Source organism: Macaca nemestrina, chromosome 1 (genome assembly GCF_043159975.1).
Source record: "Macaca nemestrina isolate mMacNem1 chromosome 1, mMacNem.hap1, whole genome shotgun sequence".
Classification (NCBI taxonomy): Eukaryota; Metazoa; Chordata; class Mammalia; order Primates; family Cercopithecidae; genus Macaca; species Macaca nemestrina.
In genome coordinates, this window is record NC_092125.1 from 186292123 (window position 1) to 186578739 (window position 286617).

A 286617-nucleotide genomic window follows, 5' to 3' on the forward strand; every position below is an offset into this window, starting at 1 on the left:
AGAAAATAATGTGTACTTGTCTTGGTTTACATATGCAACAAAAATATCTAGAAGGATGAATAAAAATCTAGTAACTGATTATCCACTACGGCAAATTGGAAACAAATGGGTGACTTCATGGACAACTTTTTTACATTTGTAAAGCCAAGTGAAGTGAATGTATTACTTATTCAACAATTAAATAATAAAACTTTATTTTATTAAATAAATAAAAATAAATATAAAATAAAATAAAAACTTTAAAAGAAACGGTTGGATTATTTCAATAAATAAGACTGAGTGTTCAGAACATAAGAATAAAAACTGTTACTGTGTGCTGAACACTTTTTATGGGCTCCAACTTGAAAATATGGTTGGTGGCTATGAATGTTGAAAGCAAGGGACGTGAAGCCAGACATGTGAGGTGCCTGTGAGTGTCACCTGCCTGTCTATCAGACAGGGAAGCAGTTGAGTCTGCTAGGCAGGACCCCAGATTCTCCACCTTTCCTCCTTCCTGTTCTGTTCCCATCCCTCTGTCTTTGGCTCCCTCCCTCTGTTGGTCCATCTAAACTACTTTGAAAGTAGTCAGTTTTTTTCAGTCTGCCAGCTGGACAGGGGTTAGGATGGATAGAGGAAGAAGGGATTTCATAGGAACAGGAGCAGCAGGCCCTCCCCTCCCTCCTTTCAGAACTCCAACCCACCACCTTCAGAAAGCCTTCCTTTGTGAAGCCCACAAAGGAAGCCCCTTCATAACTCAAGGGAGACAGACTGATGCCCAGGGTGGGGCCTGTGTCTCCCTCAAGCAGGGTCCAGGCCTCTTGTCTCTAAGTCTCATCAACTCCCTAAACCCCAAGTCCAGCCTCCAGATAAGGGCAGTTCAAACCAAAGCTGCAGTATGCTCAGCTCTGGCCAGGCTGCCCATACAGTGGAGCAGAGAAGACACAGGCCCTGTCTGGGAAGCCCCAGTCAGGCAGGGTAGAAAATCCTCACCCATCATCACAATGCTTTAGCAGTCACAAAGGCCGTCCCTACCCAGGCAGAGAGGATAGGGCACATTCTCTATTTTCAGAGGTAGACTGAGGCTGAGTCAGGATAGAGGCGGGAATTGGTGAGTGACCAAGGAAACCTAGCAACTCTTTATCTCATAAAGCATTCTGCATACTGTATTGTCATCTGCCAACATTTGAGCTCTCTGAGCAGGGACAGTGTCTGATCCATCTCTGAGTCCTCAGCTGGGAAAGAGCACAGGGCCTGGCACAATCAAGGGGCTTGGGGAGAGGCAGTAATTGCTATGAAGGGCAGAGAAAGGAAAGGACTTGCCTAAGTATTTGACCTGAGACTAGACCCCAGGTTTTCTGCCCCCAGCCCAGCCCCCTTTCCTCTGTCTCCCTCTTAGAGTAGATAAATTGCCTGCACCTAGGGCCACCAACCTCACACCCATTCCAATTCCATTTGCCGTGGAGCAACTACCAAACCCTGCCAAGAGGAAGTGGGGAGGATGATTTTCTAGAGGAGGTGGGAACTGCAGCTAGTTTTCCTCTTCTGCACCAATTGATTTCCCTGCTGGAGCAAGTGCCTTTCAGCCACCAGGGGCTCCTGCCAGCCCAAAATAGCATCCAAATGGATCTTGACTTCATTCCAATGATTTTCTGCTCAAATCAGGTGCACATGAGGCGGCCAACAGGTGGCGCTTTTATCTCCAAAAAATGATGGGAGAAAGGAGATTAGAAAGAGGGAAATGGGGAGAGAGGGGATTATAGGGGTGTGGGGAGGGGGTGGGGAGTGAAAGACAGAGACAAAAAAAGAGGAAACCAAAGACCTGTCATCATGGCTGGAAAGGCTCTTTTCAAGATTTGGACTGTGGGTGTGGGTGTAGGGGAGGGGGATATTAGGGTGAACTGAAGAATTTTGTTGGTGCCTGGGGCTTTTCATCCAAGTTTCCACCTCCACTTTTTTCTTCCTGAGAGAAAGGAGAATGACTTTGAAGTCGGGCCGACCTGGAAGCAAGTCCTGGATAATTTACTTTGCAGCTTGACCTGGGTAAGTCACTTAACCTTTATGAGCCCAGTTTTCATCATCTATAAAGGTGATGATGCACAGCTCCTACAATGTGGAGCAAATAATTCTAAAAATGACATCTTTGCATTCCAAGAATAAACTGCACGACTGTGTGGGTTTTTTTTGTTTTTTTTTTTTTGTTTTTTTTTTTTTTACTAAGTTTAATTTGCTGATACATTGCTGACAAGTTTTGCATCATCTTTCATATGTGAGATTAGGCTATATTTTATGTATTCCTTTATCAGGTTTCGATAGCATAATTAGATAACATAGTAGGTAGAATTGGGATGACTGCCATTTTTTCTGTGTTCTGGAGCAATTTATTTAACTAGAGAAATAGGTTCCTCAGTGGTTTGACAGAATTCACAGGAAAAAACAGCTAACCTAGGTGCCCTCTGGTGGGAGCAGTGGAGGAACCGTCTCTGACAATGTTGTCTGTTCCTTCTGAGCTAATAGGTCTATTGAAATTAGTTACTCCTTAAATTAGGCAAGCCAGACCAGGGGTGACTACCAGTGAAATGACCACTCCAACCTTTCAGGATTGGCCAGAGGCTATGATTAAATGGGAAAGTGTTTGGCTTTGGTGGATAAGGATGATGTTAGCCAACAGCCGATTCTTTCTATAGCTTTGTATATCTACTTTTTTCCACTTGCACCTCCACCTCTAGCAAACCACCACCCTTTCCTGCCTGGATGCTGCAGTAGCCTTGTAACTGGTATCCCTACCCCACCCCAGGGCTCCTCTAACTCTGTCTCCATGACATATTTGGGGCTATGAAATTCCTCTGAGCACAAGTTTGACTACTTCCTTTAGATTTTAATAGGTACTATTCTTACCTTTATTCATTTATAAATAGTCTGTAATGGCAACTTTCTTCTAACCAAAGAGTTATTTATTTAGATAAATGTTTTAAAATGTTTAATTGCTTAGTGTGAAGTATGGTCCAAGAATACATACTTTTTTTTTTTTTTTTGGATACGGAATTTTACTCTTGTTGTGCAGGCTGGAGTGCAATGGCGCAATCTCGGCTCACCGCAACCTCTGCCTCCTGGGTTCAAGCGATTCTCCTGTCTCAGGCTCCCGAGTAGCTGGGATTACAGGCATGCACCACCACGCCCAGCTAATTCGTATTTTTAGTAGAGACGGGGTTTCTCCATGTTGGTCAGGCTGGTCTCGAACTCCCAACCTCAGGTGATCCGCCCACCTCGGCCAAAGTTCTGGGATTAGAGGTGTGAGCCACTGTGCCTGGCCCAAGAATATATTCTTATTCATGTGGGAATTTATAAAAATTTTTGAATGTTGTTTTTTTTCACCACAGTAAGCACATTCATATAAGCATATTCTGGATCACATAGGTGGTTTTTTTCATGATAGTAAGCACATTCATATAAGCATATTCTGGATCACATAAGTGACTTCCTTGTAAGAAATACCTAATACTTGAAGTCTTTATTTCCATTTATTGTCAGGTAGTGCTACTTTAATCTTGAGATGAGGTAAAAAAAAAATATAGATTTTATAAATATATGCTATATTTGGGTCTGTTGGTATCATGGCCTGCTACATGAAGGAATCCCTGCAGTTCATTCAAAAGAAAAAAATGGTGTTAGCCAGGCATGGTGGTGCATGCCTATAGTCCCAGTTACTCGAGAGGCCGAGGCAGCAGGATCGATTGAACCCAGGAAGTCATGGTTGCAGCGTGGTATGATTGTACCACTGAACTCCACCCTAGGTGACAGAGTGAGACTATGTCTCAATCAATCAATAAATAAAATTAAAAGTGGTGACTTTAGTCATCACATGGCCCAAGGAATGACAAACCCAGAAAACCTGCTATGGAGAAGTCAGAGCCATATTCATGGTGCAAGTGATGTAGTCTCAGCAAAACTCTCTCTCTCTCTCTCTCTCTCTATATATATATATGGTTTTGTTTTTTGTTTTTTGTTTTTGTTTTTGTTTTTTTTTGTAGACGGAGTCTCACTCTGTCACCCAGGCTGGAGTGCAGTGGCATGATCTAGGCTCACTGCAACTTTTGCCTCCTGGGTTCAAGTGATTCCCCTGCCTCAGCCTGCCGAGTAGCTGGGACTACAGGCGCATGTCACCATGCCTGGCTGATTTTTTTCTATTTTCAGTAGAGATGGGGTTTCACCGTGTTAGCCAGGATGGTGTCGATCTCCTGACCTCGTGATCCGCCCACCTCAGCCTCCCAAAGTGCTGGGGATTACAGGCGTCAGCTACTGCGCCCAGCCACAATATATTATTTTACATTTGACTAATGTTATCAACTTGAATTTTTATTTCATTGTTTGAATGTAATTTATAAACCATTTTAACAATCACGTAAGAAATACAAGTCTAAGGAATTTATACCTGCAAATACTGACATTATAATAAAAAAAATTAAAGTCAATACTGAAGTCCACAGAATTCTTTCCCTTTAAGAGTAAACCACAATAACCGGTATCATGCAAAATCCCCTCACCCCCTACTTCTAGGATCTCCCAGAGAGGTAATACACTTGGGCTCAAAACCAATCCAGTCACTATAGTGGAGGGCTCTCTTGAAGGAGCCTCTCTGTTGTCATGTTTGCCAGTGTCCCTGCCAAGGGTGTCACTTTCCTATGTTCTCAATTTTCCATGTGCCAGGGTAATGTTGGCTTCCTTCTTAAATGGATCCAGGAGGCCCTCAAACCAGTTCAGCACCATCCTGGGCCCAAAGCGACCCTCCCTGTGTTCCAAGTCCCCCTAAGTCAGTAAGTCACCCCTCTCAGGCCTTCTCCTCTCAGGTTTCCTTCTCCTATAAGGAAATCTCCAGAGTTCTCCTGTCCTGTCCTCCTGCCAAAACTCTAACCCCTCATTTCCATAATACTCCACCACCTTCCCTGCTTCCCTACAGGTAAAGCATACTAAGCTGAGAAAATATCTCCCATTCTCTGATTCCCTCAAAAAAAAAAAAAAAAAAAAAAAAAGGTCTACAGAGAAGCACAGCGTTGACGCAAATATTTCATTGTCACATGCATGCTTAGCTTCTCATGCTAAAACAATTTCAGACGTGCAAAGTTTCCAAAAATTTTACCTCGACTGAAACAAGAGAATAAACTAAGAAAAAAGGGAAAATAGGGACATCAGGAAGTAGAAGATCCAAAACAGGACACAGAATTCCCAAGGTAATGGTGAAGGGAATTTCCAGATCCAGCTCTGTTCAGCTGACTTGGAGTACCATCAGTCCAGATGAGCTGAAGGATGGAGGGCTCTGGGAGAGATGCCCCAGGAAGGGAAAAGCACAACCACCAAAAGCAGTTATAGGTTTCCTGGTAAGTTTGACCTCACCTCATGAAAAGCTGTACCACAGTGTTACTGGAAGGTATGGGAAGATTTAGCTTCCCATAGATTTAGCTTTGTACCTTTTAGGTACAAAGGAAGTTGAACAAATGAAAGAATAAGGCATTATTAAGTTCAGGTAAAATAAAAGGTTGCACACACACACACAAAAGGAATTATAATCATAGTACACTAGTAGCTTATCACAGAACAATATTTACATAGCAACAATCTAAATGCTAAAACTATTTAACCAAAAGTTGGTAATTTGAGGGAGAATGGAAGGAGATAAGAGATTTTAGAGGTAAATGTTCATCTATCATAATAGGAAGTTAATCATTACTGTTTCAAGAGAGAGGAGTATAAGCATGAAAATATGGAAGTATATTTCGAGAGAAAAATATGAACTGAAAGCGGATTCTTGTATGGAACAAAGTAGAGATCCTGAGAGTGGTACAAGATACCACTATAAGCCTTTGATTGCTATTTGACTTGTCAAATTATGTGCTTGTTTCAATTTTTTTTTTTTTTTTTTTTTGAGACGGAGTCTCGTTTTGTCGCCCAGGCTGGAGTGCAGTGGTGTGATCTTGGCTCACTGCAACCTCCACCTCCTGAGTTCAAGCGATTCTCCTGCTTCAGCCTCCCAAGTAGCTGGGATTATAGGCATGCACCACCACACCCGGTTACTTTCTGTATTTTTAGTAGAGACAGGGTTTTACCATGTTGACCAGGCTGGTCTCAAACTCCTGACCTCAGGTGATCCACCCGCCTCGGCCTTCCAAAGTGCTGGGATTACAGACATGAGCCACCATGCCCGGCCTGAATAAAGGAAAATTAAGGAAGCATTTAAAAAATAAAAATCTGATTTTCCAGTTCAAGGGTGACCCTCCTAGTATTTCCCTACAGATATTTTCTACCTGTCCTCGAAGTGTTCCAAGATCCTGGGACTGAGACCTGCAAGGTAGTAGCAAGAATTGAATTCAGAGCTCAGGAAGCAGTTCCTGGCTTCAGGAGAGCGAGAAGAGGCCTTTCCTTCCCTGGGATTTCTTAGACTGGGAAGGAATTTATCAACAGATGCTCTGAGGCAGGGGGAGGGGCTATAATACCATTTGGAGCAAAAGCAAGTTTGCATTTTGATCTTTACAGAGCTCTACTTCCTAGAGAACTGAGAGCTGGATCTTTCACTACCTGCTAGACCTAGGGAGGGGCAGTTTGCTAAACTTACAAGTGGGGAAAGAGCCTCCACTTCACCTCTTTCACCCTTTCTATAGGTCACTATGAGGATTATGAGTGAGAATGGATAAGAAGGTGCCAAAGTCAAAGTACTGTCCACTCAGTCGTTGTTCTGTAAGTCAGGCACAGTATCAGACAGCAGGGATTCATGCCCTCGAGCAGTCAAAATATGTTAAGTGAAGGACTGCTGTGCATCAGGCAAATCTGATCTGACCCTTGCTCAAAGGGGCTAATAGCTGGTGGAGGGGGTCTATCCAGGTCACTTCCTACCATACTGTGTAAACCTACTCCCCTACCCTCAAAGAGGGCCTTCCTGGCCTTCTCAGATTTTCATACTTTCTCCTCTATGGGCGGCCCATTGTCCACCCTCATCTTCCATCACCACCCCAGAGCTTCAAACTCTGGTATCCAAGAGAGGCACATCCTGCGTGTCCTGCATGCAAATCACACTCACCCTGGGTTCAAGACACACTGACTCCCTCCCCCATCTTCACCTACCCCTAATTCAGACTCAACTAGACTGGGAGCCCTGGGGTGGGGGAGCTTGCAAAAGCCTGATGCTTAGCATTTGGGTCAGCACCAGACAGCAGGACAGGGTCAAAGGCCAACTCCCTCCCTCACACCTCTGAGTCTGTTGAGTGCTACCCTGTCCTTGGTGCTGGGGACAGTCAGGAATCAGCTCAAGTCCCTTCTGCCCCTTATTACAATCCAGCAGGGAAGGTAAGACGGGGCATAGCCAATGGTGCAGTGCCTGGAAGTTCAGAGTGGGTGGGGTATGGTTCTGTGGCCTGGCCTCACTCTTTATAGTAGGGAGCTCTAATCCTTTAGGCTGAGCCTCTTGCCTGAGGCCAGCGCCTTTACTCCGTAGTACTATGCATACTAGTCACCTGGGAATTTTGCTAAAATGCAAAATCTGATGATTCAGTGAGTCTGAGTGGGGCTGAGATCCTGCATTTCTATTTATTTATTTATTTAAATGAGGTCTCCCTATGTTAGGCCAGGCTGATCCTGAACTCCTGGCCTCAACCAATCCTCCTGCCTTGGCCTCCCAAAATGCCGGGACTACAGGCATGAGCCAGCATGTCCTGCCAGATTCTGCATTTCTAACAAGCTCCCAGGTGGTGGTGTAGGTCTGTGGACCACACTTTGAGTGCAAGGCTGTAGAGCACTTAACTTATTTCTCTGGGTGTTGATGGTTGGATTAATGACTCTCCCCACTGGCCCACAACCTCCATGAAGCAGGGATTTTGCCCATTCATTCAGTGATATTTCCCCAGTGCCTAGCACAGGCTGGGCACATTAACTAACTGCAACAGTGAATCAACGGCCAGTGCTTCTTTATCCATGGGAGCTGGGAATAATCCCAGACAGCAGGCAACCTGCTGCTCAGATACATTCACACAAGTGTGTACACACACATGCCCAGCCCATCTCGTCTCTACCGGGCTGAGATGCAGGAGATGGCATTTGACTAGTCCTACTATGTGCACAGCTATGGCTGAATCACTTCCTTTTTAAAACAAATTCGTGTTAGCCACTAATCCTGCTGGAGAATCACTTCCTAATCCCATTTAATGAACTTCTGACTGATGTCTCACAAGGAGGTTCACCCCATGTGGCAACCCAAGATCTAGAACAAAGCTCACCCGGTCTCCCCAGACCACTCCCCCAAGTCACCAGCCAGCACACCAAGCCCAGAAAAAGGTTTCTTTCTTTTTAATTAAACCAACTTTAATTAAAAATAATAATAACCCAATAAGTCCTAAGTTTTCCAGGGAGTGGGGCAGACCTAAAGGCCCACCAACCCCCCTTTCAGTCGTGAGCCCTGGTGCTGCCTGTCTCTGAAATCTCCAAGAAGCGTCCTCAGGGCGTGAAGAAGGCAGCCAGGTGTGTCTACGTGAAACGGGGGATCTTACCCAGGAAGAAACTGAAGGCAGACAGGTAAGTGGAGGTGGGGGGCAAACTTGTGGGGAAATGAAGGGACTCTAGCGAGTAAGTCATGAACCCAGGAGTCTGACCTCTAACGTGTCGGAAAAACATGAGAGAAGGTTGATGAAGTACAGTCGGTGGAGGAGACGGCTTGGGATCACAGATCTGTCTTGCAAAGGCTTGGAACTCACCAGGAAACCTGGGGTGGGGGGCGCCGCAAAGCTGGGGGCGCTCACAAGTGGAGGGAGAAGAAATGAGAGACTGGCAGGTCACGGGACGCTTCTGTCCAGTGGCGAGATGGTGGGAGCCTCCCCACGGATGGGGGACGGAGAAGGGTGTAGCAGGAGTCTGAGTCCAGGAGGCCAAGACGAGAGGCGCTGGGTGTGCTCCAAGCCAGGGTGGGGGCAGAGGTGGGGCGCTCGCGGGCGGCGCCGCAGGCCTGGGGCGGGACAGGTCGCACAGGTGCCTTCCCGTGCGGCGCAGGCTCACAGGTAGCGCTCCAGCCCCTGCGCGAAGCCCGGCTGCCTCAGGTAGGCCTCTCCCGGGGTGAGCGGGCCGAGCGCGGCTGCCGGCCCGGCCAAGGCCAGGAGGGGCTCAGCGGGCAGCGGGCCGGGGCCGGGGCGCGTCGCGGGCAGCACCAGGCGGTCGGGGGCCTGCGAGTAGAGTGGCGGGGAGGCGGCGGTCGCGCAGGGCGGGAAGGCGGCGGCGGCGTCGGGCGCGGCGCAGCAGGGCGGCTCCGAAGCGCCCAGCCCCGCCAGCTCCGGCTGCAGGCTCACCAGGCTGTCGACGCTGAACAGGCGCGCGGGCGGCGCTGGGCCGGGGCCGGCAGGGGGCGGCGGCGCCAGCAGCGCTGGGCCGGGCGCGGGCGCGTAGGGCGCGTAGGGGAAGGGGAGCGGCGGCCCCGGCGGCGCGGCCGGGTGAGCGGGCAGCTCGGCGCGCTTGAAGCGCTTGCGGCGCCGCAGGAAACTGCCGTTGTCGAACATGTCGGCAGCCGCGGGGTCCAGCGTCCAGTAGTTGCCCTTGCCCGGATTGCCTGGCTCGCGGGGCACCTTGACGAAGCAGTCGTTGAGCGTGAGGTTGTGGCGGATGCTGTTCTGCCACTTGCGCGGGCTGTCACGGTAGAAGGCAAAGCGCTCGGTGATGAAGCGGTAGATGGCGGCCAGCGTGAGGCGGCGGCCCGGGGCGTGCGCCAGGGCCATGGCGATGAGCGCGATGTATGAGTAGGGCGGCTTCCCGCGCTGCAGGGGCCGCCGCCGCCGCCGCCCCGGGCCGGGCGCGGGCGTGGGGGCCGCCTCCCCGCGGCCAGCCGCCGCCTCCTCGGGCTCCCGCCCTGGCTCGGCTCCTGCGAGGGGCGACGGCGGCGGCCCCGACGGCGCGACCGCTGGCAGGGCCGGGAAGCCCGAGAACGCGGTGGGCGGATCCATGTCGCTGCGCCCGGCCATCGGCTGCGGCAGCCCCTGCCCGCGCGACTCCGGGACGGCAGGGGCCGCCGACCCGCTTTATATGGACACTGCCACCTCCCCCCCCCCCCCCCCCGCCACCGCCGGGGGAGAGGGCTCAGGCCTTCCCTGCTGGCCAGCGCCTCCCCTCTAATTTCTTCTCCCAGCCCCCTTACTCTGTTCACGGTACCCTCCTCCATTTCGCCCCTCCCTTTCTGCCTTTGGATCAGTTTTTCCCAGACCCAGACTTACCCCTTCCCCATCTCGGTTAGGTCAGCCCCTGGCCCTGGCCCCATCGCGCTGTATTTGGTCAGTCCCCTTCCCTTTCCACCCCTCCCTCTACCCCCTCTCCTTTGGATCATTCCCAATCACAAATCCACCCATTCACTCTCCCAGCCCCCTCCCCATTTTGCTCCTCCCAGTAGTCGGTCCCCTCATCCGCCTCCTGGTCCTTCCATCCCCAGCTGGGACAGAAATGAAGGCTGCCTTGCCAGCCCTCAGTATCCTGATGGGGAGGTGTCAGGCCCACTCGCAGCCATTAGGGAACCTGGGCCAAGGTAATGAAGCAGCGGGGCAGGACAGAGCCAGGCCGGTTTTGTCTCTGGGAGGATGTTTGGCTGCTCCAGATCAGGGTCACCATCTCGCCTCTCTGCCACCCCCCTCCCCCATACCCCTGTCCTGCCCTCCCTCCAGGCCTTGAGAGCATTCTCTGAAAAAACAGAATCGTGGAAAGTGGTGCAGCCGCTTTAAATCAAGAGCCCCCAGGAAATCCACAACTTGGAGTTGCCTTTCTGGCTGCCTCCTCTCCACACCCCTCCTGTTGGAGAAAACAGCTTCGGTTCGCGCGCGCCCGCGCGCCCACACACACACACACACACACACACACACACACACAGAGTACAAAATGTAGGCTTCCACAGGCTGGGGGTCTGAAAGAGCCGCATTCTGACCCAGAAACACCATACATCTCACTGGGGATGGGGGTCTTTGGCAGTGTTTGTTAAAAACTCAGTCTGAGAAATTCCACCCACAACTGCCATCCAGAGGGATGCAGCACTCAGCCTATTTTGGGAAACCTCTTCTCCAAAGAGACAGGAGAGACCCATCCCCAGCTCAGAGGGAACCACAGAGTGAAGGAGACTTGTCTTAAAGTGCGTTGTCCTGGGGACAGGCAGATCAAGGGACTTGGACATGGAGCAGGGCTGGAAGGACAGTGAGCCCACTGAGGTACCTGACTGAGTTTAAGGGGAGTTCAGTCTCAGGGCCTTGCAAGTGCAGTCAGCACTTGAGAGCCAGGGCCTCCCTACATTTGGGGTCATGGGTATCTCACTTGCCCCATCCTAATCCCCCAGCCATGCTATAGAGTGTCCCCAGGTATAGGTGACCAAAGCTAGTTACAGCAGGCCTGTAAACTCCAAACTCAAAATCCAGTTCAAAATCCAAATGCAAAGCATGGAGCTCAAGGGCCCCTCTCTCAGCTCCAATCTCAGCTGATGACATCACAGCCACCATTACTGAGCATTTTGTATTTGGTAAACACTTTATGTACATTATTGCACTTAAGTTTGGGCACCCCATGAAGTGAGTACTGTTATTATTCCTGTTTTGCAAATGAAGAAACTAAGGTTCTGAGAGGTTAAGTGGTTTCCCTGACTTCACACAGCTAGTAGTAAGTGGTAGAGCTGGAATTAAATGTGAAGTTCAAAGCTCTGGCACCCCACTTTTCTAAGAATGCCATCCTTTAAAGCTGAGCTGAGACATTAGAAAATTAAGAGTATTTCCAGCTCCAACACCTTCAGCTACCAAGGTAAATTCTTAGCTTCTCTCCTCACCTCCTGGTCAGCATATCCAGGTGCCCATTGGGCATAACCACATGGATATTTCAAGGTATCTCAAACCCAAATGTCCTAAATGAAATGCATCTCTTCCTCTACCCAGTACATCCTCCAGCCCTGGCCGGCTCTCCTTCCAGCATTCTATATCTCAGCAAATGGACCTCTCCCTTTTCCTTCCCACCACCACCAGATCAAAGTGTGGTTATCATCATCTTGGGCTCCTTCCTCCCCACTCACTCTCCACATTCAGGCAACTGCAAGTCCCGTCAATTCCACATGGATCCCGGATCCATCCCTCCTTCAGTTCTCCTGGCCTCAGTTCAGCCTTCATCACTCACCAAGTACTTCTGGACCAGTCCCTTAGCGAGTGCTCTGGGCAAGACAGAGATGAAGACAAAATCTGATGGAGAGATAGACAATTGCCAGTTATAGTAGAGGTGGTCAGAGGGGCTACAGAAGCAGAGAGGAAAGAGATGACATTTGGAGATCTAGAGACAATCCCTCACCCACAACAATGAAGAGTCAGCTCAGTTTATATTCTAGCAGGTCCTGCCTCAGAACCCTCTTCAACCTCCCCAACCTGCATTCTTTTTTCTTTTTTCTTTTCTTTTTTTTTTTTTTTTTTTTGGAGACATAGTCTTCCTGTGCCACCCAGGCTGGAGTGCAATGGGGCTATCTGGGCTCACTGCAACCTCTGACTCCCAGGTTCAAGTGATTCTCCTACCTCAGCCTCCCAAGTAGCTAGGACTACAGGCACCAGCCACCACGCCCAGCTAATTTTTGTATTTTTAGTAGAGACAGAGTTGCGTCATGTTGGCCAGGCTGCTCTTGAACTTGTGACCTCAGGTGATCCACCCACCTCGGCCTCCCAAAGTGCTGGGAGCCACCGCACCTGGCCCCACCCTGCATTCTACCACCTGAAGGTAGGCCATATGGAACATAAGATGGTGCAGTCACAATGCCCAGCTCACCAAAGAAGAAGACAAGACAAGCCACTGCAGCATCAGGAAATCTAGCTTCAGGAGCAGATTGACCTGGGGCCACTTCTCATTTGAGCCTCAGTGAGCCTCAGTTTCCTCAAACAGAATAATGGAAGCAATCATGCCCCCTCTCAGCATTTTGAGAGCCAAATGAGATCATGTATGAAAGTGCCTGGCCCTCAATGGCACTTAGCAAGAGGTGCTTTCTTTTCCTACTACACAATTGGCATAATCAGTATTAACCCAGGGGAAGGAGAGAGGCAGGGCCAGAGAAGTTATTTCAGCACCTGCATATTTTCAACCAGGTGCAACATAATCCTGCAGCTAGACTCAAGTGCAGACCAGAGCTGACAAGGTTCATACACCGCCACTACCTTCCCTTAGGGATGAAGCCCCTCTGAAGCACCCACCACAGCCTCCATCTCACACCTCCAGGGAGTGAGGGGGTTGAGGGAAAAGTGGCTTTTATTACCACCTGTAGCTACGTGCAGTTTCCTTGTACTTTCAGTCTTCTGGTCAATGTGTAGAGCCTAGGACATAGTACATGTTCAATAAATGAAACTGAATGTGTGGTTGGCTATGCTAATCCTGGGAAGGGTGGGGGTGGGGCGCTAGGCCAAAGGGGTGAGAACCCAGACTTTTCCAGTTCTTTGTGCCTGTCTGGCCCCCTCCATTGGGCCTGCTTCCCGGAGCTGGAGCCGAGCAGGCCGGTGTCAGGGGGCGGCCCAAGGGCTAATCCGTGTTTTCAGCGTGGCTGGGCCCTCTTTTCACAGGCCCTGGGCCGGACGTGATGCGGCTGAGCATCCGGGCATAAGATGGCCAGTGAAGGCGGCCCCTTTCTCATGGGCCTGGATTCCAGGCGGCCCAGCGTCTGAGTGGAGCCCCTGGGGCGGGAGGAACACAGTGGCTGGGCTGGGCAGTCCTTTGTCTGACCACACTGGGTGGATATTCGGGCTGGCAGGAGGGATTAATGGCCAGGGATTGGCCCTGGGGCCGGCCTTCCCACTGCCCTTTGGAGGCCAAAGGCCCAGGTCAGGGCACACAGTGTCGATGACTCTCTAGATAGGAGTGGAAATTCCCACCCTTGTCCAAAGCTGTTAGCACTAGCCCCCAAGACTCCCTGCTCCCAGCTCCAGTTCTGCAAAGGCACCACTAGCCAAGACAGACCTTGAGGCAAGGAACATGGGGTGGGGGCCAGAGCTTCCCAACTACTCTGCCTAGGAGAAAGGGCTGAGGCAGAAAGCCCTTTCAGGTACTTGCCCCAAGACACCCATCCTCATGATTGCCCTTCAGAGCTCTGGGAAGAAAGAGCCATGTTAACTCAGTGAGTGCCCAAGGGACCAGCCTGAGGCTCCTGAAGGCTTCCTGGAATGTTCCTCAAACACTTTTAGTTTGAGGCTATCCCAGAGTCATTTATTTCTAAAGCCCTCCATCACAGCTTCCACCAGTCTCAGAGCCCAGAGGCTGCAGAAGGGGCTCTGGAGCCACGGAAATCTCAGAGATTCCCCAACACCATCTCTTGCCACTCAGAGGTCCTGAGGGCTGCTGCAGGGCTTCCTCCCTCTTACACCCAAAACTAGAGCTGCCCAGGATACTGCTTGTTCCTCAGAAGCCCGAGGCAGGCAGTTTCCCGCTGGCTGGGGGCATCCTGGGACCCGCCTCTGGCAAGGCCTTTTCTAACCAGACTGCTCCTGAACTCGGGATGACAGCCACAGCCCCATCCTTACCAGCAGGGTCTGACCCCAGAGGGCCTGAGCCAGGCTTAGGAAAGGTAGCAGGTACAGGCCTGACTCTGGAGAGAGCGTCAGGGAGTAACCCAGGAGGAAGATGCCCCCTTTGTGATTCTTTATTCCTCAGGCTCTTTCATTTAGCAAATTCCAGTCATCTGTGTCCAGGCTGCCCTGGGTGCTGGATCCTATGGTGAGTCAGACTGTTCTCTGCCTTCACTGTGCTCAGGAGGAAGCAGCCCCTGAACTTCCCCCACAAAAGGTAGTTGGTGTGTGGTGTGGGTAGAGTAAGGACTGCAGGAAGAAGAGACCTTATGCTGTCTGCAAAGTGGGGAATGCATCCCGGAAGGGGTAAAGCTGCAGACGGCCAAGTGAGGAAGGCCCCAGACTGGATTAGGGGCTCAATCTCTGTGGCTCCGTAACATCTCCATCACTGCGCTTACCTTATCGTGTTATAATTGTTCCTTCGTGTGTCTGTCTGCCCCATTCAACTTTGTATGCGTTGAGGGCACATACCATGTCTCACTCAACTTTGGATCCCTGGTACTTAGTATAGTGCCTGGGAGAAGTTGATGAGCAATAAATATGTATCAGATGGGTGGAAGGTTGATGGCCGAATACCAGGTGGAGACAACTTTGGGTGCAAAATCTGAAGGCAAGTGTGTATTGTCCATTCTGGGATGTGCAAGATTTTTTGGGAAGTGTTTTTCTTAGAGTTACACAAGTTATATGTGTAAAGTTCTTAGAACACTGCCTGGTACATATCAGTGCTGTGTAACTGTTAGCTGTTGTTGCTACTGGTATTCACTGTGGCTGGTGTAGACTGCCAAGGGACTGAGACAGGAAAGTAAACGGGCTCAGATTGGAGATGACTTTATGTGCTGGACCAAGTAGGACCTTTCTAGAGACAGGGAGTCTGAAATGTTTCCAGCTGGGGAGTGACATGATCAGATGTCTCATTTAGGTCACTCAGTCTACCAGGGGATGGGCTAGAGAGGGAAGAGGCTAGAGGCCAAGAGACCAGGTAGAAGGCTGACCATGTCATGAGGTGTGAACCAAGGCTGTGGCTCTGAGCCACATCAGACATTTGGCTCCCCTTCACTCAAGATGGGGATGGAGAGAGAACCTTCAGCCATCCATCTCAGATGGTGGCTTAAACATTGACCTGTCACACAGTCCAGAAACTGGCCATCATCCTCTCCTTTCTCTCCCTCTCCAGCCACCTCCAGTCTCAAGACCTGCTGGTTCTCAGAAAGTTCTGTTGAATCCATTCTCTTCACTGCAGACTGCAGCAGCCTCCTGGCTGGTCTCCCTGCCTCCTCCTCGGATTCCTTCACTCAGCAGCTAGAGCAATGCTTCATCTGTGGCCCCTGCTTAAACACCTCCAGTGGCTCCCCGTCACTCTTAGTGCTCAGGGCCAATCATCAGCATAGCTGGCAGGCACCACACAACTGGCCAGTGGACCCCTCCTTCCTCATTTCTCACCGCCCTCCCTGTTCCCTCATTCCCTGCAACACACAAATTCTATACTGAGCCAAATAAGTGCCAAGTCTCCTCCCACTCTGCATTTTTGCTAATCAAAATTACAACAACCTGACTGGCCAGCTTTAGATACAAATACAGTCTCATGTATTTGTCTAACTAGCCCTTCCATCTCTAAGACCTTTATAGCAACAAGTCTCATCTTTCCCTGTGAAAAAGTCCATTTCCACATTGTCAAACAAATAAGCAAATGAAAACCCAGAGAGTTTTCCCATCCAAAGGTAGAGAGGGAACTAATTACTTTTCCCACTGGCCGCTCTGCCAGGAGGGCCCTTTCTTCCCTGACCTGCCTGGTGTACTCCTGCTTGTCCCTTGAGAACCACTCACAGAAGATAACCATTTCATCTGCTAGAAAACATTTCCCAATTCCTTGCTCCTTCTCCAGGCAAAAGGCCCGCTGGCACCTCTGGCCTGACCATACCCAGAGAGACTGGATCACAGGCTCCATGCCTGCCTCCCCAGAGGAATGGGAGCAATTCCTCCTTGAACCCTATGATAGGCTGCAGAGGGGCACGGCTCGGTGAGCATCTGTTGAGTGCCTGACTGACTACCTTGCTGAATGAATAAGTGAATGAATGAATGACCACACCTGTCTGGAAAGGTAAAAGGTCCGTGTGCTGGCTTCCAGCTAGGAATCTGCCTCCTGCCCTCACTGCCACTGCTCAGCTCTGTGGTCCTGGGCCAAGACCCCCCATGTGGGCCTTGCTTCAGCAGGGTCCAGGCTCAGCTCTGGCTCCAACAATGCTGGCTCAGCCCTGAGGGTGTAATTCCAGCCGCTCCTAAACCACACACAAGGCATCTGAAGTATGTTCCGTGTCATTTCGAGCTGTCAGCGTTCTGACATCCACCTCACCCCCGCACCCTAGGCAATCTCCGTGCTCTCAGGCCTCCCTGCTTCTTATTTCCAGGGGAGCCGAAGGGGAGTGGTGCTGTCAGCAGGCTGCCAGGGCAAAGGGAACCCAAGATGGAGAAGACTGAGTTTGAATCCACCATTCATGTCCTGTGTGACCCAATGCAAGTTGCACACCTCCTGTGACCCATGTTAGGCACATAAGTCCCTCGTACTTGAAGGACTCTGAGATGATCTGGGCCCCTTAGCTAAAGGCATCTGGAAACCATGTGGCACCCAGTGCTGTCTGTAAACTGCATGCACAGTGTGTCTCTCACACACAGTCTGAATGTTCTTCAAATGGATGTAGATGCTGCTGTGATTGATAAATGCAACCACATTTAAAAGTTTGGCAGTTGTTTTTATTTTTGTCATGATTTTTGGTCCATCAATGGATACTAAAAGCATAACTACAATCACATGAGGTAGCTGGGAGGTATTTTTTAAATCCCCATTCTTAAACTATTGCTAGAATCCAATATGTCTTCTTTACAGTTTTGGACATGGAGGTCCAGAAAGGGGAGAGGCTTGTCTAAAGTCCTGAAGCAAGTCAGTTCATAGCCTAGAACTGTAACCACACTGCGCTCACCCCTTCCCCCAGCCCCCACCCAGCTCCTTCCTCTCTGCACTTATTCAACAGTATTTATTCAGTACCTGATTTGTGGCAGACTCTATGTTAGGCACCAGGGAGCCAAAAATGAAGACCAAGGATTCTTACTCTCAGGAGCTGACATTTGGGGGAGGGTGGTGGTTATGCACGGACGGACACATTAAACAGATTTGTCCTAAGTGTTAAAAGAAGCCATTGAAGAACCTCAGTGAGAAAGTGGTATAAAGCTCCTGTTGATTGAAGAACTTGAGTGTGAAAGTGGTAATAATTTGGCAAGCTGCTCATATGTGTCTGGCCTCTCCAGTTGCTCTTAGCTCCTGAGGGCAAAGCCTGGGCCTCATCCTCTTGTGGATCCAGGAGAGCAGTCGCTGAAGAGAAAGAGGAAGAAAAGGAGTGGCTAGAAAAGAAAGTTTATTTCCACTGCAGGAAGCTGAGAAGTGTCCCAAGCAGGAATCAGGTAATAAGACTCCGTGAAAAATCATCTGGCTGGGTGACCTGGGACAATCATCTTGACCATCATGAGCATCAGTTTCTCCTTTAGAGGACTGGGAGAGGATGTTTTTGTTCTTTTTTTTTTTTTTTAATACTTTAAGTTCTAAGGTACATGTGCATAACGTGCAGGTTTCTTACATATGTATACTTGTGCCATGTTGGTGTGCTGCACCCATCAACTCATCAGCACCCATCAACTCGTCATTTACATCAGGTATAACTCCCAATGCAATCCCTCCCCCCTCCCCACTCCCCATGATAGGCCCCGGATGTTTTTGTTCTTTAGCAACATTCACCTTCCACAAAATGTTAAGTCTCTATCACCTCAGAAAAGCCCCAGCGTGGGGGCTAAATGGGGAGGGGTTAAGAAGAGAGAGGGAGGAAAGGGAGATTTCGGTGGCTACAAAAACAGGGACTGGTGATCTGGAGCCAGTTCCAACTAGCTTGTGAGACTATGCATCTCATCCCAACACTGCTTTTGGTGACATCATGGTCGTAGTTTGAAATCGGCCACAGTGGGAGTATTTACACCACAGAAATTGACGAACGCTACCAATCAGAGTGCCCCCCACCAGCCAGAAATCTAGCTGTTAAACACTCACCAGCCCACCACTTGGCAAGACTGCAATGATTAAAATAATAAAGATCAGACAAGACTGAGACTCCCATCTGGCTCAGTCAGCAAGCTTCAGGAAGGGAAGGTCTAGCGGGTGGAGCCACCAGGGAGAGGGGGCATACATATTTACCTCTCCTCTCCCTGGGACCCCTTAGGCTCACACTCACAGAACTTAGTGTCTGTGCCAAGCACTAGACCAGAGTCTTACATAATTTCTTTAATCCTTTAAGCAGCTCCGTGAATCAGGCCTGACTCTCCCTATTACATCCTGACTTCTAAAGGAGACATACGATTTGATTCAGTAATTCCCCTTCTAAGAATTCATCCTGAGGAGATGTGCCGAGTGACGTATGTTCAAAGATGCTCATCACTGTTATTTATCACAGAGGAAAACTTGAACAATATCCTGAGGTACGTTTGGATCCGTTCCTTGGAACACTAGGAAAACATTAAAAGAGCTATTTTTGAGGAATTTTTAATGAAGTGAGAAAATGTTCATGATATAATATTAACTATAAAAAGGGTATCAGTTATACAGCATGATTCCAATGTTCATATACATATATATACACACACATACACACACATGTACATCAAAAGAGAAAATACACCAAAATATCAACAGTTTTATCTCTGGGTGATGGATTTGGGGTGATTTTTATTGTTTCTTTATCTTCTTAAGAATTTAAACTATGAACATTATTCACCATGTTGTGCTCTTACGACACATGCACTTTGCTATATATATGTTAATACTTCAACAGATTTTTAAAATATATCCATAGTTAATATACAAAAAGCCAATAACAGTGGTTGCTTCAGGCCGGGCATGATGGCTTATGCCTATAATCTCAGCACTTTGGGAGGCCGAGGAAGACAGATCACAAGGTCAGGAGTTCAAGACCAGCCTGGCCAACATAGTGAAACCTCATCTCTACTAAAAATACAAAAATTAGCTGGGCATGGTGACACGCGCCTGCAGTCCAAGCTATGCGGGAGGCTGAGGCAGGAGAATCACTTGAACCCAGGAGGCACAGGTTGCAGTGAGCCAAGATCGCGCCACTGCACTCCAGCTTGGGCGACAGAGCGAGACTTTGTCTCAAAAAAAAAAAAAAAAACAGTGGTTGCTTCATGAGGAGAGAACTGTGTGGCTATGAAACAGGAAGGAGAGGGAGACTTTAACTCTTTACTATTTGCATCTTTTGAATTTGGAATTATGTGAGTTACGTAATGTACTCAAAAATTATTTAATTACGTTTTCAAAAAAAAATAAGCTACAAGAATGCATACATTCTTTAACTAGGAAAAAATGTTAATTTCAAAAACCATCCCCAATTTACAGATGAGAGAACAGAAGGCCACAACTGTGGAAGGAGCCCAGTTACCCAGCTAGAAGATGGCTCCAACGCCAGTACACATCCAGAGATAGCAATTCCTGAGTGTGTTTGAAGAATTGAGTTTGCAAATTACTGCCTTCCTACAGACTCATACTATTTCATAGATGCAAAAACTGAAAATACCCAAATTTAGAACCCACCTCCCTCACCACTTTGCCCATTCCCAGCCTAGCACCTCTTCTGTCACCACCCCACCAGGCCAACAGGCATAGTCTCTACAACAGTCTGTTAAGGAAAGGATAACCTAGACTGTCCCTGTGAGGCCCAGGGAGGACAGTCACTCACCCCAAGCCCCTCAGCGGGACATATATCTCTCAAAAGACTGTAACTCTAGAAACAGTCCAGAACCTTGGGCGGGAGGAAGGAAGGGCCCTCCCAGAGGCAGGGAGCAACATCTGGAACAGTTTGTGCCTTTGGAGCAGGGGTGCAGTCGTTAGTAGGGCTTTGGCATGTTAGGGGCAATAACTGCATATTTTCTCTAGGGTGCATTGTGAGCCTCCTTTGCTCAAAATGTAATGAGTATGTCTCCTATAAGGGGAGGAGGGATGTTTACACTCCTCCCTGGCCTGCCTGGGCTGCTCTTCTGCCTTCTGGTTGGCCTTAGGCTCACCTGCCTTCCTATTTTTAGAAGCGTCAGACAGCCCTAGACCAGCCGCTAGATGTCACAGCCAGCTTGGCTTCCCTGATGGGACATGGGACTAGTGGGGCACACTGATGGAGAAAGAATCATTTGCTCCAGTGCTCCTCTGTGGTCAAGAACCACTTCTTTTCATCTATCTGCACTCAAAGACTCTACCCAGGGGATTTTCCAAGCTTAAAAAATGGAGAGGTATTTTGTTGTTATTGTTGTTCCCTAGAAGTTTCATGGGGGAAAAATACAAATAAGCTCAAGAAGAGTAGAGATGAACCTGCAGCCTCATCTCTTGTGTCCCTTCCCCTCCCACCCAGGCTGTTGCTTTCTGTCATTCTCCTTTGGGCCCTTACAAAGGTAGGTTCTTCCACTTGTAGTACCTTTCCTTTTCTCTCTGCACTCACCCCTGTCTGAAAAACTCAGCCATCTTCTGCAGGAAGCCTTCCAAGCAGGGATAAGTCCTCTGATTTCCCCACAGTGCCTGTGCTTCTCTCTGTCACAGCCACCATCACCCATGGTACTGAATCCTTTCTTACCCGTCTCTCCAACCTAACTATATGAATCTTGAGAACTGGAGAAGTGATTGTTTCTCTAGCAAGATTGCCAGTGTTCAGTATAGGACCAGGGACAGAATAACATGCACAGTAAATGCCAAGTAACTGATTGGCTAATTGACTGAATGAATAAATGAATAAATACAGTAATAAAGTGTCAGAGATGAAAGAGGAGAGGATGGGACCCCATCATTTTACAGCTAAGGAAACCGAGGCTTAGAGAAAGGAAGAAGGTATCATCAGGAAGGAAGTGACAGAATACCAACTCAAACTAACTTAAGAAAAATGTTGGCTGGGCACAGTGGCTCACACCTATAATCCCAGCACTTTGGGAGGCCAAGGCGGGCAGATCACCTGAGGTCGGGAGTTCCAGACTAGCCTGACCAACATGGAGAAACCCCATCTCTACTAAAAATACAAAATTAGCTGAACGTGGCGGCATGCACCTGTAATCCCAGCTACTCGGGAGGCTGAGGCAGGAGAATCGCTTGAACCTGGGAGGCAGAGGTTGTGGTGAGCCAGGATCGCGCCATTGCACTCCAGCCTGGGTGACAGAGCAAAACTCTGTCTAAAAAAACAACAACAAAAAAAAAAGAAAGAAAAGAAAAGAAAAATGTAGTGAAGAAATGTATTGGCTCATAAATCAGGGCAAGGATGAAACTGGACTTCAAAATGTCTGAAACTGAGTGTTCAAAAGTCCTCTTCATGTCAGGTTCACTCTCAGAGGCCACTTTCTCTACAAGGTTGGGGTCTGGCTGTTGGCAGCAACATGCCCCTCTCCTTAGAGTTCTGCAAATGAAGATACAAGAGCTGCAGTTGAAACAAGGCCCCAGAGAAGGATTCTGAGTGGCCCAATGTAGACCCATGCTCACCCCTTGACAATTCACTGTGGAGTATGGCAGCTCCCAACCAGAGGAGGAGCAATTCTCCCAAACACGTGGGGAATCATAGCTACAACCCTTGGGGGAAACCATTGTGAGAGGGACAGCCACTCAATTTAAATCTACTAGGGTCACCAGCATTTCTTGAATAACTCTGTACTCAACCCATGTTAGATATTTTCATACCCATTATCTTACAATAACTCTGTGAGGTAGATATCATTACTCCCATTTTACAGATGAGAAAACTGAAGTTCAGAGAGGGTAAGTAATTGGAGAGTTATGGCATCCAATAGGACACTTAGTCTCATCCTCCTCTGTGTACAGATGAAGAAACTGCAGCCCCAAGATGGTAGAGACTTGCCTGAAGTCACAGAGTAGGTCAGTAGGATAGTCTAGGAACTAGAAGTCATATGAGCATTTTGTCACACTATATTATAGGTGTGTAATGGGCATCTTTGGGATATCTGCTGTGCTCCCTTCTTTCAGAACAGCCCACTCACCAATCCACATGACTATGAGAAATGACCCCCCAAGGTGTAGCCTAGCAGCCGTGTTTGTTTTATGTGACCCCATGCCACTACCCAAAGCTGATTGGGCCAGGGTTGGACATGTGGTTCCGTTACACCTGTTGCCTCCTCTTGGGAATTTGGAGATTGTTTTTACATGGCTGGACCTGTCAGGTGCTGTCAGCAGGCATGTTTTCCTCCATGTGATCTGATTGGTGGAGAAGGTCAGTCCGGGAAGAGAAAAGAGCACAGAGGCAGGGAGAAACTCCTGAGAGCTTTCCCAAGTCTGCCAAGTCCTTTTCTGTGTTTGGTTCCTTTAGACTTCCAGTTCCCTTGTAATCACTTCCCCTTTCTTTGTCTAAACTGACTGTAGTGGATTTCTTATGAAAATAGCATCCTAAGATAGCATATAGCAAAGTACCTTTACTAGAAAGGGTGCTGTTGTGTGAAATCATCTCGGTACTTCAGCCATTTGAGATGATCAGATGACAAGGCCAGTGTGGGCCAGAGTGCAGGACTGCTGTGTCCTTGAGGTGATGCAAGGGAGGCTGACTTGAAGGAGCTGAATGTGCGGCCAGGCAGGGAGGTGAAGCAGTGAAGCAGTAAACAAGAAAGAGTTCTTCTGGTCAAAACCATCCAAGGTGTCAAGTGGGTATAGGGAGGGACTGGGAGGCATTAATTTGTGGAGGGGTTTCCCAGGGGTGGTTACAAACCAAATCATTACAGTGAAAGCAGTTATGTCCCCATCCTATGCTCTAGCCTGACCCTGACATCAGAGGCTTTGTCATTTCCTGAACTTGTACCACAGTATCCCACCTTTGTGCCTTTCTTCATGCAGTTCTATCTGCCTAGGAGCCCTTCCATCCTACCTCAGCCCAGCTCCAAGGCTGCCTAATCCCTACAGCCTTGCCCTAGCCCAAAGGGAAAATAAGCTCTCTTCTTGTAGGTTCCCACTTGGACCCACTACTGTGTAGTTTATATTATAATTACCTGTGCAAGTACCTGTTTCCCCCACTAGAATGTGAGCCCTGAGGCCAGGACTCTGATCTGATTCATCTGCTTCTCTGTTGCCTAATGCTAGGGCTGGCACCTGCACAGGTGAAAATTTGCTCAATGCCTGAGTGTGCCCACTGTCCATGCTAACCATGGGAAATAGTAATATGCTTGCTGCCTCCTTATCAACCTCCTACTCCACCTACCAATAAGAGAGAAAGATTTGAGGGGCCAGGAGTCCATCCTCCTATGGTGTGGGGTGGAGTTGGGAGCTGTGTGTAGCTCTGCGTTGCATGTGTGTATGTGTATGTATGGGTATGTGCAGGAGCTCTCTCTAGGTTGTAGTCAAGGAGGGCTTCCCCCAGAGGAAGGCCATGGGCAGAACCAGGGGGCCTAGCTGTGTGTGCCACCCCCTGCTCCAACTATTCATTCTAGTGGCATGGTCTTATAGGCCAACAGGCATCAGGCCGGGAGGCTGATGGGAGATTTAGTTAATTGCAACAAAGCCAAGCATCCTGGGGCACAGTAGAGATCAGTCTAATCTGTCAAATTCTGCCCCTGAAAGATCCTGTTAACCTTTGTTAACCTGCAGTTGTACATTTATGATGATTAGATGCTTCCCTTTTTCATACAGCTCTTCATGCTTACACAGGGCCAGGAGAGAGAACGGAGTGACCAGGTAAAAGGAGGCTGGATGTTAAAAGGTTTGACAAAGAAGAAGGGAGCAGAAAATGAGCTAGCATTTATTGAATATCTGCAGGTTCCAGCTCTGACAAACATTTCACTTGTACCTCCCAACCAGCCTAAGAGCTAGTTATCCCATGTTCATCTTAGAGATAAGGAAGCAAGTACTCCAGCGCCAAGGTGGCTTGCTCCAGAGCACGTGTCTTGGACATGGCAGAGTGGGCACTTGAACACCGTTTGCAGATAGTACCCTCTGCCTGGAGTCCCATCACCTTTAAAGGGCCTAGAAGTGACAATCTGAGCTTCTCCAGCATCTTTTCCTCCCAGAGCTTTGTGGCTCCAAACCCTCATCACCCTGAACTCCAATCCTCTCACAAACAGCTTTTTGGAGTAACTCACGACAGTGTTCCTGGCTACAGTCAGACCACTGTCATTACACCTGCTACTTCCCTACCTAGCATTTATCCACATGCATCATTCAGTTGCTCAGTCCTGTGGGTGACTGTCTGGTGTCTGCTTCTACAGTTAGACCTTAAGTTCCTTGAGGGCGTGGGCTTTATCTTTTTCACTGCTCTATCCCCATCAGTTCATTCACTGAACAAATATTTATTGCCCACTATGTGACAGGCACTGTGCTAGGTGTTTGGGATACAACAGAGAGAGAAAGAGAGAGAGAGAGAGAGAGAGAGAGAGAGAGAGAGGATAGAAAACCCCTGCCCTCTGGAGTTTGACCCCTAGAAGAGAGAAATAGACATTAAGCAAGATAAATAAGCAAATTTTGCAGTGTATTGTTCTGGATGGTCATAAGCAATATGGACAGAAATAAAGCAGGATAGTATAATAGAGAAGGAGGGGGTCCAATTTTGTGTAAGAAAGTCAGGAAGGGCCTTGGAGGAGGCTAGAGAGGGAGCCATGTAGATACACAAAAAAAGCATTCCAGGCAGTGGGAATACAGTGGGCTAGTACTAAGGTGTGGAGGCGGGAGAGGATCTGGTGTTTTCCAGGAACAGCAAGGAGACCCGTGTGGCTTAAGCAGAGTGAGCAAAGGGCAGGACATGAGAGTCCTGCAGGGCACTGTAAGATTGTGCCTTTACTCTGATTTGGGAAGGCACTGGAGAGTGACAGAGGAGTAACATGATCTGGTTTAGGTTTTCAAAGGATCATTCTGCCTACTGTGTTAAGAATTGATAGTCAAGCTGGGTACAATGGCTCACGCCTATAATCCTAGCACTTTGGGAGGCTAAAGCTGGAGGAGCGCTTGAGCTTAGGAACAGCCTGGGCAACATAGTGAAACCCCATCTCTACAAAGAATTTAAAAATTAGCCAGGCATGAGAGGCTGAGGCAGGAGGATTGCTTCAGTGTAGGGCTTCAAGGCTGCAGTGAACTATGAGCATGCCACTGCACTCAGCCTGGGTGACAGAGTGAGACCCCATCTCTTTTAAAAAATGGAAAAAAAAATAATTGATAGTCTCTGATGCACATTAGGTATTTAATAGTTTTGAATAAATGAAGGAATTGCACATAGGAGAGTGAGAGGAAAGAAAGAAAGAAATTGCTATGGAGGGAAGATAAACCCAGAGGACACTTACAACCTTGATGCCCAGTGATCTGAGTCTAGTTATAAGGAGCTGAAAGAGGACAGATTTCTGCTGAGCAGGGTGTGAATCTTCTAGCTGTCTGTGTATCTCAGTAAATGTCCCGGGAGATCTAGACTCCTCGTCATGGGAGATGTACAAGTCAGGACTGGATGGCCTCAGGAAAACCTGTGAGCTATGGCTTTCCACAGCTAGGAACAGCCTGTATCCCTCAACCTCCCCTCCAGTCTTTTAGCTCAGATTTTATAAGTGACAGGACTCAGAGATGTTCCTGTCTCCTCCTAAAGGACCTCCACCTGACCTTCAGAATTGTGAGTCTTCTTGGTACATCATGACAGAGGAGACCCAGGAAGCAGGCCTGCAAGGACACCTTGGCTGTGGAGCATTAGGAACAATATTTGGCTGGGACCAGGAGGCTATCCAGGGTAGCGGGCACTCTGTGGCCAGAGTTCTGGATTCCAGGGAGCCAAGGCCAAGGCAGGCCAGAAATTCCTTGCCTTGATTTTTGCCTCTAATTCCTCCCAGAAATGAGGCGTGTCCATCTTTAAACACTCGGGTTTTTATGAGGTGATTATGGTGATTACCATAAATCTCCTGTGTGTTGTTTTCAAAGGGGTAATTAAGTGGAGGAACCAGGCACCATTTTCATTTCTCATTAAGTGATTAGGGTTTGTTTGGTAAATCCCGGCATCTGTGGCTAGAGGCAGGCTCTGCTGAGCTTGACTTGGACCATTCACCACCTACACACAAGCTAAGCTTCCAGCACCTCCCTTCTGCCCTGGCTTCTCCTAACCTGAAGGAATTAGAAGGAATCCTTTCATTGTGCAGATGAGGAAACTGAGGCACAAAATGGGAAACTGACTCAGCAATATTATACCACGCTAGAGCCAGGTTCTGCCTCCCAGAGCAGAACTCTAGTAAGCACACCATGCTATCTATCTAAAGAAGGAGCTTTCAATAGACTTGTTGCCACTGAGGCTTTGCTTCTGGAAATAGGGAAGGCTCCTTCTTTAGCCTTGGATCATTTTCCCACCTGACTCTTCTTTCTCCTAGAGCCACCACATCAACAAGTATGGCAGACACTGTTGGTTGTCTACCCGACAATCATTTCCCTCTTCCTTTTCCTTTGCCCATTTCTCTCTTGGTTAGGAGAGGGTATAGCCCAATTCTGGCCAATGAGATATGCAGAGATAATACTGGGGGACTTCTGGGTTAAGATTTTCGTCCCTCTTAAAGTCACTCAAGGAGAAAGCCTTTGCTCTGTACTCACTTCTGCTTTTAGATATGGTTGTTTGAAGTGCTGCTTGGAGGCCAGGTGCAGTGGCTCATGCTTGTAATCCCAGCACTTTGGGAAGCCGAGACAGGTGGATCACCTGAGGTCAGGCATTCAAGACCAGCCTGACCAACATGGTGAAACCCCATCTCCACTAAAAATACAAAATTAGCCGGGTGTGGTGGCAGGTGCCTGTAGTCCTAGCTACTTGGGAGGCTGAGATAGGAGAATCACTTGAACCTGGGAGGTGGAGTTTGCGGTGAGCTGAGATCACACCACTGCACTCCAGCCTGGGCAACAGAGTGAGACTCCGTCTCAAAAAACAAAAAAAGAAAAAAAAAGAAATGATGCTTGGAGCTGAAGCAGTCATCTTATAACTTGAGGCAACAGGCTAGAAGAAAGCCAATTGTTTTAATTATCTATTACTGCTTTACAAATCACCCCCAAAATTTGGTACCTTAAAACAATGTATTATTATCTTTCACTATCCTGTAGGTTGACTGGGCTGAACTGAATGGGTCCTACATGAGGGCTCTCACATTCTTGCAGTCTGACCAAGACTCATTTAAAGACTACTGGACTGAATGTCCAAGATGGCTCACCCACATTGCTGGCAGTTGATGCTGCATATTCCCTGGGAATTCATCCGGAGCTCTTGACCTGGTCACTTTCTTCACCAGGGCACCTCCTTATGGCTCAGGTGTCTCACAGCATGGCAGCTGGTTTTCAAGGGCAAGTGTTTTAAGACTAAGACTTTTAAGAAGCCCAGACAGATGCTGCAAGACTTACGACCTAACCTTGAAAGTTCAAAATGTCATTTCCTCCACATTGTATTGGTTAAGCTAGTCACTAAGGCTAGCCCAGATTCAAAGGGAAGAGAATTAGACTGTACCTGTTGATGGGGGAATGGCAAGGTCACACTGCAGAAGAGCAAGTGGTGTGGGAGATATTGTTGTGTCCAAGTATTATATTGGGTAAGTACAATCTGCCATGCCTATACCCTTGGGATAATGATATAGTAAGATGGAAAGAGTTGTGGTCCTTGTTATATCTAAGTTACTGCACCATCCCTACAAGGACTTCTTGTTAAGTAAACAAATAATGTCCTAAAAGTTTAAGCCAGCCGGGTACGGTGGCTCACGCCTGTAATCCCAGCACTTTGGGAAGCTGAGGCAAGCGGATCACGAGGTCAGGAGATCAAGACTGTCCTGGCTAACACGGTGAAACCCCATCTCTACTAAAAATACAAAAAATTAGCCAGGCGTGGCAGTGGGCACCTGTAGTCCCAGCTACTTGGGAGCCTGAGGCAGGAGAATGGTGTGAACCCGGGAGGCGGAGCTTGCAGTGAGTCGAGATCACGCCACTGCACTCCAGCCTGGGCGACAGAGTGAGACTCCACCTAAAAAAAAAAAAAAAGAAAAAGAAAAAGAAAAAAAGAGTTAAGCCATTGGAGTTGGGTTTTCTGTGAAAGTTTGGTGCAGGGGGCAAACATGATTGGAGAAGGCCTTCTGGAGGAGGCGGGACTTAAACTGGACATTTCAAGACCATTTCACATTCTTAGACTTGGGCATCAGATACTTCTAGGTTTGAGCTCTATTTCTGCAATTATGACCATCTGTGTGGCTCTAAGTAAGTTAGCCTCTCTGAGCTTCAGTTTCCTCATTTGTAAAATAAGGATAATAGTACCTGCCTGTGATGTCATTCAGATGATTAAATGAGGTGATATATAGTAAAAGCTTAGCATGAGGTCTGACATATAAGTGATCTGCAAATGTCATTTATCATTATTTTATAGCATTATTAATTGAGATGAGGAAGAGGAGTCCAATGAGGTCATTGTTGGAATATTGAGGGGAGGTGTCAGGAAAGCCCTTTGTGAGGGACACAGCAACCCCAGCTCCCATTTCGGGGGCTACAGGCAGAGCTGGGGGACCGGTGAAGGAGGCTGTAGAAGGGCTTCTGCCCTGGGAGAAGCCGGACTGTCCTTTACAGCTCAGTGATGGGGAAGAGGTGGGAGTGAGCCTATAATTTGGGGGTTGGGCAGAGGGGTCTAGTTGGGACCCTGGCAAGTTAGCTTAGAGCAGCCAGCAAGGCCCCAAACCTTCCTCTATGGAAAGAGCCTGAAGTTGAAGGGAGGGAGAGGCCAGCAGAGAAGCCCTCTGCATGTAGGTTGACCAACTCATCCCCATATGCCTAGAACTTTCTGGGTTTAGCACTGAAGATCTTATGTCCTGGGAAACCCCTCAGTCCTGCACAAACCAGGCTGGTTGGTCAGATCCTGTCTGCTGGAGATCCTCTAGGTAGGGGCCTCTAGGAGGCCTGGTGTCCCAGTCTTGGGGATATCACCTAGGCCCATGGGTCTGCCCCATGCAGCTACCACCAGGGCAACCAGGCTTTACGTCTCATTGGTCAGGGACCGCAAAAGCCCCTCAGTGATCACAGGCTGCATGTCAGGGTCTGAGGACACAGTGTAGTGCTGAGTAGAACAGCCCCTTTCCAGAAACTGTCTCAGTCCTTTGGGAGAGTCAGTCTTGTGTTATCACCAGCGAGTAACATGATACCAATTTAGGTGCTCAAAACATATAAGGACTGCATTCATGCCTGAGATCTGTCTTCACCAAACCAAGCCTAGTACTGAAATTGCACCATTCACACTTCATTTGTTAGGTTTGAACCAATACAGACTGTGACACCTGTCATGCATCCTCAGGATAAAGGAGTCCACAGTGCTTTCCTGAGGAGGAGAGAACTTTGGGAACCCCCTAATCCTGGGGTTAAGGGAGGAAGGAGCCACAATGGGAGGCTTGAGACACTTTGAGGACCTCACAATTGGGCCGGTGTGGTACTGAGTGGCGGCAAGAGTGAGCTTGAGCTGGCATGTCATGACCGGAGATGATAAACTGATCACTTGTTTTATCCCCTTGTCTCTTAAGGGCCTTCTAAAATGACGGTTAAGGAATAAAAAAATAAATAAATAAACCCACAGCAATAAAGATAATGGGTGAGGTAACCTCAGTTGACAAGATATTTCAACAAATTTCAGGACACTAAAAAGCAAATGGGCCAGGTGTAGTGGCTCACACCTGTAATCCCAACACTTTGGAAGGCTGAGGTGGGAGGATCACTTGTGTCCGCAAGGCAGAGGCTGCAGTGAGCCAAGATTGTGCCACTAAACCCCAGCCAGACCCTATCTCAAAAAAAAAAAAAAAAAAAAAAAAAGCAAATGGAGGTAACAGATGCAGCAGGGCAGAGAAAACCTCAGTAGAGTGTGTGCAGAGACGACGGAGGGAGCACCTGGGCAGAACCAGCAAGACACAGAGCTTAAAGAGGGGATTGATGGGAAGTCTGTACATTGGACAGTCTCTCCCCACCACTGTGTGCAGAGCACTGGGAAAGTTGGCATCTGTGCTCCAGGTGGGAGATCAGGGGGTTTCTGGAGAAATCTAATGTCCCCAGAAGACATGCTCTGGCACTGGGGTGGGAGTGGAGAGAAGAAGTCCTCTACTCTAGTGACTGACTGACTGGTTGCCACTGGCAACCTAAGGCATACCAGCTAGTCAATGGGCTTTTTAGTTCTTCATTCCTAAATATGAATGGACAATCAAAGATGACCACACATTTGAGGAAAGCCTCCAAACTCCGAGAAAGACAAACAAATAAAATGGGCTCAGAGGAAATAGGAATAACACAAGAAACAAAAAAGAACTAAAAAATAGTTTTTTCCCTCTATTTACATTTTCCCAGGGATTCAAGGGGGCATTGTATCATCAAATACACCTGGATGGTATGAGGAAAAAAGAAACAGACCGAGAGAGAGCTCTTGAAATTCAAGAAATATATATGCTTTTAAATGTAACAGAATGTTGGCTGGGCGTGGTGGCTCATGCCTATAATCCTTTGGGAGGCCAAGGCGGGCGGATCACCTGAGGTCAGGAGTTCAAGACCAGCCTGGCCAACATAGTGAAACCCAGTCTCTACTAAAAATACAAAAATTAGCCAGGCGTGGTGGCACACGCCTGTAGTCCCAGCTACTCAGGAGGCTGAGGCAGGAGAATCGCCTGAACCCGGGAGGTGGGGGTGGCGGTGAGCTGAGATCGCGCCACTGCACTCCAGCCTGGGCGACAGAGTGAGACCCTGTCCAAAAAAAAAAAGAGGGAGTCCATATGTGTCACCATTGTGCAAAAAGCAAAGGAGCAATGCTCCTCTGTCTATGGAGTAGCCAAGGAGCTATGCTGCTCTGTCTATGGAGTAGCCTTTCTTTTCTCTACTTTCTTAATAAACTTGCTTTCACTTCACTCTATGGATTCATCCCAAATTCTTGCTTGTGCAAGATCCGAGAACCCTCTCTGGGGGTCTGGATTGGGACTCCTTTCCGGTAACATCTTCCTGGCAAACCATGAAGGGACTATACTGAAGAGACCCCCAATTCAAAGGAAAATTGCACGGCACCAATTGCCTGACTTTGGGACGCAGTTGGAGATTCTGGTTATTTTGTCAAGGCTTTGACTGGAATGGCATGCTTTCAAATACAAACAGACTGCTTTAAGGAATCAAAGTTGAGTTACAGAGCAATTAAAGCCCCTCAGGAGAGCTGGCCTCATACCTTGTCTACACAGTCACAGTACAGGGTTCCTAACATATCAGATTGCCACTGCCTTCCTCTTCTGTAACTAAAGACGCTGTACTCGACAGATCAGCTGGCACTACCCAGACTGATAAACTAGCTCATCTGGTCTTGTGGCTCCTGCCCAGAAACTGACTCAGGGCAAGAGGACAGCTTTGACTCCCTATGATTTTATCTCCAACTGGATCAATCAGCACTCCCCACTTTCCGACCACCTACCCATCATTTTATCCTTAAAAACTGCAGTCCCCAAGTTTTGGGGGAGACTGGTTTGAGTAATAATAAAACTCTGGTCTCCTGTAAAAAAAAAAAAAAAAAAAAAAAAGAAAGAAAGAAAGGAAGGAAGCAGAGAGAGAGAGAGACAGAAAGAGAAAAAGAAAAGAAAGAAATAAAAAGAAAGAAGAGAAAGAAGCTATGTATATATGTATAGAATATGCTTATTTATGCATTGAGTACCTAGGGGAAAAATATACAGGAAACCTGGCATTGCTTTTTTGAGGGGGGCTTTTGAACAGAGAGAATGGGGGTCGGATGAAGACCTAATTTTCACTGTTTGAAATCTTTACCATTTATTCTGCCTACATTAAGAAAAAAAAAGGCAGGAGAAGCATAATAAATATATAAAGGCAAGTCTTAGAAGAAACGGCTGAGTCTGAACTCTTTGACATCATAGAAGGTGTCAGGCAGATGGAGGCTGTTGCTTTTTAACCATGATATGCATTACTTTGATGAGACTATTTTAAAAATTGTTTTTATTGTGGTAAAATAAGCATAACACAAAATTCACCATTTAACTTTTTTTTTTTTTGGAGTTTTTTTTTTTTTTTTTTTTTTTTGAGACAAAGTCTTGCTCTGTTGCCCAGGCTGGAGTGCAATGGCACCATCTCGGCTCACTGCAACCTCTGCCTCCGAGGTTCAAGTGATCCTCCTGCCTCACCCTCCTAAGTAGCTGGGATTACAAACATGTGCCACGACACCTGGATAATTTTTGTATTTAGTAGAGATGGGGTTTCACCATGTTGACCACATTGGTCTTGAGCTCCTGACATCAAGTGATCCACCTGCTTTGGCCTCTCAAAGTGTTGGGATTACAGGCGTGAGCCACCACACCCAGCCCATTTAACCATTTTTAATTGTACAATTCAATGGCATTAAGTACATTCATGTTGTTACGCAAGCATTACCACCATTCATCTCCAGAACCTTTTACATCTTCCCAAACTGAAACTCCAAACCCATTAAGCAATCCTCCCATTCCCCAATCCTCCCAGCCCCTGGCAACCACCATTCTGCTTTCTGTCTCTATGAATCTGATTACTTATATATTTGGAATCATACAGTATTTTTATTTTTGTGACTGGCTTATTTTATATAGCATAATGTCTTCAAGGTTCATCCATGTTGTACCATGTGTCAGAATCAGCCTTTTTATGGATGAATAATATTCAGATGAAACTATTTTTTATTTTTTATTTCTTTTTGAGATAGAGTCTCGCTCTGTCACCCAGGCTGGAGTGCAGTGGCCGGATCTCAGCTCACTGCAAACTCCGCCTCCCGGGTTTACGCCATTCTCCTGCCTCAGCCTCCCGAGTAGCTGGGACTACAGGCGCCCGCCACCTCGCCCTTCTAGTTTTTTGCATTTTGTAGTAGAGACGGGGTTTCACCGTGTTAGCCAGGATGGTCTCGATCTCCTGACCTCGTGATCCGCCCGTCTCGGCCTCCCAAAGTGCTGAGATTATAGGCTTGAGCCAGCGCGCCCGGCCGAAATTATTTTTTAAATAGAGGAATAGGAGGAGGAGGAAAAAAGGAGGATGTAGGTAGATAATAAGAGATGTCCTTGGTCGGGCAATGATGTGCTGTTTGCCCGGCATATTAGTTTTCTATTGCTGCATAACAAATTACCACAAACAGCAGCTTAGAGCAGTCCTGTTTATTACCTCATAGTTCTGTAGTTCATATATCAGGGTGGGTGCCACTGACTGGGATCTCTGCTCACAGTATTACAACATCTGAATCAAGATGTCAGTGGGGGTCGGGCGCAGTGGCTCACATCTGTAATCCCAGGACTTTGGGAGGCCGAGAGTGGCGTATCACTTGAGGTCAGGAGTTCAAGACCAGCCTGGCCAACATGGTGAAACCCTGTCTCTACTAAAAGTACTAAAATTAGTCAAGCCTGGTGGCATGCGCCTGTAGTCCCAGCTACTCAGGAGGCTGAGGCAGGAGAATCGCTTGAACCTGGGAGGTGGAGGTTGCAGTGAGCCAAGATTGTGCCAGTGCACTCCAGCCTGGGTGACAGAGCGAGACTCCACCAAAAAAAAAAAAAGATGTCAGCAGGGCTGGGCTGTCATCTATGTCATCTAGAAGCTCTTCCAGCCTCTTTCATACTGTTGGCAGAATGTTCCTTCCAGCTGTGGAACTGAGGTCCTCATTTCCTTGCTGTCGGCCGGGGGTGAGTGGAGCTCCTAGAAGCCATTCTCCCTTCCTTGCACATTTCCCCACTCCCTTCAAAGCAAGTAAAGGCAGGTCAAGTACTTCTCATGACTTGATTTTGACTTCCTTCTCTCTTACCAGCCAGAGAAAACTCACTTTTAATGAACCCATGGGATTTGATTGGGCCCACCCAGTTAATCTATCTTTTGCCACATACCATAACATAACCACAGGTTCAACACACACTCAAAGGGGAGGGCACTTTACAAGGGTGAGGGTCACTGGTGACATCATAGAACTCGGCCTGCCCCAATGACCTTCACCCTTGGATACTTAGCTCTTCCGTGGAATATGTTATATTACATGGCAAGAATTTTGCAGATGCAATTAAGGTTACTAACCAGTTGACTTAAGATAGGGAGATTAACCAGGTAGGCCTAAGGTAATCATGTGAGCCCTTTAAAAGCAGAGTTTTGTCCAGCTGGTGACAGAAAAGAAAGTCAGAAATTCAAAGCATGAGGACTCTATCTTGAAAGTGGAAAGTGCACGTGGAACCTAGAGCAGCCTCTAGTGCCAAGGCCACCCCATGGCCAGCAGTGACCAAGGTAATGGGGACTCGCTAGGAACTGGATTCTGCCAACAATGTGAATGAGCTTGGAAGTGATTCTTTCCCAGGGCCTCTGAATGAGAGCCAGGCCCAGCTGAAGCCTTGATTTCAGACTTGCCATACTGTGGGCAGAGAACACAGTCAAGCCTGCGCAGACTTCTGACCTACAGAACTGTGAGGTAATAAATGATGGTTTTTTTGTTTTTGTTTTTTGAGATAGACTCTTGCTCTGTTGCCCAGGCTGGAGTGCAGGGTCACGATCTCGGCTCACTGCAACCTCTACCTCCTGGGTTCAAGCGATTCTCCTGCCTCAGCCTCCCAAGTAGCTGAGACTACAGGCAGGTGCCACCACGTGCTACTTTTTTTTTGTATTTTCAGCAGAGACGGGGTTTCACCATGTTAGCCAGGATGGTCTTGATCTCCTGACCTTGTGATTTGCCCACCTCAGCCTCCCAACGTGCTGGGATTACAGGTGTGAGCCACCACACCTGGTGATGGATGTTGTTTTAAGTCACTAAATTTATGGTGATTTATTATGTAGCAAAAGAAAATTTATACACCTGGCTGTCCCTCTACTGGTCTGCTCCCAAAACGCTTTATTTTGTTTGTGTCCCAAGAGGTGTTTTAGACTAGACTGCAGACAGGCAGACCTGGGTTAGAACTTTTCCTCTATAAAGACTGCAGTCATGAGCACAGTAAACATTCACTAAACAGCAGGTGGAATGATTGTTTTTATACTCGTACTCCCTCTGTAATTGATCCCAATTCCCTGCCCCCACTTCTCTGGAAAGTTTACACACTCTCCCCTGCACTTTGCACTTATTCTACTACTGCATTATCAGAAGTTGCCACAGCCCCTGTCATGATGAAAGAGCTCTGAGAATGTGGAAGAACAAAGTGGAACTTTCTGGAAGTCTGAGCTATCCAGTGAAGAGGGCTGCTCGGGGAGGGGTGAGTTATCTGTTGCTAGAGTAGCTACTTGTCAGGGATGCTGGAAGGGGTTGACTTCATGACATATTGAGTCTGCCTCTAGCTTGTGTTTTGAAGCTGGCATTTTGTGTTGGAGGGGGACATGGGGTGGGGGGGATTTTCTTTTTTTTTTTTTTAGATAGAGTCTCTCTCTGTTACCCAGGCTGGAGTGCAGTGGCATGATCTCATCACTGCAACCTCCACCTCCCAGGTTCAAGAGATTCTCCTTTCTCAGCCTCCCAAGTAACTGGGATTACAGCCGTGAGCCACTGCACCGAGCCTGGCATTTGTTTTTATTGAAATATATATACACACACACACACACACAAGTGCCAGGAGGCAGGTGCTAGAAGGTGAGAGACCTCTCCAGCTGGGGTTAGCAGGGAAGGCAGAGTCAGGTATTCGAGTGGGACATTAATTCATTCACTGAATTACTTGAACATGTATTCTTGACTCTGGCAGCCTTGCACTGGGAGATTCTGAAATAGACTGTAATACAGGTGAGATTTTGACAGCTGCTCCTGTGGGAGAAGTTCCAGGTAGAAGTCACATCATGATCAAGACCTGACAGATCCAGTTCTCCATGGAGCAGCCACAGGACAAGCAGGGAGTTCTGAAGCATGTGTTCTGCTAGGAGGGAGGAGGGATGGGACTTGTGGTTGTTTCGGTGCTGTGGGACAGGGAAAAGATGAGAGTGAGCACAGTGGATCCTGGAAGGTTGGGGCTGGGATCAAGGAGTCTCCTAGTTCTGTGCAGGGATCCAGAACAGGGAGATGCAGGCTTGTGGGTACAGAAAAAATTGACCAGCTGGCAGAAGCCATGAAAAGTGGATGCAGGATGGATCCTGGGCGCCTCTTGGTGGCCATACTGATAACTACACCTGGTAACACCCGGACAGCCAGTGCCCAGCTGATGGACTGCTTCATTTTTTTTTTTTTTTTTTTTTTTTTTTTTTTTTTTTTTGAGACGGAGTCTCGCTCTGTCGCCCAAGCTGGAGTGCAGTGGCCGGATCTCAGCTCACTGCAAGCTCCGCCGCCCGAGTTTACACCATTCTCCTGCCTCAGCCTCCCGAGTAGCTGGGACTACAGGCGCCTGCCACCTCGCCCGGCTAGTTTTTTTGTATTTTTTAGTAGAGACGGGGTTTCACCGTGTTAGCCAGGATGGTCTCGATCTCCTGACCTCGTGATCCGCCCGTCTCGGCCTCCCAAAGTGCTGGGATTACAGGCTTGAGCCACCGCGCCCGGCCGGACTGCTTCATTTAACTCTGCACTGGGAGGACACACACACCTACCCAGGTCTATCTCTCATTGCAGTAAGAATGATTTGTGTAAATGCATCTGTGCCTGAGACTGTGTGTCTGTGATGTTCAAATGCGTTGGTATATACTAGTGTGTGAGTGTATGTATATTTGTGTGTCTGAGAATATGTCTATCGGTGCTGGTGACTGGGCACATGTGCAAGTTGCGCATGCTTGTATGTACTAGGTGCTAGTGTGTAAGTATGCATTTGGGCATGCACTAGTGCCAAAACATGCATCTGTATGTGTGTATGTTTGTGTATCTGTTGATATGATCTCTTGTGTGCTTGTGTCTGAGTGCATGTGTGCTAATTTAAGTGTATGGGGCTTGGCTTTCTGTTACACATTGAAATAGTTAAGCTCGATAATCTTATTGTTTGTTTAAAGTTTGCTCTTGGATGCAGGCCTGTACCAGAATAACTAGCAGATGCGAAAAGCATCCATTATGTATTTTTGCAATTAGCCGAAAACCAGAAACTTTTCTTAAATAACAGACACAATTCTGTGGGTTGCTTATTGCTGGGAGCCACCTCCTCTTGTGCCCAGCCCCAACCCTGGCCAAGCCAGAGAGGGTTTGCAAACTGTCCCTAGTGAGATGGAAAAACCATTAAGGGTTTCAGAATACAGCTCAAGGGATAGCTTACAGTGAAGAGGAGGAAGAGGAGAAAAATGGAACAGGCTCCTAAATCTAAAAAGGCCTTGTCAAACTGACTCATCCAGCCCAGCTTTCTAGTCTGAACTCAGCTAAACACGACACTGGATAAAATTCACCTTCCTTTACCTGTTATGAAAGGTTTATCGCTTTCTTTGCATACGCCTATTTGGTGCATGGACCCTCACCCCCTCCAGCTAAGTGGGTCTCTCCTGTCCCTCATTGCCATCTTTTTGCTACTGCTGTTTCTCTCTTTTCCAATGCAAATTGGGCACCTCCTGCCCACCAACAGCATTAATGCCAGTAAACTTTGTTAAGCACCTATCCCAGGCACTGGGGAGGACACCCAGGGAGGGGGTGGGAGGCACAAACAGAGGCTTAGGGAAACTTCTCAGCATTTGGGTTCTTATGGTAAGGCACAGATCCTCATGATGCCCCTTAGCCTTTCCTCCCCACTTGTATATACAGGGAACTCTTATGTGTCAGAGAGTATGTCGGGAATTCCAGGTGGACTTCAGACTTCGATACCTACTTGAAGATGATCCCCAAACCACAGAATCTCCAGAGTGAAAGAGTAAAGCATCCTGCCAAATAAGCATCCAGGATCTGCGTGCACACTTCCAGCGACAGTCATCATGTCCTCAGGCACTCCAATTCATTGTTGGGCAGCTCTAACCTTAGACGGTCTTCCTTATGTCGTTTCCACTGCCCTAGCTCTGCCCTCAAGCCCACGTTGAATACATCTACTCCACCTCCCTTCAGAGGATTGCAGACAGTGGTGGTAGTCCCCTGGCTTCTCCTCACCATTTTGTTTTTGGTTTTGATATGGAGTCTCACTCTGTCACCAGCCTGGAGTACAGTGGTGCAATTTTGGCTCACTGCAGCTTCCACCTCTTGGGTTCAAGCAATTCTCCGCCTCAGCCTCCTAAGTAGCTGGGACTACAGGCACGAGCCACCACGCCTGGTTAATGTTTTGTATTTTTAGTGGAGAAAGGGTTTCACCATGTTGGTCAGGTTGGTCTCGAACTCCTGACCTCAAGTGATCCACCTGCCTCGGCCTCCCAAAGTGCTGGGATTACAGACATGAGCCACCGTGCCTGGCCTCTCCTCACCTTTAAAGACAGTGGCAGCTGCTAAGTAAGTTAATAGGAAGCCCCCTATGCCAAGCTGCCATCCATATGACAACTCGCTTAGTGGGAGAACATCTGTGATACTGTTGCAGTGCTTCCCTCTCACTCTGTGAGCTCAAGAATGGCAGCAGACTAAGGAGCGGTTTGTGACCTTTCACTATGGTTTGTCACCAACTGTCAATTCAGCAAACACTAAGTACCTCCTCTGTACTAGACACTGTGGATAAAAAGACCAAGACTTTTTTTTTTCAACTTTTAGATTCAGGGAGTACATGTGCAGGTCTGTTAATGGTTATACTGCATGATGCTGAGGTTTGGGGTACAACTGATCCTGTCACCCAGGTAGTGAGCATCATTCCCAATAGGTAGTTTTTCCTTTGCCTCTCACTCTTTTGCAGCCCCCAGTGTCTATTGTTCCCATCTTTGTGTCCATGTGTACCCAATGCTTAGCTCCCACTTTTAAGTGAGAACATGTACTTACTTTTCTGTTCCTGTATTAATTCGCTTAGGATAATGGCCTCCAGCTGTATTCATGTTGCTGCAAAGGGCATACTTTTGGGATTTTTTATGGCTGCACAGTATTCCGGGGTGTGTATGTACCACATTTTCTTTATGCAGTCAACTGCTGAAGGGCACCTGACTTGATTCCATGTCTTTGCTATTGTGTATAGTGCTGTGATGAACTTATGAGTGAATGTGTCGAAAAGACCAAGACTTGATCCCTTGCCCACAAAGATACAAGGCTGTGAGTTTTCATTATCTGCTCTGATCACTTTGTTTACTACGGTGGTTCTCAACGTATCAATATCAGTATCACTTCACACATAAAAGAAATGCAGGGCCGGAGCGTGGCTCACGCCTATAATCTCAGCACTTTAGGAGGCAGAGGCAGGTGGATCACGAGGTCAAGAGATCAACACCAACCTGGCTAACATGGTGAAACCCCATCTCTACTAAAAATACAAAAATTAGTTGGGTGTGGTGCTGCATGCCTGTAGTCCCAGCTACTCAGAAGGCTGAGGCAGGAGAATCACTTGAACCCAGGAGGCAGACGGCAGTGAGCCAAGATCGTGCCACTGCACTCCAGCCTGGCAACAGAGCGAGACCCCGTTTCAAATAAATAAATAAATAAGAGGCCAGGCGCGGTGGTTCATGCCTCCAGTCCCAGCACTTTGGGAGGCCAAGGCGGGGGGATCACTTGAAGTCAGAAGTTTGAGACCAGCCTGGCCAACATGGTGAAGCCCCATCTCTACTGAAAATACAAAATTTATCTGGGTGTGGTGGCATGTGCCTGTAGACCCAGCTACTGGGGAGGCTGAGGCAGAATCACTTGAACCCGGGAGGCAGAGGTAGCAGTGAACCAAGACTGCACCACTGCACTCCAGCCTGAGTGACAGAGTGACTCTGTCTCAAAACTAAACTAAAATAAAATAAAATAAGGGCCGGGCGCGGTGGCTCACGCCTGTAATCCCAGCACTTTGGGAGGCCGAGACGGGCGGATCACGAGGTCAGGAGATCGAGACCATCCTGGCTAACACGGTGAAACCCCGTCTCTACTAAAAATACAAAAAATTAGCCGGGCGTGTTGGTGGACGCCTGTAGTCCCAGCTACTCGGGAGGCTGAGACAGGAGAATGGCGTGAACCCGGGAGGCGGAGCTTGCAGTGAGCCGAGATCGCGCCACTGCATTCCAGCCTGGGGGACAGAGCGAGACTCTCAAAAAAAAAAAAATAAATAAAATAAAATAAAATAAAATAAAATAAATTAGAGTTTCTGGGGGTAGGGCCTGAGGCATTGATTCTTGTTTTAAATATAGTTTAAAAGACCTTCAACAAATGCTCAGCACACTGAATGAAATCCTGTTACATAGTAACATAGTGGTTCTGGAGTATCACAGGATACTATTTTGCTTTTCCAAGTGTTTGTTAGGAATGACTGAGGTAAAAGCATGTTGGTTGCCAGGCATGGTGGCTCAGTGGCTCACACTTGTAATCCCAACATTTTGGGAGGCCAAGGCAGGCAGATCACTTGAGTTCAGGAGTTTAAGACCAGCCCGGGCAACATGTCTCTATAATTTTTTTTTAATTAGCTGGGTGTGGTGGTACATGCATGTGGTCCCACCTACTCAGAAAGCTGAGGTGGGAGGGTCGCTTGAGTCTGATCAAGGGCAGAGGTTGCAGTTGGGCAACAGAGCCACACCCTGTCCTTTTTTTTTTTTTTAAGGAAAAAACAAAACAAAACAAAACATGTTGGCTTTCAGGAGTAAGAGCTGGGAGAAAGGAGAATTGGGTTCTAGGCCTAGTTCTGCTCCTAACTGTCTGGAGGGCTTTGAAGCAGACACTTTCCTTCTTTCAATATACAAACATTTATTTATCTACTTTGTGCCAGGTTAGTAAGACAATAGAGAAATCCTACTAAGACTTCTGAAATCTCTTTCCCATTTTTGAATGGACTCCATTGATTAAGAACCACAACACACAGCTATAGAGGAGAAGGCAGGCTAAAAACATCTAACTTTATTCTTTTCGAATTTAATAAGCAGGTGTTAAAGTGCTTAGGATGTACCATAATCTTAAAAGGCTTCAAGTAGAAATTTATATTAAGTCATTTCAAATCTGTGGCGTGAACAAAAACTGTCTAAAGCCTTCATAAAGTAGAGATTTTCCATGTCCTGACATAGTAATAGTGAAACAGGGTACAATAGATAAAAAAATCTATCAACATAGATTGAACTATGGATGGGTGGGTGAGATTTTTCGCCCATTGTTTTCTTATCCCTTTCTTTTTCCCTCTGAGATAGTCACACTTTAAGTCTTTTTTTTTTTTTTTTTTTTTTTTTTTTGAGACGGAGTCTTGCTCTGTCACCCAGGCTGGAGTGCAGTGGCCGGATCTCAGCTCACTGCAAGCTCCGCCTCCCGGGTTTACGCCATTCTCCTGCCTCAGCCTCCCGAGTAGCTGGGACTACAGGCGCCCGCCACCTCGCCCGGCTATTTTTTTTGTATTTTTTAGTAGAGACGGGGTTTCACCGTGTTAGCCGGGATCGTCTCTCGATCTCCTGACCTCGTGATCCACCCGTCTCGGCCTCCCAAAGTGCTGGGATTACAGGCTTGAGCCACCGCGCCCGGCCTCACTTTAAGTCTTTTCATGCGTTCTGTACTGAAAATAGAGGGAAGCTGATGGGGTCCCAGTACTTTATGATTATCAGCGCCCAATCTTCGGGGGAACAAAAATAGAATCCTAAGGAGATCAGAAGCAGACTCTACTGGGATCCAAAGTTCAGTGATATAACTTGTAGCTACAGCTACTGCCAAAATTATCTTTCCTTTTCAGTTTATTTTTTCAACAAATATTTATTGAGTGCCTACTATGTGCAGGCACTGGTCTAGGTATTGGAAAACAGGAATAAGCAAGGTAAGTGCTCTTCTAGCACTTAAAATCTAGAGGGGAAATCAACAATAAGTAAAAGTAACTTCACATGGTGATATATGCAATGAGAAAATAAACAATGGTAATAGACTAGTGATGGGAAGCATGGCGGGGTATTAGAGGTCACGTTGCCTTATTACAGATAGGTAGCAGGGGCTACTAGAGAGACAGGAGGCAGATCTTTTTTTTTTTCTTTCTTTTTTTGAGACAGAGTCTCGCTCTCAGGCAGCAGTGCAGGACTACAGGCGTGAGATACCGTGCCCGGCCTGGGAGGCAGATCTTTCAGGCCCAGAGGTCTGGGTTCTAGTCCCAAACCCACCACTCTCTAGCACAAAGATTGTGTCAACTGACTTGAACTCTTTGGGCCTCAGTTTAATCATCCTTGAAACCGGAAAATCACCATTCCAACCTGCCTCAGAATTGCTGGGAAAAGAAAACAAAATCACAGAGGTAAAAAAGTTTGCCAGCATTAAAAGCACTATACAGGAACACAATCAGCTAAGAAACCACTGGATTTGAGCTTATCTAGTAAGCCTGTTGAGGGCAGTGGGTGTGTATTAACTGACTATTGTATCCCCAACGTCTCAAACATATTTTGAATGAATGGCCAGCCAATTTTTGTAATGTGATTATTTTGGTGCTATTGTCATCCCTTGGTCCGGTGACAGACGCATGGCCTAAGGAAGATGTGGACTACCTGCAACAAATCCGATTCCAGTCACAGGGGTCAGCATCTCTGAAAATTATCTTGCTAACGACCAGTTAGCTAAATTAAAATAACAGACCCTTGCATGAATGTGATTACAGACTGTGGTAATACCTTCTATGTGTACCTAGCTATTATTTCACCAACTAGCCATAATCTGTGTCGTATAAAACAATGATTTAGCTGCTGACAATAAACAGCTACTTTCTTAAGTCAAATACATAAACAAAACTCAGAAATAGCCACAAAATTACTGAAACCACAAGTTAAAGATAAATGAAGATAGTTTGTGTTAAGGAAATCACATTCCTGAACCCCATTTTCATCAACAAAATACTCATGGAGAGAAGTGCGAGTGCGGTCTGTGAACATGAAAACTTTTGAACAGATTAAGACAGTGTTTTGGGAGTGATTATTGATAGAATAAGAAAGTTCCAGCAAGAACCATCATGTTCTCTCTGGCTGGTGGCTGAGCTGTGTGTCTCCTCCACTGCCACCATTTAAAAAAATAATAATAATAAAATAAAATAAAAAAGAAGCATTGTGTATGAAGTAGAACTGGAGCATCATGTATAAAGTAAAACTAGATGGAACAAAACCTGCTTCTCTATACAAATGGTTTTACTCTCATCCCATCACATCCCCTGCGTTTCAGAATTTCCATTTGCACACAGTAGCAGCAGCTGCAAGTCCAGGAGTTATCCTTTCCCCAGACATCACTTAACCAGACCTAAGTAAAGGCCTTAAACAGAGAAAGGAAGGAATATAGATACAGTCTCTGCTCAATCGTCTTTGATACTGAATATGACATGGGCATTCTGAGTTATTTTGGAACCAGGGGGATTTTGATGTAGCTGTTTCAACTTGTTCATTTTAATGTGGGAATATTTTGGCCCAATCAAAAATTATTTATTTATTTATTTATTTATTTATTTAGAGACAGAGTCTCAATCTGTTGCCCAAGCTGCAGCGCGGTGCATGATCTCAGCTCACTGCAACCTCCACCTCCCAGGCTCAAGTGATTCTCCTACCTCAGCCTCCTGAGTAGCTGGGACTACAGGTGCACACTACCACGCCTGGCTAATTTTATATATTTTTAGTAGAGACAGGGTTTCACCATGTTGGCCAGGCTGGTCTCAAACTCCTGACCTCAAGTGATCTGCGGGCCTCAGTGTGCTGGGATTACAGGCGTGAGCCACCACACCCAGCCCCTAAAAAATGAGTCTTTAAACTTCAGCATTTTCCCCCTCCAAATCATGTAAATAATGTATCATTTGACTGTTATCCCAGTTGAGGACAGAACAATGGTAGTGCTTATTGTGCACCTGGTAATTAAAAAGAAAATTGTGACATTTTGACAAGGACATTTTGATGCAGTCTCTTCACAATCATACCTACAAGACTGGCCAAGTGTTGGCAGCTATTTTGGAGCCATTTGTGAAAATCCTTTTTGATAAAACTAACAAACAACTTAGGGTGAGCCATGCACACACTTTGTCCTTTTAAGTACCAACTAATGAACCTATTCATTTTCTTTCCCTTCTGGAAGTTCTTGGAGCCAAGCAGCTATAAGAAAGACAGTTCAACTCACAGTCCTCAAAGGGCTGCAAAGGCTTAGACACTAGCAAGGAAACTTACTCAGTTCAGGTTTTTTTTTGGAAGCTCATCTTGAGACCACATACTTTTTTTTTTTTTTAATGTCATAGAAGTAGCTACTGAGAGTACATTTCTTCCAGAAAGCCTTCAAAACAGTAGTGTAAGAACATTCCCAAAGCTCACATTCATGGCTTTTTAAAAATTTTGCTTTCTCTTTTAATATGTGGTTCTTCAATTAAATGAGGATGCATTGTGGTATGCTGCTTAACTGCTTGATTTCATTGTGTGGAAGACAATTGTTAGAGTGTATCTGTGCTTATCTAACATTAGGGCTGGGATGTGGGAAAGTGTCTGGTAACTTGTCTCTGCAGATGCTTTTACTCTGGATGGTGTCAAAGGCTAGTGTTCACAAGTTGCATACAGGTTACTTCGAAATGTATCATAAATAAAAAATTATATTCTGTAGCTGAAAGAACCTCACCTACAGAAATGTTCTGATGTATTACCCTTGTCTCCCTAAATAAGACAAAATAATTAAAATCTCTTCTCTTACCCTCTTTGTTTCAGGAGGACAAAGCCATGAAGGAAAAGCCTCATTGAAGAAGAGGAACCTAAGAGAAGCAGGTTCTGCTCTAAAGAACTACCATAGGCCGGGCGCGGTGGCTCACGTCTGTAATCCCAGCACTTTGGGAGGCTGAGGCGGGTGGATCATGAGGTCAGGAGATTGAGACCATCCTGGCAAACACAGTGAAACCCCGTCTCTACTAAAAATACAAAAAACATTAGCCGGGTGTGGTGGCGGGCACCTGTAGTCCCAGCTTCTAGGGAGGCCGAGGCAGGAGAATGGCGTGAACCCGGAAGGCGGCAGAGCTTGCAGTGAGCGGAGATCGTGCCACTGCACTCCAACCTGGGCGACAGAGCGAGACTCCGTCTCAAAAAACAAACAAACAAAAAAACTCCCATAAAGGCATTCCCATAAATGTGTGAACCTGAGTGATAATCTAGATATGGTACAGTTGACATCAGGTATATGGCAGCAGCCAGAAATTCAACTTCGTCCTTCAGCTCTCTCACAACAGGAAAGATAGTGACCTTCCAGGCTTATCTGAGGTCCAAGAGTAACATCACAAACACAGTCACTACACCCAGCCAAAGAAAAGCATACCTGAATCCAAGTGAGTATTTACATTGGCCTCAGGGATGAGGAAATAAAGGAGTAAGTGATTAGGACCATTGTTTTCCTTTCTCTTTGGTACAAAATTAATGAGCTTCCTTTCTTTCATTAAAAATAAATGTTTACAATTAAGGAACACTTAATTTAGCAGAAGTATGCAGGTGGGCTAGGGAGAACTGAAATAGAATACCTAAGAATGATTAAAGTTAACCAACAGAAGACATTGGAAGGTCTATCTATATCAAATGTTTTAGAAAACAAACAAACAAACAAAAAACAAAAACAAAACCTCCTGGAAGGCAGAAAATATTTTTTGTTTGTTTATTTGAGACAGAGTCTCATTCTGTCACCCATGCTGGCGTGCAGTGGCGCAATCTTGGCTCACTGCAAGCTCCGCCTCCCGGGTTCACGCCATTCTCCTGCCTCAGCCTCCCGAGTAGCTGGGACTACAAGTGCCCGCCACCATGCCTGGCTAATTTTTTTAATTTTTAGTAGAGACAAAGTTTCACCATGTTGGTCAGGCTGGTCTCAAACTCCTGACCTTGTGATCCACCTGCCTCGGCCTCCCAAAGTGCTGGGATTACAGGCGTGAGCCACCATGCCCGGCCAGAAAAAGTGTTTTTAGCACTATTTGCTTGTGCAATTAGTAGTTGTTTGAAGATGACAACCAAACCTCCAGGGAGAAGATGCTAACCTCATCTGCCCAGTACTTACAGCCACTATTATCTCCAGGGACCACTGGAATGTTTGTGAACCACTTAAATTACAAGAGTAAAGCCGAAAGTCCACAAAAAGCCCACATCCTGATATACATTGTTTACTGTCATCTTCCCCCAAAAGAGAGAAGTGATTGATGCTGCTGGTAGGTAATGAAATAGGCTGCTTGTGTCTCAGTGGAGATTACTTCTTGAAGGAATGGGATAAAATCATGCTTTCTGCTTAAGCCAAAACACAAAAACAGGATGAAAAATTTTCCTGGATCCTGTAAAGCAAAAATAAAATTCTAAGCGCCCCTACAACCATCTGAATGGACCCTTCCTCTAGGCCAAGGGCATTCCAGAGTTCATCCGAAAAACTAGTTTCAGGCCATGATGGGAAGGGAGAGCCAGATATGCCTCATTATACCTCACCTCCCTTTTGAAATTACTGATAGAACAGACTTTTTTTTTTTTTTTTTTTTTTTGAGACGGAGTCTCGCTCTGTCGCCCAGGCTGGAGTGCAGTGGCTCGATCTCGGCTCACTGCAAGCTCCGCCTCCCGGGTTTACGCCATTCTCCTGCCTCAGCCTCCCGAGTAGCTGGGACTACAGGCGCCTGCCACCTCGCCCGGCTAGTTTTTTGTATTTTTTTAGTAGAGACAGGGTTTCACCGGGTTAGCCAGGATGGTCTTGATCTCCTGACTTCGTGATCTGCCCGTCTTGGCCTCCCAAAGTGCTGGGATTACAGGCTTGAGCCACCGTGCCCGGCCTAGAACAGACTCTTAATAAGAAGCATTTACAATCTATTTTCTCTGAAGCCTGCTACCTGAAGTCTTCATTTGCATGATAAAACCTTGGTCTCCAACAAACCCTGTATCAACCTAGACATGCCTTTCTATTTACAGAAACTCTTTCAACCAATTGCCAATCAGAAAATCTTTGAATCTGCCTAAGGCTTGGAAGCTTTCCCCACTCCTGCTTCCAGTTGTCCCACCTTTCTGGACTGAACCATGTATACATCTTACCTGTATTGACTGATGTCTCATATCTCTCTAAAATGTATAAAAACAAGCTGCACACCGACCACCATATGCACATGTTCTCAGGATCTCCTGCGGACTGTGTCACAAGCCACTCATCACTCATATTTGGCTTAGAATAAATATCTTCAAATATTTTACAGAATTTGACTCTTTGCATCGACAGTCCTGAACTCTGCTTTTGTAGTGTGAGAACCCACATATTAAATAGGATACTTCTTGATCTTCAATATGCTTAGAGAACAGAAATCTGAACCAACAAATAGCAAAGGCCACAGCACAAAATTTATTGAGATTATTTACTAAATAATTCATATACATCCAACATCACTGAATGGAAATAATTTTTAAAAATAAGCAAGGCTTAAATTGGGGTCTTTCAAAAAACTCAAAAAATTCTTGGTGACTGTATCTTTAACAAATGGAATGACAAAACTAGTTAAGTCTGATTACCTCAATCAACTCCAAAACTCAATGTTGCCAACATGTTTTTCTACTTAAAAGCAAACAAAAAGCAAAGCCTCATAATTTAGTAATTACCGTGTTTCTTGGTTTCTGTTCTCAAATGCCACAGAAAGATATCTGAGGAAAGGAAGCAAAGCACCTAGTCTCAACAGTCCTTCAAAACATTAAGGTTGCTTTCACAATCTCGCTATAAATACTTAGATTCCTATCTGACAGATTTCTTGACTTATGTGAGTAGGAATGCTCTCAAAACCTTAGTCTTTACTCTTGCTTCACACTAGAGTTGTTTGATTAAACCACCTCTGTATTTGCTGGACTGCAACACTAGGTAAGAACTCATTCCTATCTCTTACAAGAAACCAAGATAATCTCAATACGAATTTTGGTGGCCAGTATGTTACAGTACTTAGCAATACTTTGTTTTCTAATGGCAAGTATGTTGAAAAATTTATCATTAATAAGTGAATTTCATAACACATAGAAATGATTCTATTAAAATATAAAAACATCCATTAACTTGTCCTATTTCCAGTGACTTTAAATATCAAATCTAATTATACAAAGACAAAATTATTTGCCCTATTTGACCCTGTGTACCAAATGACCTAAGTGCTGAAAATAAGAAACATTTTAAGATTTTAAATCTCATATTAAGAATCTTGGATACCACTTAGCATTGGTGACAGAGGAAAAAAAAAGTAAGGCGAAAACAAATTTCTCAGAGATTTTTAAAGGAAGAATTGATGTAAAAGAATATTCCTTTGGGCTCTATAGCCTTTTAAAAATCATTTATCTTTTGGTGCTTCAACATGATGCCAAACAAGAATCTACTGAATAAAAATAGCAAGGAAGGGAATCAAACATTTATAAGATATATTTATTAATTTTCTGACCAAAGTGCAATGATTTTTATATCTTTTTAAACAAATAACTATGAAAAAAGTATTCAAGAAAATAAAACACAAATGGGAAATTTAACTAGATTGCTTCTTCTAATTAATCCTAACCTTTTATTAAGTCTAGAGAACAAAGAAAAAAAACTTTTGAAGTGTTACTAAAATGCTAACTGAATCATTTTAGCATAAATCTAGCCACATGCATTTCAAGGTTCCACTGCTAGGAATTTTGTTAAGATCAGCTGAATCATGAATAATACTATATAACAGAGTATAAGGAACACAAGCATTAGATGTGATCCTTGCCCCATACCCTTAGATTATGTCAGAATAAAGCTGACAATTCTGTCAGGCTCTGAACCCCTAGTGCCCCCAGCCCAAATCTTGGAAGCAAAGAATATGCCCTGTCATACAACTTTGTACAAGTTGTAGTAAAACAAAGCTTAAGTTTTTTCACCTTTCTATAGTAAATGGTCAGTTATTTGATAAATACTAAAACGCTGCTAAGAATCCATTTTGAGTTTGTTTACCAAACACATTGTGCAAGAACTGACTACATAAAAAGTTCCTTTGAAATTTGGTCCACAAATTCACTTAAGGTTGGAAATTTAAAACTTGCAAGAAAAAGAGGAAGCGGGTATCCCTAAATCCTAACATGTTGTGATTACTAAAGGGATATATATGCGTACTAAAAAGTTTTGCTCACAGAAGGCACAAACTATAAAAGGGATATTCTTTTTGAATTAAAAAAAAAACTAGCTGATACCCTTCTTTGTTTAGTGAGCACCATAACTAAGATGAAGTTAAACCTGAATTCACTGTCTACTCCTGTGACCAAAAAAAAGAACATAAAAAATTAACTTTGTTTTACCATGTACTTTCCAGCCACTAATTGAGATGTAGTTATGAAAGATTAAAATTGCCTTAAAAAGGGGTCATGATAGCAGCTATCAAAGCAATATTCAAGCATGATTTCAAGGATGCTTTCAGGTTTAGAATTAGCCTTCCTTGTCAAAAATCTGCACAACTTCATCAAAAACCTGTAAAGGAAAAAGATGATAATAATTTTAAAAACAGGCACTGTTAAAATACCATACAGTTAAGTTCTTATTAAAAATAATCAAATTTGGCTGGGTGTGGTGGCTCACATCTGTAATCCCAGCACTTTGGGAGGTCGAGGCGGGCAGATCACTTGAGGTCAGGAGTTCAAGACAAGCCTGGCCAACATGGCAAAACCCCTCTCTACTAAAAATACAAAAATCAGCCGGGTGTGGTGGCAGGCGCCCAGCTACCCAGGGGGCTGAGGCAGGAGAACTACTTGAACCCAGGAGATGGAGGTTGCAGTGAGCCGAGATCACACCACTGCACTCCAGCCTGGGCAACAGAGCGAGACACTGTCTCAAAAATATATATATAAATAAAATAAAATAAAAAATAAAGACTCCATCTCCAAACAAGTTCACATAAAAAAAATCAAATTTACATTAATTTTCAAAATGATTCATTTTTTAAAATCACATGCTTAGTTTCATCTATTTTACTTTAGACAGTAATATTATATAAATAATACATATAAAATTATGACTATATTACATTCAATTAGTGCTTTTAGGACAAAATATTCTTGATAGGCTACCAATAATTTGATAAAATATAAACTGAAGTGGCTTCTTAGTTCTGATTCTAAAACACAGTTTTCTCATGTATTACATCACCTCTATACAAAGTGTGAATGGATTAAAAAAAGATTCCCTGAATCTTCTTCCCCTGGGCCATTCTTTTTTATCTTATGACTATAAGAGGATGAAGATCCAGGGAATCGGGGAAAGGGAGGTTAGGTTCATTAAGAGACACTAGAGCCTGTAATCCCAGCACTTTGGGAGGCTGAGACGGGCGGATCACGAGGTCAGGAGATCGAGACCATTCTGGCTAATATGGTGAAACCCCGTCTCCACTAAAAAATACAAAAAATTAGCCGGGAGCGGTGGCGGGCGCCTGTAGTCCCAGCTACTCGGGAGGCTGAGCCAGGAGAATGGCGGGAACCTGGGAGGCGGAGCTTGCAGTGAGCTGAGATCCGGCCACTGCACTCCAGCCTGGGCGACAGAGCGAGACTCCGTCTCAAAAAAAAAAAAAAAAAAAAAAAGAGACACTAGAAATTTTGTTGGGCTTGCAAACCACAATTCAGAGATCACTATTTATGAAAAAAGAGAGAAGTGGTAAGTCATGGAAACCTTCCACCTGTGGTGCTATTTGTTCTGTGGCAGAAGAAAGAAGCCTGGAGCTCTTGAGCTAGATGACTTGCCATTCATGTGATCCAACTCACATTTCTTAAAATACCAGTTTTCTAGTGCTTGGGAGCAAGTTCAGAATTCATAAACCACCCATTTCTCATGAAGAACAAGTTTGAAGTTGTAAACCTCATTTTAGGTTTTACTCAGATAGGAAAAAAACCCTAATTTTTCATTTAGTCCCCAGTTTCTTCTTTTCATTTTTTTTTTTTTTTTAAGAGACAGAGTCCCAGTATGTTGCCCAGGCTGGTCTCGAACTCCTGTGCTGGGATTACAGGCATGAGCCACCATGCCCGGCTTCCAGTGTCTTGAAAAACTAACTAATCTGTGATAGTATTTCTTTTTCTCCTGCCTACCCCAAAACAAATAATCACGTTTTTATTTGACATATTTTTTTAAAGACAGGCTAGGAACACTTACTTCATCAACAGATTTAGAAGCATCTATTTTCTTGACTTTCCCCATTTCTTCATATAAGTCAATAATTGGCTTTGTTGACTGAAGGTATGTCTGAATTCTGCAAAAGTAAATATTGCAAGGTTCTAGGTATCTATCCTTTCTTCTATATGTTATAGAAGAGCTCACAGAACACTGGATCTGCCCCGACCGATTGACTTAACATCTTAAACAAGCCATTTTACATGTTTAAATGTGACTCTTTTTTTCCTATACCAAATAGGGCAGGTCTGGGATTGAAGTGGTTGTATGTAAAAACTGCAAAGTACCTCTTTTCCAAGCTCTCTCTGTTGTCATCACTCCTACCACTACTCTTTCCCCTCTCAAGACATCGTTCAATACAGATCTAAAAAGAGATATAAAGTTATCAAAAACATAAAGATATGAATTTGCCATTCTTTTAACCTGAAAAGAAAACAAGAGTTTAAAGAGATGACCAAAAAAACCCCTGCAATAAACCCAGTGTGTCTAATTCATTAATCAACATGCAAAGTCCTTTTAAAATTAAACATGTGGTTCAATTTATATAAACTAGGTTAAATAAGTACAGAGCATAATAAGAATTCATTCATGACTCAGTTTTTCCTGTGTATTTTTTTTCAAACTGCAATAAAAAGATCTGTATGTGTATGGTCCCAGCTCAGATCTATTATTAACTTATTAGGTATGAATTACATGCCTCAAATTTTGTTTCATTTTTGCCTGCTTTTTGATAATTCCATAAATTTCCAAATATTTGAGTCAACATATTTGCATTTGAATAAAGCATCCCTTGTTAATTGTGAATAAACATTCCTTAGTTATAAAGCTGTGGTAACATTCTAAAGTTAACTTTGAAGGGTAAATGAAAACATATTTTTGGGGGTTGGAAGACGAGAGTTGCGTTTTAAAACAATGCAAAAGGCCAGGCATGGTAGCTCATGCCTACAATCCCTGGGAGGCTCTGCACTCTGGGAGGCTAAGGCAGGTGGATCACCTGAGGTCAGGAGTTCGAGACAAGCCCGGCCAACATTGCAAAACGCTGTCTCTACTAAAAATACAAAAATTAACTAGGCGTGGTGTGCACGCCTGTAATTCCAGCTACTTGGGAGGCTGAGGCAGGAGAACTGCTTGAACCTGGGAGGTTGCAGTGAGCGGAGATCATGCCACTGCACTCCAGCCTGGGCAAGAAAGTGAGACTCCATCTCAAATAAAATAAAATAGAAAAGAAAAGAAATAAAATAAAATAAAATAAAAATAAAATAAAATAAAATAAAATAACGCAAAGGCCGCAGCAAGTCTCTCCACCAGAGGCACATTTACAGTTCAACCTAAGAACAATCAACTTCCTTCAAGGTACTAACTACTTCAGGCTTCTTAATTAAATGATTCTGAGAAATGTATTTAGTTATTCAAAAGTATGTCTGACTTCATTATTAGAACTACCAGAAAGAAAAGTACATTTTTTTGCTTTTTTCAAGATCATTTCACTCTTAAGACAAATCAGGCTATCCTGTACATTTCTTTTTTTTTTTTTCTTTTTTTGAGACAGTCTTGCTCTGTTGCCCAGGCTGGAGTGCAGTGGCGCAATCTTGGCTCACTGCAACCTCTGCCTCCCAAGTTCAAGCAATTCTCCTGCCTCAGCCTCCCAAGTAGCTGGGATTATAGGCGTGTGCCACCACACCAGGCTAATTTTTGTATTTTTAGTAGAGACGGGGTTCCACCATGTTGGCCAGGCTGGTCTTGAACTCCTGACCTAAGGTGATCGCCTGCCTTGGCTTCCCAAAGTGCTAGGATTACAGGAGTGAGCCACCACACCCGGCCCTGTATGTTTCTTTAAAACAGAAAGTTTTCCCAACTTCTCAGAAACGTGTTTCTCTTCCAGTAAACAACACCCTAAGGCAAGATACTCTTTGATAATAATGTCTACCTAAGAAAGTAGTTCAGCTTCTTACCTAATATTATTATGTATGTCAGTTCTTATTTTTTAAAAATCAAAACTGATTCTTGTTATTTTGAAAATAAAGGAAAATTTAGCTCCCCAGCCAATGCCAAATAGTTTTTAATACTCCAACAGTAAGACAGTGCTATTCTGTCCATCCAATCCACCAATTCAAAAAACACTGCTGCCAATATAAAATGTAACTAAAAAATTCCTTTGTTTTTTTCCAATAGTTGACTAACAGTTGCTTAAAGCCTATGTGGGCAGATGAAGATTTTCATTACCTCATTATTACAGTCAAAAAACAGAACGAAGGATACATCTGCCTTCCCATCCATGGTCTTGTTCCAACCTTGAAGGTTGTCTTGATTTCTTGGAAACCCATCAATCAAGAATTTATTCTTCTGAGCATTGGCAGCCATTGTCTGATCCATTTCCTAAAGGAAAAAGAAGATTTAGGTTCAATACTACATTAACAAAATGAAATTTCTCAAGCATGGTAGTGTATACATGGGTGTTTGTTTTATTATTATTATTTAAACCCTAAGTAAAGGGTGGAGGGTACATAGCAAAAAAAGACTAGAAGGAAATCTATCAATGTATTAACATGGTTGCCTCAAGCTGGTGTGGTTATGGGTATGTGCTCCTCTCACAACCATCTCATTATTTTACACACAATTTTTTTCTATGGTTTCCAAATTTTCTACAGTTAAGTGTATGTTACTTTCACATACACATTCACAAAGTTATAAATAAGCAATAAAAGCAGCAATAAGAGGAAAATAACCATTAACCATTATCTTTGCTTCAGCAACTAGAGACCCTGTCTTGTGTTCCCTTTGCTCTTCCCAAGTCGTTTTGCTGTAGTGGAAAGTATATTACTTCTACAGGTGCTCAACTCTGCTATTCATGTAATTCAAGTCCAACAACACAAAGCTTTGGACAAATATAAAAGACCATTAGCATTAATTATTAATGTAGGATAAAATATTTTTTTTTTTTTTTTTTGAGACGGAGTCTCGCTCTGTCACCCAGGCTGGAGTGCAGTGGCGCGATGTCGGCTCACTGCAAGCTCCGCCTCCCGGGTTCACGCCATTCTCCTGCCTCAGCCTCCCGAGTAGCTGGGACTACAGAGACGGGGTTTCACCGTGGTCTCGATCTCCTGACCTTGTGATCCGCCCGCCTCGGCCTCCCAAAGTGCTGGGATTACAGGCGTGAGCCACCGCGCCCGGCCGATAAAATACTTTTTAATGGAAGCTAATTAAACCCAAATGTCACTGGCTGCCCCAAAACAAAGGGAACAAAAGAACACATTCAGAAAGATAGCAAGAACAACCCATTTCACCATCCTCTTCCAAAGCGTGAATTTAGGTAGAATGTGGGAATATGTAAATATGAGACAGAAATCTCTAATCTCCAAATCCTTGCCACTTCAATCACCACAGGATAAGCGCAAGTACACAACTGTAATAAACCTTAGAGGAGCCTCTATTCCAAAACGAACTGACATTCAGTACTCTCCATGTTCAAACTTCTCTGGTTCCTCAAGAACAATGGCTGTCAGGACCCATGATCCCTTTATCTGAGAATTGGTTTTAACCTATCATCTAGCTTCTTTGATATTTGCAAAACTTCAGCAGAATGCTATAGCCTTTCTACCACAACTATGGTAGTGGAAGATATCTGAAGAACGCACATCAATATCATACTCATTCAGCATATACTCATTCGAGGTCTACCATCAGGGAACATGAAGAGCAAGGTCATGACTCTTGTCCCTGGGGGGAGTCACAGTTGAGTGCATGACAAATATGTATACACACATGTGCTAAGTTCTATAATCAAGTATGCAAAGGATGCTATAGTAAAACAAAGAAGTCAGCACAAATTGCAAGGAAACTGCCAAAGAAAGCTTTTCCAAAGAAGTGGCAGTGGAACTGAATCCTGAATAATGAAATGGCACGTGTAGGCAGATAGGGATCAGCGTCCTCCAGATAGTGGAAACTGGAAATATAAATGAGAAAGCAAAACCGCTTAAATGAATCTATTAGCCGGCACAACTGACTCTTAGGATATGTGTGGAGAGTGGTGGGAGACATGACTGGAAAGTAAGCAAGGAGTAAGACTCATGAAGAACTTTGTATGGGACACCAAGGAGTCTGAGTGTTATTCTGGAAGCAATAGAGGAACATTTAAGAATTTTAGGCAGTAAAATAACAGGCTCATATTGCCTTTTAGAAAAAAAATCACTTTGACTGCACTGAAGAGGATTAATCAGAAGGGGACAAAGATGGATTAAAAGCAAAAAGACTAACTAGGAGTCAGTATAAAGATGGATTAAAAGCAAAAAGACTAACTAGGAGTCTCTACTGATAGTCCAGGTAAGAAAAAAAGAGGATGTGGCCGGGTGCAGTGGCTCACACCTGTAATCCCAGTACTTTGAGAGGCCAAGGTGGGTGGATCATGAGGTCAGGAGTCCAAGACCAGCCTGGCCAAGACGGTGAAACCCCATCTCTACTAAAAATACAAAAATTAGCTGGGCATGGTGGCTGGTACCTGTAATCCCAGCTACTCAAGAGGCTGAGGCAGAGAATTACTTGAACCCAGAAGGTGCAGGTTGCAGTGAGCCGAGATTGTGCCACTGCACTCCAGCCTGGGTGACAGAGCGAGACTCTGCCTCAAAAAAACAAAAAAACAAAAAAAAAAAACAAAAGAAAAAAAGAGGATGTGAACTAAGGTGATAGTAATGATAGAGAAGAGACTAACAGAAGAGGATTAAAAGAAAGATAATTGGAAAGATACGCTCACTGAATGGATTTGGGAAAGTAAGGAAAAGGCAGGAGATATAGATTGATTCCCAGATTTCTGCCTTGAATAGCTAGGTAGATGGTAGAACCATTAAGCAAGACAGGAAGTAAAGGAAGATCACATTTTAGACAATACACTCAGCCTCTGACATGCTGATTTTGAGACACTTGTGAGACATTCAGATAGAGGTCTAGTAGTTAGGTAATTAAAAATATATGTCTAGAATTCAAAACAAACATTTTGTTTTAGAGCTATAGACTTTAGCAACATTAGCATAGTGAAAGCTTTGGGTATGGCTAAAACCATCCAGAAAGAAACACATAAAATGAGAGCCGAAGAAGACCAAGTATAAAACCCTGAGAAGCATCATGGTTTTGGAAACTTGCAAAAGAATAACTATTAAAGAGGATTGAGAAATAGCAGTCACTCAGTAGGGAGAAGAAAAAGAGATGCTGTCATAAAGAACAAAAGAGGAATGATTTTCAAACAGACTGATCAGAGTTAAATACTACAAGAAAAATAATGACTAAAAGTATTATTTGATAGAGATCATCATTGGTAACACGCAAGAGCAGCTGCAATGGAGATGGAAACAGAATCTGACTGCAAAGGGTTAAAAAGTAGAGCGTGAAAAAGTAAAACCATATAGTCTGCTCTTTCACAATGCTTTCTCTGCTTTATAGAGCAGAGAAAGGACATTAGAGAGAGGGAATGGGGAGAGAGGATTTGTTTATTTTGCAATGGAAGCAGGTTACTTCAACCTCTGAGACAAGATGTAAGAAAGTGTTTATGAGCCACTTTTCATCCCCAATGTCTTTAGTTCCAACCAGATGCTTATATAGCTCTTTTCCATCAGGCTTCAGCTATTTCTTGTTGTTCCCAATATTGCACTTCTTTTTCTTCCTCACTGTTCTTATATGTGAAAATACCTGTTAATGATTATAGTTTTAGGAATCTAGAATGAAAAGTTACCTAGTAAATACAAGGTGTCTGTTTTTCAGATGTGACATACATACATTCATTCATTCATTCATTCATTCATTCGAGACGGAATCTCGCCCTGTTGCCCAGGCTGGAGTACAGTGGCTTGATCCCGGCTCACTGCAACCTCTACTCCTGGGTTCAAGTGATTCTCCTGCCTCAGCCTCCTGAGTAGCTGGGATTACAGATGCCTGCCACCACTCCTGGCTAAATTTTTTTTTTTTTTTTTTTTTTGTATTTTTAGTAGAGATGGGGTATCACCATGTTGGCCAGGTTGGTCTTGAACTCCTGACCTCGTGATTCACCCACCTTGGCTTCCTAAAGTGCTGGGATTACAGGTGTGAGCCACCATGCCTGGACTTTTTTTTTTTTTTTTAAGAGATGGAGTTTCACTCTGTCACCCAGCTTGGCGTGCAGTAGCATGATCTCAGCTCACCAAAACCTCTGCCTCCCAGGTTCACGCCATTCTTCTGCCTCAGCCCCCCGAGTAACTGGGATTACAGGTGTATGCCACCACACTTGGCTAATTTTTTATATTTTTTGGTAGAGACGGGGTTTCACCATGTTGGCCAGACTGGTCTCGAACTCCTGACCTCAAGTGATCCCCCTGCCTCGGCCTCCCAAAGTGCTAGGATTACAGGCATCAGCCACTGCACCAAGCCTCAGATGTGACATATTTTAGTTTTGAAAGCTATTAAGTCTTAGCATTTCACATTGAAGCTGGTGATGCACCAGAAAAGTAGACACCATGGCTGAGCGAACATCAATGATGAGAAGGACGTGGGTTAAAAAAGAGGAAGGGCCATGCGCTGTGGCTCACGCTGTAATCCCAGCACTTTGAGAGGCCGAGGAGGGTGGATCATGAGGTCAGGAGAGCGAGACCATCCTGGCTAACACAGTGAAACCTCGTCTCTACTAAAAAATTTTAAAAAAAAATTCACCGGGCATGTTGGTGGGCACCTGTAGTCCCAGCTACTCGGAAGGCTGAGGCAGGAGAATGGCGTGAACCCAGGAGACGGAGCTTGCAGTGACTCGAGTTGGTGCCACTGCACTCCAGCCTGGGCGACAGAGCGAAACTCCATCTCCAAAATACAAAAAACAAAAAACAAAAACACGAGAAAGAAGAAAGAAAGAGGTTTAGGGGCCAGGCACGGTGGCTCACACCTGTAATCCCAGCACTTTGGGAGGCTGAGGCGGGCAGATCACCAGGTCAAGAGATCGAGATCATCCTGGCCAACATGGTGAAACCCCGTCTCTACTAAAAATACAAAAATTAGCTGGGCGTGGTAGTGCACACCTGTAATCCCAGCTACTCTGGAGGCTGAGACAGGAGAATCTCCTGAACCCGGGAGGCGAAGGTTGCAGTGAGCCAAGATTGCGCCACTGTAATCCAGCCTGGCAACAGAGTGAGACTCTAACTCAAAACAAAACAAAACAAAAAAGAACAAAAGAAAGCAAAAAAGAAAAGGGAGCAGGGGACGGAGGATAAAAGAAGAAACAGAAATGGAAGAGAGTAACTGTCTGAATGTTGGGAAGAAAGGACCAAGTGCACATAAATGGATGTTAAGTTGAGCTACAGGTGATCCTAAATCAAAGTAGAGAATCCTTGCCACGGTCCGATTTCTTCCCAGGTGAAAGCAAAGTTTCTAGTTCTGCCATTCTCAAGCATAACCACCTTCCACAAGCAAGAAATTCAATACTCGGAGCCACATGTGGTGGCTCTCTCCTGTAATCCCAGCACTTTGGGAGGCCGAGGTGAGAGGATCACTTGAGCCCAGGAGTTCCAGCCTAGCCTAGGCAACATAGTGAGACCCTGTCTCCACAAAAAATAGAAAAAAATTAGTTGGGTGTGGTGGCATGTACCTGTAGTCCCAGCTATTCAGGTGGCTGAGGTGGGAAGATGGCTTAAGCCTGGAGGGTTGAGGCTGCAGTGAGCTATGATCAGGACACTACACACCAGCCTGGGTGACAAAGACACTGTCTCAAAACAAAACAAAACTTTTGATATTTTTCATTACACACATGAAAGGTGGATTTATTTTTATTATTAATGTTGTTTGTTTATTTATTTTTGAGAGGAGGTCTCACTATGTTTCCCAGGCTGGACTTGAACTTCTGGGGTCAAGCAATCCTTCTGCCTCAGTCTCACAAGCAGCTGGGACTACAGGCATATGCCACCACTCCTGGCTTTTAAAAAAATTTTTTTGTAGAGATGGGGTTTCACTAGGTTGTCCAGGCTGGTCTTGAATTCCCAGCCTCAAGTGATCCTCTTGCCTTGGCTTCCCAAAGTGCTGGGATTACAAGTATGAGCAACTGCCTGGCCAAAAGGTAAATTTAATTTCTTGTTTCCTCGCTGGTTTGAACTGGTTGGCATTCATTCACACTCCTTACCCTCTTTAATAAACTGATGGTTATCTCAACTGGTACAATCTTTCCTTCTTTAATGTACTTTTCAATAAGTTCACCATACTGTGAATCTGGGTTCTTCCTTTCATCACGAAGCAGCTCTCCTGCAGAAAGGTGTGTGTAGCCATATTTCTGGAAGAAGCACACATAAGAAAAATATCAGAATTCATTCAACCCAGTGGTGGGATTATACTTTTTTCCTTTGTATCAATTTCTATATTCTAATTTTTCTATAATAAATAAGTTTTGCTTGTATGTTAAATAATAAAGAAAAATTTAAGATATTTCACATAATCCAGTTTCTTAATGGGTATCTTTATTCTTCATAGTTATAATGTTCATGTAAATATATCCTGGCTGGGCACAGTGGCTCATGCCTGTAATCCCAACATTTTGGGAGGACGAGGTGGGTGGATCATGAGGTCAGGAGTTCGAGACCAGCCTGAACAACATGGTGAAACCCTGTCTCTGTTAAAAATATAAAAAATTAGCCAGGTGTGGTTGCGGGTGCCTGTAATCCCAGCTACTCGGGAGGCTGAGGCAGAAGAATGGCTTGAATCTGGGAGGCGGAGCTTGCAGTGAGCCGAGATCGCACCACTGCACTCCAGCCTGGGTGACAGAGCAAGACCCCGTCTCAAAAAAAAAAAAACAGAAGAAGAAATGATCAAAAGTATATTTTATTAAAGGTTTTTTAAAAAAACTCCCATCATTTACAGAAAATAGAAATAAGTACAAAACTGTTTAACTCCTTAAACTCAATTTAAAATTATTCCCACACCATTTATAAATGCCTACTTTAATCACTGAGTATACACAAACTTCTGAAAGTTGGGTGCAGAAAGAACTTTATAAAAAATGAGGTGTGACCTACCTTCCCACTTACTAGAGACCCTTTTTGAAAAGCATTTTTCAGGCCGGGCGCGGTGGCTCAAGCCTGTAATCCCAGCACTTTGGGAGGCCGAGACGGGCGGATCACGAGGCCAGGAGATCGAGAGACGATCCCGGCTAACACGGTGAAACCCCGTCTCTACTAAAAAATACAAAAAAAAAAAAAAAAAACTAGCCGGGCGAGGTGGCGGGCGCCTGTAGTCCCAGCTACTCGGGAGGCTGAGGCAGGAGAATGGCGTGAACCCGGGAGGCGGAGCTTGCAGTGAGCTGAGATCCGGCCACTGCACTCCAGCCTGGGTGACAGAGCAAGACTCTGTCTCAAAAAAAAAAAAAAAAAAAAAAGAAAAGCATTTTTCAACTACTATCCACAAAATTTTATGGCAATTTTATTTCCCAGTTTATTTTGACTCCTACTTGGAACTCTTTGCTTGCCGAATGCTCTACTCTGGTCTAGTGATTACAGCATATGGTAATATTGAATAAATGGAAAGACAAACAGTACTAAACAATGGCAAACACTCAGTGAAACACCAACAATGTACAGAGCACTCTGTAATGCTCTACTGTATGAACAGATACATTTAGAAGCCCAGTTAGTAATTTAGAAATTAGAACACAGTTTGCTTCCTGACATGGGAGAGTTCAATTTTGCAAGCTTTATATTGCATTAAAATGGGTGTTGGGTCTGGTATCACTTTAGGTGATGGCTCACGCCTATAATCCCAACAGCTAGTGAGGCCAAGGAGTGAGGATCACGTGAAGCAAAGGAAGGAGGATTGCTTGAGACCAGGAGTTCAAGTCCGGCCTGGGCAACACAGGGAGACTCCATCTCTATGAATAATTTTTTTAAAATTAGCTGGGCGTGGTAGTGCATGCCTATGGTTCCAGCTACTCAGAAGGCTGAGGCAGGAGGATTGCCTGAGCCTGGGAGATTCAGGCTGCAGTGAGCCGTGATCATACCACTGCACTCCAGCCCAGGCAACAGAGTGAGACTGTGTCTCAAAAAAATAAATAAATAAATGAGAAACTAGTTGGAAATTGTAGATATATACAAATAATCTTTTAAAAAATAATTTAGCTGGCATGGTGGCTCATGCCTATAATCCTAGTGCTTTGGAAGGCCAAAGCAGAAGGACTGCTTGAGGCCAGGAGTTCAAGACCAGCCTGGGCAACACAGCAAGACCTCGTCTCTACAAAAAATTTTATTTTTTGTTGTATTTTATTACTTATTGATTGACTGAGATGGGGTCTTGCTCTTTCACTCAGAGTGGAGTGCAGCAGCACAATCACCATTCACTGCAATCTCAACCTCCTGGGCTCAAGCGATCCTCCCACTTCAGCCTCCTGAGTAGCTGGGACTACAGGAATGTGCCACCACACCCGGCTAATTTTTATTTTAATTTTTTTATAGAGATGGGGTCTCACTATGTTGCCCAGAATGGTCTCAAACTCCTGGTCTCAAGCAATCCCTTAACCTCTGCCTCCCAAAGTGCTGGAATTATAGGCAAGAGCCACAGCACACGGCCTCTACAAAAAAATTTGTTTAATTTACAAACAATAATTAGGGGCCAGGCGTGGTGGCTCATGCCTGTAATCCCAGCTACTCAGGAGGCTGAGGCAGGAGAATCACTTGAACCCAGGCAGCAGAAGTTGCAGTGAGCCAAGATCACGCCACTGTACTCCAGCCTGGGCTAAAGAATGAGACTCCATCTCAAATAATAATAATAATTATTACTATACGGTTTGTCAAAAAGAAAAAACCACCTTACTTGCAAAGTCCAAGGAAACAAAGAATTCAAATGAATATAAAGATGTCAAACCTATACACAGGTGTCTCATGTTCTCATTCACATTCCATTTTTGTAAATTATCTATTTACCAGCTTTTTATACTATATTTTTCTTAAGGATTTTGCTAATAATGCTTTCCTCTTACCACAGTTACAGCAACAACAAAAAAGCAACTATCACTTACATATAAATTATTATGGCATTTTAATAATAGCTAGACTTTAAAGAGCATATTTTCAAAGCATTCTGCTGTCATTAAGTAATCACTGAAGCCAATTTTGAGGAAAGCAAGAATAGATATTTTCCAGCCTTAACCAAAACTTTTTCACATTCTCTGAAATTTCCTTGCAATTAAAACTTAGTGGGTAACTAACAACAGTCTTAAGAGCAACATTCAAAGCCACAGCAACTTACAAATACTGTAGCTACAATTATAAGCTACTATTGAACTAAAAATAATAACTTTTTTTGTTGTTGTTCAGACTGGGTCTTGCTCTGTCGCCTAGGCTGGAGCACCATCTCTGCTGACTGCAACCTCTGCTTCCCGGGTTCAAGCAATTCTCGTACCTCAGCCTCCCGAGTAGCTGGGATTACAGGCGCCACCATGCCTGGCTAATTTTTGTATTTTCAGTAGAGACGGGTTTTACCATGTTGGCCAGGCTGGTTTCCATCTCCTAACCTCAGGTGATCTGCCCACCTCGGCCTCCCAAAGCGCTGGGATTACAGGCATGAGCCACCATGCCCGGCCTAAAGATAGTAATTTTCTAGTGACAAATATATACACTCAATTCACTTAGAATAAGTGCCTAAAATTTTAACTGAAATTTCTCCTTTAAGAAGTTGAAAAACAATTCAATAACCTTTACGGATCATGCACTAAGATTTGGAGGGAGAAAAAAGCACCATGTTCACAACGAGTACAAAATGGCATTCTATTTTACTCCAACTAGGCAAATGTTGACAACTTTATGGGGTCAAATCTCAAACTATATCTTGTTCAATTTCTCTCACTTTTTTTTTGTTTTGTTTTTGGAGACAGGGTCTCACTCTGTTACCCAGGTTGGCGTGCAGTGGCACGATTTCAGCTCCCTATAACCTCCACATATATACATATGTGTGTGTATAGTTTGTTTGAGACTGTCGCCCAGGCTAGCGTGCAGTGTCGGCTCACTGCAAGCTCCGCCTCCCGGGTTCACACCATTCTCCTGCCTCAGCCTCCCAAGTAGCTGGGACTACAGGTGCCCGCCACCACACCCGGCTAATTTTTTTATTTTTAGTAGAGACAGGGTTTCACCATGTTAGCCAGGATGGTCTTGATCTCCTGACCTGGTAATTCGCCCACCTCAGCCTCCCAAAGTGCTGGGATTACAGGCGTGAGCCACCACACCCAGCCATATATTTATATTTTTAATATATAATAATATATTATAAATTTTATACTATATTACATATATTATAAATTATATACTATATTACACACACATTTTATATATTATATATCATAAGTTATATGATATAAATTGTATAATATATGAAAATGTAATTTATATATTATACATTATATTAACTTCTATGTTTTTTAGTCTTGCTGTCTCTAAATATATATAAATATATGAATATATAAAACTATATATAGGCCGGGCGCAGTGGCTCACGCCTGTAATCCCAGCACTTTGGGAGGCCGAGGCGGGAGGATCACGAGGTCAGGAGATCGAGACCACCCTGGCTAACACGGTGAAACCCCGTCTCTACTAAAAATACAAAAAATTAGCCGGGTGTGCTGGCGGGCGCCAGTAGTCCCAGCTACTCGGGAGGCTGTGGCAGGAGAATGGCGTGAACCCAGGAGGTGGAGCTTGCAGTGAGCCGAGATTGCGCCTCTGCACTCCAGTCTGGGTGACAGAGCGAGACTCCGTCCCCCCTCCCAGAAAAAAAAAAAAAAAAAAACTATATATATACACATACATCTATAGTTTTTTATATATATTTATTTATATAAATATATTTATATTATATATATATTTTTATATTTATTTTATATATATATAAAACTATTAGGTGTCCTTCAGATTGACATCTGTGAAGCACTGAAGACTAAGGTTATGTTGCATTCTCCATAAGACTACTAAACCTTAAAATCTTTTTTTTTTTTTTTTTTTTTGCCATGAACCCATATCTAAAGAGAGAGCCTTAAAATCTAAATGCTGGTTACATGCTGTCAACAATCTACCTTCACCCAAACACCCCCAAATGCTGCAGGTACTATGGCGCGGCGGGGAGGCAGTCATCCAGATGCACCAGTCTGGTGCCTGCTGCAAACAACAGCTTTAGAGCCCACAATATCCCAGCAACACTTTATGTAAGTCTATTATCTGTTTCAAAACATTTCTTTTTTTTTAGACGGAATCTTGGTCCATCACCTAGGCTGGAGTGCAGTGGTGCAATCTCGGCTCACTGCAACCTCTGTCTCCTGGGTTCAAGCGATTCTCCTGCCTCAGCCTCCCAAGTAGCTGGGACTATAGGCACCCGCCACCATGCCCAGCTAATATTTGTATTTTTAGTAGAGACGGGGTTTCATCATGTTGTCCAGGCTGGTCTTGAACTCCTGACCTCATGATCCGCCAGCCTCGGCCTCCCAAAGTGTTGGGATTACAGGTGTGAGCCACCGTGCCTGACTGGTTTTTTGTTTGTTTTTCAGGTGGAGTCTCACTCTGTTGCCCAAGCTGGAGTGCAGTGGCGCAATCTCGGCTCACTGCAACCTCCGCCTCCAGGGTTCAAGCGATTCTCCTGCCTCAGCCTCCCAAGTAGCTGGTACTACAGGTGCCCACTACTGCACCCGCCACCATGCCCAGCAAATTTTTTAATATGTTTAGTAGAGACAGAGTTTCACCATGTTGGTCAGGCTGGTCTTGAACTCCTGACCTCAAATGATCCGCCCGCCTTGGCCTCCCAAAGTGCTGGCATTACAGGCCTGAGGCACCACACCTGACCTCAAAACAGCTCTAATAGTACTTTTACCAATTACAGACAATCTCTGACTGAAGATGGTTCAATTTACAATTTTTCGACTTTACAATGGTGTGAAAGCATACATATTCAGTATGCTCCTCATTTATGATGGGGGTTACCTCCAAATCCATCGTAAACTGAAAATACTGTACTGTAAGTTTAAAACACACTTTGACTTACTACACAACCACATTTTAAGTTGAGGAACATCTGTAATGTAAATAAGACATCTGATAAGGATTTTCCAGAAAAAAAATACCTGCCATCCCTGGGGAATTTAGTTTCCTTTGACTGTAAGAATACACTGCCCAGATATTTACTGGCCAACGTTTTAGAATTTCTTCCAGTCCCACCTATAGAGGTTAGAAAAAAGGGTTTTTCCTGTAATCACTCTTAAAGGAAGCTTATCATTAAGAAAAAAATTATGTCTAGCGGGAGAAAGCTGAGTATAACATCTGACTTAAATTGCTAGTGGATTCCTAATCTCATTTTTAGTTTGCACTCACAGTATCTGTAAATGTGTGCATTGCATTTGACCATGCATATTTCATCGCAAATCCACATATTAAAGTATGGAAGTTCTCAATGAAGCTAAATATTTTCTTAAGTAGAAAGCTTTTGCAGAAAACCTCCAAATTAGCGTGAAGCATGTTTCTTTTTCTAATTAAAGAGTAATATTTTAAATTAGCCAGGCGTGGTTGCACGCGCCTGTAATCTCAGCTACTAGGGAGGCTGAGGCAGGAGAATGGCTTGAACCCGGGAGATGGAGCTTGCAGTGAGCCGAGATCGCGCCACTGCACTCCAGCTTGAGCAACAAGAGTGAAACTCTATCTCCAGGCCAGATGCGGTGGTTCATGCCTGTAATCCCAACACTCTGGGAGGCCAAGGCAGGCGAATCACCTAAGATCAGGAGTTCAAGACCAGCCTGGACATGGTCAAACCTTGTCTCTACTAAAAATACAAAAAATTAGCCGGGCGTGGTGGTGTGTGCCTGCAATCCCAGCTACTCTGAAGGCTAAGGCAGGAGAATCGCTTGAACTGGGATGCAGAGGTTACAGTGAGCCAAGACAGCCACTGCACTCTAGCCTGGGCAACAAGAGAGAAACTCTGTCTCAAAAAAAAAAAAAAAAAAAAAAAGGCGAGGTGCTGTGTCTCACACCTGTAATCCCAGCACCTTGGGAGGCCAAGGCAGGTGAATCACCTAAGGTCAGGAGTTTAAGATCAGCCTGACCAACATGGAGAAACCCTGTTTCTACTAAAAATACAAAATTAGCCGGGCATGGTGGCGCATGCCTGTAATCTCAGCCACTCAGGAGGCTGAGGCAGGAGAATGGCTTGAACCTGGGAGGCGGAGGTTGCGGTGAGCCAAGATCGCGCCATTGCACTCCAGCCTGGGCAACAAGAGCAAAATTCGGTCAAAAAAAAAAAAAAAAAAAGTAATATTTTAAAAGCTTATATCCTGGAAAGGAGTAAAAGGAAGGATATAATCCATTGAACTGCAGACAATTACAACATTTCCCTCATTTCATTTTCCTCAATGTTTTTTCCCTTGTAATCTGAAAGACCAAAATAGACATCCCTTTATCAACTAAGATGGACCCTAAGGTTAAGGAAACAAAAGTTGTTTACAGGTCCGGGATTCAGGGCCTGGCTGGCAAGGCAAATTTCTAAATGCCTACAGCTACAAGAAAAAAATCACACTCTTGCAAATTATCAGACCCCTCCTAACTCTGATTTACAACCCAGACCACTATAACTGTGATTGCACAGAGGACCAGCCTTAGAAACATTCTTTTCTGATATGCAGTTGCAGATCTTAAGCCAGTTTCAGCCACTTTACAGAGGTTGCACACAAACTTCTCTTTGTGTCCTATAGTTTGCCCTTTGACATAAAGAGCCAAATTCCACCTTATTTTATTTACGTATTTATTTTTGAGACGGAGTCTCGCTCTGTCGCCCAGGCTGGAGTGCAGTGGCACAATCTCGGCTCACTGAAACCTCCACCTCCTGGGTTCAAGCGATTCTCCTGCCTCAGCCTCCAGAGTAGCTGGGATTACAGGCATGCGCCACCATGCCCAGCTAAGTTTTGTATTTTTAGTAGAGACAGGGTCTCACCATATTGGCCTGGATGGTCTCGATCACTTGACCTCATGATCAGCCGGCCTTGGCCCCCCAAAGTGCTGGGATTACAGGTGTGAACCACCGCACCCAGCAATTCCACCTTATTTTAACGCTAAAAGCCCACCCCAAAGTAAACATGGGATGAATGTTACATATATGTTTATCCATTGCACATGTGCCCAATTCCCCTCGTAAATATGTATAGCCTTTCTCCCAAACCGGCTTCATATTTAAGACTACTATATATTAGACCACGTGAAGTGTAAAACCCAACCTGCCCGTCTCCTCCTCAAAGATGGAGCACAATCTATGCCAGAGACTCTCTACCCAGTATGCAAACTGATATCACCAATAAAGCTCCTCTTTCTACTATGTAGCCATCCTGGTGGTCTTTTGGATGACAACATCCATGTAAGAAAACCTTAATTCAGGAAACACTTCAACTTACTGTAAATCCGTAAGTATTTGCTGTCTACAAAGTGCCAAGCAATGTGCTGATACAGAGGATGTAAAATGGTTATATTAACAAAGAATGCAATAGTGACTTGCATCTATAAAATGACTTGAGCCTCACTACTAATTAATAAACGCAATTCTTTATATTTGCATAACTTAAAGTCTTTAATGACTTGATGACTGTCTGCTTGGGGAAGTTGCTTCTTCAGAAGCAATGGCAAGAAAATAGAATAAATAAAACTTAAGAGTGGGTTAGAAGTCACTAAAGAGATTGTTTCCTCATCTGTGTAAGGCCTGGATGTCCCTCTAACATTTTACGGATGGTTTGTCAGATAATAGAGGATTAGAGTATCTGACTTACATGCCAAATGGACCCTATAGAAAAAGTACACTGGAATTTTCACCGTCTAATTTTATTCTGTAATTGGTCAATTCCAGTATTTTTATTTATTTTAATTCATCTCAGCCATTTTGAATCAATTTGCATTCCCTACAATAGAAGGAATGGAAAATGATCAAAGATGAAGACCAGGCTTAGAAACCTTCAGGAAGGGCCGGGCGCGGTGGCTCAAGCCTGTAATCCCAGCACTTTGGGAGGCCGAGACGGGTGGATCACGAGGTCAGGAGATCGAGACCATCCTGGCTGACACAGTGAAACCCCGTCTCTACTAAAAAATACAAAAAAACTAGCCGGGCGAGGTGGCGGGCGCCTGTAGTCCCAGCTACTCGGGAGGCTGAGGCAGGAGAATGGCGTGAACCCGGGAGGCGGAGCTTGCAGTGAGCCAAGATCACGCCACTGCACTCCAGCCTGGGCGGCAGAGCGAGACTCTGTCTCAAAAAAAAAAAAAAAAAAAAAAAAAAAAAAGAAACCTTCAGGAAGTCCAGGAGCTCAGACACAATAATTGGAAACTTCCAGATTTAATGGATAGGCACAGAGCTCTTGTTACTCTTAGGAAATGCTCACTTAGTCTTGTTAATTAAATGATAAATTCTTAATGTCACTGTAGAACATACAAGTTACATACTCATCTTATTTCTAGGAAGAAGCAATATCTTAAGTCTCTCATGTATCACTACAACCCAGATATTGTTGCAGGTGGTCTAAAAGCCTAGGAATCAGTTAATTCAGTTCTTAAGAGAATACTTGGAGAAAGGCACACAGCAAAGGTAACATGAATCTTTGTATACATCAAATCACTCAGATGAAGCCCTAACCTCTTCTATTTCTCCTTATAAAAGAAAGGTTTCAGGCTGGGTGCGGTGGCTCATGCCTGTAATCCCAGCACTTTGGGAGGCTGAGGCGGGTGGATCACTTGAGGTCAGGAGTTCGAGACCAGGCTGGTCAACATGGTGAAACCCCATCCATACAAAAATACAAAAAAATTAGCTGGGCATGGTGGCAGGCGCCTGTAATCCCAGCTACTCAGGAGGCTGAGATAGGAGAATCGCTTGAACCCAGGAGGCAGAGGTTGCAGTGAGCTGAGATCATGCCTTTGCACTCCAGCCTGGGTTGAAAGAGCAAGACTTCATCTCAAAAAAAAAAAAAAAAAAAAAAAAGGAAGAAAGGTTTCTTAACAACCACTAAACAGGCCAAACTGTACTTCTTTATTATTTTTTATTTTTATTATTTAGAGACAGAGTCTCACTCTGTCGCCCAGGCTGGAGTGCGGTGGCGCAATCTCAGCTCACTGCAAGCTCTGCCTCCTGGGTTCACGCCATTCTCCTGCCTCCACGCCATTCTCCTGCCTCAGTCTCCCAAGTAGCTGGGACTACAGGTGTCCACTACCACGCCCGGCTAATTTCTGTATATTTAGTGGAGGCGGGGTTTCACTGTGTTAGCCAGTATGGTCTCGATCTCCTGACCTTGTGATCTGCCCACCTCAGCCTCCCAAAGTGCTGGGATTACAGGCGTGAGCCACAGCACCCAGCCTGTACTTCTTTCTTATTATAAAAAGGTAAATAACATTAAAATGAGGGTATCATTCACCTAGGGAATTTCAAAAGCAAGAAAGTTGGCCAAAAAGATTCAACTGCTTGAAAATGCAACATGTAAAGAACCTCATCATGAAGTAATCACATTTTAATATCTCAGGTGCTCTTTAGGAACTAGAATTTATTTGAATTTAAGAATCAACACCAGAAAAATGTACAAAGGAGACAAAATTCCAAATAATAGTATTAAGCAAACATAACATTTGAGCATTTGCAAAATTATCAACCAAATGGGGAAATACATTTAGGGAAACACAAAGAACTCAGCAAAGATCACAAGAACCTGAACCTTACAGGAAATCACACATTCAGAACACTGAACTAGAGTGCTTAAGACTTTATAACTAAAACTAAAGTTTTATAACTCTGTCACAACCCAGTGTGACAGTGGGTAATTTAATCTTTCTTAGATCTGTTTGTTTATAAAACAGAAATAATATGTATGCTACCAAAAATGACATCTACACATACTATACTATACTATACTATACTATACTATACTATACTATACTATACTATACTATACCATACCATACTATACTAACAGCCACAGCAAAATATCATTATTAGATGTCACAACTAGAAGCATCTCTTGAAGAACACACTCCTAAAAACAGGGACTACACTACTAGGTTTAAGACCTCCTAAGAGTGACTGGGCACCGTGGCTCACGCCTGTAATCTCAGCGCTTTGGAAGGTCAAGACGAGAGGGTTGCTCGAGGCCAGGAGTTTGAGATCAGCCTGGGCTAAATAGCAAGATGTCATCTCTACAAAAAATGAAAAAATTAGCCTGGCATGGTGACACGCACCTGTAGTCCTAGCTATTCGGAAGGCTCAGCCAGGTGGGTAGCTTGAGCCCCAGGAGTTTGAGGTGGCAGTAAGCTATAACTGTGCCACTGCACTCTAGCCTGGGAAACAGAATGAGACTCTGTCCCTTAAAAAAAAAAAAAAAAAAAAAGGAAATCTACTATGACAGCACTCAAGGTAGGTCAGAGAAGAGATAGACAAACTCATACAGGTTACTCCTAGACCAAAGTCCAAAATAATCAGTGGTTTAACTACAAATCACACACCAATAAAGGAACAGAAATACCAAACTGGCTCAATATCAATATTATGTGCTATGGTTTGAATGTGCCCCAAGTTCCTCCCTAATGTGGCAGTGTTGGGACGTGGGGCTTAATGAGAGGTGTTTGGATCACGGAAGCTCCACCCTCAAGAATGGATTGGCTGGCACGGTGGCTCATGCCTTTAATCCCAGCACTTTGGGAAGCTGAGGCAGGTGGATCACCTGAGGTCAGGAGTTGAAGATCAGCCTGATGAACATGGCGAAACCCTGTCTCTAATAAAAATACAAAAATCAGCCAGGCATGGCGGCAGGTGCCTGTAGTCCTAGCTATTCAGGAGACTGAGGCAGAAGAATCACTTGAACCTGGGAGGCGGAGGTTGCAGTGAGCTGAGATCACACCACTGCACTTCAGTCTCCGCGACAGAGCGAAACTCAGTCTCAAAAGAAAAACAAAGAATGCATTAATGCCATTATCACGGAGTGGGTTCCCTGTAAAAGGATGAGTTTGGCTCGGCTCCCATCATGGGATGACACAGTGAGAAGGCCCTCACCAGATGCTGGTGGTGTTTAGGAATAAATGTAAAACTAAATGTGTAAGAATTATATGAAGAAACTAAAAACACTTTAGTGTAGGACAAATAAAATCAATATTATAAAAAGAAGGCAGACCAGGCACGGTGGCTCATGCCTGTAATCCCAGCACTTTTGGAGGTGAAGGCATGCGGATCACTTGAGGCCAGGAGTTAGAGAACAGCCTGGCCAACATGGTGAAACCCCATCTCTATTAAAAATACAAGAATTAGCCTGACATGGTGGCACACACCTCTAATCCCAGCTAATTAGGAGGCTGAGGCACGAGAATTGCTTGAACCTGGGAGGTGGAGGCCGCTGGGGGCCTTGATTGCACCACTGCACTTCAGTCCGGGTGACCTGTCTCAAATAAATAAATAAATAGAAGGCATTCTGTATTACTAGATAGAAAAATTCGTACTGTAATTATTCAGTTCTCCACAAATTAATCGATAAACTTATGGCAACTTCAAGCAAACTTTGATTGGGATTTGTCTTTTTGTATTAAATGAAACTTGGTAAGTTGATTCTCAAACTTTTCAGAAAGAGTAAATGTGAGTGAATGGCCAAAACTGAAATAATATTAACAACTACAAATGAGGACTTGTCCCACCAGGTGACATAAGATTATATAAAACTACAGCAAGTAGAACAGGGTGGTACTGGTATAAAAATAGACAAATAGAACAATGAAACTCAAGAGAGTCCAGAAATAGACCCAAGTATAAATAAGAATTCAACAAGTAATAAAAGCACCTAAAATAGGTGGAGAAAAACGAACTATTTAATAAATGATACTTGTGCAACTGGCTATCCATCTGGGAAAAAACAAAATTAGATCTCTGCATTACACTATAACAAAACTAAACTCCAGGTGAATTAAAGTTCTAAAACACACAGCAAGTAAAAACCCTATGACAGTACTAGAGGAAAATAAACTGAGACAGGAAAAGACATCTTGCTTGGCACTAAACAAGAACCAAAACAGCTAGGATTTATGTTTGAACACATTAATGATAAAAACTTTTGAACAAAGAAAGGCATCACAAGTATAATCAGATAATAAGTAACAGCCTGGAGGAAAATATTTTCACTAGACAAAGGTGATGGGATACTATATATCGCATATAAACAGATTCTGGCTGGGCCCCGTGGCTCATGTCTGTAATCCCAGCACTTTAAAAGGCTGGGATTACCACTGCACTCCAGCCTGGGCAACAGAGCGAGATTCTGTCACAAAAAAAAAAAAAAAAAAAGGCCGGGCACAGTGGCTCACACCTGTAATCCCAGCACTTTGGGAGGCCAAAGTGGGTGGATTACGAGGTCAGGAGTTTGAGACCAGCCTGGCCAATATGCTAAAACCCCGTCTCCACTAAAAATACAAAAATTAGCTGGGCATAGTAGCACATGCCTGTAGTCCCAGCTACTCGGGAGGCTGAGGCAGAAGAATCGCTTGAACCCGGGAGGCAGAAGTTGCGGTGAGCCGAGATCGCACCACTGACTCCAGCCTGGGTGACAGAGCGAGACTCCCTCTCAAAAAAAAAAAAAAAAATAATAATAATAAATTAATTAATTTTTAAAAAGGCCGGCCATGGTGGCTCATGCTCCCAACACTTTGAGCCACCGGGCATGGTGGCTCATGCTTCCAACACTTTGGGAGGCCAAGGTGGGCGGATCACCTGAGGTCAGGAGTTCAAGACCAGCCTGGCCAACATAGCAAAACCCCATCTCCACAAAAATACAAACATTAGCTGGGCATGATGGTGTGTGCCTGTAATCCCAGCTACTTGGGAGGCTGAGGCGGCAGAATCACTTGAATCTGGCAGGCGGAGGTTGCAGTGAGCCGAGATCATGCCATTGCACTCCAGCCTGGGCGACAAAGACTCCATCTCGGAAAAAAAAAAAAAGACAATGTGATTCCATTTTCCACTGGATTAAAAGTAAAAATTTTCTACAACTAACTGTTCATAAAATTAATATAAAATAAAATGTTATATTCAGCAATGGTAAGAATACGGAGAAACCAGTATCTTCATACTTCATAGAAGTAGAAATCAGTCTTTCAGAGGGCAATTTATTTAAGTTCATTCAATCAAAGTTTAAGTTTGCTCAAACTCTGACTCAGTAATTCCATTTCTAGGAGTTATGCTACTGTTGCACATGTGCACAAAGACATACGTACATGAATGTTTACAGCAGTGTCATTTGTAAACAAATGTCTATGTCCACCAAAACAAATCTAAACTTCCACCAATATGGGAATGGCTAAATAAACTATTGTGTACATTATGAAGTAGAACAATCTGTATGTTCCGATATGGAATGCTCTCCAAGATATACTGTTAAGCAAAAAAAAAAAAAAAAAAAAAAAGCAAGTCACAAAACAATAAGCAATGTGTATGTGCATACACGTGTGCATTATATCTGAGTATAAACACATCCAAAAAGGACCAGAAAGGCACGCACACAAAAACCTGACAAGTGACTACAGAAGGAGAGTAGGATGAGATTAAAGAGAACTTTCATGTTTTACTTTGTGTACTTTCAAAATCGTTTGAATTTTTTTACAATATACACATATACATATAAACTTCTAACATTTTAGTTTTAAAACAGCATGCACTATCCATACATCTTTATTTATTTATTGAGGCAGGGTCTTGCTCTGCTGCCCAGGCTGGAATGCAGTGGCACAATCACAGCTCACTGCAGCTTTTACCTCCTGGGCTCAAGTGATCCTCCCGCCTCAGCCTCCCACGTAGCTGGGACTACGGGCATGCCATCATGCCTGGCTAATTTTTTTACTTTTTTATTTTTTGTAGAGATGGGGTTCACTATGTTGTCCAGGCTGGTCTCAAACTCTGGGCTCAAGCAATCCTTCCACCTTAGTCTTCCAAAGTGCTGGGATTACAAGACTGAGCCACCACGCCCAACCTATACCTCTTTAAAAGGTAAATATCAGGCCAGGCGCAGTGGCTCACGTCTGTAATCCCAGCACTTTGGGAGGCGAAGGCGAGCGAATCACTTGAGGTCAGGAATGAGACCAGCCTGGACAACACGGTGAAACCCCATCTCTACTAAAAATACAAAAATTAGACAGGCATGGGGGCGGGTACCTGTAATCCCAGCTACTTGGAAGGCTGAGGCAGGAGAATTGCTTGATCCTAGAGGCCAAGGTTGAAGTGAGCCAAGATCGTACCACAGCACTCCAGCCTGGGTGACAAAGTGAGACTCCATCTCACACAAAAAAAAGGTAAATATCACAAGGAGGAAAGATTGATAATTTAAATGTTTTATTAACATCAAATCCTAAGAGCACAGCAAAATAAAATTCAGTCGTCTCACATTAGGTAAGGATAAGAATCCCAATATAAAAACCACCATTTGATATTAAGAAAAAAGGGGAACAGGACCTGCATAATCAAAAACTTACTTAAAATTTAAAACTAAGTCATGATAGAGAATAGCAGCTCTGGAGACATATTGGTGAACTGCTCTAAATCCAAAAATCAATTCAAGTGTTTAGATAAAAATTTTTCTGGAAAGTGATCCACTCCTTAAACAAAGGAGAAACAAAAGTATAATACAGTAACACAGAAACACACTGCATGGGCATGAAGTCAAGAGTTACAGAAGGAGACAGAAAACAGTCCAGTTTTATAGCCTAGAAACAGATGGAAATTTAGAGACATACTCAGTTGAGAGGATCCATAAAGTATAGCAGCAAAAGTTTAAAAGGAAACATATTTCAATGAAGCTCTCCTCCAGACATTAGAGTTCAAAATTATAAGCAAGATATTCTGGAAATGCCACTTCTATGGCATAGACAATATAAGCATACTACCCTTAGTCTCCAAAATAACCCATTGGAGCACTTTCAGAACTTTATTGTGCCAAGTAACCTCTCTTAATTGACTTTTTAGAAAAAAATCAGCCACTGCTTAGATAACAAAGAATCACCTTCATTGTTACTTCAATAATCTGTGCTAATAGAAGTGTGAAAAAAATCATTATTTGGCTTTAAAAAGTAGTATTTTTTTTTAAATTCTGGTATAAAATTTACCTTCATAAGTATATTTTGCTCAATCTAAAATTAAAGTCAGTTTAGTGATATACATTTTTAAACAATATTGCAATCAAACCACAGCCCAGCATGGGATTTAATGATGACCATAAATAACTGTACCCATTTCTATAATGTAGAGCAGACTACATGAGCCTCTTGGTTCTTGATTAGGGCCTAACTTCATCAAGGAAAATGACCTAAGAAGTGATAATCTTATGGAAAAATTTTCCATATTTTCTTTCCTGTCACGACTATACAATAGAAAAAGCACTGAAAACCATTTACAAAATAGGTGACTTTTTGCTTAATGGGCATCCTACTAATCTGATTTAATTAACTTGAACTCAATTATGCCCTGGAGCTGGTCAAAGAAGTAATGAGAACCTGTGACCCCCCCATCCCTCCCCACCTTCCTTTCCATTTACCACTACCCCCTCTTTTCCACTCCCAACTCGTGGCACTATATAGATACCAGTTACATCTTTATTTTTGTAGTTTTGGACTAGCTTATCAGCCTTTTTAATCTCTACACCATAGGCAACAGAAAGCATACTATCTGTTCTATTGTACAAGATGTAAGATCTCCTCAAAATTTAAAACATTTTAAAGGACACTACCAAGAAAATAAAAGACAACCCACAGGATGGGAGAAAATATTTGTAAATCATATATCTGGATAAGGGACTTTAAATCTTTAAAATATATAAACTCTTACAGCTTGATAAGATATATAACCCAATTAAAAGACGATTTTTTATTTTTATTTACTTACTTTTTTGAGATGAAATATCATTCTGTTGCCCAGGCTGGAGTGCAGTGGTACAATCTCAGTTCACTGCAACCTCCACCTCCCGGGTTCAAGCGATTCTCCTGCCTCAGCCTCCCTAGTAGCTGGGATTACAGGCATGCAACACCATGCCCAGCTAATTTTTTGTATTTTTAGTAAAGAGGGGGTTTCACCACATTGGTCAGACTGGTCATCAACTCCTGACCTCAAATGATCCACCTGCCTAGGCCTTCCAAAGTGCTGGGATTATAGGTGTAAGCCACCATGCCCGGCCAAAGACAATTTTTTAAATGCACTATTCTGAGGGGGAAAAAAAAGTCCTTCACACCTACTAGAATGGCTATAATTTAAAAAACAACAACCAAAACAAAAAAATGAGCATTGACGAAGATGTGGAGAAACTGAAACCTTTGTACACTGCTGGTGGGTATGTAAAATGGTGCAGCTGTGGAAAATAATTTAGTGGTTCCTTAACAAGTTAAGCACAGAATTACCATGTGACTCAGCAATTCCATTTCTATGTACATCCCAAAGAACTGAGAACAGACTCAACCAGATACTTGTACACCAATGTTCACTGCAGCATTATTCACAGTAACCAAAGGTGAAAACAACCTAAGTGTCCGTCAGCAGTTGAATGGTTAAGCACAATGTGCTGCATACATATCATGGAACATTATTCAGCCATAAAAAGGAAGGACGTCCTGATACATGCTAACATGGAGGAAGCTTAAAAACATTATGGGCTGGGTGCAGTGGCTCACGCCTGTAATCCCAGCAGTTTGGGAGGTCGAGGCAGGTGGATCATAAGGTCAGGAGATCGAGACCACCCTGGCTAACACAGTGAAACCCCTTATCTACTAAAAATACAAAAATTTAGCCAGGCGTGGTGGCATGTGCCTGTAGTCCCAGCTACTTGGGAGGCTGAGGCAGAATCACTTGAACCTGGGAGGCGGAGGTTGCAGTGAGCTGAGACCTGTGCCACTGAACTCCAGCCTGGGCAACAAAGCGAGACTCTGTCTCAAACAAACAAACAAACGAAAATTCATGTTATTACCTACCTAAATCATACATAATTATACAGGTAAAGCTTGTGTGTTAAATTAAACATGTAACATTTTCCAATACCAATCAATGACTAACACATTCTGGAAGCTCCAAACAGAAAATGGATACAGAAACAGACTTTTGTGTAGTCCCAAATTAGGCATATTCAATTGCTTGTTGATATAGGATACATTCCAAAGGAGAATGGAACCAGCTTATAGGTCTTCTGGAGAAGACTGATGGAAACCAGGCATGGAAGAACATGTTTCACGGGACCCAGTCCCTCAAAGTGAAGGCCTCTGAGACTAGTAAGTAACAACTGCTGCTTTTTCCTTTACCAAAGTGATGGTTTGTTAACTTTACACACCAGGCAGCATAAAATTGTCAACTAACAGTATGTCTGTCACACCTGTTCCCTATTAAAGTTCTAAATGCTCTTATCACATGTTTAGTCTGTAAAAATGTTCTTAATTTGTCAGGTTAAAGCAACTAAAATGTAAGAGCAAACACATTTTCATATAGCAATTGGGTTAAAAGTATTAGCTTTAAGGTAGTAAGAATCAGTGTGACTAGGCCAACATGACACAAAAAATAAGACATCAAAATATATGTGCTGCCTCCATACTCCCAGCAGAGTCCCCACCCTTTCTCTCTGTAACCTGGACAAAAAGTCCCACTACTAGATTGATTTCTCTAATCCTCTGAATTTCAATTCAGAAAGTTACCCGTTAAAATACTGCACTCCTATGTGACTTTTGGAGGTCTTCAGTGATTACAATCCTTTTGCATTAGCATCTAAACTGGAATGTGGTACAGCAGATTCACAATAGTGCCCTGAGTTTAATTTTTTAAGGGAAACACAGCAATAGTCAAAGTGACACTATGTGAACTACCAGCTCAAGATAGTTAATTTTCAACTTAAGATCACAGACTGGGCACGATGGCTCACACCTGTAATCCCAGCACTGTGGGAGGCTGAGACAGCCAGATCACTTGAGGTCAGGTGCTAGAGATCACCCTGGCCAACATGGTGAAACGCCGTCTCTACTAATAATCCAAAAATTAGCCAGGAATGGTGATGGCGCATGCCTGTAGTCCTAGCTACTCGGGAGACTGAGGCAGGAGAATTGCTTGAACCTGGGAGATGGAGGTTGCAGTGAGCTGAGATTGCACCACTGCACTCCAGCCTGGATGACAGAGTAAGACTCTGTTTCAACAACAACAAAAACCAAAAACAACAACAACAAAAAGATCATAGTACATTCCTTTCAAAGACATCATATCTTTGTGAGGCTGATTCTTTTATGGGTTGTTGCTGTGATAAAAACAAGTACCACATGAAAATTAATGTAGGACAGGCACAGCAGCTCATGCCTGTAATCTCAGCATTTGGGGAGGCCAAGACAGGAGGACTGCTTGAGGCCAGGAGTTCAAGACCAGCCTGGGCAACATAATGAGATATCTACAGAAATTTTAAACACTCGAGAGGTATGGTGCGATGTGCCTGTAGTCCCAGCTACTCATGAGGCTGAGGTGGGAGGATTGCCTGACTCCAGGAGTTGGAGGCTGCAATGAGCTATGATTGTGCCACTGCACTCCAGCCTGGGCAATAGAGCAAATGAATGAGAGAATGAATGAATGGAACGAAGGAAAAAAGGAAAGAAGGAAGGAAGGGAGGAAGGGAAGGAGGGAGGGAAGGAAGGAGGGAAGGAAGGAAGGAGGGAGGGAAGGAGGGAGGGAGGGAGGGAGGGAGGGAGGAAGGGAAGGAGGAAAGGAAAGAAAGAAAATAAAAAAATAAAATAGGCTGGGCATAGTGGCTCATGCCTATAATTCCAAGACTTTGGGAGGCTGAGGCAGGTGGATCATCTGAGGTCAGGAGTTCAAGACCAGCCTGGCCAACGTGGTGAAATCTGTCTCTACTAAAAATACAAATATTAACCGGGTATGGTGGCAGGCGCCTGTAATCCCAGTTATTTGGGAGGCTGAGGCACGAGAATCGCTTGGGGAGGGAAGGTGAAGTGAAGGGAAGGGGAGGGGAGGGGAGGGGAGGGGAAGGGAAGGGGAGGCAAACAAACAGGGGCCGGGCACGGTGGCTCAAACCTGTAATCCCAGCATTTTGGGAGACCAAGGCAGGTGGATCACCTGAGGTCTGAGGTTCGAGAGCAGCCTGGCCAACATGGTGAAACTCTGTCTCTACTAAAAATATAAAAAGTAGCTGGGCATGGTGGTGCACACCTGTAGCGCCAGTTACTTGGGAGAATGAGGCAGGAGAATCACTTGAACTCAGGAGACGGAGGTTGCAGTGAGCTGAGATAGTGCCACTGCACTCAAGCCTGGGTGCCAGAGTGAGACTCCAACTCAAAAAAAAAAAAAAAAGAGAAAAGAGACAGGGAGAGAGAAAGAAAGAAAATTAGTAAGAAATGCGGGTGGAAGTGTGCAATCTGATTCCAATGTATGAGAAGCAGTGCCCAACAGGCATATACATTTCATTAGTAAGTGTGGTTACTTAAGAATGAAATTAGGCCGGACGCAGTGGCTCATACCTGTAATCCCAGCACTTTGGGAGGCCGAGGCTGGCAGATCACGAGGTCAGGAATTCCAGACCAGCCTGGCCAACATGGTGAAACCCTATCTCTACTAATAATACAAAAATTAGCCGGGCGTGGTGGTAGGCACCTGTAGTCCCAGCTACTCTGGAGGCTGAGGCACGAGAATTGCTTGAACCCAGGAGGCGGAGGTTGCAGTGAGCCAAGATGGCGCCACTGCGTTCCAGCCTGGGCGACACAGTGAGACTCTGTCTCAAAAAAAAAAAAGGCCAGGTGTGGTGGCTCACACCTCCACACCTCTAATCCCCGCACTTTGGTAGGCCAAGGTGGGCAGATCGCCTGAGGTCAGGAATTTGAGACCAGCCTGACCAACATGGTGAATCCCCATTTGTACTAAAAATACAAAATAAGCCGGCATGGTGGCACATGCCTGTAATCCCAGCTACTCAGGAGGCTGAGGCAGGAGAATTGGTTGAACCCGGGAGGTGGAGGTTGCAGTGAGCCAAGATCACGCCATTGCACTCTAGCCTGGGCAACAAGAGCAAAACTCCACCTCAAAAGAAAAAAAAAAAAAAAAGAAATTAAATTGCTACTTTTTTTCTCCTAATTTCTATGTATCATTTCTTCAAACAGCTACTAACTTGTTATAAAATACTTATTAAGAATTGTTTGGGGCCGGGCGCGGTGGCTCACGCCTGTAATCCCAGCACTTTGGGAGGCCGAGACGGGCGGATCACGAGGTCAGGAGATCAAGACCATCCTGGCTAACACGGTGAAACCCCATCTCTACTAAAAAATACAAAAAACTAGCCGGGCGAGGTGGCGGGCGCCTATAGTCCCAGCTACTCGGGAGGCTGAGGCAGGAGAATGGCGTGAACCCGGGAGGCGGAGCTTGCAGTGAGCTGAGATCCGGCCACTGCACTCCAGCCTGGGTGACAGAGCGAGACTCCGTCTCAAAAAAAAAAAAAAAAAAAAAAAAAAAGAATTGTTTGGAACTCATTACTTACTTAATATAGCTGTTAGGTATTTCTTTGTGCACTAGGGTTTTCATGGAAAAAAAAAAACTGAGACACTAAGGGCATCATAAACTGAGAACATTTGGGAGTCTTTAAGCTAAAATCTGAAGGATGACTAGGCATTTCAAAAACCATGTAGTAGAATGAAGGCCAGGTGTGGTTGCTCACGCCTGTAATCCTAGCACTTTGGGAGGCCGAGGCGGGCAGATCACCTGAGGTCGGAGTTCAAGACCAGCCTGGGCAACACGGTGAAACCCCATCTCTGCTAAAAATACAAAAAATTAGCTGGGCATGGTGGTACACGCTTGTAATCCCGGCTACTTGGGAGGCTGAGGCAGAAGAATCGCTTGAACCCGGGAGGCAAAGGTTGCAATAAGCCGGTATCATACCACTGCACTCCAGCCTGAGCAACAGAGCCAGAGTCTGTGTAAAAAAAAAAACAAATAAATAAATGAAAAACATGTAGTGAAATGAGAGGGAAAAGACAGGGTCCCCACCCTTAAAGACATTACACTCTAGTTAGGGAGGCAAAACTGAAAGATAAACAGTTTCAAAATAATTTACAGTTAGGCCGGGCATGGTGGTTCACACCTGTAATCCCAGCACTTTGGAAGGCTGAGGCGGCTAGATCACCTGAGGTCAGGAGTTTGAGACCAGACTCGCCAACATGGTAAAACCCCATCTCTACTAAAAATACAAAAATTAGCCAGGTGTGGTGGTGGGCTGTAATCTCAGCTACTTGGGAGGCTGAGGCAGGAGAATCGCTTGAACCCGGGAAGTGGAGGTTGCAGTGAGCCGTGACTGTGCCACTGCACTCCAGCCTAGATGACAGAGTGAGACTCCATCTCAAAAAAAAAGAAAAGAAAAGAAAAAAAATAATTTACAGTTAAACTTTAATATCTGCAAAGTTCTTTCATATCTGTTTGCATTCAAGGAAGTGTTTTTTGTGTCAGCCTCACTTATGTCAGTTTACTCTCTCACACTTTACTCAGAATTAAATCCTCCAATAACCCTATACAAGGATAACTGCTTTGAGCGTTTTCCATCTCCCAGCTGCTTCTTTCCCATTGTCCTTCAAAATTGAGCTCATACACATCACCTCCTCTGGGAAGCCCTCCCTGACTCATTAAACTGAAATTTAGATGTCCCCTCCCTTACCTAAATGGTATATTTGGTATATTTATATCATAGGATTTATCATTCTATCCTGTAGTCATCACCAATTAATTTCCTTGTTTCCTCACTACATTGTAAACTTTTGGCAGCAGGGTCTTTTTTTTTTTTTTTAAGACATGGTCATGCCCAGGCTGAAGCACAGTGGCATGATCATGACTTATTGCAGCCTTCACTTCTCATGCTCAGGTGATTCTCCCACCTAAGCCTCCCAAGTAACTGGGACCATAGGCACGCACCACCAGGACTGTTAATTTTTTGTAGAGATGGGCTGTTCATATGTTTCCCAGGCTGGTCTTGAACTCCTTGGCTCAAGTGATTCTTGCACCTTGGCTTCCCAAAGTGCTGGGATTACAGGCGTGAGCCACTGCACCTGGTCAGTCTGTGTCTTCTTACTCAGTTCAACAACCAATATCACAGTGCCTGGCTCTCAAAAAATGTTTTCTGAATAAATGACAAGTACAGAGAAGTTATATATATATATATATATATATATATATATATATATATATATACTTTTTTTTTTGAGACGGAGTCTCACTGTTGCCCAGGCTGGAGTGCAATGGTGTGGCCTCAGCTCACTACAACATCCTCCTCCGAGGTTCAAGTGATTCTCCTGCCTCAGCCTCCAGAGTAGCTGGGATTACAGCCTCCTGATCCACCCGCCTTGGCCTCCCAAAGTGCTGGGATTACAGGCGTGAGCCACCATGCCAAGTCAGGAAAATATTTTTTTTAAATATACACAGGGTCGGGCATGGTGGCTCACACCTGTAATCCCAGCACTTTGGAAGGCCGAGGCAGGCGGATCACTTGAGGTCTGGAGTTCAAGACTAGCCTGGCCAACATGGTGAAACCCCATCTCTACTAAAAATACAAAAATTAACTGGGTGTGGTGGCATGCGCCTGTAATCTCAGCTACTTGGGAAGTGGAGGCACAGGAATCTTCTGAATCTGGGAGGCAGAGGTTGTAGTGGGCCGAGATCACGACATTGCACTCCAGCCTGGGTGACAGAACGAGACTCTGTCTCAAAAAAAAAAAAAAAAAAAAATACACACAGCTAATTATGCCATTTCACTTTAAAAAAAAGAATTGCCAGGCACAGTGGCTCATGCCTGTAATCCTAGCACTTTGAGAGGCTCAGGCGGGTGAATCACAAAGCCAGGAGTTCGAGACCAACCTGACCAACATGGTGAACCCCTGTCTCTACTAAAAATACAAAAATTAGCTGGGCATGGTGGTGAGTGCCAGTAATCCCAGCTACTTGGGAGGCTGAGGCAGGAGAATTTCTTGAACCTGGGAAGCGGAGGCTGCAGTGAGCCGAGATGGTACCACTGCACTCCAGCCTAGGCAACACAGTGAGATCCTGTCTCGAAAAAAAAAAAAGAAAAAAAAAAAAGAAAAACAGGAAAAAAGAATTTATTCTCAAAAACCTTAGAAAACAGATTAACAAATTTGTAAAAATTAAAATAATCATCCAAGCTGATATTCATATACTTCTGATAGAAATATAGTAAGTATAATGTTTGTGATGGTTAATTTTTGATGCCCACTGGACTGGATTAAGGGATACCCAGATAGCTGGTAAACATTATCATCTGTGAGGGTGTTTCTGGAAGAGATTAGCATTTGAAGCAGTTGAGTGAGTACCAGCCTGGGCAACACAGTGAGACCTTGTCTTTACAAAAAATAATTAGCTAGGCCAGGCTAATTGGGAGGTCGAGGCGGACAGATCACCTGAGGTCAAGAGTTCAAGACCAGCCTGGCCAACATGGTGAAACCCTGTCTCTACTAAAAATACAAAAATTAGCCAGGTGTGGTGGTGGGTGCCTATAATCCCAGCTACTTGGGAGGCTGAGACAGGAGAATCGCTTAAACCTGGGAGGCGGAGGTTGCAGTGAGCCAAGATCACACCACTGTGCTCTAGCCTGGGTGGCAGAGCAAGACTCCATCTCAAAAAAATAAAATAAAAAATAATTAGCCAGGTCTGGTGGTGTCAGCCTGTAATCCCAGCTACTCTGAAGGATAAAGCAGGAAGATTGCTTGAGCCAAGTGGCTGCAGTAAGCGGTGATGGAGCCACTATACTCCAGCCTGGGGGACTGTCCCAAAAAAATAAAAATTGGCCAGGATCAGTTGTTCACGCCTGTAATCCCAGCACTTTGGGAGACTGAGGTGGGTGGATCACAAGGTCAGGAGATTGAGACCATCCTGGCTAACACGGTGAAACCCTGTCTCTACTAAAAATACAAAAAAATTAGCTGGGCATAATCCCAGCTACTCGGGAAGCTGAGGCATGAGAATTGCTTGAACCTGGGAGGCAAAGGTTGCAGTGAGCTAAGATCACACCAGTGCACTCCAACCCGGGCGACACAGCAAGGCTCTAGCCAAATAAATAAATAAATAATAATAAATAAAAATAAAAATCTTAAAGTAGACTGTATTGGTCCATCCTCACACTGCTATAAAGAAATACCTAATAAAACACTGTCTCTACTAAAAACACAAAAATTAGCCAGGTGTGGTAGCACACACCTGTAATCTCAGCTACTTAGGAAGCTGAGGCAGGAGAATCTCTTGAACCTGGAAGACAGAGGTTGCAGTGAGACAAGATCGTGCCAAGGTTCTCTAGCCTGGGTGACAGACTGAGTGAGCCTCCGTCTCAAAAAAACGAACAAACAAAAACACAAAGGAATTAAATCTATAGGTAAAGAACTGAAAGGATATCCATGATACAGTCGGCAAAAAATACAATAATCTCACTTGAAGGTAAAAAATATAAATATTTGCATTTTGTTCACAAGAACATTGAGAAAGAGATGGGGAAGCAGTTCATAACAAGCAGTTACTACTGGTGACCTCGGGATTAGAAAAGATGTAACTTTTCCCAATGGGCATGTATTACTCTTATAACTTAAAATGGAAAGGCAAAAAACAAAAGTTTTCAAAATTAAGGGCAGTAAATAATCTGAAGATTTTCTCCCCTCCTCCAAGTTGTTAACAAAAATCCCATGTCACAAGCACCCTTGATGAAACAGTGGTGCTTCTGAAGAGTCAAGTATCCCGTGGACCACCTCTTTTACAGATAAACTTTCTTAAAAAAGAAAAAATTTGCTGGGCACGGTGGCTCACGTCTGTAATCCCAACACTTTGGGAGGCTGAGGAAGGCGGATCATCTGAGGTCAGGAGTTCGAGACCAGCCTGACCAACATGGCGAACCCTCGTCTCTACTAAAAATAAAAAATTAGCCAGGCATGGTGGCACATGCCTGTAACCCAAACTACTCGGGAGGCTGAGGCAGGAGAACCGCTTGAACCCAGGAGGAGGAGGTTGAGGTGAGCCAAGATCATGCCACTGCACTCTAGCCCAGGCAACAAGAGTGAGTGAAACGCCGCCTCAAAAGAAAAAAAATTATTATTCCACCAAAAGGAAAGAAGCCTATTCTTAAACACTGGACCTTAATATCCAGTGGATTTTCCTATCTACTAGTTTCTTCTAAATGCTGCTTTGTTTGAGAATTTGTAATGAGGAGCTTGGAAATCTCAGCAGATTTTCACAACCATATCATTTATTCATTCATTGAGAGTAAACAGAAGTGATACATGAGAACTACGAGGAAAACAGGCTGGGTACGGTGGCTCACGCCTGCAATCCCAGTACTTTGCAGACTGAGGTGGGAGGATCGTTTGAACCCAGGAGTTTGAGACTAGCCTGTGCAACACAGGGAGACCCCATCTCTACAAAATAAAAAAAAAAAAAAAAATTAGCTAGGCATGGTGGCATGCACCTGTAGACCTAGTAACTTGGGAGGCTGAGGTGGAAAGATCAGTTGAGCCTGGGAGGTGGAGGCTGCGGTGAGAATGAGCCGCGATTGTGCCACTGCACTGCAGCCTGGGCAACAGAGGGAGAGCTAGTCGCAAACAAGAAAGAAAGAAGGAAAGAAGGAAGGAAGGAAGGAAGGAAGGAAGGAAGGAAGGAAGGAAGGAAGGAAGGAAGGAAGGAAGGAAGGAAGGAGGGAGGGAGGGAGGGAGGGAGGGAGGGAGGGAGGGAGGGAGGGAAGGAGGGAAGGAGGGAGGGAAGGAGGGAGAGGGAGGGAGGGAAGAAGGAAGGAAGGAAGGGAGGAAGGAGGAAGGAGGAAGGAAGGAAGGAAGGAAGGAAGGAAGGAAGGAAGGAAGGAAGGAAGGAAGGAAGGGAGGAAGGAAGGAAATCAGCCAGGTGCGGTGGCTCACGCTTGTAATCCCAGCACTTTGGGAGGCCAAGGCAGGCGGATTACCTGAGGTCAGGAGTTTGAGACCAGCCTGGCCATTATGGTGAAACCCCATCTCTACTAAAAATACAAAAATTATCCTGGCATTGTGGTGGGCGCCTGTAATTCCAGCTACTCAGGAGGCTGAGGCAGGAGAATCGCTTGAACCGGGGAGGCGGAGGTTGCAGTGAGCCAAGATCACGCCACTGCACTCCAGTCTAGGCGACAGAGTAATGCTCCGTCTAAAAAAAAAAAAAGAAAAGAAAAAGAAAAAGGAAAGGAAGAAAGAAAAATCAGAGAAAGACATTCAAACACTTCTGGTCCTGAAAATGGGAGAGCCAACTGCCACTGGAGCGCCCTCTGGGGATCAAATTTTTAAAAATTTTACATCTTCAGGACAAAAAATACACTCTATGAATTCAACCTATTCAACTTATAATTCAATAAGTGCTTGATAGGCAGTTACTATGTGTCAGGCACAATGTTCAACACTGGGGACACAAAGATAAATGAAATCAAGTTTCCGATTTATATATGCTTAAAGTCAATTATCATCCAAAACTTTTTCTAAGTGCAGTAAGTAGGATGGCCAGGAAAAGTAAGAGTTACCCACACAGGCCTTGGAGGAAGTTGACACAGATGATAAAATGCTTTCTAGGTGAGGCCAGGCGCAACAGCTCCTGCCCGTAATCTCAGCACTTTAGGAAGCTGAGGCACGTAGATCACCTGAGGTCAGAAGATCGAGGCCAGCCTGGCTAACATGGCGAAACCCTGTCTCTACTAAAAATACAAAAATTAGCCAGGCATAGTGGCATGTGTCTGTAGTCCCAGCTACTCTGGAGGCTGAGGCAGGAGAATCTCTTGAACCTAGGAGGCAGAGGTTACAGTGAGCCGGGGTCACGCCACTGTACTTCAGTCTGGGCAACAGAGTGAGACCCTCTCTCAAAAAAAAAAAATTTTTTTTTCTGGGCGCTACAGAAAGCAATTTGGCATGGTTATAAGCTTTAGTCATAATTTGTTTATGTAAGCAAAATGTTCACAATCTTTAAAAGAGAGGTTTAAATATTTCTTCCAACTAATGCACGTAAAATTGTGGTTATTTTCAAATATAAATTTAGGTTACATTGACATAATTTCATTTGGGCCAAAACAACAAATATAAATAAAGCTTAATTTTAAAAATTCAAGAATAACACAGTATTCCCATCATGATTTTATAAATAAACTACTGCACAATAATTCCACTCTGGAAACTTAACTGTAAGTATCACACTGATTTAGAAAATAGCTCATTTTCTTTTTTTTTTTTTTTTTTTTGAGACGGAGTCTTGCTCTGTCGCCCGGGCTGGAGTGCAGTGGCCGGATCTCAGCTCACTGCAAGCTCCGCCTCCCGTGTTTACGCCATTCTCCTGCCTCAGCCTCCCGAGTAGCTGGGACTACAGGAGCCCGCCACCTCGCCCAGCTAGTTTTTTGTAGTTTTTAGTAGAGACGGGGTTTCACCGTGTTAGCCAGGATGGTCTCGATCTCCTGACCTCGTGATCCACCTGTCTCAGCCTCCCAAAGTGCTGGGATTACAGGCTTGAGCCACCGCGCCCGGCCAAAAATAGCTCATTTTCAAAAACAAATTAGGTATTAGAGGATACAGATTTACAAACAATTAGAAAATAAATTCTCCTTCAAATCTGGGTATTTGGTTAAAAAAAAAGAAAAAGAACGGGAGGGAGGGAGGGAGGGAAGGAAGGAAGGAAGGCAGGCAGGCAGGCAGGCAGGCAGGCAGGCAGGCAGGCAGGCAGGCAAACAAAACTGAAAAATATCAGTACAAATTAATGTGCAAAATCAGTCCCAAAACCTCCCTCCAATCTTTCCTTCCCAGTAGATACTGTATCAGACTTGCCTTTACCTTCTCTAGGTCTCCAGGAGCAATCTGCAGAGCAGAATTCACCTCCAGAGAAAAAATACCAGATTCCCTCTAACAACACCCACTTCACTAATTCCAGTGCCTTAGAGAGCAAGATATCCTAAGGGTTCTTGGTTTTCTCTTTTTCTTCTCTTTCTGTTAACTGAATATCCTAAGATTCTGTAGCTAGGACTCAAATATGTACTTATGGCAGGCTGAGTTGGAAATCAACATACTAAAGTAACAATTTCAGGTGCCCCGTGAGCTACATTAGCTTCGACCAGATTAATTGGAGAATTTAACGTGGATTTATATAATTTTTTCCCTACAGGAAAAAAGCTCCAAAAATTGCATTATTTTGGAATTTAGTTTATAATTGCCTGTATAATAAAATACTGAGTCAAAACAAAGAGATTCACAAAGGAAAAAAACAACATACCGCTGACTTCACTAACAATAGATATTCCAGTGTCTGTCTAGCCAGCTAGAGAATAGCAACTGCTGAATTATAAACTATTTGGAATTAGTTGATTGACAGCTTAATAAAGTTTATGGCAACTAGACTCAAGAGAAGACATTTTCATTAAAGAAGATAACGGTTGAAAACAGTTTAAGGTCATATAATTGTTGAAATCTTAATAATATAACACATTACAGAACATATCTCATCATGGAATCTTGTAACTGATAATTAACAAGTTTAAAATATTATTTGCCATTACCGAACAGAATAAAGAATAATTGTAGAATGTATAGATTATTATTATCATTATTATTATTATTATTTTGAGACAGAGTCTCACTCTTTTTTTTTTTCTGAGAGGGAGTCTGGCTCTGTCGCCCAGGCTGGAGTGCAGTGGCCGGATCTCAGCTCACTGCAAGCTCCGCCTCCCGGGTTTACGCCATTCTCCTGCCTCAGCCTCCCGAGTAGCTGGGACTACAGGCGCCCGCCACCTCGCCCGGCTAGTTTTTTTTTTTTTTTTTTTTGTATTTTTTAGTAGAGATGGGGTTTCACCGTGTTAGCCAGGATGGTCTTGATCTCCTGACCTCGTGATCCGCCCGTCTCGGCCTCCCAAAGTGCTGGGATTACAGGCTTGAGCCACCGCGCCCGGCCCAGAGTCTCACTCTTTCCCCTAGGCTGGAATGCAGCGGTGCGATCTCGGCTCACTGCAAGCTCCGCCTCCTGGGTTCAGGTCATTCTTCTGCCTCAGCCTCCTGAGTAGCTGGGACTACAGGTGCCCCCCACCACGCCAGGCTAATTTTTGTATTTTCAGTAGAGACGGGGTTTCACCTTGTTAGCCAGGATGGTCTCGATCTCCTGACCCCGTGATCCGCCTGCCTCAGCCTCCCAAAGTCCTGAGATTACAGGCGTGAGTCACCACGCCCGGCCCAGAATGTGTAGATTATTTTTTAACCGGTGTAGTAGTATGAGTATTACTCATTTAGGTATAGACATTTTAAAGGCATATTATGATTCACAAATAGCATACTGTATTTAAATGCATTCAAATATAACATGCATAAAGTAATTTAAAAGAAAAATACTACTTTGCAATAAAAAATAACCAGTCCAGGCATAGTGGCTCATGCCTATAATGCCAACACTTTGGAAGCCAAAGCAGTAGGATCCCTTGAGTCCGGGAGTTCGAGACCGGCCTGGGCAATATAGTGAGACCTCGTTTCTACAAAACCCTAAAAATAAAAGTTAGCAGAGAGTGGTGGTGCACACCTGTCATCCCAGCTACTCGGGAGACTGAGGTGAGAGGATGGCTTGAGCCCAGAAGGCAGAGGTTGGAGTGGGTCAAGATGGCGCCACTGCACTCCAGCCTGGGTGACAGAGAGAAACTCGATCTCAAAACAAACAACAACAACAAAACCCACCAATAAAAATAACCAATATAATAAGATCAGGAAGTTTAAAGTGGAGGTAATAAGATCAGAAGTTTAATGGAGAAAAAAAAAATATTTGCATCTGTCTCTGTGTGCCAAATATTTTACCTCATTTAATATTCACAAATACCACACAAAATAGGCATTTCTATTTTTTCCCTTTTCACAGAAGAACTCAAACTAAAGGTAACAACATCTCCGGGCCTAGAGAAACAGTAAATGGCAGACTCAGGGTTTGAATCCATATCTCGTTGATGCTAAAGTCTTTGCCCCTTCCCCTATCATGCTATTTAAGAGAGATCACATATATTAAACAAAAATTTGAAATCACTCCCATTTTTCACTTCTTTTATTTATTTATTTATTTCTAAGACGGAGTCTCGCTCTGTCGCCCAGGCTGGAGTGCAGTGGCCAGGCTCTTTAATTTTTAAAAGACAACTGAGAAGGCCGGGCATGGTGGCTCAAGCCTGTAATCCCAGCACTTTGGGAGACCGAGGTGGGAGGATCACCTGAGGTCAGGAGTTCGAGACCAGCCTGACCAACATGGTGAAACCTTGTCTCTACTAAAAATGCAAAAAAATATTAGCAGGGCATGGTAGCCTGTGCCTGTAATCCCAGCTACTTAGGAGGCTGAGGCAGGAAAATCGCTTGAACCTGGGAGGCGGAGGTTGCAGTGAGCCGAGATCTCACTACTGCACTCCAGCCTGGTGACAGGGTGAGACTGTCTCAAAAACAAAAACGTAACAAAACAGAAAAAACAACAAAAGAAAGTAAAGAGAACCAACAAAAAATTTTTTTTAAAGAGGATGTAAATGTCACGTATTTTTTTAGTTGGACTAGTTCCACTTTGACACCTAAAAATGATCAATTTTTTTTTTTTTTTTTTTGAGACGGAGTTTCGCTTTGTCACCCAGATTGGATTTCAGTGGCGCGATCTCTGCTTACTGCAACCTCCACCTTCCGGTTTCAAGCGATTCTCCTGCCTCAGTCTAAGGAGTAGCTGGGATTACACGCGCCCGCCACCACGCCAGGCTAATTTTTGTATTTTTAGTAGAGATGAGGTTTCGCCATGTTAGCCAGGCTGGTCTCGAACTCCTGACCTCGTGATCTGCCAGCCTCGGCCTCCCAAAGTGCTGGAATTACAGGAGGGAGTCACCGTGCCCGGCAAAATGATCAATATTTATAAATACATCTGTACAACACATAATGACTTGTTGAACTCATCTAACCTTCTCTGCATGCTATTTAGGGAATAAAATACAGGTTGCTTGTTATGAACATATAAGGAGAGAAGCAAAAGCCCAATGTTAATATTGGCCATATCCTAGAAGAGGAGAAAATTAGAAGTTCTAGGTCAAAAAAACTTTTGTTGGTTACAGAGTTTCAGGGCGATTTCACTAGAGGCCACCAATGGTCGCCTCTTCTGTTTCTAGATATCTTGTTTTCCTTCTTTCCCAAGCATTCCCCAGATTGTCCATGAAGCCTTTTTTTTTCACAGTGTCAGTGCAGCTAACCAACCATACATCAGGCCCAAAAATTGTTAAAAGAATTGAACTGGTAACCTGTCTTAAAGCAAAAGGAAAAAAAGTAACAGGATTTTACAGTTGGGAGGTGTTTTATATCCTGAGAAAATCTGGGTTCAGAGACTCTTTTTACTGTATTACAAGGGCTAAATGAGGCTGGGAGAGAGGAAGTGACCGAGGGCCGAGCGTGAGCTGGCAGCAGGGCCAAAGGTTTAAGCTTGATCTCAGAACTGCACTGCCGGCTTTCCCCATCCCCGTCCCGGGCCGAGCCTCAGGGATGGCCCCGCCCTAAAGCTTGCGGGGACTGGGCTCGAGAGCGCCAGCCGCAGCCCACAGCACGCCTAAAATAACACCCCGCCCCACGGGGCTCCTTTCTACGGTAAAGACAGGTTGGTGACAGTGCAGAGTTTAGAGAACCAGAGGGAAGGCACGGAGAAGAAAAATAGGTCTCCCCTTCCGGCAACTGCGGGCGCACACGGCCTCTAACCCAAATCCGCGCTCCTGGTGCCTTCACCCACCACACGATCAGCTACGTGCTAACCTCTGCGCGCTGGGGGACCCCCAAAGGTTGGCCTCCGGGATCCCTCTCCCAGTCCACTCTAGAGACGAATCTGGTCCCCAAAATGTAAGAAAAGAAGGGGCGCAGAAACAAAGCGACCCCAAACGGTGCCCCCCAAGGCGAGCGGGCGCGGACTACGAGTCCCGGCATGCCGCGCGCCGGCGGCCCTCGGCCACCACCACGCGGGCGGCGCGGTGGCCGCCGGGACTCGTAGTCTGCGGCCCGGCGACTCCGGGGGGCGGACCAGGGGCGGCGGGACAGGCCGGCCCGCGTCGCGTCAAGCCCCAAGGAGCCAGCCGGCTGCCCGAGCCTCACCTCGACGATGCGGGCGCACTGGGTCCCCTTGCCGGCGCCGGGGCCGCCGAGGACGAACACTACCAGCGGCTTCATGAGACGGGGAGGGCAGAAGAGAATCGGCCGGCGGGTCTGCAGCAGGAAGCTAAGGCCCAGGACGTGGAGCAGTCGGCTGCGGCAGCGGCTCAGCATACACAGCTGCTCGGCCGGACGCTGAGGGAGCTGACAGCGGCCGGCGAGGCGCGGGGCGGGGCAGGGAGGCGGTGGGAGAAAGGGGCGGGCTGAGCCGGCGCCCGCCGCGGCCCCGCCGCCGTGGCTGCCCAGGCGTCCGCGGCGCGGTCGGAAGGGGAGGAGCTTCGCGCAGCGGCTGCGTCTCGGGGACAGTCTTGCAGTCCGCGCCAGGTTTCCTCCACCCGTTAGGTGGTTATTAGCGCTTTCTGACAGCAGATGTTTTATCCTGCGCCCCCAAGTGTCTGGTGCTGACCTGGAGGCTGGGACGTGATCCGCGGGAGAGCAAAACCCATTGTCTCTGCTCGCAAGGAGTTTCCATTCCAGCCAGTGAGGTACGCGGAGGTAGCCGGTGTGAATGAGTAAACACTAGTACATACAAACGGCAGTACGATTTTGAAGAAATAACAAGTAGGACATAAGATGGCCAGTGTCGCCAGAGAAGGCTTCAGAAGAGGTGACATTCAAGCCAAGACAAAAGGATAGAAAAGAGCGAAACCAGGCAAACACAAGGATAGAGTGTCCGACAGAGAAAAGCATGTGCAAAAAATCTAAGTTGGCTTGGCATGTTAGAGCAACTGAAGGAAGGCCTGGCTGGGCGCGGTGGCTCACTCCTGTAATCCCAGCACGTCGGGAGGCTGAGGCAGGAAGGATCGCTTGAGCCCAGGAGTTCAAGACCAGCCTGGTCAAAATGACGAGACCCCCGTCTCGACCAAAAATTTAAAAGCCGGGCTCCGTGACCCGTGCCTGTGATCGCACCACTGCACTAGGTGACAGTGAGACTGCTTCAAAAAAAGAAAAAGAAAAAAGGCCAGTGACAGTGAGACCAGGGCTGAGTTAAATGAGGGGAGAATGGAAGGTGAAAAGTTGAGAAAGTGAGGTCGGTGGCAGATCAGGACTTTTGGTTACGGAAAGGAATTTGGGCTGTATTCTAACTGCAGTGGAAGCCCTTTAACTCCGTTCGCCTGCTCCCTTCATTAGGGAAAAATCTTAAGGGAGAAGGAAAGGAGAAGTTCAAGAACTGAGCCTTGATGAATACAGGCCTTTAAAAGGCCTTCTGGCCAACGTTAAGAGCTCATTTGATATTTGAGGTAATGGATTTAAAATAATTGAAGATGTTTGGCCATTTCAGGCACAGGCAGAGAAGGCAGCTTGTTGCATTTATTGAGGGTTGGGGTTTTTCCTGGCAAGTACGACAGAGAGAGAGGGCCAAGTGATGAGAGTGTTTGCAAGATCATGTTTATGATGCTGTCTGTAGAATCAAAACCGTACAGGAAAGCAAATAATGGCACATGAAGCCTGGTAGTGGAGGGGTTGGAGGGTGGTGGGGAAAGGGACCAAGGTCTTAGAGCATTGACCCAAGAAAGGTTGCGGTGGGTTATATGAGCAAGTACGCTGGCAGTATAGATGCTGCTGGTCTGAGTGGGATATTTGGAATTGAAATGTCCCAACTTGTGAGTTTCTGATGATGCCAAGGTCCAGGGTGAGACCGTGGGAATGGAAGGCTGAGGCAGAATGCATGCCCTGTTTATAGAACTAAGAGTCCAGGGTATTAGATTTGTCATACAGGTACAAATTCAAGTCAGATAGTACTGGAGTGAACAGAGACTATGGGAAAGGAACTAAGCTATTGAGAGCAAAGTGACCAGGATGTTAGTAAATGAAAGCAAACAGGAGAGGAAGATGGTGGTATAGCCCTCTGTCTGAGCACCCCCATTCTCCTTTTTCTTTTGGTGCTCCTTTCTTAGCTCACTCAGTGGTTTCTGACTCTTCCCCATCTCCACTGTCTCTCCTTGCTTTCTTTTTGTTGTTGTTGTTTTTACTTATTCCCATCCTTCCTGCCCTTCTTTTCCCATTTATAAGTCCCTCCCTTCTCCCTGTCTCTTTTCCTGTCCTTCTCCTCACCTACGTAGTTGCCTTTGTTTGCCCTTCTTTTCCGTTCTCCCTTTAATTTTTACCTGTTTCCTCTCCACAACTTCTACCTTTTCCTTCCTACCATAGAAAGGAAAATGGGATATTTATGGGATATTTTGGATTATCACAGCTGGAAAAAAATATTTTTTTTGGGGGGGGTGGAGAGTCTCACTCTGTTGCCCAAGCTGGAGTGCAGTACTGTGATCTTGGCTCACTGCAACCTCCACCTCCCAGGTTCAAGTGATTCTTCTGCCTCAGCCTCCCAAGTAGCTAGGATTACAGGCACCTGCCACCACACCTGGTTAATTTTTGTATTTTTAGTAGAGACGGGGTTTTACCATGTTGTCCAGGCTTGTCTTGTACTCCTGGGCTCAAGCGATCCTCCTGCCTCAGCCTCCCTAAGTGCTGGGATTACAGGCATGAGCCACCGTGCCCAACCAGGCCTACACTACACTACAGGTGGTGGTGTGCACCTGTAGTCCCAGCTGCTCGGAAGGCTGAGATGGGAGACTGAGATGGGGGATCCCTTGAGCCCAGGAGGTGGAGGATGAGGTGGGAGGATCTCTTGAGCCCAGGAGGTGGAGGCTGAGGTGGGAGGAGCCCTTGAGCCCAGGAGGTGCAAACTCCAGTGAGCCAAGGTCGTGCTACTGCATTCTAGCCTGGGCAACAGAGCCAGACCCTGTCTCAAAACAAAAACATTTTTCTATGGATACTGAAATTTGAATTTATATAATTTGCATGTGTCCCAAAATATTATTTCTTTTATTTTTAAAATCCATTTTAAAATGTGAAAATTATTTTGAGCTTGAAGGCTATACAAAAACAGGGACCCACGTTTAGATATGTGAATTTTCACATTAAAAAAACATGGCCGGGCGCTGTGGCTCATGCCTGTAATTCCAGCACTTTGGGAGGCCGAGGCGGGCAGATCACCTGAGGTTGGAAGTTCGAAACCAGCCTGGTTAACATGGTGAAACCCCGTTTCTACTAAAAATACAAAATTAGCTGGGTGTGGTGGTGTGCGCCTGTAATCCCAGCTACTTGGGGGGCCGAGGCAGGAGAATCGCTTGAACCCAGCAGGCAGAGGTTGCAGTGAGCCGAGACCGGGAGGCAGAGGTTGCAGTGAGCTGAGATCGCACCACTGCACTCCAGCGTGGTGACAGAGCGAGGCGCTGTCTCAAAAAAAAGAAGGCGGCTCCAAACCCTTCAGCTTCTGGAGAGGAGGAGCTAGGACATGGGCAGCCAAGAACAAGGACAACTGGTCATATTGGGAATGAGTAGCAGGAGTGTGAAAAAAGCCATATCAAAACAAATGTGCCTTCTTTTCCTTTGTTCACACAGTTAGAGTTAAAAGATCTTAAGGATATGGTGTCTGTGAGACACCATACTTGGCATACTTTTAGTGAAAGCCTTAGGACAGAAACAAAAGGACAACCTTTGTTGTTTCCATGACGGAACACCAGAACTATGGATTCCACACAGGGGTTTGGGTCTGAAACTTCCTTGTATGCCTACTTAAAGCAATATGTAGTGATTTTTTTTCACAGAGAAAAAAATCTTTCTGGATAATTATGACCACAGGTGGTTGGGTACTTAATGTCCTGTTCCTTGCCTGTCTCCTTCTGCCAGTTATGTTAGGCAACTAAGGAAAATATTAATGTGGAAAGATTTCTCAAAACTGAAACCCAGACACCCATCCCTGCCAAGGGTTTTCCAGGGAATCATTTCCAGGAATGACAAGGTGAGGCAAAAAAAAACACTTTATGGGCTGGGCGAGGTGGTTCACACCTGTAATCTCAGCATTTTGGGAGGCTGAGGTGGGTGGATCACGAGGTCCAGAGATAAAGACCATCCTGGCTAACACGGTGAAACCCCATCTCTACTGAAAATATAAAAAAAATTAGCCGGGCATGGTGGCACATGCCTGTAGTCCCAGCTACTCAGGAGGCTGAGGCAGGAGAATGGTGTGAACTCGGGAGGCAGAGCTTGCAGTGAGCCAAGATTGCGCCGCTGCACTCTAGTCTGAGCTACAGAGCAAAACTCCATCTAAAAAAACAAAAAAACAAACAAACAAAAAAAAACACTTTATGACTAGTTGGCCCTTTGAGTTTGTTCTGGTTATCTGTTGCTACAAAACAGCCATTCCCAAAACAATGGCTTAAAACAAGAAACATTCTTTTGTTTGTTTTGAGACAGTTTCACTCTTGTTGCCCAGGCTGGAGTGCAATGGCACAATCTCGGCTTACCACAACCTCTGCCTTCTGGGTTCAAGCAATTCTCTTGCCTTAGCCTCCCAAGTAGCTGGGATTACAGGCATACACCACCACTCCTGGCTAATTTTTTCGTATTTTTAGTAGAGACAGGGTTTCTTCATGTTAATCAGACTGGTCTCAAACTCCCGACCTCAGGTCATCCGCCTGCCTTGGCCTCGCAAAGTGCTGCGATTACAGGCATGAGCCACCAAGCCCTGCCTTTTTGTTGTTGTTTTGTTGTTGTTACTGAGACGGAGTCTTGCTCTGTCTCCTGGGCTGGCATTGCAGTGGCACAATCTCAGCTCACTGCAACTTCCACCTCCCAGGTTCAAGCAATTCTCCTGTCTCAGCCTCCTGGGTAGCTGGGATTACAGGCACCTGCCACCATGCCTGTCTTATTTTTGTATTTTTAATAGAGACGGGGTTTCACCATGTTGGCCAGGCTGGTCTCAAACTCCTGACCTCAAGCAATCCGCCTGCCTCAGCCTCCCAAGTGCTGGGATTACAGGCGTGAGCCACGGTGCCCGGCCAAAACAAGAAACATTTATTTTCCTTATGACCTGAAAATTGGGCTGGGCCCAGTGGGGACAGCTCATCTTCATCCCACATGGCATCAGCTGGGGCAGCTCAACTGAGGGCTGGAGAATCCATATCCAAGAAGGCTCATTCACATGGCTGACAGAGGATATTTTTTTTTCCTCTTGTGAGTGTCAATACTTAATTTTGGTGTAGAGACGGGAAGCTGGAAAATACACTATTTAAATTTTACTTGGCTCCCCCTAACATTGTGGAAACCCTCTTTCCCTAAAGACCATGGGGTTTACCACTAGTTGCTTAGGTTTCTTTTTACAGCATGATGGCTGAATGTTACTCTTCAAGAGTAAACATTCCAGGAGATGGGGAGGAGAAACTGCCAGTTTTTAAAACCTGGGTTTAGAAACTGCCACAGCACCTCTTCTTTCACCATATTCTTTCAGTCAACCACACACACAGCCCAGATTCAAGGAGAGGGTACACAAGCCCTACTTCTCAATAAGAGGAGTGTCAGAGAATTTTGGTGCCATGTTTTAAAGTTGCTACAGGGTCCAAAAGCCCTCTGTGGAACCTTAGATTTAGTAAGCTGAGATGGATTTTACAGAGCTTAGAGAAAACTCTTGTATAATCAAGACAGGCCTAGATGACCTTCCTTCTCTTAGACTCCTCCCTGGCAAGCTAGACCAGATCAACAGGAGCACTCAAAAAGAGAAATAAGCCAAGGAAGTTAGGATCTCCAAGTAGCTTTGGGCCTCTTTTATCACACTGGCAGTCACATGGAGCCAAGCCGAGGACATGGAATTAATAAAAGACACAATACTACACTGATGCTTGAAAATTCAACCCTGCTGCTTATCCACAGTGAAGGGTCTACCGCTTAGCATCTTGATCCTAATTTGTCTCCAAGGAATCCATTTTGTCTTAGCCATATATTATTGCTCCTTGGAGGTGGCAGAGAAGCACTGAATTCCACCTAGGGGTAAACCACCAGATATGCAATAATAGTATGCCCCAATAAATGTATATAGAAGTGTATGTCACCCAGTAAAGGGGCATTTCCTAACTATACCTATAGACTGAATCTGTAGGCTAAATAAATTTGATTTTATCTATTAAATGTCTACTATGGTGGCTCACACCTGTAATCCCAGCACTTTGGGAAGCCAAGATGGGTGGCTCACCTGACCTCAGGAGTTTGAGACCAGCCTGACCAACATGATGAAACCCCATCTCTACTAAAATACAAATTAGCTGGGCATAGTGGCGGGTGCCTATAATCGCAGCTGCTTGAGAGGCTGAGGCAGGAGAATCACTTGAACCTGGGAGGTGGAGTTGCAGTGAGCCGAGATCACACCACTGCACTCCAGCCTGGGCGACAGAGCGAGACTCCATCTCAGAAAAGAAAAAAAAGTCTATGTGCCAGGCATTTTTTGGATAATCGACTTTTAAAATAAATCAATCAGAATACCTATGAAGATTTCTGTGCCACTTTTTTTTTTTTTTTTTTTTTTTGAGACGTACTTTCACTCTTGTTGCCCAGGCTGGAGTGCAATGCGCAATCTTGGCTCACTGCAACCTCCACCTCCTGGGTTCAAGCAATTCTCCTGCCTCAGCCTCCTGAGTAGCTGTGATTACAGGCATGCACCACCACACCTGGCTAATTTTGCATTTTTAGTAGAGACAGGGTTTTGCCATGTTGGTCAGGCTGGTCTTGAACTCCTGACCTCAAGTGATCTGCCCTCCTTGGCCTCACAAAGTGCTGGGATTACAGGCGTGAGCTATCACACCTGGCCTCAGATATATTCTAATTGCTAGATTGTGAGGAGGTCCAGTGTGTCCCAGGGGAGAGTTAGAGGACACTGGAAGTGCTTAGGGAAGTAGCTATATGCCAACTCGTATGTAAATGTTTCAATATTTTTGTTGTTTGCTTATTTTTGAAACAGGGTCTCTGTTGCCCAGGCTAGAGTGTAGTGGCACATCACAGCTCACTTTAGCCTTGACCTCCTTAGTAGCTGGGACTACAGGTGTGTACCACCATGCCTTCCTTATTTTTCTATTCTTTGTAGAGACAGGATTTTGCCATGTTGCCCAGGCTGGTCTCAAACTCTTGGGCTCAAGTGACCCACCCAGCTCAGCCTCCTAGAGTGCTAGGATTTCAGGCATGAGCCACTGCGCCCAGCGTGTTTCAATATTTTAATCACCAATATAGCCTTTCCAGTTGGGTATTAGCTAAATATCAGCCTTGCCTTGCCTATGAAATTCTTATAATGCTGTGAAGTTAGTACTATCATTTTACAGATGGAGAAATAGAGCCAGGAAGTAGAAGTACTTTGCTCAAGACCACAAGGCAATGCTGGGCATGGTGGCTCACGCCTGTAATCCCAGCACTTTGGGAGGCTGAAGTGGGCGGATCACCTGAGGTCGGGAGTTTGAGACCAGCCTAACCAACTTGGAGAAACCTCATCTTTACTAAAAATACAAAATTAGCCAGGTGTGGTGCTGGGTGCCTGTAATCCCAGCTACTCGGGAGGCTAAGGCAGGAGAACCACCTGAACCTGGGAGGTGGAGGTTGCGGTGAGCCAAGATCGTGCCATTACACTTCAGCCTGGGCATCAAGAGTGAAACTCTATCTCAAACAAAAACAAAACAAAACAACAACAACAAAAAACCACCAACAAAAAAAAACCCACAAGGCAAATAGATGACAAAGTCAAATTCAAATTCAGCATGTATGACTTTAAAATGTGCATTTCTATACAACACTGACTCCATGAAAAGTTCCATACTCACAAAAATCCCGTCAAAATATGTTGCATTACAGACCAGAAGACTGATCTCAGAAAGATGTATAGCAAGGGCTATCCTTAAAACCCACCCTTACCTGTAGGTGTTTATCATGGAGTACATTAGGTCTTTTCACATACATTCAGTATCTCCATACTATTCCCAGGGTAGATCTATGTTCCTAGTGCCCTTTGTAGGGGATTAGGAAATAGGCTTTGTCACCATTCATCAATCCTATTTATCATAATTGCCTCTTAGAGATAGATATCTGTTCCCATACTTTCATTTTCCCAGCCTTGACTACTCCCCTTGGCTGCCTATGTTATATTCATGTTTCAGAATTCAGCTTGAGCCTGGGCAACCTAGTGAGACCCTGTCTTTACAAAAAATTAGAAAGTTAGACAGATGTGGTGGCCCGTGCCTGTGATCCCAGCTACTCAGGAAGCTGAAGCAGGAGGATTACTTGAGCCCGGGAGGTTGAGGCTGCAGTGAACTGTGATCATGCTGCTCCAGCATGGTTGACAGAGAGAGACCTTGTCTCAAAAAAAAAAGAAAAAAAGTTGGGCATGTTGGCTCATGTCTGTAATCCCAGCACCTTAGGAGGCCAAGGCAGGAGGATCACTTGAGCCCAGGTGTTCAAGACAAGCCTGGGCAAAATGGTGAGACCCCATCTCTTTTGAAAAATTGATTGATTGATTGATTGATTAAGACAGAATCTGGCTCTGTTGCCCAGACTGGAGTGCAGTGGCATGATCTCGGCTCACTGCAACCTCTGCCTCCCGGGTTCAAGCAATTCTCCTGCCTCAGCCTCCTAAGTAGCTGAGATTACAGGCACATGCCACGATGCCTGGCTAATTTTTTGTATTTTTTTTGTAGAGACAGGGTTTCACCATGCTTGCCAGGCTGGTCTTGAACTCCTGACCTCGTGATCCACCCGCCTCGGCCTGCCAAAGTGCTGGGATTATAGGCGTGAGCCACCGCGCCCGGCTCACATCACATCACTTTGGGAGGTGGAGGTGGTTGGATCACCTTAGGTCAGGAGTTCAAGACCAGCCTGGCCAACACGGTGAAACCCCGTCTCTACTAAAAATACAAACATTAACTGGGAGTGGTGGTACACACCTGTAATCTCAGCCACTTGGGAGGCTGAGACAGGAGAATTGCTTGAACCTGGGATGTGGAGGTTGCAGCGAGACGAGATCGTGCCACTGCTCTCCAGCCTGGGTGACAGAGTGAGACTCCATCTCTGAGCCACTGCGCCCGGCCCATCTCAAAAAAAAAAAAAAAAAGTGATGTGACAGATCTGGTAGCAGACAATATGACTGCTCTCCTGGGAGTGACTCTCTCAGCTGAGCTTAGCTCTATACTGCAGAACTGCAGGCAGACCAGTGAAGGGAGACTGACTGTCTTTAGCTAAATTTGCAACATCTTTGCTAACTTCGCAAGCTTAGGTAGGTTGGTTATACCTGCAATTTCTTTGTCTGCAAAATCAGGATGATGGTACATTAGCTCAGTTTAGTAAATACTTTTAGAGAATTTACCAGTATATGATATTTGATCATTCCAGTATTCATTCCAAATAATCCAAGCTTTAAAAAATAAGTAAAATAAGTCAATGTGACTTGAGACATAAATTGTAATTGTTGCCTCTCCTAAGATTTTTAAGTGTCTAAAAGGAATTTTGCATAAGTTGACAGATTAGCAATCTTCTTTAAAAATATGTTTCTTAAGGCTGGGCGCAGTGGCTCATGCCTGTAATCCCAGCACTCCTTGGGAGGCCAAGGCAGGTAGATCTCCTGAACTCAGGAGTTTGAGACTAGCTTGGGCAACATGGTGAAACCTCATCTCTACAAAAAACACAAAAATTAGCCTGGTGTGGTGGCGCATGCCTGTAGTCCCAGCTACTTGGGGTGGAGAGGGGGCTGAAGTGAGAGGATCACTTGAGCCCAGGAGGCTGAAGCTGCAGTGAGCTGAGATCTTGCCACTGCACTCCCACCTGGGTGACAGAGACCCCATCTTTTTAAAACAATAGACATAAAAATATGTTTCTTAAAAGCAAACCTGTAGTTGTTTTAAAAATCAGTAGTACAATTTAGCTTAAAAGTGTAAGTTGAGAAAGGGAAAGTTGGGTGTTTGGAGAAATTTAGTACAGTAATAAGTAACAGAACCAGGAAGAGGAGAAATAACCGATTCCAACTTCCCTGTTCCTGGTGATAACAATAGTTCTTTAATCCCCACAGCCAGTCTGTTAGCAGGCACCATCAGGGTTTATAGCACTGAAAATTTACTTGGTCTAATCATAAAGACCATGTCATGTGGACAGGGACTGAAAAGGAATAAGGAAAAACAATTGATGTCTTTGGGTTGCTATAACAGAATACCATAAACAGGTAGCTTATAAACAGCAGAAATTTATTTTTCACAGCTCTCGAAGCTAGGAAGTTAGAGATCAAGGACCTGGTATCTAGGGAGGGCCTGCTATCTTGGTTCATAGACAGCCATTTTCTCCATGTGACTTCACAGGGCAGAAAGGAGCAAGGGAGCTCTCTGGAGGTTTCTTTTATAAGGTACTAATCCCATTCATGAAGGCTCTGCCATCATGACTTCATCAACTCCCAAAGGCTCCCCCTACTTACTATCATATTAGGCGTTAGGATTTCAACATATGAATTTTGTGGGGAACACAAATATTCAGTCTACAGCAGTTAGAATATAGAATTCTGGATGAATTTTTCCTTTTATAATTTTTTTCTTATTATAACATTGTTTATGCAACAAATTTATACTTTCAAAAAAAATGACACACTGGAAATGGTTATCTGTAAAGCAAACTAAAGAACTTGGAAATTTTAAAAATAAAACCAGTAGCTTTTCTCTGTAAGGACCAAAAGTAGTAGCAATTCCACAGTGTCTTGAAATGATACATAAATGGCCAGGTGCGGTGTGGCTCAGGCCTGTAATCCCAGCACTTTGGGAGGCCAAGGCGGGTGGATCACCTGAGGTCAGGAGTTTGAGACCAGCCTGACCAACATGGTGAAACCCTGTCTCTACTGAAAATACAAAAATTAGCTGGGTATGGTGGTGGGTGCCTATAATCCCAGCTACTCAGGAGGCTGAGGCAGGAGAACTGCTTGAACCCGGGAGGTGAACGTTGCAGTGAGCCAAGATGACGCCAATGCATTCCAGCCTGGGTGACAGAGCAAGACTCCATCTCGAAAAAAAAAAAAAAATGAAATGATACATAAATATATATAAACAGGGATCAAAGACTAGCATGGTATATCTTCAGTCTATTTAAACAGGCCTGTCATCTAACAATTATTCATATTTGCTTTGGATAATTACCTCTTATTACACAGCCTATAAAATTGTGCCTTCCCTGTTCTATGCTTATCATGTCCTTTCAACTCCCCATACCAGCTAGCACAAAACTTAGTGTATAGTAGGTCCTTGGTATAGCATTTGTAGATTTTATTCCATTAAACTTATTCTCTTTCTTTTTTTTGAGATGGAGTCTCGCTCTGTCGCCAGGCTGGAGTGTAGTGGCACGATCTTGGCTCACCGCAACCGCAGCCTCTTGGGTTCAAGCAATTATTCTGCCTCAGCCTCCCGAGTAGAAATTACAGGCATGTGCCACCACGCCCAGCTAATTTTTTGTATTTTTAGTAGAAATGGGGTTTCTCCATGTTGGTCAGGCTGATCTCGAACTCCCAACCTCAGGTGATCCGCCCACCTCGGCCTCCCAAAGTGCTGCGATTACAGGCGTGAGCCACTGCGCCCAGCCTAAAGTGCCATTTTAATCACATCATATCAAGTGTACATAGTAGTCTGGGTGCTATGGCTCACGCCTGCAATCCCAGCACTTTGGAAATCCGAGCACTTTGGAGGCCCAGTACTTGAGGCTAGGAGTTCAATACCAGACTGGCCAATATAGAGAGAGTACTTCTCTACTGGAAAAAAAAAAAAAAAGGCTGGGCATGGTGGCACCCTCCTGTAGTCCCAGCTACTTGGAGGCTGAGGTGGGTGGATTATTTGAGACCAGGAGGTTGAGGTTGCAGTGAGCTATGATTGTGCCACTGCACTCCAGCCTGGGCAACAGAGCAAGGCACTGTCTCTAAAAAACAAAAAAAGGAAAGAAGGAAGTGTACCTACTATCACCTTGACTATTGAGGTTGGCTTGATGACCCATCAGAAGTAGTGTTTGTCAGGTTTTCCCGTTGTAAAGTCACTTTCCTCCCTCTGCCTTTCTCCCTCAACCCAATATTATACACTTTGAAGAAATGTCATTACGTGCAGCCCACACCTAAGGAGTGGGGGTTATGTGTTATGCTCACCCCTTCCCTTTTGTCTAACTCATACTACATTTCTCTTTCTAATATCAAAGTACTTTTAAAGAAAATCATAAATCATGAGAAGCTGACACAGAATTCCTTTCTTTTACATGCTAAATTCAATCTGGAATCAAATCATATTGATTATTCCTTCAAAATATATCCAGAATACAATAACCTCTCCCCACCTCCATTGCTACCATTCTGGTCCAAGTCACCATCTATCTCCTAAGTTATTGCAGCAGTTTTTGAACTGGTCTCCTTGCATCTCTGCCCTTGCCCCATACAGTTTATTCTCAATATAGCAATCAATGGTCCTTTTAAAACCTAAAATCATAGCCTCAGCCAGGTGCAGTGGCTCACGCCTGTAATTCCAGCACTTTGGGAGGCCGCGGCAGGCGGGTTGCCTGAGGTCAGGAGTTTGAGACCAGCCAGGCCTATATGGTGAAAATCCCTCCCTACCAAAAATACAAAAATTAGCTGGGCGTGGTGGCGGGGACCTGTATTCCCAGCTGCGGGAGGCTGAGGCACAAGAAATGCTTGAACCTGGAAGGTGGAGGTTGCAGTGAGCCTAGATGGTGCCACTGCACTCCAGCCTGGGCAACAGAGCAAGACTCCATCTCAAAAACAAAACAGGCCAGGCGCGGTGGCTCAAGCCTGTAATCCCAGCACTTTGGGAGGCCGAGACGGGCGGATCACGAGGTCAGGAGATGAGACCATCCTGGCTAACACGGTGAAACCCCGTCTCTTCTAAAAAATACAAAAAACTAGCCGGGAGAGGTGGTGGGCGCCTGTAGTCCCAGCTACTCGGGAGGCTGAGGCAGGAGAATGGCGTAAACCCGGGAGGCGGAGCTTGCAGTGAGCTGAGATCCGGCCACTGCACTCCAGCCCGGGCGACAGAGCCAGACTCCGTCTCAAAAAAAAAAAAAAAAAAAAAAAAAAAAAAAACAAACAAAAACCTAAAATTAGATTATGTCAGTCCTGTATATAAAATCTTCCAGGCCAGGGGTGGTGGCTCACGCCTGTAATCCCAGCACTTTGGGAGGCTGAGGCAGACAAATCATGAGGTCAGAAGTTCAAGACGAGCCTGGCCAACATGGTGAAACCCTGTCTCTACTAAAAATAAAAAAAATTAGCTGGGCATAGTGGCGGGCGCCTGTAATCCCAGCTACTCGGGAGGCTGAGGCAGGGTTCATCGCTTGAACCTGCTAGTCGTAGGTTGCAGTGAGCTGAGATCACACCACTGTACTCCAGGCCTGGCGCCAGAGTGAGACTCCGTCTCAAAAAAAATCATCCAAAGGCGTCCCATGTAACTCAGGGCCTTTGCACTTCATGTGCCTAATGGCAATCATTGAGATGTGTAACTTTTCTTTCCAGAAAGAACTTTTCAGTCAGCTGCAAAGACTGCAGTTGCCTGACAGCCTCTCGCTGTGGCCTTTGGAATCTGCCTTAGCTTTGGTGCTTGTTCTTTCTTGGAAGCCTCAGGCAATGACTAGGCACAGCAAGTATTCTAGGGCCTAGCCATTTCTGCCTAATGTGGGACTCCTCTAATGGACAATCTTTGCTCTGGAGCTCCTCATTGGGCTGGCCAGCAGTTTGTCAGACATGCATGGCTGTCTGAGGCCCTTCCTGTTCTCACACTAGAGCTCAGGAACTGACCATCATTCCCCTTAAAATGTGTGCCCTAGATGCCAAGAATTTTTTCAGGAAAGCAGAGAATGATGCTCTATAGAGCATATATTTCTTTTTTTTTTTTTTTTTTTTCTGGAGATGTAGTCTCACTCTGTTGCCTAGGCGGAGTGCGGTGTTGTGATTTCGGCTCACTGCAAACTCTGCCTCCCAGATGCAAGCGATTCTCCTGCCTCAGCCTCCCTAGTAGTTGGGATTACAAGTGCCCACCCCTATGCCCAGCTAATTTTTGTATTTTTAGCAGAGATGGCGTTTCACCATGTTGGGCAGGCTGGTCTTGAACTCCTGACTTCAGGTGATCCACCTGCTTTAGCCTCCCAAAGTGCTGGGATTACAGGCGTGAGCCACTGCACCTGGCCTTAGAGCACATATTTCTTTGCTAGTTTGATACATTTTTCAGAATAGTGTTTTCACTCTCTTAAAAGGGTAGATGCTTATTCTGACCAGGGCAGCCTACAAATACAGCTCAGACTTTAAGATATTTCCATATTGCTCAGGAAACTAACAAAAGTGGAGTGTTGAGCAAAGTAAGTGACATTTCAAATCCTGACTCTGCACTAACTAGCTGTGGGATCGTAACACATTTCATCTCTTGTTAAATAGGGATAACACTTCTGTACTTTGGCTGTTAGGAGAATAATATCAGATACTGGTGGAGAAAGCACTAATACCACATTAGCTGTGGAAATAATTATAAATTATCAAAGGAATATTAATACAATATATACAGTCTTCCCTCTGTATCCATGGGGGATTGGTTCCAGGAGCCCCAGGGATACCAATTTGGCTCACAGATACTCAAGTCTTTTATATAAAATGCCGTAGTATTTGCATATAACCAGTGTACAGTCATCCTTATACTTTAAATTATCTTAAAACAAAAATTAGTTGGGCATGGTGGCATGTGCCTGTAGTCTCAGTTTCTGGGGAGGCTGAAGTGGAGGATCACTTCAGCCAGAAGTTGAGTCTGTGGTGACAGAGCAAGACCCTGTCTCAAAAAAAAAAAAAAAAAAAAAATTAAAAATCATCTCTAGACTACTTATAATAACTAATTGTATGAACTAATTGTATAATACCTAGCACATTGTATAATACCTAATACAGTGTACATGCTATGTAAAAAGTGGTTATAGGTTTTTGTTTTTGTTTTTTTTGAGACAGAGTTTCACTCTTGTCACCCAGGCTGGAGTGCAATGGCGCGATCTTGGCTCACTGCAACCTCCGCCTCCCGGGTTCAAGCGATTCTCCTGCCTCAGCCTCCCTAGTAGCTGGAATTACAGGCATGTGCCACCACACATGGCTGATTTTGTGTTTTTAGTAGAGATGGGGTTTCTCCATGTTAGTCAGGCTGGTCTCGAACTCCCGACCTCAGGTGATCCGCCCACCTCAGCCTCCCAAAGTGCTGGGATTATAGGCATGAGCCACTGTGCCTGGTCAAAGTGGTTATGGTTTTAAATTAAATTATTTGCGAGATAGGGTCTCTGTCACCCAGGCTGGAGTGCAGTGGTACAATCATAGCTCACTGCAGCCTCAAACTCCTGGGCACAAGCAATCCTCCCACCTAAGCCTTCCCAGTAGCTAGGGCTACAGGCCTGTACTACCACATCCCACTAATTCTTAAATTTTCTGTAGAAACAGGATGCTGCTATATTGCCCAGGCTGGTCTTGAACTGTTGGTCTCAAGCGATCCTCCCATCTCAGCCTTGCAAAGTGTTGGGATTACAGGCAGGAGCTACCGCACCCAATATGTGTGTCTTATTTGTATTATTATTTTTGAGGCAGGGTCTTGATCTGTCACCCAGGCTGGAGTGCAGTGGCACAATCTCAGTTCACTGCAACCTCTGCCTCCCCAGTTCAAGCCATCCTCCCACCTCAGCCTCCCAAGTAGTAGGACTACAGGCACATGCCACCATGCCTGGTGAATTTTTTGTATTTTTTGTAGAGATAGGGTTTTGCCATGTTGCCCAGACTGGATTTGTGTTATTTTTATTGTTGTTATTTTGTTTTTTTCCCCTCTGAATATTTCCATTTGTGGTTGGCTGAATCCGTGGATATGGAACCCACTGATAGAGGGCTGACTGTACATAAATACATAAAATATCAATACTATATATAATATCAATAGTTGTAGAGATAGGCATATATGGTTTATAAATTTAAGTCACATTCTTTTCTTCTATTCAACGAGAATTTAAAATTTTTATGTTACTTTGCTGGGGGCGGTGGCTCACTCCTGTAATCCCAGCAGTTTCAGAGGCCGAGGTGGGCAGATCACTTAAGGTCAGGAATTCCAGATCAGCCTGGCGGCCAACATGGTGAAACCTGGTCTCTACTAAAAATACAAAAACTAGCCGGCCGTTGTAGTGCTTGCCTGTAACCCCAGCTATTCCGGAGGCTGAGGCAGGAGAATTGCTTGAACCTGGAAGGCAGTGTGCAGTGAGTTGCAGTGAGCCAAGATAGTGCCACTGCACTCCAGCCTGGGCGACAGAGCAAGACACCGTCTCAATCAATCAATCAATAAATAAAAATTTGGGCCCAGCGTGGTGGCTCACGCCTGTAATCCCAGCACTTTGGGAGGCCAAGGCGGGTGGATCACCTGAGGTCAAGAGTTCAAGACCAGCCTAGCCAACGTGGTAAAACCCCGTCTCTACTAAAAAACACAAAAATTAGCCGGGCGTGGTGGTGGGTGGTAGATCTCAGCTACTTGGAAGCCTGAGACAGGAGAATGGCTTGAACTCGGGAGGGGGAGGTTGCGGTGAGCCTAGATCGCGCCATCGCACTGCAGCCTGGGCGACAGAGTGAGATTCCACCTCAAAAATAAATAAATAAATAAATAAATAATATCACTAACACAGATGGCTTCCTAGGAAATAAACTGGAAGAAATCTAGAACTTGAGGATAAGTAATCAGAAAAAGGAAAAATTAAAATGTAAATTTTAGAATAAAAATTAAAAAGTAAGAAACTGGAAGAACTCTAACTGTTTTTTGTGCTTTCGGGTAAATAGTTTGGAAACTGTTCTTCAGGTGTCCGCTTCCAGTATCCGACCGATGACCGTCTTATAGAGCACTTCCGGCTTCATCTGCCACTCGCTCCTCCGTCTACCTAGCTGGGCTTTCCATTGCGCTAGCGGAAAACCTACCCCGCCCCGGAACTTAACCGTTGACGAAATGAAAGGTTTAAATCCTCCGAACCTCGATCCTGGAGCGCCGATGGCGCCAGCAGTTCTCCAAGAAGACTTGGGATTGGTCGAGCGCAGAACCAGCACGGGGCGCTGATTGGTTGGCACGCCAGTACGTAACGGCGAGCGTGCGCGGCCCTCTAGCACCACCCCCGCTCCCTGACTGGCGGGGTTTCTGACCAGTCAGCAGGCGCGGCGCGGCCTTCGGTTTCGCGAGCCTGTGTTTGCCGCCTAGATTCCCGCGACCCCAACGTCCCAGAGGCGGTACCGGAGTTGGTGGTGAGGTGGTGGTGCTCCCTGGAGCCGGCTCCTGCTTCTACCCTGCAAACAGACCTCAGCTCCGCGGAAGTTGCGGTAAGTGGAGCTTTGTGCTGCTGGTTCCCCCCTGAGGGGCGGCAGCGGGGCCTGGGGAAGGTTGGTGGGACCATTCAAAGCCCTGTAGTTGGTTCCGCCCTCCAGGAGCCTGGAGCCGATGACGAGAAGGGAAGCTAGTGGGAGAAATTAAGCATTCCATGAAATCCTTGGGTATGATCTGAGCTAAGATATGCGAAAGAGGTTTGCAGTCGATAACGTGCCATTTAAAGTTGTTTTTACGGTGGGAATTTCTTGAGGCCTGAAACCTTGAATGCTCCCTCTTGCATTCCTCACAATTTCTGGCTTACACTCTGCTACGTAGTAAAGGGATCAGTTAATGTTTGAAGTTCGTGGACTACTGGAAGTAAAGTGTAAGCCGCAAAGTGCGAGAATGCTATGCGTGTGAGTACAGAGACAGTATAGTACCATCACCAGGGTGTTTGGGAGAAGGTTTCACAGAGGAAGTGACATTCGAGTTGGATTGTGAGGGATGGCGGGGGTTTACCAGGGCATTCCAAGTTAAGGGGGGCAGCCTGTGCAGATACTGAAACCGGGGCACTGCAAGTAGTTCAGTTTGACTGGAATGTAGGATGAGTGGATGGGGGTTAAGGTTGGAATAATAGAGTGGGGCTGGATTGTGAAGATCCTTTATTCTGTGTGTAAAGAAGAGCCATCGGCTTTTTAAAAAAAATTATTTTTATTTTTATTTTTGAGACGCAGTTTCACTCTTTGGCCCAGGCTGGAGTGAAGTGGCATGATCTTGGCTCACAGCAACCTCCGTCCCCCGGGTTCAAGCGATTCTCCTGCCTCAGCCTCCCTAGTAGCTGGGATTATGGGCACATGCCACCACGCTCAGCAGTTTTTTGTATTTTTACTAGAGACGGGGTTTCACCATATTGGCCAGGCTGGTCTCGAACTCCTGACTTCAGGTGATCCACCCACTTCGGCCTCCCAAAATGTTGAGATTACAGGCGTGAGCCACCGCGCCTGACATGAGCCATTGACTTTTAAAGCAGGAGAATAATTTGATCAGATTTATATCGAAATACCCTTCTAGCAGCACTGTGGGGACTTTTCCGTAAGTACCGTGAGAGTTGATGAAGTTAGCAACTGAGTTGGTGGGTATGGAAAGATTATTTGTATGGAAGAAGGGATGAGGATGATTTGAAGGTTTCTATTGTATACAATGATGCCTTCACCTGAGAATATGTTTTGCTAGGTATAGATATTGTGTGGTTTTAGTTTCATTAGCTTTAATTGCTTGTACAACACTGACAGTGAAACTACCTTATGTATATTGTTTTAAAATGAGAAATCAACATTATCCATCTTTTCACTCCAATGAATAAAGAAGACACAATAGCACATTTTAAGATACTTCTGTTTAATGAAGAAAAAATTGGCACTTTTTATACTTTGTAGAGTTATAGTTATCCACGTGAATACTGTTATCCGTGACAACCAAGTACTAAGGAAGGGTTTTAGGATTTAAAGCCTGCATTCCGTGGAAGCTGCATTAAACCTTTTAAGTCCAGATATTTCTAAGAAGGACTTTTTAGTCAACTTTTTTTTTTTGAGACAGAGTCTCGCTCTGTCGCCCAGGCTAGAGTTCAGTGGTGCAATCTCCACTCACTGCAAGCTCCGCCTCCTGGGTTCACGCCATTCTCCTGCCTCAGCCTCCCGAGTAGCTGGACTACAGGTGACCGCCACCACGCCCCACTAATTTTTTGTATTTTTAGTAGAGACGGGGTTTCACCATGTTAGCCTGGATGGTCTCAATCTCCTGACCTCGTGATCTGCCTGCTTCGGCCTCCCAAAGTGTTGGAATTACAGGCATGAGCCACCGTGCCCGGCCTAGTCAACTTTATTAAGAACACATTTTTCTCTGCCTTGAACAAGGTATAAGAGCACTTTCAATAGGATTTTCAGCCTCTGACTTTATCTAAAAAGTCTCTTCTAAATAATCTCTGCACCTGGATTAATTATCCTTTTCTCCTTTATCTTGCTTCACACAGAGTGAGACAGAGACTCACTCTCTTGCCCAGGCTGGAGTGCAGTGGGACAATCTCGGCTCACTGCAACCTCTGCCTCCCAGGTTCAGACGATTCTCCTGCCCCAGCCTCCTGGCTAGCTGGGATTACAGGTGTGCACCACCATGCCCAGCTAATTTTTGTGTTTTTAGTAGAGAAGGGGTTTCACCATGTTGGCCAGGATAGTCTCAGACTCCTGACCTCAGGTGATCCACCTGCCTCAGCCTCCCAAAGTGCTGGAATTACAGGAATGAGCCACCACACCCGGCCTCAGACAGTTTCTTTTTCCTAGAATTGATACAGAATGTTCAGGACCTAAAGAACTCTAAGACTTGAAAGAATATAGGACATACTAAACTCTAAAGAAAGGACTATGAGGTCTTAGATGGAACTATCCAGTGGGCAGTTAGAAATATGGATTTGAAACATCCAGGCATGGCGGCTCATGCCTATAATCCCAGCACTTTTCGAGGCTAAGGCGGATGGATTGCTTTAGTCCAAGAGTTCGAGACCAGCCTGGGCAACATGACAAAACCCTGTCTCTACAAAAAATACAAAAAAATTAGCCAGGTGTGGTAGTGAATGCCTGTGGTCCCAGCTATTCGGGAGGCTGAGGTGGGAGGATCACCTGAGCTCAGGTGGTGGAGGTTGCAGTGAGCTGAGATTGCATCACTGTACTACTTCAGCCTGGGCTACAGAGTGAGACCCTGTCTCAAAAGAAAAAAAAAAAAAGAAAATGGATTTGAAACTCAGAAGAGAGGTGGAGCTAAAGGTTTGCTATAGATAGGTGAGTATAGAAGCAATAGGAATGGAGGAGAGTACCCAGAGAGAGCATCTGGAGTTAAAAAAAGAATACTGGGCTGGGTGCAGTGGCTCATGCCTATAATCCCAGCACTTTGGGAGGCCGAGGTGGGCGGATCATGAGGTCAAATCGGGACCATCCCGACCAACGTGGTGAAACCCCATCTCTGCTAAAAATACAAAAATTAGCTGGGTGTGGTGGCATGCACCTGTAGTCCCAGCTACTCAGAAGGCTGAGGCAGGAGAATCACTTGAACTCAGGAGGCAGAGGTTGCAGTGAGCTGAGATTGCGCTGCTGCATTCCAGCCTAACGACAGAACAAGACTGCGTCTCAAAAAAAAAGGAAAAAAGTACACTGATTTTTTAGTGACACAAGTCAGTTTGTGGGAATGCAGTACTTTTTTTTTTTCCACTGAAGATTCTTTAATGACTTCATTGTAGGCCCAATAAATATCTAACACAAATCATTCTTTTCTGCTGCTTCATGGTTTTATGAGGATTGTAAGGCTTTTGGTCAAAATCTCATACATTTAATACGACCTGCCCTATCAAGCTCACTAAGTTGATACCAAGGTTTTGGGGCAGAATCTGAGCTTTTCTTAAGGGATAGGTATATTGGTAGATTTTGCTGCCTAGAATAAATATTCACAGTAATTTATTGGCAGAATGACTGTAACATATGAAAATGATTGGCAGAATATATAAGCATTTAATCTTATTAATCTATAGTCACACTTCATATAAGAAGTAATCTAGTTTTGCCTGTAATTTTAATATGTGGTTAAATCATATTTTTCTTCTTTGTTTTTATCATTCATTAGTAATATTCTCTTTAATTCTTTAGGATACTGAGGATTTGAAATTAAAGAAATCATTCACCAGACATCATGGAGCCTATATATCCTCTTGCATGGCCCCAGATGAATACCAGGTATAGAAGTATTTTTACAAATATTTGTCTTACAGCTGTTCACATAACTTGGGAAGGTAGGTTGGAAGAGAAAAAAGAACATGATCTTTAGAATCAGGAAATTCTGGGTTCATATCCCAGCTCTACCACTTGTTAGGTAGGTTACCTTGATCAAGTTAATTAACTAAGCCTCAGTTCCTCATCTGTAAAATGAGGATGGTAATCTCTGTCTCACAGAAGATTATTGTGAAGGGTTAAATAAGATTACTAAACTAAAGGGTCTAGTACATAATAGGCACTCAGTAAATACTAGTTCCGTCCCCTCCTTCAGTTATTTTCATAACACAGATCTTTATTGACGGGAAATAGTACCTGAACTTAAGAGGCTAAAAATTACCTCGGTGTTTGTTTACCTTCTAGACAAGTGGGAAAGTGGTTGGGTTCCTTCCCTCTTACAAATACTAATTCCTTGATGCGAATAATTTCACATTAGGTATACCAAATTTCCTCAGATGTTCCTAAGCCTTTGTCATGTGAAGTAGGAGCTTGCCACCTGTCTCCCAATTTTCTCTGTCCCTAGTTACTATGGGGACTGGGCAAATCAACTTGTATTGTTTGGCTCTTTGGATCATTTATTGCTCTTTTTTCCCCTAGGGAACAACAATTAATGCTGACATGTGCATTTTTTTTTTCTTCCAAACTAGAATTACATTCATGGGTCCCCTTTATTCTCTGTAATGTCTTTCTTTGTGCCAGATGTTCTTGATGAACATAATGGGAAACATGACCCAAGGAGGCTATCATATATTCCTTTTGCTTTAATTTTGGCTCTTGTGTTCTACCCCCCTGCCATCTCTTATTTCAAAATTTGTCGGCGCGGTGGCTCAAGCCTGTAATCCCAGCACTTTGGGAGGCCGAGATGGGCGGATCACGAGGTCAGGAGATCGAGACCATCCTAGCTAACACGGTGAAACCCCATCTCTACTAAAAACAAATACAAAAAATTAGCCGGGCGTGGTGGCGGGCACCTGTAGTCCCAGCTACTTGGGAGGCTGAGGCAGGAGAATGGTGTGAACCCGGGAGGCGGAGCTTGCAGTGAGCCGAGATGGCGCCACTGCACTCCAGTCTGGGCAACAGAGCCAGACTCCGTCTCAAAAAAAAAAAAAAAAAAAGAAATTTGTCAGTGGGCCAGGTGGTTCATGCCTGTAATCCCAGCACTTTGGGAGGCTGAGGTGGGCAGATTGCTTGAGCTCAGGAGTTCAAAATCAGCCTGGGCAACATGGGAAACCCCGTGTAGACAGAAAAATTTTCTTAACTTCTGTTCTTAGAAGGGTACAGTTGTGTAACAAGTTCAGTATATTTTGTTTCTAATTTTAAAAATTTAAATTTTTGTGGGTACGTGGTATATGTATTTATGGGGTATATGACATTTTTATAAGGCATGCAATGTGTAATAATCATATATGGGAAATAGGGTATCCATCCCCTTAAGCATTTATCTTTTGTGTTACAGACAATCCAACTGTACACTTAGTTACTATTTTTTTTTTTTTTTTTTTTTTTTTTTTTTTTTGAGACGGAGTCTTGCTCTGTCACCCAGGCTGGAGTGCAGTGGCCACATCTCAGCTCACTGCAAGCTCCGCCCCCCGGGTTTACGCCATTCTCCTGCCTCAGCCTCCCGAGTAGCTGGGACTACAGGCGCCCGCCGCCTCGCCCGGCTAGTTTTTTGTATTTTTTAGTAGAGACGGGGTTTCACCGTGTTCGCCAGGATGGTCTCGATCTCCTGATCTAGTGATCCGCCCGTCTCGGCCTCCCAAAGTGCTGGGATTACAGGCTTGAGCCACCGCGCCCGGCTTAGTTACTATTTTTTTATTTTTTATTTTTTATTTTTTATTTTTTGGAGACAGAGTCTCACTTTGTCGCCCATGCTGGTTTCGCCCTGTTGGCCAGGCTGGTCTCGAACTCCTGGCCTCAAGTGATCCACCTCCCTTGGCCTCCCAAAATGCTGACATTATAGGTGTGAGCAACCGGGCCTGGCCCCATTAGTGGTCTTTTTCTTATTGTGGTTTTCCTGTACTATTCATTCATGTAAAATGAAAAGTTTTTTATGGTAGCCTATATGATTTAATATTGAAACCTTGCTTTACACTGCCCCTGCCATCTTTGTTGAGGAATTATTTATAATTATGTCCTTTTGATGCTTCAGTAATTAAACTTGTGCAGTATTTTGTTATTCCAAAATACCAACTTTGGAAACACTGGAAAATAATTAAGAATCTATTAAGGTTTTTTGCTTTTCATAACTATTGGGTATTGTCTAGCAATTATCTGAAATTAGTTCAGAAAGACAGATTTTAGTCCAGGAGCCATGGCTCATGCCTATAATCCCAGTGTTTTGGGAGGCCAAGGTGGGAAGATTGCTTGAAACCATGAGTTCAAGACCAGTCTGGGGAACATAGTGGGACCCTGTGTCTACAAAAAATACGAAAGTAAACCTCACGTGGTGGTGCACATTTGTGGTCCCAGCTGCTCTAGAGGCTCCCTTGAGCCCAGGAGTTTAAGGCTGCAGTGAGCTACGATTGTGCCCCTGCGCTCCAGCTTGGGCAGCAGAGCAAGGCCCTGCTCTTTAAAAAAAAAAAAGAAAAGAAAAGAAAAGAAAGATTTTAGTTTAAATTTAAATGTAAATTTATGATTTATACTCGTTTTTCTGTTACTTAAAAGGGACTTTATAGGATTGTCTTGTTCTTTTTTGAGACGGAGTCTCGCTCTGTCGCCCAGGCTGGAGTGCAGTGGCGCAATCTCGGCTCACTGCAAGCTCCGCCTCCCGGGTTCACGCCATTCTCCGGCCTCAGCCTCCCGAGTAGCTAGGACTACAGGCGCCCGCCACTGCACCCGGCTAATTTTTTCTATTTTTAGTAGAGACGGGGTTTCACCATGGTCTCGATCTGCTGACCTTGTGATCCGCCCGCCTCGGCCTTCCAAAGTGCTGGGATTACAGGCGTGAGCCACCGCGCCCGGCCTTGTCTTGTTCTTTTTTAAAAGCTTGTGTATATATAAATTTACATATGCATAGATAAAAAGGACAAATAAGCCAAATTTTGAGTGTCTATTCTCCTGGTAGTAGAGTTACAAGTGAGTTTTCTTTTTTAAAAAATATATTTTGGGCCGGGCGCGGTGGCTCACGCCTGTAATCCCAGCACTTTGGGAGGCTGAAGCGGTGGATCATGAGGTCAGGAGTTTGAGACCAGCTTGGCCAACATGGTGAAACCCCGTCTCTACTAAAGATACAAAAAATTACCTGCATGTGGTAGTGCACCCCCGTAATCCTAGTTACTTGGGAGGCTGAGGTGGGAGGATCACTTGAACCCAGAGGCGGAGGTTGCAGTAAGCTGAGATCACGCCATTGCACTCCAGCCTGGGCAACAGGGTGAGATTCCGTCTGAAAAAAAAAAAAAAAAAGGCTGGGCATGGTGGCTCACGCCTGTAATCCCAGCACTTTGGGAGGGTGAAATGGGCAGATCATGAGGTCAGGAGATCGAGACCATCCTGACTAACATGGTGAAACCCTGTCTCTACTAAAAATACAAAAAATTAGCCAGGCATGATGGTATGCGCCTGTAGTCCCAGCTACTTGGAAGGCTGAGGCTGGAGAATCACTTCAACCTTGGAGGTGGAGGTTGCAGTAAGCCGAGATTGCACCACAACACTCCAGCCTGGGTGACAGAGTGAGAATCTGTTTCAAAAAAAAAAAAGAGTATTTTTTGGCCGGGCACAGTGGCTAATGCCTATAATCCTAGCACTTTGGGAGGCCGAGGCAGGTGGATGACTTGAGGTCAGGAGTTCGAGACCAGCTTGGCCCACATAGCGAAACCCCGTCTCTACTAAAAATACAAAAATTAGCTGGATGTGGTGGCGCGTACCTGTAATCCCAGGTACTCAGGAAGCTAAGGCAGGGGAATTGCTTGAACCCGGGAGGCAGAGGTTGCAGTGAGCTGAGATCATGCTACTGCACTCCAGCCTGGGTGATGGAGTGAGACTGCGTCTCAAAAAAAAATATATATATATATATATAATATATATATATATATACTCTTTGAAGATTACAAAAGTAATCTGAAAATACCATCACCTTAAAGATAGTTAATTGTTTCCTACCAAATGTCTACCAAGTTTGCTAATCCTTGTGCTTTAATTTTAAATTGTTTTTTGAAAGGTTTCCTTCAAGCAGGATGGTACCTTTCCACTTTCCTCCATCAAAATGTGCACTTTGGAACCCAACGCCAACTGGAGATTTCATCTACTTACATCTCAGTTACTACAGGTATAACATGTTTCTTTTTTTCAAATCAAACCAGTATAAACAAGAGTAATACAAAGATGTGTAAGGCAAAGTTGATTACTATGACCAATTATTAATTTTTCTTTACTTTTCTTTTAGAAGCTCCCCTCAGGCAAAATCTTCCTTCTGCTGCTTCTTAACATCTGTTCCTTGTACTTTTGAGAGATAATCTTAATTTCCCAGTTTTTTGCAAATTCTGCATATTGTAGGAATTCAAAAGAGGTGAAATATAATAAAAACTGAAAGTGTCTTTTATCATATCAGCATGGTGTCTTTGTAGAACATTGAGAAGCTTGAACCGATTTTTGAGTGGATCAGATTAGAAGGAGTATAAAACCTTGTGGTTACCTCCAGGACCTTGACAGAAAGACAAGAAAGAAGTTTAGGTGTAAAGTAATAGAAAATAGATCTATTGAAGTTTTGTACCTAAGATTTACTTGTTAAAAGTAGTATTCTAAGAAAGATAGATTGTGGTGGGGAGAGCCTTGAGTCAGCCTAGCTTCAAGATGCTTTTCTGTAATCACACAGATGTATACTGTAATGGTTTAAGGTTCTGTAACTGGGCTGGGCGTGGTGGCTCACAGCTGTAACCCCAGCACTTTGGGAGGTTGAGGCAGGAGGATTCCTTGAAGTCAGGAGTTTGAAAGCAGCCTGGGCAACAAAGTGAGACTTTGTCTCAATAAAAAATTAAAATAAAAAGTAAAAAAAACAAAATAAGAAAAAAAAAAGTGCAATAACTGGAGGAAGACTGCCTAGGGAATCAAATCCTGATTCTACTGCTTATTTATGCGACCTCAGTAAAGTAGCCAAGGATCAGGTTCCTTTTTTATAAAATGACTATAATAATACCAGTTTCACAGTTCTCTTCTAGGGGTTAAATAAGACTCTGTAAAGCAATTGTCACAGTGCCTGGAATAGAAAGTATTTCATAAATGGCATCTATTATATATTATAAGGACTTAGAGCAATGTAGCAGTATTCAGATCAAGAGGAAAGAATGAAACAAGGTGTTTTGAAGAAATAGTTTGTAGTATTTGATGACTGACTGACTAGAGGAATGAAGGAAAGATACAAGTCAGAAAGTATTCAGGTTCAACACTGGTTGGCAGAGAAGGGTGGTACTATTGACAAAAATAGGGAGAGTCTTATGGAAGTTCAACTAAATAATGGTTAGTCCTGTTTTTATTTTTTTTATTGTTATCTTTCTATACATTTTGAGTAGTTTCCTTTGTTTTTCAAGTCTACTTATTTTCTCTTTAGCTGTGCTTAGCTGCCATCTAACCTGTTCATTTAGGTTTGGTTGGGTGTTTTTGTTTTTGTTTTTGTTTTTGAGATGGAGTTTTGCTCTTGTTGTCCAGGCTGGAGTGCAATGGCGTGATGTAGGCTCACTGCAACCTCCACCTCCCAGGTACAAGCAATTCTCCTGTCTCAGCCTCCCAAGTAGCTTGAATTACAGGCATGTGCCACCATGCCTGGCTAATTTTTTTATATTTAGTAGAGATGGGGTTTCACCATGTTAGTCAGGCTGGTCACGAACTCCTGACCTCAGGTGATACCTGCCTCGGCCTCCCAAAGTGCTGGGGTTACAGGCGTGTGCCACTGCGCCCGGCCCTCATTTAGGTTTTTTAAATGTGGCGGTGTACCATATATATGAAAGGATACTTATAGTATATATTCATAGTTAATAGAATAAAAATACACATTTGTGTACCTATCCCCAGTTAATTATATAACTCATTGAATTTTTGCAAATTATATTTTTTATTTCTTTAAGTTCCATATGGCTTTTTTATTCAAATTTGCCTGGTCTGTTTTCATAGTATCTTATTCCTGGCTCATATTTTGGTTTTCCTTTTACATTTTTTAAAACATTTAAATCATACTATATTTTGTATTCAATACAGTAGTTTCCCCCCTTTATACATGGTTTCACTTTCCGTGGTTTCAGTTACCCACAGTATAGTACAATAAGGTATTTTGAGAGACAGACTATATTCATACAACTTTTATTAGAGTATACTGTTAAAATTATTCTATTGTATTATTATTGTTTTTAATCACTTACTGTGCCTAATTTATAATTTAAACTTTATCATAGATAGGTATGTATAGGAAAAAACATAGTATATATAGGATTTGTTACTATCTGCGGTTTCAGACATCCACTTGGGGGTCTGGAACATGTCTCCCAGAGATAAGGGGGCACCACTGTAATGCTAATTATATCTGAAGCCCATCCACAGTATGTAAAGAAATAGATGTGATTGTTTTAACTTACAAAAACAGGAGACCTACCTGCTGAGGTTCATCAAGTTAACAAAATGCCTGGAGAACAACTGTAGTCTCAGTGTCTGTTTATTGCCATTCTAGTTTCCAGGTGGCCCTCCCTATCCCCTGCCTTTGACCCTGGGATTTCCTGACAATGATCTTTCTGTACATTTTTAAAAATGTGTGTTATAATTTAGACAGCATTTTATGGCAGGAGGTTTTTTTAAGATATGAGGTCTACCATGTTCATAAAAGACTTGTTGTTTTTCAGAAATCCAAAGCTTGTAGTGACTAAAAAGACCATCCGACTTGCTTATCGTCATGCTAAGCAGAATAAAAAAAATTCATCATGCTTTTTACTTGGTTCTCTGACAGTAGACGAAGGTAATACACTTTTAAAAATTGACCAGTGCTCACATCTGTAATCCCTGCACGTTGGGAGGCTGGAGTGGGAGGATTGCTTGAACCTGGGAGTTTAAGACCAGCTTGCATAACATAGTGAGACCCCATCAGTACAAGAAAACCTTTTTAAAAATTACTTGTATGACTGCAATAGAATTTATTGATTCGGTCAACTATTGTATTTGCTTTGTGCTAATTTTCTTTGCTGTGTACCAAGGATATGAAGATGAGTAAAACCATCAATTACAGACTTCACTATCTGGTCAGATGGATGAATGTATATAAGCAAGTAAGAGTTTAGTATACTCTTGTAAAAGTTTAGTTTACTGTAAGATTTTAGTTTAGTATTTAAGAGTTTAGTGTATTATTGATATGAACAAAGTGCTTTGCTATAATGTAGTCTTGCTGGGTTGGTTTTACGTTTTTAATCAGTATACTATATAATAGCTGTTATTTTTGTTCCACAGATGAAGAAGGTGTGACATTGACAGTAGATCGCTTTGATCCTGGTCGAGAAGTACCTGAATGTCTAGAAATAACCCCTACTGCTTCTCTTCCTGGGGACTTTTTGATTCCATGCAAAGTTCATGTTCAAGAACTTTGTTCAAGAGAAATGATAGTTCACAGTGCAGATGACTTCAGTTCAGCTTTAAAGGTGCGATTCATTGACAACTTGATAGTTAATTCAACACAAGAATCAAACTATGTTTAGTATGCTGTATTTTAGTAAAACCATATTTGATAATTATTCACAATAATTTGATTGAATTATTGTGAACCTAAAATCCAACTAAATGTGTTTCTGAGGGCAAAACTTCTAGGTAAGCCTTTCAGAAGAAGCAGTGTAACCAAGATAAGAAAGTTCAAGATGTACTTAGGGTAGTGTTCGGGGTATACATTTTTGCTGAATTTGTGGGCAGTCAGACTGGAGTATTAATTTGGTCAGATTATAGAGAGGCTTGCCTGGGCATGGTGGCTTGTGTCTGTAATCCCAACACTTTGGAAGGCTGAGGCAGGTGGATTGCTTGAGCCCGACACTCCAGCCTTGGTGGGAGCAAGATCCTTTCTCAAGAAAAAAGAGCCTTGTCTGCCAGCCTTAGGAATTTGAACTTTGTCATACGGGCCATGTAGTAATTGAAGGTTCTTGAGAAAAGGAAACAGTGTCAAATCAGAAATAAGTTAATCTGATAGGGTAGGCTGACTGAAGTTATAGAGAGTAGCCATTGTGGTAGTTGGGCTGGTGTGTATTACAGAGGGATGTATTAACCTGTAGTACAATGGTAGCAGTGAAACTTGGAAGGACACAGTGGGCATAGGCAAATACAGAGGGAGAACTAACTTGACAGTTTGTGGTAGCAAGAAAGGAATCAAAGAGGAATGGACTTTAGATTCTCTGAGACTCAATCAGAATTATTTTATGAGGCCAGGCACGGTGGCTCATGCCTATAATCCCAGCACTTTAGGAGGCTGAGGCGGGCTGATCAAGAGGAGTTCAAGACCAACCTGGCCAACATGGTAAAACCCCATCTCTACTAAAAATACAAAAAATTAGCTGGGTGTGGTGGCACATACCTGTAATCCCAGCTACTTGGGAGGCTGAGGCAGGAGAATCGCTTGAACTGGGAGGTGGAGTTTGTGGTGAGCTGAGATTCTGCCACTGCACTCCAGCCTGAGCAAAAAAACGAGACTCCTCAAAAAAAAAAAAATAAGACTTATTTTATGTCCATTTTTTCCCATGTAGTAAGTATTTATTGGGGGTGACTTCCCAATATGACTGAAGTGCTGCTAGGATATTTGCATTGGAAATGTGTAGTGGAGCTTGGGACAGTGAATCTTACTTGCTTTGATATAATTATTCACATAATCTTTTGGTCACATGGAAGAAATGAGAACTGAAATGTAAGTCAGAACTCATTTAATTTTATTAGTGCAAGATATTATATATGTATATGTATCAGTATAAAATAAACTTTGCACGTTTCGAAGTTGTAAAATAATTATTTAATATTGATTTCTCAGGCTCTACAGTGCCATATATGTAGCAAAGATTCCTTGGACTGTGGTAAGCTGCTTTCCCTAAGAGCTCATATCACTTCCAGGGAGACTTTGGACAGTGTGGAATTTGACTTGCACTGGGCAGCAGTAACTCTAGCAAATAACTTCAAATGCACACCTGTGAAGCCCATCCCCATTATTCCAACAGCTCTGGCAAGAAACTTGAGCAGTAATCTGAATATTTCTCAAGTTCAAGGGACTTATAAATATGGGTAAGTAAAAGATACATTAATCTAAACATTAGTTGCATTAGTATATTTTCAGAATGTCCGTGTAATATGAAAGAATTGTGCAGTCAGTTTACATGCCAGAGATATGGTGGCTTGGTTAATAACAAGGAAAAGTAAAAAATGAAGTGGTTTATTTTTGTTGAATATAAAGTTTTCTTTAAGTTGTGCCACCACCTACAAAAAACTGGTGGTAGGGCCCGGCGCGGTGGCTCACACCTGTACTTGGGGAGGCCCAGGTGGGCGGATCACCTGAGGTCAGGAGTTCAAGATCAGTCTGGCCAACATGGCGGAACCCTGTCTGTACTAAAAATATAAAAATTAACTGAGCGTGGTGGTGCATGCCTGTAGTCCCAGCTACTCGGGAGGTTGAGGAGGGAGGATCACTTGAACCTGGGAGGTGGAGGTTGCAGTGAGCTGAGATCGCACCACTGCATTCCAGCCTGGGCAGCGGAGACTCCATTTCAAACAAAAAAGACAAAACTGAGTGGCCATAAAGTATAATGTCTGGACAACTCAGTTCTTTTTTTGAGATGATGTCTTGTTCTGTCACTCACACTGGCGTGCAGTGGTGGGAACTTGGCTCACTTCCACCTCTACCTCTCTGGTTCAAGCGATCCTCCCACCTCAGCCTCCCGAGTAGCTGTGATTACAGGTGCACGCCACTATACCAGCTAATTTTTGTATTTTTAGTAGAAATAAGGTTTCATCATGTTGGCCAGGCTGGACTTGAACTCCAGACCTCAGGTGATCCTCCTGCCTCAGCCTCCCAAAGTGCTGAGATTACAGGGGTGAGCCACCATGCCCAGTCCTGGAGACCTCAGTTCTTAAAAAAAAAAAAAGTTGGTGTTAAATATATTATAATTGGAGGCCAAGGCGGGCAGATCACGAGGTCAGTAGTTCGAGACTAGCCTGACCAACATGGTGAAACTCCATCTCTACTAAAAATACCAAAAAAAAAAAAGAAAAAAAAATTAACTGGGTGTGGTGGCGCATGCCTGTGTAATCCCAGCTACTCAGGAGACTGAGACAGGAGAATTGCTTGAACCTGGAAGGCGGAGGTTGCAGTGAGCTGAGATCACACCATTGCACTCCAGTGTGGGCGGCAGAGCGAGACTCTATTTCAAAAAAAAAAGAACAAACAAAAAAATTGGTTGATAATTTATTATTTGAAAATGTAAGGAGAAATTATGTTCTATATTACATATTCTGTGTTATTGTTCATATTTTATTTAGGTTTTAGGCCATTTTTTTTCTTAACTATAACCTGACTAATTATGAACCCAAGGGAGGCTAGATAATTTATTTATAGTATGCAGTTTTAACTGTGAATAATGAGCATTGCAGATAGAGAAAGGAGATAATTAAATAAAAAGTTGCAGTACTCTTGCTTACCAAATTGCCAACTACTTGAGGGTGGAGTTTCCTTACAGAGCTGGAGTAGAATCCTCTCCAGCTTCCTATCTCCACTCTTAATTTCTTAGGAAATATAAGCCAAAATGCATGCTTTCTAATCCTCAGCAGGGCTACTTCCCTGAATCTTCATCTATTTTCTTTATCTATTATCTACAAAACTAGGTTAGACAATATAAGCACTCTCTACTTTAAAGTTTGACCAGAGACTGCTCCAAATATTACACTTCTGGCTTCCTTTCCCAGTGACTCCACCCTAGTTCCTGTTAGGCCTTTCAATCTAAAAATGTTTGCCAAAGTACACTCAATTCCAAGTCTTATTCTCTAAAAATACCTTTTCAGAACCAGATTCTGACCAGAGCTGTGCTTTCTGGTGGCCCAAAGGAAAAATTGTTGGTATATTCCAAAATCATGGAGTGGTCAAAAGTGAGCAAAACTTGTTTGAGTTAAATGAAACATTTAATTCTCTTGAATTAATAAAGTACTTCTCAAGTGGAGCATGGGATTTTTATTTAAATTAACAAAAAAATTAATTTGTTTTCCTTAGTACCCATGCCCATTTACTTGAATAGCATGAATTTACCTTTCTTGGAATTATCCATCTGTGACTGCTGGGCATGCTGGTAATAACCAGAATGTTCAGTATTCTGTCAATCACCTATTCCCCTTGCCCCTTCCTATCTAGAATCGTCTATGGTGACATTTGCCATGCCAGGTACATTGGCACACACCTGTAATCCTAGCTGCTTGGGAGACTGAAGCAGGAGGATGGCTTGAGCTTAGGGTTTCAAGGCTGCTGTAAGCTACAATAGTGCCTGTGAATAGCCACTGCTCTCCAGCTAGGACAATATAGTGAGACCCCATCATTTAAAAAAAAAAAATTGACATTTGCCCTTTATATATTCTAATATTTACTGGGGCCCATTATGGAATAGGTATTATGTTAGACATTGGAAATAAATAGATTAAAAACTATACTTACTATCCATTGAATATGTTGACATCTAAACATGATGTGTTATAATGGAGGTTTATATACAGTGCTGGGAAAGTAGGGGGAGGGATGTCCAAATTTCCTGGGGAAATCATAGAAAGCTTGAACTAATTTTTTTTTTTTTTTTTTTTTTTTTTTTGAGACGGAGTCTCGCTCTGTCACCAGACTGGAGTGCAGTGGCGTGATTTCAGCTCACTGCAACCTCCGCCTCCCGGGTTCAAGCGATTCTCTTGCCTTAGCCTCCCAAGTAGCTGGGATTACAGGCGCCCGCCACCACACCCGGCTAATTTTTGTATTTTTAGTAGAGATGGGGTTTCACCATCTTAGCCAGACTTGTCTTGAACTCCTGACCTCGTGATCCACCTGCCTCAGCCTTCCAAAGTGCTGGGATTACAGACGTGAGCCACCGTGCCCGGCCAGCCTGAACTAATTCTTTTAAGGAGTAGAAATTTATCAGATGAGCAAGACATGAGGGAGAATTTTCAAAGCAGCTGTGTCATTGTTGATATGTAAATCTTAGGCCAACTCAGGCTTAATATTCTTGTCACAAGACCTGACAAATGTATTGTCTTTGTGTTTTAGTGTTATTAGAGCAATAAAATATATCATCAGTGGTAATACCAAGGCTTTATATCAATAATGGCATTTTGTTTTCTGTTTTTGAGACGGAGTCTCACTGTGTCGCCCAGGCTGAAATGCAGTGGTGCGATCTCAGCTCACTGCAACCTCCACTTCCTGGGTTCAAGTGATTCATTCTCCTGCCCCAGCCTCCCCAAGTAGCTGGGATTACAGGCGTGTGCCACAATGACCAGCTAATTTTTTTTTGTATTTTCAGTAGAGATGGGGGTTTTGCCATGTTGGCCATGCTGGTCTTGAACTCCTGACCTCAAGTGATCTGCCCGCCTCAGCCTCCCAAAGTGCTGGGATTACAGGCATGAGCCACCACTTCTGGCCCACTAATGGCATTGTTTTCGAAGAAAGATATAACAATAAAATAAACAATTCTATTTTGGTTTTTTTGTATTCTTATAACTTACTGTCAATAATAAATTAAATATAAATATAGTGTAATGTCCTTTTAGGGAAGACTGAGCTTTTGGGTTTTATCATGATGGTTCCAAAGTCCTTTGACAGTGGTTGGAGGAATGTGGCACATGGAGGGTTGATTATACCTCTCCTAATTCAGCCTCCTTCACTTAGAAGTCACATCTGTTGCAGTCTTGTCAAATCACTTGGATGCATGAACATTTTCCAGTAATAGGGAATTCAGTTCTTCCAAGGAAACCTATTTGGTTCTGAAATTGTCTGCCTTAATGTTAACACTCTTGATTAAAGTAAATTGTAAGTAAAGTTATAGAGCAAAACTTTTTTAAAAAGTTGTATAATCTTCAATGTCTTTTAATTGATAGATGGAAGTTTTAAGGTATTAAATCTCTTTAATCTCTTCCTCTTACCAGAGTCTTTTTACTGAGTCAGTACAAAGTTTCTGTTGTGTTTCTTTTGTGTGTGCAAGACAATGTTCATTTGAATTATCTCCACTTTCTAAAGTATGCTTCAGCATCTAGATTATGTCTTTTAGGTAAAAAGTACATAATTTCAGTTATTTTCACATGAATGTCTTCTGTTTAGATATCTTACCATGGATGAAACACGCAAATTGTTACTTTTGTTGGAATCTGATCCCAAGGTTTATTCTCTACCATTAGTGGGAATGTAAGTATTACATTATTTATGAAAACCTTATCAGCCAAATGTTCAAATGTATATGATAAGCATGTGACTCAGTTGTACTATAACTATTTACATCATTTTATAAAGCCACAAAGATAAGTGGTTGTCAGGTTTTCTTATTTTACTATTAGAATCAGCTAAAATAAGATTTTGCCCAATCTTTTTTTTTTTGAGATGGAGTCTCACTGTGTGCCCAGACTGGAGTGCAGCGGAGAGATCTTGGCACACTGCAGTCTCCATCCCCTAGGTTCAAGTGATTCTCATGCCTCACCCTCCCAAGTAGCTGGGATTACAGGCATGCATCACTGTGCCTGGCTAATTTTTGTTTTTTTAGTAGAGACGGGGTTTTACCATGTTGGCCAAGCTGGTCTCGAACCCCTGGCCTCAAGTGATTTACCCGCCTCAGCCTCCCAAAGTGCTTGGATTACAGGCGTGAACTATCGTGCTTGGCCAGATTTTGCCCAACCCTAGGAGGAACTCTAATATATAAAACAGATAAAAGTTTAATTCTGTGGCTGGGCACAGTGGCTCATGCCTATAATCCCAGCACTTTTGGAGGCCAAGGTGGGTGGATCACCTGAGGTCAGGAGTTCAAGGCCAGCCTGGATAACATGGTGAAACTCCGTTTCTACTAAAAATACAAAAAATTAGCCGGGCATGGTGGTGTGTGCCTGTAATGCCAGCTACTCGGGAGGCTGAGGCAGGAGAATCACTTGAACCCAGGAGGTGGAGGTTGCAGTGAGCTGAGATTGTGCCATTGCACTCCAGCTTGGGCAACAAGAGTGAAACTGCATCTCAAAAAATATAAAAAATAAAAGTTGAATTCTCCTAGTTGAAGGTGAAGCCTTAGAGCCCTATTTCTTCAATATTCTCTCACTACCACTCATCCTTAAGTCACCCTAAAGAACTCACGGCTCATAATAATACCATTTAAAATCTACTGTCAGGCAATCTTGCAGAAACTTCTTTAGTGTTAACGGTCTTCTCTTTAGTAGTTAATGATATTTATGTGTTTAATTTATATATATATGTGAGTGTGTGTATATATATATATAGACCCGTGTGTGTGTGTGTATATATATATATATACACACAGGCTGGGATGCAGTGGCACAATCATGACTCACTGCAGCCTCAATCTCTGGGGTTCAGGTGATCCTCCTACTTCAGCCTCCTGAATAGCTAGGACCACAGGCACCAGCTACCACGCCTGGCTAGGTTTTGTATACTTTGTAGAGGCGGACTTTCGCCATGTTACCCAGGCTGGTCTGGAACTCCTGGGCTCAAGCCATCTGAGTTGATATCTAGACAGAATATTTAGAAATTTATATTCTTTCAGTATTGAGTACTTACTATATACAGTGTTATGCTTGATAATGTGTTGAGGTTTAAAGCTTCTTAAATAATGTAAAATCAAAGTGAGGTGATAAAACATTCAAATATTCATACACAGAAAAATAAAGAATATGATTTACTATAAAATGACCAGTATAGAAAGTGCACACTTAGTATTTGTAAGAAAGATATGATAGGGAGCATTTTCCTAGAGAAGACAAACTTGAACTAGACTTTTAATTGTTTGGATAGTAGAAGGGAAGATTGATGGGGAAGGGAACCCATGTGAGAGAATGGCACATGCAAAGTGAATGAGAATGCACAGATGTTCTCTGGATCATGAAATCTACTTATAGTTTGCTACAGTCCTAGTATAGGCAATGGATTGTTGATGCTTAAGTAAATATTAAGAGCCTTCTCTGTTTCTGATTACCTGTATATGTTACAGCATTTAATCCTCAGCAACTCTGTGAAGTAGTTTTTTTTTTTTTTTTTTTTTTTTTTTTTTTTTTTTTGAGACAAAGTTTCACTCTTGTTGTCCAGACTAGAGTGCAATGGCAGGATCTCGGCTCACTGCAACCTCTACCTCCTGGGTTCAAGTGATTCTCCTACCTCAGCCTTCCGAGTAGCTGGGATTACAGGCATGTACCACCACGCCTGGCTAATTTTGTATTTTTATTAGAGATGGGGTTTCTCCATCTTGGCCAGGCCAGTCTTGAACTCCTGACCTCAGGTGATCCCCCTGCCTCGGCCTCCCAAAGTGCTAGGATTACAGGCATGAACCACCGCCCCCGGCCGTGAAGTAGTTTTAGGCTACAAACTAGTCTGTACTACTTCAGCCCATTCTTTCCAGTCCAAGCTAATTCATTCTAGTATACTGCTTTCATGTCAACCATTTTCTTTCCCACATCTCAGGTAGAAGAGGACAGAGATACATGTGCTTGCTCTCTGTCCTTCTGTCTCTCTCAATATATATCTATATGTCTGTCTATATATATCGATATAGTTATATAGATACAGATGTCTATATATTCTTCCTCTTAATTATCGGCACGTTTTTAGATTTCTTATTAGTAAGGCTCTTTAATGTATGGCAGATAAAAGCCATACATCTACCTTATTATCTTAGGAAGAATGTAAAGTATGCTATATATGTAAGTGACTATGGTTTTTAATTTCTAGTTTTTTCTTTTAGTTGGCTGTCTGGAATTATACATATCTATAGTCCTCAGGTATGGGCTTGCTGTTTGCGATACATATTCAATTCTTCTGTTCAAGAAAGGCAAGTGATATTTTATTCTGTAGTACTTTATTTTGATCCTTTCCCCCATTCATCGTTTATGGTCCCATTTAAAATTCACGTAATGCCTTAACCTTTTACAATACTTATAAATAAACATGTACATTAAGAAAAAACAAACCTTATATTAAATGAGAATAAAACCAGATTTAAAAAAGATGAGGTTGCAGTATACCTGGAAATACGAAGGAATTCACTTGCCTAACCACAAAACACAAACCTTTTAGGGGTGGAAAAAAACCATAGAGATTGTCTACTGTAGCATCCTATTTTGTAATTAAGGAAGTTAACTTTCAGTGAAATGACTGCAAATGAGTTTGAATTTGTTACCTTACAGGTGTTTTATTAAGTTACACAGTGTTACTACTAATACACAAAGAAATACTTGAGACAAGATTTTTAATTTCTTCCTGGAACTGAAGCCTAAACATTGGAATTAATAGTTAGGGAAACTTTACTTTTAACCTCAACTCTTAATAGATAAAGAAGGTAAGAGACAAATGTCAGTATTTGTCTCTCACCTTCTTTATCTATTAAATGAGAAGGTCTGTTTTTATCTACCTTAGGTGGCTGTAAAGGACTTAAAAAAACTATATTGAAAAGGCAATACAAGCACATAGTAATAAATTGACGTACGTAAATATCTACAATAGAATAGATCTCTCTTCCTCCCCATTTCCCTAGACCCCCTTCTCAGAGACAGTCACTGTTAAGTGATATCTTGTGCTTCCTTCCTGAAATAGTCAATATTTCAATATTCATCATAGACAAGTATCACCTTTTCCTGGCCTGTAAAAATTAAACCATAGCATCCTTTCTTTTCTTTATGTTGCTTTTTTCTGTATAAATTATACCTTGGAGATCACTACATCTTGGCATATACATATTTAATATACATATTTTACAACTAAAGAGTATATAGTACATACTGTATTTTAAAAACAACTGGCCCTTTTGTCTTGCAGATAGTGGTCGACTGAACATTTTATGCATACATCTTTGTGTGCATATGCTAGTATATTTGTAGGATAAATTTCTAAAAGTGTTTTTTTCTAGGCCAAAGAGTGTGTAATTTAAAATTTGGTAGATATTGCCAAATTGCCCTTCAAAAAGACTGTACCAGTTCATAATTTTTCCGGCAGTACACGAGAGTGCCTTTTTCTCTCTACCTGTGCTAACACTGTGAAAGAAATATTTATTTATTTATTTATTGAGCACCTATTATATCTATTATGTTTACGATATTGGGGATGAGAGCAAACAAAATAAAGGTCCCCAGACCAGGCATGGTGTCTCATGTCTGTAAGCCCAGTACTTTGGGACTTTGGGAGGCTGAGACAGGAGGATCGCTTGAGGCCAGGAGTTCCAGACCAGCCTGGGTACCATAGCAAGACTTTGTCTCTACCAAAAAAAAAGAAAAAAAGTTAGCTGGGTGTAATGACACGTGCCTGTAGTCCCAGCAGGAGGCTGATATGGGAAGATTGCTTGAGCCCAGGAGTTCAGGCTGCAGTGAGCCATGATTGTGCCACTGTACTCCAGCCTGAACAATACAGACCCTATCTTAAAAAAATAAAATAGGCCGGGCATGGTGACTCACACCTGTAATCCCAACCCTTTGGGAGGCCAAGGTGGGTGAATCACTTGAGGACAGGAATTAGAGACCAGCTTGGCCAACATGGTGAAAACCCGTCTCTACTAAAAGTGCAAAAATTAGCCTGGTGTGGTAGAGCATGCATGTAATCCCAGCTACTTGGGAGGTTGAGGCAGGAGAATCACTTGAACCTAGGAGGCAGAGGTTACAGTGAGCTGAGATCGCACTACTACACTCCAGCCTGGGTGACCAAAAAAATAAATAAATGAATAAATATAAAATAAAATAGTCCTGCAAGACAGGCAATAAACAGAATAAGTAAAATAAATAGTATGTTAAAAGACGATGAGTACTGTGGAGAAAAATAAAGCCTGAGAGGAGGATGTTGTGTGTCTGAATGATAGTGGCAGGTAAAGAGTTGCCATTTATTTATTTTTTAATTTTTAAACTTTGTATATTTATTTATTTTATTTTATTTATTTTTTTTGAGATGGAGTCTCGCTCTGTCGGCCAGGCTGGAGTGCAATGGCTCAATCTCAGCTCACAGAAACCTCCACCTCCCGGGTTCAAGCAATTCTCCTGCCTCAGCCTCCTGAGTAGCTGGGATTACAGGCATGTGCCACCACGCCCTTCTAATTTTGTATTTTTTCAGTAGAGACGGGGGTTTCTCCATATTGGTCAGGCTGGTCTCGAACCCCTGACCTCAGGTGATCCGCCTGCCTCGGCCTCTCAAAGTGCTGGGATTACAGGCGTGAGCCACCGTGCCCGGCCAAGAGTTGCAATTTAAATGGGTGGTCAGGGAGGCCGATTTGAGGTGAGGGAGTAAGCCTTGTGGCTGTCTGGGGCACTGTCCTAGGCAAAGGATGTGTTAAGTGTAAGGGCTCTGGGTGAAAGATCACGTTACATCTTCAAGGAACAGCAAAGAGGCCACTGTAGCTAGAGAGGAGTGAAGGAAGGGGAAAGTAGCTGGAGATGAGCTCAGAGAGGTAAGTAGAGGGCTGTCGTTAAACTTTTGACCTCTGCTAACCTGATAGATGAAAAATAATCTTTTCCAGTACCTCATCTTCCAGGAACTGCCTAGTCATGTCTTTGGCCATTTTTCTCTTAGATTGTGCATCTTTTCATATTGCTTGTGCTAGCAAGCTCTCTCTCTATATATAATATAAAATACATAGAGAAATATATATTTATAATATATAGCAACAGTTCCCCCCCAGACTGTCATTTAACAGTATTTTTCCCAAACAGACTTACCGTTTTTTAGTCATATTTATTAATCTGTTTTCTATCATGCTTAGAAAAGATTCACCCACTCCAGGTATATTTACTGAAGTAAAAAAAACCACTCGTATTTTCTTCAGATGCTTTTGGAGTTCTACTTTTAACATTTTATTTTAACTTTTCAAGATAATTAGTTATATTTAGATAGCAGAAATTAAATGTTAGTTTTAGGTCCTTTGCTATGATTTAGTACAATTAAGTTTTATTATCAATTACTGATCATGCTTTAAGTTCATATTGACAGTAAATCCTCAATAAAATTAATTTTGAATTGCTCTTTTATTCTTTCTTTTTTTTTTTTAGTCAGAGTTTCACTCTGTCGCCCAGGCTGGAGTGCAATGGCGTGATCTTGGCTCACTGAAACCTCTGCCTCCTGGGTTCAAGCAGTTCTCCCTGCCTCAGCCTCCCAAGTAGCTAGGATTACAGGCGCCCACCATCACGCCTGGCTAATTTTTGTGTTTTTAGTAGAGATGGAGTTTTGCCATGTTGGTCAGGCTTGTCTCAAACTCCTGACCTCAGGTGATCCATCCACCTTGGCCTCCCAAAGTGTTGGGATTACAGGTGTGAGCCACCTATTTTAAATAGCCACTGGCCTACTTTGTCTTTTTATTTTTATTTTTTATTGAGACAGAGTCTCGCTGTGTCGCCAGGCTGGCGTGCAGTAGCGTAATCTCGGCTCACTGCAACCTCCGCCTCCCAGGTTCAAGTGATTCTCCTGCCTCAGCCTCCCAAGTAGCTGGGACTACAGGCATGTGCCACCACACCCAGCTAATTTTTGTATTTTTAGTAGAGATGGGGTTTCACCATGTTAGCCAGGATGGTCTCCATCTCTTGACTTTGTGATCCGCCTGCTTCAGCCTCCCAAAGTGTTGGGATTATAGGCCTGAGCCACCACACCCAGCCTTTTTTTTGAGACGGAGTCTCGCTCTGTCGCCCAGGCTGGAGTGCAATGGCGCGATCTTAGCTCCCTCTAAACTCCACCTCCCAGGTTCACACCATTCTCCTGCCTCAGCCTCCCGAGTAAAAGAATTTTTTTTTTTTTTGTAGAGAGGAGGGGTCTTGCTATGTTGACCAGGCTGGTCTCAAACTCCTGGCCTCAAGCGATCCTCCCACCTTTGCCTTCCTAAGTGGTGGGCCCCAGTTTTTGAACAAAAATTGGACCCTTTAGTCATTTTGTTAACTAGATTGGGAGACTCACATGAAGTTATTTGAGTGTAATGATGTTATCCTCATTAAATTTTAATTAAATGGCATTTTTTTGGTGCAGGGTTTTTTCAGAATCTGGAAATTTCATCATAGTTCTCTATTCTGTGACACATAAGGAGCCTGAGTTTTATGAATGCTTCCCTTGTGATGGCAAGATACCTGACTTTCGGTTTCAGTTGCTAACCAGTAAGGAAACATTACATCTTTTCAAAGTAAGTGATTTGATTACCTAGCACATTAGTGACTGTTTAGGTTTTGCTCTTTGGCAGTTTAAACCCAACAGATTTTAGCCTTTAAAATAGTAATCCAAACTATTTTGCTTTGTTTACTTACAAATAATCTTACTAAATGTTAACTTTATTCATTTATGGTTAAATGTTTTAAGTAAATCTTAGATCATATCTTCAACCAAATTACAATAGAGAACCAGAGGTTCCCCACAGAATAACTTGCCCATGTTTTTCTAAAATCTTTGAAGAATACTATCAGTTCATATATTATATCATTTTATACTTGTGAAGGTTAACTTTGTGGGATCTCAGTACTTTTCTTTGTCCTGACTGTATTTTTTATTTTATTTTTTTATTTTTTATTTTTTTTGAGATGGAGTTTCACTCTGTTGCCCAGGCTGGAGTGCAGTGGTGTGATCTCGGCTCACTGCAACCTCCACCTCCCAGGTTCAAGTAATTCTCCTGCCTCAGCCTCCAGAATAGCTGGGATTACAGGAGCCCACCATCACGCATGGCTAATTTTTGTTTTTTCATTAGAGACGGGGTTTCACCATGTTGGCCATTCTGGTCTCGAACTCCTGACCTTAGGTGATCCACCTGCCTCAGCCTCCCAAAGTGCTGGGATTATAGGTGTGAGCCACTGCATCTGACCATGACTTTATTATTTTTAAAATGTGTGGGAATAACAAATGGTTTTTTATACTTAAAGGTTTTTATTTATATTATGTATCTAAGGAATCAGAATAGGTTGTTACTATATCATCTAATAAAATACCTAGAAACACAACTAGATGATGATCGTAGAAAAAGTAGATCTTTAGGCCAGGCATGGTGGCTCACACCTCCAATCCCAGCACTTTGGGAGGCCGAGGCGGGTGGATCATCTGAGGTCAGGAGTTTGAGACCAGCCTGGATATCATGGTGAAACCCCGTCTCTACTAAAAATACAAAAATTAGCCGGGTATGGTGCCAGGTGCCTGTAATCCTAGCTACTTGGGAGACTGAGGCAGGGGAATCGCTTGAACCTGGGAGGTGGAGGTTGCAGTGAACTGAGATCGCACTGTTGCACTCTAACCTGGGCAACAAGAGCGAAACTCTGTATCAAAAAAAAAAGAGGAAGTAGATCTTTGAAACTACGTGTCATTATATGAAAATATTCAAAGGCTACTTTTCAATAAAATTATTGGTTATTTTAGGTCTCAGACTAATAAAAGTACATTCTTTATTAGAAAAATACTGAATACTTTTAAATAACCACGTGTGTCCACTCTGATCTTATTTAGTACCTTCTTTGAGATCAGGTATAGGTTATAAATCTATATATTTTATATAAATATATATTTTGATATGATATAATATATACATTATATTACATACATGTTATATATAAAAATATATAATATATCTATGTACATTTTATATATTTATAGGTTATGTAAGCTATGAAGTTTTTGCATTTTAATTATACATATAATCATTTTAATTGAGATCTAATACTTTATTTCTGTTTTAGAGACATATCATTTATCATTTTATTCTTTAGATGGTATTCTCATTTCATAGTTATATTCACTGAATCTGTGATTATAACACAAGTGATTAACTTTTTCACTTATGTAACAGGGAACTGGACAGTTTACAAAAGAGGGTTACAGTTACAGAAATCAGAAGTCTGCCACTCCATCATCTAGTGTTTCAGAGCTACTTTTCATCTAAATAGAATTCTCTGGTGTTCTTATTTAAGTCAGATCTCAAAATATGACCTACTTCATTTCAGAATGTTGAACCTCCTGACAAAAATCCAATCCGTTGTGAACTGAGTGCTGAAAGCCAAAATGTAGAAACAGAGTTTTTCAGTAAGGCTTCCAAGAATTTTTCAACTAAGAGGTAAAAGATCTTTTTATTATTATGTGTATGTTTTTTTGAAAATTACATTTATTAGTTTTTGGCGAGTAATTAAAATAACTAAATTATTTCTGATGAAACGATTTTTAAATCTTATGTACCATAAATGTCTTTGCTTTAAATGCATTCCTTCATATTCATTAGGAAGTTGGATAGTAATTTTAATGAAATGGCAACTCTAATATGGTTTTCATTTGGGTTGATGTATTATATAGGAAAAACACAAAAGTATTTGTTAAAAATTATCTTGCTTAGAAAGAATCTGCTTCCTGTTTTGTTTAGTGCTTTCCATTTGTTCTTCCTTCCTTATAAGTTTCTTATTTTAATATTTAAATCAAAGATGGGGTCTCACTGTATTGGCCAGGTTGGTCTCGAGCTCCTAGCCTCAAGTGATCCTTCTGCCTTGGCCTCCCAAAGTGCTGGGATTACATGTGTGAACCATCGTCCCCAGCGCTTCCTTATAGTTTTAAATCTGGACGTATCAGATAAACTACTGTAAAAGTAACTACTAGCTGCTGTGTGATGGCTCACACCTATAATCCCAGCACTTTGGGAGTTCAAGGCGGGCAGATCATTTGAGGTCAGGAGTTTGAGACCAGCCTGGCCAACATGGTGAAACCCCATCTCGACTAAAAATACAAAAATTAGCCAGACACAGTGGAGCGTGCCTGTAATCCCAGCTACTCGGTAGGCTGAGGTGGGAGAATCGCTTGAACACGGGAGGTGGAGGTTGCAGTGAGCTGAGATTGCACCACTGCACTTCAGCCTCGGCAACAGAGTGAGACCCTGTCTCAAAAAAAAGTAACTCCTACCTAAAAAAAAAAAAAAAAAAAAAAAAAGGTTTTAAAACTTCTAAAATACACTTGGAGAATATTAATTAAATACTTGTGACTTCTTGGGTCAGTATATTCTACCTTTTGTGGTAAAGAAGACATTTCTGGCCGGGCCTGGTGGCTCATGCCTGTAATTCCAGCACTTTGGGAGGCAGAGGCAGGCAGATCACCTGAGGTCAGGAGTTCGAGACCAGCCTGGCCAATGTTGTGAAACCCCGTCTCTACTAAAAATACAAAAATTAGCCAGGCCTGGTGGTGCATCACTGTAATCCCAGCTACCCACAAGGCTGAAGCAAGAGAATCACTTGAACCCAAGAGGCACAGGTTGTAGTGAGGCGAGAGCATGCCACTACACTCCATCCTGGGTGACACAGTGAGACTCCATCTCAAAAACAAAAACAAAAAAAGATACTATCTTGTATTAGAGTTCTCCACATTAACAGAAACAACAAGATATGTGTATGTAGAGATATTTGTTTTAAGGAACTGACTTCTGTATTTGTGAAGGTTTGGCATATCCAAAGTCTACAGGTAGGGGCTAAGCACAGTGGCTCACCCCTTTAATCCCAGTACTTTGGGAGGCTGAGGCGGGAGGATTGCTTGAGCTCAGGAGTTCGAGACCAGCCTGGGCAATGTGGCGAAACCCTGCCTCTACAAAAACAAAAAAGAAGTACAGAAATTAGCTGGGTGTGGTGGCACATGCCTGTAGTCCCAGCTACTTGTAGGGCTGAGGTGGGAGGATCATTTGCCCAGGAAGTCAAAGCTTCAGTGAGCCATGTTCGTGGCACTGCAGTGCAGCCTGGGTGACAAAATGAGACTGTGTCTCAAAGAAAAAACAAAAACAAACAAAAAATGTCTACAGGTAGGCTGGTAGGGTGGACACCCAGGGAAGAATTGCAGTTTCAGTCTAAAGGCAGTCTGCTGGCAGAATTCCTTTTCCCTCCAGGAAGTCAGTCTTTATCTTTTTTTTTTTTTTTTTTTTTTTTTGAGATAGGGTCTCACTCTGTTACCCAGGCTGGAGTGCAGTGGTGTGATCTCAGCTCACTGCAGCCTCCACCTCACAGGTTCAAGGAATTCTCGTGCCTCAGCCTCCCGAGTAGCTGGGATTACAGGTGTGCAGCACCACGCCCGGCTAATTTTTGTATTTTTAGTGAAGATGGGTTTTCACCACGTTGGCCAGCCAGGCTAGCCTCAAGCTCCTGACCTCAAATGATCCACCCGCCTTGGACCCCCAAAGTGCTAGGATTACAGGCTTGAGCCACCTCACCCAGCCAGAAACATCTTTGCTGTCTTAAATTGTAAGACCTTATTCAACATTTATTGAATAATTATGGAAGAAGTAGCCAAACTAAGGAGACAATAGCACTTTCTTTAAGATTATTATTAAAAGCTACTTAGGAGTCTGAGGTGGGAGGATCACTTGGGCTCAAGAAGTCAAGGTGGGGAGCCATGATCATGCTACGCCAACTGCTCTCCAGCCTAAGTAATAGAGTGAAACCCTGCCTCAAAAAAAATAACGTTAAAAAACCTTGTTTGTTTTCCACTCTGGCCAAAGCTTTAATGAGGAACAGTCATTTAAAATTTTATCAAAATGTTTGTCTCTCCTAAAATACTGTTGTTATAACTATACAACCTGAAGTTTTTCCTTTTTGCCTTGGGTACTAAAAAAGCTAAGAAATGAGGCCAGGCACAGTGGCTCACGCTTGTAATCCCAGCACTTTGGGAGGCAGAGTGGGTGGATCACCTGAGGTCAGGAGTTTGAGACCATCCTGACCAATGTGGTGAAACCCCGTGTCTACTAAAAATACAAAAATTAGTTGGGCATACTGGCACGTGCCTGTAGTCCGAGCTACTGGGACGCTGAGGCTCAAGAATCCTTGAACTTTGGAGGCGCAGGTTGCTGTGAGCTGAAGTCGTGGCACTGTACTCCAGCCTTGAGTGACAGAGCGAGATGGTATCCACCCCGCCCCCAATCCCCTGCAAAAAAGAAAAGCTAAGAAATGGATTTTATTGCTCAGTGTCAACAGTTTTGTGTGTTTGCTCATCTTAAGTACAAAACAGATATTAATTCCATGCCACAACTCAGGTGTACAAAAGAATGTAACTTAAAAAAATTAGTAATTGAAATTAATATCTATTTTAAGCCCCTATTTATTCTACTGGATTATAGACACCAAATTTCACCTAATTCAAGGTTTCTTTATTTCCTTGTCTCTGGGGTTATATGTAATATAGAGGGGACCAGTGGTATGCCAGTACTGGTGATATGGGGTGACATGATTCTCATCCATCTGTCTATAATCTGCTGAGGTGTTTTCATTTGCATCTGGTGTTTGTCAGATTTGTGCAAGTTCCTGCTGCAACTTTTGACCCTATTCAGGCCACTGGATTTCTTGTTTCCTGTCCATGCTGCACTGAGCGCTTTGGAATATCATTATATATCTCAAGCTGTCTTGGGTGTCGGAGAAGAGCTTTGTGGGGCTGTCGGAGACACATTTCTGCTTAGACATAATCATGTAGACATTCTGACTGCTTCATTGTAATACCTTGTACAGAAAGAACTCTGTGAAGATCTGCCTCTTCAGACAATCAGAGTTTAGGGCAAAAGGTCTCTTCTGCTGTTTGATTTTCAAATCTGCCTTGGAGTTTCTGTTGTTCTTCCTGCTAGGTAGGATTCAACTTGTATGAAACAGAATGCAGGATGCTTTTTTAGAGATCCCATTAATCCTGAGTGCTGTTAGCTTCATTCTGGCTTTTCTTTTCCCTAACGCATCCTATTGAGACTTTGTCTAGTGTAGGATGTGAAAAAGCCTGATGCATATAGTATTCCAAATCTTTAGTCTTAAACACTAATTTCAGCTTTTAAAACTCGGTACCAGCACTCAGAAACTTTTTGTTTTGCCAGGGCATGCCATCTGTGATACAATGAGTATTCCTGACTCAATGGGAGGGTAGTACATTGATTTCTGAAAGTATTTTCCCATCACAAATATAAGTACATAGGAAAATATAATTCCTTATTTGGTTTTCCTTTGTAATACAGAGGGTTTGTAATATAGTGTGTTTAATACCTTTAATACTAGATTATAAATTTTTTGACAGCAAGTACTGTGTCTTATTTGTTTCTATATTTATCAAAGTGATCAACTAGAGGGTGCCCAGTGACTTGATTTATTGTGACATTAACAATACAAGGTTAAACTTGCCATGATCAGGTAAATAGGGTAGTTTATTAAGGCTGGCTGGGCCAGCTTCCCTAGTCAACTAACACTGGCCTGAAATATAAAATAATTTGTGGTTGTCAGATACTAAATTAAATGATCTGAGTACTACTGCAACTTATTAAAGGACTTTATTCAATTTTAGAAGAAGAAAGAATACTGGATTACCGAAGGCTTTTCTGGTCTCCCCTTCTATTCTTTAGGTCTTCCCAAAAGTTATCTCCTGGGAAAATGCCAATACGTGATCACAACTCTGGTGTTGAAGATGAAGATTTTTCTCCAAGACCAATTCCTAGTCCTCATCCAGTGAGTCAGAAGGTATTACTGATTTTAAAATGCATTCACTTTTGTGGTTAGAGACCTAAGTCTCTTCATGGTTAAAACACTAAATAATACTACTTGAAACCTAAGTATCATTCTTAGATATATCTAGCTATTTCTGTCTCTATGGTTATATCTATATAGAGAGATATAAGTATTTCACAGTTATATGTAATAATTCGTGTTATATGTAATGATATATACATATATACATATGTGTAATATCTATGTAATAAGCATGTATTTCTTCCTAGAGTAAACTGAGACATAGATTAGTTAAGTTGCCTACCCAAGATCACACAACTAGTAAGTAGTAAAGCTGGGATTCTAATTCAGGAGGTTTGGTTTTAGAATCTGGTGCTTTTAATAACCATATAGACTCAACATTGTATACTATCACTAGAGCTTGACGTTGGATTTTATCACTATATTCTGAGAAAACATTATACTTGATTTCAGAGATTAATTGCTAAAATTCTTGTCATAATTTTTTGATTGCTACCAACCTGTGGGTTATTTTAGAATTGTTGTTTAATTGGTGTAATTACTTATTTTAGAAGAAAAAGTAATGGGAAGGATTTTTTAAAGTTAATATCAAATTATAACCAAAATCATCACGGCGAGTATTTTGTTTACTCTTAGTTGATATCAACAGAAGGGATAACAGTGAGTGACTTCTTAGTGGAGAAATATTCTGACATATTTATTGGAAGATTTTACTATTTAAGGTACATAAACATTTGCTACTAGATCTGTGAAGACATTCTGCTGTGACAATTTTTTGTAGAGAGGATTTAAAAAGTTGTATAAAACAGTTTCTCATATTATGTTCTGTGATCTTAGCAGTGTTAGTGTTTTAATAAAAAGAGTTCCATTAAGTAAGTTTGGGAAGTGTTTAGTTTTGTTCTTTTAGGGCAAGGACCTTGTTTATTTTGCTTACAATTGTATTCCTAGTGCTTAGCACATAAAACATGCCCAGAAAAAAATTGCTGATGGTCTAAATAAAGAATGAACACTTGTTAATATGTAATTAGATATAATTTGGGAAATACTGGTCTGAGGAAAGTAAAGTATACATTTTCTCCTAAAACCTTTTTTTTCTATTTCTTTCTTACTTGTAGATTTCTAAGATCCAACCATCAGTTCCTGAACTTTCACTTGTGTTGGATGGCAATTTCGTAGAATCAAACCCTCTGCCTACTCCATTGGAAATGGTGAATAATGAAAATCCTCCTTTGATTAACCACTCGGAACACTTGAAGCCTTTGCAACCCCAGCTTTATGATAAGAAACACAGTCCAGAAGTTGAAGCTGGAAAGCCTTCCTTGAGAGGAATACCAAATCAGTTAAACCAGGATAAACCAGCTCTTTTGAGACAGTGCAAATTAAGACAGCCACCTGCCTGTAAGAAAGGGAACCCCCATAGTAGGAACACTGTTAAACCATCTTCTCATAATGGAACATCTCCTGATATATTTGAAAAGCTCCAAACAGTTTCTGCTGGAAATGTACAAAATGAAGAGTATCCTATAAGACCCTCCAAACTTAATTCTAGGCAGTCTTCTCTTGCCCCGCAGTCCCAACCACCCAATTTTGTTTTTTCACCCCATAATTCAGGAAGACCAATGGAACTTCAGATACCTACTCCCCCACCGCCATCTTACTGTTCCACAAGCATTTGCAGGTGTTGTCAGCATCATAGTCATATTCAATATAGCCCGCTAAATTCTTGGCAAGGAGCAAACACAGTTGGATCCATTCAAGATGTCCAGTCTGGAGCCCTTCAAAAGCATTCATTATTTCACCCAAGTGAATGTCCAGCTCTGAACTGTAATGCATTCTGTTCTTCAAGTAGTCCTATAACCTTGAGACCTCAGGGAGGTATGGACAGTTGTTCTCCCCACAGCAATATAGAACCATCGCCTGTGGTAAGACTACCTTCACATATGGACTCATGTAACCCACAGCTTTGCACAGTGTGCATGCACACACCCAAGACTGAATCAGATAATGGAATGATGGGACTATCTCCAGATGCATATCGGTTTCTCACAGAACAAGACAGACAGCTGAGACTACTTCAGGCACAGGTTTGCTTTGTGCTTTCCTAGTTCTATTAAATTCTTGGTATTATGATTTCTTAAAAACTGGCACCTCTCCTCCATAATGACGTTTTATAGAATTATAGAATGTCAGAATTAGAAAGGACCTTGGAAACTGAATTCTAGGCTCTCTTGTTTTACAGGTAAGTAAAATGAGGATTAGAGAGAATAATTTAACCCAATGCCACATTGCTAGTTAGTAGTAGAACCATCTTATGCATATCCTAACCTACAATAGAATTGTATTTTTCTTTTATTTTTTTGCCTCTAATGAAAAGTCTCTTATAATTAAACCTTTATATACAGCTGAATATAAAGTCTGGACAGTGGCTTCTGCTTCATCTCTAGTTTGTCAACCCTATATAACGCTTAGCCAGTCTGCCCTTAAACAAATAGTTGGAACCTTTCTGTATATCTATACTGGACTTACTCTACTTCTTGTATTCTGAAACGTTCCCTTTCTTCAGAACCTCTCTTGCAGAGTTCTTAGTCTTTTTTTTTTTTTTTTTTTTTTTTTTTTGAGACAGAGTCTCTTCTGTTGCCCAGGCTGGAGTGCAGTGGCATGATCTCAGCTCACTGCAACCTCTGCCTCCCAGGTTCAAGCAATCCTCCTGCCTCAGCCCCACTAGGAGCTGGGATTACAGGCACACGCCACCATGCCTGGCTAGTTTTTGTATTTTTAGTAGAGATGGGGTTTTGCCATCTTGGTCAGGCTAGTCTCGATGGAGTTCTTTGTCTTAATTATATCCTTGCACAGTGTTTAGTGTGTAAGTGTTGTCTTTTTTTCTTCTTTCCTCACTGACGTCCTTCCTCCACATACCTACCCCAAAACAGTTGTTCTTTTCTTTCTCCCCAGCACCAGTGGGAACAACCTGAAATGTAGTTTTAATTTTTTTCTTGCTCCTATAACTATGCAAATACATGTATAATGTGCATATATACATATGATTTTATTTATTTATTTACTTATTTTTTGGATGAAGTCTCGTGCTGTCGCCCAGGCTGGAGTGCAGTGGCGCAATCTCGGCTCGCTGCAAGCTCCACTTCTGGGGTTCACGCCATTCTCCTGCCTCAGCCTCCCAAGTAACTGGGACTACAGGGGCCTGCTACCACGCCCGGCTAATGTTTTATATTTTTAGTAAAGAGGGGGTTTCACCATGTTAGCCAGGATGGTCTCGATCATCTGACCTCATGACCCACCTGCCTTGGCCTCCCAAAGTGCTGGGATTACAGGCGTGAACCACTGCGCCCGGCCATACATGATTTTAAAAAAAATCTTTGTTTCATAAAATTTGATAAAATTGCATTTTATCAAAAAAAAAGACAATGACATTTTTCAAATCAGTGAAAACGCTTTGGATAGGAACACCTGAGAAGAATTTAGCTCTGCTGTTTTTTTAAATGTAGGTAAATTTGAAATTGTAAAGTATAATTTTTTTTTAATTTTAATTTTTTTTTTAGTGAAGAGATCTTACTATATTACCCAGACTGGTCTCGAACTCCTTGGCTCAAGCGATCTTTCTGCTTTGACCTCCCAGAGTGCTGGGATTATAGGTGTGAGTCACCACTCCCAGATAATGTAAAATATAAATTGGATTTTAACATTATAAACACTTAGCAAAAATTTGAATATACCTAAATATTTTTACGTTGAAAATAATTATTGGTCACTTATTTCCTGTCGTGTCCAAAAAAAGGCTAATCAGAGGCTAAAAGGACCCATTATGCTATTTAGAAATCTTAGTTACTTGGAATTTGTATACTTAAAATGTAATATTACAGATCACAGGCCCTGGTCTAGACTATCTGAATCATTATATTTAGAAAATATGAAATATACGGAAAATGCTTCTGTGTGTAAATACACATAGTATTTTCCTTATATATATATATATATATGAACTTACATTTTTTTTAGGTACTGCTTTTTTAAAAGTATCTTATACATTTTCTGTATAAGTATATATCGAACTCCCTTACCCTGCATGGGTTTCTATTATAATGATATATAATACATTTTCTAATTGTTCTCCTATTATTTCAACCATTTAAAGCTTCTGCTATTGCAAACAGTTCAGCACTGAACATTCCTATATTTGCATCTTACTACCTATGTGCAAGTATCTAGAAGTAAAACTGTGAAGCCAAAGGGCATAAACATTTTAAATGTTCAAAGATACCCAAATTTGTTCCTGTTCTAGTATTGCAAATCTCATTTTGGTATAAGGGTTAAGAGAGTGGGCTGTGGTACCAGACTCCTTGGATTCTAATCTAGTTTGTGGGTAGTGTAAGTTATATGATCTTGGACAAGTTACCTTACCTCATTGACTTCAGTTTTCTCACATACAAAATAGGGATATACATAAGTTGTATCGAGTTCTTTTTTTTTTTAATTTATTTTTTTCAGTTGTTTAACATATATGGCAAAGTTGTGTGGAGTTCTAAGGATTTGAATGAGTAACCAGATAAAGGTGTAAAGTATTGCTGACATATAGTTAGTACTCAATATGTGTTAACTATTACTATTATTACATTATTATTATCTTAGTTAATGGTATCACCTCTCATCTCGTCACTCAGGGAAAATTCTCAGGAGTCACAAACCCAGCTCTACTTTGTGGATATATCCTGAACTTAACTACTCTTTACTATCTTTCCCACTACTAACCTAATTCAAACCACTGTCTGATGACACCCTTACATACCACTTCCATCCAGTACTATCCCCTCATGTTCTCTATACTTGGAAACACCACACTATCTTTGTTTGTTTGTTTTTCCCACACCATCTTTAAAGCCCAGGTAAGATTGTAGCACTCTTGCTTAAAATCCTCCAGTGGATTTCCGTTGCAATTTGAATAAAATCCAGATGCTTTACTTTGGCCCTTAAAGCCCTTTGTGACTTGGCTTGTCTTTCTCTGCAAACTCATCTCTTATCACTGTCTTCTGTGTTCACTACCCTTTAGCTATGCACTAGTGCTTTTTTCTTTAACTTTTTATTCTTTAAAAATGCCAGAACATGTTTATACTTTAGGTTCTTCAGCTTTTGGTTCCCTTTGCCTGAAATAATCCTCCTGGGGCCCTTCTAATGGCTATTTCCTTCTCATCATTCAGGTCCTTAATCACGTTTTTCCTTTCTATTTGTGATAGAAAGTCAGCTCCAGGGAAGGAGCTCACATTCATCACTGTTTTCTTAGCACCTTGAATAGTACTTGATGTGTAATTGTTGCTTAATACATAGTTTGTTACCTGAATGAGTGAAAATGGCTGCTGGAAAGGCTATATCTATTTATTTATTTATTTTTCTAGATGAGATGAATTATGCCAGATTATACCAATCTAATATACCCAAACCATTTTTCCACATCCACATCTCCAACATTAGGCAAACTTAAATTATTACCAGTCTTAGAAGGTGGTTTTTTTTTGTTTTTTTGTTTTTGAGGTAGAGTTTCACTCTTTCACCCAGGCTGGAGTGATATGGCGCAGTCTGCACTCACTGCAACCACCACCTGCCCCCCGGGATTCAAGTGATTCTCCTGCCTCAGCCTCCCCAGTAGCTGGGATTATGGGCACCCACCACCACACTTGGTTAATTTTTGTATTTTTAATAGAGACAGGGGTTTCACCATGTTGTCCAAGCTGGTCTCGAACTCCTGACCTCAGGTGATCCACCTGCCTTGGCCTCCCAGAGTGCTATGATTACAGGTGTGAGCCACCATACCTGGCCTAGAAGTTGTTTTAATTTACATTATATTAACATATGTGGCCGGGCACGGTTGGCTCAAGCCTGTAATCCTAGCACTTTGGCAGGCCGAGACAGGCGGATCACGAGGTCAGGAGATCGAGATCATCCTGGCTAACGCGGTGAAACCCCGTCTCTACTAAATAAACACAAAAAACTAACCGGGCGAGGTGGCGGGCGCCTGTAGTGCCAGCTACTCGGGAGGCTGAGGCAGGAGAATGGCGTAAACCCGGGAGGCGGAGCTTGCAGCGAGCTGAGATCCGGCCACTGCACTCCAGCCTGGGCGACAGAGCGAGACTCCGTCTCAAAAAAAGAAAAAAAGAATATGTAATTGATTATTTTATTATTTATAAGAGTTCATTGTATATGAAGGAAATTGGTCCTTTATCATATATATGTATATGTATGTGATATTTCTTAGTCTTAAGTGTTTTGCATTTTAACCATTTGTTTTGTATAGAATATTGCAGTTTAGATACAGTTAAATAATGTAGGCCAGGTGCTGTGGCTCACACCTGTAGTCTCAGCACTTTGGGAGGCTGAGGCGGTTAGATCACCTGAGGTCAGGAGTTTGAGAGCAGCCTGGTCAAAATGGTGAAACCCCGTCTCTACTAAAAATGCAAAATTTACCTGGGCGTAGTAGCGAGCGCCTATAATCCCACTACTCAGGAGGCTGAGGCAGGAGAATCGCTTGAACCTGGGAGGCGGAAGTTGCAGTGAGCTGAGATTGCACCACTACACTCCAGCCTGGGCGACAGAGCGAGACTCTGTCTCAACAACAAAAAAAAAGTATCAGTCATTCTCTTTCTGGGTTTTATGTTTAGAAAAGCCTTCTTCCTTTCAAGATTATAAAAAATTTATTCTTGGCTGGGCACAGTGGCTCATGCCTGTAATCCCAGAACTTTGGAAGGCCAAGGTGGTTGGATCACTTGAGCCCAGGAATATGAGACCGGCCAGGGCAACATAGTGAGACTCCATCTCTACAAAAAATTAAAAATAAAAAAATAACTGACCATGGTGTTGTGCACCTGTAATCCCAGCTCCTTGGGAGACTGAAGCAGGAGGATTGCTTGAGCCCAGGAAGCTGAGGCTGCAGTGAGCCAAGACCGTGCCACTGTACTCTGGCCTAGGCAACAGAGTGAGATCCTGTCTCAAAAAATATATATATTTTATTTATTTATTTATTTTTGAGATGGAGTCTCGCTGTGTTGCCCAGGCTGGAGTGCAATGGTGCAATCTCGGCTAACTGCAAGCTCCACCTCCCGGGTTCACTCCATTCTCCTGCCTCAGCCTTCCCAGTAGCTGGGACCACAGGCGCCCGCCACCACGCCTGGCTAATTTTTTGTATTTTTAGTAGAGACGGGGTTTCACCGTGTTGGCCAGGATGGTCTCAATCTCCTGACCTCGTGATCCGCCCGCTTCAGCCTCCCAAAGTGCTGGGATTACAGGCGTGAGCCACCGCACCTGGCAAAAAAATCTTTTTAAGAAATTCTCCCTCTCCCTCCAGGATTATATTTGTTGCTTCTTTTTTATTTAGTAAGTTGTTTTTTTTTTTTAATCAGATGACTGGCCTCATATATTTATTTAGTAAATACATATCTTTTTATGAATGATTTAGAGATGCTTTTTGTTGTTGTTGTTGAGACAGGGTCTTGCTCTGTCGCCCAGGCTGGAGGGCACTGGTGTGATCTCGGTTCACTGCAACCTCCGCCTCCTGGGTGCAAGTGCTTCTCTTGCCTTTACCACCTGAGTAGCTGGGATTGCAGCCGTGCACCCCCACGCCCAGCTAATTTTTGTGTTTTTAGTAGAGACAGGGTTTCACCATGTTGGCTAGACTGGTCTTGAACTCCTGACCTCAGGTAGTCCACCTGCCTTGGCCTCCCAAAGTGCTGAGATTACAGGCATGAGCCACCGCACCCAGCGAGAGATGCATTTTTTATTGTATGATGAAAGTATCATATGTTTGCATCTATTTCTGAACTATATTCTGCTCCACTGATGTGCCTGCCCCACCACTACTAGTTACCATTTGATTTAATCACCCACAGCTTTATATTTCAATATTCCAACTTCAGTGGCTTTTTTTTTTTTTTTTCTAATGGAGAAGATGCAGCTTGAGGAGAGAAACTTTGAAAAATAACACTGAAGTCCTGCCAGATGATCCTTAAAAGTTCTGAGAAAGAGTCCAGGCGTGGTGGCTCACGCCTGTAATCCAGCACTTTGGGAGGCCAAGGTGGGCGGATCACCAGGTCAGGAGATCGAGACCATCCTGGCTAACATGGTGAAACCCGGTCTTTACTAAAAAAATAGAAAAAATTAGCCGGACGTGATGGCTGGTGCCTGTAGTCCCAGCTACTTGGGAGGCTGAGGCAGGAGAATGGCGTGAACCTGGGAGGCGGAGCTTACAGTGAGCCGAGATGTGCCACTGCACTCCAGCCTGGGCGACAGGGTGAGACTCCATCTCAAAAAAACAAAAAAGAAAAGGTTTGAGAAAGAAAGAATATTAGCTATTTCAAATGTTAAAATGTACTACAGAATTCTAGTGATTAATGTTTTAAAAACACTAGGTGATCAATTTTAGGACCTGAGTGTGTGTAATGTCTTTTATTGTGCATTTCCTATGTGATTTCTCTACACCTCACTTTTCTCATCTATGAAATAGGAAAAATTATCAGTATTATCTGCAGATTTAAGGGTTAAATGAGTGTGTGTGTATGTATGTATGTAAAGTGCTTAGTATGGGATCTAGCTATAGTAAGTACACAACAAATTATAACTGTTTCATTTATCTCTTTTAACAACCTTAGTTTTAGGTGATATTGAAGCTCATAGTGGTTAACTTTTCCAGAAGGTAGCAGGGTAGGATTTAAACTTATAACCATATGATACCAAAGCCCGTACTCCAAACCACTATAAATACACATGCCATTTTATACTATTAGCGCAGTTTATATTTCTACTGACCTTAATAATTGATTGATGATACTGATTTTCCTATATTAATAAGGTTAATCCACTAAAATTAATTATATTGAGCACAGTAGTGCCATTTGTAGAGAAGCAGAAAATCATAGTGTTTACAAAGGGAGGCTCTTCCACTCCTAGTTACATAACCAACAGAAGTGAAAAAAATATGTCCTCACAAAAAGCTGTATATAAATGTCCATAGTAGCGTTATTCCTAATAGCCCAAAATGAAAACAACCTAAATGTCTGTCAACTGATGAGTGGAAAAGCACAATGTGACATATCCATATGAGGGAATGTTATTCAGCAATCAGAAGCAATAAAGTGTTAGTAAATGCTACAACATGGTTGAACCTTCAAAACATTATGCCAAGTGGTGAAAGAAGCCAGATACAAGGCCACAGTATGGTACTGTTTATATAAAATATCCAGAACAGGCAAATTCAGAGATAGAAATCATGTTAGACCATCAGGGGCTGGGAAGAAGGGCAATAGGGAGTGGCTGCTAATGGGTACAGAGTTTTGGGGGTTTGATGAAAGTGTTCTGGAATCAGATAGTGGTGATTGTTGCACACTGTGAGTATACCAAAAACCACTGAATTGTACACTTTAAAGCAGCTAATTTCATAGTATGTGAATTATATCTCAATTTAAAAAGGAAGAGGGGAGGCTTTTGGTGTTTGAACCTCAGCTTTCAGATTTGCTACTTGTTACATGACCTGTACAAGTAACTTAACTTTTTCCTTGCCTCAGATTTTCTTACTTGTAAAGAAAGGTTTAATTGTAGTATACTCTTCAGAGGATTGTTGTAAAAAATCATACATAAATGCCTGTAGTAATAGGGTCTTGCAAACAACAGGCGCTCAGTAACTGTTAGCCATTGTTATTAATATATCCAATTTCAACATGGCCAAACCTGGGCAATTCTGATTTACCTTTATAATAATCTTGTGTGATATGTTCAGTATTTGGTATATGGAATCAGAGTATACCTCCAATCTAACTTTTGATTTATAAGTGAAATAGGAATAGAATGTTAGTTTGAAATATTAACGATTCACACTTTTTTACATGAGTATCAACTTATGAATACTAAGCTAAACACCTTTATGTTTTGCTTTTAAATGTATACTTAAAAGGCTGAGGTGGACGGATTGCTTGAGGCCAGGAGTTCGAAACCAGCCTGGGCAACATGGCAAAACTCCGTCTCTACAAAACATGCGAAAATTAGCCAGGCATGGTGGTGCATGCCTGTAGTCCCAGCTACCCAGGAGGCTGAGGTGGGAGGATCGATTGAGCCCGGGAGGTTGAGGCTGCAGTAAGTCATGATTGCAGCATGGCTAGGTGACAGAGCAAGACCCTGTCTCAAAGAAAAAAAAAAGTATACTTAAAGTGCTTCTTAATTACTAGTGATAATGGCTTTCTATATTGAATAGGTTTCATGGTATGGTCTAGTTGAAATGTGAGAAAATAGACTTGAAAGTCAGTTTCTTATAACTAGGGCGCTTTGTAATTCATTATTAAACTGCAGCCAGTTTTGTTGATTACTTCCCTGTCAGTTTAAAGTATGTTTTTAATTGATACAGATTCAGCGTTTGTTGGAAGCACAGTCTCTGACGCCCTGTTCCCCTAAGACAACCACAGTTGAAGACACAGTGCAAGCTGGAAGACAAATGGAGTTGGTTTCCCTGGAAGCACAGTCTTCCCCTGGCTTGCACATGAGAAAAAGTGTAAGCATTGCTGTGAGCACAGGTGATTTCAGTTTTTTTTAATTTGTAAGGAAATTTTTAAAAATGCTTTTCATATCCGGTTTTTGAATTTTATGTTCAAATTGGTGCACAGTGCAATAAGACCAAAACCAAGGTGATGAGCGTATGACTTAAGTTTTTGTGTAATTTTAGTTTTTGTGAAATAAAACTACACCTGCAAACATGCAAACATGATATATTGTTTGGTTTTGCTACTTTTCTAGACTGGACCGAATTCTTTTTTTTTTTTTTTTTGAGACAGAGTCTCCCTCTGTTCTCCAAGTGAGAGTGCAGTGTGGTGCACTCTCAGCTCACTGCAACCTCCACATCCTAGGTTCAAGCAGTCCTCCTGTCTCAGCCTCCCAAAGTGTTGGGATTACAGGCGTGAGCCACTGTGTCCAGCCAGTCTTGGTTGTATTAATTTATTTTCATAAAATCACCCAAGTATATCCTCAGCGTAGAAACCATTTTGACTAGGATTTACTTTTTTTTTTTTTTTTTTTTGAGACGGAGTCTCACTCCGTCACACAAGCTGGAGTGCAATAGCATAGTCTTGGCTCACTGCAGCCTCCGCCTCCTGGGTTCAAGTGATTCTCCCGAGTAGCTGGGACTACAGTTGCGTGCCACCACACCCAGCTAATTTTTGTATTTTTAGTAGAGATGGGGTTTCACTATGTTGGCCAGGCTGGTCTCCACTTCCTGACCTCGTGATCCGCCCGCCTCAGCCTCCCAAAGTGCTGGGATTATAGGCGTGAGCCACTGCGCCCAGGCTACTTTTTGGTTTTAACCATGTATTTAAACCCTTATGTATTAGCAATATTCCTCAAATTATAGAATGCCTATGGCTCGTGGTACAAAAGATGATTTAGGGTGTTGTATACATTAATATTTATATTTTGTAAATACATCTTTTCCAATACTTATCAAATCTGTGATTTTACAGAAATAATGAGGCTCAGTAAAAAAAACGAGTTAATTTAAAGAAAGAGAGTAAGTAAACAATATTACGTGCAAGTAGCTCTGAAGATAGGTGTAAGTGGTTCATAAAGATTGAGAAATAGGCTGGGCAAAGTGGCTCACGCCTATAATGTCTGCACTTTGGGAGGTCAAGGCAGGTGGACTGCTTGATGCCAGGAGTTTGAGACCAGCCTGGTCAACATGATGAAGCCCCATCTTTAAAAAAAATACAAAAATTAGCCACATATGGTGGTGCACACCTGTAGTCCCAGCTACTCAGGAAGCTGAGGTGGGAGGATCACCTGAGCCCAGGGACGTTGAGGCTGCAGTGAGCCATGATTGTGTCACTGTACTCCAGCCTGTGCAACAAAATGACACTCTGTCTCAAAAGAAAAAAAAAGATTGGGAAATATTTGATTTTTTTTTAAATACCTGCCTGATATTATAGATATTAAACATGTCTGATGCATCACCAATATAGTCTCTTAAATATTGCATTTAAGTATCAAAATCAGAGAACCTAGGGATTTGTATTTTATATATTATCTCATATTATTCAGAGCAGCAGTTTTCAACATACACACCCCACCCCACAGATCATATTCAGAACCTTAATATGTAAAACAAATCATTTCAGAGCCACCCTCCTTGAAAAAGCAGAACCCAGAATGTGCCCTTCCATCCCACCCATCCCCCAGTTTTTTGTCTTTCTGTCTTCCACCTACCTCTTCCTGGCATTTCTGAAGAAATATAATCTAAAAACTTAGTTCTAAGTAATTGTGTGTGTATGTGTGTGTGTGTATATATATATACATTTTTTTTTTTGAAGCAAAGTCTCACTGTGTTGCCCAGGCTGGAATGCAGTAGCACAATCACAGCTCATTGCAGCATCGACCTCCTAGGCTCAAGTGATCTTCCACCTCTGCCTCCAAGTAGATGGGACTATAGGCACACCACCACACCTGGCTAATTTTTTTGTTATTTTTTTTTGTAGAGACAGGATTTCTCCATGTTGCCCAGGCTGGTCTTGAACTCCTGAGCTCAAGTGATCCTCCCGCCTCTGCCTCTCAAAGTGTTGAAATTGCAGGCATGAGCCATTGCACCTGGCCAATATGGCTATTCTTAACAAAGGTTTGGCAGAGTATTATTTTTAAAGTTGAATGTTTGTTTCAGTATCTTAAATTATTTAACCTCCAGGTGCTAGCTTGTTTTGGAATGCAGCTGGTGAGGATCAAGAGCCTGACTCTCAACTGAAGCAAGATGATACCAAAATTTCCAGTGAGGACATGAATTTTTCTGTTGATATTAATAATGAAGTCACAAGTCTTCCAGGTAGTGCATCTTCATTAAAAGCAGTTGATATTCCCAGTTTTGAAGAGAGCAACATTGCTGTGGAAGAAGAATTTAACCAGCCACTTTCTGTATCCAAGTAAGGTCTCTTTGATTTAGTCTTTCATCCTACTTTGAAAAAAAAAATTTTAATAGACAAATAATAATTGTATATATTTGTGGGGCACAATGTTTAGATGCATGTTTACAGTGTGGAATGATTAAATCAGACCAACAAATCTGTCACTTCACATACTTAACTGTTTCTGTGGTAAAAACATTTAAAATCTACTATTAGCAATTTTGAAATATACAATGCATTATTATTCATTACAGCTGCCGTTCTGTTCAGGTTTTTTTTTTGTTTTTAATTCTAATTTCTTTGAAGTCTTCTAACTCAGAAATGATTTATTTTCTAACTGATGTTTTCATTTATGTCTTTACTTGATATGATTTCTATGTAACTGTCAACTGTGAGCCTTCTAGAACCATTTCCAGATGTCAGTCATTGGCTATATTAACAGTCTGGATCAATCAGAAATCGGAAGAAAACTTCAAAAATACACAAAATTGGACTCCAGCCTGGGTGACAGAGCGAGACTCCGTCTCAAAAAAAAACACAAGCTCAGGCCTCACCCTAGAGTTTCTGATAATATTAGGTTCCAGATAGAGATGGAGAAATTTTTTTTTTTTTTGATGGAGGCTCTCTGTCGCCCAGGCTGGAGTGCAGTGGCGCGATCTTGGCTCACTGCAAGCTCCGCCTCCCGGGTTCACACCATTCTCCTGCCTCAGCCTCCCGAGTAGCTGGGACTACAGGTGCCCACCACCAAGCCCAGCTAATTTTGTTTTTGTATTTTTAGTAGATACGGGGTTTCACTGTGTTAGCCAGTATGGTCTCGATCTCCTGACCTGGTGATCTGCCCACCTCAGCCTCCCAAAGTGCTGGGATTACAGGCGTGAGCCACCACACCCAGCCAAGAAATTTCTTTTCTTTATTTTATTTTATTTATGTATTTATTTTTGAGATGGAGTTTTGCTCTTGTTGCTCAGGCTGGAGTGCAATGGTGCGATCTTGGCTCACTGCAATCCCCGCCTCCTGGGTTCACGTGATTTTCCTGCCTCAACCTCCTGAGTAGCTGGGATTACAGGTGCCTGCCACCACACTGGGCTAATTTTGTTTGTATTTTTAGTAGAGATAGAGTTTCCCATGTTGGCCAGGCTGGTCGTGAACTCCTGACCTCAGGTGATCCACTAACCTTGGCCTCCTAAAGTGCTGGGATTACAGGCATGAGCCACTGTGCCCGGCCTATTTTATTTTATTTATTTTTTGAGACAGAGTCACCCAAGCTGGAGTGCAATGGCACTGTCTTGGCTCACTGCAACCTCTGCCTCCCAGGTTCAAGCCATTCTTGAGCCTCAGCCTCCCAAACAGCTGGGATTACAGGCGTATGCCACCACACCCAGCTAGTTTTTGTATTTTTGGTAGAGATGGGGCTTCCCATATTGGCCAGGCTGATCTCGAACTCCTGACCTCAGGTGATCCACCTGCCTCAGCCTTCCAAAGTGCTGGGATTATAGGCATGAGCCACTGTGAGATGGGGAAATTTCTAAAGATTCTCCATATTGCAATTATATATAAAAGAGTCTATTTTTGAGAGATAGAACCTGAATATTTGTATATGAAATGTTATCTGAGATTTACTTCAAATTAATTCTGTGAGAGAACGAAATGGCTAGGAGTATAAATGAAATAAGATAGACTATTTGTTGGTAATTTTTGAAGTTGATTGTATGTGGTGATTTGTAAAATAATTCTCTCGTGTTTGAAATTTTTCATTATGAAATTTTCCATTAAATAAGTATTCTAGACCAGGCTCAATGACTCATGCTTGTAATCCCAGCACTTTGGGAAGCTGAGGCAGGCGGATCACCTGAGGTCAGGAGTTTGAGACCAGCCTGGCCAACATGGGAAACCCCATCTCTACTAAAAACACAAACATTAACTGGGCATGGTGGTGCACACATGTAGTCCCAAGTACTTGGCAGGCTGAGGCAGGAGAATCGCTGGAACCCAGGAGGTGGAGGTTGCAGTGAACCGAGATTGCACCACTGCACTCCAGCCTGGGTGACAGAGCAATACTAAGTCTCAAAACAAAACAAAAAACGGATTCTAAAGTAATTTTTTGTTTTTTTTAATACTCTGTCTGTCTCCCAGGCTAGAATACAGTGGCGCAATCTCAGCTCACTGCAACCTCAGCCTCCCAAGTAGCTGGGACTACAGACGCAGGCCACTACACCTGGCTAATTTCTGTATTTTTAGTAGAGACAGGGTTTCGCCACGTTAGCCAGGGTGGTCTTGAACTCCTGACCTCAGGTGATCCACCTGCCTTAGCCTTTCAAATTGTTGGGATTACTGGTGTGAGCCACCACACCCGGCCTAAAGTGGTTTATATCCTCAGCAAATTTGGAAACAAACTCAGCAAATATTATTTGAGTTTCTGGTATGTGCTACCACAAAACTAGATATCAAATACTAGGTTGGGCAAAGCTCCTCACTTTATGGAATTTAACCACATGAGCTGCAAATAACATAATTTCATATAGTGACAACTGCTCTGACAAAGTAAACTGGAACGATCAAGTGCAGTGTAACTGGGATGGTAGCCTGGGTACAAGATGCTATATTAAGTAGAGTGCTGAAAGAAACCATCTCTGAGGGGGTGACATTTGAGTAGTGACCTGAATGATGAGAAGGGGCCAGTCATGATAATATCTGGGGATGAATATTCCAGGTGGATGAAACAGCAAGTGTAATGGCAAGTGTGAGCTTAAAAGTTACAGAAATAAGCATGAAAGCCAGTGTGGCTGGACATAGTGATTGAGAGGGAGAGTACAGGAAATGAAGTCTGAGATACAGGTAGAAGCCAAATTATGTGGGGCTTTGTAGGATATAGAAAAGAATTTTGAATTTTTTCCATGCTCATTAAAGCCAGTGGAGGATTTTAGATAATGGAGTGTTATGATCTGATTTTCATTTTCGAAGGCCATTCTAATTGTTTCTTGGAGAACCGAAGGATGTTAAGAGTGGAAGCGAGGATACTAACTGGTTAATAGACTAAAGACAAAGTGAGATGAAGGTGCCTTGGACTTGTGGAATTCATGGAAGGGATCAGGTGTAGGATAAATTTTGAAGGTAAAAGAAAAATGTAGGTATAAAACATCCCAGGATAATAGCACATGAAACAGTTTAAAGAGATTAATTTGGAATTTGAGACCAGGCTAGGCAAAATAGTGAGACTCTGTCTCTATAAAAAAATATTTTAACTTAGCTGGTTGTGGTGGTATGTGCCTATAGTAGTTCCATCTACTCAGGAGGCTGAAACAGGAGGGTTTGAGGCCAGAAGTTTGAGGTTGCAGTGATCTATGATAAGTGCCATTGTACTCCGGCTTAAATAACAGAGTGAGACTCCATTTCTAAAAAAAAAATGGTGAACTGGTGAGGTGGCATGGGGTGGGCAGTAGATTACTTTTTAGAGATTATAAGCCTTGTGATATTTGACATTTTAAATCATTGTGATTACAATCATGGTTAAAACAGTAAACATGTCCCTTCAGAAAACTACAGAGAAACATCTCCTTTTAGTATAGTATATGTTTTAATTATAAGATTCAATTAAGCACTCATTGTATGTGCCACAGTATACAGAAAAGCTCTTTTGTGTATGTTAGATTGAGTTCCTACAGGGTAAGGATCATAGTAATTTCCATATTTTTAGAATTTGCTGGGCTTGGTGGCTCATGCCTGTAATCTTAGCACTTTAGGAGGCCAAAGTGAACCAATTGCTTGAGCTAAGATATTTGAGACCAGCCTGGGTAACATGGCAAAACCCTGTCTCTACCAAGATTACGAAAATTAGCCCTTGGCCCCAGCTATTCCGGAGGCTAAAGTGGGAGGATTGCTGGAGCCTGGGAAGTTGAATCTGCAGTGAGCTGTGATCATGCCACTGCACTCCAGCCTGGGTGACAGAGAGAGACTGTTTTTGTTTTTTTTTTTTGAAACAGTCTTGCTCTGTCATCCAGGCTGGAGTGCCGTGGTGCAATCTCGACTCACTGCACCCTCCGCCTCCTGGGTACAAGCGATTCTCCTGCCTCAGCCTGCCAAGTAGCTAGGATTACAGACACCTGCCACCACGCCCGACTAATTTTTGTATTTTTAGTAGAGACAGGGTTTCTCCATGTTGGCCAGGCTGGTTTCCAACTCCTGACCCCAAATGATCCGCCAGCCTCAGCCTCCCAAAGTGCTGGGATTAAAGGTGTGAGCCACCATGCCCGGCCAACTCTGTTTCAAAAAAAATAATTAATTAAAAAAAACTACAGTTTGACCCAGTGTCTGGTTCCCCATGGGGTGAGCCCCAAACTAGGTCTGCAGTTTATTTAGAATAATTATAGAAACTGAGGACAAAGAGGAGCAAACCATGGGATCTTTACTTATTCTCCTTGACTTAACTCTGTAAACTCAGACTACTTCCTAGAATAATGGGGGTTTTCAGATTGGAATTTTTAAAAATATCCAATCTGTTGCGGCGTTTTGTTTTGTTTTTGAGATAGAGTGTTGCTCTGTCACTCAGGCTGGAGTGCCGTGGTGTGATCTTGGTTCACTGCAACCTCCACCTCCTGGGTTCCAGAGATCCTTCTGCCTCAGCCTCTCAAGGAGCTGGGATTACAAGTGTATGCCACCACACCCAGCTAATTTTTGTATTTTTAGTGAACACGGTGTTTCACCATGTTGACCAGGCTGGTCTCGAACTCCTGACCTCAAGTTACCCACTTGCCTCGGCCTCCCAAAGTGCTGGAATTACAGGTGTGAGCCACCATGCCCTTGTTCTGCCCTTTTTTTTTTTTTTTAACTTTAGAAACAGATCTGAGTTAATGGATAGAATGAAGTTAATTGCTTTTTCAGAGCAATTAATTAACTGATCCCACCACATAACTAGATGTAAATCTAATCTTTGTTCAGCATCGATTTGGGTTGTTGATTTGGAATAAATACCTTCTCCAGTGTTATCTATGGTGGTTTTGGTGCTTCTCTGGGATCCTTCTCGCACATTTGGTCTGATTCGTGCTCTGGTTCCCACTGCTGAGTATTCACAGATGAAACCCAACTCTGGGGCTTCCAGTCCCCCTTAGATGTCTTGTTGGATCAGTGTTTCTGATGTTGAAGCAGTCTGTGAAAGATAAATTTATTTGCCTTGCAGCTTAATTGGTTATTGATTACCTTTTCCCAGCAGTGAGTAGTGGTATGTAGTATTTATAGAGACTTTCTTTTAAAATGATCCATGTTTTTCTTTAGAAGTTGTGCTTTGGACATACCTAATAATACTTGGCATATTAGAAGCATTTTAGATTTTTTTATTTAATCTTTTGTTGAGATTTGGCATTTTTATTTATTTCTTTTTCTTCCCCCTAAAGAGCGTAGACATTTATTTATTTATTTCGACTTATAAACAACAGAAATTTATTTCTCATTGTTCTGAGGGCTGGAAACTCCAAGATTGAGACACCAGCAGATGTAATGTCTTGTAAGGGCCCATTTCTTGGTTCATAGTTGATGCCTCTTCGTTGTGTCCTCACATGGTGAAAGGAGCTATCTAGCGCTTGGTGTTATTTTATTAAGGACCCTTGTAATCTTTAATGTTTTGGATTTGTTCTTTTTCAATTTTGGTTTTCGCTTCCTAGGTTAGACACCAAGACAGATATTTTTAAATCCTTGAGGCCAGGTGCAGTGGCTCACGCCTGTAATCCCAGCACTTGGGGAGGTCAAGGCAGGCAGATCACCTGAGGTCAGGAGTTTGAGACCAGCCTGTCCAACATGGTGAAACCCCATCTCTACTAAAAATACAAAAACTAGCCAGCCATGGTGGCACACGCCTGTAATCCCAGCTACTCAGGAGGCTGAGGCAGGAGAATCGCCTGAACCTAGGAGGCGGAGGTTATGGTGAGCCGAGATCACGCCACTACACTCCAGCCTGGTTGACACGGTGAGACTCCGTCTCAAGAAAAATAAAAATAAAAATAAAAAACTTGAAATGAACAAATAACATATCTAAAATATTTAAATGCTCTAAAAATTTCCATTGCCATCAAGTTCAGGAGAAGTCAACAGCTTGTTTTCCAGGCTTCAAAGAAAGTTGTCTTAAATATAAGTAACACAAGTTAAAAGGTACCATGGTTTCGTTTATATGCGGCCTGTTAAAATGGAGTGTTTTCATTTTTGTTTCTTATAGAAACAGGACCTTGCTCTGATGCATAGGCTGAGTACATGGTACAATCATAGCTCACTGCAGCCTCGAATTCCTGGGCTAAGTGATTCTCTTGCTCAGCCTCCTGAGCAGCTAGGATTACAGGTGCATGGTGCCACACTCAGCTAATTAAAACAAATTTTTTGTGAAAGTGGGGTCTTCATGTGTTCCCCAGTCTGATCTTGAACTTCTCACTTCAAACTTCTCTTGCCTTGCTCTCCCAAAACACAGATTACAGGCATGAGCCACTGCACCTGGCTAAGATGGGATGTTTATGTAGCATCACTAAGAGCTAAAAATACAAACCAGATGCTGCTTGAGTCTTAACCCTTTCTTGTAAAGTTACTACATTTCAATTATATGTTAAAGGTACCTCAGTGACTAACACATTATATATCCTTCCCAGCAGCTCTTCTCTAGTTGTGAGAAAAGAACCTGATGTACCTGTGTTCTTTCCAAATGGCCAGCTGGCAGAAAGTATAAGCATGTGTTTACAGACTGGACCAACAGGGGGTGCCAGTAACAATTCTGAAACATCAGAGGAACCAAAAATTGAGCAAGTAATGCAACCCTTGCCTCATCAACCATCAGATAACCAGAAAATTTACCAGGATTTATTGGTAAGAAAATGTAGATCATTTCATCTTTTTGAGAAGGTTATTTAGTATAGGATATACTAGTTAAGCTTTTCCTAGGTTTAAACTGATGGAGACCTTAACATAAAAAGATTTTTGCCTAATTAACAATGTAGCATTTCTTTTAGCTTTTCATAAATTATAACTTAAATTCAGTAATTTACTGTAAATATACTTAAGTACTTAGAAAAACACAGCTTTATTTTTAAAGTATAAATATTGATATGCCTAATTCAAACCAAAATTAGTATTAGAAAATAAGCAAGTTTCTTGGAAATTTGAAAATTGGAAAGTAGTGGGATATTTATGATAATATTTACTGATTTTAGTTTAGGTAAGCCAATGTTTATTAAATACTTAGCTTAGTCTAAGACAGTAGGCTCAGTGAAATCGATAATATAAAGGTGAATATGACACTCTGTGCCCTTGAGAGCCTAGGGGAAACAACAGCACATGCAGACTAGTAAACAATTATAAGACAGGCTGTTGAGGAGTAGTAGTGTAAAGCAAAGAGAACACAGAATAAAAGGGATAATTCTGATTGGAGGAACTAGTCTTATAAAACTTAAAATGTGATCTGGGACTTAAAAGATAGAGAAACCCTGACTGTTACTTTCATCCAAATTGTAGAACATTTGATTTGTCCATTTGTGAGAAGGCTAATTAAACATACTTCACAGGGCCCTATGTATTCATCAATGAACACTTATTTGTTATTTGCTTGCTAGGTCCTAGACTGGTGCTAGCAGCTTGTATGCTCAGGGAATGAAATATGCAGAAATAGTATCACAGGTCGTTCTTACTTTTAGAAGGTGAGAAGAAAAGGAGCCTAATTCTGTGAATATCATAAAGGCCTAATTTATAACTGAAACATATTATCACTTTTCAAATGAAAGCATTATTTAAAAGTTCTTTATAAAAAATTTAGCATAAATCTTCAAAAATACTTGGAGAATTACTCAAAAGAGGTTTGTTTGTTTTTGTTTGTTTGTTTGTTTGTTTTTGAGACAGGGTCTTGCTGTGTCGCCCAGGCTGGAGTGCAGTGACATGATCTCAGCTCACTGTAACCTCTGCCTCCCGGGTTCAAGCGATTCTCATGCCTTCCAGGTAGCTGGAACTAACAGTCACCTGCTACCACACCTGGCTTTTTTTTTTTTTTTTTTTTCTTTTGAGACAGAGTCTCACTCTGTTGCCCAGGCTGGAGTGCAGTGACATGATCTCAGCTCACTGCAGCTTATCCCTCCCAGGTTCAAGTGATTCTCCTGCCTCGGCCTTTCAAGAGGCTGCGACCACAGGTGCACGCCACCACACCCGGCTAATTTTTGTATTTTTAGCAGAGACAGGGTTTCACTATGTTGGTCAGGCTGGTCTTGAACTCCTGGCCCACCTTGGCCTCCCAAAGTGCTGGGATTACAGGTTTGAGCCATGTGCCTGTACTCAAATGATTTTTAAATATGATCGTTTTTATTTTTATTTATTTATTTTCTTTTTTTTTTTTTTTTTTTTTTTTTTTTTTTTAGCCAGAGTCTGTCTGTCACCCAGGCTGGAGTACAGTGGCAGTGGCGCCATCTCAGCTCTCTGCAACCTGGGCCTTCTGAGTTCAAGTGATTCCCATGCCTCAGCCTCCCGAATAGCTGGGACCACAGGCACGTGCCACCACACCTGGCTAATTTTTGTATTTTTGTTAGAGACAGGGTTTCACCATGTTGGCTAGGCTGGTCTTGAACTCCTGACCTAAAGTGATCTGCCCACCTTGGCCTCCCAAAGGACTGGGATTACAGGTGTGAGCCACCGTGCCCAGCCTATGTTGGTTTTTGAGTGAATGAAGTCTGAACAAACATTCTGTTTTCTCTAGGGTCTGATGAAATTGTTCATTAGGATGTGCTTCTGTAAAAACTCCATAATACCTGCAAATGATACGTAATACCTGCCTACTTGATACTTTGTGGAATTTGACAAGATACTGATTTTCCCTGGCCTTATTGTATCATTAAGGTCTTATTGTAAAATTGTTTTTTAACTTTTTTTAAATTTTTCTTTTTTTAGAGACAGAGTCTTACTTTGTCACGCAGCATATAGTGGCACAATCACGGCTAACTGCAGCCTCAGCCTTGTGACTCAAGTGGTCCTCCTACTTCAACCTCCTTAGTAGCTGGAACTACAGGCGTGTGCCAGCATGCCCAGCTAATTTTTAGTTTTTTGTAGAGACAGGATCTCACTGTGTTGCCCAGGGTCTTGAACTCCTGGGCTCAAGCGATCCTCCTGCCTCGGCTTCCCAAAGTGCTGGGATTATAGGCATGAACTACCACACCCAGCCCTAACATTGTTAATAGTGATTTTTCAAAAAAAATTTTTTTTTCTTTTTGTCAGGGTCAAGTAAACCACCTATTGAGTAGTTCCTCCAAGGAAACTGAGCAGCCATCTACCAAAGCAGTAATTATCAGTCATGAATGCACCAGAACCCAAAACGTTTACCATACAAAGAAAAACACACATCATTCAAGACTGGTGGACAAAGATTGTGTTCTTAATGCAACTCTTAAGCAACTAAGAAGCCTTGGAGTAAAAATTGATTCTCCCACTAAAGTGAAGAAAAATGCACATAACGTGGATCACGCCAGGTAACTTTTACAATTTTGTTTTAAAGGGAGAATAAATTTTATTTTTAAAAAATGTTTATTTATTTTTGCCCATCATTGGCTAGATGTATTGTGGCAATCTCATCAGAAAAGTTATGTTTGTGCCTCAATTCAGTTGATTCACCATTTATTCAGGGCCTACCATATGCATGATGAATAAGAGATTCTTCATTTTTGTGGGAGAGAGGGTTACATACATAAGTAATTTGAGAGATATTATGGGATGACTCCTGGCTGGATAGGCCAACAAAATAGGAGACTTGAGGAAAGAGAAAGGAGTTTCGCTTGGTAGCATCTGAAAAGTCTTTCTGGAGGTGATAAGGTCTGTGCCAGCTACTGGATGTACAGTTACACAATCGTGCCATCTAAAAAACAAAACCATTTCTTTTTTCTAGGAATGTGCCCAACTGGTCATGTCCTTCTGTTCAGATTCCTTTCTACCAAAGATGACCTCAGCACATAACTTATTAAAAAAAATAAATAAAGTCTGGAGATTACATTACTAAGGCTAGCATATTTTCTGTTAATTATTTTTGTTTTCTAATTTAAAAAGTAATAAAAATTGATGGTTTTGGCCGGGCGCGGTGGCTCAAGCCTGTAATCCCAGCACTTTGGGAGGCCGAGACGGGCGGATCACGAGGCCAGGAGATCGAGACCATCCTGGCTAACACAGTGAAACCCCGTCTCTACTAAAAAAATACAAAAAAAACTAGCCGGGCGAGGTGGCGGGCGCCTGTAGTCCCAGCTACTCAGGAGGCTGAGGCAGGAGAATGACGTAAACCCGGGAGGCAGAGCTTGCAGTGAGCTGAGATCTGGCCACTGTACTCCAGCCCGGGCGACAGAGTGAGACTCCCGTCTCAAAAAAAAAAAAAAAAAAATTGATGGTTTTAAAAAACAAACAATACAGAAGAGAGTGTAAGATAAATTGCAAAAGCCACAACTCCCCACATTCCTGCCTGACTATTCCAAAGTTACTTCTCTTAGGCCAGGCTGGTGGATCACGAGGTCAGGAGTTTGAGACCAGCCTGGCCAAAAGATGGTGAAACCCTGTCTCTACTAAAAATACAAAAATTAGCTGGGCGCGGTGGCAGGAGCCTGTGATCCCAGCTACTCAGGAGACTGAGGCAGGAGAATCGCCTGAACCCGGGAGGTGGAGGTTGCAGTGAGTCGAGATTGCGCCACTGTACTCTAGTCTGGACCACAGAGCAAGACTCAGTCTCAAAAAAAAAAAAAAAAAAAAAAGGCTGGGCTCAGTGGCTCACACCTGTAATCCCCAGCACTTTGGGAGGCCGAAGTGGGCAGATCACGAGGTCAGGAGATGGAGACCATCCTGGCTAACACGGTGAAACCCTGTCTCTACTAAAAACACATAGCCAAGCTGGGTGCCAGGCACCTGTAGTCCCAGCTACTTGGGAGGCTGAGGCAGGAGAATGGCATGAACCCTGGAGGCGGAGCTTGCAGTGAGTCGAGACTGCGCCACTGCACTCCAACCTGGGCAACAGAGCAAGACTGTCTCACAAAAATTTTTAAAAAGTTACTTCTCTTAACCATTTCTTTTGTATTGTAGAAATGTTCCATGCATGTTCACGTATATATGTATGTGATAAACTTTGTGATTTGATTTTTTTGTTTTAATTTTGAGACAGTCTCGCTGTGTCACCCAGACTGGAGTGCAGTGGTGTGATCACAGCTCACTTCAGCCTCAACCTCGTGGACTCAAGTGATCCTCCCATCTCAGCCTTTTGAGTAGCTGGCACTACAGGCATGCACCACTACTTGGCTAATTTTTTATTTTTTGCAGAGATGGGGTCTTGCTGTTTTGCCCAGTCTGGTCTCAAACAAACTCCTAGACTCAAGCAATCTTCCCACCTTGGCCTCCCAAAGTGCTAGGATTACAGCCGTGAGCCACTGCACCTGGTCTGTTTTTTTGTTTTTGTTTTTTTTTAAACATGGTATTATAATATCTTGGATACTTTTCCTTATAGGGATATACAGTTCTTTCTCATGTATTTAAACAGCTGCATAATATTCTTTTGTACCCTTGTACTAGAATATATTGAATCCCAGTGCTCTATTAATGGACCTTTAAGCCAAATCTCTTAATTTTTATTTCAAACAATCCTAAGTGAACATCATTCTACAGGTACAAGTATCTTTGTAAGATAAATTCCTGAATAGTCTTAGTAGATACTACTACCATTGCTCACCAAATAGTTGTACCAGTTTATATTCCTGCCAATAGTGTAGAAGAGTGAGGCTAGCATTTTTGGAGTTTTTTATCCATGTTGTAGGATAGAGGCTATGTATCCTAACCCTTCCCCTCTTGTCAGAACTGAGAACGAACTTGTCACGTTAGTTGCAGTTTCTTACTATTTTAAATGTTGCTATGATGATCTTTTGCAAATATTGCTTTTCAGTTTTAGAATAGAATCTTGGAAATGGAAAGACTAAGGTAAAATGATACAAAAATTTTAAAGCCGTTGCTAAGTTGCTTTCTGAAAGAGTATTATTACCAGCTACATATATACATGTATGCCAGCTACCATTTCACCAATACATTAACTTCAACAAATGCATACTGAGTTTCTACTGTGAGCCAGCTTATAAGAGATATCATAATACACAAAATAACCTGGTAAAGAAAGACATCTTTGTTCTCATAGAGTTTACAGTTCAGTGGGGAAGACACAGATAGTCAATATCTTTTATACCTGCTGTGAAATGGAAGGATAGAGAATGCCATGGAATCACATAGGAGAGGTAGCTAACTTTAAGAGTATTTTCATACTGTGTTGTAATTACATCAAAATGGTCCCTTTTAAAGATCTGTACTAATTAAGACCAAAAATACCTTAAAGTTTTAAAAGTTATATTTTATTATTGATGCAATTTCTGTATATTTAAATTTTTATTTTAGTTTTTAAAAATAGGATCTTGCTCTGTCACCCAGGCCTGTCACCCTGGAATACAATGGAATACAATGATACAATCATAATTTAGGTAACCTCAAACTCCTGGGCTCAAGCCAATCCTCCTGCCTCAGCTTTTTGAGTAGCTGGGACCAGAGGCATGTGCCATCATCTCTATGTCATTTTGATTAAATATGAAACTGTACTGCAATAGTTTCTCCAACATAAGAGTCAAATTTTGGGCCGGGCGCGGTGGCTCAAGCCTGTAATCCCAGCACTTTGGGAGGCCGAGGCGGGTGGATCATGAGGTCAGGAGATCGAGACTATCCTGGCTAACATGGTGAAACCCCGTCTCTACTAAAAATACAAAAAACTAGCCGGGCGTGGTGGCGGGCGCCTGTAGTCTCAGCTACTTGGGAGGCTGAGGCGGGAGAATGGTGTGAACCCGGGAGGCGGAGCTTGCAGTGAGCCGAGATCACGCCACTGCACTCCAGCCTGGGAGACACAGCGAGACTCCGTCTCAAAAAAAAAAAAAGAGTCAAATTTTGGTTCCCAGTTATCTTAGGCTTACGTCTGGAATGTCCTCCCAGCCTATCTGAGGCCTACCTGATTAATTCGCATTGTTTCAGTTTGACTTAAACTTAGTTTTTGAGTATAATGGCCTACCACTCTCTACCAAGTTCCAGCCTACTTGCCATTAGCACTTGCAAGACTCCTTGATGTTACTTTTATCTGAGATGCTCTTTTTTACCTTTCTCCTTGCCAAATCCTTCTTATCCTTCAAAGCTGAACTCAGATGTCACCTCTTTGGACCTCTCAGAGTGTATTGATGTTTTGTACTCTTTTTTTTTTTTTTTTTGAGATGGAGTTTCTTTTGTATTGCCCAGGCTGGAGTGAAATGGCGTGATCTCGGCTCACCACAACCTTCGCCTCCCGGGTTCAAGCGATTCTTCTGCCTCAGCCTTCCTGAGTAGCTGGGATTACAGGCATGCGCCACCATGCCCGGCTAATTTTGTACTTTTAGTCGAGACCGGGTTTCTCCATGTTGGTCAGGCTGGTCTTGAACTCCCAACCTCAGATGATCCACCTGCCTCGGCCTCCGAAAGTGCTGGGATTACGTGTGTGAGCCACTGCGCCTGGCCGATGTTTTGTACTCTTAAATTACCTTGTTCTCAGTAAATTGTAGCATGTACTTGTGACAGCATTTTCAGCAAGTTTTTTTTTTTTTTTTTTTTTTTTTTTGAGACAGAGTCTCACTCTGTTGCCCAGGCTGGAGTGCAGTGGCATGATCCTGGCTCACTGCAACCTCTGCCTCCCAGGTTCAAGCAATTCTTCTGCCTTAGCCTTCCTCCTGAGTAGCTGGGACTACAGGTGCGCACCACCACGCCCAGCTAATTTTTGTATTTTTAGTAGAGATGGGATTTCACTATATTGGCCAGGCTGGTCTCGAACTCCTGACCTTGTGATCTGCCAGCCTCAGCCTCCCAAAGTGCTGGGATTACAGGTATGAGCCACCACATCCGGCGAAGATTTTGCATAGTTCTAAATCCTCATTTCCTCTACCACTAACTTAGTGGGCCTTCAATGAGTCATTTGCTGAACAAACAACATTCCTCCTACTCAGGTCATCACTGAAGCGTACAGTGAAGGTTCATTTTTAGTGTCTTTGTAGTATTTACTGTCAGTATTTAAGACCTTATATTGTTATCTTTTTAACGTGTGTAGGTATAATATAACTGGTATACTAAAAGTTTATAAGGCAGTTGTTTAGAATTTAAGACACATTTTTCTATAGAAACTATTACAAATTATAGGTTAAATATTCTAGGAAACTAATCCTTATAATCCATACTGTTCCTCTAGCTCTGTAAACCAGACATCTTTCATCATTGTATTGATGTGAAAACTCATTTCATGTTCCAATTCTGGACTCCAGGAGCACATCATTCCACCAGAAGAGTGGCTAAGGCAGGGGAAGGAAGACCTGCTTTCTATTTTCCTGTTAATAGAATCCCGCAGAGATTAAGAGAGTCTAAAGGCAGGAAGGCAGGGAAAGAGGGTGCCAGACAAACCTAGAAATTGTGCAGGAAATGGAGATTGTGGGTTCGAGGTCTAGAAGCAACCTCTACACATAGGTTCCCAATTGGAGCGACTTTTTGAATTCAAAACCTGTCTCAAGCAGTCTCTCTAGTTGCTTCTTTACCTTGCTTCCTGGCTATCTGGTTAGTAGTTGAAAAACTCTGTTTAGGATAAGTAGTAGATAACTAATCTGGATTCAAATAGGATCATGAATCAAAGTTGATTTTTTTTTTTTTTTTTTGAGAGACAGGGTCTCGCTCTATTGCCCAGGCTGGAGTGCAGTGGCACAATCATGGCTCACTGCAGCCTCAATCTCCTGGGCTCAAGTGATCCTCCCACCTTAGCTTCCTGAGTAACTGGGACTACAGGTGTGCAGCAGCACACCCGGCTTATTTTTATTTGTAGAGGTGGCAGTCTTGATTTTCATCTGAGTTGGAATAATTTTAGAGCTTCCCATAAATTGTTGGCATATGGCTCTCACTCAGATTTGTTCATGGACTTTCATCATTCCTTGTAGCTGCACATCTAATGAGATTTTAACATAGGCATATATTTGTGCTTAGGCTTTTAGGATTTGATTAGTGGAGCGGATTCCTTTTTGCTTTTCCTCTTAATTACCCTAGTGTTTATATGCTTTGGTTCTGAGTATTATTGATTTGTTTTTTTAGCGATGTGGTCTCTATTTTGCCTAGGCTGGCCCCTTGAACTCCTGGGCTCAAGCAATCCTCCTGCCTCAGGCTCCTGAGAAGCTAGGACTACAGGTGTGCATACCACTGTGCCTGTCTTGATTTTTTTTTTTTTTTTTTTTTTTTTTGAGACAGAGTCTGGCTCTGTCGCCCGGGCTGGAGTGCAGTGGCGTGATCTCGGCTCACTGCAAGCTCCGCCTCCCGGGTTCACGCCATTCTCCCGCCTCAGCCTCCCAAGTAGCTGAGACTACAGGCGCCCGCCACCACGCCCGGCTAGTTTTTTTTTTTTTGTATTTTTAGTAGAGACGGGGTTTCACCATGTTAGCCAGGATAGTCTCGATCTCCTGACCTCGTGATCCACCCGCCTCGGCCTCCCAAAGTGCTGGGATTACAGGCTTGAGCCACCGCACCCGGCCTGTGCCTGTCTTGATTTGTTTTGCTATTAAAGTAATGATATCTCATTGCCCCTGCCCCACCCTCCAAATTGAAATTGGCTAGCTTGTGTCAGGCATGGAAACTTGAATAGCCTTCTAAACTGATATTAACTACTTTATGGATCTTTTAACCATTCTATAAAAGAAGCTCTACTTAAAATTAGAGGCTGGGCATGGTGGCTCACGCCTGTAATCCCAGCACTTTGGGAGGATCACTGGAGCTCAGGAGTTCAAGACCAGCCTGAACAACATAGTGAGGCCCCATCTTTACAAAAAGAAAAATTTTTGATTAGCTGGGCATGGTGGTATGCACCTGTAGTCCCAGCTACTTGCGAGGCTTTAGTAGGAGGGTCACTTGAGTCTGGGAGGTCGATGCCACAGTGAGCCATTATTGCAACACTGCACTCCAGTCTTAGTGGCAGAGTGAGACCTTGTCTCAAAAAAAAAAAAGTTAATTAATTAAAAAAAAAACACCCAAATTAGATCTGCTTTCTTTAAATATTTAACATTTTGAATTAGAAGTTTTCTTTGCTTTTATCACATTATTTACATTAATATTATCTATAGACTGAGGAAATAGGCAAAGTAGAAAAAGACTTCCAAAAGTATTGTCACTATGAATGAAAGAATAATGTCTGGATAAATTAGTAGTATCTCTTTAATCTTATTAAAATAGTCTTCAAAGCATTAAATGCCAAGAAGGTTAAGGAAGAATTTCAAGGTTATAAAGACCAGCATTATTGAGCACACTGTTCCATTGTTTGGTGATGGCATCACTGGTTTCAGGGAATTTTTTTTTTTTTTTTTTTTTTTTGAGACAGAGGCTCACTGTCGCCTAGGCTGGAGTGCAGTGGCGCAGTCTCGGCTCACTGCAGCCTCCACCTCCTGGCTTCAAACGATTCTCCTGTCTCAGGCTACAGAGTAGCTGGATTACAGCGCCCGCCACCACGCCTGGCTAATTTTTTTTGTATTTTTGGTAGAATGGGGTTTCGCCATGTTGGCCAAGCTGGTCTCGAACTCCTGACCTCAGGTGATCTGCCCACCTCGGCCTCCCAAAGTGCTGGGATTACAGGCATAAGCCACCATGCCCAGCCTGGTTTCAGGGATTATTAATGGTTGGAAACAGTTTTTTGCAAATTTCAGGTGCTTATAAGAATGAAAATACATAATGGTTGTTTGATTTTTGTGGGTCTGTGAATGCAAGCAGTGGCTAGCACATATAAAACAGCTGAATTTCTTCATGGGATGATGTAGAAAGCCATAGCATATTTGACTAGAATATAATGTTCACCACAACAAATAGTGCACAAAGGACTCTGATGGAAAAAATCCAAGTTACTGAATATAGTACAGTAAAACAGTGGTTACAGAGCCCTAGAGAGTAAGGCAGTCATGGTTTATCTCAGCTTGCTATGTACTATTTAGCTTGAGAAAATTAGCTCAAATCTCTATTCCTCAGCTTTCTCAACTGAGAATAAATATAACATAGTACCTACTTCTTTTATTCATTCAACAAGTACTTACTGAGTGCCTACTACGTGTCCCAGGCATCAAAGATACTGCAGTGGGGGCCGGGGGAGCAGACAAAACTCTGCCCTCATTGGCTTTCATGAGGGTGCTAGACAGTAAATAAGAATCAAGCATTGATTGAATATGTAGATATGTGTATTCAATGTATAGACCACGATAAGTGCCAAAAAGAAAACAGAAAAGTAGTGGAAAGTGAATGTAAGGTGTTGAAATGGAGAATAAAATAGAAATATTCAATAGGGAATACCTCCCTGAGAAAGGTTACTGTGAGGAATGTATATGAATAATGCATGTAAAGCATTTAGCAGAGTACCTGGCATATATAAGGACTCAATAATTAGCAGGCTGGGTGCGGTGGCTCACGCCTGTAATCCCATCACTTTTGGGAGTTCGAGGAGGGAGGCTCACTTGACCTCAGGAGTTTGAGACCAGCCTGAGTCTCTAATTGTGCCAGCATTAGCAAATGACATGCAGTTGCCACTGCACTCCAGACTGGGCAACAGAGCAAGACCCTGTCTCAAAAAAAAAAAAAAATAGCAGCTATTTATTATATATGTGATACTAAGGAAAAGGTAAGTCAGTTGACTTAACACTAATCAAAGTAAGTTGAAGATTATGACTAATGAAAAAAGTATTCGTGTGTGTGTGTGTATAAGCCCATATCCAGAGACTGGTTGATGTTTTTTATTCATTGCAAATGGAATCTCCTCAACTATGAACAATTTAATTTTCTGAGCTACTTACCAAAGCTTGTACTGTTATATAATCAAATGTGTTTTGTGTTTGATTTTATTTTTATGTTTTACTTTACATTAAACATTAGCTGATCTCTTGTGCTATTTGGGTTAATAGTCATAAATTAAATGACTCATAGCTATGTTGAATGACTTTTACATTTGAGGCCTTGTATTTGTTGTTAAAACCATGACTGATATACAGATTTAGGAAAATTAATTTGTATCCACTTTCAACCTGTAAATCATGGATTACCTTCTAGGCTATTATTTTTATCCCTTTTTTAATTATTTATTTATTTTTTATTTTTTAAGAGACAGAGTCTTGTTCGGTTGCCCAGGCTAGAGTACAGTGGCATGATCATGGCTCTCTGTAACTTTGAACTCTTGAGCTCACACAATCCTCCAGCTTCTTGAGTAGTTGGGACTATAAATGTGTACCACCATGCCTGGCCAATTTTTAAATTTTTTTGTAGAGACAAGATCTGGCTATATTGCCTAGGCTGATCTTGAACTCCTGGCTTTAAGCAATCCTCCCACCTCAGTGTCCCAGTCTGCTGGGATTACAGGCTTAGGCCAAATTACAAATTACAGATTTGTACCCAGCCCATATCTATCCTTTGTGTATCTGGATCATCAAGACTTAGGTGTCTGAGTACTTAGATAAAAGGACCATGAACTTAAAGCTGAAGATCTTTTGTTGCTTGTATAGAATGGAACGCATTGAGAACTAGGTATTAGTTAGAATATGGTAAATGATGGTTTACTGCTTTGTGTCTTTCAGTGTGTTGGCATGCATCAGCCCAGAAGCAGTGATCTCTGGATTAAACTGCATGTCATTTGCTAATGTTGGCATGAGTGGCTTAAGCCCCAATGGTGTGGATTTGAGCATGGAGGCAAATGCTATAGCTCTGAAATATTTAAATGAAAATCAGCTGTCACAACTGTCTGTCACTCGATCAAACCAAAATAATTGTGACCCATTCAGCCTTCTCCATATTAATACAGACAGAAGCACAGTAGGGCTTAGTTTAATTTCACCAAACAACATGTCATTTGCAACCAAAAAATATATGAAGAGATATGGACTCCTACAAAGCAGTGACAATAGTGAAGATGAAGAGGAGCCTCCCGACAATGCAAATAGCAAGAGTGAACATTTATTGAATCAGAACCATACGTCCATACCTGAACAGCTTGGTGGTCAGAAAGAGCCTTCTAAGAATGACCATGAAATAATTAATTGTTCTAACTGTGAATCTGTGGGCACTAACGCAGATATGCCAGTATTAAGAAATATTACAAATGAAGTTTTGCAGACAAAAGCAAAACAGCAGTTGACTGAAAAGCCAGCTTTCTTATTAAAGAACCTTAAACCAAGTCCTGCAGTGAACCTTCGAACCGGGAAAGCAGAGTTCACTCAACATCTTGAGAAAGAAAATGAAAGGGACATTGCAATTTTTCCTGAAAGTCTGCAACCTTCTGAAACTCTAAAGCAGATGAATAGCATGAATTCAGTAGGCACCTTCTTAGATGTAAAACATCTCAGACAGTTACCAAAATTATTTTAACCTTTTAACTCCCTGCTCTTTTAATACAGGGACAGGGTGTCTCCTGAAGATACTTAGGGAAGCCAGAGAGCCTTGTGGTAGTTTTGGGATTTCCTGATCATTCTGGAGTCAGTCTGTTTCTTGGTAGCAGCCAACTGGGAAGAGTGACTTTTTCTGTGAGATGGCTGACTAGTGATAGGACTAAGTTCTCATTGTTCAAATAGAATTGTTCAACATCACTGAAACCTTTAAGAAAAACAAACCCTGAGATCAGTTATTCCTACAAATTTAAGTAGATAAATACTATCCAGCTCTGAGTCTCAACTGCTCTTTTATACTGTACTTTTTTTACTTTTTTTTTTTTTTTTTTTTGAGATGGAGTTTTGCTCTTGTAGCCCAGGTTGGAGTGCAGTGGCACGATCTCGGCTCACTGCAACCTCTGCCTCCTAGGTTCAAGTGATTTTCCTGCCTCAGCTTCCCAAGTAGCTGGGATTATAGGCATGTGCCACAACGCCTGGGTAATTTTGTATTTTTAGTAGAGACAGATTTTCTCCATGTTGGTCAGGCTGGTCTCAAACTCTCGACCTCAGGTGATCCGCCCGCCTCGGCCTCCCAGAGTGCTGGGATTACAGGCATGAGCTACTGCGCCCAGCTATACTGTCCATTTTAAGAAGTTCTAGCATGTTTCATCTCTGCATTTATCCCATATCACTACAAGAACATAAGTTATCATGGTATTGGGTAAATTAGCGAAATCAGCCCTTTCTGAGTTTAAGGGAAAAGTTATTTTTGAAAATAATAAAAATAACACTCTTTTAGACAAGAGTATTTCCTCTGAATTAGGATGCATGTTTAGTAAACTCTGGAGATACAACTTTTTGCAGTGTGGTGGGTTGGTTTTAGTGTAACATCTTCAACATGTCACGCTGGCTATCAAAGAATAAGAAAATTATTGAGTATGAGTATGTTTTATAAACTTTCTGAGTTTTTCAAATGTCTTAATATTTTTTAATAGAACTTAATAAAAATGTCTAGATTGACTCTTTTCCTTTGTTCTCTGTTTTAGTTTATTCCCCACTTTTTAAAAAACTCTTAGCCTGCCCCCAAATTACAAAAATAATACAGAGTTCCCATATACTCTTCTTCCAGTGTCCTCCAGTGATAATATCGTGCATAAGCATAGTAAATGAACAAAAGCAAGCAATTGACATTGGCTATAATGCTAATAACTGAACCACAGACCTCTCAGGTTTCACAAGTGTTTACACGCACTCATTTATTTACTTTTTGGTGTATAGCCGTATGAAATTTTACCTTTTTTTTTCTTCAAGATGGAGTCTTGCTCTGTTTCCCAGGATGCAGTACAGTGGCGTGATCTTGGCTCACGGCAGCCTCTATCTCCTGGGTTCAAGTGATTCTTCTGCCTCAGCCTCCCGAGTAGCCTGGATTACAGGCATACACCACCACGCCTGGCTAATTTTTGTAGTTTTAGTAGAGACGGGGTTTCACCTTGTTGGCCAGACTGGTCTCTAACTCCTGACCTCGTGATCTGCCCACCTCAGCCTCCCAAAGTGCTGGTTATAGGCGTGAGCCACTGCGCCTGGCTGAAATTTTGTCTTTTATAGAATCACATAACTACTACCATAGTCAGCATACAGAACTATTCCATCACCACAAACTCCCTAGTGGTAGTCTTTTGAAACATGGTCTCTCCAACCCTAACCTCCAACAGCCAGTGATCTGTTCTCCACCACTAGAATGTTGGCATTTTAAGAATCTTTTATATAAAAGGAATCATACAGTGTATACCTTTTTAAAATTGGCTGTTTTCACTTGGCATGATGTCCTAAGATACATCCAAGTCGTTGAGTGTATCAGTTCTTTCCTGGCACATCCCCCACAACCTTTTTTAAAAGGTCTTAAATTGTTATATTTGAATATAGATGAAAGAGTCTTCATTGACTTGAAAGATAAAGCTTTTCTGATGAAGTTAAATTGAGATGTTTCACATCAAAGTTGATATGTAAACTGGAAATACATAGACTTTGGATCCATTTTCAACCCAGCTGTGGCTTTCCAAGACAACCTGATACCGCTTTATAGTAGCAAGCCCAAGTATAGCAACATGGTGGCTCCCTACTGTTCCCCACTGGAGCCACGGACCAGTTAGTGCATCTTTCCCTACATCATTGCTCTTTCAAGTTAAAATTAAGACATGTAAATGGCAATGATGATTAAAATTAAGACATGTAAATGGCAATGTCTTGCCCTGTGTTTCCATGCACATTGTTTGGGGCTTTAGTTATTTTAATGAATAGCATAAAAATTCGCTTACATGTTTTATTGGGGTAAGTTTACATAATGGAATTGTCAATGCCACTTCAAGTGTCTTCTGTTTAGCCCTCAGTTTCACTCAATGAATGTAGGTACGATTTATATTGCACACTATTGAAACAGAGAAAGTGAATCAACTGACAGCCTCATCAAGTACCTTTATCACTGGGAGTCCTGTAATGTTTATACCAAACAAGAAGCTATCTTAATAGTAAAAATGGAGCCTAAGCTTTTTAGGCAAAGTCTAATTTGATCACTTATTACCACATCTAATTTAAGGCCATATCTAATTTTTTTTGAGACAGAGTCTTACTTTTTCACCCTGGCTGGAATGCAGTGGCATGATCTCGGCTCACTGTGACCTCCACCTCCCAGGTTCAAGTGATTCTCCTGCCTCAGCCTCCTGAGTAGCTGGGACTACAGGGGTGTGGCACCACGCCCAGCTAATTTTTGTATTTTTAGTAGAGACACGGTTTCACTGTGTTGGCCAGGCTGGTCTCGAACTCCTGACCTCAGGTGATCCACCAACCTTGACCTCCCAAAGTGCTGGGATTACAGGCGTGAGCCACTGCACCTGGCCAAGGCCACATCTAATTAAAATGTCTAAGGAGTTTTGGAGCCTGAATTTAGACTGCAGATTAATTCAACAAAACAATGTCTCTTTCTACTAAACATGTGCCAAGAGAAGAGGAACCATTACTAAAGCCTACTCTAGAAGGTGTTCTACTATGAGAAGGTTGATAGAGTTTGGATGTTTGTTCCCACCCAAATCTCATGTTGAATTGTAATCCCTAATGCTGGAGGTGGGGCCTGGTAGGAGGTGTTTGGGTCACAGGGGCGGGTCCCTCATGGTTTGGTGTTATCTTCAAGATAGTGAGTTCAGGTGAGATCTAGTCGTTTAAAAGCTTAAAAAGTGTATGGCGCCTACCCCCCTCCCCACCACTTCAAACCTCCTTTCTTTATAAATTACCCAGTCTCAGATGTTTCTTTAGAGCAATGCAAAAATGGCCTAACACAAGTTATTTGGTAAATTAGTTGCTATGATAACTTTTAGGCATCTTTAGAGAAAGCATTAGTACTGCGAAAATTGGATTTTAAAATTTTAGGCTGGGCGCGGTGGCTCACGCCTGTAATACCAACACTTTGGGAGGCCAAGGTGGGTGGATCACCCCAGGTCAGGAGTTCGAGACCTGCCTGGCCAACATGGTGAAACCCTGCCTCTACTAAAAATACAAAAATTAGCTAGGTGTGGTGCCGCACCCCTATAGTCCCAGCTACTTGGGAGGCTGAGGCAGGAGAATCACTAGAACCTGGGAGGCAGAGATTGCAGTGAGTCGAGATTGTGCCACTGCACTCCAGCCTGGGCAACAGAGTTAGACTCTGTTCTCAAAAAAGAAAAAAAAAAAAAAAAAAAACTTTGGAGATACTTGCCTCTCAAGTGACATATCTCTGAATTTCTTTCCTCCAGTCCTGCAACATACTGTTTATAAGATAACATGGATGCTACTTCAAAATGGCATAGGAAAATGATGGAACTTATATTACCTAACTTCTGGGTAACAAACCCGTTAGTGCGAGTCCTGGCCAGTTGGCAACCACTCTTATCCCACTTCGCCAAAAGTCTCACTCAACCTCTAATCCCCTTGCCGATTAGTTTAAATCAATAACTACTCCATGCTCCACTTTTGTCCTCTGCCTTATCCTGCCCTGTGCTAAGCCCCCCAGAAGTGGATGTAGAAATTTTAAACAGTATCCTTTAAAATGTAGACATTTTAAACAGTAACAGCAAGGATACTGTTTAAATCTTTACCTTTACCAGCTGTAAAGATTCCACGGAAAACAGATATAACCAGGAAATAGTCACAAGAGTTATGAGAGTGTGACGAAAAGCCAACATGAGTGATCTAGACTCTAAGGAGCCACAACAATGTACTGGTGATCATGTCCGTCTTTTTAAGACTTACTGTGTGCTCACGGGTCATTGTGCAGAGCACTTCACATGCATTAGTTCATTTAAGCCTCCTGGCTGACCCCAGTTGGTGATAGCTATGGTTTGATTATCTGTCCCCTCCAAACCTCATGTTGAAACTTAATCTTCAGTGTGGCAGTGTTGAGATGTGGGGACTTTAAGAGGCGATTGGGTGATGAGCCTTCTGCCCTCTTAAATGGGTTAATCCGTTCATAGATTCATGGATTAATGGTGGCTTTATAAGAAAAGGAAGGCCAGGCCTGGTGGCTCATGCCTGTAATCCCAGCACTTTAGGAGGCTGAGGCGGGCGGATCACGAGGTCAAGAGATTGAAACCATCCTGGCCAACATGGTGAATGGGCGTGGTGGTGCGTACCTATAGTCCCAGCAACTCGGGAAACTGAGGCAGGAGAATCACTTGAACCTCTCGGAGGCAGAGGTTGCAGTGAGTCCAGATTGCGCCACTGCACTGCAGCCTGGCAACAGAGTGAGACCCTGTCTCACAAAAAAAAAAAAAAAAAAAAAAAAAAAGAAAAGGTAGAGAGACCCGAGCTAGCATGCTCTTGGATGCATCCCTCACCTTGGATGCCCTGTGCCACCTCGGGATTCTGCAGAGTCCCCACCAGCAAGAAGACCCTCACAAGATGCAGCCCCTCAGCTTTCAACTTCTCAGCCTCCATCACTGTAAGAATAAACTCCTTTTTATAAATTACTCAGTTTCAGATACTTTTGTTATAGGCAATAAAAACAGACTAAGACAGTGATTGTTATCTTCATAGTTGAGGGAAGAGCTTCAGGGAAGTAATTTACCCAAGTAAGTTGCTACCAGAGATTCAAGTTTCAGTATAACTCTAGAGCTCAAGGTCTTACTAAGCCATTGAGAAATACAACCTCTCAGGCCTGAGGAATTCAGGAAGAGCTTTCTGCAAGAAATAGATCTTGAGCTGAATAAATTATTTCAAATACTACAGCCAATGCTGTCTTTAAATACTGTGCTGTCCTCCAAGCTGCCCCACTTTCATTTTCTTCAGGAAGGAGTCTCTTGCCTGTTAGCCAAGACCAGAGACAATCATTTTTTACTCATGTGTTCTGAAGTAAGCAACCCCAGCTCTGTTAATGTTAAAGTGTTCACTTCCATTGATTTTACAATGTGATAAACTAGTACTGAGTCTGTACTATAAGGGCTCTAGGAAATTGAAGGAACAAAAAGTTCCTTCTGTGCCCTTGTTTTCTAGGCATTGCTCATGAAGGCAGAACCTTTCCTAGCCTCCTAGATTAACTGAGAGGCCCTTATACCAGCAATATAAATTTCCTGATAATGTCTGGCGTTTGCAGATTCCTTCACACTTTGCAAAGTGCTTTTCCACATATTTTTTACACAGAATTCTCACAACAAAACCCTACTGAAATACGTATGACAGGCAAAATGGATCCCTTTTTACCAAAGATGAGACAGACACAAAGTATAACAGGGTAAAATCATACACTTATAGTTAACAACCAGGACTCCAGCCTAGTGTCCCTCCACAGCATCTAGCCCAATGCAGCCACTCCCTCCACCTTTCCTCTCCACGCAAGTATCATTTTTGCACCTAGTCACTCAACAGATAAATAATGTTGATCCTGCTGGACAGTGAGCTAGAAGCTGAGCATAAGATGATGAACAAAATGTGCCCTAGAGTAATTCAGTCTAATGAGGGAGAGACATGCAAACATTCGCAATACCATTAGATAAGTGCTTATAATGAAACTACACAATATGTGAGAATATGAGAGAAGCTGGGAGGTTATTTTGAGAATATTCTAGAGGGGCAGTGACATTTTCCTAGAATCAGGAGCAATAGGAAAGAAAAGAGGAGTCAGGGATATTTCTGATGGAGGGAACCACTTCTGCAAAAGCAGGGAGCTATAAATAGGTATAGCATTTGGAACAGGGGATCTGGGGAAGGGAACCAAACATAGGAAAGAAAAGACACACAAGTAGATAGAACACCAAATTAGGAGTCAGCAATAATTGGGTTCCTGTTGCTCTGCCCCAAACTCTGTAACATTGGACAAGTCACTGGTTTTTAGTTTCCCAGTTTTTGAGATGAAGCGGTTAACCCTAAGTGTCTCTGATATGCTGTAATTGTATGAAATGATGGTGTGGAAATCGTATGTGAGCAGTTATTTGAAAATCCAGAGGAGAGAAAGGCTTCCTGCAAGCGAAAGCAGTGGGGTTGGTCTTTGAAAGATTTTGAAGGATTTCCACAGGTAGAAGTGAGATTTCCTCACTTTTTATTTAATATAGTGTTTAATATATTTCATAATTTAAAAGGAAATTCTGTCATTCCCCACAACAATGTTAAGTAATATCTGTTCAAAGTACCAACATGTCTTTCTTCAGCTCTGAATTAAGCATTCAGTTTCTAAGGAGCTCAAAACATAAAGCCCATGAAAAGGTGCTTCAAGGTTTGGAATCCTGGACGATGCTCCCTATCTCTTCCTCCCCACTCCCCATACCGGAACTGTCTGGGTCACAGAGAACATCCTCAGAGGAAATCCTGTTTTCCCACTTCCTGGTCAGAGGCTGAACTCCAGGAAAAGGATGGATTTGGGGAGAGCTCTGTGTCCTGCCTCTTCATGGGAGGTCTGGGGCCACAAAGGGGTGAGGGAGGGGCTAATCACAAACACAATGGAAAGATGACATCAGGTATCCAAGAGTGTGAGAGCCTGAGGGCCTTAAGCAATCACTTAGTCCTCCTATGCGTGAGGACCCCGGGGTCCAAAGAAGAGATGGGACCTGCTCAACTTCACACCGTGTTGTAAGCAAGAGCTGGGGCTGGAGTTCAGGACTCCAGCCTTCCAGGTTTTACTACCATATACCATGGCATGTAAGTCAGAAAGTTAGGTACTGGGCAATCAAACCCAGGCCTCTCTGTTCTCCTGGACATAGCACAAAGGACAGAAAAGGAAGGCATCCCCCACGCACACAGACACTCTTCAGCTTTCTTACCTTTGCTTACATTTCTCCTATGCCTCCAAACTCTCTACAGGTTCAAAGTCCTGTGGACCCCTGAAAATCTCTGCCTCCCCTCCCATCCTAAAAGAATCTTCCTGTAATCCTCATGTGGAAGTGATATTATCCCTCTTTGAGATTTCATAGCAGGCCGGGCACGGTGGCTCATGCCTTATAATCCCAACATTCTGAGAGGGAGGGTCACTTAAGCTCAGGAGTTTGAGACCATCCTGGGCACCATAGGGAGGCTCCGTCTCTACAAAAAAATAAAAACAAAATAATTAGCTGAGTATGATGCCACGTGCACCTGTAGCCCCAGCTACTCGAGAGACTGAGGCACTTGAGTCCAGGAGATCAAGGCTGGAAAAAAAAAAAAAAAAAAAGAAAGAAAAGAAAGAAAGAAAGAAAAGAAAAGAAATTCCATAGCCCTTTCTCTGGTCCTTTTCTTGTCCTCTCACAAAATTCATTACAACCAGCTTGGAAGCTCCTCAAGAGCAGGGACTGTATGTGATTCCCTTGTCCAAGGAAGAGCTACATGGAAAAGATCTGCCAAATGCTCCTGCTATGTCAGGGGCCTTGTGCTAGACTCTGGGGAGCATAACAAAGAAAGAGAAGGTGCTGTTAGATCCTACTGTTGTAGGTGTGCATGTATGCATGCTCGGACACATATATGCAGAATCACCTTCGTCTAACACTGATCAGAGTCCTACTCAGTATCTCATTTAGACCTCACAATAGCCTTTCCTGGTAAGAGGAAGCAGACATGCAGCTTCACATGCAGACATCAGAAGTATTCAGAATTACCAAGAATTGGGACAAATCAGAAGAAACCACCTGCAACAAGAGACAAACTCCTGGTTCAGGATGGTGGAATAAGAATGAGATTGAGGGAAGGAAAATGAAACTATTCTTAGAGATCTTTTTAAAGACCAGAAACTGCCTGCTACGGAACCAATACTATTTGCTTGCCACATTGGAGATCAGTAGGGTTTAAAGGAAAGCATTATTACACATATTCCTTCATCTAATCATCACAATTTGGTGCAGTAATAACAGTATTTAACCTTTACTGAACACATCTGCTATGTCTTAAGTCTGTTACATTTGTTAACTCATTTATTCCTTACAACTGCATGAAGTCGATACTATTCTAATCTCCCATTTAGCAGGCTAGAAATAGGAACAGACAGGTTAAGTAATGTGGCCCAAGTTCACACAGCCAATATAAGGATTTAAATATTGGCAGTCTGGTTCCAGATCTCATGCTCTTTTTTTTTTGATAGAGACGGGGTTTCGCCATGTTGCCCAGGTTGGTCTTGAACTACTGGGTTCAAGTGATCTGCCCACCTCAGACTCCCAAAGTGCTAGGATTACAGGTGTGGGCCCCCACACCCGGCCCAGATCTCATGCTCTTAACCTGACCATCAGATTGGGATTATCCCTTTGAGGAAATGGAGACTCAAACGTAAAATGACGTGCCCAAGCCACACAGATGAAGTAAGTAGTGAAGTCAGGATTTGAACTCTGGTCTGTATGGCTTCAGAGCCTATGTTCTCCTTCTTTTTCTCCTCCTTATCCCTTGGGAGCAGCAGGTTGAAATAAGCATGTGCTTCAGTTCCCTAAAACCGTTGGTCCTACCTTGATAAAGTGACACTAGGTCTTAGATGTTGGTTGGAAGGGGAGCAGGTTCATGTTTCATAGCTGAGTCACTCCTGTGAGTGACTTGCTCCAAACCCCCAAAATCACCATGGAGGGGCCTGTGCTGTGACTCTCCAAGACCTCTGCTTGCCCTCACCTCCCCACCCAGCACAGAGACCCTCTGTGGAGATACGGAGAGTCTACCCATCCCCAAACCCCCATTAAGGCCTGCATTTCCTGGGCTGTCCCAGGAAGGGGTTGGGACTCACAGTTCATGCAATCATGGAAATATTTATCTCTCCTCACAAGGACATACAGGATGTACTTTCACATTTCCCTGTGGCTGGTTTCTAGGGCCAGGAGGGCTAGCCAGTCCCGCTTCCTTCAAGTTCATGGCCCAGGTTCCTGCTGGGTGATTTCCCTTTCTCTCAATTTCTTTCTCCAGCTCTGTCTCTGCTCCTCTTATTTTTAAAACATACATATATTTGCTCCTACTCTGCCTCCATGATATGCTGGGGTATAGACAAACCATAGACGTGGTCCCAGTTTTTGAGGGTCTTGGTGGGGTACACAGACACCCAGATAAGTGTGATTGGTACCACGCTGTGAGCATGTTTAAGGGACACAGGAGAAGGAGCTGGAGGAAGGGACACAGGAGCAGAGGACGGACCTTCAGCTCCACTGGGAGTCCCAGGGCAACCAAACACCTTGGCTCTCTCTGCCTCGAGGAGGTTCACTTGGTGTTCACCCTTCCCCCTCCTCCTGCCACCCAGTTCAGCAGGGCCCAATTCCCCAAGGGTGTGGGGAAACAAGACAATGTGGGAGCCGGGCGCGGTGGCTCATGCCTGTAATCCCAGCACTTTGGGAGGCCAAGGTGGGCAGATCACAAGGTCAGGAGATCGAGACCATCCTGGCTAACATGGTGAAACCCTGTCTCTACTAAAAATACAAAAATTAGCCAGGCGTGGTGGTGGGCGCCTGTAGTCCCAGCTACTCGGGAGGCTGAGGCAGGAGAATGGCGTGAACCCGGGAGGGGGAGCTTGCAGTGAGCTGAGATCACACCACTGCACTGCAGCCTGGGCGAGAGAGTGAGAGTCCACCTCAAAAAAAAAAAAAAAAAAAAAAAAGACAATGTGGGAATAACCTGGGAGAAGCAAGATTCCCACCTGTGTGCCACAAAAGAACTGAGCTTATGTACACAATTTAATTCTATTCCTCTCAATTTTTGTAAGCCTGTAGTAGGCACACACCTTAGTCTCCTGAGGCAGTGCAAATGGACTCTTGGGTTCTCTCACATCCCCAGCAGACAGTACAGGGCCCAGCACTACTGCTCAAAAAGTGTTTGTTTAAAATAAACAAAGAAGCAAGGGCCGTGCCCACTGTACAGACTATGAAACTGAGTTCCAGAGACAGTGAATGACTGCCCTCCTCACAGGTTGCAGTGAGCCAAGATCGCACTACTTCACTCCAGCCTGGGTGACAAAGTGAGACTCCGTCTCAAAAAAAAAAAAAAAGAAAAAAAAGATACTTAGTAAATGTGGAATAAAATGAATAAATGAGGCTAGGCATGGTGGCTCACACCTGTAACCCAACACTTTGGGAAGCCAAGGCAGGCGGATCATTGAGGTTAGGGGTTCAAGACCAGCCTGGCCAACATGATGAAACCCTGTCTACTAAAAACACAAAAATTAGCCTGGCGTGGTGGCTGGTGCCGTAATCGCAGCTACTCGGAAGGCTGAGGCAGGAGAACTCCTTGAACCTGGGAGGTGGGGTTCAAGGGATTCTCCTGCCTCTCCTTCTCACTGCAACCTCTACCTCCCAGGTTCAAGGGATTCTCCTGCCTCAGCCTGCTGGTAGCTGGGATTACAGGTGCATGCCACCATGCCCGGCTAATTTTTTTTTTTATTTTTAGTAGAGACGGGGTTACATCATGTTGGTCAGGCTGGTCTCAAACACCTGACCTCAGGTGATCCACCTGCCTCGGCCTCCCAAAGTGCTGGGATTACAGGCGTGAACCACCGCGCCTAGCCTCATGTGTTATTTTTACCTCTATTTTAGAGATGAGGAAACTGAGGCACAGAGAAGTGATGCAACTTGCTTAGGGTTATTAGCTGCTAAGTTGTTGAGGAGGCATTCTAGTCCAAGGTGGCCTGAGAGTCAACCATGTGCTCTTAATCAGCTACAGGCTGTGTCCTGTGGCATGCGTTCTGGACTGGGCACACAGGCCGTGTGGAGGAGAGGGCCTCCTGCCACAGCTTTTCTTGGGAACTCAGAGCTTCTGCCAGAGTCCAGCAGGCCTAATCCCCTGCATCCAGTGTGCCAAGCCTGTGTGCCTCCTGAACGGTGCCTTTCCAAGTCTCTCCCCTTCCCTTTCCACCCTCCTTTTCATTTTCCCGTCTCCCCAATCCCATACAACTGACAGACCAGCTTATGACTTTCTAACAGGTCCAGCCTGTCAGGAATGTGACAAGAGAATCGGCATGCCTTGCTTCTATAGGGTACCCGTGCACAGCTGGAGTTCTTTTTGAGAGCCTGAACAGAGACCAAAAAAGAGGAAGGAAGCAATGATGAGAAGCAGATTAAAGACAGAGATGGAGAGACAGGGCAGGGGTAGGAAAGAGGAGCAGACTTAGAGACAGAGAGAATGCACATGCGCTTAAAATAGAGATGGCATAGATGAGAAGCAGAGTGAAAGAGATGATAAGAGATAAAAGGGAGAGAGAGATCCTGTGGTTGCCCCACCCCATTCCTATTACAGATAGGGAAACTGAGGGTCACAGGAAGACATAATCCTACTTCCTGGCAGATGTCTCTGTCACTTTTTCAAATACCATTAATTCTGTTCCTCCCTTATCTCCAGATCCTTTTTCATGCCCTGTGTGCCTGGCCCTGAGCAGCATGAGTTAGACTGTAACGGAGGGCTCCAGGGTATGCTAATCAGGAGAGCAAGTGGTGAGAGGAGGAGATATCAATGCAGCTGAGGACAGTATTGATCAGAAAAGTTTTCCTGGACGATGTAAGATTGATGTGGGGCCACAAAGAATGTTTATAGTCCATTTTTTAGGCATAATTTACATACAATAAGATGGACTCATTTTAGAATATGGTTTGTTGACTTTTGACAAATGCATACACTCATATAACCACCACCACAATCAAGATATAGAATATTTCTTTTACGCAGAAAGTTCCCTGTGCCTCTTTGCAGTCATACGTCCTCTTCCATCACCCCTGATCTGAGCTTTGCCATTAGAAATTAACTTTGCTGACCGGGCACGGTGGTTCATACCTGTAATCCCAGCACTTTGGGAGGCCAAGGTGGGCGGATCATCTGAGGTCAACATGGTGAAACCCCAAATCTACTAAAAATACAAAAATTAGCCGGGCGTGGTGACGGGCACCTGTAATTCCAGCTACTTGGGAGGCTGAGGCAGGAGAATCACTTGAACCCAGGAGGTGGAGGTTGCGGTGAACCGAGATGGCACCTTTGCACTCCAGCCTGGGTGATAAGAGTGAAACTCTGTCTCAAAAAAAAAAAAAAACAACTTTGCTTTTTCTAGAGTTTCATATAAATGGAATCATACGCTAATTAGTCTTTTGTGTCTGGCTTCTTTCACTGAGCCTGTTGTTGAGAGGTCTATATTCTGGCATGTGTCAGTTTGTTTCTGGCATTTGTAATTTGTTCCTTTTTTGTTGCTGAGTAGTGTTCTATTACATGAATGTACCACAATTTGTTTACCATTCACCTGTTGATGGATAGTTGAATTGTTTATTGTTTTTTGCTTTTCAAATAAAAGTTCTATGAATATTAATGTACAGGTGTTCTTGTGGATATATATTTTTCAGCTATCTCAGTAAATGTATGTTTATAAACTGCACATTCATAGGAAGTGCAAAAGAGTTCTCCAAAGTGGTTGAGTAATTTTTGCATTTCCTTCAACAATGTTGCTGGAGAACTCCGGTTGCTCCTTCACATCCTCAGCAATACTTAGTATTGTCAGTCTTTTAAATTTTAACCATTTTAGTGGATGTGTCATGGCATCTCATTGTGGTTTTAATTTATATTTCCTTAATACAAGTTGAAGAATCTTTTCATGATAATTGTGGCTATTTATCTTCTTTAAGGTCAAAGGATTGAAACCAGGGGATATCACAGTGCTATCCAAAGTGTTCAAGATTTTGAAATAGTTCTCCCAAAGTAATACAGCAGGAATGGAGAAGGCACTGGGGCTAAGCTGACTTGGATGTATACCAACTGAGTGACTGGGTGAGATGAGCCTGTTTCCTCATTTTTAAAGTGGGGATCACACAAGCAGCCCGGCAGGTTATAGTGGAGGATCAAAAGACAGAACAGAGGCAGAAGTAGGAAGCAGTGCAGGCACACATGGCAGTCTCCAGGACATACAGTCCCCTTCAGGGGCCCAGGGGTCTTGTCCACATGTATTAATGTGTACTCCTGGGCCAGGGCTCTGTCTCAGTAAGTATCAACAACTACTTGCTAGCCAGAGAACTGGTGGCTGTGCACATGTTCTGTCCTTTTCTAACAGCTCTGGGAATAAAATCATTGATGGCAGAGCTATTGGGGTTCTCTGCTCATAAGGACAGTTAAGCTTAGACACTATCTCTTCTGTAAGTTTGGAAAGCAACTTCAGTCTTCTGCATGCTTCTGCATGCTTTGGTCTTCCGCATGGGTTAGGGAAAGGAAAATGGCTTCGAAACCTTAAAAAGCACAGGCCAGGCGCGGTGGCTCATGCCTGTAATCCCAGCACTTTGGGAGGCTGAGATCGGCAGATCACCTGAGGTCAGGAGTTCGAGACCAGTCTGGTTAACATGGTGAAACTTCATCTCTGTTAAAAATACAAAAAAGGCCAGGCACAGTGCCTCATGCCTGTAATCCCAGCACTTTGGGAGGCCGAGGCAGGCAGATCACCTGAAGTCAGGAGTTCAAGACCAGCCTGGACAACATGGTGAAACCCTGTCTCTACTAAAAATACAAATAATTAGCTGAGCGTGGTGGTGCACGCCTGTAGTCCCAGCTTCTTGGGAGGCTGAGGTGCAAGAATTGCTTGAACTCATGAGGCAGAGGTTGTGATGAGCCAAAATTGTGCCACTGCACTCCAGCCTGGGTGACAAAGGGAGACTCTGTCTAAAAAAAAAAAAAAAAAAAAAAAAAAAAAAAAAAAATTAGCTGGGCGTGGTGGCGCTCACCTGTTGTCCCAGCTACTCAGGAGAACTCAGGAGACTAAGGCAGGAGAATCACTTAAACCCGGGAGGAGGAGGTTGCAGTGAGCTGAGATCACACCACTGTACTCCAGCCTGGGAGACAGGGCGAAATTCTGTCTCAAAAAAACAAAAAGCACGGTGTTTTCTTAACACAATTTTACTTTGGCCTTTGCTACAGATGTGGGTTGTAAACTAGAGAAGTGGTTCTCAAATTTTGTGTGTGTGTCAGAAATCACCAGAAAGGCTTGGGAAAACAGATTGCTGAGCCTCACCCTCAGAGCAGTAGTAGTAGGCCTGGGGTGAGGCCTGAGAATTTGCTTTTCTAACAAGTTCCTAGGTGATGCTGACCATCCACTTTGAGAGCCACTGAGAGTGGAGTTCCTTCCATCCCTGAGAATTCTGACAGCAGTCCTGGGGTTTGGAAGCACAGACCTGACTCTTAAGCTCGGAATTCTTGAGGCCTGCTTACTGATGGGGTAGGGGTTCTTCCAGGGCAAGGGACAAGGGCAAAAATGGAGAGAATAGTCCTTTGAAAGTGGAAGAGGGAAATAATGACATTTCCTCAAATTGAAATTTTCCTTATTAAAAATAATCCTTATATAAACAGTATTATGTATGGAAAATGATCACCTCTCTTCTACAAATGAGGAAAGTGAAACTCAGAGATTAAGTAATTTGCCTGGTATCAAACAGCTGGCAACTAAGGGAGCAGGGATAGGAGCTCAGGTCTGCCTGATCATTGTGCTTGCTTTGCTGCCTTCGAAGCACTGTGGCCTGAAGCCACACTGCCCCAGGTGTGAATTTTGCCTCCACCACTTACCTGCTGGGTGTTCTCTGCAAGTTGCTCAACCTCTCTGTGCTACCTACAAAATGGAGTAGTCCCTACCTCATTAGGTTCTTGCAAGGTTTAACTGAATTAATACTTATGACGTACCTAGGACAGTATTTGTCACACAGTAAATGCAAAGTAATTTGTTAAAAATAAACTTGGCTGCTTATCAGAGTGCATGCACGGCATCTTTCTGGAGAACAAACTCAGGGGAGAAGCTCAGAGATAGTCCAGTACTCAGAGAGGGCAGGCAGAAACACTTGAAAAATGGTAAGAGGCTCAGTTTTGGGGTTTAGGGAGAACCCAACCTTTGGTGGTGGTGGTGGTGGTGGTGGTGGTGGTGGTGGGGAACAACGGCCTCAGAGCCAGAGCCTAGCTAGCCTGTTCTTGTCCCCTGTTCTTGCTGCCCCAGTTCCAGACTCCAGACTTACCAGTCTGGGTCTCAACCTCCCCTCCCTCCTCTCCACCCCCACCCCAGGCGCTCTGGGTTTCCTGCCCGACTGGGGCCTCCGTTTGGGGAGGGTGGAGGAGGGGTGGCATTTCCTGGCTGGGTCCCGGCCTGTCACTCTCTCGTGGACGCTCGGACAACTCGCTGACCGAAAGGCACCAGATGCTATTTTGGGCAGAGCCCCGCTTAGCGCGCAGTTTCCTTTTTTCCACTGACCATCGGAAACAGGGGAGGGGGCGGGTGTAGACGTCATGAGCCCCCAGCCCCTGGCAGGGGTTTGGGGGATGAGGTTGGGAGTGGCTGCCTGACTGTCAGAATCTGGAGCTTGGCAGAGAACAAATGAGTGGAATTGGGGAGTTAGTGAACGTCACTTCCTTGCCCCACAGACAGAGGCCTGGGCACACCCTCTGCCATAGGGCTGACAAATGCCTTTCCACCTGTCCATATTCCTTCACCACAGGAAAGGACACCTTCCTTGGAGGTGCTGGCTGGGGACATTTAATGCACTGTAAAATAATCCAACAGTCTGCAGGTACCTCAAAGGCATCTAAACTTAAGGAGTTCAAAACCAAATGTATAAGCCCTCCCCTCATCCCTTTGGCCTCCACGTTCCCCATCTCCAGGAATAACCACCACTAGCTCTGCAGGAGAGCCAGAAACCCACGGGTTTTCCCAGATTCCTTCCTCTCCCTCATCCCCCCCAAACCCAATTCTTTTTTGTTTGTTTGTTTGTTTGAGATGGAGTCTCGCTCTGTCGCCAGGCTGGAGTGCAGTGGCATGATCTCGGCTCACTGCAACCTCTGCCTCCCGGGTTCAAGTGATTCTCCTGCCTCAGCCTCCTGAGTAGCTGAGACTGCAGGCATGTGCCACCACACCCAGCTAATATTTGTATTTTTAGTGGAGACAGGGTTTCACCATGTTGGCCGGGATGGTCTCGATCTCTTGACCTTGTGACCCGCCTGCCTGGGCCTCCCAAAGTGCTGGGATTACAGGCGTGAGCCACCATGCCTGGCCCAAATTCAATTCTTATAAACCCAGTTTTATACCCCAAATACATGTCATCTTCACTTGCCTCTTGTTATCTCTTCTGCCAACACAGTGGTCCAAGCTCTAATCCCCTTCCCCTAACCACTGCACTGGCTCCAGAACTGGCCTCCCAAAGTCTTTCCCCCTCCACACTTCAGCCAAAGAACTTTCTAGAAATGCAAATCTTATTCTATACAGGGTACCACCCCCACCTTCAAACCAAACGAACAAAAAAATGCCAAAAAATCCTGTAACTTGTCCACAAGCATGCTCCAGCCATACTGGACACTTTTCTATTTCTTTTCATGAACCTACCGCCCTTCTGTTCTAGCCCTTGGTCCAGCTGTTTCCTCAGCCCACCTGGAAGGTTCTGGATACTCACCCTTCTTCGCACCCCCAAATTTCACTCTTCGATCGCAGTCCAGGCCTCATTTTCTCAGAGAAGCAGTCCCCACCTGGGCTCTTCTAGATGGGAATGGCTAGCCTGTTTTCACAGTGGCTCAGAGACATGAAATCACTTGTCCAAGGGTCCCACAGCCCCGGAATGGCAGAGTTGTGTTTCAGACTCAGAATTATATGACTCTCATTTTCTATTAAGTGGTGGAGCCAAGCAAAAGCAAAGGCCTTATGGCAGGGAGGAACTAGAGTTTTTCTTAGGACGTGGGATTCTGTGAGAGTTATCTGTATCCCCATGACAGCCTGACCCTTCAGAGAGCACAGGAGGAACAGAGGGGACAGGCGGCACTGATTTAACTGTATCTTCTCAGGGAATCATCCTGATGACCAAGAAGAAGTTAGATCCCAGACTGGGGCCATGCTCTCAGCTCAATCTTTGACTGGGACTCAGTTTGTTACCAGAGAAGGGGCTTTTCCCCAGTTCTCAGGCTCCAAAAAAAGCTCAAAAGCAGAGATACTAGAAGGACAAATCAGCCTGGCATGGAGGGTAGAGTTGTGGACTGGGAATTGGACACCAAAGTTTGGGTGCTGGCTTTTCCTTTGGGTTACTGTAAGTTTTGGCTAAGTCACATCTCTCTGTGTCTTAATTTCTTTCTCTATGATGGTAACCAGAACTCCCATGCAAGTGCATATGCTGTTTTCCTGGGCTACGGACTTTCCGTACATTATTACCCTCACCACCACCTTTTAAAGGTCATATAAGTTAGTTCTCACAATTTTGTGACGTCGACATTATCTCCCCATTTTACAAATGAGAAAACTGAGGTTCAGAGATCAGTGGCTAAAATTCGAACGTGTGTTCTTTCCACTCCACCATGAAAGAATGAACCCAGAGACCCTCCGTGGGCTGAGCGCATCATCCAGCTGGCACTGAACTCAGATTCCTACCCCACAGTAAAGACCTTGGCCCCCGCAATGAGTTGATCCCAGGTCCCTGTCCCTGGCTAGGTTTTGACTGCCCCTTTTCATCAACCGAGTTGCAGAGAAGACTACGTGCCAAATTTTCTTCTAAGGCAGACTCCATCAAGCACTAGCTATGTATCATTCGAAAAGTTACTTGACTTTATGTGCCTCAGTTTTCTCTTCTGTAAATTGAGGATCCAACTTCTCTGGATTGTTTATGAAAAGCAGATTAGTTAGTATTTGTAAAATGCCTAGAATAGTGTTTCAGTCGCTAGACTAAACTTTTTTTTTTTTTTTTTTGAGACGGAGTCTCGCTCTGTCGCCCAGGCTAGAGTGCAGTGGCGGGATCTCAGCTCACTGCAAGCTCCGCCTCCCGGGTTTATGCCATTCTCCTGCCTCAGCCTCCCGAGCAGCTGGGACTACAGGCTCCCGCCACCTCGCCCGGCTAGTTTTTTTTTGTATTTTTTAGTAGAGACGGGGTTTCACCGTGTTAGCCAGGATGGTCTCGATCTCTTGACCTCGTGATCCGCCCGTCTCGGCCTCCCAAAGTGCTGGGATTACAGGCTTGAGCCACCGCGCCCGGCCGACTTTTTTTTTTTTTTTTTTTTTTTTTAACACCATGTGGGGAGCAGTGTTCCTGGGCTCTGGGCTCAGCCTGAAACCTAGCAGAATGGGCATTTTAATATCCCTGTTGACAGGGGTTCTGCCAGGCCGCCGTAGAGCCCATGAATTTGAGTTACCGGCTCTATTTTAGAAGGGGGTGAAGAGGTAGGGAAGGGCTGGGGAGTTTTCTGGGATAGGGAGGCTGCCCATTGAAATCTGGGTGTCTGGGACACTGGAGGAAGAATAAGAAGGAGGAGCTGGGAGGTGACGATTTTGGTATCATGGTGGTCTTCAGAGGTAGGGACAGAGTGTTGGGGTGAGAGTCGCTGAAGAAAGGTGTCTGGAAGGTCAAGGGACTGAGGTTGTGGGGAGCTGGAGTTCCTGAGAGGTCTTGGGATCCGAGATGGGGGCTGGATCTGCTGGGTCCTAGACAGCGCGTCCAACGCTCTCCGCAGCGGGTTCCGGAGCCGGTCCTAGCGCCGCTCCACCAGTCCCCACTCCCTCCGGTGAAATTGCCAAATTAAAATGAATCATTTGGCCCATAATGGCCGAGGCGCTTATCGGGGGCGGGCGGACCCGCGGCACTGCCTTATCTCCGCAGCGCACACGGCCCCGGCGCGCCTCGGCCCATGCTAACGAGGCCTGGAACGTGAGTGGGATTAGAGCGCGTCGGTGGAGGGGCCGGGCGGGCGCGGCGCGGGCGGGGGAGCGGGGGCCGCGGGAGGGGCCGGGCCGCCGCCGCTCAGGACCGGGCCTCAAAATGGCCACACACCTACCCCCGTAGCGGAAAGACGTGAGCATTCTGGCCTTTTTCTAGGGGAAAAGCAACCCGAGGCCTCCCACCGAATTCCTCATCAATTTCCTCCTCTTTTTCCCCACGTCCGCAAAAGAGGTCTTCGCTCCCTTTCCCTCGGTTCCTTTCGATGGGGGGGGGGGCATTTTCCACGGACGCCACCGCCCCGGCTGCCGCCGCCCCTCCCGCCTCGAAGACTCTCTTCCTTCCTTCCCCCTTTTCCTTACGCAATATACAGAAATGCGCGAGGCGGTGGTTGGTTTTCATTTCTTCTTCGTGGTTGTGTGCATGCGGTGGGATTGTGAGAGTGCGTTCATGAGAGCTGTGGGCGGCGTTGGCTGCTTCTGAGTGTGGTCTTCTTGGCGACAGGCTGTGTGTCCCAGTGTGGTGTGCCTGCGCGGTTGGGGTGTGTAGATGTGGACCCTTTGAGGCCCTTCTGCGTTTTCTTCGTTGCGTACGATTGTGCTCCGTTGGCGTTCTCAGCAGGGATCTGGTTCTGTGTGGGGGGGTGTGTGGCCTCTGCGACTGTGTTTGGGTGGTGTCTTCGTTATGTCGGGCGTGTGTGATTCCGACTGTGTTGGATTGTGTGTCCGTGAGCCGATACGTTTAACCGATTTCGTTGTGTCCTGTTGGGCAGTGTGCGGGGCTGACCAAGTCGGCTTCTGTAGCAGTGCTGAGTGGTGCTTGTTTGTTGCCCTTCTGTGGGGCTGGACCCTGTGTGGTCCTGTCGGCACTGACTTGTGTGCCTGTGTGCCTGTGTCCTTTAGAGGTGCGTTTGCAAATCGCTGGGGGCGGGAGTGGGGGGAGGGCGAGCGAGAGATCGAGGCGCTGGTGGGGGCGGCGGCATGGGGGCGGGGAGCGGGATTTCACATTTTATTCCAAATTATGATGTATTCGGGAGCCAGTTGTTGGCTTGGATGGGCGGACAGAGCCGGGCCGGCGGCTGCTCTGCCCAGAGGCCCGCCTGTGCCTCGGTGTTTGAGGGGTTCGTTGGTGAATGGGAGGCTCCTCCAGGCTTGAAGCTGAGCAGCGCTCACCGAGGCCGGCGCCTTCGAGCCGGTCGCTGCGGGCTTCGGTTCCCGCTGCACTCCGGCTTCGTCCATTTCTGGTCAGTTTCGTGGGTGCGGCCGCCGGGGTCCGAGGGAGAGGCCCCGAAAGGACAATGGGCATATTAACCAGGCCTCGCGCCTCGGGTGGGGACATTCGGGATCACCTCCAGGGAAGATTTTCCCGCCCCCTCTTCGGGTGAGCGACGTTGCCGCTTGGGTCTGGTACCCGTGGCATCCGAGACCGAGGCCGAATCCGGGCTCTTGAGGGGACCGGGTTAGTGGGGCCCTAGCTCGGGTTGAAAGGATTTTGTTTAGTCAATTATTGTAATTGCCAATGCCATCGCCATCACAATCGTCATCATTAACATCCTATTTTAATTAAAATAATCATCGTAGAGCGCAGCAGTTTGTCCCTTTTGGCTCCTTTGGCGGGAGAACAAAGCAGCGGGTTTTTTCCCCCGCTACCGCCGTTTTCTAAGTTGCTGGGTTTGAGGTAGGAAGAGAAAATGGAGAGAGGCACGGACACAGAGACTTGGTCATAAGGCAAACATTAACCCCCAGCGAACACGCAAACATTAACCCCCCGATAACACGCCGGGAATGGATGGATTCCCCTCTGCTTTCCTCCCCTCCCCTCTTTTGGATTAGAAGCGGAGAAAGAAAATCTTCCGCATTGTATTGCAATCCAGGGAAGAATTATTCCTATATTTCCACCAAAGCCGCGGCAAACAGAAGGAGTTAATCCAAGACTTCGATGTGTGATCATAAGCCTGACGATTTAGGCAAAACAAATTAAACAAAATCCACCAGGAAAAAATAAAAGCAAGCTAAATCCTGCTACATCCTTGAAAGTAGTATCGGGTTTGTTTTTACGTTCCTTTCCTTTCACCTTGTTTATTGCTGTAAGACATCATTAGAATTCTCCCTTACTCTGTCTAAACCCTGAAAAATCGAAAATCGTTTTGTAGGGGTGGTGGAGGGGAAGATGGGGGACTTTTCCCCTTTCTTCTTTCCCTCTTTGTTGGTCTTTATTTCCTTTTCTTTTTCTGTCTCTCTCTTCCTCTCTCTTTCTTTTTTCTTTCTCTCAGTCAGTAGGCGGACGAGAAAGGACCTGAACATATCAGATATCTCTCCCCAAACCCCCTTCCCAACTCCATTTCTGTAGGAAAGTACAACCCCTGGAATTGGGTTCTGGTTTCGCTTTGGGCTGGAGGTGGGTGGATGCGCATCAGGGAGAGAATGAGGTGGGGTGGACTCCAAGGTTCTGTCCCACCGACCAGAGTCTGAGGACTATTCGCCTTTCCCAACACAGACCTCTGCCCATCCAGGCCCGGGACTACCCCTTCCCGGTGTAGCGGCAGTCGGAGATCTGGCTGCGGAGGCAACCGGGTAGACACCTCCCTGCTTAGAAAACAAACACTGAACCAGACCGATCCCAGTTGGAGGGTTCGAAAATGTTCCAGACAGCCTGTCGGGAGGGGTTGCTGTTGTTGTTGTTGGACTAAATAGCTATTCCTGATTGGTCATGTATAGGGTTTTTTAAGGCGGGTGGGGGGAGGAGGGGGTAGAGGGAAGGCTCCAAACACCTGCAGGTTGGGGGCGGAAAGCTGTTTGCGATTCCCTGGACTGGTTGGTCGGGGACAGGAGGTAATTCCCAGCCATTGACCCCCATTTCTCTCTCTCCCTCCCTCTTGCCCTGCCTCTTTCTCTCCACCCCTATCTTTCCTGGAAACTCGCTTTGGGCGCGGCAGATCGCCCAGGACTACACCGCAGCGTAACTGCAGGCCTCTCAGCGCAAAAGGGGGAAAGCAAAGACCCGGGTCTGCATCCTCTACCTCGGCTTCCGCCCCTCTCCGGCGGAGTGGAGATCCTATTCAGAGGGGCCGGTCTCTCTAAATATGCCCCAGGTGAGTTTTCAGGGGAATGGTGCCGGTGGAAACAGTGTCCAGGAAGGCCTCGGGTTCCGGCCTGGGGTGAGGAAGGCTCAGGACAGAGGAGAGCCCAGTCTCAGATTGGGGGTGGGGGGAGGGGAGGACCAGCCAGAGCTTGGAATCAGGATCTGATTGCTGCTAGCTGCTTCTGTGGCCTCCAGCGGCTCTTTCCCTTTTCCGCCCTGGGTAAAACCAGTTATTTGGACTTAGTCGTCCAGGCCGTTCCCGTTGGTCCCGGTTCTGTGGACGTTTTGCAAGGCCGGTAACTTTGGGGCGGCTGTATCCGGGTGGTGCAGACTCTGCCTGGAGCTCCCGCAGGAAGAAGGCGACAGCCTTCCTGGCTAGTGCAGTCCCAGCTCGAGTGGGCCCTGACCCCGGGCCTGAGGCCTAGGGTGGGGCTGCAGGAACACCCCTCTACTCTGGTAGAGGCGAGGATGGTGGTGCTGTTCCCTGGTGGGTTTGGTACTCGTGCAGGCTTGGGGCTTCTCCAGGGTGTTGTGCTGGTGTGGGCCCAGAAGAGAGACCAGAGGCTGGGTCTAAGGGCTGAGACTGTTTTCATCTAAGAAATTCTCTGTATGGGAGATTGGGTCTGCTTGAGACCTGTCCCTAGGAAGAATCTCCTGGGGTCTTCTGTCTTGTTCTGGCACAGGTGGAAATATTCTGGCTGTCTGGCAACTGCAGATGAGGATTTTGCATTGGGGGCTATAAGCAGGGTCTCCGCAGTACAAAGAGAGAGGAGCTGTAGTTGCCAAATAGTCTAGAACTCTAAAATCTCCCTCCTCCTTCATTCTCCCCAAATAAAAACAAATAAAATCACTCAGGTGTTCCTTTCTGTAATCAAACCAAGTGATGCAGCTTAGTCGCCAACAACCGTCAGTGTGTGTGAGTGGCTTCTTTGGGGCATAGACCTCTGGCTGGTGATCCTGGTTGCAGAAGAACAGGCAGGATTTTCCTAAAATGTGGGGAGAAGCCGGGAGAGGTCCTCCACAGACCCTGGGAGCCAATCATATATTTCTCACAAGGAGCCTTGGAGATGGGATATTTATAGGCGTCTGGAGAAGACATTTGGGGCCAGGGTCAATTCATCTGGAATATGTACTCCCATTGCCTCTCAGGAACCCACTGCTAGAGCAGGAGTCAAATAATTAATCGGAGAGTAAAAACGTGTCATAACAGAGCTTGAGCTAAGTCTGCAACTGCAGTGCACACTGTCACTCGGTTAGAAGCTGGGGCTTAAGGACAGGTCCCTGGGCTCACACCGGTGTGTCAGGACAGTGAGCAGTGAGAAAGGGAACCAACACCTTGAAGCTTGTATGTTTCCCAAGGGTTGGTATATTTCTGGCACATTTCGCTGCTGCTGGGAGCAAGAGGACCTGGGTGATATACTTCTGGTGTATTTCCAGTGGCCTTGGTGTCTTGGTGGTTGCATTCTATAGATAGAGACCTATTGTCTCCACCAAAATCATAAACTCACTTCCAATGAAGCATCAGGGACCTACTGCCTTTACAGCTTGTATACACCAGGACTTAGGGAATTTTGTGGTTTCTGTGCCAGACCTGGGGGGCTGGCATTCTCAGAGCAGGTGTACAGCAGTCTGAATCTTGTCTGTCTGTCGTCCTGGGTGTCTGGTGGCAATTGAGCTAAGCTCCAGAGGAGGCTACAGATGGTCCCTTCTCCCTTCTGGGGTGGGAGGGATGGTTCCTAGGATGAATCCTGTCCAGAGCATTGCAGTGGCAGTATGGGAGCTCAATGGCTGCTATGTATGATTAGATAGACTCTGCATGGGGCTAAATTGATTTTTTTGTATTTGTTTGCTTCTTTTAAATGCCCAATTATATAATTCAGAGAACAGAAAGCTTATTTTAAACAACTTATGTGGAGTTGATCATATATGTACAACTCACAAGCATCCCCAAACTCTGGCCCTTGAGTCTCCCGATTTTTCTGTTTTGATTCTTGCTGGCCCCGGCTCTATCTGGATGAAGCCAGGGGATGGAAGAGCCCTAGCACACCTGTGGGAAGTAGAGTGGCTGTGGTCATCCTGGAGTATGCTTGTGGGAGCACAAGGTGGTTTCACTGCTCTGGGAATATGGGAGGGTAGAGCAAAGTGAGATTATTGTTCTGGTCTGGCTCTCTCACAGATAGACTGTGAGTGACTTTGGGCCAGGCAGTTTTCTCGCTGGCCCATTCTCCTTGTCAATAATGTTTCCTTGAGCATTTGCACAGTACTTTCAAATGCATAAAGGAGGTATTCCTCCCATTTCCCAAAGAACACCAAGGCAGGAGATGACGGTGAGGGGGGCTGGAAGAGTTCAAGAGCTTCATGACATCTGTCCTGCTCTTGGATGGGAGTCCAGACTTCATTGCCCTCAGGGAACCCTTCAAATGCCCACCTCCATTTCACCTCAGCCAGGCCTCTCTTTGAGACCTGACCTCTCTTACAAGTCCAGCTGACCAGAAAGGGGTGGACTGCCTAGGGAGGTCTGGCCAGCACCATCTTCTTCCCTTGGCGGCCTCTCATCTCTGTCTGAGCAGGAGTAAAGGCCTGCAGGGCGGACACAGGATTCGCAGTGGATTTGCTCAGTGTAGACAGACACTCCCTCACTCCCCATGGGGACGAGTGTGTGTGTGTGTGTGTGTGTGTGTGTGTGTGTGTGTGTGTGTGTGTGGAGGGAGCTGGTTCCTCAGGATTATTCCCTGCCAGCTCTAGTGGAGTGGACCCCAGTCCCCTTAGCCTCCACTTTCTAATTCCCTACTTCCACCCGCACCGTGTTTCTGAGCGTGTGCCTGTAGGTGAGCTGGGGGTATTGCTGAGAGGCCAAGGGAGGTTCCCAAAGCAACGAATCCCTGCCTGACAGATTCCCCGCTAAAACCAAAGAGGACGATCGGGAATTTGTTCCCTCCTCTTCCCTTTCGGCCTGAGAAGGGGGACGGGGTAATCTCTTTCTTGCCTCCTTGTACATTTCCTTCCTCCTGATTTCCCCTTCTGTGTTTCTTTCGCTGGCTGTATTCCTTTTCTTCCAGTGTCTCTGTCGTCTTCCTCCATCTCTGTCCTTTTGGCCCCCAGTCTCTGTGTCTCCCAGGCACCCCTCCCTTCTCCAAATCCAGAGATCCCCTTTCCCTCCCACCCTAACCCTACCCGGCCTCCCGCCCTAGCCCCACGTGGCGCTAACTTTGTCTGCCTCTTCTTACGTCTCTGTGTGTGAGTTCCTCTCTCTCTGCCCTTCACCCCTTTACCCCAGCCCACGTCGGTGGGTCAGGGGCGGTCGTCAGAGCGGGCATCCGCTTGTCTGTCTGTCTGCCCGCAGGATGACCGAGCGGCCGCCGACCGAGGCGGCTCACAGTGACCCCCAGCTAGAGGGACGGGACGCGGCCGAGGCCCGCATGGCCCCCCCGCACCTGGTCCTGCTGAACGGCGTCGCCAAGGAGACGAGCCGCGCGGCCCCCGCGGAGCCCCCAGTCATCGAGCTGGGCGCGCGCGGAGGCCCGGGGGGCGGCCCTGCCAGTGGGGGCGGTGCCGCGAGAGACTTAAAGGGCCGCGACGCGCCGGCGGCCGAAGCGCGCCATCGGGTCCCCACCACCGAGCTGTGCAGACCTCCCGGGCCCGCCCCAGCCCCCGCGCCCGCCTCGGCCCCAGCGGAGCTGCCCGGCGACGGCCGCATGGTGCAGCTGAGTCCTCCCGCGCTGGCTGCCCCCGCCGCCCCCGGCCGCGCGCTGCTCTACAGTCTCAGCCAGCCGCTGGCCTCGCTTGGCAGGTCAGGGACCAGGGACCAGGGACCAGGGGCCAGGGGCTGGGCGGGAGGGGCGGGTGGGCAGGGCGACCACCCCCACCGGGGTTTCCCTTCTGCACAGCGGAGGCGGCCTGCCCTCCTGCCCCGGGGGCCGAGCGGGTGGAGCGCAGGCAGAGGAGGTCATTTTAAATCCAAGGGCTCTAGAGTCTTAAGCTGGAGCCCCCCATGAGTGCCAGTGAGGGAGGGGCCTTCTGTGAGAGAGAGTGTGCGTGTGGTTGCCGGGTGCATGGCTGTGTGGAAGCCGACAGGAGGGCGTGGACACCTTCGGGGGTGCAAGCGTGTGGCTGGTGTGCTGGGTGGTGGTGGTGTGGGGGACGGAGAGGAGGGAGTCCCCTGAGCGTGGGTAGCAGGAAAGAATGTGCCTGCATGTGCTTTGCTGTGAGCAGAGGTAGATGTTTGTGGCTGAGGGTGTGAAATTCATTCGGAAGCGCAGCGCTAGCTGGACAGGCAAGAGATAAGGATATGAGGATGGTGGCAGAGGCACCCTCCCCCGAATCTCTGCTGGAGGGCCCGCCTGAGGTCTGATCTGCCCCTCCACTCCCAGCCCCTCTGCTGCTAGCTGTGGTCTCTGGCCCCAGCCTGTACTCCAGTTGCTGTAAGGGCATCCGTTTCCCCGCTGGGGCCACTGTGATGATGACGGAGAGAAGCGGTAGGGTTGGAATAGAATCCGGAAGATGGGGCTAGGATAGAGTGTGGGACAGTCAGTGAGTCTGGCGGGCACCCAAGAGACAGAGCTACGGAGAGCTTAGAGTGGGTGAGGGCAGAGAGCTAGGGGGAGAATTTCAGCGAAGGGGAGTCAGGGTTTCCTGTCTGTTGTGTATCCACAGCCCCTTATGGGTGGGGTGAGGTGGAGGGGGGGAGAGGACAGTGTGCCCCTTTGTGGTGACAGAGATGCACACCATCAGGTGTGAAGGTTACCTTTGCCTGAGTGGGCACGTGTTTGGGAGTGGAGGTGTGTGTGGATTGTGTGCTTGTTTCCAAGGCAGGAGAATGGAGAGTGTTTCTATCTGTGAAGTGTGTGTGTGTGTGTTTGTTCCATGTGTTATTCACCTCTGCTTCTGCATGTGTGCCTGTGTGTTTGTGTGTGGGGATGCGTGGTTAAGGTGTCTCCTCCTCCCTTTGCTTGTTTCATGACAGAGTGGGGGCATTCTGTGTGCGCGTGTGCGTGCGCGTGTGTGTATCTGTGTGCAGCATATTCACTGCTCAGGTGTGAAGGCAGCAGGGTTGCCCAGAGGTGGGGGACTCAACGCATGTGGGGAGGATCCCTAAGTAGCCTCTTTCTCCCCTCCCCGCAACACGGGATCTTGTGATCTGCCTGGTCCATCTGACAGCGGGTTTTTTGGGGAGCCGGATGCCTTCCCTATGTTCACCACCAACAACCGAGTGAAGAGGAGACCTTCCCCCTATGAGATGGAGATTACCGATGGTGAGTCTGCCCCACCCCACCGCTGTATCTGCCCCTCACGCTGGTTAGAGCCCTTTGCAGGAGGGAACATCTGAGGCTACTCTGTAGGTGTCACAAAGGTGGGTGGGCCACTTTCGAAACCCAAACTGCTGAAGCCCTTCACTCTGCAGCTGAGCTGGGGCTAGGTAAAGTCCTGCGTGGGGCTAGCAGGACCACACTCACAGTCCCGTGAAGAGGAGACATGGAAGAGAGACACATAATGTGCTTAGCCCAAACCTCTGGAGTTAGTTCCAGTCCCCAATCCAGGCTCCATTCCTATACTTTGGCAAGGATCCCAAGTGAGCGCAGAAACACACAGTGTCCCCAAACCCCCCATTGTAGGCACTGACCCTCAGGGATTCCCTGCACTTCCTCCCAAGTCTTCCTTAGAGTCTGGAGTCTGCTTCCTCCCTGCAATGAAGTCATCAAGGGTTTCCTCCAAGGACCCTACACAGTAGGCTCCCCTTGTCTCCCATTAACACATTCTGGGCTAAGACCTGGAGTTCCCTTCCTGACATCATGGATTCTACCTTGACCCCTGGATTCCCTGAGAAGGGCCTTGGCACTGCTCCTTTAAGGTACTTGAATGTTCCCTGAACTTGCAGGGATGGTTTGGACAAATGGGAGATTTGGAAGACCCTCACTGTCTTCCCAAGGTTGACCTTGTATAGTAGATTGGTCCCAGCACCAGGGGTAGGAGAGCAGGTACTTCAGAGCTGAGGGACTTTGAGCCAGACCCAGATGCTCCCAGAACTTCAGCTTGGCTGTGGCCTGGGGCTCCTGTAGGAAGGCTGCCCAAGGCCTCAGAGCCAGGCTGAGATTTATGCTGCAAACTGGTGGGAGGGATATGGGTATGGAGCTGGAGGTGGAGCCCTCTGTGGTGTTCTGGAAAGGAGAGGGGCTGGCGTCTGGACAACAGAAAAGACTTCAAAAGACCCAAGCAGCCTGGGGCACAGGTGTGCAGGGCTGAGAGGCATGGGTGCCTTGCTCTAGATTAGAGGGGAGTTCTCTAGTGTAGGAGAGGTGGGTGTACCAAACAAGAAGTAGACAGGACCAGCCCTGAAGTTCCCCAGGGATGAGGCATTTTCTACAATAGGCAGAGGAGGCAGAGCACAGGGGTGAGGGTTTGTGGGGTGTGCAGGAGTGTAAGGCAGTCATTACCCATAAGTGTTGGCAATATTTACCAAGCACCTACTCAGTGCTGGCCAGAGAGAGAGGCAGAGGACACCAGGAGAGGTAGACAGATTCAGGAAAGAGGAAGGTGAGGAGACGGGGGGGTTCTCTGGAAAAAACCACAGAGGAATAGGCAGACATGTAGGTAAAGGGTGTGTCTAGGGGACACTGAAATTAGAGACTGAACCCAAAAGAGTCCATAGAAGTAGAAATAATGCAAGATCTAGAGTTAGGACTTGATGTGGATTCCTGTTGCTGAATTGCTACCACCATGTATTGGATACCTACTATGTGCCATGGACTATGTGTGCTTAGTTTCTGTTTATTCCTTACCACAAACTCATGAGGGCAATATTACTGTTTTCATTTCACAGATAAGGAAATTGAGGCTGAGAGAGGTTAAGCAGCTTGATCAAGGTCACACAGCTAAGTCCTGGGTCACACAGCTAAGTCCTGGACCACCCTCATAACACTGGTCTTAAGCTTTGGAATAAGTCCTGACTACTTCCCCACCACCTCCCCTTCTGGATGTAGTCTAGCTCCAGCTGTGACAGCAGTCATAAGCACCTCCTCCGCAATTAGGAGCTCCCTCAAGATCACCAGCATTAGCCATGGTGGAGGGACTGTCCTCCCTATATCACTGCTGAGGGATGCTCTTTGTCTGGCCTGGAGGCCTGAAAGCAACAAGTATTTTCCTCAGAGGTATCCCAGGGTAGAACTGCCCTGCAGTTGTGCTGTGTTTTTCCCAGGCTGGGTCTGGCCTTTGGCAAAGAGTCAGCTGGGCTGGGGCCTGCTAGGGTTTGGAAAGGCAGCTTCAGAGGTGCCGTGGGTAGGAGATGGTGATCCTTCCCAGGAAAAGTGTGTGTGTGTGTGTGTGTGCACGCACATGCATGTGCATGCCTGTGTGCGTGTAGGAGAGAGAAAGATGATCAGGCAGCAAGTGCAGGATGGATGAGCTGATTCATAGACTGACCACTGAGGTGAGGTCTGCTTCCATCCCAGCTTCAGTCTTCTTAGCTATAAAATGAGCAGTGGGACTTAGATGAGGCCTTTGCCCTTCTCCTCTACCCCGGTTTTCACACTCCGAGGTCTGGTTCCAGGGGTTACTAGAAGAGGGCAAATAAATATCCCAGGACTGTCAGTTCCTTCAGTGCACAGAGCTTCCTGGACTATGTGACCCTGGCTTGTGCCTCAATGTTAGGGAGAGAAGCAGTTTCCTCAGCCCAGAAGTTCAAGAGCACTAGCAGGACCCTTCACTGTCTTCCCCTGACTTTACAAATCCCAAGTCAGGCTTGAACACAGCACAGTGCTTTGCACGCCATAAGTGCCCTAGACATGTGTGCTGGTGTCTACCACTGCTCCATAAGTCTTCATACATGGAATGTTAGTGACTATTGGGCCAAACCATAACCAGTGCATTGTAGACACGGGGAGACTGAGGCAGGCTTCAGAAGCCTGCCTAGAGCTATAGGCCATGGCTGTGCATAGCTGTGTCTTCACTTCTCTCCTGAGTATGAGAGCCTTTCTGCATTGATCTCTACTTTCCCCTCCATTCCCCACCTGCCACCATGATGGGTCAGTCAGCAGACATTTTCTAAGCCCCTACTCTGTGCTTTCCATCACCCTTAGGATAAAGTCCCCCCACCTTACTGCAGGGCCCTGTGGAGTCTGGACCCTGCCTACTCTGATCTTGTGCACAGAACTCCAGCCAGCCTGGCTTCAAGCCTTGTTTAGTGCAGGGCCTGTACATTCCCTCAGCTTGGATACTCTTCTTCCTCTCCCCTTCCTGTTCCTGGCTAGTTCTTCACAGCCTCAGAACAGCCTTCCCAGCCACTGGAGCTAAACATGGAGCTTCTTTTCATTACAATTCAGCCCTTGTTTTGTTTGTTTGTTTGTTTGTTTTGTTTTGTTTTTAAATATTTGTTTCCCCATTAAAACGTAAGCTCCATGAGGGCAGGCACTCTATTTAGTTCACCATTGTTCCTCAGTGCCTAGCACAGTGCCTGGTTGTTAGCAAAAAACTGATACATGGATAATAATAGCTAACATTTATTGACTGCTAAGCTGAGGCAGGCATTGTCTTAAGTTCTTTACCTGTGTTAGGTATGAGACCCGTGTAACAGCTCATGACTTAGTAGTATTACTTTCATTTTGCAGGTGGTGGTGAAGTCAAGGCACTTCACAAGTTTTTTTGTTTTGCTTTGTTTTTTTGTTTTTTGTTTTGTTTGTTTGTTTGTTTGCTTTTTGAGACGGAGTCTCGCTCTCTCGCCCAGGCTGGAGTGCGGTGGTGTGATCTCCACTCACTGCAAGCTCTGCCTCCCGGATTCACGCCATTCTCCTGCCTCAGCCTCCCGTGTAGCTGGGACTACAGGCGCCCACCACCTCATCTGGCTAATTTTTTTGTATTTTTAGTAGAGACGGAGTTTCACCGTGTTAGCCAGGATGATCTCGATCTCCTGACCTCGTGATCCACCCGTCTCGGCCTCCCAAAGTGCTGGGATTACAGGCGTGAGCCACCGCGCCCGGCCCACTTCACAAGTTTTTATGTCACTTGCCCAGAGTCATTAATTTAGGCAGGGATAGTCAAATAGGAATGGAGTCTGTCTCCTTAGACATAACTGTGAGGCCTCTTGGCACAAGTGAATGGATGAATGAATAACATAAGGTCCCTGTCCTCAAATATCTCACAGCCCAGGGAGGGAGACAAGCACAGAAACCTAAGTAATGATCAAGAGTGATGGAGTTCCAGGGATTGCAGTATGGGGTGGTTGGTTAGATCTGTCTGGAGGGGTTGAGGAAGTTCCCATAGAGGAGGAAGCACAGGAACTTGAATTTGAAGGGTGGATGTTTTCTAAGTGAAAGGAAAGTAGGCATTCTAGGTTTCTCAAGTTTCCCAATGGATGGAGATGCCTTTGGGGAAGGAATCTCAAGCCCATTCTCCTAACCCTTGTCTTCCTAATCTCCAGGTCCCCACACCAAAGTTGTGCGGCGTATCTTCACCAACAGCCGGGAGCGATGGCGGCAGCAGAATGTGAACGGGGCCTTTGCCGAGCTCCGCAAGCTGATCCCCACACATCCCCCGGACAAGAAGCTCAGCAAGAATGAGATCCTCCGCCTGGCCATGAAGTATATCAACTTCTTGGCCAAGCTGCTCAATGACCAGGAGGAGGAGGGCACCCAGCGGGCCAAGCCTGGCAAGGACCCTGTGGTGGGAGCTGGTGGGGGTGGAGGTGGGGGAGGGGGCGGCGCGCCCCCAGATGACCTCCTGCAGGACGTGCTTTCCCCCAACTCCAGCTGTGGCAGCTCCCTGGACGGGGCAGCGAGCCCGGACAGCTACACAGAGGAGCCTGCGCCCAAGCACACGGCCCGCAGCCTTCATCCTGCCATGCTGCCCGCCGCCGATGGAGCCGGCCCTCGGTGATGGGTCTGGGCCAGCAGGATCAGCCAGGAGGGCGTCCTTAGGCTGCTGGGATGGTGGGCTTCAGGGCAGGTGGGATGAGAACTGGGCCGTTCTGAAGCAAGGCGGTGGACTTGAACTTTCCTGGATGTCTGAACTTTGGGAAGCCTTTACTGACCCTGGGGCTGGTTTTCTGTTTCCTGTACCAGTAGGAGATCAGAAAAACGGAGCAAAGTGGTAGGTACTTTTTGTGAAGACGGCACGGTCTTCCCTCTTCCCTCAGTCCCTAATCTTTCCCAAGTAAGAGGCTGGAGTTGTCACTGCTTTTGGCCTGGAGTTTGGGATCCCTGTCTTTCCTGAGATGTGGGGTTGTCAGCTCTCATCTGAGGCATCCAACAGTCTCTGCCTTGCCTTTAGCCCCTCCCAAGCTGGCTGGGGTGGCCTGTGTGGCCACTTCCGTCCATATTTATAGGTACCCAATAGCTGCCCATTTCGTGAGCCCCATCTTCACCCAGGCCTATGTTGATCCATCCAGCTTGCCAGATGCTGCAGAGTCACAAGCCTCGAGGTGCCTTCTTCAGGGCCTGGTTGAAGATGATCAGTGGACAGTCTGCTCTAGATGAGCTGGGCCAGAGGGTCAGGAAACCCAGTTGCCCTTATTTCTTGCCCTGGGCATCAAAGTTCTGCTTTCTCCCCACTGAGACTTGCCTTCCTAAGCCTGGGGCTGTGGAGACCGTGTCTGCAGCCCTGAGAGAGCCCTGTTGGGCTTTGTGTGAAGGCAGAGAAAGGGACAATGATATTAGAGTGATATGGAGCAAGAGATATTTTGGGCACGTGGACTTCAACTCCTCCACATCACTGTTCATGCTGGCGAGTGAATGCCAGTGTGCTGATGGGCGTATGCGGGTGCTGAGTAGATGCGCAGCCCCATCTGTGCATTCTCCTAGATGCTTAGAGGGATTTCTTTGCTGTAAGATGTCTGTTTGCTGATGTTCTGGTCTGTGTTCCGAATTGAGCACAAACTCTGTCCTATGAATGCTTTGCATTTGGAATTTTTGCTTGACTTCAGTTATTGGTGGAATCTTTAGCTCTCAATAGGACCAGGATCCAGCCTCACTTCTAGGGTATGGGAAATCCAGTCAGAGACCAGGCCCTGGCTAAGACCCACACATATGCACATTCACTTAGCAGAACCTTAAACACCCCTCAGTTGTGCAGCTGTCATCAAGGGTGTGTCTGGGAGGTTGGTTTAATGCAATAGGAGTGCTCCCCTCTGAAAATTGTACATGAAATTTTTGTAAATCACATCCTTATTCTTCATCTTTTAAAGAAATAACCACTGCAAGTCCTTTTGTAAAGTGAAGAATCCTTTTGTAGAATGAACCACTGCCCCTTCATTGATTTCCTGTGTCAATCCAGATGGTGGGATGTGGTTTTCTTAAGGTGAGGCCTGTCTGTGACCTGCATCTAAGCCCAGGGGACAAACTGCACAGAAGTCCTCCTCTATGTCTGTCATTGTACCCTTAAGTCACCCCAGCCCTCTCCCTCTAGGCTCTGCCTTCGAGGTCAGAGGAAAGATAGGCTATGGTCCCGTCCTGTCATGCAATAACTCATTACTGTGGCTGTCTGGAAAGCCCCTCTTATAGTTTGGGCTTCAACCCAGTGGCTTGCCCTCACCATGATGGGGCCCTAATTCAGCCATGTGCAGACAGATAATATGTCTGCTCCCCTCCCCTTCCTTTTAAGGAAGGTCCAATTCTTGAGCTTGGGGCAACATTGTTCACCTTTGTAGCACTCTGGCTCCGCATTTAATTTCAGGCTCCCCAGATCATGTTTTGGTGAGCATTAGGGTTGCTCCTTTCCAATGTTTGGAAGATCCTGTGAGGAACCCCATCTGTCTAAAGATAGAGTCATTGTTGTAGGATCTAAAGCTTTGCTTCACAGTGGATTCGCTTGACTTAGGAATGAGAAGTAGCCACAGTGTGGATGGGTGGACGGGTTTCATGAGATGGATCAGATATTTTATCAAGAACTCAAACTTCTGGCTCCCTCTTCTTTCAGACTTGCCATGTGACTCTGCCTTGGCCTATCTCCTGGGGCTATGGTGTGGACTGAATGGGATCATGAAAGTAGACAGTTTTGAGAGCATAAAGAGCTTTCTTTCCCCCTCAATCTCAATCCTGCAGTGGGGTTTTGCAGCCTGAGTCCACGACCTAGGCAGTGGGCTGGTGTGCCTGACTGCCCAGCATTTGGGTAATTTCGATTGTAAACCACTTTGGCCTGAGTTATCGAGATTGTCCTCATTTCTCCAGATTATCTATTTTTTTTTTTGTTTTTTGTGAGAGACAGTGTCTTGTTCTGTCACTCAGGCTGGAGTGCAGTGGTGCCATCATTGCTCTCTGCAGCCTTGAACTCTGGGCTCAAGCAATCCTCCCACCTCAGCCTCCCGAGTAGGGAGGACCACAGGTGTGAGCCACCACACCTGGCTATTTTTTACATTTTTTTTTTCTTTTTTGGTAGAGATGGAGTCTTGCTATATTGCCCAGGCTGGTCTTGAAGTCCTGGCTTCAAGCAATTCTCCTGCCTCTGCCTCTAGAAGCACTGGGATCACAGGTGTGAGCCATTGCACCCAGCCCAGATTGTCTTAATTTCTGTCTTGTTCCAAGGCCAGAGACAGTAATGAGAATGGAAAAGAGATATGGGAATACTGGCAGACTGTGTAAAATGTAATGCAACTACCCAAAACAAGCCTGGTAGGAAAGGGCAAGGCTTTAGGTCTTTGTAAGAACTAAAGAAGATCCGTAATTTTTATTTTCACCCTCTGTACCCCATGACCTTATCCTTCCTCTCCTTCCTTGTTACCCATGAAAAACTGGCAACATTCCAAGAATAGCATCTGTACAAAGGGGAAAGAACATAAAGGTAAAACAAAACAAAACACAACATTTTGAGAACAAAGATGACTGTAACCACTGAAGGGAATCACATCTTTTAAGACAAATTCATATTCTTTTATTTGTTATGGCAAATGACAAGATGGTACAACCTTTATTCTTTTCCAAAATAAAACAAAGGGCACAGCATCTATAGTCAGCCGACAACTATTTCTGCCTTTTGGGGGTGGGTCTGGCCGTACTTGTGATTTCGATGGTACGTGACCCTCTGCTGAAGACTTGCCCCCTGCCCATGTACATAGTGCATTGTTTCTGTGGGCGGGCCCAGCACTTTCCGTCAATGTTGTACTGTATGTGATGAATTGCGTTGGTCTCTGCATTTTTCTGCAGAAGAGGAGTAACCGCTCTAGGTACCTTGATCTTTGTACAGCCCAGAGGCCAACACTGTGGGTGTGTGACTCTTTAGCAAAAAAAACCCATGTGGTGATGATGTGTGTATATATATAAGGATATATCGGGAAGATTTCTAAATAAAAGTTTTACAAAGGGGCCTTAGGACTCTGTGCTTGCCTTGCACCCCTAGGCCTCAGACTCGGGACATTGAAAGAAAAGGCATGGCAAGAAACTGTTTCTCCTGACATGGGGAGCCTCCAGGACTCAGCTGTAGTCTTAGGAAGTGGGATTCCACCCTCGACTCTGAAGGCAGGCCTGCTGGGGAGGAGACAGCCTTCCTCTATAGGGTTTCCATTCTTTCCCTCCGCAAGCCTCATAGAGGGGGCCTGTCCCCTCAGCTTCATGCACCCATGCTTGTAGCTCAGGAAGCCTCAGCAGACATCCCCTCTTTGTGTTGGGATCAGCTTCCATGGCTGGGACAGTTGTATATATCCTAGGTTCAGGACAGATTAAGGCCATACCATAGGAGGGCCCCAGGTTCCCTGATGACTCAACAGTGGCGGCTGCAGCTCTTATGCCTGGTTCTTGAGGACTGGGGACTCGGTGACGAAGTCTGAAGGCACTGGAAGTCGAGAGTGGAGGTTCTGTAGCAGGCTCCATATCATCCGGGAGGACTTCCCTGGAGGCTCAGGAATGGGAATGTGGTTTAGATGATACAACCTTTATTCTTTTCCAAAAATAAAACAAAGGGCACAGCATTTGGGGCTGGGGGAAGCCACTGCATGTGGACCATTTGATCCTCAGGGATTTCAGTAGGTCACACAGGCACTTCTAATGAAGTATCATGCCTTCCTTTCTTTCTTTCGTTTATTTAAATATTTTTTCAAGATATGAGATCTTGCTTCTTCTAGCCTTTTGCCCCAGCTGATCTTGAACTGAGCTCAGGAGTTCAAGGGTCATCAAGGTGAAAAAGAAACAAAAGGTGCAAAAACTGGAAGGTTTTTGTCTCAACCCCTTGAGCAGTTGGGACTACAGCATGTGCCACTGGCACCCTGTTTCATTTAACAAATATTTATTGAGCATCTAGTGTGGGCCTGGTATTGTTCTAGGTACTGGGGATCCCACACTAAATAAAACAAAGATCCCTGTTCTTGTTCTGGTGGAGCTTAACTTCTAGCAGGGGAGACGGTAAACACACAGACACACACATCTGTAATAAATATGTTGATTCTATAGTAAGTTACAACATGATTAGTATTAAGATAAAAGTTGTGCCAGGAGGTGAATTCAAGGACCTCACGGATAACTCTGGCTCCTTTGGGGGGTGAACCTTGTTCATCCTGCCAGGCTCTGACTTGGCTGTTCTTGTCCTCAAGGTGCTTCCAACCATAGATAGGAGGGCAGAAGCAAGGCAGTGCTTGGGGACCATGCTCTGACCTACAGAGAAGCTCCTTGGTTTTTGGAAGCTCCCAGGTGTGCTTCTCCCTGGTACAGGACAAGGAGGTACCTGGGATGATAGGACGGTGAGATTTAGCCTTGGGGTGAGCTGGCTGTGGGTCTCAGCAGTGGTGGTGTTGGCCTGGTCTGTGCTCACAGGCGGGAGGAGCAGTGTGAGGAAGGGACCTATTGTTAAGGGCTTGAGGCAGAGAAATGGGAAAGAGCGATCAAAGAGGCAGGAGAAACAGAGAGTGCTGTTTTAGAGACTGTGGTGTTCCAGAGGAAAAGGGCCTTTAGGGTGAAGGAAGTGGTTAGCCAAGTCCAAAGCGGCTGAGTGGTCAGGCAAGAAAGGCCTGCAAGTGTTGATTGGATTTAGCAATATGGAGGTCACTGATGACTTGGATGACAGTGACACAAGGGGAGGAATAGAGGCAGAAGCCTCACTGTCCTGGACTAAAGAATGGGAAGAGAGGCGCACCATTTCCAGAAGGACTTTTCCCAGGAGAGGGCAAAGCATTCCACGTTGAGGTCTGGAAGGGCCCGTGAACTCTGTGGCCAGCAAGGCAAAAGCGATGAGGTGATAGAATGTCCAGGCTGCCCTGACCCTGGGGGGCCACCTGGGTCTCCAGAAGAGGAGACAGGCCCAGAGAAGAAAAGAGTCTTTCCAGGGCCACATGTCCCATAGTGGTCGGCAGGGGAGGACCAGGCTTCCCACCTCCCAAGACAGCTCAGTCCCGGAGGCACTTGGGGGCCCCTCTGTCCTCCAGGGGAAAGGGCAGCAACCGGGGCCTTGCCTGAAATGGCCCTGCTGACCCGGTCAGCCTCAACCCTCACCACTTTTTTATTCTCTTTGCTCCGACTGTACAACCATTTCTATTCCAGATCACATTCTTTTATTTTTTTATGACCTTCTGGTTTTTGCACCTTTTGTTTCTTTTTCCCAGGACAATCTACCCATCCTCTCTTTCCGCCCTCCTTTCATTTGGTTAACTTGTCCTCAACATCCAGGCAACTGCCCTGACTATGGGGTCAGCTGCCTCCTTGGTGCCCGCCACGGGCCTTCCTTTCCTTGTCTGCTTTCCCACTAAAACATGAGCTCCTTGAGGCAATACCACGTGCGATCTATCTCTTCGCCTCCGGTGCCCTGTGATAGACCTGGCACAGGTGCTTTCATCATTTGCTGAATGAGAAGATTCCCCTCTCTGGAATCTCCTAGCTCCGTTCTGAGGCCGGCATGGAATGAAAGAGTGGAGATGGATGGGAGGCAGAATCATTGCTACAGAGATGCAGCTCCAGGGCCTTCTGCGAAAGCCATGGTCCTGAGCTAGTCAGGGGCAGATGTACAGCTCCACCCCTAGCACTGCTTTTGTTGCTGTGGGCAGAGGGAGGACGGGTGTAGGCTTTCTTGGGCTGGGCCGCAGCTGCCTGGTTATCATACTGGACCTGGGTGGGGTGAGGTGGGGAGATAGGAAGATTGGGAGGCCGTTGATCTGGTCTGCTCATGGCAGCCCAGCCTCCTCATGCCTGCCCGCTACCTCCTCTATGTGCAAAACAGCTAACTGTTCCCTAGAAGCTAGCACTCCCCCTCTGGCCCCACTGCCCTTGTGAACCAGTAAAGTGCCACTGACCAGCCTGTGGGGACACAGGCCATGGTGCTGGGCACGGTGTCCAGCAACAGAGGTTCTGCCACTGTGAGTCAGAGTAAGGAAGGGAGTAAGTCTGGATCACCCAAGCCATCCTCTCCATTGTGCGGAGGAGGAAATGAGGCCTGGAGGGGAAGTGGCTCGACTAAGGTTACCTAGGATTGGAGTCAGATCTGAGTCCAGAGCCAGTGCTCACTACCTCTCAGGAAAGGAAGACAAAATAGTCGACAGGTAGTTGGTGTCCTTAGAGCGAATAGGCCTGGGCTGTGCAGGAACACAGCAGCTCAGCCTGCCCCAGCAATCTGTTAGGACTGAGCAATCAGTGTGGGTGCTGGACAGCTTGCTTCAAGCAGTGGGCCCGGCTTGAGGACAAGCCCAGTGGGTAGTCAGGGCAGTCAATTTGGTATCAGTTCAAGAAGAGAAAGGCCGGGGCGCAGAAGGCAGTGAATGGGAAGGGCAATTGGGCCAACAGAAAGAGGCTGATCTTTGGAGTCAGACCACTGGGTTGAAGTTCCAGCTGTGGGACTAAGGGTGGGATTTAAAAATCATGTGTGTGAAGTGCTTATGTTTTGTAGAAAACAGCCATTATTGTTCATGGAAATGGGATTGGGATGGGGGTATGCTTGGGAACGGCAGAAGAGAGAACGAAGAGGAAGCTGTGGGAACCCTCCTCATTCACAGCAACAGGAATTCCTGCTGAGCAGTGCTGGGGAGCCAGCAAGGGACCACCCTGGCCCTGTCTGCAGGGGCTCACAGGCTAGGTGAAAGTGGGGTGAAGGGAATGGATACAGAGCCCTCCACCCTGGAGGCAAGTGCTGTGTGAGAGAGGCCTGGTGGCCACGGGAGACCCAGCTCTGGCAGTAGAGACCCGGGGTGAACATTAGCTAAATAGAAGGAGCCTGAGGAAGAGGCTTGGGGAAAGCCTCCTGGAGGGGCTGCCATTTTCTGTCTTGGGCCCCAGCATCTCTCAATGGCAGATGCTGGCCGCCCCGGGGATGCTCATCCTCCTGAGTCCCCTCCTCCTGTCCAGGCCACCTGGCTCAGGGCTGGGCTGCTGGAGCTCCCTGCTGCCCACTGTCCTGTTCCTCTGGCTCCTCCTTTCTCTTCCTACCTCTCCCCACTTGCTTGGTCCGAGCCCTGCCTCCCTCCCCAGCTCCCGGCCTTTTCTGTCCACACAATAACAGGATGTGATCCGTTCGAAGAGAGGAAGTGGGGAGGACGGGCAGTGCTGATAGCGCGTTTCTGACTCTCCACTCTCCACTCCTCCCCTCCCCTTTGGACCAGCCCCTGCAGCTGCCTCCTCCCCTAGGCTCTGTCTGGGTCTCCCTCTGGGTTCAGAAGGGATGAGTTTGGGATCGTCAGGCCAAGCCTATGGAGAGATGCACACTAGCCATGCTCTCTGCAGAGCCTGCCTTCCTAGGAGATTCACTGGGTTAGCTTTGGACCCTGGGTTATTCTGAGCTGCTGGAGCCTGAGGGTGGCAGGTGGGTCCCTCACCTCTAGGCAGCAGGGTGCTACCTGCCCATCTGCTTCCCGAAGTCCACATGTGTCTGATCCAAGCAGAGAGATGATAGAATCAGTGGAATGTCGTTATCAGGTACTGTCTATGCTTGGCCTTGCACAGCATGTGGGATGGGCTGCACAAGGAGGAAACGGTCTCCGAGAGGCAAAGCAGGAACTAGGAACTAAGCTGGAGCTAGAACCTAGATCTGCTGGTGTTCTATCACCTCTCTTAGGTCAGCATTGTCAAATAGAACTTTCTGTGATGATGGCAGTGTCCTGTGTCTGTCCTGTCCAATGTTATAGCCACTAACCACATGTGGCTCTTGAGCACTTGAAGTGCAGCTAGTGCAAGTCATTGCATTTTTATTCATTTAACACAGTGACTTATTTATTTATTTATTTGTTTGTTTGTTTATTTGTTTATTTTATTATTATTTTTTCGAGACAGAATTTTGCTCTTTCCCCCAGGCTGGAGTGCAGTGGCACAACGTCAGCTCACTGCAACCTCTGCCTTCCAGTTTCAAGCAATTCTCCTGCCCCAGCCTCCCAAGTAGCTGGGATTACAGGTGCCCGCCACCACACCCAGCTAATTTTTGTATTTTTAGTAGAGTGGGGGTTTCACCATGTTGGCCAGGCTGGTATCGAACTCCTGACCTCGTGATCTGCCCGCCTCAGCCTCCCAACGTGCTGGGATTACAGGTGTGAGTCACTGTGTCTGGCCAACAACATGAATTTTAAGTTGAATTATTCTGAATGTAAGGGCCATGTGTGGCTAGTGGTTGCCATGCTGGACAACGCAGTTTTAGCCTTTCTAATTCATTAAGTCATTGTACACTTACTGTCATCTTTGCTGAACAGGGCAGTTCTAGGAATGCAGACCAATCAGGTAGTTGCAGGCATGTGGAGTGCTGCCCTAGAAGTCAGCCAGGGCAGGAGTTTGACTCACCTGGGGGTCATGCAAGGCTTCCAGAAGAAGTTGGTTCTTGAAGGATGAATAGGAATTTGTCGGGTGTGCAAAGAGAGGAATGGCATTCAGGGTAGCAGGAACAGCAGGACAGAGGTACAGCCTTGGGAAAGAGTGGGCTGTGCTTTGGAAGCTGCAGCCTGGCAGCTGGTAAGGCACCTGTGGTGGAGAGTGTTAGGGCTGAAGAAGTCTCAGGGCCTTGAATGCTGCGAAGCAATGGGAAGTCACAGAGGGTTGTGAGCAGGTAGGAGGACATCAGATCTTTTTTTTAGGGACTCTGTGGGTAATCAATGTGGAAAGGCCACACTGAAGGCAGGGAGACCACTGAGGTGTCAGAGCTGCAGGCCCCCACAGCATGGCACAGCGAGGCTGCTTAGAGAGAGGCAGGAAAGCTTGTCTTCCTGCTTCCACAGAGTCAGACAGCAGGATATGTTTGAGAAAAGCAAGACTGCAGTGCTATGGTCCTAGGACTTGAAGACCTGGAGCTCAGGAGAGCCCGGAATCCTCCTGCAGCCAAGCCTCAGTGAGCTCTTTCTTTTCCCAGCACACTTCCACAACCTCTCCACCTATTCCACCTTCCTACTTCATTCCTATTATGATGCCAGTACCCAGAGAAGAGCAGAGATGAGGCTCTGATGTGTCAGAGTAAAAATGCTTTATGCAAATCCTCTGTGAAGATCAAGTGTTGGTAGGAGGCCGGGGGCCTCCACATCCCAGACCTGGGAAGCTCAGAAAGAGGATGTGAGTCACCAAAGTTTAGCCTCAGCTGCTCTAAGCCTTGTGCTGTTTATGTCCAAGGGCTGTGCTTTCACTTCTGTTGTCCTGCTGATCCCTCCCTAGAATCCAGTGTAGAGGGGACAGTTACTCCTGTTTTACAGATGAGGAATACTGAGGTCACAGAAGTGATTTGCCCAAGGTGAAGTGGCTAAGAGAGAAGCTTAACTGAGATTCCATCCTGGGCTGTTTGGAGAGCCAGTCCCCATACTCTACATCAGGTGAGCTACGAATACTGCCATGATCACTACAGACAGGCACTGCACAGTTCCAGACAGTTAGGACAGGACTCCTCTGAGGGGAAATCAGGGGAGGGCCCCATATGTAGGGGGAGGGGTAGTTTGGCTCTGCGTTATTTCATGAGTTCCCTGATTTAGGGGAGGTACAATGTCTCCTGACTCAGTCTCACTCATGCAGATGGTGGTCTGATGATAACATCACCTGCCCCTGCCTGCCTCCCACACCCTTGCCAACCCGTGACAAGAGTCCCCCAAGACCCCTGCCTTTCCAAGACCGAGTAGAGCTACGGGACCAAGTTGGAAAACCCTTTCCCACCCTATGCCTGGTGACAGCTCAGCCAGCTGAGCCACAGGAGCCCAGGGTCCTCAGCCCTTCCCAGCTAACCCTCTGCGGCTTGGGACCTGTGGTGTTCCTGTGTCCCAGGCTCTGCGGGATCTCGGAGGGGGCTGGGCCTTCTGCCCTCTGGCAGTTCCCACACGGGCTGGCTGAGGCTCCTACTCTCTGCACTCCGCCCCTCTCTCCAGCAATCCCCTGGGAGCCACTGTATTCAATGGGCTATCAGGCTTCCCCATCACTCTCACGCCCCCCTCCATTACCCCTGAATAGGTGGGATCCAGACCCACACAAGCACTCCCAGCCCCAAGTCCCCAGCCAATCTTTCCCAGGATCGCCTGGGACCTCACAGTTCTGATGCACTACCTGCCTAGCCCTGCTCAAGACTCAAGGTCCTGGGAGGCTGGCACTCCAAGAGACTGCCATTCAATTGTTTGGCAGCAGCATATTCTAAAGCAGCAGTGTAAACTCAGCGCCAGTACCCTCAGATTGTAAGATTCTGCTCAGTGAGCCTCAGATGCCAAGATTCTGCTCAGTGAGCCTAGTCCCAGGTAAAAGTTGGGATCTCTAAGATCTCCGTTTCCATCACCCTAAGCGCTGCCCTTCAGGGATTCTATGTGTCTCCAGCGTCCTTTGGGTTTTTGGCGGCTGCAGCAGCTTCTGGCCACAATACAAGGAGAGACCTACATGGGGTGGGGCAGGCAGGACAGGTGGTGGTTGCCTGGCTTGTTTTTTTGAGGGGAGGTGGGAGGCTGTTGGCCATGGGCCCCTTTAGGGTCCACATCTGCTGGGTTGGGGCTCAGCCAAAGCCGGGCTGTCCAGTCCAGTTGCCGGGGCTGCGGAGGCGAGGCAGGGAGCCCGGCTGGCAGGCTGTGTGATGCTAATGAGGCAGGGAGGTGCGGCTTTTGTCCTGCACTTGTCCTTGCTGGAGGGTCCTCGGAGAGAGAAACAGGTCCCTCCTCAGAACCAAGTGGCTGTGATTAGCCTTCCATCACTCACTTTGATGGTTCCCAGTGCTCTGAGGGGTGTGGACAGGGACTGGGGAGGGGAGCCAAGCAAGCCTGGTCCCGTGCCCATCCCTGTGCTTTCCAGGGAGCGTCCAAAAAAAAAAAAAAAAAAAAAACCACCACACTGAGTCAAGACCAGAGTGACAACACTGCTCCATCCTCTTCTCCCTGAAGGGCCCTCGAGCTCCCCAAGGGATCCAGCGCATCCTTTCTGACTTTCCAGCTCTGAGCCTTTGCCACACCTGAGATGCCCTTTCTGTAGACTCCCACGCCAGGAGCAGGTTTTGGGTCAGACTCAATCTCAGGTGCTGCCGCTGCTGCTTCCCTCCACCCTGGGAACTGGGGCCTCTCCTATTTCTGAATGAACAGAGCCCCTGAGCTGTGTCTAGGTGCTGCTCAACATTGCCTGCGTTCGAGTCCTGACCTCATCACCTTGTTTGTTCATGAGCTGCTCAGTCCTGAGGCAATGTGTCACTGGTTGGTCGCTAATGGTCCCATCCTGCCCAGTGTGTGTGAGGCCCACCCACAGGAGGTGCTTAGTGAATATTTACTGAGTGATCTCATCAGACTCCAGGGTGGGCGAGCACAAATGAATCATTGAAGTTTGTAATGATTCATTGTACAGATGGGGAGGGATGTGACCTGTACAGGGCCACGCAGGGTGGTGAGTGACTTAGCTCCCCAGCGTCAGCTCTAGATCTCTTCTAGAGCAGGGCATCTCCAAGGTGAGTCCAGGGACACCCAAGAACTCTGAGGAGAAAGTTCAATGGGACATAAACCTGAATGGGAAAAATGTTACATCTTTATTTTCATCACCCCGTGACTGAAACTTAGTTTTTCCTTCCATTGTTAACGTAGGCAGCAAATCACAGCACTAGCAAACAGTGTCTGCGACTTTTGATACCAACAGAAATTACATCCCAGGTGATAGATTACCTTGAGATATTGTTCCCAATCATTATCTTTTTGAAATTATGGTTGATATTAGACATGTTGCTAGATCTTTTCATTTAATCCATGAGTAGGGAGGCACACATACAATTACATCATAAAAATTTAAAATATCTTGACAATCGTATTTCAATGCCTTTGATTTTCATTATTCTATGTATTTTATTTTTAAGGCATTAATTTTTAAGGGGATCATAGACTCCACCACACTGCCCCAGAGGTCCACGGTGCACAAGGCCAAAGCCTCTGCACAAAGCAGTGTCCTCGCTGACCCTCCAGCCCAGAGCTTGCATCTTTCCCGGCTCCATCTCTAGTCGGGAAGGGTTTGCATCATGCACTGGCGTCCTGATTTTGTAGGAAAGTTGCAGGAGAGGTAGGCACCTGCTTGTGTGATTGAAGGCGGCTTGAATGCTCCAATGTAGCCCCTTGGCCTGTCACTTTTAAAATCAGTATTTGTTGAGCACACCACACATGCCAGGTCCTGTTCTTAAAGCAATGACCAGAAGAGAGCAATGAAAAAAAAAACATTTTCTTTAGTGAAGTTTATATTCTGAGTGGAGAGACAGATGATAAATAAGAAAAATAAGTTAAATAAATAGTGGATAGGATGGGGATAAATGCCAAGGAGAATGAAACTGGGAAAGGAAATGGGGAGCGTGTGTGTGTGTATGTGTGTGTGTTTTAGGGGGTTTTCAGTGAAGGGAGTGCCTTTTTTGGAAGTCAGCAGGAGGATCTCACAGAAGAGGGGTCACTGGAGTCAAGACCTGAAGGAGATAAGGCAACAAGCCATGCAGATGTTTGGGGAAAGAGTGTAATGGAGGGGAACAGCTAGTGCAAGGGCCCTGAGGCTGCAGTGTACCTGGCGTGGACTGGTCCAGGGCAGCAAGGAAGCAGGAATGGCTGGAATGAGGAGGAGAGGAGTGAGAGATGGGTTGCAGAGGCCCCACATGGAGCCTGTAGTCCACATAGGGACTTTGGCTTTTACTTTGGATGGGATGCAATACCATTAGATGATTTGTTTTATTATTCTTTTATTTATATTTATTTATTTATTTTTAAGACACCGTCTCTGTTGCTTAGGTTGGAGTGCACTGGTGTAATTATAGCTCACAGCAGCCTTGATCTCCCAGGCTCAAGCAATCCCCCTACCTCAGCCCACTGAGTAGCTGGAACCACAGGCAGGCACCACCATGCCTTTGTTTTTTTTTTTTTTTTTTTTTTTGTTGTTGTTTTTGTTTTGTTTTGTTTTGTTTTTTGAGACGGATTCTCGCTCTGTCGCCCAGGCTGGAGTGCAGTGGCACGATCTCAGCTCACTGCAAGCTCCGCCTCCCAGGTTCACGCCATTCTCCCGCCTCAGCCTCCCGAGTAGCTGGGACTACAGGTGCCCGCCACCATGCCTGGCTAATTTTTTATATTTTTAGTAGAGACGGGGTTTCACCGAGTTAGCCAGGATGGTCTCGATCTCCTGACCTTGTGATCCGCCCACCTTGGCCTCCCAAAGTGCTGGGATTACAGGCGTGAGCCACTGCGCCCGGCCGCCTTTGGTTTTTAGTAGAGATGAGGTCTCACTATGTTGCCCAGGCTGGTCTCGAACTCCAGAGCTCACGCAGTCCTCCGGCCTCGGCCTCTCAGAGTGCTGGGATTATAGGTGTGAGCCACTGTGCCCGGCCTCATCGGAGAATATTGAATAGGCAAGGGACTAAATTTTCAAAAGAATCTCTCTGGCTGTCATGGTGAGAGCAGAAAGAATGGAGCATAGTAAAATTGGGGAGATCTGTTAAGACACTATTGTGATAAGGCTAATGAGAGATAAGGGGCTTGGATGTTGTAGCAATGGAGGTGGTAATAAGTATTACTCTAGAAGTCTAGATACATTTAGAAAGAGCCAAGAGGAACTACTGATGGATCCAGTGTGGAGAGCGTCATAAAGTCAAAATCAACTATGAGATCCTTCCTGTGAATTGCTGGGGGGCTGGAACAGCACATACTAAGCGGGAAGGCTGTGGGAGGAGCTGGTTTTCAGTGGGGCGAGCTCAGGAGCTCAGTTCAGGACATCTTATGTTTGAGACACCTGTCAGCGGAGTGGTCTGGGCTGGAAATGTGACTTTGGAAGAGATTTGCATTTGAATGGTATATGATGCAGCCAGGGCTGGGTCACCTGCCGCCATTCAGCTAGCACTGTGCCAAGTGCTTTCTAGCACCTTCTCACCTCACTCCCCCAACAAACCCAAGAGGAGGCTGCTATTATCACCCCCTTTATATAGATGGATAGACTAAAACCCAAGGGGGCAAGGGACTCACTAAAGTCACACCACCAGGAAAAGGCAGAAGCGGATTCCAACTTATATGTGTCCCATTTCAGAACTCAAGCTCTTTAACCCATATGTACTATTGTAATTTCTTCTTTTTTATTTTATTTTTATTGATACATAATATTTGTACATATTTATGGAGTATATGTGATTTTTGTTACATGCATAGGATGTATAATGATCAAGGCAGGGTATTTAGGAAATCCATCAGCTTGAGTATTTGTCATTTCTTTGTGTTGGGAGCATTTCAAATCCTCCTCTTTTCTAGCTTTTTTTTTTTTTTTTTTGAATCAGAGTTTCACTCTTGTCACCCAGGCTGGGGTGCAATGGCGCGATCTTGGCTCACTGCACCCTCCCCTCCCCAGGTTCAGGTTCAAGCGATTCTCCTCCTCAGCCTTCCAGGTTGCTGGGATTACAGGCACCTACCACCATGTTCAGCTAATTTTTGTATTTTTAGTAGAGATGGGGTTTCACCATATTGACAAGGTTGGTCTTGAACTCCTGACTTCAGGTGATCCGCCAGCCTCAGCCTCCCAAGGATGGTGCCAATTTTTCTAATTTGAGCAACCGGTTATATGGTGGTGCCATTTACTGAGGAGCATAGAAGGACAGGGGGTACAAGGAGAGGAGCAGGCTTAGGGGAAAAACTAAATTCACTCTGGGCACGCCGAGCTTGAGATGTCTGTGAAATCAGGTGGAAATGCTGACAACATAGTTGGATATGCAGACTTGAAGCTGCAGAAATACCAAGCCTTTAAATATAGATTTGGAAGTTATCAACATATAGGTGGTAATTTACATCATGGGGTTCACCCACCAAGAGGGTGTGGAATGAGAAGTGTAACAAGATCTGTGAGGAATGCAGCATCTCAAGCTAGTCAAGGGGAGAGAAACAACTGGAGGAGACAGAAGAAGCAACCAGAGAAGGAGGAGAAGAATGGGGAGATGTGGAGTGTTGGATAATGGGGAAGACAGGGGTTCAAGGTGCTAGGAAGTGCTGGGATTATAGGCTTGAACAATCACGCCCGGCTGCTATTTTGAAATATGCAATACACCGTTGTTAGCTGTAGTCACCCTATTCTGCTGTTGAACAGTGGAACTTATTCCTTCTATCTCACTGGATGTTTGTACCCATTAACCAACCTCTCTTCATCCCACACACCTTTCTCAGCCTCTGGTAACTATAATTCTACTCTACCTCCATGAGATCAATTTTTTTTTTAAGTTTCCAAATATGAATAAGAACATGAAATATCTGTTTTCCTGTGTCTGGCTTATTTTACTTAACATAATGACCTCCAGTTCCATTTATGTTCCTGCAGATGACAGGATTTCACCCTTTTTTATGGATGAATAGTATTCCATTGTGTATATGCACCATATTTTCTTTATCCATACTTTCATTGATGGACACAAGTTGATTCCATGTCTTCGCTATTGTGAATAGTGCTGCAATAAACATGAGGATACATGTATTTCTTTGATATACTGATTTTTTTCCCTTTGGATAAACACCCAATAGTGGGGTTGCTGGATGATATGGTAGTTCTGTTTTTAGTTTTTTGAGAAATCTCCATAATGTTTTCCATAAACACTGTTCTAATTTACGTTCTCACCAGTAGTGTATAAGAGTTCTCTTTTCTCTGCATCCTTGCCAGCATCTGTTATTTTCTGCCTTTTTGATAATAGTCATTCTAACTGGGGTAAGATGATATCTTATTGTGGTTTTGATTTGCATTTCCTTGATGATTAGTGATGTTGAACATTTTTTTCATATGCCTGTTGGCCGTTAGTGTATCTTCTTTTGAGAAATGCTATTCAGATCCTTTGCCCATTTTTTAATGATATTGTTTCTTGTTTTGCTCCTGAGTTTCTTGTATATTCTGGATATAGTTCCTTGTTAAATGAATAGTTTGCAAATATTTTCTCCCATTCTGTAGGTTGTCTCTTCACTCTTTTATCCCTGTGGATAAACTTTCAAGTTTAATATAGTCCCATTTGCCTATTTTTGTTTTAGTTGCCTGTTCTTTTGGAGTCTTAGCCATAAAGTCTTTGCCTATATCAATCATCCTGAAGTGTTTCTCCTATGTTTTCTTCTAGTAGTTTTGCAGTTCTAGGCCTTACATTTCAGTCTTTAATCCATCTTGAGTTGATTTTTGTATATGGTGAGAGATAGGTGTACAATCTCATTCTTCTGAATGTAGATGTCCAAGTTTCCCAGCAACATTTATTGAACAGGGTATCCTTTTCCCAATGTAGATTCCTGGCCTCTTTGTTGAAAGTCAGGTGAGTGTAAATATATGAATTTATTTCTGGGTTCTCTGTTCTGTTCCATTGGTCTATGTATGTATTTTTATACCAATACCACATTGTTTTGGTTGCCATAGCTTTGTAATATATTTTAAAGCCAAATAGAGTAATGCCTCCAGCTTTGTTCTTTTGGCTTAGGATTGCTGTGGCTGTTTGGGCTCTTTTTTGGTTCCATATGAATTTTAGATTTTTTTATTTCTGTGAAAAATAGCTTAGTATTTTGACAGGGATTGGATTGAACGTATAAATTACTTTCAGTTAGTATTGTCATTTTAACAATATTAATTCTTCCAATCCATGAGCATAAGATATCTTTCCATATGTTTATGTCCTCTTCAATTTCTTTGATCAGTATTTTGTAGTTTTCCTTGTAGAGGTCTTTTACTTCCTTGGTTAACCTTATTTCTAGGTAGTTTATTTTAATTTTTGTAGCTATTATAAATGGGATTGCCTCATTGATACAATTTCTTCTTTTGTGCTCCTCCATACTACCTCCCTCCTTTCCTTCCCTTCACTTCCTCCCTTCCCCCTCCCTTCCATTTTTTGTTTGTTTGTTTTCAAGATACTTACCTTTAGCTTTCAAGTATTTTTGGAAGTATAGTTGGAGTGAACACTCAGCATCTTTTTTTTTTTTTTTTTTTTTTTTTTTATGGAGTCTCCCTCTGTTGCCTAGGCTGGAGTGCAGTGGTGTGATCTCTGCTCACAACCTTTGCCTCCCAGGTTCAAGCGATCCTCCTGTTTCAGCCTCCCGAGTAGCTGGGATTACAGACGTGCGCCACCATCCCCGGTTAATTTTTGTATTTTTAGTAGAGATGGGGTTTCACTGTGTTGGCCAGGCTGGTCTCGAACTCCTGACCTCAGGTGATCCACTTGCCTTGGCCTCCCAAAGTGCTGGGATTACAGGCCTGAGCCACCGCTCCCGGCCAACACTAAGCATCTTTTAAAATTGTCTTAAATTTTGTATTATGGACATTTTCAAACATGTACGAAAGTAGAGAATAATAAATGGCATGAATCCAATTTCAGCAATTGTCAACATGTGAGTAATCTTGTTTTGCCTATACCTCTATCTGTCCCCATGCTCCCTCTCCCCACAATGGCTTATTATGAAGCAAATCTCAAACTTCATATTATTTCATCTGTAAATGTTACTATCTTTATTAGTTGATTTAATTAAAAGTTACTGAACATCTGCTCTGTCAGGTTATATGCTATGTTCTCATAAATTCTTAATCATCTTTCAAAGCTCAAATGTCACCTCTTCCTGGAAGCTTTCCCTGATTTTCCCTTCTCCCAAAAGAACTTAATGACTCCTTTCCTGGCATTCAGATTATATGCCTCCTTCACAGCACTCACTGTTTAACAGCAATTATTTTAAATGTGAGGAGATAGTATAATATAATGCTTAAGAGCTTTGCAAACAAATAGACTTGGGTTAAAATTTCAATTTTTGCTTCAGAATCAAATAGACTTGGGTTAAAATTCTGCTTTCTGAGCTTAATTCCTCTGAACCTCAGTGTTCTTATCAGTAAAATGGTATATAGCACTCACCTTATATTGTGGGGAATAAATGGGTTATGAATCCAAAGTACCTTGCACAGTGCCTGGCACATAGTGAGCATTCCTTCAAGAAGTTACATGCTTCTCTTGCCACACTGTGCTGGAGGCAGGACCACAACTGTCTCTTGTGTGTGTGCTGGCACCTGGAAGCCTCTGTAGAAGAGTGTGGGAGGGGCAGCCTCCAATTACAGAAAGCAGGCAGACTGGGCCCTAGCAGCCCTGCCTGGCCGTAAACAGATTATCTGGCAAAGAGGGCTTCTGGTTCAACTTTTGGCTATTTAAGGGCATTAGTAAAAATCTGGAAAAATGATTTGATTTTGTCTTTTAATGTACACTTATTTTGTTTACTTGGAAACTACAAATTTGTCCCTCCCCTCAACTAAATAGTCTTTATTATAAACTCTGGAAAGAACAGAAAGAGAAGAAAAAATCACAGACTGAGCCCAGATCACCCATTTATGTACTATTGTATTTTCTTCTTCTTTTTAAAAAAATTTGTTTATGTTCCATCTATGAAATTATAATTGCATTTTGTTTACTTTTTGGTCCAGCTGCAGCTTTTTAAAGCCATCTTCATTTTGAGGGTTGATGTCTGACCTTTGAAACAAAAACTCCAACTGTGAAAGGGTTCGAGGGTTTGGATGTGGCTTCTTGACTGAGCAAGGGGTATCCAATGTGTGGCGGGCTAAACATGCCTGTAGCACCTCTCACTGCCCTGCTGGGGCTTCTGTTCTGAAAAGAGATTGGTTTGGGACAGGGCAGTATGGCCTAAACACTTGATACCCTGTTTAGACCAGGGTGATTCCACCAGTTTGCACCTAACTATCCATTGCTGTAAGGCATTTAGATGCATTATCCTCTGACCAATCCAATGGAGTATTACTGGAATACAAAGGCTCAGAGAAGGAAAGAGACTTGCTCAGGTCACACAGCTAGAGGTGTGTGAGGATCCCAATTCCCAGCTCACCTTCCTGGGCCTCAGAGACTCCAACATTGAGTCCATTCACCCCTTTTCTGCCTCTTGCTGAGTTCTACCTCCTTCTGGAAGCTCAAGGTTTCTACTCACATACCTCTGGGAATGGGAAGCTCACCACCTTTCAGAGTCATCTCTGTCATCACCAGACAGCTTTCTCTCGCTGAACCAAATCCAGCCTCCCAGTGACTCTTTTCATCATCCTCAGCTCCATGCTCAGAGGGCACAGAGCAGTTTCTCTCCCTCTTCTGGTGCAGCCCTGCAGATATCTGGAGATAGAGGCCTCTGAGACTGCTACTCTTCAGGCTGGAAATTTCAGCTCCTCCAAGTATTTAACAGACTAAAGGCAAAATTAGTAACAAGAGAAGAAAACAGTTTTAATTAATTAAAATGTTAAATGAAATCTGTTCCATGACTCCACATGCCCTGAAATGTGAGGCATGGCCAATGCTTGTAGTCTTACCCTAAGTAGTCTAGAAGACAATGTATATTGCTTCTTTATTTTCTCCTCAGTTCAGATACATAACCCCTCCCCATCCATTTAAGCAGGTGTTGCTTAGGGCGGGTGTTAGCCTAGCTTCTCATCCCCCCATCCTGGACTGTGTCATCCCTGCCGGAGGCACAGATCCCCTCCAGGAATGCCAGACCAAAACATGGAGCTGCGTCCTGAGATGTCCTCCGGGTGCTGCAAACAGCCTGTCCACACCGGGACTCATCGTCATCGGTGCATTGCTCTTTGCTCACTGCACCCACTAATGTGTGTGAGCTCCCTTTGGCAGGGCTGTGGAGCTATGGTGCTTTAGAACAGTGCTTGGCACAGGAAGACACTTATGAAAGGTGTGTGAAATGAATACATACATGCCCTCTCCTCACTCCCAGCTTGCTGCTCTTCTAGTTTCCTCTAGTTTAAAAAATAGTACCAGCCAGGCATGGTGACCCACTCCTGTAATCCCAGCACTTTGGGAGGCCAAGGCAGGCGGATCACCTGAGGTCAGGAGTTCGAGACCAGCCTGACCAACATGGTGAAACCCCGTCTCTACTAAAAATACAAAAATTAGGCATGGGGGCGGGTGCCTGTAATCCCAGCTACTCGGGAGGCTGAGGCAGGAGAATCGCTTGAACCCAGGAGGTGGAGGTTGCAGTGAGCCGAGATTGCGCCACTGCACTCCGGCCTGGGGGACAAGCATGAGATTTCGTCTCAAAAAAAAAAATAGCACCAAGTTCCAAGCACTGTCTGAGTCAGAGGATGAAGCGCCTCCTTGATTGTACTCTTTTGAATATCTCACTTCTGCATCTCTGCAGCTAGCTTGTCCTGCCACTTGTACTCCTTAAATTGCTCTTCCATCCTCCAATACTCTCTGTGCACTGTTTTAAGCCAAGGCATCACCATCCTTCTCCTGGATCCCTTCCACAGCCTGCTCACTGCCCACTGCCCACCGCCCCGTTTGGCCCATTCTTCCAGCTGTGGTTGGAGAGAGCTTGCCGAAATGCAAGACTTTCCCACATCGCATCTTTGCCTAAAACCCTACGTTGGGTCTGTATTATCTGTAAGGTGAAGACCGCACCTCTTAGGTCCTTTAAGCTCTCGAGACCTCTTTCCTGACCACCGCCTGCTCTCCAGCCAGGCCCATCTCCCATCAGCTCTGTGCGGTGTGACTTTCCCTCCCTGCTCCTCCCAACCTGGAGGTGCTCTCTTCCACACCACTCCCCAGCCCCAGTTGTTGCAGACTTTCTCCCTCTAGGTCCTAGAGGAGTGCCTCCACAGTGGCACCCACGTGTCCCAAATATACATCTCCAGCCTGGACCTCAGTTCTGACCTCCAGACTCACATTCCTGTCTCCACACCAAACTGGTGAATCCTGCCCCTCCTTCAGAAAAAAAGCCTCCTCCTCCTGTCATCCTCCCCACCTCAGTCTGCTCCAGCTGAGCGGATTAAAAACCTCAGAACCATTCTTGGCTTCTCTCTTCCTCTCACATTCCAGACCAGGTTGGGTTTACCCTCAGAATACATCTAGACTCAGAGCACACATCCTCAGCTCCACGGCTGCTCCACATCCCAGTTGCCTTGAGTTGCCCTGGCCTCTCGTCTGGAGCACTGCGGAAGCCTCATTGCCGGCCTCCCCTTTCTCTCTTCTTGCTCCCACTGTCTCTTCTCCACATGGCAGTCAAACCATGTCTCCTGTGCTCAGATTCCTCCAGCAGCTCTTTGGTCTTGTTGGAGTAAAAGCCAGAGTCCTTACAACCACTCACAACACGCCAGATGAGGGGGCCACGCCCTTGCTTTCCAACCTCCTCTCCTCCGCTCCCTGCACTCACTTCCCTCAGTCACACTGACTCCCTCCAGCCTCCTTCCTCAGGGCCTTTGCACTTGCCTGTCTCCTTGCCTGGGGTCTTCTCCCATCCACGGCTGAATGTCTTACTTCCTCACGTTCAACTCTTGGCTCAAATGTCACTTCTTAGAGGTGCCTTCCCTGAGAATCTGTATAAAATAGCACACCCTCTTCTTGCAGCCCCCACCATTTTCCTGATCCTGGACTTTTCCATATTGCCATCGGAACTGTTTTATCTGTCTGTTTCCTGGCTGACCCCTCTAGAATGTCATTTCTATAAAGGCAGGGGCTTTGTTTTGCTCATTCCTGTATCCCTAGCGTCTTGAACAGTGCCTGGTCCACAGGAGGCTCTCAATAATTAATTGCTCAATGAATGAATCTTAGGCTTCATACTACATTTTTCTGACTTCCTAGACTAGATGGTAAACTCATTTATGTACTTTTAGCACCTGTACCTTCCCTTCAAAACATTTACTGCAACTGTAATTACAAAACTGTATAATGTAATCTTGATCTTATTCTCTACAGGTTGGGCATCCTTCATCCAAAAATCTGAAATCTGAAATGCTTCACAATCCGAAACTTTTTGAGCATCAGCGTGATGCCACCAGTGGAAAATTTCACATGTGATCTCATGTGATGGGTCAAAGACAAAACACAATCAAGGCCGGGCACAGTGGCTCATGCCTGTAATCCCAGCACTTTGGGAGGCCAAGGTGGATGGATCACCGGAGGTTGGGAGCTCAAGACCAGCCTGACCAACATGGAGAAACTCTGTCTGTACTAAAAAATACAAAATTAGACAGGTGTGGTGGTGCACGCCTGTGCGCCTAATCCCAGCTACTCAAGAGGCTGAGGCAGGAGAATCGCTTGAACCCGAGAGGCAGAGGTTGCAGTGAGCCGAGATCTCAGGAGTCTGAGACCAGCCTGGGCAGCAAGAGTGAAACTCTGAGTCAAAAAACAAAAAACAAAAAAACCAAAACCAAAACCAACCAAACAAAAACCACACAGTCAAAACTTTGTTTCATACACAAAATTAGTTAAAATATTCTAAAAATTACCTTTAGGCTATGTGTATAAGATGTATAGGAAACAAAGGAATTTTATGCTCAGACTTGGGTCCCATCCCCAAGATATTTCACTATGTGTATACAAATATTTCCAAATCAGAAAAAAAATCAAAAATCGGAAACACTTCTGGTCCCAAATATTTCAAATAAGGGCTACTGTATTTCCAGTCTCATAGTAGCCACTAAACACGTGTTTAGTGAATGAATGAAAGAAAGCTAGGATATTATTTGAGAAACTGACCAATAGCAGGTGCTTGACAGAGGGACTGGACCCTGGGCTGGACATAGGGACCCCTGGGGTTTAGCCCCATCTCTCCCATTGACTTGCTCTGTGACTTTTAGTTGATGACTGTCCATTTCTGGGTCACAGTTTCCCCAGTTGAAAAATAAGGAGCAAGATTACATCATTTAGAATGAGCTTTCAGGCTTGAAGAGATAGTGACTCTAGAACCCAGTACTCCCAGCTTGCTTCCACTGCTGGCCTGGAGCCCTGGGTAGGGAAAGGCTGTGCTTGGACCCAGCAGGGTAAGATTTGGCTTTGGGACCTCTGCTGGCGGGCTGGGCTTCTGGCAGGGGGCCAACCCTTGAATTTCTTGGCTGGATGAGTGGGCGGCAGGATGGGTTGATTGATCTTTCCCCACTGTGGGATCCTGGCCATAAATATCCCCAGCCTAGTGGGGTCGCCTAGGACCCAGGAGTCATAGCCAGTGCATTCCTTGGCTTAGCTGGCTCTGGGCTGGTGCTTTCTGCCCCTTACAGCTCCCAGACACTGGAGCCCCTGTGGGAGTAAGCACCCATTCAATCTGATCATAGAGCCTAGCTCTGTGCTCCAGAAAGCGTCTGTCCAGAGAGCTGCCAATCTTTCTCCAGATCCGACCTTAAGATCACATGGCATTGTTTTGAGCAGATATGCCTTAGGTTCCTGGTGAGCCAGGACGTAACCCTCTTTGTGCCATGGAACCCTTGGGCAGTCTGATGAAGCCTAAGGACCCCTTCTCACAGTAATATTTTTATTTATTGACAAATTAAATTAAATTAACATATTTTTTGAGACCGAGTCTCACTCTGTTACCCAGGCCGGGGTGCAATGGCACGATCTCAGCTCACTGTAACCTCCGCCTTCTCCTGCCTCAGTCTCCTGAGTAGCTGGGACCATAGGCATGTGCCACCACTCCCGGCTAATTTTTGTTATTTTTAGTAGAGATGGGGTTTCGCCATGTTGCCCAGGCTGGTCTCAGACTCCTGACCTCAGATGATCCGCCTTCTTCCACCTCCCAAAGTACTGTGATTACAGGTGTGAGCCACCATGCCCGGCCTCTCACAATAATGTTTTTAAGTGCATAAAATAAAATGCATAGCATTGCAAAGGAAGTCAGTTACCTTGAGATGTACTTATCAAAATATTAAAAATATAAGTTTGTAATATAGTGATTTATGTGTCCATTTATAATGTATTCAACAACAAGATCTTGTGGAAGGTCCAATGACTATTGTACTTCTATAGTGGTTAGCATAAGATATATCCAGATATCTGCAATAATTATATGGTGATATGAAAATATCATAGACAGTCTGTGGTTTGTTGCCTTCATCCCATGGAAAAAAATGGTAAATTTTATTTATTTTTATTTTTTTTTTGAGGTGGAGTTTCACTCTTGGCGCCCAGGCGGGGGTGAAATAGTGTGATCTTGGCTCACTGCAACCTCTGCCTCCTGGGTTCAGGCGATTCTCCTGTCTCAACCTCCCCAGTAGCTGGGACTACAGGCACCCACCACCATGCCTGGCTAATTTTTGTATTTTTAGTAGAGACGTAGTTTCACCATGTTGGCCACACTGGTCTTGAACTCCTGACCTCAGGTGATCCACCCGCCTCAGCCTCTCAAAGTGCTGGGATTACAAGCGTGAGCCACCACACCCAGCTGAAAGTGGTATAAATTTAGTTAGAGGTTAGTGAAATACAAATGTAATGTTTCCCTGTCCATGTTCATAAGCTAGAGTTCTGTCCATGGCCCTCTGGGAAGGGAGTGTTACATGAAGGGGAGCCAGGTGAATGAAATTTTAAGTCTGAGAGGAGAGGGGCTCACCACAGTCCTAACCAGCTGCTTCCTTGGGACCTTATTAATATATGAAAAGATCTCATAGTCTGTTAACGGAGTCACAGGATCACAGGCTCCAGAACTGGAAGGGCTAGAACCCTGCTACAGTTTCAGTGTATGTCCCTCTAAAATTCATATGTTAAAACTTAAACCCCAATTAGCTGAGCATGGTGGTGGGGGCCTGTAATCCCATCTACTCAGGAGGTGGAGGCAGGAGAATCACTTGAACCTAGGAGGGGGAGGTTGCAGTGAGCTGAGATTACGCCATTGCACTTCAGCCTGGGCAAGGAGAGCAAAAACTCCATCTCAAAGAGAACCAAAACAAAACACAAAAATAACCCTTAAACCCCAAGGGTTTATTAAAAGCTGGGACCTCTTGGAAAGAGGTTAAGTCAGGAGGGCTTCACCCCTGTGAATGGATTAGTGTTCTCAAAAACGGGGTTGAAGGGAGTGTCCTGGTCCCTTTCACCCTTCCATCCCTCCCACCGTGTGAGGGCACAGTAAGATGTGTCATCTTGGAAGCAGAGGGCAGCTCTCACCAGATGCCAAGCCTACTGGTGCCTTGATCTGGGACTTCCCATTCTTCAGAACTGTCAAAAAGTAAATTTCTGTTCTTTATAAATTACCCAGTCTAGGATATTTTGTTAAAGTGGTACAAAGAGACTAAGACAAACCCCTTTTGCAGACACCTCATTGGGTGACCTGGTCCATGGCCTCTGCTCTTACTTGTCTAGGGATGGAGAGCTCACCCTCCAGCTCATCCTCATTGCAGGCTGAACAGCTCCAACTGTCAGAGGAATGGTGGCCATGTCTTCTCCTTCACATACAGAGATGAATCAGACACAGTCCGTGCCCCACAGCTAGAGAGTGGAGAGAGACAAGGACTCAACTACAGATCAAATGTTTTATTCATTGAACAACCTTTCTCTGAGCTTCTGCTCTTTGTCAGGCCGGTGGTAGGCACTGCATATACTGACATTTAATTTCATAAAATGTGTGTCCAGTGTGTACTCAGGCACTGTGCTCAGTACTGGGTGGTAAGGGAGAGATAGACATGATACCTTCCCTCCATGGAGACAATTAATAAATGAGTAAGCATACAAATCAGTGTGTAATTGCAACTCGTGATCATGGTTGTGAGGAGATGAGCAAAGGAGACTCGTAGAAGGGAGTGACTTCAGATGGAAGAGAATGGAAGTGAAGAAGTGTTCTTGGAGAAAGGGATGTAAAGGAAGATCAGCTTGCTGGGCAAATAGGAGTGGAAGAGTGTTCCAGGCAGAGAAAAGAGCAAGTGGAGAGGAGTTTCTGATGTCGGAAAGAGCTTGGCTTTTGTTAGGAAGTGACAGGAGGCTCCAGGGCCAGACCCGGCTGGAGAGGTGGGTAAGGGAAGATTGCCTGGGCCCTCAAACCCATGCAAAGAAGTTTGCATATTATTTTCAGGGCCGATGAATGCCATAAAAGGGCTTAAGCAAGATATGTTTGAAAGAATAAAACAAGGTCTCCAGGAGCTCTCCAGCTTACAGCAATGATATTAACAAGATGAAGTATTATAAGAATGAGTAAAGAGCTGGGCACGATGGCTCACGCCTGTTATCCTAGCACTTTGTGAGACCGAGGTGGGTGGATCACCTGAGGTCAGGAGTTTGAGGCCACCCTGGCCAACATAGTGAAACCTCATCTCTACTAAAATACAAAAATGAGCTTGGTGTGGTGGCGGGTGCCTGTGATCCCAGCTACTCAGGAGGCTGAGGCAGGAGAATCGCTTGAACCCAGGAGGCGGAGGTTGCAGTGAGCCAAGATTGAACCACTGCACTCCAGCCTGGGGGACAGAGAGAGACACCGTCAAAAAATAAAATAAAATAAAATAAATAAAAAAAGTAAAAAATAGTAAAGAAAGCTTTTATATTTGTGTTCTAAACACGCTTCTTGAATGTTCTCTGTACTTTTTCTCAGGCTAAGCTCTTTGCCTGGATTCCTCTCCCCAGGCTGTCTGCCCAGTACAACACTCTGGCTAACTTTGCCAGCATCACCTCCTCCAGGATGCCTTCCTTAACAATGTAGTCCACCAATGTAGTCCACCAACGTAGTCCACCGTCAGAGCCCTGAGCACGCCCTGTATGCTGTTCCCAGACTATTTACATGTCACTGTGCACCGTCCCTTTCTTCAGACCACCCCTGGAGGCGGACAAAAGTCGGGGCTGGAGGGAGGGGAGGTTGCAGAATCTTCAGCAGCAAACTGGCTCCCTGCACGCCTCAGTCTGGGATTGGAACTAGACACTGCCACCTGCTGGCAGTGAGTGGAATGGCTGACAAGATGGGGTTGGGAGGAAGGAGACTCCTGGAAACAGTCCAGGCCCACTTTGGCTTTTCTGAAGGGCAATCGCATAAGGTCTAGCTGGATGGAGGGCTTGTCTAAGGGGCCTGATGGTTCTGGGTGACAGCTGGGCTGGAACAGGAAGGAGGAACTGAACGTTGATGGACACACGGTGCAGCCCTGTGGGACTGCTGAGACCTTAGTCTAGTCCCTGGGCCCAAGCCAGACCAGTAGGGGGGCCCACCTTGTTACCATGGAGATCAGGGCTGTGTTCATACAGCTGGAGAGATGACCCTCCACCCGTGTGAAGACCTCCAGGGAGGAGGGGCCAGCCTCAAAGCCAAGTGTCCACCCATGCCCCCTCTTTTCTGGAACAACTTGTTTTGCTCTAAAGCTTGGGACTTTGACCCAGGAGGTATGTTTTCCTCCTGTTGGTCACCTGATGTCCTTCCTGCTCATCCCCTTCCCCCACCACTGCTGAAGCACAGCCCAGGGGATCCTTTCCTTTCCCTGGGTTTTTCAGGGAAGTGGAGGATACTGGGGTGAGGAAGGCAGAACCTGGGACTCGAGTGCTGATGGCACTGGTTGGAGGGAGTGGCACAGCTGTGACCCCCACCCTCCTTTTCTTAAGTCTCTCCTTGCTAGGCTCCTGGGACACCCCACTTTTCTGGGGTTGCTTCCTCCTGTTTCCTCCTGCCCCTTCTTCCTTTGAAAGACCTTTACGTGTTGGGGCCGTGTCTCTTTCTTTCTATGCTCTCCTCTTGACACCCCTACCCCCACTACACACAATGGGGAGACCATGAGCTCCCAGGCCTCAGTTACCATCCCTGTGCCGCAGACGGCTCCCAGATGCCCCACTCCAGACCCAGGGATTTTGCAGCCTTCCAGACGTCTCCCTCTGGAAAGTCCACAGGCACTGCAAGCATAATACCTCAAAATCTATAGCTCGTCAATCCTCCCATCCCCCAAACTTGCTCTGGCCCCTACTGAGGCACCAGCATCTACCCAGCTGCCTACGCCAGAAACCTGGGAGTCACCTGCACCCCTGCCTCCCGCCTGTACCCACTCCCAGTTCAGCACTGTGTTCCAGCAGCCACCCCCTGGCTTCTCTACCTCCTCAACAGGGCTCAGATCGGTTCCCACAGCCACTCCCTGCCCAGGTCCAGGCACTGGTGTTGTGGCCACTATAGCAGATCCCCGGACTCCTCTTCTCCAGCCTTTGCGTGCCCCTTTCCCTCTCCACACTACATGGAGAGGTGTTTTCCCAAACGCAAAACTGACCACGTGACTCCCCTCCTTAAAATTCTTGGAGAAGTCACCAGTAGATGTTTGCTAAATTCAGCCCCATTCCTTACGTTCCAATCAGTGATTCTCTGGCTGTTCATTAACATGCACAGTGCTTACTACAGTCTGTGCTAGAAGATTCTGAGGGCACCAAGTTGGGGGTGGGAGGGAGGACAGGATATACATATTTGGGAGGCATCACTCAACTCCAAGCAAAGTTCCCCCAGATCACCTTGAGATACTCCATCTTTGGATGGCAGTGGGCCCAACTGCACACGCATGTGAACACACATCCCCCCACCACACACACCCCACACACACACACACCCCACACACACAGGAAGCAGGCCCGAGGCACGATGTCTGAGTGCTCTCGCTGAAACATGAAGGCAGAATCATCCTGCCATGGGAAGGGCTGCCAAGGAGGCCTGATGAATAGGAGTTTGGTGGCTTCAGGAAAGACAGGCTGTGGAGGGGCCTTCAATTCAGGCGCTGGCTCCTAGGGACCTTCCGTCTCTGATGAGATTTTGTTCCAGTCAGCCCGCTCGTTTCTAGGGAGTCAGCATCTCAGCTTCCCATACTTCTGGGGTGGGGCTGGGGCAAGGAGACCAGCATGACCCTTGGTCAGGGGTCTGCACAGGAACTCTGGCCACTCTCGGTCCCTGAGTTGGAGGGCCAGGTGGACACCACATGATCCTGGGGAGACTTTTGCCTTTTTGGAGGGCTCTGGCTCCAGGACCTCCCTGTTCCAGGGGCTAGGTGTGCCTCCCTCACTGCTGCTTTTGGCTACGAGGGTGGTGGGCCCAGGGCTTCTGGGCCCCAGATCGCACCTTGCCACCTGGGGTGTCCGTCCTTTGTCCCCCACAGCAGGCTGTGTTTGCCCATTTTGTCCTCTGCCATGGGTGGAGATGGATCTGAAGTTGGGTGTTGAAGCCTCTGACCAAGCCGGTATCTTGTTTTGAGGCCCTGCCCGGTTTCCAGGGACCACATCTGGGGCCAAGCCAAGAGGAAGAACCGAACTGGGCCTAGGTCAGCTGGGCTGGGTCAGGGCTTTGGCATGGGCTGTGAAAGCTGGGGACTGGGACCTTCAGGTTCTCTTTGGAGATCTTTGCAGGAAGGGGTGGATTTAGGAAGCTACTGGGCTGGGCCAGGGAGTGGAAGGCACTGAAGCCGTGGTGTGTCCCAGCATTAGAGTCCCAGGGTTTGGCTTGGTGGGGTAGGGGCAGGTGAGGGGGAGAACAGGAAATAGGCTAGGCTCTCAGGGGAGTCTGGCAGCTTTGAGCCTTCTCTGGGCTTCTGGGGTTTTCCCCAGGCTCCTGAGCCAGCCAGCACATTTCTTAATCCCACTGTCAGCCTTCCAAGAAGCCCCGCCCACTGGGCTCAGTCAAGGCAGGAGCGACTATGGTCACCCCTTTCCCTAGAATCCAGCCCCACTGCCAGGAAAAGGGAGCTCAGGGCATGGAGGTGAGGCTGGGGCTCTCCCACATCTGCTTGGTCCTCATACCCACCTCCTTAGCTGGCCCCGGTAAGATGACCTCGAATGCCAGCACAAGTGAGCTGGGCACCGGCCAGGGGAGGCCAGGCCCGGCAGCTCATTACCATGGGAGGGAGGGCAGGTTCTCTCCAACGCCCCGTCTTCATTTCTCCTCCCTCCCTCGCCTTCCTCCTTCCTAGCTCCTCTCCTCCAGGGCCAGACTGAGCCCAGGTTGATTTCAGGCGGACACCAACAGACGCCACAGTAGCTCCAGGAGCCCAGACACCAGAGGCCAGAAGCAAGGCTACGAGCTGCTGCAGCCATGTTGGCCCTCAGCCTGCTCATTCTGGGCCTGCTCACGGCAGTGCCACCTGCCAGCTGTCAGCAAGGTAGCTCAGGAGGAGAGGGTTGGGCACCGGAGCCCGAGGGGCGGATGGGTGGTGTTCTGGCTCCCCTCCCCAGGGCCTTGATACTTAGAGTTTGGAGGGGGAGCAGGGACTGGGCTAGCTGAAAGAATGTCCCAAGACAGAGACCTCTGAACCAAGTCTCTGCCTGTCACTTGTTTTCAACGAGTGAAAAGTGGCAGCAGCAGGGAAATGTTGGTTCTAGGATCTTGGGGAGGAACAGAGCAGGAGCAGGCATTGCCCAAGGGGTGGCTGGGTCCTGAGTACAGGGGGCCTGGGGATACAAGGCGGGTGAGAATGGGGCCCAAGCTACCCCTCAAAGGCTTGGGCTTTGTCTCAGCCTCTTGGGCTTGGGTAGAGAACGGTGTCCAGTGTGACTCCCCCAAATATCTGAGCTCTTCGTCCTGCTCTGCCTGAATTGATGTGTGACCTTGAGCAAATCACTGCCCCTTTCTGAGACTCAGTTTTCTCACCCATAAAATGAGAACAATAAGCCCCACCCTGCCCACCTCCTGGGGCTGCTGCCAGGTCAGGGGTGTAGAAGGGCTTTGCACCTGGTGAAGCAACACAGCCAAGGTCTGGCTTTCATTCTACACTGTCAGGCTGCACCTGCAGCCAGAGTCTGGGGACTCTGCAGGTGGGACTTGGTCCAGAGGGGACTGGCAAAGATGCTTCCAGAGCTCCCCTCCCACCCCCACCCCAAGCTCTCATGTGTGTCTGCTTCAACTCTGTCTCCCGGGTCTTGGGAGCCCTCTGGGGAACTGCAGACCAGAGAGGTTGAGTCACACAGCAGGGCAAGAAAGGACAGGGCTCAGACCACCTTTCTCCTGCCCCAGGCACTGCCCTTTGCTGTATGTGCTAACCCCACATGGGAGGAGGAGCAGGGACTGTGGTCCCTGGGGTGACTGGAGGGAATTGGCTGCGGGGTCTAGGAGGAAACAGGGAGGGGCCTCCAAGGGTTGAGCCCTAACTCCCCATGCTTGAGCAACCGCTGACCTGAGGGAGCAGTCTGAGCCCCTAGGGAAGCAATGACTCCAAACACTGCTTTTGGCAGGTGTGGAACCGAGGATAATCACACTGTGTGTCTTCTGCTTCCCCTGGAGATAAGTGAGGTCTGACCTCACTACAGGCCAGAGAGTGCCTAGCCTCCTTCCTCCTTCCCAATATTTGCCAGGCTCGGAGAAGAGGTCAGGCCTCCACTGCAGCAGGACAGCTTTTGGTAGACTCAAAGGAGGACATTTGAGCAGGAGTGAGCCAGAGGAAGGTTTTCTGATGTCCAGCCTGGGTCCCTCAAAATACAGGGATGCAGGTATTCTGGCCTGGAGGCAGGACCCCTCCGAAGCCTCCCGCTGACCTGTGTTTTGTCCTGGGACCTCTCTCTGCTGACGGTCTTTTCTCTGCAGGGCTGAGCTCCTGCAGGCTCATGGAGTGCAGTGATGCTGGGGAGGAGGAAAGTCCTTTGGGGAAGCAGGGGCCTGAAGGCAGGGACTTCAGGGAAATCTTGAGGGACTGTGTTGGTGTCAAGGATCAAAAAGCAGAGAAGGGACCTGGTGCTCATGCCTGTAATCCCAGCACTTTGGAAGGCCAAGGCCGGATCGCCTGAGCCCAGGAGTTTGAGACCAGCCTGGGCAAAATAGTAAGACCCTGTCTCTATTAAAAAATAAAAAAAATAGAGAAGGGTGCATGGTTGGGGCCTCAACTTAATCTCTGACCCTAGTCCCTGGGCACCCAGCTGGAGGAACCAAAAGCAGCTCAGGTTTTGAGGCTTCTTTCCTGGTCCCCAAGACCCAGAGAAGAGCTCACCCCTCCTTTCATCTAAAGATGTCCTGGTCCACTCCTCTCTCTGGGTACCCCAGGCACCGCAGATCTCCCCAGCTGAGCAGCCCTGAGAGTCTCCCACTCTCATACACTTCTTACCATCAGAGAAACCTCTCACTACAGAACAGGATCTTCTAGATCCCAGACCAGTCTTGTCAGCTCTGGGTCCTCCTCAGCCTTCTGGGAGCCACTCCCAGCTGCAAGGCCTAGGTTGGCTGTCCAGGGGGCTGCCTTTTGGTCCCTGGGGCCCAGGTGCTCCCTGAGCCCTGCATGTGACCCCCCTTGGGGAGGGAAAGAGGCTCTGGGATGCCTAGATCTCAGATACAGCACTCTGAGGCTCTTCCCTCCTTGGCTTCTCACTCCTTCCAACTCCTTTCTCTCTGAGCCTCTGTCGTTCCTCCAACTCCCTCCTTTTCCTAAGCTCAGTGGAGCTTAAGATGCTTGAGTGGGTCAGATGGGCCATATCCCACCCCTGCCTCGCCAGAATGTCTCCTTCGTCCTGGCAGCTGGCTGAGGGCCTTCAGCACAGGTGGGGTCCTTGGGGAGTGAGGCCCCCTCACTCTCCTGCACATGCAGCCCCACTGTGGCCCCGTCTGCTACAGCCCCTCTCCCTTTTTTAGGCCTGGGGAACCTTCAGCCCTGGATGCAGGGCCTCATCGCGGTGGCCGTGTTCCTGGTCCTCGTGGCAATCGCCTTTGCAGTCAACCACTTCTGGTGCCAGGAGGAACCGTGAGTGCTGCCCAAGGGCCCCTGAGCAGGCAGGGTGGGCCCAGGACCACTGCTCTTGCTCTAGTAGCAGTGAGAAGGCCCTCAGAAACCCTGTGTCCAAACCTCTCCGTGTGTGGAAGGGAAACTGAGGCTCAAGGTCATAGGGTGGGTTGGTGACAGTCGGAATGAGAGCCTAGGCTTGCTGGCTCCCAGACCTGGGCTCTGTGGGCCCCACAGCTCTGGTGCCCGCTCCCTGTGAGCTTTGGAGAAACGGCTTCTCTTCTTGGAGTCTTTGTGTTTCTGCAGAGCCAGGATAGCAGCCCAGCCTGTGATGGGGGCTGTAAGGACCTCTAGAGGGGGTGGTCCCTCCTGGTGGGTCAGCTGTGGTACAGAGAGGGCATGGGACAGACACACCTCCTGCCCTCATAGGCTCAGACTACAGTGAGCTGTCAGAAGTTCAAGAGTTGCTGCTGAGGGAGAGTGCAGAGGACACTGCAGGGCCTGACCCGGTCTGGGGTGGTCAGAGAAGGCTTCCCCATTGCACGTTTATCCTGAAACTTGAAGAACGAGGAGGAGTCACTACCAGGATAGAGTGGCGTGGGAAGAGCACTGCGGTTGAGGGAAGGGTACATCCAGGTCCTGAGTTAGGGGTATGGCACCAGGGCTGCTGGGGACAGACACACACACAGGTGAAGAGCGGGTGGGCTGAAATCCAACTCAGTCTGCACTCACTAGGTCAGGACCCTCAGGCAAGGCTGCCTCTGTCCCAAGGGCATTTCTTCCCAGATCTCACAAAGGTGGCCTGGTGGCTTGAGTGCTAGCCCCATGCAGGGTTGCTGAGGAAACACCAGTGGCTCAGTGGGTGGAGAAAGGGATGGAGACACCTGAGATGAGGCTGGTGAGGTGGGCAGGCCAGGCCAACCAGGCTCTTGCACACGAATGACCTGAGCTTTGGGCTTTACCTAAGTGAGTAGGAATCCAGTGACAAGTTGTTTTTTTGTTATTTTTTGTGTTTGTTTTTGGTTTTTTTTGGAGCTGGAGTTTTGCTCTTGTTGCCCAGGCTGGAGTGCAATGGCTTGAGGCTTGATTTCGGCTCACTGTAACCTCCGCCTCCTGGGTTCAAGTGGTTCTCCTGCCCCAGCCTCCTGAGCAGCTGGGATTACAGGCTCCTGACACCACTATCAGCTAATTTTCGTATTTTTAGTAGAGATGGGTTTCACCATGTTGGCCAGGCTGGTCTCCAACTCCTGACCTCGTGATCCGCCTGCCTCGGCTTCCCAAAGTGCTGGGATTACAGGCATAAGCCACCGTGCCCTGCCTCCGTGACAAGTTTTTAAGCCAGTTTCGGGATGAGACACGGCCTTAGCAGAATGACCCTGGCTGCCTTATGGCATATGCACGGTGGCGGTGGGGCAGTCTCCAGTCTGCAGGCCTGGAGAGCAGTGAGGGGGCCGGCATGAGGTCAGGAGGGGGTCTGGACTGTAGCGGTGGCCAAGAGGATGAAGTGAAGAGCGCTGTCTAGGAGGTAGGCACCCTGGGAGTTGGTGGTCACAGGCAGCAGTGGACCCGACGGGAGGAAGGCAGGTATGGCATCGAGGTTTCTCATGGGGGATCACTCACCAAGGCCCAGAACACAGGAGGACGAGCAAATGTAGGGGCAACTGTTTAATTGGAGACGTATGAAGTCTGGGGTGCCTGTGGGATGTCTAAGGAAATGAGCAGGTGTTCGGTTCCCTGTGACCCTCGTGAGAGCAGCTTCTGGGAGGTTTCAGGGAGAGCCCACATTGCAGGGGGTTTAAACTTGAGTAAGAGGTGAGGAGCTTTTCATTGGATGCTCCTCAGATAGGCTTTCTCCACCTGCCCCAGCTCTGCCTGAAGGGCCACCAACCACATCTGTGCCCACTGCCCAAGGCACGACCGGGGGAAATTTGAGGCAGACACTGCATCCTGCAGGGCCTGCTGTGGAGGCTGAACTGAGGGCTTTGGACTCAGGATAAGTCTTTTGCAATTAGTTGGCCCCCCACCATGGAGTGGGGAGAAAGTGTGAGACCCCATGGGTGGGGCCAGAAGCCGTGACTGACAGGCCCCGCTGCACACAGCTCTGGGAAGGGCAGTTGCTGGCCTTCGGGCTTGTGAGAACCAGGACCCAGAATAGGGTCTGCTTGGATGAGGAGGGCCCCACTGAGGAGCCCCACTGATGAGTCCCATCCCCAGGGAGCCTGCGCACATGATCCTGACCGTCGGAAACAAGGCAGATGGAGTCCTGGTGGGAACGGATGGAAGGTACTCTTCAATGGCGGCCAGTTTCAGGTGAGGTGCAGTGCATGGCTGCCCTGTGTGTGCTCCCAGGGCCTAAGGAGAACCTGCTAGGGGGAGGTGGCTGGGGAGGACCGGGACTCATGTGGGCAAAAGCTAGTGAGGCAATGCGGGCTTTGTGAGAATCGCAGGGCTCTGTGGGGGAAACGCAGCCTCTGTGTGGGGCGAGGGCTCCGAAAGGGGACAGAGACTTGGGAGGGTAGGGTTCAGCGCAGGGGAGGGGACTCATAGGGCAGTGGGTACCATGGGCACAAGGGGTTCAATGGAGGAAGGGACAAATGAGTGAGGGACTCAGTGAGGGGAAAGCTCAGTAGATGATACAGCTCAGTGGGGGATGGGCTCACTGGGGGATGGACTCAGTGGGGGATGGACTCAGTGAGGAATGGGTTCAGTAGGGGATGGAGCTCAGTGGGGGATGGGTTCAGTGGGGGATGGACTCAGTGGGGGATGGACTAAGTGGGGGATGGACTCAGTAGGGGATGGGTTCAGTGGGGGATGGACTCAGTGGGGGATGGACTCAGTGAGGAATGGGTTCAGTATGGGATGGAGCTCAGTGGTGGATGGGTTCAGTGAGGGATGGACTCAGTGGGGGATGGACTCAGTGGGGGATGGACTATGTGGGGGATGGACTCAGTAGGGGATGGGTTCAGTGGGGGATGGAGCTTGGTGGAGGATGGAGCTTCAGATGGAGGATGGAGCTTGCTGGGAGATAGGTTTAGTGGGGATGGAACTCAGTGGGGGATGGAGCTCAGTGGGGGATGGGTTCAGTGGGGGATGGCCTCAGTGGGGGAAAGACTAAGTGGGGGATGGACTCAGTAGGGGATGGGTTCAGTGGGGGATGGAGCTTGGTGGAGGATGGAGCTTCAGATGGAGGATGGAGCTTGCTGGGAGATAGGTTTAGTGGGGATGGAACTCAGTGGGGGATGGAGCTCAGTGGGGGATGGGTTCAGTGGGGGATGGCCTCAGTGGGGGAAAGACTAAGTGGGGGATGGACTCAGTAGGGGATGGGTTTAGTGGGGGATGGATTCAGTGGGGGATGGGTTCAGTGGGGGGATGGGTTCAGTGGGGGGATGGGTTCAGTGGGGTATGGACTCAGCGGAGATGGGTTCAGTGGAGGATGGAGCTCAGAGGGGGATGGGTTTAGTGGGGAATGGAGCTTGGTGGAGGATTTGGGAGATAGGTTTAGTGGGGGATGGGTTCAGTGGGGGATGGGCTCAGTGGGGGATGGACTCAGTGGGGGATGGGCTCAGTGGGAGATGGGCTCAGTGTGAGATGGGCTCAGTGTGGGATGGAGCTCAGTGGGGGATGGACTCAGTGGGGGATGGACTCAGCGGGGGATGGACTCAGTGGGGGATGGGTTCAATGGAGGATGGGTTCAGTGGGGGGATGGACTTAGTGGGGGATGGACTCAGTGGGGGATGGGTTCAGTGGGGGATGGGTTCAGTGGGGGATGGGCTCAGTGGGAGATGGAGCTCATTGGGGAATGGGCTTAGTGGAGCATGGGATCTGTGGGGGATGGGCTCCATGGGGGATGGGCTCAGTAGGACCCACTGGTGGAGCAGTCCACAGGAGGAGGGAGATAGGTGTCAGGGAGGGGATGCTGAGAGGCCTCCAGACTCAGATGCATAAGCCCAGATGTAGTCAGGTGGATCCCCTTCTGGGAGTCAAGCATTTATTCTGGAAGCTATTGCTGTCACAAGTGCAGGATGGGGCAGGGAGAAGGGGATAGAATGGGAGGAGTGATGACCCACCAGGCCCATGCCTTCTTCTTTCAGGTCCAGTGAGCATGAGAATGCCTATGAGAATGTCCCCGAGGAGGAAGGCAAGGTCCGCAGCACCCCGATGTAACCTTGTCTGTGGCTCCAACCCCAAGACTCCCAGGCACCTGGGATGGATGTCCAGTGCTACTACCCAAGCCCCCTCCTTCTTTGTGTGGAATCTGCAATAGTGGGCCGACTCCCTCCAGCCCGACGCCGGCCCTCCCCTCCCCTGAAGTATAGCCAGCCAAGGTTGGAGCTCAGACTGTGTCTAGGTTGGGGATCAGCTGTGGCCCTGGGGTCTCCCGCTCAGCTCAGAAGAGCCTTCTGGAGAGGACAGTCAGCTCAGCACCTCCCATCCTGCTCGCACGTCCTTCCCCATAACTGCAGAAGCGGCCCCAAATCCTGTGAAATAAAGACTTTTTGTATTTCTGAGGCTGAGGCCCACCAACAGCCCCTCAGGCTTCCAGTGAGTCCCCATCTTGCTTTCTGAATCACGACAATCGTCTTCCGACTTGTCATAGTGGCTTTAGGGGATTATCCAGGAAGCCCCTGTACCCACAGGGCAGCTGGGACCGAGGGGGCCCAGGCTGGGGAGGGGCTGAGAGTGTGTGGCCAGGGTGAGGGTAAGAGAGGGTTGGTGCCTTTTCTGGTGTTTGAGAGTGAAGCACCCTCAAATGGGAGTGTCTGATGACACGTGGGAGAATTGGGAGGCAGGAAGACCAGGACAGGTGAGCCCATTTCTGCCAGTGGGGTGTTTCTTGCCCCCTCAGGCCAAACCCTTTCTTCAACCAGAGCCGCCGGGCATGGCTTCCCAGGGCAGGGCAGGGCAGGGCAGACCCTGATATGAGCTAGGTGCCCCCAGTGCTGATCAGTTTCTTGTAAGCAGGGAAGGAAGAGGATGTCAGGGGCCCATGGGCCGGGGAGCTCACCCACTCTACCCTTGCTCCAGTCCCCGCCCCCAAAGCACCCTTCATCCCTGAGGCTCTGGGCTTTTCCTTGCACAGTGCCGTTCACCCTTTGCCTCTGTGCTGGAGGTGTCACGGTGGGTTCCCACAGATCTAGTCTGTCTCCCTCTGGTGGCCCCTCTGTGCTGGCTCTGGCATAGGAAGTGTCAGGAAGGAGTCTTGGGTTGAGACTCAGGAAGCCCAGATGTGAGTCCTGGGTCCTCTGCCAACTTGTGTGAGCTTGGGAAAGCTGCTGTCCTCTCTGAGCTGAGCTTTCTCTCCATGGAAGATTTGGCCAGTCTCACGGCAGAGCTGGAGGACAGCCCAGTCCTTGCCTATGCCTGCCTCGCCCAACGCCCAGTCCTGGAGTGGGAGTCGGGGTAGGGACGGGAGGATCAGGAAACGGGGTCCTAGTAGGAGCAGGGCAGAGGGGAGGCACGCCTTGCCTGGCTGGCGGAACCTGGAGGCCCCTCACCTCTGTGACTGTTGGCCTTATGGGAACAGCTTCTGTCTCTGTCCTGGGTGATAATCTGAGATGGACTCACCCAGGATAATTCCCAGATCCAGAGAAGTGGGGCCAGAAGGTAGGAGGCCATCCACCTTGTCCCAAAGGTCTCCCTTTGCCACTTGCCTCAACCTGTCACAGCCCCCTTGTTCCATGCTATGGCCATTCTTTGCTATTCTAAGGCTTCACCAAGTACCACTGGGGAAGACTCGTCTTAAATGGAAAGAATCTCTTCTCACCTCATTGGGTTTAGGATGCAGACAGCAGCAGAGCGAAGAGGCCTGGGGGTGGGGGAGCAGCAGCTTTGCTACAGGCCTATCCCTGCCTTTCTGTGTGTCTTGAGACAAGTCACCTCCCCTCTCAGGGCTTCGACTTAATGAACTACAGCTTGTGATTTCTACTCTAGGCTTTTGCTTACGTGGCTTTCTGTGACTCATGCCTTTTCACCCCACCTCTGCCCGTTTAAACTCTGCCCATTGTTTTTTCTTGACCCAGCCAAGGTTCCTCCTCTTCTGGGAAGTCTTCCTTGATTAGACCAGAGGGCAAAGCCAGGCTAGCAGCCAGCCCCGCTTCTCCACTCACTGAAGGAGAGACAGAGGTTCCTAGAGGGTCAGGCCTCTGCTAGGGCACACACAGCCCCCTCTTCCTTTCCTGCCTCCTGGTGGGAAGCTTCTGGCTGCCGGATCTGATTCTCCTTTCACGAGGCCACATTTCCTCCCAGCTCTGCCGTCAGTTGTCCCTGGGGGGTGGGAGTGGGTTCGAGTCAGGTCACCCCACCAGCCTGCCAGGGCCAGAAGGCAGAGCCACCCTCCCTGTCTCCCTGTGGCAAGTGAATCCCAGCTCCTCACACCTGTGAGGTTTTGCCAGGAGAAGCCTGCTTCTGCCCGGGCTTACCTTGCTCCCCAGCAGCTGTCTAGGGCCTCTCTAAGAGCCTCCTTGTCCCCCTTCTCATTCTGTCTTGCTCAATATGGGCAGATCTAAGAGAGTGGGTACCCACGGGGCTCCTGCAGTGGCTGGGCCGGCACTAACCTTACAGCCCCTCACCCTCACCTCATGTTCCTGCCCCGATCGGGGGCTGGGAGCAGGAAGCTGCTGGCCCCAGAACCGCTGAGACCCCCAATCCTTATCGCTCATTCCCACCTGCCAGCCTGGCCAGATCGGGGAGGGAAAGGAGGCTGGTCCCAGGCCAGGGTGGCGCTTAATGACCCTCCGGGGGCCTAATCTCAGACTGGCAGCCACGGAGTGGCTCAGGCGCGCTCCTGGAGAAGGCTGATAACGCACCAGCTGGGCCCCCACCATCTATCGCTGCACAGCCAGTCTCAGGGACGGCCTCCGAGGGCCTGGGGAGGGGGAGCCTCTGGACTAGGGTGGGGCTGGAGGCGAGCTCTCCGCCCTCAGCACTGAGGGAGAGGATCCTGAGCTCTGTAAGTGGCAGACAAGGGAGAGACCCAGCCTGCAGGAGGGGTGGGCTGGGTCCAGTGGGAACCCCCAAACCCCTGTGCTCCTTCTCTCTTTCCTGCTCTCTTCCCAACCTTTTCTCCACACATAGGACCTCTCCTGCCCAGGCCTTTCTCCTCTTTGTCTTTCCCAGCCTCCATCCATCTCTGTCTCCCTGTTTCTCGGTCTCTCCACCTCTGTTTTTGTCTCAACGTCTGCCTCTCTCCGTCCTGTCTCCCTTCCTCCTCCTCCACCTGAGCTCAGCACCCACCTCCTCTTTCTCCCTTGCATCCCTTTTCAGTTTCCAGCTGGTTCTGTTGATTGTTCCCTTCCCAGCTGTCCCCTGACTCCCAAGCTTCCTTGATGTCAGCCCTTGGCCGGGCAGTTCCCACGATCTCATTGGTCTCACTTCTGTGTGTGGCATCATCTCTCCGTGGTCCCTTCCACCAGCTCTCTGCCAGCACCACAGGCTGCCCCAAGCCCTGGCTCTCAGACCAGGATGTCTTACTGTTGAAGACATTTTTGCTCTTCCTGGAACAGGGCTCGCACCTTGTTTTCCCCTCTCCCACCTAAAACGTGTAAGTTTCATAGGGTTACATTAGAGATAATACCCAAACTCAGGCAGGAAAGAAAAGCCTCCACCCAGCAACTGCACAGTTGAAGGGAGACTGCAGCACTGCTTACTTCTGTTAGACTTGAAGAGGAGCTGCCAACCAGGACCTGGCTTTGAAAACAGGCTGCGGAGTTCCATCTCCAGAGTGCCAGGTGGTCAAGGGGAGTTTCAAGATTACTGCCCTCATACTCAGAGTGACATGTGCAGAAACACTATCTGTTTATTGTGCTTCAAGCAGCCATCAGATCAGGACTATTGCTGGGCAAAGCCTCTTCCCGCAGCCTAGGGGTAGTAAAGGTGGGGGTAGAAGTGCTGGGGGTGGGGCCAGAATCACACACAGTCTGCTCTGGCCTCTTTGCCCAACTTCACAGGCAAGTCAGGTGGCTGAAGCCAGCAGAACTTGCTCTGGGACCAGGGTGGAGGCACCTACCTCCCATCCAGACCTGGCTGGGAGGTCCTGACTCCCCAGCTTGGCTTGGCTCTCCTCCCAGGTTTTTTTTTCTGTCCCTGGCAGTGCGGACGGCGGCCAAAAGCTTGAGCTTGGGAATCATGCCGATTGGTTCAAATTCCAGACCTGCTCCTCACTGCCTGTGGGATCCCCTAGCCTTTCAGATCCTCCATTCCTCCTTTGCCAGTAAAATTGGCTCTGTAGTACATTCCTTGCACAGCTGCTGGGAGGAAACAGAGATGACATCCGTGTTGTTATTGCTCCTGAGACTTGCCAGAAAGCCCTCCATGATCAACGTAGATGCCATTTCTTCCCAGACGCTCCTTTCCCCACTCCTGGGTTCAGCACTTCCTCTGGGCAACTTCAGCCCCTGCTCCTCCCTCTTTTTGCACCCGCCCCACCTGCTCCACTCACTCCACTCACCCCAGGGTGCTGTCTAGTTGTCTGCATCCCGCTCCTGCCCCGGGTCTGGGAGCTCCTCAAGGGCAGGAATGGAGTGACTTCCTCTCTGTGCACCCAGGACAGGGCTGGGCAGGAGAAGGGAAGCCGAAGGAGTGGTGGAGAGTCCCGAAGGAAGGGACTAAACTCCAGCCATCCGTCCAGCAGTGTCTGTTCACACCCCTCCTCCCTGCACGGGCTCAGACATACACATGCGCATATGCTCACTCTCTCTCTCTTTCTGGTTGAAGGTCCCGGGAGCCCTTCGGAACGCTGCTGCCTGGCAGGCCTACCGTTTAGAGCGCTGTTCTGCCTGCCCGTGGCCTCGGCTGCCACCTGGTGGCTGCGCGCTCTAAAGGAAGGGTAGATTCAGCAGAGCCTCGGAAGTTGAGCTTCAGGCGCCGCTCTTCCCCCTCACACTGGGACTAGACGCCTTTCCATGGCGTGGTCCCAGAAACCTCTCAGGTCATGCTAACAACTGGGTCTTCCCGTGGAATGCAAGGGCAGTGGGACCTCCGAGCCCCTTCCTTGTGGCCCCAGTAGCCGAGTCTGCGAACACCTCAACCACCCTGCACTTTTGGTGGGGTCAGCTTGGGCGCTTTGCCATCCTAGTCCTGACATTACACCTCTTCTTTCAGCAGGGGTCTGGGAGTCCAGTGGCTTCTGTCCTGGGCCATGTTTTTTCCAGAGGGTGAGAGATGGCATCATTTCTGGGACCTTGTTCCCTGGAGACTCTGGCCCCCTGAAGAAACAGGATAGAGAGAGCTTGAGAGAGAGAGAGAGAGAGAGAGAGAGAGAGAGAGAGAAAGTATTAAGGATGAATATCAGTGTCTGCCCCGAGTAAATTGGAAGACGATGGCATCAGGGCACTGCTCTGGGCTGTATAGACTGTGCCTTCACTAACAGGTCCCTGAGACCAGGTGTGGGCCCGTATCCCTGGAGGGAGGGGTGCCTTCCTCTGATTCGAAGGTATCATTTAGGCTAGTGAATGGCATTGAGAATGGCAGATCCCAGGGACAAGCAGGAGCATGTGTGGGATGAGGATGCGGCGCGGCTGTGTGACATTTCGGAGCCTGCAACACATCCATAGAGAAGCCCTGGAGGAGCAGTTGGGTGCATGGTGGAGTTCTGAAACTCAGCTGGGCAGTCGGCACTTGAGCCAGAGATTCTGCTTTCGACCTGGATGCCCATTGAGAGGTTAAGAGCTCAGGTCTGGGTCGGGCAGCTTGGAAGTAGCACAGCTTGGACACTTCGCAGCCTGAGACTGTGGATAAATCAACTTAATTCTCAGAGCTCCAGTTCACTGTAAATTGGGGCAGTAAATGATGTCTGCATGATAAGTGGTGTTATGGATGTTAAACATTCACATGAAATGCATAGAATAGTGCTTAGCATACAGTACACAATAAATGTTAGCTATTTAAAAATTACTATAGTTATTCTAATTATTTATTACAGAGTGAACTGAATTGGATGCAGGATCATGGTGCTTCAGAGCTAGCAAGGTCCTTAGGATCATTTAGCCCAGTTTACTAATATTACACTATGGAATTTAAGCCCAAGGAAGGGACAGTACCTGACCAGGGTCATGTAAGGAGTCGAGTGAGAAGTAGGCTGGAGGCTCTGCGTGGCTGGCAGGTACAGAATGTGCCAAACCCATCTGCCAGCTTGGATCTCTTGAGGCATCAACACAATGGAGCTGGCCACACTGATTTGTTCCACACCGCTGAGGCTGGTACAGTTCTGGACATGGACTTTGTAAATGAATAACTGGGCCTTTGGTCAGTTCTCGCTGTGAGTTTGGAGGTATGGGGTGGGATGGTGAGGACAGTTGGGGGCAAAGTGAGGAAAGGGGCAGGGAGGAGAGGGGAGAGAGAAAAAGGGGAATGAGACAGGCTGAGCTAGTGAACTGGAATTGGAGGTTGGGAAGAGGCTTTCCTTGATGGTGGTGGGGCTGTTTTCTTTTTAATTTTAATTTAATTTAATTTTAAGTTCCAGGCTACATGTGCAGGATGTGCAGGTTTGTTACATAAGTAAAAACATGGTGGTTTGCTGCACCTGTCAACTCATCACCTAGATGTGAAGCCCAGCACGCATTAGCTATTTATCCTTATGCTTTCCCCACTCTCATTCCCAACAGGCCCCAGTGTATGTTGTTCCCCATGTGTACTTATTGTTCAGATCCCACTTATAAGTGAGAATATGCGGTATTTGGTTTTGTGTTCCTGTGTTAGTTTGCTGAGGATAATGGCCTCCACCTCCATACATGTCCCTGCAAAGTACATGATCTTGTTCCTTTTGATGTCTGCATCGTATTCAATGGTATATGTGTACCATCTTTTCCTTATCTAGTTTATCATTTATGAGCATTTTGGTTGATTCCATGTCTTTGCTATTGTGAATAGTGCTGCAATGAATGTACGCTTGCATGTATCATTTTATTTTTATTTTTATTTTTGAGATGGAGTCTTATTCCATCACCCAGGCTGGAGCAGGTGCAATGGTACAATCTCTGCTCACTGCAACCTCCTCCTCCTGGGTTCAAGCAATTCTCGTGCCTCAGCCTCCCGAGTAGCTGGGACTACAGGTGCATGCCACCATGCCTGGCTAATTTTTATTTTTATTTTTGTATTTTTAGTAGAAACGGGGCGTTACCATATTGTTCAGGCTGGTCTCGAATTCCTATCCTCAGGTGATCCACCCGCCTGGGCCTCCCAAAGTGCTGGGATTACAGGTGTGAGCCACCACACCTGGCCGCATGTATCTTTATAATAAAATGATTTATTCCTTTGGGTAGACACTCAGTAATGGGATTGCTGGGTCAAGTGGTATTTCTGGCTCTAGGTCTTTGAGGAATCACCACACTGTCTTCCACAATGGTTGAACTAATTTACATTTGCCGGTGCTGTTTTCTACATTGAATCTGAGGGCTACCGTATGATGTGTAGGACACTTTCTGATTGGAGCCTCACAATGATCCTACCAGGTGGTTACAACTGAGCCCAAATTTTAGAGGAAAAAAATGCAGACTCAGAGAGAGAAAAGTGATTTGCCCAAGGTCTCATAGCCAGCTAGTGACATTGAACCCTGGCCTTTTGACTTTAAATCTATGGCTAATTCTACCCCAGCATAGGGTTGTCTTTGGGGTGGGTGTGTGTGTGTGTGTGTGTGTGTGTGTGTGTGTGTGTGTGCATGAAATGAGGAGACAAAGAAGGAAACAGTGTTTGCCTTTGCAGAGCATGCAGTCCATTTGGAAGCATGCATGTGGGAAACTGGGGAGGGACCCTGTCAAGCATCTAAGAGGAGTGGTTGGCATTTGCTGTGTCCACCTCCATCCTTCTCACTCACTACTCAGTGCCTGTAGCCTCGCCTCTCTCCCCAACACTGTGCTGGGATTGCTCTCACCAAAGACACTATTGTCCAGCTCCCTGTTGAAAGGTAAGATAGTCTATCTGATTCTTCTGCTCTCAGTATAATAGGATAATTACCATTTTCTCTGGGAAGCTGTTCCTGACCATCTGCCCACAGCTCATCAAGCTCCTATGAGCCTGCAAACTCACCCTGGTCATGCTGCCCATCTCTCTGAACAAGACTGTGAACTCTGAACTCTGAAGTGGACCACATACACCTCTTTATTGCATTGTGCAAGTGTGTTGCATGGGCCTGGCATATAGGAGGTCTCAGAGAGCTATGTGTTGACATGGAGACCTTATCCCTTGCACTCACTTATACTGCTTCCAGTAAAGTATCAACTTCCAGATCAGCACCTTCAGCTCCATTCCCTCCTGCACAGCTCCACAGGCACCTCAGGTCCAAAATGGAATTCTTGATCTTTCACCAACCTGAGTTCTCTGTTCCTGTAAGTGGCACCCATTCACCCAGACCAGAGATCAGGGAGTCACCCAGAATCCCCCTCTCCCTCAGCCCCTGAGTTTCACTTTCCAACACATCTCCCTCCACTGCCACTCCCAGTTCCCCGGCTTCAAACCTCGATCTTGCCTGATGTTTGCAGTTGCCTGCCCCCTTGTTTTCATTTTCACCCCCAAATTTTCCTCTGCACTGCAGCTAGGGAGACCTTTCCTGCTAGAATCCAGTCATTCACACCTGCGAGAGGAATCTAAACTCCTCGAGGCAGGTGTAGCCTAGTGGCTATGTGCGTGAGCTTGAAGCCAAATTTCCCTGAGCAAATCTCATCCTGCCAATTTTATATTAGCGGGATGTACCCTAACAAGGGTATATCAGGGACTGAATATGCACATTAGGGATAAAATGAGGCCCATCTTATGAGGTTGTGGTGAAGAGTGAATGAGTTAATAGATGTAAAGAAAGCATATAGTATGCTCAGCGAATGACAGCCATCGTGATTTTCCTTTCCTTGCCTGCAATATCTCGAGCAGCCACTAGATGACTCCACCTCCTTCTCCTTTTCCAGTGCTGTCAACACACTACTGCTGGAACTTCTCCTGCCTCCCCTCCCCTCCCTCACCACACGTCTCCTTGCCTGTGTTGTTCATGTTTTTCCTTCTGCTAGCCTCACCTTCCTTGGGGTGTGTCCCTGACATCTTTTACTACATCTCAGCCTCAGCTCTTGGAGGGCGGGATGTCCCCAGGAAAACTGGCATAGTGTCTGCATCGAACAAATACTCAATGTTTGCTGAATGAATGAATGCGAGTTAGCCAATACCAGCTCAGCTACTTACATCACTTAGCCTCCCCAGGTCTCAGGATCTCCTTTTATCTGTGGTGACCATCCAGTGCAAAGCCCTAGCACAAGACCTAGCATGCTTTAGACCCATGGTTGCCATGCACAGCCAGCTGTCTGTCAGTCATTGCCCATTCCCATTGCTCACCAGCCATTGTGCACTCTATGTTCACCCCTGTTACCTCACCAAGCTGAGGGTCTTAAACGTAGTTTTACCTCTTCCCAAAAGTCATTCTTTACTTGGTAGGGTAGGGTCTAGAAATAGTCTGCAATTTGGTTAGAGTCTAGATTTAGTTTGCAACCCAGCTGGGCTGGGTAAGCCCAGGCTTGGCTGATGGTTCAGCTGAGCCCAGAGGTTTCCCATCTGCCTGGAAAGCATAGGCTCAGCCTCCCACTTCCCTGAACCCCAACCAAGCATCCTGGCTGGCTGTGCTCCTGGTCCTCTTTTTCTCTACTCCAGTTCCTGTCCTGGCTTGGGCTGGTTCCTGGCCACTCCTCATGGATCTCTGGTCTCTGCCTCTGTCTTTACCTGCTTGACCCTGGTCCTTGTGCCACTTACAGTAAAGCCCTGAAGCAATGACCGTTTTTTATAGGACTAACTCTCAGGAGATGGAGATTCAATCACTCCATCCAAGAATATGAGCATTTCTGAGGCTCTTGTAAGGTATGTACTTTCTATTGTTTTTCTTAAGGGTTGAATCTATCTACACTTAATCAATTCCACCACAGTGTACAGTGTGTGTGGAGGGGCGTAGGGGTGGTGGTGGACTGTCAGAGGCTGAACGCTTTCCAAAAACTTGTTGACAAAGTTTATTGCTTTCTCCATACGTAATATCAGTTCCTGCTCTCTGTATTGGTTGCAATATCTTTTTTTTTTTGAGATGGTGTCTTTCTCTGTCGCTCAGGCTGGAGTGTAGTGGTGCGCTCTCTGCTCACTGCAACCTCTGCCTCCCGGGTTCAAGCAATTCTCCTGCCTCAGCTCCCCGAGTAGCTGGGATTACAGGCGCACGACATTATGCCCGGCTAATTTTTGCATTTTTGGTAGAGACGGGGTTTCACTATGTTGGCCAGGCTCATCTGGTACTCCTGACCTCATGATCCTCCCGCCTTCGCCTCCCAAAATGCTGGGATTACAGATGTGAACCATTGCGCCTGGCCTGCTTGTAATATATTGAACAGCCACAAGATGGCAGAACTTATACAGTTACTGGTTCAGCATTGCTCTTCCTATCAATGTGAAGTTTACTTTTTGTCCTTCACCTGTTCACTTGGGCACTGCCCTGGTGTTATGGACTGAAAGTGAAAATTGATGAGAAGATCAATGCTGGACCAGGAACTCCCCCATTACCAGTGCATATAGGGGAGTCTGCCCAGGCTGCGGGTCTGAGTGGAGTGGCCACTGATGGATGCTTGGGGAGATGTGAGAGCAGATAGAACCCTGGCTAGAAGTCAGGTGTTCGGGATTCTAGAACTGGCCTTGCCCTGCCTCAAGTTTATCTACCATTTATTTCTTGAGGACTATCTCTATGCTGTATTTTGCCCAACCACCACAATGAAAGCACCCATCACCAGGGTTTGTGTCTTAGGCAACTGGTTGTTTTATAGAGGTCTCAGGCAATGCAAAGCCCAAGACAAACCTGTGTGGTCATGGTGACCTGGCAATCTTTATTAAAATGGAAGCTCTGGCCGGGCGCGGTGGCTCAAGCCTGTAATCCCAGCACTTTGGGAGGCCGAGATGGGCGGATCACGAGGTCAGGAGATCAAGACCATCCTGGCTAACACGGTGAAACCCCGTCTCTACTAAAAAATACAAAAAAACTAGCCGGGCGAGGTGGCGGGCGCCTGTAGTCCCAGCTACTCGGGAGGCTGAGGCAGGAGAATGGCGGGAACCCAGGAGGCGGAGCTTGCAGTGAGCCGAGATCGGGCCACTGCACTCCAGTATGGGCAAGAGTGCCAGACTCCGCCTCAAAAAAAAAACAAAAAAAAACAAAAAAAAAAACAAAAAAAAAACTAGCCGGGCGAGGTGGCGGGCGCCTGTAGTCCCAGCTACTCGGGGGCTGAGGCAGGAGAATGGCCTAAACCCGGGAGGCGGAGCTTGCAGTGAACTGAGATCCGGCCACTGCACTCCAGCCCCGGCGACAGCGAGACTCCGTCTCAAAAAAAAAAAAAAAAAGTAAATAAATAAATAAAATGGAAGCTCTGATGGCTGAATTTGTAAACCAGGTCGTTGTGATGCAGGAAAGTATTCTGGCAAAGGTGGATGAGTTTGGTAATATTAGACACCACTTCTGGGCAGGAGTCTGAGGCTTCTGGAAGAGAAGAGGTGGAGCAGCATACTAATGGATGAAATGACTGGTGGCAAATGAGTTTACTTCTTTTTTTTTTTTTTTTTTTTTTTTGAGACGGAGTCTAGCTGTGTTGCCCAGGCTGGAGTGCAGTGGCCGGATCTCAGCTCACTGCAAGCCCCGCCTCCCGGGTTCACGCCATTCTCCTGCCTCAGCCTCCCGAGTAGCTGGGAGTACAGGCGCCCGCCACCTCGCCTGGCTAATTTTTTTTGTATTTTAGTAGAGACGGGGTTTCACCGTGTTAGCCAGGATGGTCTCGATCTCCTGAACTCGTGATCCGCTCGTCTCGGCCTCCCAAAGTGCTGGGATTACAGGCTTGAGCCACCGCGCCCGGCCTGAGTTTACTTTTTGTCCTTTACTCATGACCTGTTCACTTGGGCACTGCCCTGGTGTTATGGTCTGAATGTATGTGTCCCCCTCAAATTCATGTGTTTAAATCTTAGCCCCCAGTGTGATGTTATTAGAAGGTGGGGCCTTTTGGAAAAAATTAGGTCATGAGGATGGAGCCCTCATGAATGAGATTAGTGCCCTTATAAAAGGGACCCCGGAGAGCTGTCTTGCTCTCTTTCTGCCATGTGAGGACATGGCAAGAGGACAGCGGTCTGTAGCCCTGAAGAGAGCCCTCACCAGCACCTGACCATGCTGCACCCTCATCTCAAATGTCCAGCCTCCAGAACTGTGAATACTATGCTGAAGAAAGCCCTTACCAGAACCTGACCACGCTGCACCCTCATCTCAGACATCCAGCCTCCAGAACTGTGAGTACTACGTTTCTGTTGCTTATAAGCGATCCAGTCTATGGTATTTTGTGAGAGCAGCCCTAATGACTATCTTGTGACTGAAAGTATACTCATAATAGTGTTCGGGGTCGCTGGGAAATGTGTTCAGAAGATTTCAGATGTGCATCAGCAATGGTCTTCTTCCATTTGTCCTGGAAAGAGAGATGAAAATCACATCACAAAAATGCTCATCTGTGTCTATTGACCCTTTTCCTTACATATGCCTGAAACTCCAACCTTTATGGGTGCATTTTGTGCTTATTTTGGCTCTGACATAGAGAGAACTGGAACAAAATAAATGTACAGTATAATTACAACTACTGTAAAGCAAAGCAATTTGCAAACGTCAAAAGGAAATCCTGTGTCCAAATTGCCTACGTCCTATGGACCACACTGTGGGGCTCTGCCAGTATTCTGTGTGTCTTCCAGAAGATAGCTTGACCCTCTTTAGCTAGAGGTAACACCAACCAGAGTCTCTATGATCTCTCATACACAGTGCTCAGCATTTAATAAGAAATCGGTAGGCACAATGACCCATTCACCAAGCCAAAGCAAAACCAAAGCAGACAACAGAAATAATCTCTTAGGAGAAACAGATATTGAGTATTCAGACAGAAACATTAAAATAGCCATGAGTAATGTGTTTTAGAAAATAGAAAGACGGAGCATCTCATCAAAGAGTTCCATCTATAAAAAGAGTGAAATGGGAATTCTATAATTTTTATTTTATTTTTATTTTTATATTTTGTATTTTATTTTTAATGGAGAAACAGAGTCTCACTCTGTCGCCTAGGCTGGAGTGTTGTGGTACAATCTTGGCTCACTTGAGCCTCCTCCTCTTGGGTTTAAGTGATTCTCATGTCTCAGCCTCCCAAGTAGTTGGGATTACCAGCATACACCACTATGCATGGCTAATTTTTGTGTTTTTAGTAGAGATGGGGTTTCAACATATTGGCCAGGCTGGTCTCGAACTCCTGGCCTCAAGTCATCCACCTGCCTCAGCTTCCCAAAGTGCTGGAATTGATTACAGGCATGAACTACCATACCTGGCCAAAATCTGGAATTATTTAGCAATGCGTTGTACTTTGGCTTTGTCTATAGGCTTTGAATATATTTTTATAACATTTATTCCTACATATTTTGTACTTTTGGCTGCTATTGTAAATGGAATTATGTCTTTAATATCATTTTCTAGCTGTTCATTACTATTACAAACAAATACAATTGATTTTTGTATATTAATCTTAGTGTTGGAGGTCCTCAAGATCACTCTAAGGTTTGAAGATTCCCTGGAAGGACTCAGAGAATTCAGAAAACCTATTATACTCATGGTTACAGTTTATTAGAGTGAAAAGATACAGACTAAAATCAGCAAAGGAAAAAAGTGTATAGGGGGTGTCCAGGAGAGACCAGAAGTGAGATTCCAGTAGTCTTTACCCAGTGGAGTTTTATGAACAACACTTAATTCTCCCAGAAATGATGCGTGACAACACATATAAAATACGACCAACTAGGGATGCTCATCCCAGCCTTGGTACCCAGGGTTTTTAAATTTTCATGTACTTATTTATTTATTCATTTTTTACTGGGAGCCAGTCATGTAAGCTTGTAGCATCTATGGACTGACTTCAGTTACTCAGTGTCCAGCCATTCCTGAGGCGAACTGATGAGCATGGCCCAAGGCCTCCCTATAAATCACATGATTTGCACAGACTGTCTAGTGTGGCCCAGGCAGGCAGACACTCTTTTCTGGCAAGATGGGGCTCAGAGGTTGTCTCCCAGGAGCCAGTCAAAAGCCATTCTAATCTTTTTAAAATTTATTTTATTATTATACTTTAAGTTCTAGGGTACATGTGCACAACGTGCAGGTTTGTTACATAAGTATACATGTGCCATGTTGGTTTGCTGCACCCATCAACTCGTCATTTACATTAGGTATTTCTCGTAATGTTATCCCTCCCCCAGCCCCCTACCCCCCGAGAGGCCTGGTGTGTGATGTTCCCCACCCTGTGTACAAGTGTTCTCACTGTTCAGTTCCCACCTATGAGTGAGAACATGCGGTGTTTAGTTTTCTGTTCTTGTGATAGTTTGCTGGGAATGATGGTTTCCAGCTTCATCCATGACCCTGCAAAGACATAAACTCATCCTTTTCTTGGCTGCACAGTATTCCATAGTGTATATGTGCCACATTTTCTTAATCCAGTCTATTATTGATGGACATTTGAGTTGGTCCCAAGTCTTTGCTATTGTGAATAGTGCCACAATAAACATACGTGTGCATGTGTCTTTATAGTAGCATGATTTATAATCCTTTGGGTATATACCCAGTAATGGGATCACTGAGTCAAATGGTATTTCTAGTTTTAGATTCTTGAGGCGTCGCCACACTGTCTTCCACAATGGTTGAACTATTTTACAGTCCCACCAACAGTGTAAAAGCATTCCTATTTCTCCACATCCTCTCCAACATCTGTTGTTTTCTGACTTTTGAATGATTGCCTAACTGGTGTGAGATGGTATCTCATTGTGGTTTTGATTTGCATTTCTCTGATGACCAGTGATGATGAGCATTTTTTCATGTGTCTGTTGGCTGTATGAATGTCTTCTTTTGAGAAGTGTCTGTTCATATCCTTTGCCCACTTTTTGATAGGGTTGTTTGATTTTTTCTTGTAAATTTGTTTAAGTTCTTTGTGGATTCTGGATATTAGCCTTTTGTCAGATGGGTAGATTGTAAAAATTTTCTCCCATTCTGTAGGTTGACTGTTCACTCTGATGGTAGTTTCTTTTGCTGTGCAGAAGCTCTTTAGTCTAATTAGATCCCATTTGTCTATTTTGACTTTTGTTGCCATTGCTTTTGATGTCTTAGTCATGAAGTCCTTGCCCATGCCTATGTCCTGAATGGTATTGCCTAGGTTTTCTTTTAGGGTTTTTATGGCTTTAGGTCTAACATTTAAATCTTTAATCCAACTTGAATTAATTTTTGTATAAGGTGTAAGGAAGGGATCCAGTTTCAGCTTTCTACATATGGCTAGCCAGTTTTCCCAGCACCATTTATTAAATTGGGAATCCTTTCCCCATTTCTTGTTTTTGTCAGGTTTGTCAAAGATCAGATGGTTGTAGATGTGTGGTGTTATTTCTTAGGGCTCTGTTCTGTTCCATTGGTCTATATATCTTTTTTGGTACCAGTACCATGCTGTTTTGGTTACTGTAGCCTTGTAGTATAGTTTGAAGTCAGGTAGAATGATACCTCCAGCATTGTTCTTTTTCCCTAGTATTGTCTTGGCAATGCGGGCTCTTTTTGGTTCCATATGAACTTTAAAGTAGTTTTTTCCAATTCTGTGAAGAAAGTCATAGGTAGCTTGATGGGGATGGCATTGAATCTATAAATTACCGTGGGCAGTATGGCCATTTTCATGATATTGATTCTTCCTATCCATGAGCATGGAATGTTCTTCCATTGTTTGTATCCTCTTTTATTTCATTAGCAGTGGTTTGTAGTTCTCCTTGAAAAGGTCCTTCACATCCCTTGTAAGTTGGATTCCTAGGTATTTCATTATCTTTGAAGCAATTGTGAATGGGAGTTCATTCATGATTTGGCTCTCTGTCTGTTATTGGTGCATAGGAAAGCTTGTGATTTTTGCACATTGATTTTGTATCCTGAGACTTGGCTGAAGTTGCTTATCAGCTTAAGGAGATTTTGGTCTGATACCATGGGGTTTTCTAAATATACAATCATGTCATCTGCAAACAGGGATAGTTTGACTTCCTCTTTTCCTAATTGAATACCTTTTATTTCTTTCTCTTGCCTGATTGCCCTAGCCAGAACTTTCAACACTATGTTGAATAGAAGTGGTGAGAGAGGGCATCCTTGTCTTGTACTGGTTTTCAAAGGAAATGCTTCCAGTTTTTGCCCATTCAATATGATATTGACTGTGGGTTTGTCATAAACAGCTTTTATTATTTTGAGATACATTCCATCAATACCTAGTTTATTGAGAGTTTTTTTTTTTTTTTTTTTTTTTTTTTTTTTTTTTTTTTTAGCATGAAGGGCTGTTGAATTTTGTTGAAGGCCTTTTCTGCATCTATTGAGATAATCTTGTGGTTTTTGTCATTGGTTCTGTTTATGTGATGGATTATATTTATTGATTCATGTATGTTGAACCAGCCTTGCATCCTAGGGATGAAGCCAACTTGATTGTAGTGGACAAGCTTTTCGATGTGCTGCTGGATTCGGTTTGGCAGTATTTTACTGAGGATTTTTGCATCAATGTTCATCACGAATATTGGTGTAAAATTCTCTTTTTTGTTGTTGTGTCTCTGCCAGGCTTTGGTATTAGGATGATGCTGGCCTCATAAAATGAGTTAGAGAGGATTCCCTCTTTTTCTATTGATTGGAATAGTTTCAGAAGGAATGACATCAGCTCCTCTTTGTCTTCTGCTAGCTTTTGAATGTGTTTGCTCTTGCTTCTCTAGCTCTGTTAATTGTGATGTTAGGGTGTCGATTTTAGATCTTTCCTGCTTTCTGTTGTGGGCATTTAGTGCTATAAATTTCCCTCTGCTTTAAATGTGCCCCAGAGATTCTGGTAGGTTGTGTCTTTGTTCTCATTGGTTTCAAAGAACATCATTATTTCTGCCTTCATTTCGTTATTTACCCAGTAGTCGTTTAGGAGCAGGTTGTTCAGTTTCCAAGTAGTTGTGCAGTTTTGAGTGAGTTTCTTAATCCTGAGTTCTAACTTGATTGCACTGTGGTCTGATAGACAGTTTGTTGCAATTTCCGATTTTTTACATTTGCTGAGGAGTGCTTTACTTCCAAATATGTGGTCAATTTTAGAACAAGTGTGATGTGGTGCTGAGAAGAATATATATTCTGTGGATTTGGGGTGGAGAGTTTTGTATATGTCTATTAGGTCTGCTAGGTGCAGAGCTGAGTTCAATTCCTGGGTATCATTGTTAACCTTCTGTCTCGTTGATCTAATATCAACAGTGGGGTGTTAAAGTCTCCCATTATTATTGTGTGGGAGTCTAAGTCTCTTTGTAGGTCTCTAAGGACTTGCTTTATGAATCTGGGTGCTCCTGTATTGGGTGCATATATATTTAGGATAGTTAGCTCTTCTTGTTGAATTGATCCCCTTACCATTATGTAATGGCCTTCTTTGTCTCTATTGATCTTTGTTGGTTTAAAGTCTGTTTTATCAGAGACTAGGATTGCAACCCCTGCCTTTTTTTGTTTTCCATTTGCTTGGTAGATCTTCCTTCATCCCTTTATTTTGGGCCTATGTATGTTTCTGGATGTGAGATAGGTCTCCTGAATACAGCACACTGATGGGTTTTGACTCTTTATCCAATTTGCCCGTCTGTGTCTTTTAATTGGGACATTTAGCCCATTTACATTTAAGGTTAATATTGTTATATATAAATTGGATCCTGTGATTATGATGTTAGCTGGTAATTTTGCTCATTAATTGATGCAGTTTCTTCCTAGCATTGATGGTCTTTACAATTTGGCATGTTTTTGCAGTGGCTGGTACTGGTTGTTCCTTTCCATGTTTAGTGCTTCCTTCAGGAGCTCTTGTAAGGCAGGCCTGGTAGTGACAAAATCTCTCAGCATTTGCTTATCTGTAAAGGATTTTATTTCTCCTTTACTTATGAAGCTTAGTTTGGCTGGATGCGAAATTCTGGGTTGAAAATTCTTTTCTTTAAGAATATTGCATATTGGCCCCCACTCTCTTCTGGGTTGTTAGGGTTTCTGCTGAGAGAGCCACTGTTAGTCTGATGGGCTTCCCTTTGTGGGTAACCTGACCTTTCTCTCTGGCTGCCCTTAACATTTTTTCCTTCATTTCAACTGTTGTGAATCTGACAGTTATGTGTCTTGGGGTTGCTCTTCTTGAGGAATATCTTTATGGTGTTCTCTGTGTTTCCTGAATTTGAATGTTGGCCTGCCTTGCTAGGTTGGGGAAGTTCTCCTGGATAATATCCTGCAGAGTGTTTTCCAATTTGGTTCCATTCTCCCCATCACTTTCAGGTACACCAATCACACGTAGATTTGGTCTTTTCACATAGTCCCATATTTCTCGGAGGCTTTGTTCATTTCTTTTTGCTCTTTTTTCTCTAAACTTGTCCTCTCACTTTATTTCATTAATTTGATCTTCAATCAGTGCTAGCCTTTCTTCCACTTGATCAAGTCGGCTATTGAAGCTTGTGCATGCATCATGAAGTTCTTGTGCCATGGTTTTCAGCTCCATCAGGTCATTTAAAATCTTCTCTACACTGTTTATTCTACTTAGCCATTCGTCTAACCTTTTTTCAAGGTTTTTAGCTTCCTTATGATGGGTTAGAGCATGCTTCTTTAGCTCGGAGAAGTTTGTTATTACCGACCTTCTGGAGCCTACTTCTGTCAACTCGTCAAAGTCATTCTCTGTCCAGCTTTGTTCCATTGTTGGTGAGGAGCTGTGATCCTTTGGAGGAGAAGAGGCACTCTGGTTTTTAGAGTTTTCAGCTTTTCTGCTCTGGTTTCTCCCATCTTTGTGGTTTTATCTACCTTTGGTCTTTGATGTTGGTGACCTATAGATGGGTTTTTGGTGTGGATGTCATTTTTGTTGATACTGATGCTATTCCTTTCTGTTTGTTAGTTTTCCTTCTAACAGTCAGGTCTCTCAGCTGCAGGTCTGTTGGAGTTTGCTGGAGGTACACTCTAGACCCTGTTTGCCGGGGTATCACCAGCAGAGGCTTCAGAACAGCAAATACTGCAGAATAGCAAATATTTCTGCCTGATCCTTCCTCTGGAAACTTTGTCCCAGAGGGGCACCTGCCTGTATGAGGTATCTGTCGGCCCCTACTGGGAGTTGTCTCCCAGTTAGGCAAATGGGGGTCAGGGACCCACTTGTTGAGGCAGTCCGTCTGTTCTCAGAGCACAAACCCTGTGCTGGGAGAACCACTGCTCTCTTCAGAGCTGTCAGACAGAGATGTTTAAGTCTGCAGAAGTTTCTGCTGCCTTTTGTTCAGCTGTGCCTTGCCCACAGAGTTGGAGTATATGGAAGCAGCAGGCCTTCCTGAGCTGTGGTGTGCTCCACTCAGTTTGAGCTTCCTGGCCACTTTGTTTACCTACTGAAGCCACAGCAATGGCAGATGTCCCTCCCCCACCAGGCTGCTGCCTCACAGGATGATCTCAGACTGCTGCGCTAGCAGTGAGCAAGGCTCCGTGGGTGTGGGACCACTGAGCCAGGCATGGGATAGAATCTCCTGGTCTGCCACTTGCTAAGATTGTTGGAAAAGTGCAGTATTTGGAAAGGAGTGTCCTGTTTTTCCAAGTACAGTCTGTCATGGCTTCCCTTGGCTAGGAAAGGGAAATCCCCCGACTCCTTGTGCTTCCTGGGTGAGGCAATTCCTTGCCCTGCTTTGGCTAGCTGTCTGTGGGCTGCACCCACTGTCCAACCAGACCCAGTGAGATGAATGAGGTATGTCAGTTGGAAATGCAGAAATCACCCATCTTCTGTGTCAATCAAGCTGGGAGCTGCAGACCAGAGCTGTTCCTATTCAGCCATCTTGGAATGGAATAAGCCAGTCTAATTTTTGGAATGTGCAGGGTTTGAACATCCCAATCCTGCTGAGTGAATGTTTTACTTCACAACTTTCTTCTCTCCTGAAGCCTTCTTGACTCATTTATTAGTTTTTATAGCTGCTGCTGCTGCTTCTTCTTCTTCTTCTTCTTCTTCTTCTTCTTCTTCTTCTTCTTCTTCTTCTTCTTCTTCTTCTTTTGGAATCCTTAGGATTTTAAAATGAACTTTATTTTCAGAACAGTTTTATTTATTTATTTACATTTTTTTGAGACAGGGTCTCACTGCGTTGCTGAAGCTGGAGTGTAGTGGAGCAATCATGGCTCACTGCAGCCTCGACTTCCTGGGCTCAAGCAATTCTCCCACCTCAGCCTGCTGAGTAGCTGGGACTACAGGCGTGTGCACCATACTCAGCTAATTTTTTGGAAGAGACTGGGTTTTACCATGTTGCCCAGGCTGGTCTTCAACTCCTAGGCTCAAGCAATCTGCCTGCCTTAGCATCCCAAAGTGCTGGGATTACAAGTGTGAGCCATGGCGCCTGGCCATGAACAGTTTTAGATACATAGAAAAATTGAGAGGATAGTACAGAGTTCTTGTGCACTCTGCATCCAGTTTCCCCTGTTATTGATGTCTTATATTAATATGGTACATTTGTTACAATTTATGAACCAGTATTGATACTTTATTCACTAAAGTGGGTAGTTTTTCAGATTTCCTTAACTTTTACTTAATGTTGTTTTCTGCTCTAAGATTCCATTCAGGATATCATGTTACATTTAGTTGTCTTCTAATTTCCTTAGGCTCCTCTTGGCTGTGGCGGTTTCTCAGACTTCCCTTGTTTTTGATGACTTTGACGGTTTTGAGTGGTGCTGGTATTTTGTAGAATGCCCACTATTGCAATTTGATGTTTTTTTCTCATCAGACCAGGGTTATGGGTTATTGGGAGGATGACTACAGAGATATCAGGCATACTTACCATCAGTGTGACTTATGGTTGTTAATGTTCACCTTGATTGCCTTGCTGAGGTATTCTTTTTCAGGTTTCTCCACTGTAAAGTTACTCTGCTTCTCTCTTTTCTTTTTCTTGTTTTTCTTTTTAGATGGAGTCTCACTCTGTCCCCAGGCTTGAGTGCAGTGGCGTGATCTCAGCTCACTGCAACCTCTGCATCTCGGGTTCAAGTGATTCTCCCTCCTCCACCTCCTGAGTAGTTGGGACTACAGGACTGCGCCACAATGCCTGGCTCATTTTCGTATTTTTAGTAGAGATGGGGTTTCACCATGTTGGCCAGGATGGTCTTGATCTCTTGACCTCGTGATCAGCCCACCTCAGCCACCAAAAGTGCTGGGATTACAGGTGTGAGCCACTGCTCCCAGCTCCCTCTTTTCATATCGTATTTTTTGTGAGGAAGTCACAATGCACAAGCCACACCTAAAGTGGGGGAGTTATACTTCTTTCCTTGAGGGCAGAGTGTCTACACAAATTATTTGGAATTCTTCTGCATGGGGGAATCTGTTCCTTTCCCTCCATTTATTAATATATTCGATCATTTATTTATATCCATATGGATTAATGGATATTTACTTTATACTCTGGGTTATAGTCCAGTACTGCCTTATTTGTTATATTCAAATTGTTCTGACTTTGGTTATTGGGAGATATTTTGTTGACTCTTGCTTCTTTGATCTGCATCCATCAGTGTGGTGAGTTTTGTCTGTTTTGTTTTGCTTTTTAGCCATTACTTTCTGGCACTACAAAATACTCCAGGTTCATTCTGTGTATTTCCTGACCAAGTCTTGGATCAGCCTTTTCTCCAGGGAGACTTACTTTCTTTTATTGGAGAAGGGTATTAGAAACCAAGATCTGAGTGTTAGGTGTGGTCATTGCTGCTGGGGTATAGTTTCTTTTAGCCTGTCTTAGCTAACAGAGCAAAGAAACATAAAGGTGTACACTAACCTGAGCATATATACATATCTATAAATATCTCTATATGTAAAAATATCTGTGTCTCTATGAAACACAAGTTCATACTGATGTTTCCACTTCTAATCCATGATTACATGGATCAATCTATAGCTTTCTCTCCCTGCTTGTCTATAAATTACCACTCTAACAGTGAGAAATCTGGCACCTACCGTTTGCCATCCACTTATTTAATTGTTTAATTTCAATGTATATGTGTAGCCATATCAGATTTGTTAAGCCATGCCCCCATGAAAAAAAGCTTTACCAACTAGTGTACAGTGGTATGTGCAACTTTAGTCTTACCGACTCCACTCATTTCCAAAGGTAGTTAGGTCAGCTCTTTCTCCCTCACCTCCTTCAGTGAGGTTGGTTCATACCCTTATGATTAAAAAAAAATGTTTAATTCTGGGCCTGGTGCGGTGGCTCACACCTGTAATCCCAGCACTTTGGGAAGCCGAGGTGGGCAGATCGCGAGGTCAGGAGATCGAGACCATCCTGGCAAACATGGTGAAACCCCGTCTCTACTAAAAATACAAAAAAATTAGCTGGGTGTGGTGGCAGGCACCTGTAGTCCCAGCTACTTGGGAGACTGAGGCAGGAGAATCACTTGAACCGGGGAGGTGGAGCTTGCAGTGAGCCGAGATCACGCCACTGCACTCCAGCCTGGGTGACAGAGCGAGACTCCGTCTCAAAAAAAAAAAAAAAAAAAGAAAAAGAAAAAAATGTTTAATTCTGGTAAAAACTACATAACAAAAAATATACCATCTTAACTTTTTTTTTTTTTTTTAAAGACAGAGTTTCACTCTTGTCTCCAGACTGGAGTGCAGTGGTGTGATCTTGGCTCACTGCAACCTCCCAGGTTCATGCAATTCTCCTGCCTCAGCCTTTTCAGTAGCTGGGACTACAGGCACCTGCCACCATACCCGGCTAATTTTTTTTTGTATTTTTAGTAGAGACGGGGTTTCACCATGTCAGCCAGGATGGTCTCAATCTCCTGACCTGGTGATCTGCCCACCTTGGCCTCCCAAAGTGCTGGGATTACAGGTGTGAGCCATCACGCCCGGCCCATTTTAACTATTTTTAAGTGCACAAGTCAGTAGTGTTAAACGAATTTCCATTGTTGAGTGACAGATCTCCAGAACTTTTTCACCTTGCAAAACTGAAACTCTATTCCCATTAACCACTCCTCACTTCCTTCTTCCCTAGGCTGCTGGCAACCACCTTTCTACTTTGTTTCTATGAATTTTGGTTACTTTAGGTATTTCATATAAGTGAAATCATACTGTGTTTGTCTTTTTGTGACTGGCTTATTTCACTTAGCATAATGCCCTCGAGATTCATCCATGTTGCAGCATATAACAGGGTTTCCTTCATTTTAAAGACTGAATAACGTTCCCTTGTATGCATATACCACATTTTGTTTATTCATGCATCTGTCAATGGATATTTGGGTTACTTCCACCTCTTAGATATTGTGAATGATGCTTCCATGAATACGGGTGTGCAAATAGCTTTTTGAGATCATGCTTCCAACTCTTTTGCTTATTTGTTTATTTTAGAAACTTTGCAGCATACAAAATCAACACACCAAAATCAGTTGTATTTCTGTACACTAGCAATGAACAGTCTGAAAAGAAAGTTTAAAAAACTCTATTTGCAATAACATCAAAACATAAAATACTTAAGAATAAATTTAACAAACGAAACAAAAGACTTGTATACTGAAAACTAAAAAACACTGCTGAAAGAAATTAAAGAAAATGTACATAAGTAAAAAGACATCCATGTTAATAAATTGAAAGACAATACTGTGCAGATGACAATACTCTCCAAGTTGATCTGCAGATTCAATGGAATCCCTGTGAAAATCACATTGGCCTTCTTTGCAGAAATGGAAAAAGCCAATTCTAACATTTGTATCATATTTCAAGGGAAACAAAACAGTCAAAACCACCTTGAAAAAGAACAACAAAGCTGGAGAACTCATACATCTTGATGCATGTATGAGTGACTTTACTGCAAAGCTATAGTCACCAAAACAATGTGGTACTGGCCTTAAGTGTAGCTATCAGAGTCCAAAAAAGCCCATACATCTGTTGTCAATTCATTTTCAACAAGGATGCAAAGATTGTGATTCTCACAGAGTGACCTGTGACATGAGAGAGCCATGGGCTGCTTGAAATTTTGCAGAAGCATGAAGAGAGGTGTGGAGGCATTTTATAACTGAGTGAGCCATTTAGGTAGCTGGGAGAGTGAGGCAAAGGTTAGCCTTATATGCCAACAGGCAGTTGAGGAAAGCCCAGTGGGGGAATCCTACACACATCTTGCCACGGCCAAGAAGCAGCTCTGCAATTCCATGGAATTCCCACACTAGGGATCTGATGGAGAACTGGTGTCCACTTGCCAGAGCCTCCACCTGGCACTGGCCATTCCCAGAGGACAGGCATCATTAGTGGGCAAAGCATCTATGTTGAACACCACCTCTGTGCAACACTGGCGTTAAGCCAATTGTAAGCAAACCACCTCTGCATCGCCAACCCATGTTACGTTTACAGTTAAGTGGTAATCCTGGGGATTTGAGGTAAGGAAATGTGATGGAAGCATCAGAAAAAATTTGCAATGTAGGGAGAGAAGATTGCTTGGAAATGGATCACAGAATCCTCTACAACAGCCCTCGATAGAGTCAATGTTCACAGTGGTGGTAAGTGGTACTGGCATTAAGTGTAGATATGAGAATCCAAAAATAAACCCATACGTCTGTTGTAAATTCATTTTCAACAAGGATGCAAATACCATTCAATGGGGAAAATGGTCCCTTCAACAAATGGTGTTGGGAAAACCAAATGCCTAGGGGCACAATAATTAAGTGTACCTTTATCTCACACTATATATAAAAATTAACTGAAAACGTACCAAAGAAAAAAAAACCAATGAAATCACATCATTGCAGCAACATGGATGCAGGTGCAGGACATTATCCTAAGTGAATTAATGTAGGAACAGAAAACCAAATTCTGCATGATCTCACTTATGAGTAGGAGTTAAACATTGGGTACTCATGGACATAAAGATGGCAACAACAGACACTCTGGACTACTGGGGTTGGGGAGGAAGGAAAGGGGGCAAGGACTGAAAAACTAATTGTTGGGTACTGTGTTCATTACCTGGGTGATGGCATAATTTATACTCCAAACTTTACAGTATCATGCAGTATACCCAGGTAACAAGCCTGCACATGTACCCCTGGAATCTAAAATAAAAGATAAATAACTAAACAAATGCCCCTACTTTAGGCTTCTTTCACCCAAAAAAAGGACTAAAGACCTATATATAAGAGTCAAAACTACAAAACTCTTAGAAGAAAAAATAGGGGAGGGTCTTCACGAATTTGGACAGGGAAATGCTTTCTTAAAAATGATAGTAAAAGCACAGGCAGCAAAAGGAAAAATAAAGAAGTTAGATTTCATAAAAATGAAAAGCTTTTGTGTATCAAGGGTCACTAAAAGGGTAAAAAGACAAACCACAGAATAATAGAAAATGTTGGCAAATCATATATCTGATTAAAAACCTTGTGTACGATACATATTTAAAAACTACTACAACTGAACAATAAAAAGACAGCCCAATTAATCATGGGCAAAGTACTTGAATAGACATCTCCAAAGATAAACAATGGGCCAGCAAACAAATAAGATGATATTCAATATCAACGGCCAGCAAACAGGGAGATGATATTCAACCATTAGGGAAATGCAAACCAAAATAAAATTGGTCTTGGCCTGGTGCATTGACTCATTCCTGTTATCTCAGCAATTTGGGAGGCTGAGGTGGGTGGATTACTTGTCAGTAGTTTGAGACCTGCCTGGCCGACATTATGAAACCCTGTCTCTACTAAAAATACACAATTAGTCAGGCGTGGTAGTGCATGCCTGTAGTTCCAGCTACCTGGGAGACTGAGGCAGGAGAATCACTTGAACCTGGGAGGCACAGGTTGCTTTTAGTGGCCCTTGGCATACAAAAGTTTTTCGTTTTTTTGAAATCAGCATTATTCATAATAGCCAAAAGTTGAAACAATTCAAAGGTCTATTAACAAATGAATGGATAAACAATGTTATATATTCATATGGTAGAATATAATTCTTGAAAAGAAACAATGCTACGAAATATATGAATCTTGAAAACATTATGCTAAGTGAAAGAGGCAAAATGCAAAGGGTCACATATTGTGTGACTCCATTTATATGAAAAATCCAGAATAAGTAAATTCATAGAGACAAAAATGCAGATTAGTTGTTGTCCGTGACTGGGGCAAGGGAGGAATGGGGAAAAAATGCTTAAGATGGGTATGAGGTTTCTGTTTGGAGTGATGAAAAATTCTGGAACTAGACAGAGATGATAGGTGGATAGCACTGTGAATATACTTAATGTCACTGAATTGGATTTTTAAAATGGTTAAATGGCAAACTTTATGTGTATTTTGCCACACACACATAAAATACAATGTCTATTTCTAGGGGTGAGGAAGAGCATTTTTGGCAATAGCCCCTATATATGGTTAGGATCTTGTAGTGTCAGAATTCCTCAAATGTAATACAGACCCTGGTGCGCATGGTACTAACCTGAGTTGCTCTGCGTTGCACCTATGGGACCTAGGGAGTTAGTGGAGCTGATGTTAATGTGAAGCTCATGATACCTATTATGCCGTGAGTAATAAACAGTCTAAATCCATTCAGGCTCGCTGGCTTTTTGCTGACTGAATTTATGAATGTGCAGTGAACGAGCTAAGCAGCTTAAGGACTGCTTGACAGCTTGACACCACCATGTAAAAAATATTGGCACATTCATTAGTATCTCTTGAATTCACACAATTATTTCCATCTCCACCCCTTTACCTTTGTCCAGGCCTCCATCATCTGTCCCTTGGACAGGGCAGCAGGATAAGGCGGATTCCTTGTCTCCAGCCTTGATTCCTTCCAGTCAGTCATCACACAGCTGTCTGAGTGATGTTTCAAAACACACAGATATTCACAGTACTTCTCTCCTTTTATGCTCACCATTGCTCCGCCTACAAAGTTCTGAATGACTGGGCCCATGTCTACCAGCCTCTTCTCTTGCTTTGTCTCCTTCTCCACATCTGGGACAATTTGGCCATCGAAAAAGATAACGATGGTAACGAAATTCAATACACTGTTTTCTTAACAATCCATGAATCCATACTGATACGCAGAAAGACAGAAAGAGAGAGAAACAGAGAGACAGAAGGTGAGAGTGAGAGAAAGGCAGATGGGGGTGGGGAGAGGAGGAAAGTTCCTCATTATAGATAGGGAAAGCTGAAAAATGTAGAAGAAATAGAAAATCACTATTTTTTAACCTCTATTAACTCAGACAAAAATGAATAAAAGGTTATTTGGCTCCATCTAGCTATCTATCTATCTATCTATCTATCTATCTATCTATCTATCTATCTATCATCTAACAATCTGTGAACAAATGCAGACCTTACACCATATAAAAAATTAACACTAAATGAATCAAAGAACTGAATGTGAGAGCTACAACTATAAAACTCTTAGAAGAAAACTTAAGGAAAACTTCTTGCCACAGGAGTTGGCAACAATTATTTTGGATATGATGCCAAAAGCACAGGCAGCAAAAGAATAAATAGATAAACTGGACCTGATAACACAAAAAACTTTTGCTCATGAAAGGACATTATCAACAGAGTAAAAAGGACATCAATGGAATGGGAGAAGAAATTTACAAATCATATATCTGATAGGGATGAATATCCAGAAGATATAAAGAACTGCTGCAACTCAACAACAAAGAAACCAAAGAACAAATGAAAAAGGTGCAGCAAACTTGAATAGACATTTCCCCGAAGATGATATATAAGTGGCCAGTAAGCATATGAAAAGATGTTCAACATAGTTAATCACTAGAGAAACGCAAATAAAAACTACCATAAGATACCATTTCACATCCATTAATATAGCCATTATTATTATTTTAAATAATACAATGTATTTTTACTTTTTATTTTTCTTGAGACAAAGTCTCGCTCTGTTGCCCAGGCTGGAGTGCAGTGGTGCTATGTCAGCTCATTGCAACCTCTGCCTCTCAGATTCAAGCAATTCTCCTGCCTCGGCCTCCAAAGTAGTTGGGATTACAGGCCTGTGTCACCATGCCTGGCTAATTTTTGTATTTTTTTTTTTTTTAAGTAGAGATAGGATTTCACTATGTTGGCCAGGCTGGTCTTGCACTCCTGACCTCAAGTAATCACCTGACTCGGCTTCCCAAAGTGCTAGGATTACAGGCCTGAGCCGCTGCACCTGGTCTATTTTTTTTTTTTTTTAATAGAGGTGAGATTTTGCCATGTTGCCCAGGTCTTGAACTCCTGGGCTCAAGCGATCTGCCTGCCTTGGCCTCCCAAAATGCTGGGATTACAGGTGTGAGTCACTGCACCCAGCTGGGGTAGCTATCATTATTATTATTATTATTATTTTAAGTCCCCGGAAATAACAAATGTTGGTGAGAATGTGAAGAAATTGGAACTCTTGTGCATTGCTGGTGGCTATGTGAAATGGTGCAGCCACTGTGGAAAATGGTATCACAGTTCTTCAAAAAATTATATGTAGAATTATCATGTGACTCAGTAATTCCACTTTTTGGTATCTACTTGAAATAATTGAAACGACCCAAAGAGATATTTGTACATGCACATTCATGACAGTATAATTCACAAAAGCCAACTGATGGAAGTTATCCAGGTGTCCATTGTCAGAGGAATGGATAAACAAAAGGTTGTATATACATACAACGGAAATTCAACCTTAAAAAGAAAGGACGTTTTGATACATGCTACAACATGAATGACCCTTGAGGACATTGTGCTACATGAAATAAGCCAGTTACAAAAGGGCAATATTGTATGATTCTACTTATGGAGGTTCCTAGAATAGGGAAATTTAAAATGACAGAAAGTAGAATGGTTGTTGCCTGAGGCTGGGGGTAGGGGAAAATGGGGAGTTAGGTTTAATATGTACAGAGTTTCAGTTTGGGAAGATGAAAAAGTTCTGAAGATAGATGGAGGTGATAGTTGCACAACAATGTAAATGTATTTAATGCCATTAAACTTTATACTTAAAAGTGATTTATAAAGGTAAATTTTAGGTTATATATATTTTACCACAATAAAATGAATGTAATTAAAAGAAAAGCAAATATGGGAACATGATATCAATTAATGACACTAGAGAAGGGTACAATGGGTGTTCAAAATTTCTCCTGTAGGGTTGAAAATTTTCTTCTTTTTTTTTTTCTCTGTGTGTGTGTGTGTGTGTGTGTGTGTGTGTGTGTGTGTATGCTAGTTATTGCAGACTGGGCAAATTCTCTAAACCAAAACCCATTCTCCCCACTCTCCTTACTAACAGAACATGCTCAGTTCAAAGATCGCCTTTCCCTTGAGATGGGGTGTGACTGTGTGGCCAGGCTCTGGCTGACTGGATTTGTTTTGTGGGACTTACAGGAAGGCTTCTTAAAAGGGAGGGAGGAGGCTTTTGCCCTGAATCCTTTCCTTTTCCTCCTGGCTAGAAAGAAAGCTGATAGGAAGCTAATGCCCTCTTTAGCCATCCTGGACTCTGAGGTGGATTCGAAGATAGGCTGTGCGTGTCAGTGGCTAGAGCAGAAAGACAGAAGGTCTCAGTCCTTGGACACTCTGCTGCGCCACTGCACAGCCCTCATCTGCCTACCTTAAAATGCATTTCTATGTGAGAGAAAATACCTTTGCGTGTTTGAGCCACAATTTTGGGGTCCTCTGTAGCCAAACACAATTTCTTTTTTTTTCTTCTTCTTTTTTTTTAATTATTATTATACTTTAAGTTCTCGGGTACATGTGCATAACGTGCAGGTTTGTTACATATGTATACTTGTGCCATGTTGGTGAGCTGTACCCATCAACTTGTCAGCACCCATCAACTCATCATTTACATCAGGTATAACTCCCAATGCAATCCCTCCCTACCCCCCATGATAGGCCCCGGTGTGTGATGTTCCCCTTCCCGAGTCCAAGTGATCTCATTGTTCAGTTCCCACCTATGAGTGAGAACATGCGGTGTTTGGTTTTCTGTTCTTGCGATAGTTTGCTGAGAATGATGGCTTCCAGCTGCATCCATGTCCCTACAAAGGACATGAACTCATCATTTTTTATGGCTGCATAGTATTCCATGGTGTATATGTGCCACATTTTCTTAATCCAGTCTGTCACTGATGGACATTTGGGTGATTCCAAGTCTTTGCTATTGTGAATAGTGCCGCAATATACATACGTGTGCATATGTCTTTATAGCAGCATGATTTATAATCCTTTGGGTATATACCCAGTAATGGGATGGCTGGGTCATATGGTACTTCTAGTTCTAGATCCTTGAGGAATCGCCATACTGTTTTCCACAATGGTTGAACTAGTTTACAATCCCACCAACAGTGTAAAAGTGTTCCTATTTCTCCACATCCTCTCCAGCACCTGTTGTTTCCTGACTTTTTAATGATTGCCATTCTAACTGGTGTGAGATGGTATCTCATTGTGGTTTTGATTTGCATTTCTCTGATGGCCAGTGATGATGAGGATTTTTTCATGTGTCTGTTGGCTGTATGAATGTCTTCTTTTGAGAAATGTCTGTTCATATCCTTTGCCCACTTTTTGATGGGGTTATTTGTTTTTTTCTTGTAAATTTGTTTGAGTTCTTTGTAGGTTCTGGATATTAGCCCTTTGTCAGATGAGTAGATTGCAAAACTTTTCTCCCATTCTGTAGGTTGCCTGTTCACTCTGATGGTAGTTTCTTTTGCTGCGCAGAAGCTCTTTAGTTTAATTAGATCCCATTTGTCAATTTTGGCTTTTGTTACCATTGCTTTTGGTGTTTTAGACATGCAGGGTTGAAAATTTTCAAAATAAAAAGCAGGGGATAAGATGATCTGGGTGGGTCTGGCCAGAAACAATAAGAGCAGGATTCTCAGCTCTCCTTTTTTGGCCACTGTGCTTCTGCAGTGGGACTGAAAAAGAAGTATGGATGTGTGGCAGGTAAATAACTTGACATCCCATACTCTGCATATTATTCTGCTCTTTTCTCATGTAACTGTACAGTTATCATACTTCAAAGCATAAAATTATCCTTTTCTCTGAGGAGGAGACAATTTTTAGGCTCCAGCAGGGAATACAAACCAAAGGAAAAGAGAACAAAAGAGTAAGAGAAAAAAAGCAAGAGTGGGAGAGAAATTCTTGGCTTCTCTGGGAAGGAACTAAGGTTGTGAGTTGAAGACAATGGGGACTGAAGAAAATATGAGCAGGAAGGATGGCTTTCCTTGTGTGGCCTGCCCATATGCCCTCACAACCAACCAACCACAAAAAAAAAAAAAAAAAAAGGAAAAAGAAAGAAAGAAGAAAAATAGCCAGAAACAAAGGCTCCCTCCTCACGGAATTGAACACACTGAAGACAGAATTTGTAGATAAAGAAGAGAAAATAACTCCAAAGGAGAAACAATCACGTTCCTCTTTCATCCCTTTTGGGCAAAGGCCCAAAAGTGAGAGCAGAATATAAAGGGGAGCAGAGTAAAGTTTGAAACTGGATACCCAGACATTTCTTGCACCTTCATTACCAGGAAGAAAGATGAGATGTTGATTCTGGCAGAGTGCCCTGTGACACGAGAGAGCCACAGGCTGCTTGAAATTTTGCAGAAGCACAAAGAGAGATATGGAGGCATTTTATAACTGAGTGACCCATCTAGGTAGCTGGGGCAGAGTGAGGCAAAGGCCAGCCTTACATGCCAAGAGGCAGTTGAGGAAAGCCCAGTGGGGGAATCCTACACACATCTTGCCACGGCCAAGAAGCAGCTCTGCAATTCCATGGATTTTCCACACTAGGGACCTGACGGAGAACTGGTGTCCACTTGCCAGAGCCTCCACCTGGCACTGGCCATTCCCAGAGGACAGGCATCATTGGTGGGCAAAGCATCTATGGGGAACACTCATCTTTGTGTAACACTGGCGTTAAGCCAATTGTAAGCAAACCACCTCTGCATCGCCAACCTACCGTATGTTCACAGTGTACCGGTAAGTGGTAGTCCTGGGGGTCTGAGATAAGTAAATGTGATAGAAGCATCAGAAAAAGTTTGCCATGTAGGGAGAGACGGTTGCTTGGAAATGGATCAGAGAATTCTCTACAACAGCCCTCAATAGAGTCCTGACTATGATGTCAAGGAGGATGTGGTATCTTCCCTTCAACATATCAAATGATGGATTTCCCTTAAAAATGCTTCAACCTGTCCTTCCCTAATGCAATAGACACCCTGAGACTCTCTTTATTGCTACTCTGTACTGTCAGCCCCTCTTCGTTTTTATCTTTTAAAGACAAGGAGAATCTTGGCATAGTCTGGATCATGGACACTGAAGAACATCGTAAAGGGTCCAACCCACAAGGGAGGGGCACATGGGTATTTTTCCATCAGCTCATGATACACCTCAAACTCCTTTACTGGGTAAACTGTCATAAGTCATGACTGGTTAGTAAAGGTTGTCACCCTAGGAGAACCCCTTTCTCTCAGATGGGCCATGTGCTAAGTTGAGGGCCTGTGGACATCACCCCATCAGACATGTTCACATCTGCTGAAGGCAAGTTTTCTTCTCCATGTGTCTCCAGCACCTCCACAGAATCTTCCTGGCACAGGGCAAGGGCTCAGGACCTGTTGCTGAGTGATTGGTCTTCTCACTCCCATGTCAACTTTGGAGATTTAAGTTCAAATCCCAATCTGACACTTATTCATTATCTAGGTCATCAGGGCCATGATTTCCTCACATGTATAATAGGAAGACCAAATATATTTCACAAAGCTGCCATGAAAATTAAGTGAGATTATAAACATAAAATTCCTGGTACAAGGTAAATCCTTAGTAACCACTGATTCCCTACCTCGTCTTTGCTCTGGATATGCCCACTCACGCTTTATCTGCCTCCAAAGCAGCAAAGTCCCACATGCCTTTTACTCCTTTGTGGTTGCTGCTCATCTTTCTACTTTCCTTTCTAATTTGTTCTATATTTTCCTATTTCCAGCTTCATTAGAAGCTGTAGCATCTTTGTATATTTCCTGTTAACAATTGGCTTGGTCTATTTCTCTGTAGAACACCCAGAGTCCTGAAAGTAGTAAAGACTTTGGCCTTCAATCAGAAGGTCAGGGTTCAAGTTTCATTTCTGTCATTTATGAGGTGGGTAGCACAGGAAAGTTGCATCTCTGTTTTAGGTTTCAGTTTTCTTACCTATAAAATAAGAATAACAATATCTGTCCTCCCCATATCATAGAATTTTTGTAAAAATCAAAGTGAGATTGGTGTGAAAGCATATTGCATACTACATAATGCCCCACCAGTCTGTGCTGTTTTTTTTAAATACCTCATCTTTCTGTTCCTTAGCCTCCCCAACTAATTTTCTCCTCTTACCTCCTTGTGGCCATAGAACCAGTGGGCAGGGGGTGCAGGAAACAGGTGCAGGGATCTGAGCATCCATCTCATCCTCTGGTACAACCTGATTACCTGAAAGAGCAGCAGAGACATGCAGAGGAGGAACAGCAGCAAGAAGGGGTAAGCCATGTGTTCCTGAAGCCAGGAGGGCTCCATTCTTCCCAGAGGTCCTGAGCTCTGGAGTGCCTCAGTGAACTGAGCCAGGGAGAATGCAGGTCTCTCATAAACACAAAGGAGATGCCCCTGGGCAACACTGGGTTTTCAAAATGCCATATTCAGGGAGGGGACATAAGGAAGAGGAGGCCTAATTAAGCCTGCAGGGTGAAAACTGCTGAGATGTTGACCAGCGGTCCGGATTCCAGAAGAACTAGATTATCAGATAGGAGCCGTGTGCATGACATCTCATACCTATATGAAAGCCTTGCGGCATTGCTGTGCCCTTCCAGAATCTAAAAGTTCCCATCTGGTCATCCTTTGTAGCACCTCTATACATTCTTGAAAAAAATCTCCCTCTCTCTCATTCTCTGTTCTTTTTTGTTTATGTTTTTATAGAATTTATCTTTTTAGAGAAGTTTCAGGTTTGCAGAAAAATTAAGCAGAAAGTTCAAGGAGTTCCCATGTATCACCCCTCCCTTCCAGCTTCCCTGATTATCAACATCTTCCACCAGAGTATAACACTTTTACATTTAACGAACCGACAATGACACATCATTGCCACCCAAAATCTGTAGTTTACATTATGGATCACTCTTTGGTGTTTTACATTCTATGGGTTTTGTCAAATATATAATGACATGTATCCACCGTTGTGGTACCTTATCGTTTCCCTTTCCTAAAAAATCCTCTGTGCTCTGACTATTCATGCCGTTCTTCCTCCATCCCCTGGCAACCACTGATCTTTGTACTGTCTCCATAGTTTTGCCTTTTCTAGAATGTCATATAATTTGAATCATATAGTGTGCCGCTTTCTCACATTGACTTCTAGAAATCTCTTTTGAGCAAGCATGAAGGGCCAGCTTGAAGGGTTGAGAAAAGGGTATCTTAAGCTTAAAAGTTTTTTAAAAATGAAAAGGCTGGGGAAAAGCTTTCTATTGATCTTGGGAAAAAATCTATCAAAAAACCATCAAACAATTTCTATTGGCTGCATGTGGTGGCTCACGCCTGTAATCTTAGCACTTTGGGAGGGTGAGTAAGGAGGACTGCTTGAGAAACATGACAAGCTTTTGTCTCTACAAAAAAGAAAAAAATTAGCTGGGCACATTGGCACATACCTGTGGCCCCAGCTCAATGGGAGGCTGAGATGGCAGGCTCACTTGAGCCCAGGAGGTTGAGGATTTCAGTAAGCTGTGTTTGTGCCACTGCACTCCAGCCTGGGCAACAGAGGGAGACCTTGTCTCAAAACAAAAACAAAAACAACAAGAACAAAAACAACAAAAATATGTATGAAATAGAAGGCACATACAATTATTACCTGTCAACTAAAAATAAAAGAAAAAAGTAGAGAGGCCGGGCGCAGTGTCTCACGCCTGTAATCCCAGCACTTTGGGAGGCCGAGGCAGGCAGATCACCTGAGATCAGGAGTTCAAGACTAGCCTGACCAATATGGATAAAATTTTTCTCCACTAAAAATAAAATACAAAATTAAGTCGGCATGGTGGCTTATGCCTGTACTCCCAGATACTCAGGAGGCTGAGGCAGGAGAATCGCTTGAACCTGGGAGGCTTAGGTTGTGGTGAGCCGAGATCACACCATTGCACTCCAGCCTGGGCAACAAGAGTGAAATTCCATCTCAAAAAGAAAAAAAGTAAAGAAAAAAAGAGAAAAGGTGCAGTCCTGGGACAGAGCAATACTGAGGAAAAGCCCTGGTCTTGAAGTCAGGAACTTCAGGCTCTGATGTTTATATTCAGAACCCAACAGAGTATTCTAGTGTCTTCCTGAGGTTGTTGGAATGGGAGACTTTTTACACCATCATCTTTAACAATGTCCTTGCATATGTATCTGACCTGTGTCTTAAAGGGTAGGAACTGATCTTTTCAAACAAGACCCAAAGTGTCCTTTTTGTTTTTAAAAAGGAAATGTTATTATTATTTTTAGATTGGTAGATGTTACTTGGGAATTATAAACAATTGTTAAAAATATAGAAAAAAATGAAAAATTAAAAATCACCTGGAACATCTATTACCTTATTCACACTTCCACGAACCTGAGTGGCAGTGCTTTGTTAAATTTTACACCCTAGGTGTTTTAGTGGCCCTAATACGTAATGCTTATAGTTTTTACCATTCAAAATAAAGGGAAAATGTACCCTAATTAGCATTTTATGCGGATTGTCTGATATTCAGGAAGACTGCTGATATCAAGCAGAAAATACTTGTGGTATTTTGATATGGGATAGAGCACAATCTTTTTCTGTTGCTCCTGTTCAAGAGACAGGACTTTTCTTGAACTTTTTGGGGGAGTTTACTATGCAGGGGACTGGGAGTTTGTCAGGATAGTTTACCTAGCTTCAGGGCTCAAAGACTCTCTCTTCTTTTTTGACTCAGGACTTTTCAAAATTATGGCCTCGTAGTGATTTTTGAAATCTGTTTCCTGTCTCTTCCTTTCTCACTATTACAGGACTCATGTACTTCCTTCACCCCTCTTCTTTTTTGGATTTTATTGCTCACGATTGTTCCCAATGTGGGACTCTGTCCTGGAAAGGAAATTTTCCTGATTAGTTTTCAGGGTTCTTAGGCCCAAGAAAATCTTACAATCACTAATCTTTCCCTTCCCACTTGTCATCCACCTTTGTTGAATTGTCCGTAGCTCTTTTTTATTTCTATCCTAGTTGCTCTGTTTGTTTTGTGAAGGGATCAGGATTTTAAAATAGTGTACTTTAAATGTATCATCCCATTTTTTTTGGCCTCTTTGGTTTCTGATGAGAAACTAGTTATTAATCTCAATGAGGATTCCTTGTGATGCAGGACAGGTGAGCTCCAAAGTGGAGCTTAGCTTACTAGGGTTCTTGGTTTTGCCCAGGAAAGAATTCAATGACAATTCAGAGGCAGAAGAAAGCAGTTTTACTGAGGAGGCAGTGTTATAATTCTGGCAGTGTTACAGCTCCATGACTGCTCCTGCAGAGCAGGGCTACCCCATAGGCTGAGAGTAGCAGCTTAGGGCAGTTTTGCAGTCATATCTACACCCACTTTAATTGCATGCAGATTAAGGAGTGGTTATGCAGACATAGCTAGGGAAAGGGTAGTAACTTTTGGGTCATTGGGTTATTACCATAGAATTGGGCAGTAGCTCCTGGGTGTTGCCATGGCAATGGTAAATTGATGTGGTACACTGGTGGGTGTGTCTAATTGAAAGCTGTTTCCTTCCCAGCTCCATTTTAGCTAGTCCTCAATCTGGTCTGGTGTCTGAGCCGCACCACCTACCACATTTGTATGTGCCCAATCACTTCTTTCTTGCTGCTTGCAAAATTATTTCTTTTAACAGTTTAATTGTAATATGTCTTGGTGTGAGTCTCTGAGTTCATCCTTCTTGGATGTCATTGAGCTTCTTGGGCACTGAATTTCTTAAGTCTGTATATTTGTGTCTTTCCTCAAATTTGGGAAGTTTTCATTCATTATTTCTTTAAATATTTTTGCATCCTTCCCCCAATCCTCTTCTCATACTGTGACTCTTGTAATGTGTATATTGCTATGCTTGGTGACATCCCATGTGACAAGTATTCCTTATCATATATGTGATCACTGATGTGTCTGTTTTTTTATCTCTGTAGTCAGCCAGGGACTTGAAAAAAATTTCCTTAAATATCTGGATAAAAAATTAAAAAAAAGAGAAACAAAAGAAAAAAGGACAGTTTATTTCTTTAAATTCTTTTAAAGGTTCCACCTTGGTGGCAGGTGCCACCAGGGAAGCCATTCCTGCCTGAGGGTGTTGAAACAATATGAAGCTTCTGTGCCAGTCCTTCAGTGAGCTACTAGACAGATCAAAACACATGATCTCGGTTTTTGGAGGACAAAGTCCTTATTGCCAACCCTGTACAAGTAAGCCATAACAAAAATGTGGATCACCATCCTTATGGCTACCATGGGACAAGGGAATAAGAGATGACAGCTGCTATGCAAAATGACAAAATTTACCAGCCTCATTTTTCATTAAACATTCCCCTGTTTGCTGTAAGTGTTTGGTTGGATTCCAGAGTTACAAAATAATTGATTTTGATGGTTTTTGATAGCTGAATAGTAACTTTGATGGAGGGAATGATTCTTGGAAATTCCTAGTCTACCATTTCCCACGAGGTCATGAAAACTTTATGCTAAGGAAAACAAAGTTGGACAATATTGTATAATTTCATTTATATGAAAAAAATCCAGAAGGTAAATCCATACACACAGTAAGAAAATTTGTGGTTGCAGGAATTTTGGGGAGAAAGGAATGGGAAGAGATGGATAGAGGGTGTTTTTTGAGGGTGACGAAAAAAATTAAAACTACAGAGGTGGTGGTCGCACAACATTGTGAACGCACTAAGTGCCACCGAAATGTACACTTAAAATGTAATTGTATATTATAATAATTTCATTTCACTTAAAAAATGATGTTGCTATCTTGCAAAATAGAACCTAGTTGGCAGTTACTTTTTTCAGCACTTTGGTGACATCACTCCATTGTCTTCTAGCTAATACTGTTTCTATTGACATGTCTGTTAGTTAGTCCTTTATTGGTCTTTTAAAATAAATTTGTTATTTTTTCTTTGGATATTCCGATTCTGTAGATTGTCTCTTTACTCTGTTGATAGTTTCTTTTGCTGTGCAGAAGCTCTTTAGTTTAATTAGGTCCTATTTGTCAAGTTTTTACTTTTGCTGAGATTGCTTTTGGCACTTTCATCATAAAATATTTGCCTGTTTCTATGTCCAGGATGGTATTGCCTAGGTTGTCTTCCAGGGTTTTTGTAGTTTTGGGTTTTTACATTTCAGTCTTTAATCCATTTTGAGTTGATTTTTGTATATGATATACGGATCTTCTGCATGTTGTATGTGATATATGCAATCTTCTGCATATGGCTATCCAGTTATTCCAGCACCATTTATTGAATAGGAAGTCTTTTTCCAATTGCTGTTTTTTGTCAGCTTTCTGGAGATCAGATGATTTTAGGTGTGCAGCCTTATTTCTGGGTTCTCTATTCTGTTCCATTCATCTATGTGTCTGTTTTTGTACCAGCACCATGCTGTTTGGTTTTTGTAGCCTTGTAGTATAGTTTGAAATTGGGTAACATGATGTTTTTACCTTTGATCTTTTTGCTTAGAATTGTGTTGGCTATTCAGGCTCTTTTTTGGTTCCATATGAATTTTAAAATAGTTTTTTTCTGGTTTTGTGAAGAATGTCTTTGGTTGTTTGATAGGAATAGCATTAAATCTGTAAATTGCTTTGGGCAGTAGGGGTGTTATAATGATATTGATTCTTCCTATCCATGACCAATAAATGTTATTCCATTTGTTTGTGTCACCTCTGATTTATTTGAGCAGTGTTATATAGTTCTCATTGTAGATATCATTCACTTCCCTGGTTAACTGTATTTCTAGGTATTTTATTCTTTTTTTGTGTTAATTGTAAATGGGACTGGGTTCCTGATTTGGCTTTTGGCTTGGCATTTGTTGGTGTATAGGAACACTAGTGATTTTTGTTCATTTATTTTGTATTCTGAAACTTTACTGACATGGTTTATCAGCTGAAGGAGTTTTTGGGCTGAGACTATGGGAATTTCTAGACATAGAATCATGTTGCATGCAAACAGGAATAGTTTGACTTCCTCTATTCTTATTTGGATGCTATATTAGTCAGGGTTCTCTAGAGGGACAGAATTAGTGGGATAGATGTATACATAAAGGGGAATTTATTAAGGAGTATTGATGCACATGATCACAGGATGAAGTCTCACATTATACCATCTGCAAGCGGAGGCACTAGGAAGCTAGTCTGAGTCCCAAAGCTGAAGAACTTAGAGTCCAATATTTGAGGGCAGGAAGTGTCCAGCATAGGAGAAAGACATAGGCTAGGAAGCTAAGTCAATCTAGTCTTTTCACGTTCTTCTGCCTGCTTTTATTCTGGCCATGCTGGCAGCTGATTAGATTGTGCCCACCCAGATTGAGAATGGGTCTACCTTTCCCAGTCCACCAACTCAAATGTTAATCTTTTTTGGCAACACCCTTACAGACACACCCATGAACAATAGTTTGCATCCTTCAATCCAATCAAGTTGACACTCAGTGTTAATCATCACAGATGCCTTTTATTTCTTAATAAAACTTTTTTTAATTTCAATAGGATTTTGGGGGAACAGGTGGTGTTTGGCTATATGAATAAATTATTTAGTGGTGATTTCTGAGATTTTGGTGCACCCACCACCCAAGCAGTGTGCACTATACCCAGTGTGTAGTGTTTTATCCCTTGCCACCCCCCATCTTTTCCCCCAAGTCCCCAAAGTCCAATGTATAATTATTGTGCCTTTTTACATCTTCATAGCTCAGCTCCCACACATGAGTGAGAATGTATGATGTTTGATTTTCCATTCCTGAGTTCCTTCACTTAGAATAATAGTCTCCAATTCCATCCAGGTTGCTGCAAATGCCATTATTGTGTGTGTGTGTGTGTGTGTGTATAATCTATCCTATTAATATATGTGTGTGCATAAATATATCACATGGTATATACACACATATATTATATATACACATATATATCACATGGCATATGCACATGCACTCACACACACACCACATTTTCTTTATCCACTTGTTGACTGATGGGCATTTGGTTGGTTCCATATTTTTGCAATTGCAAATTGTACTGCTATAAACATACATGTGCAAGTATCTTTTTTGTATCATGACTTCTTTTCCTCTGGGTGCATACTTAGTAGTGGGATTGCAGGATCAAATGGTAGATCTACTGTTAGTTCTTTAAGGAATCTCCACAGTTTTCCATAGCGGTTGTGCTAGTTTACATTCCCACCAACAGTGCAAAAGTGTTCCCTTTTCACCAAATCCACGCCAACATTTACTATTTTTTGATTTTTTTGATTATGTTCATTCTTGCAGGAGTGAGATGGTATGGCATTGTGCACTTGATATTTGCATTTCCTTGATAATTAGTGATGTTGAGCATTTTTCCATATGCTTGTTGACCATTTGTATATCTTCTTTGGAGAACTGTCTGTTCATTCCTTATCTCACTTTTTGATGGTCTTGGATTTAAGTGTTTGATCCATCTTGAGTTGATTTTTGTTTAAGGTGAGAGATGAGGATCCAGTTTCTTTCGTCTGCATGTGGCTTGCCAATTATCCCAGCATCATTTGTAGACCAGGGTATCCTTTTCCCACTTTATGTTTTTGTTTGCTTTGTTGAAGATCAGTTGGCTGTAAGTATTTGGTTTTTTTTTCTGGGTTCTTTATTCTGTTCCATTGGTCTATGTGCCTATTTTTATACCAGTACCATGGTGTTTTGGTGACTATGGCCTTATAGTATAGTATAGTTTGAAGTTGGTAATGTGATGCCTCTAGATTTGTTCTTTTTACTTAGTCTTGCTTTGGTTATGTGGGGTTCTTTTGTTCCATATGAATTTTAGGATTATTTTTCTGATTCTGTGAAGAATGATGGTGGTATTTTGATGGGAATCGCATTGAATTTGTAGATTGCTTTTGGCAGTATGGTCATTTTTGCAACATTGGTTCTACCCATCCATGAACATGGGATGTGTTTCCACTTATTGTGTCATCTATTATTTCTTTCAGTAGTGTTTTATAGTTTTCCTTGTAGTTGTCTTTCATGTCCTTGGATAGGTATATACCTAAGGTTTTTTGTATGTTTGTTTGTTTTCTATTTTGAAAGGGCTTGAGTTCTTGATTTGATTCTCAGCTTGGTTGCTGCTGGTGTACAGCAGAGCTACTTATTTGTGTACATTAATTTTGCATCCTGAAACTTTGCTGAATTTAATTACCAGTTCTAGGAGCTTTTTAGATGAATCTTTAGGGCTTTCTAGGAATACGATGATATCATCAGCAAACAGTGACAGTTTGACCTCCTTTTTACCTATTTGAATGCCCTTTATTTCTTCCTCTTGTCTGATTGCTCTAGCTAGGACTTCCAGTACTATGTTGAATAGAAGTGGTGAAAGTGGGCATCCTTCTCTTGTTCTAGTTCTCAAGGAGAATGCTTTCTGCTTTTCCCCTTTCAGTATAATGTTGCTGTGGGTTTGTTGTATGTGACTTTTATTACCTTAAGGTATGTCAATTTTGTTGATGGGAGTTTTAATCATAAAGGGATGCTGAATTTTGTTAAATGCTTTTTCTGCAGCTATTGATATGATCATGTGATTTTGTTTTTAATTCTGTTTATGTGGTGTATCACATTTATTGACTTGGGTATGTTAAACCATCCTTGTATCCCACTTGATTATGGTGGATTATCTTTTCGATAACCAGCAGTTGGATTTAGTTCACTAGTATTTGATTGAGGATTTTTGCATCTATGTTCATCAGAGATGTCAGTCTGTAGTTCTCTTTTTTTGTTATGTCATTCCCTGGTTTTGGTATTATGATGATATTGGCTTCACAGAGTGATTTAGGGAGGATGCCCTCTTTCTCTATCTTGTGGAATAGTGTCTATAGAATTGGTACCACTTCTTCTTTGAATGTGTGATAGAATTCAACTGTAAATCCATCTGGTCTTGGACTTTCCTTTGTTGGCATTAAAAAAATTACAGTTTCAATCTCGCTGCTTTTTATTGGTCTGTTCAGAGATTCTATATCTTCCTGGTTTAGCCTAGGAGGGTGGCATATTTTCAGCAATTTATCCATCTCCTCTAGGTTTTCTAGTTTGTGCATGTAAAGACGTTCATGGAAGTCTTGAATAATCATTTGTATTTCACTGGTATCAGTTGTAATAGCTCCTATTTCATTTCTAATTGAGCTTATTTGGATCTTCTCTCTTGTTTTCTTGGTTAATCTCCCTAATGATTCATCAGTTTTATTTATTTCTTTGAAGAACTAGGCCTGTCATTTCATTTATTTTTTGTATTTTTTTGTTTTGATTTCATTTAGGTTTGCCCTGATCTTTGTTATTTCTTTTCTTCTGCTGGGTTTGAGTTTTGATTGTTTTTTCTCCAGTTCTGTGAGGTGTGACCTTAGATTGTCTATTTTTGCTCTTTCAGACTTTTTGATGTAGTTATTTAATGCTATAAACTTTCCTCCTAGCACTGCTTTTGCTCTATCTTAGGGGTTTTGATAGGTTCTGTCACTATTATTGTTCAGTTTAAAGAGATTTTAAATTTCCATCTTGATTTCATTGTTGACCCCAAAATTATTCAGGAGTAGGTAGTGATTATTTTCGCTTTTCTGGGTCTAGCCACCCCGCGGAGCTACCAGGCTCTAGGCTGGTACTGGGGAGTGTCTGTAAAGAGTCTTATTATGTGATCCATCTTCAGGTCTCTTAGCTGTGGATACCAGTGCTTGCTCCAGTGGAGGTAACAGAGGGGTGAAGTGGACTTTGTGAGGGTCCTTGGTTGTGTTTTTGTTTAGTGCACTGGTTTTGTGTTGGTTGGCCTCCAGCCAGGAAATGGAACTTTCAAGAGTGCATAAGCTGTGGTCCTATAGGGAAGATACAAACTTGCAGTGGAGACACCTAGATATGTATTCAGGTTTCTTAGGTAGTAGGCAGGGCCGTAGTGCTTCCAAGTGATTATGACTTTTTTCTGTGGCTACCAGGGCGGGTAGAGAAAGACCACCAGGTGGAGTCAGGATAGGCATGTTTAAGCTCAGCCTTTCCTTGGGCAGGGCTTGTGGCAGCTGTTGTGGGGAATGGGGGTGTAGTTCCCAGTCCAATGGAGCTATATTCCCAGGGGGATTATGGCTGTCTCTGGTAAGTCATATAGGTTACCAGGGAAGTGAGGAAAAGCTGGTAGTCAGAGGGCTCACCCTGTTCCTATGCAGTCTGGAGTCCTAAAGGCCAGTCTCACTCCTACTGTGCCCTCCACAACTGCAGTGAGTCTATTTCCAGGCAGCCAGTGATCAGGGCTGAGAACTTGCTCCAGACCACGAGACTCCTCATTGAGAAAGGAAGCAGACTCACAGTTTCTGGCTTCTCAGGGAGCCTGCAGCAGTAATCCAGTTTCTTCAAAGGATCTGTAGATTCTCTTAGCTTTCCCGGTATGTTCCTGCAGTGCTTCTTGGAGTAAAAGTTCATGATGTGAGTTTTCACACACTGTTCTGTCTGAGTGGGAGCTGCAAGCTAGTTCTGCCGGCTATTTGTCACCTTCAAGCTATGTCCTCCTCTTGCCTGATTGCTTTGGCCGGGACTTCCAATACTATGTTGAATAGGAGTGGTGAGATAGGGCATCCTTGTCTTGTGCTGGTTTTCAAGGGGAATGCTTCCATCTTTTCCCCATTTATTATGATGTTAATATGGCTTTGTCATAGATGGTTTTTATTATTTTGAGGTATGTTCCTCAACACATAGTTTATTTAGAGTTTTTAACATGAAGTGATATCCAATTTTATCAAAAGCCTTTTCTGCATCTATTGAGATAATCATGTGATTTTTCTATTTAGTTCTACTTATGTGATAATCCATATTTATTGATTTGGGTATGTTGAACCAACCTTGCACCCTAGGGATGAAGCCTACTTGAGCATCATGGATTAGATTTTTGATGTGCTGCTGAAGTTGGTTTGCAAGTATTTTGTTGAGGATTTTTGTATTAATGTTCATCAGAATATTGGTCTGAAGTTTTCTTGTTTTGTTTACTCGTTGCCAGGTTTTGTTATCAGGATGATGGTGGTCTCATAGAATGAGCTAGAGCAGAGTCCCTCCTCCTCAACTATTTTGAATAGTTTCAGTAGGAATGCTACCAGTTCTTCTTTGTACATCTGGTAGAATATGGCTATGAGTTAATTTGGTTCTGGGCTTTCTTGGGTTGGTAGGCTATTTATTACTGATTCAATTTTGAAGTTCATTATTGGTTGGTTTAGGGATTTGATTTCTTCCTGGTTCAGTCTAGGGAGGGTGTATGTGTCCAGAAATTTATTCTGCTCTTCTATATTTTCTAGTTTGTTTATATAGAGATGTTCATCATACTTTCTGATGGTTATTTTTATTTCTGGTCATAAATGGTCAGTGGTAGCATCCTCTTTGTTATTTCTAATTGTGTCTATTTGGATCTTCTCTCTTTTCTTCTCTATTAGTGTAGCTAATGTCCTATCTTATTAATTTTTTCAGAAGGCAAACATTGAATAGTTTTCCATGTTTGACCTCCTTCAGCTCAGCTCTGATTTTGAATATTTCTTGTCTTCTGCTAGCTTTGGGTTTGATTTGCTCTTGCTTCTCTATTTTTTTCAGTTGTGCTGTTAGATTGGTAATTTGAGATCTTTTTAGCTTTTTGATGTGGGCATTTAGTGCTATGAATTTCCCTCTTAACACTGTTAGCTCTGTCCCAGAGATTCTGGCATGTTCTACTTTTGTTGTTATTCATTTCAAAGAACTTCTTGATTGCTTCCCTAACTTCATTGTTTACTCAGAAGTCATTCAGGAGCATGTTGTTTAATTTCCATGTAACTATATGGTTTTGAATGATTGCTTTAATCTTGACTTCTATTTTTGTTGCACTGTGGTCTGACAGTGTGTTTTGTATGATTTTGGTTCTTTTGCATTTGCTGAGAATTGTTTTATGTTCTATTATGTGGTCGATTTAAAAGTATGTGCCATGTGGCAATGAGAAGAATATATGTTCTGTAGTTTTGGGATGGAGAGTTCTGTAGAGGTCTATCAGATCTATTTAGTCCTGTTGAGTTCAGGTCCTGA

At 44.8% G+C, this 286617-nt stretch overlaps 5 protein-coding genes and 5 long non-coding RNA genes across 20 annotated transcripts; 4 read left to right on the forward strand and 6 right to left on the reverse strand.

The window, feature by feature from the left end:
• The first annotated feature begins 270 nt into the window (after positions 1 to 270).
• LOC105494993 (uncharacterized) lies at positions 271 to 45242 on the forward strand. 4 transcript variants are annotated; one of them, XR_011621246.1, is made up of 7 exons: positions 271 to 1087; positions 1947 to 2019; positions 8408 to 8532; positions 15721 to 16563; positions 17847 to 17999; positions 18884 to 19061; positions 45172 to 45242. It is a non-coding gene; the product is annotated as an uncharacterized lncRNA (long non-coding RNA). The 4 variants fall into 4 exon arrangements; XR_011621249.1 differs by lacking the exon at positions 45172 to 45242 and adding an exon at positions 27664 to 27796 and having other exon boundaries at positions 18881 to 19061; XR_011621242.1 differs by lacking the exon at positions 45172 to 45242 and adding an exon at positions 27664 to 27796.
• On the reverse strand, positions 8774 to 9973 carry LOC105494992 (forkhead box E3). Its single transcript, XM_011764101.2, has one exon. It carries the CDS (start codon positions 9960 to 9962, stop codon positions 9006 to 9008), a length of 957 nt encoding a protein of 318 aa, XP_011762403.2. The 5' UTR covers positions 9963 to 9973; the 3' UTR covers positions 8774 to 9005.
• A 2537-nt stretch (positions 45243 to 47779) lies between the features above and the next one.
• LOC105494990 (cytidine/uridine monophosphate kinase 1) lies at positions 47780 to 93016 on the reverse strand. Of its 2 annotated transcripts, XM_011764095.2 has the most exons (6): positions 92689 to 93016; positions 59721 to 59867; positions 53825 to 53977; positions 51889 to 51965; positions 51584 to 51680; positions 47780 to 49915 (listed from the first exon to the last, which is right to left on the reverse strand). In XM_011764095.2, exons 1-6 carry the CDS (start codon positions 92857 to 92859, stop codon positions 49874 to 49876), a joined length of 687 nt encoding a protein of 228 aa, XP_011762397.2. In that variant the 5' UTR covers positions 92860 to 93016; the 3' UTR covers positions 47780 to 49873. The 2 variants fall into 2 exon arrangements, with proteins under 2 accessions (XP_011762397.2, XP_070949615.1); XM_071093514.1 differs by lacking the exon at positions 59721 to 59867.
• A 10-nt stretch (positions 93017 to 93026) lies between these two features.
• On the forward strand, positions 93027 to 173731 carry LOC105494991 (STIL centriolar assembly protein). Of its 5 annotated transcripts, none has more exons than XM_011764098.3 (18): positions 93027 to 93986; positions 109406 to 109933; positions 113609 to 113695; positions 117888 to 117995; positions 120553 to 120665; positions 121151 to 121338; positions 122703 to 122950; positions 127002 to 127085; positions 129634 to 129720; positions 133878 to 134028; positions 135824 to 135933; positions 140209 to 140323; positions 141448 to 142416; positions 150726 to 150891; positions 153042 to 153273; positions 159879 to 160092; positions 162478 to 162728; positions 171903 to 173731. In XM_011764098.3, the coding sequence occupies exons 3-18, from the start codon at positions 113652 to 113654 to the stop codon at positions 172687 to 172689; spliced, it is 3867 nt and encodes a 1288-aa protein (XP_011762400.2). In that variant the 5' UTR covers positions 93027 to 93986; positions 109406 to 109933; positions 113609 to 113651; the 3' UTR covers positions 172690 to 173731. The 5 variants fall into 5 exon arrangements, with proteins under 5 accessions (XP_011762400.2, XP_011762401.2, XP_011762398.2 ...); XM_011764099.3 differs by having other exon boundaries at positions 109425 to 109933; XM_011764096.2 differs by having other exon boundaries at positions 93027 to 93230; positions 109425 to 109933.
• An 18066-nt stretch (positions 173732 to 191797) lies between these two features.
• On the forward strand, positions 191798 to 208118 carry LOC105494987 (TAL bHLH transcription factor 1, erythroid differentiation factor). Of its 2 annotated transcripts, XM_011764091.2 has the most exons (5): positions 191798 to 191887; positions 194688 to 194843; positions 198177 to 198623; positions 199991 to 200085; positions 204243 to 208118. In XM_011764091.2, exons 3-5 carry the CDS (start codon positions 198178 to 198180, stop codon positions 204695 to 204697), a joined length of 996 nt encoding a protein of 331 aa, XP_011762393.1. In that variant the 5' UTR covers positions 191798 to 191887; positions 194688 to 194843; position 198177; the 3' UTR covers positions 204698 to 208118. The 2 variants fall into 2 exon arrangements, with proteins under 2 accessions (XP_011762393.1, XP_070949631.1); XM_071093530.1 differs by lacking the exons at positions 191798 to 191887; positions 198177 to 198623 and having other exon boundaries at positions 193003 to 194843.
• Positions 196747 to 198201, reverse strand: LOC112429007 (uncharacterized). 2 transcript variants are annotated; one of them, XR_011621259.1, is made up of 3 exons: positions 198061 to 198201; positions 197262 to 197413; positions 196747 to 196880 (listed from the first exon to the last, which is right to left on the reverse strand). It is a non-coding gene; the product is annotated as an uncharacterized lncRNA (long non-coding RNA). The 2 variants fall into 2 exon arrangements; XR_011621258.1 differs by having other exon boundaries at positions 198042 to 198182.
• Positions 207815 to 212676, reverse strand: LOC105494989 (uncharacterized). The gene is made up of 3 exons (XR_011621255.1): positions 212538 to 212676; positions 208482 to 208639; positions 207815 to 207951 (listed from the first exon to the last, which is right to left on the reverse strand). It is a non-coding gene; the product is annotated as an uncharacterized lncRNA (long non-coding RNA).
• Positions 212677 to 234706: 22030 nt separating this feature from the next.
• LOC105494984 (PDZK1 interacting protein 1) lies at positions 234707 to 242012 on the forward strand. The gene is made up of 4 exons (XM_011764086.2): positions 234707 to 234924; positions 237378 to 237486; positions 239680 to 239775; positions 241557 to 242012. The coding sequence occupies exons 1-4, from the start codon at positions 234858 to 234860 to the stop codon at positions 241627 to 241629; spliced, it is 345 nt and encodes a 114-aa protein (XP_011762388.2). The 5' UTR covers positions 234707 to 234857; the 3' UTR covers positions 241630 to 242012.
• A 100-nt stretch (positions 242013 to 242112) lies between these two features.
• On the reverse strand, positions 242113 to 246145 carry LOC105494985 (uncharacterized). Its single transcript, XR_011621261.1, has 3 exons — positions 245912 to 246145; positions 244041 to 245708; positions 242113 to 243729 (listed from the first exon to the last, which is right to left on the reverse strand). It is a non-coding gene; the product is annotated as an uncharacterized lncRNA (long non-coding RNA).
• Positions 246146 to 251430: 5285 nt separating this feature from the next.
• Positions 251431 to 273456, reverse strand: LOC139356841 (uncharacterized). The gene is made up of 3 exons (XR_011609294.1): positions 273357 to 273456; positions 253681 to 253904; positions 251431 to 251619 (listed from the first exon to the last, which is right to left on the reverse strand). It is a non-coding gene; the product is annotated as an uncharacterized lncRNA (long non-coding RNA).
• Positions 273457 to 286617: the final 13161 nt, after the last annotated feature.

What these genes read in the sequence shown, in the direction of transcription:
- LOC105494992 (XM_011764101.2), bottom strand. Translation starts at nt 9,962, where the DNA reads ATGGCCGGGCGCAGCGACATGGATCCGCCCACCGCGTTCTCGGGCTTC.
- LOC105494990 (XM_011764095.2), bottom strand. Translation starts at nt 92,859, where the DNA reads ATGCTGAGCCGCTGCCGCAGCCGACTGCTCCACGTCCTGGGCCTTAGC. An exon ending in AGTGCGCCCGCATCGTCGAG is followed by an intron (nt 59,868 to 92,688) that starts GTGAGGCTCGGG and finishes TGCTTCTTCCAG; the next exon opens with AAATATGGCTACACACACCT. An exon ending in AGAGAGAGCTTGGAAAAGAG is followed by an intron (nt 51,681 to 51,888) that starts GTACTTTGCAGT and finishes TTACTTTTGCAG; the next exon opens with AATTCAGACATACCTTCAGT.
- LOC105494991 (XM_011764098.3), top strand. Translation starts at nt 113,652, where the DNA reads ATGGAGCCTATATATCCTCTTGCATGGCCCCAGATGAATACCAG. An exon ending in TTCTCTGACAGTAGACGAAG is followed by an intron (nt 120,666 to 121,150) that starts GTAATACACTTT and finishes TTTGTTCCACAG; the next exon opens with ATGAAGAAGGTGTGACATTG. An exon ending in CAGCCACTTTCTGTATCCAA is followed by an intron (nt 153,274 to 159,878) that starts GTAAGGTCTCTT and finishes TATCCTTCCCAG; the next exon opens with CAGCTCTTCTCTAGTTGTGA.
- LOC105494987 (XM_011764091.2), top strand. Translation starts at nt 198,178, where the DNA reads ATGACCGAGCGGCCGCCGACCGAGGCGGCTCACAGTGACCCCCAGCTA. An exon ending in CCGCTGGCCTCGCTTGGCAG is followed by an intron (nt 198,624 to 199,990) that starts GTCAGGGACCAG and finishes TCCATCTGACAG; the next exon opens with CGGGTTTTTTGGGGAGCCGG. An exon ending in TGAGATGGAGATTACCGATG is followed by an intron (nt 200,086 to 204,242) that starts GTGAGTCTGCCC and finishes CCTAATCTCCAG; the next exon opens with GTCCCCACACCAAAGTTGTG.
- LOC105494984 (XM_011764086.2), top strand. Translation starts at nt 234,858, where the DNA reads ATGTTGGCCCTCAGCCTGCTCATTCTGGGCCTGCTCACGGCAGTGCCA. An exon ending in TTCTGGTGCCAGGAGGAACC is followed by an intron (nt 237,487 to 239,679) that starts GTGAGTGCTGCC and finishes TCCCATCCCCAG; the next exon opens with GGAGCCTGCGCACATGATCC. An exon ending in TCAATGGCGGCCAGTTTCAG is followed by an intron (nt 239,776 to 241,556) that starts GTGAGGTGCAGT and finishes TTCTTCTTTCAG; the next exon opens with GTCCAGTGAGCATGAGAATG.